The sequence below is a fragment of the Myxocyprinus asiaticus genome, chromosome 37 (assembly GCF_019703515.2).
Source record: "Myxocyprinus asiaticus isolate MX2 ecotype Aquarium Trade chromosome 37, UBuf_Myxa_2, whole genome shotgun sequence".
Taxonomy (NCBI): domain Eukaryota; kingdom Metazoa; phylum Chordata; class Actinopteri; order Cypriniformes; family Catostomidae; genus Myxocyprinus; species Myxocyprinus asiaticus.
The window spans coordinates 18900536-19139180 of NC_059380.1; the positions used below are offsets into that span (position 1 = coordinate 18900536).

Consider the following 238645-nt stretch of genomic DNA (forward strand, 5'->3'; position numbering starts at 1 on the left):
AGCACTATTTCACAGTTTCGAAATTCAAGCTTAACCCTTGTGCGTCAATTTAAAAAAGTTACTCAAGAGGTTCTTTGAGGACAAAAATGTCTGCGTCAAAAAACTGCCATAATAATATTATATATTAATATTATTTTCCACTTTCAGTGAGTTAATTTTAACCAACATCAGTCCTTATCTTAACTACCAAATATTCATTCATTATCAGGATTTTAACCCTTTAAATGCCAGTTTGGTTATATAATGCCACAGTTGTTTTTTATAAAAAATAAAATAAAATAAAATAAATAATAATAAAAAAAAAAACACAAAAAATGAATTATTTTTCCATATACTAAATGTTAAGGGGATTTTTTTTTCATTTTTTATTTATTTATTTATTTATTTTGATTATCACAGTCTGGGATATGTCAGTGATTAGCAACAACATTGATTTTGATGCATTATTTTTTTGTGCAGTATCAGATTTAAAAAAATACAATAAATAAATAAATAAATAATAATAAAACTCACACTCAGTACCTTTGAGAACAGAAATGTCCGTGTCAAAAAACTGCATAAAAATATTATATATTAATATTATTTTCCACTTTCACTGACTCTGATTTTTTTAACCAACATCAGTCCTGATCATAACTACCAAATATTCATTCATTTTCAGGATTTTAACCCTTTAAATGCCAGTTTGTTTACATAATGCCACTGTTGTTTCACACACACACACACACACACACACACACACACACACACACACACACATACAAAACACACTCTGATATCCATACCAACACACCCACACAATTGGCCTGCAGTGCTCTATAATACAGCAAACAGAAAATAGGAAAAAAGCAAGTATTTGCTCCATAGGCTAAACATGAGAAAAATGGTGCCATCTGGTGGAAAATATTACAAAATTTAAATTTTGAAGCCAGGGCTCTGGAATGAAAGCATAATATCATAGAATTCATGATTTTATGCTTTATTGGCACTGGGATCAAATATTGCAGTTTTAATGGGTTTCAGTGGGGACATTTTTGTCCTTAAGGTCCTGCGTGTAACTATTTTGTGTACACAGTGTATTATGTAAGGAATAATTGACAACGTCATCAATTATTCCACTTATACCATGGTTACCACACCTTAAGACATCATTCAGGGTTTTATCTCAAGACATTTTCTGGTTTTCGTCCCTAAAATGCTCTTGTGAGTGGAACTACTTTCTTCTGCCATGGATTCAGCGTCTTACTTTAATAAACCTCAAGCCTTCGTTGCAATTTCGAAAACATCATGTTAGAACTAGCAACGGAGGCTTGCGCTGCTTTACTCAAGGACTTACTGGAGTAACAAGTTAGTGCATTTGCGTGTGTAAGTTTGTATTTGAGGGATCGAAAGAGAGAAACTCAGAAAATGAGAGAGGGTTAGGGTCGCGCGGTGTTCCACTATAGCTATGTGAGGTTGATTAGGGCGAAATACATTGAAACATTAAAAGATATTTCAGATAATAGAAATTGTTGTATTGATCAAGTCACGGGGGTGGTGCTCTATTCGTCAGTCTCAGTGTGTGTGTGTGCAGTGGCGGATTTAGGCATGGGTGACATGGGCAGTTGCCCAGGGCGGCATCTTGTGGGGGGGGGGGGGGGGGGTTGGCACGAGGCACGAGGGGGCGGCACAAGTGAGCACAAGTTTTATGTGCCATTAAGAAATATACAGAGTGTGGCACAGAAGCATAGTTGGAACTGATGAGGAACTTTTCTACACAATCCCTGACCGAAGAATGATGTTTGATCTGGGTGGATTCGTTATGGGCTGCATAGTTCCTGAATTTATTGCTGGCTATGGAAGTTTCTTTTAAAGTCACCATCAAACCATAACACCTTAATTTCCTGTCCTGCCTTTGATCTCTTTCAGTTTTGTGTAGACGCTGAAGCTGTAGTTCCATGTTTTACAGGGTTTGATTTAAAGCATTGCTACATACGTTGTAAAACCAAACAATATTCAAATATATATAGATGACTCTAAACAAAGAAAGAATAACTAAAAATGACACTTAAGAGAGACTGTTGTGCCTTCTTTCTGTGTCATGTCACAGAGAAAAAGGTCAAATAAAGTCCACTTCATTTATTTCGATGGTAGAATAGGATTCTAACATTCTTAACCTGGTTTGAGTTTGTGTGCGGTAATTAAACTGGACAAGTGCATAGTTAGTTGCTTGTTTGACTTGTGCCAATTTGCCAGCTGAGTGGATGGCATCCTTCACTGGCCTCATTTGTGCTGTCTGAAAAGACCTGCTGCTCTCTGTACAGAGAAGGGATTGTTGATGAATCTGAATGTTGTACGCCCTAGCAGAGTTTTTGTAGTGGATCACTGCCCTTTAATTTCCATACGATTCGTCACAGGGATCTAAATTATTTACTCCATATTTAGAGGCTTTCAGCCATGAATTTGCAGTTCCAAAACAAATTTTAAAGTTAAGACAAGGCACTTCTCTAAGAAAGGAAAAGTTTGCACTTCTTTAAAAATAGGCCTAATTTTAGTCTTTTATGTTTCTGCATCCCTTCATGACCTATGCTTCCTCTTTCCTCAGTCTTATATTGCTAGTATTTTTCTTAAAGTTGCACTCAGTAATTTTTTCCCCAATAAAAATGTTTTACTCCTTAAGGAATTAATTGTAATTTTTAAACATATGTATGAATTCATAGACACCTACATAAGATGAAGACTCCAGTCATATCAGTAACCATATAAAAGCAGTTTTTTTTATTCTACATGGAAAGGGTCCCCTCAAGGGGGGCTGCCATTTTAGGATCACATGACCAGCCGAATACTACTTACTTAATCTCAGTAACTGCCTTGTTATTGGACACATTCACTTAAGGATTAAATTAATTCTGGCTCTCTGTAAATAGTGAATTTCTACAATGGCATCTATAACTAAAAACTATTGATTTTGAATGATGCAGCATCCAGGCCCTAGGGGTCGGTGTAAGTCCAAGATGACATAAACACCAAAATTACTTAGTGCACCTTTAAGGATTGTTCACCCCAAAATGACAGTTCTCTCGTCATTAACTCATAAACACAATTTTTTTAGAAGAATATCTGAGCTCTGTTGGTCCATCCAATGCAAGTGAATAGTGACCAGAATTTTGAAGCTCCAAAAAGCACATAAATGCAGCATAAATGTAACCCATACGACTCCAGTGGTTAAATCCATATTATCAGAAGCGATGTAATAGGTGTGGGTGAGAAACAGATTAATATTTAAGTCATTTTTACTTTTGTGCTGCCTTTATGTGCCTTTTGGAGCTTCAAAGTTCAGGCCACTATTCTCTTACATTGAACGGACCAACAGAGCTGAGATATTCTTCTAAAAATCATTGCTTGTGTTCAGCAGAAGAAATATAGTCATACACATCTGGGATGGCATGTGGGTAAGAAAATGTGAACATTTTCAATTTTGGGCGAACTATCCCTTTAATTGTCCATTTTGAAAGCATTAATTTTTTTCCCACAGCTATAAAAGAGTGGTGACTCCAAAGCGTGCAGGCACAGCTGTTGTGGTGTGCTGGATGGTGGCCATCGTAGTCGGCCTGACGCCCATGTTGGGCTGGAACAATCTGGAGAAGCTACGGCAGACCAACGGCACTCTGGGAGCTGACCTTCTTGTAACCTGTGAGTTTGAGAATGTCATCAGTATGGAGTATATGGTCTACTTCAACTTCTTCGGCTGGGTGCTGCCACCTCTCATTCTCATGTTGCTCATCTACGCTGAGATATTCTACATGATCCACAAGCAGCTTAATAAGAAAGTCACTGCCAACCAGACCGACCCTACCCGATATTACGGAAAAGAACTAAAGCTGGCCAAATCTCTTGCACTGGTGCTCTTTTTGTTCGCTGTTAGCTGGTTGCCTTTGCATATCCTGAATTGCATCACTCTCTTCTGCCCTAATTGTGACAATTCCACGTACCTGCTCTATATTGCTATCTTACTCAGTCATGGCAACTCTGCCGTCAATCCCATTGTTTATGCATTTCGCATTACAAAATTCCGGAATGCTTTCGTTAAGATCTGGAAACAGTATGTGTGCTGCACAGAGGTTACGCGTTTGGATGATCGGCCCAGCCTTCGTAGAGATAGCAAAGAGAGAAGACTGCGGCACAACGACATTTGACTAAACACTAAACAGGGTTTCTAGATGAGAACTTTTTAAATCTATCATTTTAGATGAACTCTTCAAGGGAAATGCAGTCTGAAAAGTAATCTGGCAGTTGTCAGAACTCAGAAGGCATATGCTACAGAAATGGAGAAAAGTGGACGTGACATTAGTGGAAGTGTTTCTTTGAAAAATTCAGTTTTCCAATCAATGGTGCACAGAATAAATGGCATCATTAGTGAGAGACCATTAAATAAATGAAAGTGGCCTCTTTCAGAGAAATAGCCACATGGACCAATTGGCACTCACATCTGTGGACAAATATTTATCATGTTCATTGTGCTCTGACTCACACATTTTAATATGGCTACCATAAAACGGCTTCATGTATTGACAGCAAAAGTTCACACAAAGTTTCAAAGCTGGCTCGGGATGACAACCAACTTCACCACTCTTTTGCTAAGTCAGTTGCATAGCAGTGTCTGCTCATAGACTGGGAACCTTAAAAAAAGGACAATGCATAGTTTTTTTTTTTTTGCTTTTCAAGACTGGTGCAAGTCCTCAGTTTTCAGAGAGGGAAGTAGACCCATGTTACCTTAAGCAGAACTGATCTTATTGGTCCAGATTCAGCAACATGACAGGGATACTTCGTTGTGCTAGAAATGTTTTTGTTCTAAATGAAAAGGTCCAATGTTGTTACAAGTGTAACAAAAATGACTGGAGTGTTACATTGTAATATTTGTTTTTGTGAGAATTTTAAAATATTTTCATGGGGTATTAGAAGTGCAGCCTCGGATCTCACTGCATAATGCTGAAATGAAACAAAAATGTAGATGGATCTCTACACACTTAATATTTAGCGAGCCTGAGAAAAGCTGTGCACCGATAGACAGGAAGGAACCATGAATAAATCTAGATTGAATGATACTGCCTGAGGTCTGATGTGCTTTTCTGCTTAATATTTAAGTGCATTGTTATCATAAATGATGCATAACCTGTGAGCGTAATCACAGTTGGATCGTTCAAATGTTCAAGCCTCCCTTGAGGTGGATAGTCCACCTAAAAGTAAAAATAAATCTCTAATTTTGTCACCCTTATGTTGTTCCAAACCCATATGACATTGTTTCACTGAGCACAAAAGGAGATGATAGAGAGGAAGTCATACAGGTTTGGAACAGGACGAGTAAATTATTATTTTCATTTTTGGGTGAACTATCGCTTTACATTTTAATATGGAAAAGACATTCAGAGCTTTCACTGAAATTGTTTATTCCTCTGAATGTAAGTGGAACTGAATTTGCAATGTTGTCACCAAGTGGTGCTACAACAACTATCAACTTGAGTATGAATCACTCCTGATTTGAATGGACTCCGTTATACTTTGCTGCTTCACAGTTTTGACTCTGTGCCCTTGAAATAATGTGACAGTTCCTAATGCGTCCTCTGAACAAGGTTGTTTTAATCTATTAAGTGGCTTGACCTTTTCAGAGTAAAAATGAATGCTCAATCTTGGAGAGTATACAAGACCAAATCAATTCATTCCACCTCTTGTAAGGAGGTGATGTCTTGTGTGGTGCTTCCTGTTAAATTAACATTCCTAAACTTCCTGGGTTGGTCTTGAGGTAGAGATCAAAGCTTACGTGACCTTCTGAATTTCCGCATCTTGAATGTATTCAGACTACACAGATGACCCGTTTCTATGGTGCCCCTATGTGTGTGCCAACCTGCCTGCAGCATTTAAAGGTGCACTCAGTATTTTTTCATCATTAAAAATAGTTTTACTCTTAAAGAAATTAATTGTAATACAATCAGGGGCACTCACATCAGTAACATTATAAAATCTGTTTTGTTCTACATGGAAAGGGTCTCTAACTGGGCTGCCATGTTAGAATCAAATGACCAGCCAAATACTACTCCTTAATCTCAGTAACCGCCCTGTTATTGGACACTTTCACCAATGCATTAAATTAATCATGGCTGAATTTTTACAATGGCATCGGTAACTGAAAACTATTGCGTTTGAATAACGCAGCATCCATCAGGCATTTAGGCAATTAGTCATGTGCAGAGGGGCACCACGCCATGACATTTTAAAAAAAAAAAATATTTGAAAAAAATCCGTTTTTATTTGAAATGTTTACTAAAGATTTTCAATATCATGAAAAAGCACGTAGACGGTGCTGTCACGTGGTAAGTGTTACTTTTCTCAGTGCTGGCCAGGATGGGCCAATCACAGTAATTTATTATTACTGGATGAGAATTTAAAAAATGCTTTTCTAGATAGAGGCAGATATCCATTCACAGGTATGAATCCTTGCAATGATCAGTTTTATTAAAAATCACTATCCAGTGTTTTAATGTCTCCAATAAGAAATAAAAACGTTCTGAGATTTCAATGCGGATGAATGGAGGTTTCGGTTTTCTGAGATGTCAAGCGCCCCTGCAGGAAATATTTCTCATAGGATAGTAGTTAGTAGCTGACAACATTTGCAATTTCGCTCAGTTCCTCACACAAAACTCGTATGAATTTAGAAAACATGAAATATATCACATGAGTCATATGGAGTTTGGAATGAAGGTGATTAAATTATGTCAGAATTTTTTGGGTTTCTGTGTAATTCCAAGACACTATACAACATTACAGAGTTTAAAGGAATCACATTTAAAGGAATAGTTCACCCCAAAATGAAACTTCTCTCAAAATGTACTCACCCATATGCCATCCAAGATGTGTATGTGCACATCGTGCAAATCACCACCTACTGTGCTGTTGAGCAAATATGATTTATTTATTATTTTCTTTGTTCACCAGTAGGTGGCAATATGCACGAAGACTGTGAATCGCTAAAAAACAAAAGAACAACAAATCTGACCTCTCGTGAACATAAGAAGAAAGTCACACATCTGAGATGGCATGAGTAAATTTAGAGAGAATTCTAATTTTAACTGTTTTGTTCTTTTTTGTTGTTTGTTTTTGCATGTAACAAAGTTGTGGAACAGAACATCAGCATGTGACTTGAGGGCATAAAAACCCTGGATTCATAATCTTAATAGTCATCAAAATAGTTTAAAAGCAGCTTCAGAATTTATTATTATTATTATTATTATTATTATTGTCCCACGGGAATTTATTTTCAGTGTTATTTTATGAGGGATTTTTTTTTTTTTTTTAAACAAAAAGTATCACCATTTATGTTAAATACATTAACTGAACCAATCAATTGATGTGTATGATTCAGTTTACTGAAGCAGCCACCAAAGAGTAAATCGGTATGGTGGTGCCCTCTTGTGGTGGTATGACCAAAAAACAAAAACAAAAAACAAAAAACAAAAAACTAATCCCAAGGTTTATTAGAAAAAACCAAGATAAATATCAAGCAAGGAAATTTCATTTACTGAAAGAGGAACTGGATTAGGTTAATGAGTTTTAAAGTGACACTGTTGGGAATGAGGCCATAAATGAGTGACCTTGTTATTTCCTCGTAACTGAATGATGTGGGGAAGTCATGAAAGGGGACAAATTAGACAATTAACATAATAAAACCATAAATCACAAAAATAACAGAACATTAAACAAAGTCTTTGCATTTTTAAAACATATTAATTTTCTATTTTATTAACCATTATCTGGTTTAGTGCAGGAAGTCCAACAAATATAAAGTGTCTTCTGTAAGGCCGCATTCACACCAATATGTTTTCAGTTGAAAATGCATTGATTTTGATATGTATACACCTCTTATTCGCACTGGAATGATGATTTCCTTCACTGAAAATTGAGACGTTGGAAAATGCTGACGTTAGGAAACAAAAAAAAAAACGTATTAGTGTGGACATGATGGCCTAATTTATTACACGTAAAAGTTGTTCAACAGGCTTCATTGTTTTAAATAACATTTACATTCCAGCTTTAGTCCATTCACACACATTTTCGTTACAACACAATGTCCAATGGGATGCAAGTGAAATATTACAATTCTATTGTAAAGACAGTTGTATCATAAGATAACACCATTTTAAAAAATGTATCCCTGCAACAAATAAAAAAAAAAAAAAAAAAAAAAAACACATTTCAGAGTATCATGGTATAATAGTCAAAATTAAAAGTGCTGCAGAAATGGCCCTTTGATTGCTGGTTGTGTGATTGTCTTACAAATGTATCTTGACACCTTGGAATGAACATTTACAGTTTATGTATTCCAAACCAAATGTTCAGAAAAAGAATTGAAGAAGAGAGAAAGCGAGAGAGAATGATGTCCAATCATCTCAATATGTGCTTTTCTTAGAGACAGAGACCTGGTAAAGGAAAAGAAAACAACATTATACCTTCTGGATGTTTAACAAAATCTCCAACATGCAACTTGGTTAATTTATTTGAAAGTGTCCATACTCTACCAAATACTAATAATAAAAAAAAAAAAAAAAAAAAAAAAAAAAAACACAAAAAAGTGAGTGGTGCTACAGTATGACCATACAAAACTTCCATAATGCTGGGGTATTCTGGGAGAATTCCAAGAGCATTGCGATGCAGTTATTATAGTGTTCTATAGGTTGCTTACTGGCCCAAATCAAAAGAGCCCATCTTTTCGTCTTCTAGATATGGATTCGTCCCTCCAAAGTAAGTCTAGATATATATATATATATATATATATATATATTAGTTTTTTTTTTTTTTTTTTTATCATCCACCATGAGAAAATAGTAAGTCTGATCAATTCGAAAAGTAAAAGTACACTTCTCCTATAAACAAGCAGCACATTTTGAGATATAGTTATAGGTCAAGAATGAGTTATTAACTAGAATTTAACAGGGTTAGGGGTTTGTTTAAATCCCCAACCCTCCTAAATATGAGCAACAATGATAGTGATGCTTGCCTTAGCACCACTAATATTAATACTGTAAATGTTGATAAATTCCTAAAACAAAGTGTCGCCAAAATGGTAACTCCTGTTGCATTATAAACAAAAAGAATGCAATAATTATGTATTGTGGTTAAGTACATTAGAGTAATAATAACAAGTATGTTTTATTTGTATATCTCCTTTCCAAATCTCAAGGACACTTTGCATTCTAAGATATTATCATAAATACCACAAATAAAAGAATTGAAACAGTAAATAAAGGCAAAACAAGCAATTCATAAATGACAGAACAAAATAAAACAAAAAAGCATTAGACGGAGATCATTTAAAATATTTTCAAGTAGGCTTATCATATGGCATGTAGCCTATTTGGGTTATTCAAACTATAGACTAATTAAAAACAAACACACAAATAGAATGCTTAGGTAACAACTGCATATGTTTCTAGTTTTCTGAGAAGTTCAGCAGTGATAGATTTGTTGTCAGTATTATGTCATTTCAAAGCTTATTAGCTCAATGTATGCACATTTTAAAAAGAATGTTAATAACCATCATTTTATTACATTTAACTGGTTACCGTTTAGAAAGGAGGTCCCGGATCCCTGGAGCCGGCATGCAAACACACCATGTCTAATCTATGGTTAAAAAAATACTTTTTCATCTATCAATGCAAATCTGATAAAACTGTCCTTACCCAGCCACCCTGCTCAGCGATCCAGTTGGTCAGACGGTTATTGACAAATCCAGCCATAGCCACCTCAATCACTTTTGTCATATCAGGGCAGTTCTTTTTCATTACGAGTCCCAGTGTGACAGCAGCCTTGAGGAGTTGCTTCTCTGAGGCCACTTCTGCTCTCTCCACAACCCATGTCTTACAAAGACTGTCCACACTATCAGCGAATGCAGTCACCACCTACAGGATACACAGGTGTCAAAGTGTTGCTCCAAGTCAAATGGACAGGAGTATGCGCTTGGATTCTGACACATTATACGCTGACAACTCTGTGTTGACAATTCACACTTAATCATGTAGTCATCACTTAATTCAAATGAATTCCAAGTTATCAGATCTAAACAGGAAATACAGCATACATTCTGTGGTTGTTTAATTTCCGCTTTGACTAGTTCCAAGGTGAAATTAAACTTACTTAAGAGGGAAAACTAGTTTATTTCTCTTACCCCATTGGCATAAAGCATAAAGTTGACTAAATTTGGTCAGATTTCTCTGAAAACAATCCTTAATATCTAATGCCATTAGAGCAAAAAAAAAAAAAAAATGCCCTCGTTATGAATTCTTGCGTTTTATTTGTGAAAGCTGATAAAGTTCACATTTTCAATTATAGTCCTATTTATGACATAAATATGAGTTGATTTAATTATAAGGGTGAGAGGTTTTAAATTTTACATTTGATCATTTGTATTAATGAATTAATTATATTAATTACATATTTGACAAACAGATTAGACTTTTTTTGCCCTCATAAAAGGTAAAAACAAATGCCCCAGGAAATCAAATCCAGGGGCCAAATATTGTCCCTTAATGTAAAAATTAATTTCTGACACGGTTCTAAACCCTAACGACTTTCTTTTTTCCGTCCGTGGAACACAAATGCAGGTGTTAGGCAGAATGTAAGGGACTGACAGACATAGTCACCATTCACTTTCACTGCATGAATTAAGCAGGGATGGAAAGACTACTGAAAAATAGTACTCAAGTAAAAGTACTGTTAATTCTTAAAAAAATGTAGTTTGAGTAGAGTAAAAGTACCTGTCCTAAAAACTACTCAAGTAAGAGTAAAAGAGTAGCTCATTTAAAAGTACTCATGAGTAGAGAGTACTGAGTTGCGAAAAATATGCCCCTTTATAATAAAAACTCTATGCTACAATTTAAAAATGTAGCACACGTACCATAATTTACATTCCCTTTTATGGCTGTTTGCCAGAAAGAATAAAAAATATAGGTATTTTATAGGTGTCTGTGATTGACAACTTTTCAAATACACTATATTGCCAAAAGTATTCGCTCATCTGCCTTTAGACGCATATGAACTTAAGTGACATCCCATTCTTAATCCATAGGGTTTAATATGACGTCGGCCCACCCTTTGCAGCTATAACAGCTTCAACTCTTCTGGGAAGGCTTTCCACAAGGTTTAGGAGTGTGTTTATGGGACTTTTTGACCATTCTTCCAGAAGCGCATTTGTGACGTCAGACACTGATGTTGGACGAGAAGGCCTGGCTCGCAGTCTTCGCTCTAATTCATCCCAAAGGTGCTCTATCGGGTTGAGGTCAGGACTCTGTGCAGGCCAGTCAAGTTCTTCCACACCAAACTCGCTCATCCATGTCTTTATGGACCTTGCTTTGTGCACTGGTGCGCAGTCATGTTGGAACAGGAAGGGGCCATCCCCAAACTGTTCCCACAAAGTTGGGAGCATGGAATTGTCCAAAATCTCTTGGTATGCTGAAGCATTCAGAGTTCCTTTCACTGGAACTAAGGGGCCAAGCCCAGCTCCTGAAAAACAACCCCACACCATAATCCCCCCTCCACCAAACTTCACAGTTGGCACAATGCAGTCAGACAAGTACCGTTCTCCTGGCAACCGCCAAACCCAGACTCGTCCATCAGATTGCCAGATGGAGAAGCATGATTCGTCACTCCAGAGAACGCGTCTCCACTGCTCTAGAGTCCAGTGGCGGCGTGCTTTACACCACTGCATCCGACGCTTTGCACTGCACTTGGTGATGTATGGCTTGGATGCAGCTGCTCGGCCATGGAAACCCATTCCATGAAGCTCTCTACGCACTGTTCTTGAGCTAATCTGAAGGCCACATGAACTTTGGAGGTCTGTAGCGATTGACTCTGCAGAAAGTTGGCGACCTCTGCGCACTATGCGCCTCAGCATCTGCTGACCCTGCTCTGTCATTTTACGTGGCCTACCACTTCATGGCTGAGTTGCTGTCATTCCCAATCGCTTCCACTTTGTTATAATACCACTGACAGTTGACTGTGGAATATTTAGTAGCGAGGAAATTTCACGACTGGACTTGTTGCACAGGTGGCATCCTATCACAGTACCACGCTGGAATTCACTGAGCTCCTGAGAATGGCCCATTCTTTCACAAATGTTTGTAGAAGCAGTCTGCATGCCTAGGTGCTTCATTTTATACACCTGTGGCCATGGAAGTGATTGGAACACCTGAATTCAATTATTTGGATGGGTGAGCGAATACTTTTGGCAATATAGTGTACATCACTTATCTATGATACTGTAAACACTACATGAATCTGATTTAAAAAATAAATAAAAGGGCGTCATGATTGCAGAAATGAAAAGATGAAAAAGTTATTTTCAATATCATAATGTATGAAACAATTACATTAAAATCAGTTTATGTGTAGGGTCTAAATTTCCCTTAATGCCAATTGAGAGAGTTATTCTTGGTACAGGGGCCACATCGGGCTTTAAAGTAATAATTCACACAAAAATGAAAATTCTCTCATCATTTACTCACCCTTATGCCATCCCGGATGTGTATGACTTTCTTTCTCAGCAGAACACAAATTAAGATTTTTAGAAGAATATTTCAGCTCTTTTGGTCCATACAATGCAAGTGAATGGGTGCCAAAATTTTGAAGCTCCAAAAAAAAAATCACATAAATCAGCATAAAAGTAGCCTAATCCATATGACTCCAGTGGTTAAATCCACTTTAACTTTCACTTTCTTCTTCTTTTGTTTTTGGTGATTCACATTCTTCATATATATTGCCATCTATTGGGCAGGGAGAAGAATTTCTAGCAAAAATGGACTTAAATATTGATCTGTTTCTCACCCACACCTATCATATAACTTCTGAAGTCATGGATTTAACCACTGGAGTCATATGGATTATTTTTGTGCTGCCTTTATGTGCTTTTTGGAGCGTCAAAATTTTGGCATCCATTCATTTGTATTATATGGACCTACAGAGCTGAAATATTCTTCTAAAAATCTTAATTTGTGATCTGCTGAAGAAAGAAAATCATATCCTCATGCCATCCCAGATGTGTGAGTAAATGATAAAGAGAATTTTCATTTTTGAGTAAACTATTTCTTTAAGTAGCACATGGGGGGCCACACTGTATTCCTTCTGAGATACAATGTTCCACATTGATTTAGTTCTTGTGTCTTCTAAGCCCAGCAATAGTTGTGTTCTCATTCTAATGCATGCACAATTTTCTGAAGTTTGTGACTGGTGGAATGTTCAGCCTGAAGTATTGCTCTACAAAGGTTGATACTTTTCTATCAAGCATTAGAAAAAACTTGATAAAGGCTAAGCATAATTATAAATTATTTTATCATTTCTACTTTCCTGGTAATTTATTATACAAATTAACACACTCTCTACATCAGGGGTCTGAATTATATTATTAAAAATTATTATTATTAAAAATGTCACTGTTTTATTCTATGACATTAATACTTTTAAATCTACTCAAGTTATTCAGCCAAAAGTAGTGAGTGGTTTTCTCATTTCCTTGTTATTGTTGTTTGATTATTAGCCTTTTTATGACATAGCCTAATAGACAGTGCTCATTTCAGTTACATGTACACTTCAAGTCCATTTTGATGCAAATACGCTTTTTGTCCCACTGTTTACATCCACTTTAGACCTGCATTTACATTAATGCCTCACCAAGATGGGCATTGGCAGAATTATGAAGTGTATTTGACCATTTGGGCACGTTAGTGCTCTCGGAGCACATGCGCATGTAAGCGCACAAACATAAGCTGCCTGTCAATCAAACAGCACGCAGCTACAGACGTCAGGAAATAAAAAGTCAATCTTTTATATTTTATCTAGATCAACCAACCAGTGGTTGTCTTGCTATCACGATCGATGTAATGAACACCCCTGGTCTAGATGTAGAACATAGGCCAAGAATAGAAAATTACTCAAAAGTTTATCATCGATATCAAGGACATCTCTCTTTTTTTTTTTTTCAGATAAACATCAAGATTGTTTTGTTGCCCAGCCCAGCCCTATTTTATTTATTTATTTATTTTATTTTCTCCCCAATCTGGAATGCCCAATTCCCAATGCGCTCTAAGTCCTCGTGGTGGCGTAGTGATTCGCCTCAATCCGGGTGACGGAGGACGAATCTCAGTTGCCTCTGTATCTGAGACCATCAATCCGCGCATCTTATCACGTGGCTTGTTGAGCATGTTACCGTGGAGACATAGCGCATGTGGAGGCTTCATGCTATTCTCCGCGGCATTCACGCACAACTCACCATGTGCCCCACCGAGAGTGAGAACCACATTATAGCGACCATGAAGAGGTTACCCCATGTGACCCTACCCTCCCTAGTAACCGGAACAATTTGGTTGCTTAGGAGACCTGGCTGGAGTCACTCAGCATGCTCTGGATTCAAACTTGTGACTCCAGGTGTGGCAGTCAGCGTCTTTACTCGCTGAGCTACCCAGGCCCCCATCGCCCAGCCCTATTGATAACATTCCCTTAATCTCTCACATCAACCCAATAATCTCAGTGATAGATAGCTAAATTACAGGCCACATTATAGACACAGAATCTAGTAAGCAGAAATATGAAATGTTTGATATGATATGTTTCTTAAAATTAGAGGCAGGATTAATGCTGATATCTGGCTTGAGCAAGATAAACTTGCATGATACAATCAAGCAAATGGCCTTTTTCACTGCGAAAAGCCCTTTCAGGTGTGGCCATGATGTTTACATTTACATTTATGCATTTGGCAGACGCTTTTATCCGAAGCGACTTACAGTGCACTTATTACAGGGACAATCCCCCTGGAGCAACCTGGAGTTAAGTGCCTTGCTCAAGGACACAATGGTGATGGTTTTGGGGATTGAACCAACAACCTTCTGATTACCAGTTTTGTGCTTTAGCCCACTACATCACCACCACTCCATGTTCAGGTGTTGAAATGTGTTTGAGCCATCCTCCACATCCATAACAGTTGGCGCCCGATCTACAGCTGCCATTCAAGTTTTTTACGTGTGATCTGATTTGACGGAAGTCACAAGACTCTCCCTAGCCAATCACGTTGATAGAGTAAAATTAAATCTGGACAGGGAAGTAGCGAGCACAGATAAAATAGCACATTAAAAGTACAGTTACAGCACTTAAAATGTACTCAAGTAAAAGTATACAATTATGAACTACTTAAAAAATACAATTCCTGGGGGAAACTACTTAATTACAGTAACGTGAGTATTTGTAATTCGTTACTTTACACCCCTGGAATTAAGAGCAGCATCAACATTCTTCTAAATTTCTCCACTTGGGTTTTATGAAGGAATGAAAGTCATAATGACAGAATTTTATTTGTGGATGAACTAATCCTTTAGAGACATTTCTTTTGAAGATATCTGTAGATCTACAATTAGGACTTACCTGATTAGCAGCAGCTTTCTGAACGTTCTTGATCAGTGGCTGGATCACTTTCTCGTCATAATCGTCACCCAGCTCTCTGAGTTTAGAAGCTATTGTAACTGGGTCAAACACGTTTTCTGGAGAACAAATTATTTGGTTATTAATAGTGTTAACACTGAGTCTTTGTAACCACGGATGTAATAATTCAAGAATCAACTACTGAAAATCCTATTGTGGACGACCACTTTTCTGAATATTGAGGGGTATGAGGGCACGGTGCTGCGTTAATGTCCAATGAAGAAATATTATAGGCTATATCTCATATATATCCTTGGGACCCAAGACAAGACAAGTTGGGATATCTCCCCGTAAAGGAAATTCTAAAACAAATTAATAAATCTTGAAAACACAATGACAAATCAATGTTGATCAGAGGAAGTTCTCTCTTACTTTCCCAATAGAAGATGTCACTTACCGTCTTCAGGACCATCATGTTCTATCATATCGAAATCCCGTTCATTTTGTAGGAGGCAGTATATAACTGCATATGTTTGTTGCTGTATGTCAGCAGGGGCCATTGCGCTTAACAGCAGAGCTATTGGTAAACAGGTGAACACCGGGATATGCTGTGTCACCGTCACGTAAACGCCGAGGCCACGCCTTTAACGGGCGGTAGGCTATAATACAAATGTGTTTATGAATAGAACAGCCCAAAAAACACCTGTCTGTCTGTCTCGGTTACTCTTCAAGCTTTCTATAAAGCAAAATAACAGCAACGTTCTATTAAACATACAGCGACTGATGCTTTTAGTTCTACGCTTTCATTTCATCACAGACGTCCACTGCGGAAATACGTAGTGACGTCATACTGCTGAGTTCTATTTAAATGATCAGAAGAGGGCGTTAGTGCACCAGAAAATATTATTATTACTATCTTACACTAACAGAGGCAACCACACCCATGTATCTAAAATAAAGACAAGAAAAATTGAGGAGCAGATGTGGTTTTAGGATAGGATTCCATATACAGTTTTATCATGGCTGCGTTGATGTGATGTAACTAGTTATGAAAAAAATGTAAAACAAAAAAATTGAAAGATCTGTGTAATGAACGTTATACAAATCGATGAATTAAATTCAAAAGTATGATCAAGTCTTGCTCAATATCAATGTTGCAATGGCACATTATTACTATGTGGATATACAGTACAGTATATATGTAAATACATGTATATGAAAAGATGGTAGGTAGATTTGTAGTAGTCTGTGAATTTATGAAGGAAATGTAAAAAATAAATAAAAATACAAATATATTTTCCTTACCTGATGTCCACTGAATACAGCATGGTTAGAAAATGCCATGTTGTGTTACAAATCTAATATATATAGAAGTTATTCTGTACATTAGCATTGTCAATTGAATGCTCTCACCTCTGATTTTAAATCTGATTTTTGTTTCAAAATTTGAGGCCATTAATGCTAAAGATGTCTTGTATTGGATTTGCATACTGAATGACTTCAGTGCACTGCAACATTGCATTTTGCTGATCATTTCAGTAATTATCTATTTAATTATTTTCCTGCATGTTTTTCCCCCTCAAACTTTTAATTAAGTCAACAGTCTCTCCTTTTAATTAAAATGACTACCCAAACAGAAGGAACCTTGAAAATATTATTCACTCATTATTGCCTCAAATAGAGTCTGATGTTTATCAGCCCATCTGAATGCAGCTCTTGACGTCACCTTAAAGTCTGTTCATTATCTGTGAAGAAGTGTTGAGTATGTCACAGAATTCTTGCATGGCTCAACAGAAATGGGGAACAGCAAGTAAGCCCAAGAAGATGATAGTTCCCCAGGCAAACATGTGATAATGGTGTAAGCCTGCTGCTGACCCTCTCAGTATCAATCCACTAGTTTACCAACAGTGCTATATAGACTCTCTAGAGAATAAACTGGGCAAGAGTTTGTAAAAGAATTCATTTCTTTTATTAATATTTAGTTAAGGCATTTCAATACAAAGCATTTCACAACTCACCATATGACAAAGATCATGTACAATAGAATTTGTTAGGAGCAAACATGCAAAAGAATTCATATTAATAATACTAATAATAAGTGAAAATAATCCTAACAGTGAAAACAAACTATTAAACATAATATGAAATATTATCTGTTAATTATATTTTAGAAGTTGTTGAAGAAAAATGAAGAAAAATTCATAATAAAAAAAGAAAGAAAAGAAAGAAAAATAACCCTAAAAGTAAAAAAAAAAAAAAAAAAAAGTAAAAAATTGTAAGTTAGAATTTAGGTGTTGTTTTTACTCTCTCTCTCTCTCTCTCTCTCTCTCTCTCTCATATATATATATATATATATATATATATATATATATATATATATATATATATATATATATATATATAAACTTCTTATATATATATATAAGAAGAGTAAATGGAATTTATATAAAAATAATATGAATAATGGTAAAAACCTACCAATAAGGTTCCATTCATTAACATTAGTTAATGGATTTGGGATCATGAAAAAACAATTAACAAAATACTTTTACAGTATTTATTAATCTTTGTTAATGTTAGCTAAAGTTAGTTAGTTCATTGTTAGTTCATGTTAGTTCATATGGCATTTACTAATGTTAACTAATACAACTTTTGATTTTTAAAATGTATTATGTTGAAATTTACATTAAGATACATTTTACATTTTCTAAAAGTATTGTTCATTGATAGTTCATGTTCACAAATGCTGTTAACACATTTTAACAAATGGAACCTTACTGTAAAGTGTTACCTAAATTATATTATGATTATAAATATAATACTACTAATATTAGCAATAATAATAATAATAATAATAACAACAATAATAATGGTCATTATATGCTAGCTGACTGCCAATTCATCTGAACAAAAATCATTAAAAAATATCCCAACGTATCAGCAAAAATAACGAGAGAGAAGCAAATCCAATCAGTTCACTAAAATTCAGGCCATACATGCACAAGTATTCAAATGAAATCAGTCTCTAACAGAATTAGAGACAGTATGTTACATATGGACAGCGTTCAAATTATGTGTTACAGATCTTGTGTCACTTCCTGTAATTCAGGTACACACATCCACTGCACTGTCTTTTTGAAGAAATTCAATCTTCATAGACGTTGGTAATTTTCTCTGCTGAGGATTGTAATTAATGGCTTATCGTACATTCCAAGCAACAAAAATAGATATATTTTCTTATAACATCATCTCAAGAAAGGGAAACGTACAGATGCACTGTATATTATTCAAAGAATGACTTCCTCATAGTAAAGTGCTCCCTTAAAATATTTCAGAGAAATTAATGCACATGAAAAATAGTAGACTTTAAACTCTACAGGTCTATGCCATGGGGGAAAAAAAGAGGAAAAACATTACACCAGTAATTTCCATAATTATGTTTTTACACTCTCAGTCAACACTTTGTGAATTCTCCATTCACCAGTACTGCAGTGTTCAGTAACTAGGTAATGGGAGAAATACAGGTTATTTTCCTTAATGGTTCATCATAAGAATTATCTTTGGACTGCACAGATCCAATGCTTATTGGTGTCATACAGCACTGTCAGGCCTATAGGGAAATACACAGAAAGCTTGAATCTCCATTTTGTGCTTTTCTAAATAAACACACGGGCGAACCTTCTCTGTGCTAATTCAGTAGAGCTGAGCTTTTTATCAGATATTACATGCACAATGACTTCCCTGCCAGAGGAATTGATATCACTGACTTTGCAAATTACAAAGAGCTGATGAACAGTTGAATAGCATGGGACTGTTATTGAAAAAAGGTTATTAATTCAAAAGCACTGAAATAGATGAATACAACTACGGTCTCAACTGGTGTCTGGATCAGAGAAACATCACATTCAGCTCCATCAATGGCTCCCAAGATGATCTATGGACCCTCTAAGGAGAAATTCAGCTGTGTAAACATTGATGCTTTTATGACTCATTGTTGCAGTCTTTTACAGTTTGAACAAACCAAGATGAGTAGAGCAGTTAACACGTATGCAAGTGTGAACACGTATACAAAGTTTCAGTGTTTTAGAAAATGTTACCCCATTTGATTGATCATACTGCTTGATTTCTGTGTTATAAAAGTCGACCTAGTCAGTGTATTGAAATCATTAGATGACATGCATAGTTGGTTTCAATTATCTCAGTAGCAGTTACATTTAGTAAGTTTTGATCAAGGTTCAGCATCTGGTTTTGAAGTTTTTTCTTTCATTAAAAGCAAAAAAATAAAATAATAATAAAAAAAATTATAATAATAATAAATTGATGATTATCTTATGGGCAGGATATTCATGAATGAGGTAGTCAACAATCTAATTTTTGTTCTAGTTAAATAAAAATGAAGAGCGAAATTGGGCCCCAAAGTGGACATGGTGTGTAAAAATTAACCAGTTTACTCAAACTATGGATATGAAAGATAAATTAATCCAGACTCCAGAGAGGTCACACCAAAACAAAAAACAGAATAATAATAATAATAATAAAAAAACCCAGTAACATTATATATAAAAATGCCAAAAAAAAAAAAAAAAAAAAAAAAATGGGTTAGTCTGGTAATTATAATTAGCTTTATATAAAAACAATAGGAGTCTATAGTACTCCCCCTTTAGATAGCCAAGTAAACGTCTGTATATGACTATGTTTAAATGTTCTTTATGTAATAAATATGCTGAAACATTTAAGATTAAATTAATGCTGTAAAATTATAAAAGCACATTAATTTGAATTTTAAAATTAGGCTAAAAACCACCGGACATACGATACTATAAGGGTGAAGTGTGTACCTTTTTTATGTCAAAATACATTCTAATATCACAGTTTATTGTACATTGACAACTACATGTAAGCCATTCATGGGTTTACCTCCCCCAAAAGTGTAAACACTGAGACTCCCCGGCACTATGAAAACATTGATGATTATATTTTGAGCGTCCCGCTCAGCACCACCCATCCTTTTCTATGTAAACCTATAACGTGAGTTTGGAGCATGGCTACTTTTAGTAAACTGTTCAACCGGGAGAATATGAACGTCCATGGCAGACGTGTTACAGAGGACACGAAACTTAGCTTCGCCAAAATTCGAAGACTTGCTAAAAGACAAAGAGACAGAGAACGGAGTAAAACCAGAGTGAACATTAAGAAGGTGGAGGATTTAAATTTTGGGGGTTCGATTCTTGCCGTGTTACTTCTCAACAGGTAAGCTACTCTCTGGTATTGCCACACAAGTTAGCTCATTACTGTTGAGCTTCAGAAAATTCATAAGATATGTATCATTACGTTTACTAGTTACCAAGAACTATCTTACCTCTTGCATTAGATCCCCTGCACACCAGCTGCTGTTCAATCCGGTGTTGTATCGAATTGTGTTCCCCATCAGAATCTGTTTCCCCCTTGCCCCGATAGGGTATGGGGTTATAATTATGGTTAAGGTAGGTAGGGTAGTGTAGGTTAGGGCTAGGGTAGGTAGGGTACGGCAGGGTAGGGTAGGGTTAGGCTTAGGTTTGTGCATGGGTGAACGCATTCTGACAGCGGAGAATGTTACCGTCAGATACTGTTCCTCCCAGGGTTAGGGTTAGGGTTAGGTGGGAAACAGATCCCAATAGGGAAACAGAGTTTGACACAATACCAGCAAGGTTATAGGCCCACCGGATAAGGCCCCAGGGGATGCAGGGCAGTGGGCCCTTCTTCATTCCAAAAGCTAAGCTAAGTTGCAATGGTTCATGTAGTACTTGTGACCAGTCATGCAGACTCTTGATGCATCATAAGCCAACAATATGCTTGTTGCAGTTGTGCTTCTCTAGTCACTCTAGATAGGTATCCTGTTTGGAATTATTGGTAAAAATCCAGATGGAATTTTACATTTCTCATAGTCACTTATTGTACATTTCAGTGATCGGAACTTAACTGATAGAAAATAAATGGTCCTTTCCATGCATGCTTTCATAAACAAAAATGGATACAGACAGATAATCAAATAACATAAACATCTTCCACAAGCAATGCTTAATGTAATAAATCAAATTTACACAGGCATGACTTGATACAAAATAAAATCTATACAGATCTATAAAACTTCACCGTAACACACACACTTCTAGTTTACCAATGTGGAAAAAGGTTCAAATGTCAAAATAGGGCACACTTGTCCTGATACAATGAGACAGCCACAGACAGGCACAAGTTGAAACCACAAACATCATCCCATTCCTCCTACTCTTCCTCCTCATCCTCTCTTGTCAACCGATCCTCGAAATAAGAAACAGTCACAGGCCAAGATATATATATTTTTAAACAAAACATAACAAAAAATTTTGCTCTAGGGTCTGATTCTTGGATTGCACTGTCCTACCCCAAGGAAAATGGGCAGACAATATAAAATGCACAAACAGAAACGCCACTGGATCTCGGAGTGCCTCGGAGAGATCAAACACACTGTAACACTGGGAGCTAAACCCTAACAGCTCCAGTACAGCTACCCCAGAATTCCAGACAGAGAGATGTTGTCTTAAACTTGCTTCCAGACTATGAATGTGCTCAGATCTGTGTGTGGTGTGTGTGTCCAGGAGGTGTATAAGGAGGTGGTGCTGGATTGGGTTTGATTCCCCGGCTCTTCATGTAAGAAATGAACTGGTCAGGAATTTCAGCCAAAACGTCTTTGGCCAGCCGTGCCATGCTCAACACATGGTTTCCCGTCCGGTCCATGTAATCCCGAAATGGCACAAACTAAGGGTAAGGAAGCATTGTTTTCATTTATTGATTGATTGATTCATTCTTTCATATATACATCCATTCTTCCCCCATTCAATCATCTATCCTTACCTCATTCATCCATCCATCCACCACTCTGCCATTCAATCATTCATCCACCCTTTCATTCTGGCCCATCCGTCCGTCCGTCCATCCATCCATCCATCCATCCATCCATCCATCCATCCATGCATCCATCCCCTATTCATTCTTTCATCTGACAGTTCATTCTTGCCCCTTCATGCATCCATCCATCCATAATTCCCCCACTTATTCCTTCATAAAACAAGTTAAGACTGTTTCAGGAGAGAATTACCTTCACTTTGCTTGCAGTCTTTTTCAAGACTGTGACTCAGTAGGCTGAGATATCCTTATTATAACTAATGACAGGTTGCATGTAAGGGGGACCTACATAATGAATTGTATTGTAATAATATGGGTTATGGTGTGGAGTTGTTACACAAGAGCTCAGTCCCACAGTGACTGGATTAGTAATTAAAATTCTCATGGGTACAGGATTTGATTGCTGAAAGAAAGAGACATGGCTCTACAAATTACAGCTACTTAAAACCAAAAGGTTAACGTAACATGCATGTAGTTTTAAACAAGCTTTCAAAGAGTATATTTTGTAAAAGAAGTAAAGGATTGCTGTTGTCACCTGAACAATATCTCGCTCTGCTAGTTTCCCTCGAGAGGAGATTCTTATGTCATCGCCATCCAACTCGACCATAGCTGTGGGAAAGGACAGGAGGTTAACCAAATCATCTCAGCCATTTAATGGACAAACTCAAATGTTCAAGAAACTCTAATTTAAAGAAAAATATAAATAAATAAATATTACAATGTGTTATACACAATGCTTTAAAAGAGCAGCCAAGGTTCACCCAAAAATGCTAATTACACACACACACACACACACACACACACACACACACACACACACACACACAAAACATATATTTTTATTGATGATGTTTGGTTAAAAGACAACTGAAAAGCAATGATATTTGATGTTATGTCCAACCTGTATTCGATTTGACCGGCACTCTAGAGATGAAGAGGGCAAGATTATCAGTGAATAACTATTACAGCTTAAAGATGTAAAGGTGTAATTCAAACGTAATTGCAAAAATAAACATTGTTTTCAAATAGCTTTCCCTAATATCCCCAGCACACCCCCGTCTGCCATCTGCCGTCAATTGAAAATATTAACAGATAATCACACCCCAAACTCACAGAGACACAGTGTTTACACTTTTCAAGGAAATCAACCTACGAAAGGCTTACTTCTAATTGTCTCTGCATATTAAGCTGGTATAAGAGAAAACATTTTAACATCGAAAAAGTTATACACTTTAGTTTTAAATTTTGGTCTGATCCTTACACAAAGCAATCATTTGGACTACATTTATGGAGATTTTTTTGTCCTTTTTCGAGCTTGAAAGCTTGTGGTCACTATGAACTTTCATTGTGAGAAAAAGAGCTATGTTTAAAAATTAATTTTTGTCTGTTACATGGAAAAATAACAGCAAACAGGAATGGCTCGAGGTGAGTTAATACTGATAGAATTGTCGGTAACACATTACAATAAGGTTGCATTTGTTAACATTAGTTAATGCTAGAGCTGGGTATTGATACAGATTCCTGATTCAATTCGATTCTGATTCACAAGCTCTCAATTCGATTCGATTCAGTATCGATTCATATGGGTTTGTTTCAGTTATAATGTCCCTTTTGCTTACATCTAAAATAAATGACCTCTCAGCTAATGCTGTTAATTATACAGGGGACCTTTTAACTAGGTACATTAGGAACAAAATATTTTAACAAATTATATTTTATTACTTTTTCAAAATTTTGGTCACATTTTGACTTTAAAAAAATTAACAAATACATGTATTCAATCAATAAATAAGATATTATATTTCATATATTATTTTTATTAAATATTTATTGTTAAATTGCATAATTTGTACTATTTACAAGTATTTACATTGATTTGTTGAACACGTGCTAAAACCAGTATTGTCTCTTTAACAAAACCTCGGTTCCCTATCTGTCACTCACTCGATGCTGGTGTCGATGTAGTGACACTAGGGGTCACTCTTGGGAGCCCGAGACACCTCTGGTCTTTGATAAAAGGCCAATGAAAATTGGCGAGTGGTATTTGCATGCCACTCCCCCGAACATACGGGTATAAAAGGAGCTGGTATGCAACCACTCATTCAGATTTTCTCTTCGGAGCCGAACGGTCATGCTCACTGAGCTGAATACTACTGTTCATTCACCTCTGCTGGATCTGACGGCGCATTTCAGCAGCTTCTCCCTCCTCTGCACTGGTGCACTGCAGAGAATGCCCCTGGGCGCTTCGGCAGAAAAACTAGAGAGTATATTTTCTGAAAGAGCATTTTTCCCCTCTAAAAGAGTATATATTTCTCTAAAAGAGCGCACAAACGGAACGTCTTTTTAAAGACGCGTCTTTTTAAAGATGCTTTTCCGATTGTGTGTTATTCCTGGTTGTGCTCATTATCTCTCGCTTTCTAACGGTCACGATCACTGTCTTTCGTGTCTGGGCACTGCTCACGTGGAGACAGCTTTCGTGGATGGTCATGTTCTCATTGCGAGAATATGTCCATGGCAACGTTGCGGTCGCGGCTCGCCTTCGTAAGAAAGGGTTTGAGGCCAGCGCGGCTAGCACTGGGGGCGATTTGGGGACCCCAATGGGACCGCCTCCGCCGGGTATCCCCCCGCGGAGCTCCCATCCCGATCGGGCTTCCGGGTGAGTCCGCCGGCTTGTCTCACGGCGAGTTCGACCTCTTATTCGGAGCCCGCGAAAGTGATGAGCTCTCGAGCACAGCATCGGAGAGCGGGCTCGTCCAGTCGGAAGCCTCAGCTGGGCTCCTCCCTTCGGGGTCGAACGCCCAGTCACAGGCTGACGCGGAGATGACGACATGCTTTCCCGGGCAGCCGCGAGCGTCGGTTAGAGTGGATTTCACCACTCTTCCCTGAACCCTCGCGGCTCAGTGATTGGTTCCTGGGCTTGCAGCGCCGCTCAAAGCCACGCCCTGCCCTGTTCCTTTCTTCCCGGAAGTGCATGAAGAGCTGACAAGGTCGCGACAGGCACTTTTTACTGCCCGGTCCCGATCTTTTCAGCTTCCCCACTCTCACTACCCTCGATGGTGGGGCGGCCAAGGGTTATTCGGCAATCCCCCGGTGGATAAAGGCGCTCGCGGTGCACCTATGCCCGCAGAGCGCCGCCACCTGGCACGGGTGCCCAAAGCCCCCGTCCAAGGCCTGTAGGTTTATGTCGTCTCTGACGGCCAAGGCCTACGGTGCCGCTGGACAAGCCGCCTCCGCCCTGCACGCCATGGCTCTCCTGCAAGTCCGCCAAGGCGCTAAAGGAACTGCACGAGGGTAGTTCCACCCCGGGATTGATGTAGGAACTGCGCTCGGCGACCGACCTTGCTCTCCGAGCGACGGAGGTCACGGCACAGTCTCTCGGGCGGACGATGGCCACACTAGTTGTCCAGGAGCACAACCTTTGGCTCAACCTGGTTAAGATGGGTGAGGCCGACAAGACACGATTCCTTGCTGCCCCCATTTCCCAGGCGGGCCTATTCGGCGACACCGTCGAGGAATTTGCCCAGCAGTTCTTGATGGTAGAGCAGTAGATGGATGCTAGCCGGCATATCCTGCCCCGGCGCGGCTCAAGATCCCACACCCCATCTACTCATTGCCAAGGGCGTCCCCCTGCGGTGACTGCACTGGCTCCGCCGCAGCCCGCCCCTTCGGTCTGGCCCCGGCGTGGAGCCCACCGCAGGAAGCAGACGCCACCCGTCTCGCGGCCGCCCAGAACCCGTGAAAGGCTTCAAAGTGCCCTTGAGACGGGTGACCCAGGGACAACGAAACCCGCTGCTCTGGAGCTGGTAAGCAGATCTTCATCTTTTTGTTACCTTTTGCATTTAATTGCGCTGCATGCCCAAGTGGCTGCAGTACTCAAGAGCTCAGCAAGAGTGGTTTCTTGTTCCCTGGGTCAAATATCCGGTGTGTACGGCTGGCATCATGACCACCACTCCATTTGGCAGGTTGGCGCTCCAGCGGCGGTCTCCCGCCCCTGAGCGCCCAGCTGTGGCACAAATCCGCCCCCGATGTGACAGTCTCCACGGGTAATGAGGACAGGCCTCTTCCTCCCCCGTCCCAGGCTGTTCCGGGGTGGTCACAAGGAGCCAGGTAAGTGCATCGATGTCCTCGGACTCAGCACGGCCACGACGTGGTGTGGCACCTCGAGCTCCGCCCCGCTGCAAGGCCCCACCTGCCGGTACATCCGATGACGTTGTCCCTTTGGTCCCCCTTGCGCGGAACTTGGACGCATGGCTTGCGCCTTCCAATCCGTCACGAGGGCTGGTCCGGACCGTCTGACTCGGCTGCGCGATTCACTTCGCCGGGCATCCGCCCAGGTTCAGTGGTGTCCACTTCACCTTGGTGAAAGACAAAAACGCTGCTACCTTGCGTGGAGATCGCTACCCTCCTACAGAAGGACGCAATAGAACCTGTCCCTCCAGCCGAGATGAAGAAAGAGTTTTACAGCCCCTACTTCATTGTACCGAAAAAAGGCGGTGGGTTGCGGCCAATCTTGGACCTGGGAGTACTGAACCGGGCTTTACACAGACTCCCATTCAAGATGCTGACGCAAAGACGCATTCTAGCGAGCGTCCGGCATCAAGATTGGTTCGCGGCGGTAGACCCGAAGGATGCGTACTTTCATGTCTCGATCCTTCCTCGACACAGACCCTTCCTGCGGTTCACGTTCGAGGGTCAGGCGTATCAGTACAAAGTCCTCCCTTTCGGCCTGTCCCTGTCTCCTCGCGTCTTTACAAAGATCGCAGAGGCTGCCCTTGCCCCGTTAAGGGAGGTGGGCATTCGCATTCTCAACTATCTCGACAACTGGCTAATCTTAGCTCACTCTCGAGACGTGTTATGTGCACACAGGGACCTGGTGCTCTCACACCTCAGCCGACTAGGGCTTTGGGTCAACTGGGAAAAAAGCAAGCTCCTCCCGGTTCAGAGCATCTCTTTTCTCGGTTTGGAGTTGGACTCGGTCTCCTTGACGGTGCACCTTACGAACTAGCGCGCCCAGTCGGTGCTGGCCTGTTTGAAGGCATTCAAACAGAAAACAGCGGTTCCACTGAAGCTTTTTCAGAGGCTCCTGGGGCATATGGCATCCTTGGCGGTGGCCACCCCGCTCGGGTTGATGCATATGAGGCCGCTTCAGCACTGGCTCCAGACTCGAGTCCCGAGACGGGCATGGCACCACGGGACACACCGCGTGGCCATTACGTCGGTCTGTCACCGTCTTTTCAGCCCTTGGACCGACCTCTCATTTCTACGAGCAGGTGTTCCCCTAGAACTGGTCTCCAGGCGCGTCAAGGTCACGACAGACGCCTCCAAAAACGGGCTGGGGCGCTGTTGGCAACGGGCATGCAGCCGCCGGCCTCTGGACGGGTCTGCGGCTGCGTTGGCACATCAACTGCCTCGAGTTACTGCCAATTCTGCTCACCCTGCGGAGGTTCCGGCCGTTGATCCAGGGCAAGCACGTGCTAGTTCGGACAGACAGCACGGCAGTGGTAGCATACAGGTGCTGGTCATATAATTAGAATATCATCAAAAAGTTGATTTATTTCACTAATTCCATTCAAAAAGTGAAACTTGTATATTATATTCATTCATTACACACAGACTGATATATTTCAAATATTTATTTCTTTTAATTTTGATGATTATAACTGAAAAGTAAGGAAAATCCCAAATTCAGTATCTCAGAAAATTAGAATATTGTGAAAAGGTTCAATATTGAAGACACCTGGTGCCACACTCTAATCAGCTAATTAACTCAAAACACCTGCAAAGGCCTTTAAATGGTCTCTCAGTCTAGTTCTGTACGCTACACAATCATGGGGAAGACTGCTGACTTGACAGTTGTCCAAAAGACGACCATTGATACGTTGCACAAGGAGGGCAAGATACAAAAGGTCATTGCAAAAGAGGCTGGCTGTTCACAGAACTCTGTGTCCAAGCACATTAATAGAGAGGCGAAGGGAAGGAAAAGATGTGGTAGAAAAAAGTGTACAAGCAATAGGGATAACCGCACCCTGGAGAGGATTGTGAAACAAAACCCATTCAAAAATGTGGGGGAGAACCACTACGCACAGACGTATGCAAGACATGGGTTTCAGCTGTCGCATTCCTTGTGTCAAGCCACTCTTGAACAACAGACAGCATCTGAAGTGTCTCGCCTGGGCTAAAGACAAAAAGGACTGGACTGCTGCTGAGTGGTCCAAAGTTATGTTCTCTGATGAAAGTAAATTTTGCATTTCCTTTGGAAATCAGGGTCCCAGAGTCTGGAGGAAGAGAGGAAAGGCACACAATCCACGTTGCTTGAGGTCCAGTGTAAAGTTTCCACAGTCAGTGATGGTTTGGGGTGCCATGTCATCTGCTGGTGTTGGTCCACTGTGTTTTCTGAGGTCCAAGGTCAACGCAGCTGTATACCAGGAAGTTTTAGAGCACTTCATGCTTCCTGCTGCTGACCAACTTTATGGAGATGCAGATTTCATTTTCCAACAGGACTTGGCACCTGCACACAGTGCCAAAGCAACCAGTATCTGGTTTAAGGACCATGGTATCCCTGTTCTTAATTGGCCAGCAAACTCGCCTGACCTTAACCCCATAGAAAATCTATGGGGTATTGTGAAGAGGAAGATGCGATATGCCAGACCCAACAATGCAGAAGAGCTGAAGGCCACTATCAGAGTAACCTGGGGTCTCATAACACCTGAGCAGTGCCACAGACTGATCGACTCCATGCCACGCCGCATTGCTGCAGTAATTCAGGCAAAAGGAGCCCCAACTAAGTATTGAGTACTGTACATGCTCATACTTTTCATGTTCATACTTTTCAGTTGGCCAAGATTTCTAAAAATCCTTTCTTTGTATTGGTCTTAAGTAATATTCTAATTTTCTGAGATACTGAATTTGGGATTTTCCTTAGTTGTCAGTTGTAATCATCAAAATTAAAAGAAATAAACATTTGAAATATATCAGTCTGTGTGTAATGAATGAATATAATATACAAGTTTCACTTTTTGAATGGAATTAGTGAAATAAATCAACTTTTTGATGATATTCTAATTATATGACCAGCACCTGTATGTCAACCGCCAAGGCGGTCTGCGCTCCCGCTGTATGTCACAACTCGCCCGCTGTCTCCTCCAACGGAGTCAGCAGCACATCAAGTCGCTGCAAGCCACTCACATCCCGGGCAACCTCAACACTTCGGCGGACGTGCCGTCACAACAGGTTACCCTCAAGGGAGAGTGGAGACTCCACCTTCAGGTGGTCCAGCTGATTTGGAGTCGATTCGACAGGCACAGGTGCACCTGTTCGCCTCCCAAGAATCCTCCCCACTGCCCGCTCTGGTATGCCCTGACCGAGGCCTTCCTCGGCATAGACGCGCTGGCACACAGCTGGTCCCCTGGCATTTGCAAATATGCGTTTTCCCCCAGTGAGCCTGCTTGCACAGACCCTGTGCAAGGTCAGGGAGGACGAGGAGAAGGTCGTCCTGGTAAGCACCCTACAGGCCCGCCCAGACGTGGTGCTCGGACCTCACGCTCCTCGCGACAGCTCCCTCCGGGCAAATTCCCCTGAGGAAGGACCTTCTTTCTCAGGGAAGGGGCACCATCCGGCACCCACGCCCAGACCTCTGGAATCTCCATGTCTGGCCCCTGGACGGGACGCGGAAGACCTGAGCTGTCTCCCACCTGCGATGGTAGACACGTTCACTCAGGCTAGGGTTCCCTCTACGAGGCGCCTGTATGCCTTTAAGTGGCGTCTGTTCGCTAAGTGGTGCTCTTCCCATCGGGAAGACCCCCAGAGATGCGCAGTCAGATCAGTGCTTTCCTTCCTGCAAGAGAGGTTGGAAGGGAGGCTGTGCCCTTCCACCTTGAAGGTGTACATTGCTGCCATAGCAGCACACCACGACGCAGTCGACGGTAAGTCCTTAGGGAAGCATGATCTGATCATCAGGTTCCTAAGCGGCACCAGGAGGCTGAATCCCTCCAGGCCGTGCCTCGTTCCCTCATCGGACCTCTGTAGTTCTTCAGGGTCTACAGAGAGCCCCCTTTGAGCTTGCAGTCAGCCGAGCTTAAGGCACTCTCCTTGAAGACTGCCCTCCTGACTGCGCTCACTTCCATCAAGAGGGTAGGTGACCTGCAAGCGTTCTCTGTCAGTGAAACGTGCCTGGAGTTCGGTCCAGGTTACTCTCACGTGATCCTGAGACCCTGACCGGGCTATGCGCCCAAGGTTCCCACCACCCCTTTAGGGACTAGGTGGTGAACCTGCAAGTGCTGCCCCAGGAGGAGGCAGACCCAGCCCTGTCGTCACTGTGTCCGGTGCGTGCTTTACGCATCTATTTGGATCGCACGCAGAGCTTTAGAATCTCTGAGCAGCTCTTTGTCTGCTTTTGGTGCACAGCGGAAAGGAAGTGCTGTCTCCAAGCAGAGGATCGCCCACTGGCTCGTTGACGCCATAACTATGGCATATCTCGCCCAAAACATGCCACCCCGGTAGGGCTACGAGCCCATTCTACCCGTGGTGTAGCGGCTTCTTGGGCCTTGGCCAGGGGTGCCTCTCTAACAGACATTTGAAGAGCAGCGGGCTGGGCAACACCCAACACCTTTGCAAGGTTCTACAACCTCCAGGTGGAACCGGTTTCGTCCCAGGTAGTGGCACGCAACAAGCGGATAAGCCCGGGATAGCCGGCCGGGTGTATCGCTTGCACATAGCGCCTTCCACCTCCTTTTGAGCTGAAGACGTGTGCTGTTAATTCCCAGTAGTGTTCACAAAATTGTTCCCTGGTTGACTTCCTCCGAGCCCTGTGGCAGTCGAGTTTTCGGAGAGACTCGCTGCCGGCCCAGTACACGCGCTAACTAATAGCCCGGTTCTGGGGTAGGTGCTCCGCATGTGGCGGTTCCCTGTAAGGCTAACCCCATGCGATCTATATCTTCCGCTAATTCATTTCCCTGCTGGCAAACTGTGTCTTCCTTGGGCAGAGCCCCTCTGCCCCAGTCTCCATGTTGTAGTAACTCCTCCCCCATTGGGCAGGATCTACCTTGAAGGCTCTCCACATGGTTGGAAAGACCATGTGACGTATTCTTCCACTTAAATATCCCCCCCTCTCTTGGGGCGAGGTGTGGTCTCCGCGGTGTCCTCCCCTTGGGAAGGACACCCCCCGACTAGACCTGGCGGCCCAGTCAGATAATCCCCCTTCTTTTTTAGGGAGTGGAAAAAGAGAAGGGGAAAAGAGGCCACGACTGGGTTAAGCCTGTCTCTATCTTTGGGTAGTCGACTTGTCCCCAAAAAGGGCCGTTCGACACTCATAACTGTGTTGGGGAGGTTACGTGTCGACCTGGTGTGCTGGCTATGAGGCACACAGCAAGTCTACCCACCACACACCGCCAGTTCACGTAACACAGTTCAGCCTTGTGGTGTTTTGTATAGGGACCCCTATTGTCACTACATCGACACCAACGTCGAGTGAGTGACAGATAGGGAACGTCATGGTTACTGGTGTAACCTCCGTTCCCTGATGGAGGGAACGAGACGTTGGTCCCTCCTGCCACAACGCTGAACTACCCGCTGAAATGGCCGGACCTTATATCGGCTCCTCAGCGTAAAACCTGAATGAGTGGTTGCATACCAGCTCCTTTTATACCCGTATGTTCGGGGGAGTGGCATGGAAATACCACTCGCCAATTTTCATTGGCCTTTTATCAAAGACCAGAGGTGTCTCGGGCTCCCAAGAGTGACCCCTAGTGTCACTACATCAACACCAACGTCTCGTTCCCTCCATCAGGGAACGGAGGTTACACCAGTAACCATGACGTTCCCTTAGATGAAGGGAACGAGACATTGTGTCATGCTGAAGCATATGGGAAATCCTTTTCCGACGAACTAGTTGAAACCCTTCTTTTTAATTTTTATTTTATTTTTTTATTTCTCCATATATGCACAAGACACAAACTGACATGACAAGGATTTTCAGATACAAACCAAGGGCAACTGACAGATGCATACTAAAGAAAAGGAAAACAAAGGAATATCGAAAGACGAAAGAAATATATGGAAACAATAAAATAAACTGCATATGGTGACACACTGTTATCGACTGACATTATAAAATACAAACATGGTTCTATTTCAGGGTTTGTGATAGTATGTAGGAATGCAACAGGGAATCAGGTCTGTATATACTGGAAGAAAGGGGACCAAGTCTGATTGAAGGTTTCAGTTTTGGATTTTACAGATGCTATTCGTTTTTCCATATTGCAGTGCGTTGTTAGCAGATTGAGCCAGAGGTTTGTTTAAAGTTTTGTTGAGTAAAATATATATATATATATATATATATATATATATATATGTATGTATATATATATATATATATATATATTTTTGGCTATAGTCAATGCAATGAGTAAAAATGGTTCTAGGTGTTTAGATATGGCTAGTGTAGATAAGTCTCCAAGTAACGCTACTTTGGGACACACTGAGATGCCAAGGTCAAGGATCTCCGATAGCCTGCTCATGACCTCAGACCTGCTGAACTTGTTGGCAGAGCCAAAAAGCATGGAAATAGCCGTAGACATAGTCTGGAGAGTATGTACATTTGTTGTTCTCTATATATCCCATCTGGTAGAGTTTATGAGTTAAATGTGTATACATGTGTTCTATGTATAAGTTTATATTGAATCAATTGAATTTTACTATTACAGGACATGGAGTTTATATTATTGCAGACTGTTTGCCAGTTGATGTTGTGATCTCGGTGATTTTTGAATGGGAACTGCTATTGACTTATCTGCGGATGTTAATAATTTATTTGGTTTTAGGAGGGAAAGTGCTTGGTAAAGAGGAAAGTTACTGTTTTTAATGTTCTTGAACCAGTTTTTTTCTTATTGCTTCTCTTAACTGTATGTATTGAAGGTAAGCCTAGTTTGGAATGTTGTATTTCAGCTGAATATGGCCAAAGGTCATGAACAATCCATCACTGTATAGCTGACACAGGCTGGTTACTCCTCTCTAACTCCATGTTGAAAATGAATAGGTTTATTATTAATTAGAAACATGGGATTGTGCCACAGTGCAGCATAATTTGATGGTTCTAGACTGAAATTTAACAGGTTATGTGTATTCAACCAGGCATTCAGTGTGGTATTAATGGTAATATTATCTTTATAACAAGGATGTATTTTTATAGATTTGCCTATGAATGCAAGAAATGTAATATCTAATTGTTGCATAAGTTTATTTTCTATATCTAGCCAGGGAAAATTTAGGTTGTGGGTCCAGTGATAGATAAAAATGAGTTGTTGTGAAAGACGGAAGGTGTAAAAGTTTGGAGCTCTGAGTCCGCTTCTGCAAGGTGGATAGTTTTATTCTAGGTTTTTGTTCTTCCAGTAAAATTTAATGGTTGCACTATTGAGAGAAGAGAACCATGAGAACGGGGGTGGAGTAACAGGAATCATGGAAAAGAGGTAATTTACTTTTGAAAGTATGTTAATTTTTATGGTAGATATGTGGCCACTTAAGTATAAGGGTAATTTGTTCCATCTGTCAAGGTTGTTTTGTATTTTTTGCAAAAGAAGATCATGATTCAGTTTGAACAGAACGTTTATATTAGGTGAGATATGGATCCCAAGATAATTTGATTTTTTCAACTATACATCTGAAGGGGTAGTTCTTGACCTCAACATCCCAATCTGATTCAATGAAAAGTGCAAATAATAGGGGAGACAATGGGCATCCTTGGCGAGTACCTCTTTTTAAAGGAAATGGCTTTGAGATGATTCCATTGGGTATGACTGAGGCTGCAGGTGCTTTGTAAAGTCTTTTGATCCAGTTGGTGAAATGTGATTTAAAACCAAAATGACAAAGTGCAGAGAAGAGAAAGGACCACTCCACCTTGTTGAATGCCTTTTCTGCATCCAGTGATGCTATTATAAAAGGTGGTTTGTTCTTGGCGGTGGAGTTATTATAAAAAGTAATTAAATTTATTAACCTTCTTGTAATAAATCCAGTTTGGTCAGTATGTATTAAGGTTTTGATTACCGATTCTAATCTTATAGACAATGCTTTACTTATGATTTTTGTATCTACAGTACATTGATTAGCGAGGAATCAGGATGCTGAAGCGGCCCGTTCACCAGTGAAGCGTCAAGTGGTGAGGCGGAGTAAATGTTAGCCGGAACACTGTAGGGGAGTGGAGAGCCTTCTCGTTGCCGTGAAGATCCTGCCCGCTGACTCGTGTATGTCGATGGAGAAGTTGTAGAGGGCTTCTAGATGAGAGAGATGCGTGCAGTCTTGAAGGAAGAAAATTCAGAGGAATGGTGTTTGCGCACCCACTTATATACCGGACAGCTTCACACCTAAAAGGGTGGTCCTTAAACACCATAGCCAAACTTATGATTGGTGTTATTGCAGAAGGGTTTCAACTAGGTCGTCGGAAAAGGATTGCCCATATGCGTCAGCATGACGTAACGTCGAGTGAACTGAATTGTAAGGGAACGGCATTTCTGTTAACAGCGCCTTTAAATGAGCGCATGTTAACTAGAGAGGACTCGAATGGTTTTACCTCATCTGTGCGATGCATGATTAGAATAAAAAAATGTTTTAGTTGTTTTTGATCAACAACTGACTGTAAAGAACAGAAAGGGTAGGCTTTTACAAGAGACAGTATTCAATGACAAATGGGTTGCGTGGATCTTGTCTTGGGCACACATTACATGGAACAACTTTTACTCTCAACACGCTGTGAAAGAATCTCGCTGCTGAACATTTCACGACTAAACTACACAATTACTGGTAAGTGAAATGTAAACATTTACCAGCCAGTTGCAAATATATTCACTTTAGTCACATAGCACAAATGTTGGTTGCAAATGCGAGTGATTTCCTCTCACTGTTGTGGAGGGTTGCGCATTTAGTGAAAGATCGATCTTGGGATTTAAGTATTGATATCAAGATCGTTCAAATGAAGATAGCGATTAATCGGAAAAACAATATTTTTACCCACCCCTAGTTAATGCATTAGTTAACATGAACTAACAATGAACAACACTTATTTACAGCATTTATTAATGTTGGTTAATGTTAATTAATACATACTGTATACTAACACATTTCTTAACATTAAAAAGGTGTATAAGTTAACATTACTTAATACATTAGCTAACGTGAACTAACAGTGAACAACACCCTTTTACAGCATTTATTAATCTTGGTTTACGTTAATTTATAGATATACACCGATCAGCCACAACATTAAAACCACCTGCCTAACATTGTGTAGGTCCTTCTCGTGCTGCCAAAACAGTGCTAACCCCCATATTAGGCAGGTGGTTTTAATGTTATGGCTGATCGGTGTGTATATATATATATATATATATATATATACACACTGATGGCCAAAAGTTTGGAATAATGTACAGATTTTGCTCTTATGGAAAGAAATTGTTACTTTTATTCACCAAAGTGGCATTCAACTGATCACTTCTCACATGCCTTACAGTCTAGCTGATCCCACTAAAGCTCAATGGGGTTAAGATCCATAACACTCTATTTCAATTATCTTTTGTCCAATTTCTGTGTTTCTTTACTCTAACATTTTCTCTTTTTTTTTTTCTGCTTCAAAAGTGTATTTTGCAATTCTTCCCATAAGGCCTGCACCCCTGAGTCTTCTCTTTACTGTTGTACATGAAACTGGTGTTGAGTGGGTAGAATTCAATGAAGCTGTCAGCTGAGGACATGTGAGGCATCCATTTCTCAAACTAGAAACTCTGATGTACTTATCCTCTTTCTGTCCTTGTTAGAGCCATTTGTCCTTTGTCTTTGAAGACTGTAGTGTACACCTTTGTATGAAATCTTCCGTTTTTTTGGCAATTTCAAGCATTGTATAGCCTTCATTCCTCAAAACAATGATTGACTGACGAGTTTCTAGAGAAAGTTGTTTCTTTTTTGTCATTTTTGACCTAATATAGACCTCAAGATATGCCAGTCTATTGTATACTGTGGCAACTCAAAAACAAACACAAAGACAATGTTAAGCTTCATTTAATGAACCAAAAAGCTTTCAGCAGTGTTTGATATAATGGCAATGATTTTCTAGTACCAAATTAGCAATTTAGCATTATTTCTCAAGGATAAAGTGTTGGAGTGATGGCTGCTGGAAATGGGGCCTGTCTAGATTTGATCAAAATTGACTTTTTAAAATAGTGATGGTGCTGTTTTTTACATCAGTAATGTCCTGACTATACTTTGTGATCAGTTGAATGCCACTTTGGTGAATTAAAGTACCAACTGCCTTCCGAAACAACAAAATCTGTACATTATTCCAAACTTTTGGCTGCCAGTGAATATACAGAACTGGATCGCTGACACAACATTAAACTGACTGCAGAAGGTGAAGCCACCGGAAGTGTTGAGGCAGCCACCTTGGTATACCCAAACTCTCATAAAGCATCAATGACTGACAGGCAAAAAAACCCCCGTTTCACAGCCTCTGACCTGCGGATACAACAGTTGCATTTTGCCCTCTAGTGACAATCATGTTTAATTTTTTTTTTGCACATTATGGATAATATTCATTATAAGGGAGAAGATATACACCGTTCGTGATGTCAGAACATTCACCTGCCCTGGTGTTCAGTTTATTAGTGCAGCACAACAATCCCCAAAGGACTGTCCACAAGTTGTAATGTAAGTAGGAAAAGCTGTAATATCTGCTTGTTGAGGGTGACAATACAGCCTTACCTCTGAAAGGGACTTTAAAAAAGTCAGACTGAGATTTCTAAATTACCTTAAATGCCCGGGATTTTCTTGTTTTCATATTGAAGTGCTCTCTGTAGTCATACATGGATACATGTCATAAATATGTGTTCGCTTGCCATTTAAACCTAGCGTATCAGTTTAATTTGAACCAACTTTGCTTTGCATGCCTCCCTCTCTGCGTGCCCGCTGCACGTGTGATGGGGGAGAGAGAGCGCACGCTCTTATTCAAGTGACCGTGAGAACAAGGGACTTTATGATGAAAACATAAAAAAGTAACTGTGAACAAACACTTTGATGTACACAATAAATAAGTCTGAAAATGTCTGTTTGTATCTTACCTCAGTTTCAGTGAACTTGTTTACATTCAGCTGATCTATTCGCCACTGAAGTTTGTTAGAGGCAGACTGTTTGATACAGATATACATAACTATCTTGGGCTTTCAAGAAACAGGAAAAATTCCAGACTTTAAATAAATAATTACATGTGCTGGACGTTTGCGTGGTAGGGATGTACATGCAGATTTCAGAAATAAAATCAGTGATTAAATGACTAATGTTTACTTGCTGAAAAGAGATGATATCCTATTAAGTCAATAGGGACATTGGAATGTTTGGGCATAGCAATATGGCGGCGCAGTGGCTTCACTGTTATGATGTCATGAGCAATCCAGTTCTATATGTCAGTGATTGGGACATCCTACGGTCTCTTCGTCCTACGGACTTCGCGGGAATGCGCAAATGAAGGCCATGAGACATAATGTTATCTTAAACACCTTTTTAATGTTAAGAAATGTATTATTATATTCTTTCGTATAAATTAACATTAATAAACACTGTAAAGAGGTGCTGTTCTTTGTAAGTTCACATTAACTATACAGTATATCTATAAATGAACAAACTAAGATTAATAAATGCTGTAAAAGGGTGTTGCTCATTGTTAGTTAATGTTAGCTAATGCATTAAGTAATATTAACTTATACATCTTTTTAATGTTAAGAAATGTGTTAGTATATTTATTATGTGTTAGTATATTGATTACTAAATGCTGTAAATAAGTGTTTTTCACTGTTAGTTCATGTTAACTAATGTTAATTAAGGCATTATCTAATGTTACCAAATTTTCATTGTTGAGTGAATTATTCTTTAACTGTATTCAAAGTTACAAAGTCATTTGATGAAGTCTTTCTGGGTGTCTCAAAACTACTCAGTGCCATAATTTCCTTAATTATCTCTCACTGCTTTGGCACCAGCAGGAAATAATTGGTTGCTGTAACAAGAGTGCACGCAGAAAATTCCATTACCGACTTCTCAAACAACAGGCCCTCTCAACATGACCTGCTAACCTCATCCAATAGCAGCTCATCATCCACCTCTGCATACATAGTGTATGCTGTTATTCCTGGACAATCTATTTCAATATTGACAAAGTCTCTCTCAACCTCTCGACTTCCCAAGTGGACTGACAGCTCACTACATGCCCCGACGTGATGGTACAATATGTGCTTATTACCTAATGCAATATGGTTGATAATTACATCTTGCTCAGTGATTACCTCATTCTGGGTCTCTTTAAATGATCCCCAGATCACTTATACCCCATACACAGCTCTGACCAAGAAAATCAATCATGTTAATTGCTTTTGGATCATTTGTTTGACTAATCACTGTAAACAACTTTAGGGTTTTCACCTGGGTTTAGGTCAAATTGAAGCCTTGAGTTATTGATTTGGTCTCCATTTGTAAAAATATTTTGGGGGGTCTTTGCTAATGATGCATGGTAAATGTTAATGATGCATGGTGCAAAAATGTCAAAATCATATTTATTTATTTATATTTATTTAAGTTGTGCACCATTCAGAGTTATTGGCCACCCGTTCAGGGCTACGCAGCCCCATAGAACATTTGTTTTAGGTTGTAAACACTGGTTCCCCTAACGTACCCTTAACCTCATAATTTCCATAATCTTTCTGCAACCATGCGGCAACCTCAATAACAGAAGCCATCAATTGATTATTTATTATAATGAATTATAATTATTATATATCATTAAAATCAGCCACAGCACATATTTGAAGATTAATATATCCTTTCTGAAACCCTGCTGTAAGTCAGTGCCACACTGAAAACTAATCCTGTCCCAAACCACACATTTCTGCACAATTCTAGGACATTTTGTAGTGTAAGTAGTGAGAGTAGTATGAAAATTAAAATGCAGAAAAATGCTGTAAAAGACATGTACTTTAAGTACACGGATGATGCACTTTTTCAACTGTCAAAACGGAGTGTGAAATGTTGGACACTTCATGCACTCAGTGCACACGGCTTGTCATACATAGCGAAAGGGGCGGAGTTACCTGGCTGCATTGCTGGTCTGATAAAACAGTTGTAAATTACGAAGAATGTAGCAGCTAGCGAAAATTCAGTGGATATTGTCCCTTACAAATGTGAGTGGAACGCTTTACAATAACCCCAAGCTGAGTACATACGTATGTATGTTATTTAAGATACTAGTGTTGAACTGAGGTTGGCAACACGATAAAGCTAGTGGCAACATATCCCGTGCACTTGAAATGTCACTTCCGTCAACTGTTAAACGGCGGATGCTTCCATATAGTAAACAAGTGTTTCATTTGGGACAATACTACACTTTGAAAATTCATACTCTACATGGCTGAGTGCATAGTATATTTTGTAAGTACATAGTGCATAGTGTTTTGTGTGGGACACAACTTGCCTTGTTTTTCCACAAAATAAATAATCAGCACCACGGTCATTAATATGCAGATATCTAAGGCTAACATTCGATTAATTTCTTACCACTGTACCATACAGTTTAGCGGAGACATCTCTGTTTCTCTTAATTTGTAGTCAATTAACAAAAAACGTATCGGTTAAACTTACACATCATGTTCGTGTTCACATATACTGTATATGTACACTACCGTTCAAAAGTTTGGGGTCACTTGCTGAAATATTTCTCATGATCTTAAAAATCTTTTGATCTGAAGGTGTATGCTTAAATGTTTGAAATTTGTTTTGTAGACATAAATATAATTGTGCCAACATAATAATTTATTTAATTACAAAATGACAATTTTATAAAAATAAAAATAAAAATAAAAGTTTTTGAAATTGATGACTTGGACTGAATAATTAAGAAAAGCAGCCACTAAGTGCCCAGCTTATAGATGGGAGCTCCTTCAGTACTGTTTAAAAATCATCCCAGGGTGATACCTCAAGAAGTTGGTTGAAAAAATGTCAAGAGTACATGTCTGCAAATTCTAGGCAAAGGGTGACTACTTTGAAGATGCTAAAATATAACACAGTTTTGATTTATTTTGGATTTTTTTTAGTCACAACATAATTCCCATATTTCCATTTCTATTATTCCATAGTTGTGATGACTTTACTATTATTCTAAAATGTGAAAAAAAAAGAAAAAAAAAGAATGAGTAAGTGACCCTAAACTTTTGAATGGTAATGTATATGATTTCATAATTTTAAAATCATATATATACACATAAATATGATTTTTATTTGATTAAATGTAATACATTTACTTTCATTTTATGGCTCAAGGTGCAAGAATACATAATTTCCCAGAATGCTTTTATTTTACCCCAAATTCTTCATAATGAAGCCAATCAACATGAAGCAAATGGATCCCATTCTCTTCTAGAAAAGATAGAAAAGATAACTGACTTACCATCAAATTCAGCTTGACCAACTCCAACAATAATGATGGACATGGGAAGCTTGGCTGCCTGATGGCAAAACAACAGCATTTCAATTCTCAATTTAGTATTAACACATTTTAAGGTACAATGACAACAGTTGAATCTTAAGTCTCAGAATGGTAATGCAATTGTGTGTATCCTGTACGCTAAAATAAAAACAACTCAAGTTATATTTCAGCAATGAAAAACTATGTGATTTTGCAATCTATCCATAACACAGACACTAAAAATATTAGAGACTCATTACAAGCAAGACAGGTAACAATAAACAGCAAATGATCGCAAATTCCATATCTGAAAGGGAACGATAAACCATAAAAGCGAAGGCGTTTGTTGATGCGTAAACGTGCATGTCATTGAATCAGAGGAGACAAATATCTCAGGGTGTTCAAGATGAGTCACCTGCAAGATGAGAAAATATTTCCCTCACCATATTTTTAAGAAAAGTTTCATTATTGAGGTCATAGTGAGGCACATTTGGTGAAACTCACATGGATTCTTTGCATTGTCACATTGTCTTTGTCAATGTGATCACACAGTTATTTGGATGTAACAAATTATTATCACTTTTTCAACAGATGTTCCTTCTTTATGAAAAGTTTAAAGACTTGCACGCTGTGTGAGTAATACCATCTTGTTGTGGTTTGGTTTTATTACAAATTCTACAGTTTGCATTGTAATGAAAAAAAAAATTAAAGGAACTTTCCAAATACAAGCTGATTAGCATTATATAACAGTTCCCAACCAGTCCTCGAAACTGATTGGCCAAGTGGCATTGCAAGAGTGCTGATTTGTAGTATAACAATTAGCCTTTTCCCCAGATCTCTGGTATACAAGTTCTGGGATGCTTCACTGTTTGTATCATTCCGCTTGTCTTTGTTCCCGGATTTCCAAATAGTGGAATTTGATTCATTGCTCATTTTGATTTCATTTACTGATTTTCACCATGGTGCAAAAAGAAGAGAATACTGAATATACCCAAATGGAAACTACCATTTACAATGGGGTACACATAGCATCTGCCTAACATTTTCCACATTCATAATTGTCTGTATGTGGTGTGAAATCCTATTGAGCAATATGACTAAACTTTTAGATGTAAGATTAAACTTTACTGAAAGTATAAATATCTTATTGTGAGGCATCTGATTGTAAGAAGCAAAGATGTAAAAGCATAAATAAATAAAAGTGCACACAAAACGATGTTTGATCTGTTTTCGGTGCTGTATTTCCAGTGATGGCAGCTCCAAATATTAATACCATCTCCCCTTTGAGATGTTCTCCAATAAAAACAACTTTCCTATTGTTCCCAGCCGGTTTTGTAGACCAAACTGGAATTTTTCGGTCCAAGAAAATAAAAGCAAATAGACTATTACTGATGGCGAGTGTAAGTTGTCTCCATCTACCACAATCTTAAATGATCAGTGCGCAGCAGAGTTTATGACAGTCGTGTCACGCCTGCATGTCATAAAAGAGAGGCAGGGCACCATGAATAATTGAAGTTGGTTGCCCCATTTGTGCTATCCTCTTCTGACATGATTGACAGGCCAGGTTTGAAGTAATGGGAAAACAAAACACTCTGTTAATTCCCCATAGTTTCCTTGACAACAGTAGAGAAAAAGCTCAGCACACATAGACATCATGCACACAGCTTCAAATCCCCCCATCAAGATATATGAACACAGAAACGTACACCGTGTTTCAAACAAAATATGGCTGTAATTCTAATTACTCTTAAAGTGTATTGCTTTATTTTATTTCTTAGTAATGGAGGTAATAAACCAAGAATAAGGTTGTCAGGGCCCACTTCAATCTTATGATTACATACAATGCTTATCAGTTTATTTATTTCAATATATTTTTTAATATAGGGGAAAAGTGTCTTGACAATTAAGCCATGTTACGCCAATTAAAAACATTAAATTAGTAGTCTGAGTAACTGCCCACCTATTCTATCCCCCTGCCCACCCTAGCATAGCCTGAAGGAGACGGCCTGATTATTATGAATATTCACCTAAAAAAACCTTGTCTGATTACGACACAATTTCACTCACATTTGGCGCCCCCCACTGTACATTTCCCAGGGAAACTGCAGCCAAATGTGAAATAAGGCATGTAATTACGTTTTGCAAACATTTTGCCACGGTCACGTAATGTTCATGGGACCAGGCTGCTTTTACTCTTTATTGGAGCTTGACAGCCCCTGGTTACTATAAACTATAAAAGGTGTTTGCATTTTTTGAGTAATAATTCTTCTTCTCTATGAGTAATTATGTCTTCTTTTGGCTTCCACTGAAAAAAATAAAAACATATGTAACCAGCCTTGCTTGACCCGCTCCTAACAGGATTCGAACCAGCATCTCCACCATGGGAGGTGGGCACACTAACAAGGAGGCTAAATGCCATAGCCTCTAGAGTTTGTCGCTAGTGTGCCTCTTGAGGCCAGGGGAGTTAAGTTTACACATACCGCACAACTATCATGTACCAGCTGGCTAACCGTACACATACAAGCTTGAAACAATATGAGGATGAGTAAACAATGACAACATTTTTAATTTTTGGGTGAACTATTTCTGTTCATCTGTATGAATCTACAAGTGTGTAAGGGAGGAAAATGCACCCTGTAGATGTCTAGAACTATGACAGACAGTTTGGGGCTAAACTAATGAGATCCATGCTTTAGTGAAGGGTGCAAAAAGCGGGATGGAGGCAATAATGGCATGAAATGTTGTCAGGGTGTGTGACTAAGCACAGGAACTTCTATTAAGGCTATCATCAGTCACACAGCAAGCAGGCGGTTCCATCTGACAAAGAGCTGTCTAATTGATTAATCCTACCGTTTTTCATGTTACACATCATCTCTGATTGGTTGATGACAGACCTCTGCTTGCCTTTGAGCATCCTGACTTGCTTATCATTCGAAGCCTGCCCTGTTCTATCATGACAAATGAATGTGCTCCTAATGTTGTTGTTTCTCATTATCATTCTCCAGTTAGCCCTTACCCATGACTATTGTTATTCGTAATTGCCATGTCAAATAAAAAAGGCTACATGTCTTCTGTTGACGGATGGGAGGATTACAGCTTTCTATACTAATTATCGAAGACAGAAAATGAATATGTGTGGTTCATTAGAGTCTGTCAGAGCCCAGCTCAGAACACTGCATTTTGTTAGACATAAAAAATAGTTCAGCCCAAAATAACAATCCTGTATGTGTTTACTCATCCTCATGTCATTGCAAACCTGTATGCAGGAATTTCATATTTTGATGCCATGGTCTGTCAAGCTTCAGAAAATACCACATAAATACAATCATATACAGTACATACTGTATATATATATATATATATATATATATATATATATATATATATATATATATATATATATATACTGTATATCATCCCTTTGTGTTTCACAGATTTGTAACTGCATACAGGTTTATAACGACATGGGGGTGAATCAATAATGACAGAATGTTCATTTTTGGTTTCCTTCAAGAGTCTGCAGTAAGAATAATGTTTAGTTCCACATAGCCAGTATAGCTGGAACAACCTAACAGACAGATCTGTAGAGAAAGCCATATTTTGAAACCCTAAATACAGCTGACATTTGACATAAAACTGACAAATAAAAAGAATGACAAATATGAAAACAATGTACTTTTTGCCCTATGCCTTCTTTGTTAATATATTGCTATTCCACATATGCCACACCACATGTCTCATTTTACATTCATGCTGAAACAGTAATGAGACAGCTTAGCAGTAGGATATTGTCAACAGTTGTGGGAAGTGAAGGGATGTTGTTGAAACACCCTTAGATCAAAATATCCTTCAGTGGGTGAATGTCCATTCATCTATGACCTGTTTTTAAATGACAGAATCAAAAAGAGGAGGGTGACAGGCATACAGCTGCTCAGAGTAACAGCTTTCCTCATAAATGATACATGTGTCTGTCCCACTGAATCAAAGGAGAGAATTAGGTCAGTGTTCCTCTAAGGTTTCTTGTGAATATTCCACACTGCACTATGAAACAGTATCTGAACATAGTATATGTGGGCACCCTCAGGACCATCCAACATGGGGGACTTGGACAGTAGTCCAATACTTTTGCAAGCTTACTGATAATGAGTTTTAGAGATGATTTAGCACTTGTAAGAACATCTTTCCCCATCATGTTGTGCTTGAGAGCAAAGTGCAGATTGCATTGGCACTTCAGATATAGCCCTCATTTCAGACACATTTGCCCCAACACACAGCGGGAAGAGAGTTTCCAAATCTCAGATTGTGCCATTCACAAAATAGCATTTACTACTCTATAGTATGTAAATTATGATTTTTTTTTTTTTCAAATGCTGCTTAAGAAAATTGCTCATCCCAAAATTTTGTCAGTATTTACTCACCCTCATGTCATTTTAAACCCATATGACTGATGTTCAAGTGTAATTAAAATATGCTTCTTGATGCTCTATCTTTGAATGAAATGAGATTTTTTTTTTATTTATTTTTTTAGCATTCAATGACTTAAATTTGGTCTGTTTCTAACACAAAGCTATTGTATGGCTTCACAAAACTTGGAATATAGTGCTCAAGTTGCATTAACTACTTTAATGGTGCGTTTTCTGTCCTTTTGAAGCTTAAAGGGATAGTTTACCACAAAATGAAAATTATCTTATTATTTATGCACCCTTATGCCATCCCAGATTTGTATGACTTTCTTTCTTCTGCACAACACAAAGATTTTTATAAAAATATCAGCTCTGTTGGTCCCTTTTGAACGTGCATAAAAGGGCTGTTTGAAAGTACATTTATAGTATATATATATATATATAAAAGACATAATTATACCTGTTTCACACCCACACCTATCATATCGCTTCTAAAGATATGGGTTTAGCACTGGTGTCATATGGATTACTTTTATGCTGCCTTTATGTGCTTTTTAGAGCTTCAAAGTTCTGGCCATCATTCACTTGCATTGGACCAACAAAGCTGAAATATTCATCTAAAAATCTTTGTTTGTGTTCAGAAGACTGAAAGTCATACACATCTAGAATGGCATGAAGATGAGTAAATGAGTGAATAAACATTTTTGTGTGAAATATCCTTTTAAAAGCCGCCATTCTTGTCAATGTTTGGCCAAGAGCAGCGTCTCTACAAAACATCTCATTTTGCGTTCCAGAGAAAAACATGGGTTAGAAACAACATGAAGGTAAGTGAATGACCAATTCCTTTTAACATAGTTTACATTTTTTACATTTTAATATGGTAATTATTGGATTGCTACAGCTCACAAGACTAATCACACACCAAGACTGAGAAGTAATCTTTTCACTTGATTAAGAGGTGCAACCACCAATATAGATTACAGTGGTCTTTTTTATATAGATACAGTATATCCTGTTTCTGATTCAGCACCTCCTGAAATCATTAATCAAATCAACAATTCTCTGCATTGCTAAGTAACATTCATTATCTTTCATTCATTCACTCCATTTTGATGAAAATGTTTATTTCAAATTTGAAAATTCAAATGATTTCAAATTAAAATGTTCAGTACTAAATCTTATTCGTTTGACACGAAACACAAAAACATAAACATCTTATGTTGTGAAACTGCATTTTTACCTTGCATTCAGGTCTTAAATGACATGCAGGGGTGGACACATAAGTCTTCTTGGCAGATGCAGGCCGTGGGGAAAGAGCAGCAGGCAAGATCTTAAAAGGAAGGTGTGGCTGTTCTACAAGTCTGACTAACAGTCGCAAATTCCCTTTAAATCCAGTCTGCTGGGAAGTCAGGCCTGTTTATAGGCTGGGTGAATGACAAGCTTCACTGGAGACAAAACTGACCTTTTAAGCATGAATGGTGACCTCAATGCAAAGTGAGTCACCTGTTTTGCATGTGTCATTCAAACTGAATATAATATTATTCTTATAATATATAATCTATAATGAGATGTGCACCCTGTCCTGATGAGACACATGTCCTCTTTCGGTGGTCCTTTCAGTCCACTGAACAGTTTAGCAGTTTCTAATGGGCTATTTATGATAACAATGAAAGCAGGTGCACAGGGATAGCACTGGCTTTTGAATATGAGGACATCATTGTGTGCATTCTTCTATGAAATAAAGTCGTACTCACATTTACAATGGCCTCTTTGGTCTGTGACATGTCTGATATGACCCCATCTGTGATGATGAGGAGGACAAAATACTGTGAGCCATCTTGGACAGCAGATGCATAACTTCAGAGAGAAGAAAACAACAAAAATAGGTGGGTGAATTCTTCAATAACAATACACACAGTGGCCCCCAAAAGTACTTGGACACTTAAGCCATACTTAAAAATATGTGAAAGTTTTTGCATTAGATTACAAAATATCAATTCAAATGGCATTTATTTCAAAGAAATGATTAAATATATTGTTTAAAATTAAGACAAAAAAGAATTTGGAAGCTTTCTGTTTGTAAAATGCGATGAACTACACCTGTGGTTACTCTGCAAGGACACCTGTGTGAATCCACTAAAACTTACTTTGAGAACTGTTGGTTAAAAGTAATAAAAAAATGGCTAAGAAAAGTGAATTTAGCTCTGATAAAAGGCCTAGCATCGTCTGTGTACAGATTCTACTTGGTTTCATATTTTGTTTCTAATGCAATAAAATTCACACATTTTTTAAGTGTGACTTAAAGGGATAGATCACCCAAAAATGAAAATTCTTTCATCATTTACTCCCCATCCCAGATGTGTATGACTTTCTATCATCTGCATTACACAAACAAAGATTTTAAGAAAAATGTCTAAGCTCTGTTAGTCCATAAAATGCAATTGAATGGGTGCCAAAATTCTGAAGCTCTAAAATGCACATAAAGTCAGCATAAAAGTAATCCATACTACTCCAGTGGTTAAATCCATATCTTCTGATAGGTGTGGGTGAGAAACAGATCAATATTTAAGTCAGTTTTTACCATAAATTCTCCTCCCTGCCTAGTAGATGGCGATATGCATGAAGAATGCAAATCACCAAAAACAAAAGAAGAAGGTCTTAAATATTGAACATTGGCTAAGTTCAGAATGGCATACTACCCATACTACTCTTACTACTTCTGCCATATATGTCTATGTCTACAAGTAGTATGGAAGTATGCAATTCCGAACTCAGCTCGTTTCTCACCCACACCTATCATATCGTGTCTGAACACATGTATTTAACCATTGGAGTCTTATGGGTTACTTTTATGCTGTTTTATGTGCATTTTGGAGCTTAAAAATGTTGGCACCCATTCACTTGCATTGTATGGACCTACAGAGCTGAAATATTATTCAAAAAATCTTTGTTTGTGTTCAGCAGAAGAAAGAAAGTCATACACATCTGGGATGGCATGAGGGTGAGTAAATTATTTTCATTTTTGGGCGAAGTGTCCAAAAAGTGTCCTTTTTGGGGTCACTGTAAATCAGTACTGCAGTTATATATATATATATATATATATATATATATATATATATATATATATATATATATATTATTTTTTTTTTACTGTGCATTAAGTTTGTTTTCCACTACTCTCTCTAATATTGAGAGATTTGCTTTTTCAAATCTCTCAAACCCATTCTACCATGTTAATACAACCCATGTTCTCCTTTGTTTGTTTAAAGAAATTCTCTGCCTTCGCCAGCTCTGTGCAAGAACCCAAGGAACTGTAACATGCTTCAATTTCAAAAGTCTAATTACCACAGTGGATGCAGTGTAATCAGATGGAAAATGATTTGGTTGTGAGATATGAGGGAGGGGGTGGAGAGGTCTTCAGACAATTACTTTGTCTACTTCCTTTTCTGGAAGCACACCCACTATCCGTTCAAATGATAATTAAAAACAGCTGCAGTCAGTCCTGAGACAATCTGTTATGACACCTATGTTGTGAGCTTTACAATAGGATAACAAGCTTGCTTCATGTCAGCAGTGCATGTCAGCAACATTCTATGTGTCAGTTTTTGGGCTCACAGAGGCAGCAGATGGTTTCAAGCTTAGTGTTTTTCTTTGATGCACAGATAAACTTTTTAGATGGAACATCAGAGTGAGAGTCACAATTTAAAGGCAATTAATTCATCTCAAGCATCTTCATCATATTGGTTTTATGGTGATACATAGATAAATTGCTCAGTTATTAAGATGCCAGCCTTGTCTGTTGTTCAAATGCTCAATCAGGCATGTGTGGATAGGTTGGCTCTAGGGGCTCGAGCCCCTGCCCTTTTGCTGAGGTGCCCCTCATTGGCGTAGGGTGTGCAAACGCCACACAAAATGAAAGCTTGCACACCCCAAAAAAATAAATATAAAAAATAAATAATAATAATATATATACTGTATATATAGTGTTGGGTTCAAGTCCACCTTAGTCAAGTCCGAGTTTTTAAACAATCGAATCCGAGTTGAGTCCGAGTCCAAAAGCGACTGAGTCAGACTCAAGACAGAGTCCATAACAGGCCAAGTCAGAGTCCGAGTCTGAACGAATCTGTTCATGAATCTGAATTAAAATTGTAACTGTAAATTCAACATCAATATTTTAAGCTTATTTTAAACTTCACAACTAAGAAAAAAAGTTTGTCAATATAAATGTAACAAAAACACCTCTGTTGCCTTTCATATATATTTTATGATTAGTATCCTGCTGAACAGACTTCAAAGTGGTTTCAGAATGAAAGCATATGCTTTAGGTGTATGAAGAAAAAACTGTACTTCAACACAATTCTTATTGCATTCCGTTAACATTTTCACTTATTTGTTGCTTTTCCCCCCTCACTCAAACATAGACTAAAAAAAGTGAAAGCTGTGTTAGTCATTACAATCAAGGTTATTATGTTTTGAATTTTAATTTAGTTTTTATTTCTACTTCATTTTCAATTTGTCAATTCAATTTAATTTAGTTTTATTTAAAATGATCCCTGTCTAAAGAAATAATAGTCTATACTGGGATTTCTTTCTGAATCTTTTCTCTCTATCTGCTGACTTATTTGGGAAAATACAGATACCTAAATCCCTGATGCGTCTGTGTGAGTCTCGTAGCAGTTGCCGCTGAAGATTAAAAAAAATAAAATAATAATTGATATTTGCTTGAGCGGCAGCCGCGTTGGTCTGCAATCAGTCTGAAATCTTTAAATACCAACCAAAGAAAATTTCATTGAGCTCTTCATTAACCGCAAAAACATGGAGAATAATAATTTTGAGTCATAAATTTAACAGAATTGTAAAAGTGTCAGAGATGTAGGCTAAAATAGACATTCATAAGTTACCCGGTGGTTTACAATAAAAATGAAATAAAATAAAAATGTAAAATAAAAACATCATAACCAACTAAATTCATCACTCTGCCATCGAATAATACATTCATTTATAGTCTATAATTAAATTATAAACAAAACATTTCACTGCCCAAAATATTCTAATATTTTATTGTGCATGGTTGAATATTGTGAATGGTGGACAAATGCTGTAAAAGAATGTATTTTAAGCATCTGATCAATGCTTTGAAAATAGTCAATCAATAATAAATAGGTGCTGCTTATCTGTTTAGAGTTGCTGTCTGCTTTAGCAATAATGCTTTTTTCCCCCGACTATTTAAAAAGTTACACAGTTAATTCATCAAGCTATTATGGATCAGTTCAAGCTGCCAACACTGCGTGGACCACAAGAGACTACAGAAGCCTACATGTGTAGATACAGTATGCCTAAAAAGACTTAATATCCAATATTAATACTATTTTTATTTCGATATGCTGTTTTTAGTAAACATGATGAGACTTGACTCAATGAAGTTCTTGATTTTAAGTTTTTAACCACGATGAAACCGCAATGCGAGCACTGTCTTGGCTGCACAAACGCCACACGCAGTTTTACCAGTTGTCATGTCCCGTGTTATGTGAAACTGCCTTGTTTAGTTTCTATTATATTGGATACATACCCATCTTTATGTTTTCATCGTGCCAGCCACCTCTGTAGTCGATGTTATACAGTAGTTTCTGCAGTAACATTCAGGCTTATTGGTTGACTGATGAGTGTGCCTGTGCACGTGCGTATGTGTGTGTGCGTGTGTTTGCTTAAACATAGTGAAACAACTCTGGCTACGTCTATGACTTCAGGGGCTAATTCAGCTGCATGCAGACAGAGATGTGTTCATTCATTTCTGTTTTGTTATTAATTAATTAATTTATAATAGTGTTGGGTTCGAGTCCAGCTTAGTCGAGTCCGAGTCAAGTCCGAGTCTTTAAACAATCGAGTTGAGTCCGAGTCCAAAAGGGGCCGAGTCGGACTCAAGACCGAGTCCATAACAGGCCGAGTCCGAATGAATCTGTTCATAAATCTGAATTCAAATTGTAACCATAAACTCAACATCAATATGTTAAGCTTATTTTAACTTTCACAACTAAGAAAACACAATTGTCAATATAAATGTAACAAAAACACCTTTATATTTTATGATTAGTTTCCTGCAATCTTCACAGTGGTTTCAGAATGAAAGGATATGCTTTAGGTGTATAAAGACAAAACTGTCCTTCAACACACTTCTTGTCCTTCACAAAACCAGAGTTATTATTGTTTCGAATTTAAATTTTGTACTTCATTTTCAGTTTGTCCTTTCAATTTAGTATAGTTTTATCTAAAATTATCCCTATCTAAAGAATAATAATATATACTGAGATTTATTTTTTGTCACTATCTGCCGACTTGTTTGGGAAAATGATGAGTCAACACAGTAGTAATTAGCACTCGCTGAGAAGTTACACGACTGACAGGACGACACCGAGCGCATGACGTTTTGCCATTGTAACCAGATACATTTCAGCTGTGCTGAAGACTAGAATGAATGTATCTTCAAATCAACGTGTGATGCAACAAAATTTATTTTCTTCTCTACAAACGATACCAGAGACAATAGCAAGAAGGACAATGAGGAGATTTAATTTAAGAAGAAAAAAATCAGTGACCCTGCCAAAAACCGGGACTGTCCTGTGTAATGAACCGGGAGGTCTGTTCACCCAGTCTATAATTAAATTATTAACAAAACATTTCGCTGCCCACAATAACTTCATATTTCATTGTGCATTTTATTGTGGAGAAAACTGTAAAAGAACATATTTTGAGCAGCTTGTCAATGCTTTTAACATAGAAAAACAATAAATCTATGCTGTTTATCTGTTTTTCAGAGATGCAGTCTGTTTTAGCATAGATTTTTTTTTTTCCTCCACTACTTAAAAAGTTACAGTTCATTCATCAAGGACCAGTTTAAGCTGACAACACTGCATGGATCACAAGAGACTACAGATGTCTACATGTGTAGATACAATATTAATAATATTTTTCTGAATTTTTATTTTGGTATGTTGTTTTAGTAAACTGTGAGAGACAAGATGTGGGTGACTTGACTTAATGAAGTTCTTAACCACGACGAAACCATGATGCAAGCACGGTTTTTACCATCTGATTTTACCAGTTGTCAGGTCTCATGCTGTGCGAAACTGCCTTGTAGCAAATTGGCTACATACGTGTCTTTGTGTGTTCATCGTGCCAGCCACCTCGGTAATCGATGTTATACAGCAGTCTCCATAGTAACATTCAAGCGTATTGGTTGACTGAGTGTGCCGCTCTACAGGTGTGTTTGCTCAACACGGTGAAACAAACTCTTGCTATGTCTATGACATCAGGGAGTGCTACAACTGCTGGCAGACAGTGTCCATTTATTTCTGTTTCGTTATTTTTATTTATTTATTTTGTTTATTGCATCACAAATCAAATGCCATGGAATCGGCTGGACTCTGAAAAAAATCCCGAGTCCCAAAGGCTCGAGTCCGAGTCAAGTCCGAGTAAAAATGCATCCGAGTCCGTGACAAGTCCAAGTCCATTAAAATTGGACTCGTGACTCAGACTCGAGTCTGAGTCCAAACTCGAGTACCCCAACTCACTCTCTCTCTCTCTCTTTCTCTCTTTCTCTATATATATTACATTTAATAATAGAATGTAGGGTGAAAAAATGCATACAAATTATGCAGCAACTTTGATTCATCAATTATGGAATTTAACTATCAATTATAATGACTATAATAATACCCAATGTGTTACAGAGGCCATCTCAGATTACACGCACACTCATGCAACAGACGGGCAGCTCATTACTGAGGAAACAAATGTGCACTTTAAATTAAAAAGTGGTAACACTTTACAATAAGGTTCCATTCATTAACATTAGTTAATGCATTTGGTATCATGAACGAAAAAAAAACTATATACTGTTTACAGCGTTTATTAATCTTTGTTAGTGTTAGTTAATAAAAAATACAATTGTTTGTAGTTAGTGCATTAATTAATGTAAACAAACAACATTTTATTTAAAAAATGTATTAGTATATATTGAAATTAACATTAAAGAAGATTAATAAATGCTGTAAAAGTATTGTTCATTGTTAGTTCATTGTTAGCTAACTAATGTTAACAAATGGAATCAAGAAAATTTAGTTTGGATTTCTTCCACAAGATCATAATTGCGCATGTCTATATAAGCAAAATAAGTTAACTGTTGCTCTTTTCTTCCCCAGTTATGATATATTATGCATATTATGGAATATTTGGAGAATACACTTGAAAAGGTAGGTAATACTATACTGCGCTTTTACTCAAGATCATTATTTGTCCTTAATGTGAAACACCCCATTAAGTTTTTCATTCTGTGAGCCTGCTTGGTTGAGAGATCAGACTTATCTGCCTGTGTAGATGACAGATTTCATTTATATTTAAATTATTGGTTCAATAAATGTTCTTGTGATGATATCCAAATCTATTACACGTAATCAGCACTTACCGTCTGTTTGTGTTAAACTGCATAAAATAAGACTCAATATTATTCTTTATTTATTATGGCTTAATAATTAACGTAACAACAGTATTATTTTTCTTTTTTTTCTTTTTTATTATGAACCAGACCTCCCTCTATTCCATTAATACAAAGAATTTTCAGAAAAGGTTTTGAATCTTCTTACAGTTGTGCATTCTTCTGTTCAACACAAAACATGACGCATTTATTTTTTATCCACAATTTATTTTTTGAACCAGTAAAGGTTTTTTTTGGTCAGTTTTCCTTTATAGTGCAAATTATCCCATAATTTATATTTTTGTCTTTAGAACTTTTTGGAAAATAATTATGAATACAAGATAATTTAATCGCATTTCATGACAAATGTTTTGATACATGAACAGGCCTACCTCATCCACTGATAAAAATGTCATAAATTTGTTTAGTTATGCATTATACATAGCACAAGGCTAAAAACATATTATTGCAAAAAATAAATTGGGGTCACCTACCCAGTCTGATGGAGATTATACAACCACCCCCACCCCCCGGTGACGTAAAATTTTGAAGTGACTGTCCTTCAAAAAGGTTTAGAGCCTCTGCCCCTTAAAACGTCTCTTTATGTCCCTGTGCACATCTATACCAAAAATCTAAACAAAAGATCGATTTCACAATTCATGCAGAAAATTTACATTGCATTCTGTAAAATGTTGCCAATATATCATTTGTATGCAAAGTGCAAATATGCTGACATTTTACATGGAAACAAAAACAAGAGAAAATCATTTTGAATAGCAATTAAATTTGAAAACAATGGAAGAATGGTCAAAGCCAAGGTTAACTACAGAAGGAGCTCTTCATAAATGTCAATTTCACCAACAATTATGCTGCACTGTAATTGATAAACCTAATGCAACTGGAGATTGAACACACAGCAAAATGTACTATTAGGCAATTAAGAAATAAAATAATAAACTACATTTTGCCAAATCGCCCATTGAAAAAATAAAAAAAATGATATCAGTTTCCACTTATACACCCCATTGTATGTGTAAAAGAAACAAAAACATAAAAATAGTATTTTTTGCGCAATAAACAACAAATATTTTACTTGGAGTGGTAGTTACAATACAAGCTAACTGCAAAACCAATTGTTGATTTTAAAAAATGTAGCGTATGTTAAACCTACCTGGCCACGTGATTTACGACAGGGGCAAAGTTGGTGGGCCCATACAGCTGGACGGTCTTTAGACTCTGATGGTATGCCTCCAATATCCCCTCAATACCATTACAGTAGGGGTTTTCAATATTGCCATTCTAAAAGACAGGAATCAATGGTTACATACACTATATTGCCAAAAGTATTCGCTCACCCATCCAAATAATTGAATTCAGGTGTTCCAATCACTTCCATGGCCACAGGTGTATAAAATGAAGCACCTAGGCATGCAGACTGCTTCTACAAACATTTGTGAAAGAATGGGCCGCTCTCAGGAGCTCAGTGAATTCCAGCGTGGTACTGTGATAGGATGCCACCTGTGCAACAAGTCCAGTCGTGAAATTTCCTCACTACTAAATATTCCACAGTAAACTGTCAGTGGTATTATAACAAAGTGGAAGCGATTGGGAATGACAGCAACTCAGCCACGAAGCGGTAGGCCATGTAAAATGACAGCGGATGCTGAGGCGCATAGTGCGCAGAGGTCGCCAACTTTCTGCAGAGTCAATCGCTACAGACCTCCAAAGTTCATGTGGCCTTCAGATTAGCTCAAGAACAGTGCGTAGAGAGCTTCATGGAATGGATTTCCATGGCCGAGCAGCTGCATCCAAGCCATACATCACCAAGTGCAATGCAAAGCGTCGGATGCAGTGGTGTAAAGCACGCCGCCACTGGACTCTAGAGCAGTGGAGATGCATTCTCTGGAGTGACGAATCATGCTTCTCCATCTGGCAATCTGATGGACGAGTCTGGGTTTGGCGGTTGCCAGGAGAACGGTACTTGTCTGACTGCATTGTGCCAACTGTGAAGTTTGGTGGAGGGGGGATTATGGTGTGGGGTTGTTTTTCAGGAGCTGGGCTTGGCCCCTTAGTTCCAGTGAAAGGAACTCTGAATGCTTCAGCATACCAAGAGATTTTGGACAATTCCATGCTCCCAACTTTGTGGGAACAGTTTGGGGATGGCCCCTTCCTGTTCCAACATGACTGCGCACCAGTGCACAAAGCAAGGTCCATAAAGACATGGATGAGCGAGTTTGGTGTGGAAGAACTTGACTGGCCTGCACAGAGTCCTGACCTCAACCCGATAGAGCACCTATGGGATGAATTAGAGCGAAGACTGCGAGCCAGGCCTTCTCGTCCAACATCAGTGTCTGACCTCACAAATGCGCTTCTGGAAGAGTGGTCAAAAATTCCCATAAACACACTCCTAAACCTTGTGGAAAGCCTTCCCAGAAGAGTTGAAGCTGTTATAGCTGCAAAGGGTGGGCCGACGTCATATTAAACCCTATGGATTAAGAATGGGATGTCACTTAAGTTCATATGCGTCTAAAGGCAGATGAGCGAATACTTTTGGCAATATAGTGTATGTGTCTCAGTTTAAGCAAACAGCAGTTCAACAGAGAGACAATATTGAGGAGAGAAAACATGGATTGTGTCAATCAATATGACAGCACTGCAATTATAGTCATGCCCCATGCAGTCTGGGCTTAGCATCATTAAACTTCTTCCAGAGCACCAATCACTAGCAAAACAGCTTCTAATTGAGTTTTCTGAAAAGGTCCTAATGTAGTCCCAAACTACTCTACTGTACAGTATGTGGACAACCCGAAAAGCATACCCATTTTTACTTAATGAACATTTAATTAAAAAAACACTGGCATTAATAGGAAGTTGGTCCTCCCTTTGGTGCTATAACAGCTTCCACTAGAATGATGGATCATGGCTGCAGGGATTTGAAACCATTAAGACACAAGAGGTCAGTGAGCTCAGACAATGATGTTGGATGATGGGGCCTGGCTCAGTTAATGTTCCAATGAATTCAAAGGTGTTCAATGTGTCAGGGTTTGTGCAGGGCAGAGACGATAGAGTGAGGATCCAAATGCAGAACTTTAATTTGAACAAAAGAAGAGGATACATGGAAGGAGGTAAACATATGAAGAATAAGGTCACAAAAACTCAACAACAGTATGCTGGCAACTAACACTCTACATACAAACAAGAACCAACAAAGGAACAAGGAACAAGAGGGCATATATACACACAAGGGCTAGCAAGACGACGAGGAACACCTGTGATACAATTTGGCCAGCAACTGAAGACAGAGACAATGGGGGAAAACAAAGGAACTTTCAAAATAAGAGTCTCTACAGGAGTTAAAGGGTGGCTCCTGAAGCCCCCCTAAAAAAGAAAATGCCAATAGTTCATGAAGGATCCGGTGACCAGGGAAGTTTCTTCAGGAAGGGAGTGGGGTCTGGAGTCCAGGGAGGTGGCTCTAGGAAGGGAGCGAGATCTGGCAGTTTGGGTGGAGGCTCCAGAAAGGGGGTGGGTCAAGGAGGCCTTGGATGAGGCCTGGTCTGTGGAACAGGGAATGGAGTCTCAGGGGGATGAGACTCAGGGGGTGGAGCCGCTGGAGGAGGAGCGGGCAGAGCCGTGGAAGACTTGGAGGGCAGAGCCGTGGAAGACTCGGAGGGTGGGAAGTGATCGCAGAGGGCTGGACAGACTGGGGAGTGACCACAGGGACTTGGACAGAAGGGTAGTTGGTAAGGTCAGTGGAGGCCACAGTGCAGATGGTGAGGTCCGTCACAGCCGCTGGACTGGAAGGAGGATCTGTGATGGCCACTTGGCTGTGGATGACTTTGGCAGTCTAAGCTGCAGCTGCTGGACAGGGGTCAGCAGAGTGGGCGGCGGCCGCTGGACAGGGGTCAGAAAACAAGGTGGCAGCCACTGGACAAGGGTCAGAAGACTGGGCGGCGGCTGCTGGGAATTGGATAAGATCCAGCAGGCCGGTGGCCACTTTGGAATGGACAGGTGGAGCAGCGGCCACTAGGGACTGGACATCTTGGACAGAGGCCGCTGTCAAAGGGTCAATCTTGGTGGCGGACTCCGTGACCGGGAGCATGGCAGCGGCAGGGGAACGGCCTCTGTGGATGTGAGCACTGGCAGCGGCAGGGGAACGGCCTTCATGCCCGTGAGCGCTGGCAGCGGCAGGGGAACAGCCTCCGTGGCTGTGTGCACTGGTACCGGCAGGGGAATGGCCTCCATGGCCGTGAGTGCTGGCAGCAACTGGGGAATGGCCCCTGTGGCCATGAGCACTGGCAGTGACTGGGGAGCAGGGGCCTTTCTCCTCTTCTTCCTCTTCCGGGCAGTCAGAAGTATTGCTGCGGAAGCAGCTGCCACCTCCTGACAGTCAGCTGCAGGCTCCTCTGCCTCCTGGCAGTCAGCAGCAGGCTCCTCCACCTCATGGCGGTCAGCAGCAGGCTCCTCCACCTCCTAGCGGTCAGCAGCGGGCTCCTCCGCCTCCTGGCGTTCAGCAGCGGGCAAAAGTCAAGTTCTTCCACACCAGACTCAGTAAACCATTTCTTTTTAGAGCTCACTTTGTGGTGGAACAGAAAAGACAAGCCCTATTCTACTAAATATGTTTGTCTAAGGATTTTATACACCTGTTAATAATGGATGTAGGTGAAATAACCAAACCTGTATATATACAACTGAGTGTGTGAAAACAGAAAGACATTGAGACTCTTGCATCATCAACCTCTTTTGGACTAAGAATGTTCAGGACAGGAAGTTGAACATCAGCTCACTCACTAGGGGAAACTCATGAGACACGCATCCATCAGGGGGTAGTTTGGCTCCAAATCCCAGCGCTGGGAACATCTTGTCACTGTCATAATCCTGGATGATTTCCCCGACCGCCTTCAGTGCCAGCGCGTAGGCGTTCATCTGGTAGGGGTTCATGTAATGTAGAGATGTGGACTGGGATGGGTTACCTGGAAATGAAACAGCAAACCTGGATTACTCAGTTATAACACAACACAACCCTGCTGAAAAGACCAGCTTAGCTGGTCAACAGAATATGTGTGTTTTAAATGCTGGTGCCCCAACCAAGCTTCTTAAAGGTTTGGTCCTTTTCCATGCAATTACTATAAATAGGCACTGAATCTTTTAAGCTTTAAAATGAATGCAAAAGCACCATTACATTATCATAAATGTGGTCTGTACCATTTCTGAAGCCATTTTACTGAAATTTAAGTTGTTACTCACTGAAAATCTTGACATCCACCCTAGCTCTCCTTGGAAGGATTATAATAGTTCATGAGAGAAGCAGCATTGTTCAGAACATGAATTGTTCTTTTGAGTCTTTTTAATTAATCTGTTGTTCCGGTTCACAAAAAGGTCCAGAATGATTTGTTCACGAATTGGGCAGATCTGGTTTTCAAGTTCAACTCACTAACTCAATGATCTGGTTGACCTCATTTGGTAAATACTAGGTTCTGTGTGAGCATGTAAGTTTAGTGTCCTACTGTGGCAGAGTCACAAACTCATTGGCTCTGTCATGTGTATTTTGTTGATTCATGTCTTTTATTTTGAAAAGTTTAGTTCCTGTTTCCCTTGTCATGTGATTCCTGTTTTCCCTCCATGTTCATGTGTCATGTTTTCATTGGTTTATTGTTTAATTAGCTTGTTATGAGTTCTGTTTGTTCATTGGTTTATGTCCCCCCATGTCCATGCATTTAAGCCTCATGTTTTCCATTGTGTCTTGGTCAAGTATTGATTGTGAATAGTCAAGTCATGTTTATAGTCATAGTCATGTTTATGTTTCACGTTTGTAGTAATTGGTTATCACCTTTGTAAATAAACTGCACTTGGGTCCTTCATCTTCACGTCATTGTCTTCGTCATCATCAGTGCCAGCATCGTTACAGAATACTTGACTGAACTATGAACTGCCGCCGAGCCAGAGTTCCACGACGTAGCTCTTGTTCTTGTGTTGGGGCGTCAGTAGCCACCCCTTAGTGGGGGGATATGTCATGTATTTTGTTGATTCATGTCTTTATTTTGAAAAGTTTAGTTCCTGTTTCCCTTGGCATGTTATTCCTGTTTTCCCTCCATGTTCATGTGTCATGTTTTCATTGGTTTGTTTAATTAGCTTGTTATGAGTTCTGTTTGTTCATTGGTTTATGTTCCCCATGTCCATGTATTTAAGCCTCATATTTTCCATTGTGTCTTGGTCAAGTATTGAATGTGAATGCGCATAGTTGAGTCAGTCAAGTTCGTGTTTATGTTTCACGGTTGTAGTTAGGGTTATTGGTTATCACGTTTGTAAATAAAATGCACTTGGATTCTTCATCTTCACGTCATTGTCTTCATCATCATTGCCAGTGCCAGCATCATTACAGGCTCAATGATTGCTGAGATCACTGTGTGTTTTCTTAAGACTTAAAATAGCACATATAGTAATATAGACCACTTCAGTGATACTTTTATGACCACTTTTGCTTCCATTTTTAAAATTAGACCGTGTCAATCCCCATTTCTTGTAATTTCATGGAAAAGAGTGACAAGTGCAGTCTTTGGAATTTCTGCTTTTGTGTTTCCATGGAGAAAAGGAAGTCATACAGGTTTGAACTACATACTAAAGGTGGGTAAATGATAACAGAAATGTATCTTTGGGTGAACTATTCCTTTAACTAACTTAGCAAGCAAGACTTCCTTGGTCAAAAACCTTCTCCAGCTAAGATTTGTTGGTAAACATCTTGGCTATGTCAGTCCACCAGCTATATCAGCACCAAACCAGCATTAACCAACATTGACCAGTGTGGAAATTCATACAGGCTTAAGCTGGTCTTTTCAGCAGGGCCTACATTACAGATTTAAATTAAATATCTACAATCCAACAGATTGTGAGAGGGCTTTAATACAAGTCTTCTCATATATTCTTCATTGTCAAATTGTGTTCTCCACAGTATGCCAGGGAGTATACTTAAGAATCATAAATGAGCACTCCAAGACTGTTGTCAAGCTATTGATGTTGTTCAGGGCTTAGAACAGTTGGGATCCAACAGTCTTTGAGCGATGGTTGCAATGTTGCTAAACTAGTCTTGCACAGCCTTCTATTTCCGTCCTTTTGCTACAGTGTTCTGAAAAAATCTTGCTAATTTACTGAATAATTCAAAGATTTTTGCAAGCAGTTACTTGAGCAAGAGCAGTAATGATTTGTGCTTACAGCAAGCGCAGGGGTTGAAAATTATGGGGAGTCCCATTCACAGGCGGTTGGAGTAGCTCAGCCATTTGGGCTGTTTTATGTAACCAGCACACCTCACAGCATGGCTCAAACCCCTACACAGCTACCCATTCAGCCCGCAGCACAGGGAGCCACCCATTGACAAATAATAGGAATGTATTGAGCACCATAATCAATGGCCTCGAGCAGTCATGCCTAGCTTTCAGAGATAGGTGATTTGGTTTGGATTCTCCAAACTTTTAAGAGGTCACACACGGTTCTCTTCACTTAATTACTTACCGTTAGAGGCGGTGAAATCAATAGCCACAGTAAAATTGATCTGGGTCCTGGGAAAGGAGGCAGAAATGAGAAAACAAAAGAGTAAGCAAAAAGCAGTCTCTGCAGTAATTTTGTTGCCTCAGAGGAGACAGGAACATATGTATGTGCACATATACATGTGAAAACGCACACAAACCAGGCACTTAATCAGAACACACTCACTGCAAGGAAGGTGGAGCTCCATGTAGCAAATAGTAGCGTTACTGATTTATTCAGTTGTTTCTAAAACAAGATAAATCAAATTGATCTTGTTTTAAGGATTTTTTAAATATTTTTACAGGAAAATAATACAAAAATTATTATCAAGAATACAAATTTTGTCATAATATCAAAGATCTTGCTAGAAAAAAAGAAATTATGATCCAACGTGAATTTTCTTGATATAAAAATATGATCGTGCCTGGTAACGTGCATGTAAAATGGCTAGAAATAGCATTTTAGCTGTTCAAATGCACTTTGGATCGCATCATTTATATGTATAAATGTTTTCCATCTGAAAGGACTAAATATTAAATTAAACAAATTCCAATAAAATATAAAGTAATCTCTTCAGTAATCAAAATACTTTTTGAATATAACTGTATTCTAATTACCAATTATTTAAATTGTAACTGTAGTGGAATACAGTTACTTATATTTTGTATTTTATTTTATATTTTGTATATATATATATATATATATATATATATATAAATACAGTTGTGCTCAAAAGTTTGCATACCCTGGCAGAAATTGTGAAATTTTGGCATTGATTTTGAAAATATTTAAGTCTTTTATTTAAGGATAGTGATCATATGAAGCCATTTATCATCACATAGTTGTCTGGCTCCTTTTTAAATCATAATGATAACAGAAATCACCCAAATGGCCCTGATCAAAAGTTTACATACCCTTGAATGTTTGGCCTTGTTACAGACACACAAGGTGACACACACAGGTTTAAATGGCAATTAAAGGTTAATTTCCCACACCTGTGGCTTTTTAAATTGCAATTAGTGCCTGTGTATTAATAGTCAATGAGTTTGTTAGCTCTCACATGGATGCACTGAGCAGGCTAGATACTGAGCCATGGGGAGCAGAAAAGAACTGTCAAAAGACCTGCGTAACAAGGTAATGGAACTTTATAAAGATGGAAAAGGATATAAAAAGATATCCAAAGGCTTGACAATGCCAGTCAGTTCTGTTCAATCACTTATTAAGAAGTGGAAAATTTGGGGATCTCTTGATACCAAGCCACAACTGCCAGAAGAATTGTTCGGGATACAAAGAAAAACCCACAGGTAACCTCAGGAGACATACAGGCTGCTCTGGAAAAAGATGGTGTGGTTGTTTCAAGGAGCACAATACAACGATACTTGAACAAAAATGAGCTGCATGGTCGAGTTGCCAGAAAGATGCCTTTACTGTGCCAATGCCACAAAAAAGCCTAGTTACAATATGCCCGACAACACCTTGACACGCCTTTGGAGTGACAAGACCAAAATAGAGCTTTATGGTCACAACCATAAGCGCTATGTTTGGAGAGGGGTCAACAAGGCCTATAGTGAAAAGAATACCATCCCCACTGTGAAGCATGGTGGTAGCTCACTGATGTTTTCGGGGTGTGTGAGCTCTAAAGGCACGGGGAATCTTGTGAAAATTGATGGCAAGATGAATGCAGCATGTTATCAGAAAATACTGGCAGACAATTTGCATTCTTCTGCACGAAAGCTGCGCATGGGACGCTCTTGGACTTTCCAGCACGACAATGACCCTAAGCACAAGGCCAAGTTGACCCTCCAGTAGTTACAGCAGAAAAAGGTGAAGGTTCTGGAGTGGCCATCACAGTCTCCTGACCTTAAGATCATCGAGCCACTCTGGGGAGATCTCAAACATGCGGTTCATGCAAGACGACCAAAGACTTTGCATGACCTGGAGGCATTTTGCCAAGACGAATGGGCAGCTATACCACCTGCAAGAATTTGGGGCCTCATAGACAACTATTACAAAAGACTGCACACTGTCATTGATGCTAAAGGGGGCAATACACAGTACTAAGAACCAAGGGTATGCAGACTTTTGAACAGGGGTCATTTAATTTTTTTCTTTGTTGTCATGTTTTGTTTTATGATTGTGCCATTCTGTTATAACCTACAGCTGAATATGAATCCCATAAGAAATAAAATAAATGTGTTTTGCCTGCTCATTCATGTTTTCTCTAAAAATGGTACATATATTACCAATTCTCCAAGGGTATGCAAACTTTTGAGCACAACTGTATGCAATTATTGTCAAATCTGTTATATTAAGGTACCCTGAATTAATTTACCACGACATTAACATAAAACACAATCTTGTGCAAACTTCACATCGATCAGATACACTCAGTGGCAAGTAATTAAGATGATGGAGCACTTAAAAAGGAATAATAGTTAAATATTCTAAATTAAAAACAGTAAGCCGCAGACAGCACTGTCAGACAGCATCCAACCTCCCTAAAAGGAAAAAAGGCAAAGCTCCATTAGAAATTCAGTAGCAAGGAAGAAGAAAAAAAAATAATAAAGGAAAAAAAATGATAAAAACATTATGAAAAGGAGAGAAAATTACATTATCTTTTAGAATCCCAGGCTAATACATGACTCATGCCCTTGCGTAGCCCGGAAAGTAATTATCCTCTTTATTAATTAATTAAAATCAATTTGTTCTCAGGTCCCATTATGTATGCATCTCAGCATCAAAAATCAATTCCCTCATTTTGGGAATCTAGGTGACAGTGGTAGTGTCACATTGATGTGACCTTCTAGACCAAAGCAGTTCCTGAGAAACACACTGATTATGTTTGATTAACACTGTTTAATCATACAGTACACTTAAGAGGAGCAAAATGAAACAAGAATTTTCATTTTGAATTTTTCTTTTCATAAACATGCCATTCCAAATTATAGCAAATCAAAACCTACTGGAGCAAATCATGAGCTACTTTCCGCAGTTGTTTGCTGTTGTTGTGGCGGCTGTTTCAGCCTCTGGCACAAGGTCATTTCCATGGCCCAGAAATTTAATAGGCTGTGAGGAGGATCCCCTGCTTTAGGGGTTAGTGTAGTGCACTACATCAGAGGTCTGCTGGGATGGGGTAAACACAAGGACAAAAATCGATCTTTGGAGATGCGTATGTCACTATATGTCACCCTTTCATTTGTCAGGCGAAGTGCTGAGGATGTCTAAGGTGCTGCGGGAGGTACAGGGATGCCCTGCATTGAGATAGAAAAACAACCTGCATCTCGCAGAATGGCTTGGACAGCACAGATCATGCTGGAAAGACTATTGGAGTCTAGGTTGGCTGGAGACTCTGAGCACATTATAGCAGGTTATCTGCCACTCAGCCATGAGCACTTCCAAGCAGGTAAAGGTCAGCGCTTAATCAGAACACACTCACTGTAATAAAGGTGAAGCTCCACATAGCAAATAGTAGCTTTGCTGGCTAGGATCAAAAGATCCTCAACAGCCCCAATTATTATTATTATTATTATTATTATTATTTTATTTATTTATTTTATTTTTTTATCTGTTTTTATTCTTTACTGCTGCACATGTTGATTAGGTCATACTCGACTTCTATGAGTCAATAGTGCTGGCATGTTTAGGGATATGCAAAACTACATATTTTTAAAATAGACTAATTGGCAGGTTGCCTGAACGACTAGTCTACTAATCAGTTTAAGCCTTGTATAATTAGACTAGTTTGGGTTCACCTAAACGTGAACGCTTACATTAAGATGCATTGTTGCGCAAAACTACTAGACAGAGTGTAACGGAAAGAAACGGAACGCAGGGGCTTTAAGACATGATCTTTTACACTTGGACAATTTTACAGAATTTTAACATAATGACTTAGCACCTGGAAGAAACCAACAGAAACAAAACCCACTTAGCCAGAACCTGAACCTGAGACCTTTTTGCTGTGCGGTGACAGTGCTAACCACTAAGCCACCAGGCCCTTATAGTAATTTGGATAATTATAAATATATAAGATATTCAGATAAGTGAAATACATCACGTCATTTACATATATTGTGCCAACAGACAAGTAAAGCATACAAAAATTGGCTTTAAAAGCCCAAATATTGTTTGTTTTGTTTCCTTAGTATTGAACATAACCCTATTATTGGCCTACTTCTGTCTGCGCTATTTTTAATTGTTGGTCTTTGTACTCATGCGTCAGATGGATGCTTTTGGAGTGCTGTGATTTTAGGACCCTGTGTCAAGTTAAACAGTTTAAAACCTAACAAAAAACATGTCTCGAGATCACTTCATTCAGTTGTGCTTGGTTTGGCTGTCTTTGAACGCATTTGTGGAAGGCTGTGCTGACTGCTCTTGACTGCCCCCTACTGTCACAGATTATAAAAAAAAAAAAAGGTTGTTAACTTCACTAAGCGACTAGTCAGTTGTTGGCGACCATTGTGACCCATTCCTAGTCTGATCATTGCATTAAGCTTTGCCAAGCCTTAGTTTTGATTGGCTCTCCTCTGATTGGCTATGATTTGATTGATGTAAGATCTAATATCAAACCTGAGCAGCTCGGCTCTGATGTGCTCCACATCTCTCTATCTTTTACCCATCGTCTCTATTGCTGTTCCATACCCAGTCACTCAGTGAGTAATATTTGTCAATAATGTAGAGGGTGCTTCTTCCTAAGTGGCAATTTCCTGTTTTCATTTAGATGAGGGCTTAATCAATTTATGGTCTGTCAGACCACTAAACAAGCTCACATACTACGTACGCTCTTAAACTTAATGTTGCAGCTTCATGAATACTCATGCGTACACAAATACACCCACACGCACTCTTGTTTTCTCCAAATTTCATTGTGTTGTCTGTATGTGAGCATGAACCTATGGGCGGTTTACCGATGTTTACACAACCCACTGGCAGTACCCCCTCTAGCCCTATCAGGGCTGCCTGTGCACAGGCACTCAGTCGAAACTGACAGGGATTCACCAAAATGTCACTTTGCATTAGGCTCAAAACTTTGCCCACTCTCCTCTCCAGATTTTTTTAATCTTTCACTATATTTGTTCTACCACAGTGGCCTTAGAAGACCTATTGTGGAGTCTATACCAGTGATTCCCAACCAGATACACTGTCAAAGTACAGTAGATGTAGTTAAAATATAACACAGACTCAAAATTTCTGTAAAATGCATCAAAATGCGCAGCAACACAATGCAAATCTGCAATAATTAAAATGGCAACTTTCCCCATAATTTAAGGACTTCATATCTACAGTAATCACATAAAATGTGGTTAAAGATGATATTTAAGATAATAGGACCATATTATTGGATTGATACTGATGAAGGTGTACTTGGGGGTACATAAGTTAACAAGGTTTGAAAAACAATGGTCTAATTATGGTTCATTCACTCTAAAAATGCAGAGAATTGCGCTTTAGTTATTACAGATTTATGGTGCTGCAATTCAAATAACATTAAAGAAAACAAAACAAAAAACAGTGTGCAGAACGGAGTGTCCTTCCACTATTAGAACACTGAAGAAGATGACAACACTTACACATTCCTGCACACTTCAATGTTTGTGGACTTCCATCTTTATTCAAAACTCTGGCATACACTTCCCTCTAAAAAGCACGATTCTTTCAGGTGAATGAAAGCAAATCAAAGTCTAGACGATTTGGCAAATGTGTCATGCACAACGGCGTGAAATGAGAGAAAGTTATAAAGAGCGGAATGAACTGTATGTCAGTCAAATTGGATGATTTAAACGGTAGAGATTATTTTCTAAAATGGAAAAGATTTTTGGGGGCACAACGTTTTATGTAACACATTTCATAACTAGAGTTTTACATTTTCTGAAGAAAATGTGAGTAATAGCACAGATTTTAGAATAAATCCCTAACCCCAAGTATGAGCAATAATAAAAGTTATGATTTCCCTATAGCACTAGTTTATTACTGAATTACATGAATTAAATTGACAGTAAATATTTGTGGATAGCTTTCAAAAATACAACATTGTATACTCTATGTTTATGACAAAACAGAAGATATGCTGTCATTGGTCTAGGCTGATATAGCAGAAACCTTCAATTCAAGGGTAAATGTTGAGAGAGGGTGAGATTACATGACATAGCTGGTGCTTAAAACCCCACCATAATTTCAAACATTTGCCGCATCTCTGAGTTTGGGAGGTTTTCTCAGATCTAAAAATTTGATTTTGATGCAAAGTGTAACATTCAGACAAACAGCTTAGAAAAGCTTCAAGCAGATTGATGCAAAAGGATCACCCTGTCCTTTCTGCAAAATGTCAGACATTTTAAGAGAACATCCACTCACTGCATTCCCTGACTGTCATATCGTCAAGATCTTGGTGGTCTACTGCATCCTACACAATACAAATCTTGCAAGATTGGGAGATGCGTTGTACAAATAGCGTTCAGTACAGATTTTGTGGGCATGTTCGCACCATTGCCTGATCTGCACAATTCCTTTAGTGAATTGGGCATGCAAATAACAGTGTGTGCCAAAATACAGAACTTTCAGAGGGCACATTTAATTCTTTGTGAATTCCCGCCAAGATCTGGGCACATATTGTAATACTAAAATGATCTGTATGGTCTTTACAACAGACACCCATGGCTGGTTCAAATACATTTAATTACTATTTATTCACACTAAGTATGCACACTCTCGTTAGGAAATGTCACTACCAATATTTATTCATGCACAATGAAAACGTTGCTCTGGGAAAGTTTCTGTGAATTTCCTTAATCCCTGGTTGTTCTCGCATCTCCTTTTGGAGAATTCCGTAAAGCATTGCTTATCTTCTGATCTCTTTGGTGGCTCTGGTTTTTCATGTGATTTTGTTGTATTTTCCATGCACAGTTTTAAGATTGTATATTATCTGCTTGCTACCTTTAATATATGACTGACGTGAAGTGACATAACTGTCACGCCCACATTGGTCCCTCTCTCCTCTGATATCATCTGCTCTAACTCTCCGGACTTCTAATTCAGTAATCAGCTCATTATCAGTAGCACTTGTGGACAATATCCCACTCGTTAAGAACACTATGGCTGTGTCTCGTTTGGAAGGCTGCATGCTAGGTAGGACGCGTCCTTTGAAGGCTGCAGTATACCGAGTGTCCTCCTTTAAACAAGCTTCGTTTAAATGAGACAGCCTTCGTAGGACAAACGGAAACGGAACATATCATGGTTGCTATGACAGCACGCCACTCTTTAACAAGCGCGAGTGCTTTGAGTGAGATGGGAACAAAGTCCCTTTAGAAGGGAATGTATGAGGTAAATTTTAGGAGAGTTATAAAGATATAAAGAGAAAAGAAATAGATTTTTACAGGTGTACATTTTGTCTAATACTTTATTTTAATTATATATTCATATAATTATACATATTATATACTCTGCACCCATCTACTGAGGTACTTCAACTTGGGAATGAACATTCCTTGCGTTTGAACATCATATTTACGGGCAAATTGGCGTCATTTTTTTTACATTTCCATTGAAGCAAAGAATAGTGGGTTGTGAGTGCCCATGAAGGATACACCTCATGCATCTTTCCCGTGAAAGAAGGTCACATTCGAAGGCTGCATTCGAAGTGTCCTACTCGATTTTTTAAACGAGACAGCCTCGATGACGTATGCGGCTGAAAAATGCGACCTCCAGAGGACACATCCTTCCAAACGAGACACAGTGAACATATATACTCCTCTATTTCCCATGCTCTTTGTCTAGTCTCCTCAGTGACTACTTCAGACTGAACTCTCTTCTTGCCAAGCTAAGTTTATCTATCGTTGTTGTTTATACTTACCTGTTTGCTTTGTTATATCTGTTTCATTTAAGTCCCAGTTTTTGGGTTTGCATTCATCTGCCATCAATCCTTCTTCATTGGTGACAATAACGCATGTTGGCTTGCGCATTACTAACATTTGTGTTGCAATATGTACTTTAGGGAGCTATTCTACTGTGCTGAATACATATAGATCACACAAACATACATAGTGCATACTGTATAGTACTGTGACTACAAAGATCTCTTAGCTACTTCCATACTTTTGTGATTCAATTATGTAATACATTTAACTTGATTCAAACATATTATAAAATCCAAAGATCATCAAGTTTTGATGGAATCCACAGAACCGAGGTAAAAAGGGCACCATAGTGATGTTTTTGTGGTGCCTGGATGAACATTGCTAGCGATTTAAGATTCTGTTGACCATTTAGTCTAGTTTGGTTTCAGTTTAGTTGAAGATTTAGCTTTTGAAGATGTAAAGACCATAACTTTTATCTACCTAGTTTCATTACAAAACTGTGACTAGGCACATTTTTGCAGTGGCAGAGCATGGCACTCGCAAAGTCAAATTTGTGAGTTCGAGTCCCAACTCTGATGGCACACCCAGACATCTATTTGGTGTGTGTTTACATCTGAAAGTATTTTTTTTTATGTTCTTTAGACGTATGTCAATAAGATCAGCAGATATTTAAACATATTTTTAAAAATATTTTTAGATGTTTAGCAGATGTTAATTAGATTGTGATGCTTTCTAGATGAGATCTAAAACAGACATCTCTGAGATGTACGTGTGCTAGCTGGGAGGAGCACACAAACTGATGGAATATATCTTCAATCCACTATAAGTAGTGTACTGTATGTGCATTAGAAAATGTCATTCTCCCTAAGTATTTATTTTGGATATAAATTAATTTTTTACACATGGGGTTGTATCTAGGTTTAGTAAAATATGCACTAATTTAAAATTCACTAGAAATATCTATTAGGAGATATATTCTGCTTTTTAAAGGTGCACTGTTACTTTTTTCTCATGTCATCTTGGACTTACAGTGACTCCTGGTGGTGTGGATGCAGCATTATTCAAAATCAATAGTTTTCAGTTACAGATGCCTTTGTAGAAATTAACTAGGGGTGCAAAAACTAAGAGCACTTTATAAACGCTTCAAAGTATATTGTAGTAAGCATACAGTTTATTGTGGAGCAGTTACTGCATAAGGTGTGCGGAAATCGAAAACCAAGGTATGCATTCGACTCGGCGTTAGCTCAGGAATCAGGGGGAAAATAATTTTGTCTCTAGGACTTACAGTTCAAAAGTTATTAGCGTAAACATGAGTGAAACTTTGACCTATTGATGGCGCTAAAGGGTTTGAGTTACAGACTCCAAATTTGCTGTGGTATCAGTTAAAGCAAAATGTAATAACTTTCCTGTGAATGGTTATATGGACTGCCATAGACTCCCATGGCAGAAAAAAATAAATAAAAAAGAATAAGAACACTAACGATTACAATAGGGGTCTTCGCCCTTTCAGTGCTTGACCCCTAATTAATAAAAATCAAAGATAAATATTCAGGCTTTGTTCAAAGTTTTATGAGAGTAAATAGAATCATTCAGTACAGTAAACCAAACAAAATCCTTATGCCCTTTAATATTTCTGTTTCTTAAAAAAAAATGTTTTTTATTAAAATACAGGAGATTTAGTTATTTATCTGATTAATCGGGGAACATAATCGAAGATTAATCGATTATCAAAATAGTTGTTAGTTGCAGCCCTAAAATTCACTATTCACAATCAGCCATGATTAATTTAATCCAAGAGTGAAAGTGTCCAATAAAAATACTGTTACTGAGACTGAGTAGTATTCAGTTGGTCATGTGATTCTAAAATGGCAGCCCCTATGAGGGCACCCTTGCTCCATGTACAATAAAACAGCTTTTATAAGGTTACTGATATGACTAAAGTCCTCATCTCATCTGAGTGGTCATGATTTTATACATATGTTTCAAAACTACAATTCATTTCTTTAGGAGTAAATTTTTAATGTGAAAAAAATGACTGAGTGCACCACCAGTAAAGCCTAATCTCATTTGGAAAAAATAGAACTTGCTTTTGGCACCACTCAGAGGACATTTCACCTGGAAACTGAATCAATAAGTACAGCATTGTAAGTTTTAACGCTTTGTCTAAAATGTAGCCAGTCACGTTTTTGTAATGAGACCAGGTTGTCTTTTTTTACTTTGATCTATCTGTGATGTACAGTATCTTAAGTAATGAATGATAACAGCAAGAAATCAATGTGTATTTATAAAATATAGAGGTAATGTGACCCATCCTATAGTATTTCAGCACTTGTGCAAGAACGTTCTGCTCTCTACTCACCCTCCTCTTATGTAATCGAGGAAAGTCGACTCTGATTCCACGGAGAATGAAAGCAGAGTCACCTGCATCAAAAAGAAATTAAAAGAGACAAATGATTTTCCACAAAACAAAAAGCCAATAATAACACATTCTTTAGTGCAGATGCCACATGATGTTGCATGCCAGAAATTGTCGTAATATAACTTTCCTTGTTTCTGGTGTTAGGAATAAGGCAGTTAATGATGCGGGTGTTGGACCCTCGGGGAGGGAATGTTCTCAGGTTGGGCTCGTAATACACAGCAATAAGGGGACTTTGGCACAGCCATCAATCAAAGTAAAATGCTCATATCATTATCTTTGCTGTGCAACAAATTCCTGCTTTCATATTCACTTTCATTTTCTCTATCCACCCACACTCCCTCTCTCTTACACACACACACACACACACACACACACACACACAAATGTTCACCTTGTCATTACGTTTGGTTTAATGTGTGTCTTGCCTGAGCTATTTTTTTTCCCATTTAAACATCAACTTCCACTATTTGTTGATTACAAAGAGACGCACGTACAAGTGCTTAAACACAATGTTTTATAAGGACCTGTCAAAGGAAAACAGTGTATGTGCTTCTACAAAGAAAAGCTTGCTCTTGTGTTTTTAGCACTTGTTTTAATTAGCAAGGGTGTAAAAAGAGATACTCATTAATGCAGGAAACAGTTGGAAGCTACCGTGCATGTCTTTGCTTTTCTCGTCACATAATTAAACACAGGAAACCACTGTAATTAAAGGCTCTGAATGTGTGTGCATGAATGCATGTGTGTGAGCCCATGCTCCCAAAAACATGCACGTACACATTTACATTTGTGAAACTTGTTAGTAAGCTTATCTCACAGTCACCACTCACCGTGCCAGAATTTACATATTTTTTCTTCTTCATCTTCTTCTTTGGATTCACCACCTAGGAACAAATAGAAAATAAATTTGTTTAAATGGATAAAAACATAAAAAAAAAAAAAGAAAAAAAAGAAAATGCCACCTAAATGCTAAGTTGATAATTTGTAAGGTGTGGTTCCTTGGGCGTTGACAGAGCTCTAATATAATCTGGTCCCCGAGGCTCTAATATATTCTGGTCCCTAGATATGGCTCAATTCCCTCCTTTAGTATAAGTCTAATATGTTTGTTTTTTTTTTTTTACCCAATTTATCATCCACCAAGTGAAAAGCGTAAGTCAAATGTAATAGCAGACTTCTCAAAAAGTTGCATGATTTGAGTTATCATTCATATTCATAGCATATCCATAGTTGAAGTATGAAGTTTCACACTGCATGAAAGGCAATATAAATGTTTTCTGCACCATATTAATAGGTTAGAGTGGGGGTTGCAACCTTTTTGACATGGAGTGCCATTTTTTTATTTTCCTGGTCAATGGCTGTGCCAGCCCATCTTGATGTAATCCTTCCTCATGATCATGCAGTGTGTTTTCATCAGCTGAATGGGAGACTAAACACTATTAAAGTGTGATGAGACTCACGCTGCACGTGAAAGCCATTTGCGCATCACAAGCCGATCAACTATTTAGCCCTTTTCGGTGAATAGCACCTGCAAAATCCTAGAACCTTTTTTCCAGGTTTAATTTATATTTTGAATAGACTCAGATCTTGACCCCACTATGTGGGTTTATGTTTTCTCTTTTAATCGTTTAATGTAGCCTAATAATGTGACCATGATTTAAGGACGGTGTACCTGTATGCTGGGTTGGAAATCTCAAGGATTAATAGTTGTGTTTTCCTTATTACATCACGTGTTGTTCTTAAAGCAAAAAGAAACAAATGAAACAGAATGTAGGCTGTCATCCGCGCAGCCTGACCGAATCAAAGCGGGCGCGTTTATTGGCATGATTAAACGAAAGTGAAGCGCTGCCGGCTTGTGATGCGCGAATGGCTTGCACGTGCTGCACGAGTCTGTTGGGTATACTGCAGTCTCCTCACATTTTAAATTTTTGTTTAGCCTCCCATTCAGCTCATGAAAACACGCTGCGTGATCATGAGGAAGGATTACATCAAGATGTAGATTGGAATGCAGGTGCGGAATTTATACAAATAAAATAGTCTACTCCTCTCTCACCATTGCTGGCATGCCAGTGATTACCCCTCCGCGTGCCAATGCTGGCACGCGTGCCATATGTTGCCGAACCCTGGGTTACAGCATTCACACTGGATGACTGAGCCAAACAATGCTGTGCAGCAAGAGCGTCCAGGCAGATCTTGTGTATTCAGAAACCTTTTCTTGAGCTCAATTCGGTCTGCGCTTACCAAAATTTGAAGCACTGCTCCCAGTAGCCACAGAGGGAAGAGATTTTGAATGTGAGGGCACGTGTGAGGTCCAGTTTCTGGGTGAAATGCCCACAGAGGGGCACCAAAAGTTATTAGGTGTAAATATGAAATACAGTGAAGAGGAATGCATATTTTCTGAACTGTACCCCCACACCCAACCCTACACTTAACCATTGTGGTGTAAAAATGTAATCTTGGAGGGAAAATGGAACCTTCAAATTGCACTCATAACTGATGCAAAAGCGATTTCTTCCAGGTTTAATCACACTTGGAAGTTGACATGTTGTTTCCGAGAGTTCCAGTTCCCAAGGATTGGTTACATTATGCCGATTCACTGACAAGTAGCATTTCCTATCATACACTCTTGCATCGGCTCAAGCATATTTATATTCCATTACAGCTTGACCGGAAGCACATTATGTCATCAGCATGGGAGACCCAGGTCCGGATACCATTTGAATTGGGTTCGCATAAGCAGTGACGAGCATGATTAGGAGGTTGCATTTATATCATAAAATTTTTACTCCTCTGATGGTTAGGTTCAGGTTTGGGGTTTAGGTTAGGGGGTACATATTATAAACTATGCATTCCACTTCACTTAAATACATCCTGTACATCTGAAAACAACTCAATTCACGACTCTCTTTTGGCACCCCTAATAGTAATAGAGTACTCATTCTGGAAAAAATGGGAAGCAAATTCAGAAGCTGATCAGACCAGTATGTTTGTATGTGTGCGTGAAATCTTTTAACACAGAGCGCATTTTATAAAAAGCCAACTTTAACCACTTGTTTTTCATAATAATAACATGTGAAATTATAAAAATGTGATGGCCTTTATGTAGACTCAGAGTTTGTATGTGCATTCTACCCTAATGCTGTCAGTATCGATATAAGCTCCGGGTGAGTGCAAATATTATATATATTTACTGTTATTTTTAAAACGTTTTTGTTTTCAATTTTTAATAATGCATATTTTTCATTTAATTTTTTCCCGAAAGAAAAGCATAGTTTGTTGAAGTTATCTTATTTTGAAACCATTCTTGGTAACTTTTGTGAATAAAACAAAATATAAGATGTCAAACATGTTTAACATGCATTTTAATTTGAGTAATCGGGTACTCGTTTTTTTGTGGGTTAGTGTACTCGACTACAAACTTAGTTGAAAAAGTCCATCCCTAGAGCCTATACGCCTAACAACACTTACCACTTTGACCACTGTGGGCAGTGGTTCGCATTTCGTTAAGCACAGAGCGATTTTATCAAAAGAAAAGTCAACCTACTGTTTCCGATTTCACTGTGAGATCAGTCTGTCTATTCAGTAAATCTGATGGAATCCAGATGATTTAAGCAGGTTATTTTTTTATATCTGACATGCTGACTCTAGTCCACATAAATTAATTATCATTTGGATGTACACTGGCGGCCAAAAGTTTGGAATAATGTACAGATTTTGCTCTTATGGAAAGAAATTGGTACTTTTATTCACCAAAGTGTCATTCAACTGATCACAATGTACTATCAGGACATTAATGACATGAAAAATTAGTATTACAATTTGACAAAAAAAAAAAAAAAAAAAAAAAAATCTTAAACTACTTCAAAGAGCTCTCATCAAAAAATCCTCCATGTGCAACAATGACAGCTTTGCAGATCCTTGGCATTCTAGCTGTCAATTTGTCCAGATACTCAGGTGACATTTCACCCCACGCTTCCTGTAGCACTTGCCGTAGATGTGGCTGTCTTGTCGGGCACTTCTCACACACCTTACAGTCTAGCTGATCCCACAAAAGCTCAATGGGGTTAAGATCCATAACACGCTTTTCCAATTATCTGTTGTCCAATGTCTGTGTTTCTTTGCCCACTCTAACCTTCTCTTTTTGTTTTTCTGTTTCAAAAGTGGCTTTTTCTTTGCAATTCTTCCCATAAAGCCTGCACCCCTGAGTCTTCACTTTACGGTTGTACATGAAACTGGTGTTGAGCGGGTAGAATTCAATGAAGCTGTCAGCTGAGGACATGTGCGGCGTCTATTTCTCAAACTAGAGACTCTGATGTACTTATCCTCTTGTTTAGTTGTACATCTGGGCCTTTCACATCTCTTTCTGTCCTTGTTAGAGCTAGTTGTCCTTTGTCTTTGAAGACTGTAGTGTTCACCTTTGTATGAAATCTTCTCAAAACAATGATTGACTGATGAGTTTCTAGAGAAAGCTGTTTCTTTTTTGCCATTTTTGACCAAATATTGACCTTAAGACATGCCAGTCTATTGCATACCGTGGCAACTCAAAAACAAACACAAAGACAATGTTAAGCTTCATTTAATGAACCAAATAGCTTTCAACTGTGTTTGATATAATGGCAATGATTTTCTAGTACCAAATTAGCAATTTAGCATGATTACTCAAGGATAAGGTGTTGGAGTGATGGCTGCTGGAAATGGGGCCTGTCTAGATTTGATCACAAATTACTATTTTCAAATAGTGATGTTGTTGTTTTTTACATCAGTAATGTCCTGACTATACTTTGTAATCAGCTGAATGCCACTTTGGTGAATTAAAGTACCAATTTCTTTCCATAAAAGCAAAATCTGTACACAATTCCAAACTTTTGGCCACCAATGTACATGCAGTCTTCCTCATTTAAATTTGATTGCATGACGATCAAATATGTAGTAGTTCTAAATGAGTCCTGATAAGCATCATATAATTTATGGTTGTAACTTTTTAGGGAAGGAAAGACTCAAAGTATTCTTTACACAGCAGAAACAATCAGTGTAATAGCATATTGCTTGCCTGCAGCTTTGCATATACGCACTGCGTGAAACAGGAGTAAGATTGATGCTTGGCTTAGCAAGGACCACTTATAAATCTCACTGTTCCATTATCTTACTCTCCACACCTTTCTTTGTCACTCTATTTTATTTCCATTCAATCTAAGCTCAATGATTCCCTATATTGCATATCACGTATATTTTGATGGTTATAAAAGCTGACAAGGAATTCTTGATAGGCTATCCATATTATTGACAAAATGGAGCTGGGACAATGGATACAGTCAAAATGAATGTCTCTACAAGAGAGAACGACTGTGCAAAAGAGAGCAAATCAAAGAGATAATGATGCTGAAAAGCACACAAATGAAAGTGGAAACATCTAGGCGACCTCTTAGCTCTACAGGGTGAAATACAGAAGAAAGTACCAGCAACCCCCGGTCGCCCCATTCATCTCCAAACACAAAGCAATCAATAGCTCAAATAGACTCTTTCTGCTGAGATGGATGCAAGGATCTAGAGATGAAAGAGCTTTTAAAAATGTTTGCTTTAGTCATGACCCATCACACCTTCAGGTTCACTATAAATGAAGATAAGATTACAGAGGAAGAATATATAAGATGTAAATTTGAAGGCTGTTTAACACAAAGTCATGTGCTGTCATAAAGCACTTATTTACTGTAATTGCACTGCTTCTTACAACTACTCCAAGAAACCCCCTAAATGACCTCTTAATTTCAGGCATAATCAGATCCTAAATCAAACACCAGAACCCATCCAAGGTAAATAAACAGACCTGACAACTTTAAGTCTCAACCTTACAACATCAGCTCCCAAAGACACACTATGAAGGTTTCATTTGCCCTAATTGCACAGCTCACAACACCATTTTCACAGACCATCTGAATCACTGTTTTAAATGGCATGAGATATTTTCTAATGTGTTGGCAAGCAAGAACATATTAGAAGTACAGTAGGGGGACAGGAAATGTTCTGATATCAGACACCATCCTTTGGGAGGGGATGGTAAATCACTATAATAATTCACAATCCTGGGAACATGTTTATACTAATCCCTATCTGCATGCTTACCAAAGGTGTAAATGATTATACCGTCCAAATAATTATTACCACTGGAGAAAAACAAAGAAGATACATTTGGAAACCTGTTATATTGGATAGGGATAGGGGTGGTTGTCAATACGATAAGAGGGTAGGGAAAAAAAGTGAATGAAAATGAAATATAAAAAAAGAACTCATTAATGCATGGAATATTTTGCTGTGTCGTGTTTCTCTGAATGAGAAATCTTTTTCTGGGGGATGGGGTGGGGGGGGGGGGGGGTGTTGGTGTTTGAAAACAGCAGTTAGTTAATTTATGTGTAGGGGGGAGGTTATTTATGTGTTGTCTAAAAAATTAAAAAAGAAATTGTTCACCAAAAATAAAAATTCTGTCATCATTTTCTCACACTCATGTCATTCCAAACTCGTATGACTCTCTATCATCCATGGAACACAAAAGGAGTTATTTTGCAGAATGTCCTGGCTGCTTTTCTCCATAATGACACAAAATGTGGTTCATATAACTCTATATTCTAAGTCCTCTGAAGTGCTTTAGCTCTTAAATCTCAGTTACATTCACATATATTCAAAATGGATTTGGTTCTTAAGTTTTTTATGACCTATCATCATTTATGTCAAATATGCTGTGAAATTGGCATATTTTGATGTACACTACCGGTCAAAAGTTTTGAAACACTTACTCATTCTTTATTATAATTTTTTACATTTAGAATAACAGTAAAGTCATCAAAACTATGGAATAACATAAAAGGAACTATGGGAATTATGTTGTGACTAAACAAAATCCAAAATAAATCAAAACTGTGTTATATTTTAGCATCTTCAAAGTAGTCACCCTTTGCTTAGAATTTGCAGACATGTACTCTTGACATTTTCTCAACCAACTTCTTGAGGTATCACCCTGAGATGCTTTTTAAACAGTATTGAAGGAGTTCCCATCTATGTTGGGCACTTATTGGCTGCTTTACTTTATTATTTGGTCCAAGTCATCAATATCAAAACTTTTTTAATTTTTTTTTATTACATTTTAGTTTTATAATGAAATACATTTATATGGTAGCACAATTATATTTTTGTCTACACAACAAATTTGAAACAATTAAGCATACGCCTTCAGACCAAAAGATTTTTAAGATCATGAGAAACATTTCAGTCAAGAGTTTCAAAACTTTTGACTGGTAGTTTATGTAAATTACATTTGAAAGCTACAGTTGGAGGGAAGATTTTCAGCAAATAGTGGCTTTCGTTGTTTTCCTCACATGAAGCTGTTGGGTTCAGAGGACGTGGACTATAGCACAAAAGTTTTATGAAACACTTTTATGGGGCTTCTGTGGTGCTAAACTGAAAATTAAACTGAAACTATAAATGTGCACTACAATATGAAAACAAAATCGAATCAAAGAACAAAATTACTTTAGTTTTCGTATTTTCAATAGATGTTGGATCATCTCTTATAAAAATGCTACTCTCTCAAGACTGATTTTCAACAAAAAGAACCGACAAGCGGCTGTCTGACTGACATGTAAAAACCACCACAGAACAGACACAGAAATTGAAAATCAACAACAAACGAAATAAAAACTATTGGAAATTTAAAAACTATGATAACGCTGCCCCAGATCCCAATCACTTTCATTGCATAAAAAAAGAGAAGCCAGGACATTCTGCAAAATGACTTATTTTATGTTCCACAAAAGAAAGTCATATGGATTTTGTAATGACATGACACTAGTGTGAGTAAAAGATTTTGAAAATAAAAATACATTTTTATTTTTAAGTGAACTATCCCTTTTAGACATTCAATGTCTCTGGATATATTATATTTGCAAAGTGCTTCCTGTGCATTACCATACAGAGGTAAGTAGTGGAAAAGTATGCAGTGTTGTTGTCGACATCTCACCTCGTATACGTTGAACTGGCTCTGACCTCGGGCTAACTCTCTGTAGCTGGTTGTGAATTCACCAATGAAATCGTGGCTGGAATGTAAGAAAGATTGCAGAAGTTGATTGCAGAAAATCCTATGCATCATTCCTTCAAAAACGTCTCATCTTTTACTCTTCACATTTAAGACCGAAGCATTGATACTGATGTATTTCCTTTGAAAGCATTTATAGGAAGCCACTAGTTATAAAAATAAAATTAAGCATAAAAACTTGTAAGCGTAAAAGTTTTGGGGTGAATTTTGGAAAAACGCTGCAAAGTTATACTGCTGCATTATAAAGGTAACAAAATTTGTTATATGTTATAATTAAGTGTACAAGTACATATGCTTTGATTTTGTAAAGAAGCCTTTCCAGCAAGCTAGGAGCTGAAATTTGAATATTTTCATATTTTCACAGATTTACAAGTTGCATTAGGCTATGTCTAAAATGTTATAATAATAATAATAATAATAATAATAATAATAATAATAATAAATTAATTAATTCCTTTTAAACAATTTTTACAGTTTTGTTACAGTGGGTTTTTGAGGGTTCAACACATCAAAAGCCAGTCGTCAACTCACCTGCCATCACGGTCCCAGTCATACACTTCAATTTTGATTGTTCTGAAAAACAGAAAAAGCATGGTGGCATCCAGGTGTGTTTGAAAATCAGTTTATTACTATAGCACTTTCAAACAACTGTTAATGGTGACAAAAATCAGCCTTTCCCAGGAAATAATAAATGTTATGTTGTGTTGATTCATGGGGGATTCTCCTTGGGTTATCACTTGAAAAATTGTGTGCAAGACTTTCATTGAACTTATTTCAGCGCAAATTGATTGGTCTCTCGCTGCTAAAGCCTAAATTGAGTCATCAGTCACAATTACACGAAAATAGTGTGGGTTGGAGAATGCATCCTGAGGCAAGTGCTTGCTCAATGGCTTATATCAACAAGATCGGGCGAAGAAAATATACTAGCTACTGCCCATATTAATGTGGATGAACACACTCTCCTGAAGCTTGCTCATTAGCACAACCAAAACTTCCGCTTGTGCACTGAGAGGCTTTTCAGAAAGCTCAGATTAGCAAGAAATCTTCTCTTGTTTACTTCCTTCCTGCTCATTATCCAACACTCCCACGCAAATCATTACAGCCGTTATTAGTAAAAGTGAATAATTCTTATCATTAAACTGACAACATCAATGCTCAGAGGACACAACATTTCTGGAATACGAGCACAAATATCCTCGGGTGACTGCATTGGTTTTGCTGAGTTGTCCTGATGTTCACTTCAGGTGAAGCTAATGAGTGGGCTAATATGTCCCTTGATGTAAATTTAAAAAGTGTACACTGAGCAGTTGCAGAGGTAAGAAAAAATGTGCATCCTTCCAATCTGAGAGCTACGGAGGGGAGAGCTATAGAGTCTTTCCTCACACTAAGCTACTGTACTGCTTAAAAGTCTTCTTTTAAGTGAATAACGGTTATGATTACATTGACAAATTCAATATTCCAGTTCACAAATGAAACCTTTTTCTTAAGCTGGAAAATAGCTAGAGTAAAGCTGATTTGCCTACATTTCGATAATGGTTCCTGTTTATACACGTACATGAGCACTGTTAAATCTAATCTAAGTTTTTGCTTATGAAAAAAGTTTTACACATAAAGACATGAATAGCATTTTTTAGAAATATGTTGAAAAATACACTCACATGAGATGAAGACTCTAGTCATATCAGTAACCAAATAAAAATAAAAAACAAATAGAAATAATTTTACATGGAGCTGTTCGCTCTCTTATGGGCACTGCCATGTTGACAGCACTCTGTCATGCAATTGACTGTGTTACTACCACTAATAATGACAATAATAATAACATGTTTACTTTATAAAGTGCATTCAGACAATGCTCAAACATAAATGTAGGCTACATGTTAGCAAAACAAGCAAACCAAACAATATAACAAACAAAATATATACACTACAGACAACAACGCAGCACAAGTCAACAGTATAGTCCAGAATGATGGTATTAGCAGGAGTGTGATCCAACAGACAGTCCATAAAGAATGAGTGAAAGTGAAAATATAAAATGTCCAAACAAGGAGTCATGAAACAAACCGCTACGTCCTGCAGCTCTCACGGTGTGATTTAAAATACCAATCATGAGTACATGTAGATCTACAGCAGGCAGAGAGCTTGCAAGTTGCGGCTGCCTGGTCACAGTCCAGCACGCAACAATGTGCAAAAAATAGTCTGGATTAAATCCAAGAACGTCCATAATAGGGATGTGTGTAGTATGAGACGGAGGAAAACACAGACTAAAAGTAACAAAACAGAAGCTAAGAGCCAGCTAAAATTTACTGAGAGCACCTTTAAATCAACAGAAGCTGTATGTGTGAAGTGCTTATTGTTTAGAGGACACTGCATTTCTGGAATAATAGCACAAATTAATGTCCTAGGGTGAGCGCATTGGTTCTGCTGAGTTATCTTGATGTTTAATTTGAGGGAAGCTAATGAGTGGGCTAATATGTCCCTTGTAAACAGCCCACTCACTCAACCCATTTTATAAATCTTGGAGGTGATTCATAAAGTACAAGTTGTTTTCCCAGCTTGAAAACTTTTCCCAAACTGTCGTTTGACTAGTAGGCAAAAGTTTTGCCCACCTTACGAGCAGAGGTGGGTAGAGTAGCCAAAAACTGTACTCAAGTAAAAGTACAATTACTTTAAATAAATAATTACTCAAGTAGAAGTAAAAGTGCTAACAAATAATTACTTGAGTAAGAGTAAGAAAGTATCCAATTAAAAGAGTACTCAAGTAGTGAGTAACTCGTTACTTTCACAAATGACATAATGAATGTTAACTCCCTACATTCCATTTCATAATACACTTTTAACATGTATTACAGAATTATTATTATTATTATTATTATTATTATTAATGGAAATTCTGTCATCATTCACCATCATGTTGTTCCAAACCCATATGACTTTCTTCAATGCAACACAATATGCAGATTTTAGACAGAATGTTAGCCATGGTCACCATTTACTTTCAGTGAATGTTTTTTTTTTTTTTATATATATATTTTGAAAGTGAATGGTGACTGAGACTGTCATTCCCTAACATTCTGTCTAACATCTGGGTTCCACAGAATACAGAAGGTCACAGGGGGTTGGAATAACATGAGGGTAGGGAAATGATGATGGAATATTAAATTATGGCTGAGCTATCACTTTAAAGGGGGAGTTCACCCAAAAATGAAAATTCTCTCATCATTTACTCACCCTCATGACATCCCAGATGTGTATGACTTCCTTTCTTCTGCAGAACACAAATTAAGATTTTTAGAAGAATATTTCAGCTCTGTAGGTCAGTACAATGCAAGTGAATGGGTGCCAAAATGTTTATGCTCCAAAAAGCAAATGCAGGCCCCATAAAAGTAATCCATATGACTCCTGTTGTTAAATCCATATCTTCAGAAGTGATATGATAGGTGTGGGTGAGAAACAGATCAATATTTAAGTCATTTTGTGCTAGAAGTTCTTCTCCCCGCCCAGCATGGGGCAATATGCAGAGAAGAATGTGAATCACCAAAAACACAATAAGAATGTGAAAGTGATCTGTGTCTCATCCACACCTATCATATCGCTTCTGAAGATATGGATTTAACAAATGGAGTCTCATGGATTACTTTTATACTGATTTATGTGATTTATTTTTACCTTTAAAATGTTGGCACCCATTCACTTGCATTGTATTGACCAAAAGAGCTGAGAAATTCTTCTAAAAATCTTCATTTGTGTTCTGCAGAAGTAAGGAAGTCATATACATCTGGGATGGAATAAGGGTGAGTAAATGATAAGGGAACTTTCATTTTTGCGTGAACTATCCCTTTAAGGGCTCTTGTCAAATCTGGATGAATTGTCAATAAGATGAGAGGTTTGGAAACCTTTCTAGTAATTATTACAGTGAAAATGTGAACAATGTCCCACAGGGAAATATAAACCAAAGCAAGATCATGTTTTATTAATGCCTACTTTCACTATTTCATAGCTTTTAGTTGTTAGTTCAGTGTAGTTACAGTTTTCAGTGTCGAAAGAATTTTGATCATTAGCAGAGGTGGATAGTAATGCGCTACATTTACTCGAGTAACTTTTTCGAAACAAAAACCACCACTCCCTAAATACAGAGAACGCAGCCTGCATAGGGCACCACGCACAGAAATGCTGTCTGTTCGCACTTCAGTTGTCAATAACGCAATTGGCAGAGCAAAAGGTATTTACACTTAACGTGGATGTTTACATGGATTTATACAGTTAATCAGCCCGAAGTAGCTGCGACAGTTTCCAATACACCTGCGAGGGCACAGGTTAAATGCATAAATACTGCTTATGACATGCGGGACAAAGCGCACTGATATATTGCTGCACTGATTTAAAAATGTACATTTAAAAACTGATGTCACAAGAGCCCACATTTACAGAATCACCCTGAAAATGACCATCACCATGTCACAGAAAAGCCCACATTATCTTTAGAGCCAAAACTTACCTCACCGTGCTGCCTTAAATTGGAGCTTCAATTTTAATCTTAAAATATCCGCTTGTCTTGGTGTTAAATGAAGACATTGCATGATGAAACTATTCTTTTTTACTGTGCAGAGCGAAGAAAGTGTTTCACTTATTTAGAAGAGCATGATGCTGCAGCAGTGATAGACCCGTCTTATGTGACAGTCTGTGTCAGCGCGTGCAGTTGTGTGAACATCCGCTGTTGTAAAAGACCCATTCAATAATCCTCAATAAATTACACATTAAAATTAAAGCCAGTAATGTAACGACAGGAATTCCACCCACAGTAACAAAGTAAAAGTACCAAAATTTAATTAGAAATTTACTTGAGTGAGAGTAAAAAGTACCCACATTTAAACCTACTCTAAAAGTAATTTTTTCCCAAAAAGTTACTCAAGTAAATGTAGCACGTTACAACCCAACTCTGCTTACCAGTAAGGCATAAAAATGCTCATCCTTCTAAAGTGAATACAAAATATCACAAAATCTCCTGTTGTCAAGGAAGTAAGGTATCAAAAATACTCTCCCTCCATGGAGTTGTGGGTGTTAGCGTCCTTTGACGTTCGTTATCTTGAAAGTGGTGAATCAGCACCTCTCTGAGCATCTGCCACCTGCGTGTCATGTTCTTTGACAGTAAGAGAGTACAGCCGCCAAGAAGGCTCCCTAGGCAGCTGTCTATCAGGCCTCACAACAAAAGAGGAGAAAAATAGATTGCGCTCTGAGCCCAAACAGTGAGGGTGAGAGGCGGGGAAGGAGCTATGCACAAGGGGTTGAAGACTGGAAGTACAATCCTGGGCTGTTTTTAATTCCCTTGCATTGACCTCAAACCAAAATGTCATTTTGAGTTCCTCATTGCTGCAGGTATTGCTTTAACATTTGAGGGAGGGAAATTTTGTTGTGTGGGATGGTAAATCCACATGAAATGCTCTGCCAGTTTCATGGTAAAATATTCATACGAGTTACATTTTCAACTCAGCATCACAGTCGTCGTATTCTAGTGAAATTTGCATTCTCTGGCAATTTTGAAAACTTTTGCCTTAAAATTAAGCACATTGCTTCCCTGCAGTTTATTCTTAGCCTTAAGAAGAACATCTGTGATTCATTTAATCAGTGTCTCAAATTAATTGAGATTTAAAAAAATAAATAAAAAAGTGTGGGGGATGTGTGGGGGATGTTTCGTTTCTGCTTTCTTTAGGCTTGAAATAAAAGGGATGCACACTGACATCTGTTTTAATAGGCTCTGGAGCTTGTTACTGTCTAAATAAATGGGATGGTCCATGTATTTAGGGTTTCCTCTTTGGGATCTTCATTCACAGAGATTGGAGCACTCCTTCCAGGCCAAAGCAGACAACTGCCTGCAGTGGCATCACACTATAAATTAATTTACATTCCATATATATTCACCGTCCTGGTTTACTCCCTGCTGTTAACACTCCTTCATGATGTGTACGGCCTGTCAAAGATATGGCCGTGCCTGACAGATGGAGTGCTAGGGTGCTGCGGTATGATGAGCCAGAGCAGACTGCCAGATACTGTACAAAAAGAGAAGAGCTGAATGCATTTGTATGTTTATAAATGAAACAGGCTGCCATTTTTTTTTTGTTTTTTAGTGCAGAGTTAAAGGTAATGTGTGATATTTTTTCAATGTGAAAATACTTTTTCCTATTCCAGGTAAATGTGCAGAGACAATTATAAGTAAGCCATTCATAGGTTTATTTCTCTGAAAAGTGTCAACCTCATGGCTCTGTGGCACTTTGAACATTGTTATATTTGAGCAGCATGACACAGCAAAATTGGCTCAACTAATGGTGCAAGTTTCGGGAGGGACTACATATTTTCAGACCAAGACGGGGGGAGTGTTTGGAAAACCTGTTTGAAAACATTATCATTATTATTATCAAACATTAACAACAATTGCTGCACCACAAGTGGCACCAAACAGAATTGTAACAATAATGATTGTTTAAAAACAGGATTCCCAAACTTTTCTATTGCCACTTCCACCCCGTTCATCTGCTATTCTTTAGACAAACTAGTAAATTACTAATCTTGCTGTGTCGGACTGGTCAGGATGCTCAAACAAACAGAGCAATGTATTGATAGTACCACAGAACTACAGTGTTCACACTCTATTGCAAGTCATCCTATAAATGGCTGACTTCTAGTTCTCTCTGCACATTAAACTGAGATTGGTGGAAGTATTTTAACATTGAAAAAAAATACACACTTCACCTTTGAGAAAACTCAAGAACTCTGCTGAATAAAACCAGCATAGCTGGTCACCAGTTGTGTTTTGAATGCTGGCCCACAACACCAGATGCTTGTGTGCCAGATTTCCAACAAGGCTTTTTGACTAGTTTAACCGGAAAGACTTATTTGGTCAACCTTCATTACCAGAAAAAAACCCATACAATGACATAACTCTCTGCTTAACCATTATAGTACATTGGAGGAATTACCTAGTCACGACTGTTTCCTGAAACCATAGTAACTATGTTGCACATCCATCGCTCAAACCACTTTGGTTCAACAATATAGAGCTGTCCTTAATGATGTTACGCAGGGGGTGGAGTAATAACTTCTGCGGATATCAAATTATAATGGCTCATTTAGAAGTACTACAGAAAGCTGTTTAATGCATGAAAGCTGCTGAAGACACGAAAGCGAAGTGCACTGCGTAATGCGACATATATTACGCTGCAATAATGGGGTTCTCTTTCTAACACTCAATCAGTATCTCACTATGGGACGCCTTATCGATATCGGAAGCACCAATGACACCCTGTCTTGTCAACGATTGGCAGACCAATCACTGGAGCTATCGGGGAGTACCACCTCCCCAATATAAATCGCAGCTACCTGCAGCTGCCTCATTCTCGCTCTCTTCCCCGTGGAATATTTCCGAAGGTGTCTTTAGCAGATGCACTTTTTGTGGTTTCATGTTGAACAGTTCACAGATGGAGCCACAAGGTAAAGTCTGGATGCAATATTCCTCTGTGTTTGTTGAGTGGCTTTTTTCTACTAACGCGTTAAGGTGAGTTTTCTTTTTCTTCTTCAGTGGAAACTCTTAGCACTTCTCAATGTTTTTTCTCTACTTTTGAGGTGCTCACCCTGCTATACAAAAGAAGAAAAAAGAGTTTACTCACTCTCTACACTGCTCCGTACTACGAAGTTTTACATCGTGGTGGACTTACCGTACGAAGAGGGTGCAGACTCTAGCATGGCCACATCCAAAGTGCCCGAGAACCCTGGGGGGAAAGGCATTCTTCCATGCCTGTGTGCTTGCGGCATTTGGATTTCTACGAAGGATTCACATGCCCTCTGTATCGCATGTCTATGTGCTAAACAAGCTCAAGCAGCAATATCGACCCTCGACAGTTGTCCTCACTGTGCTTTATTCTCGCTCAAAGTCCGAGAAAGAAGACTGCAAGTGGCAGTGGGAGGGAAGCGGCACCCATGCCTCTCCTCACACCCAGGACAGGAGCTTATGGAGAGTTCTCGAAGCCCGTGCACATGGGGGGAGATGATGGATGTAGTTTGCTCGGCTCTTCCCCCACTATTTGAAGATCAGTTAGCGGGAGAGGGAGATGATGGCGAGGATGAAGTGCTGTCCGATATCCTCGAGGAGGATGATGAATACGCATTCTTCCCCAGAATCAATCTCAGCCTCCGAATACTCAGTAATTCTGGATTTCCCAGATTTAGTGGTGAAATGAAGAGATTCTGGGACAAGCCTTTTTTCACCAGGTGCCTGTTAAGGATTTCTAGAGATGGTACATCCAGGATATGAGTGAACTGGTTATGACAACCCCACCATACCTAAGTGGAATTGTCCACTTGGGTAAGTGGAACATTTTCATCCGCTGGGTCATTATTGCATGGGAAAAATGGAGCATTTTGTGGCATCTATTTTTTAAAAGATATAAAAATCCTCAGCGTTGGCTGTCCGTGCCCTGAATGCAACATCTCTCCTCATGGCTAACCAGGTTGAACTGCTGGAGGAAATGGGACATCAGTTCGGATTCGGGATCTCCCAACCCAGCGCTTTGGGAGTAGATTTGTGTGATCGCGGATCTGAATGTGCGCTCGTCGAACAAAGATGTTCGAACAGGGAAAAGTTAAAGGTGCACGGTACCCCACAAATTCCCTCTCTTCCACGTTTTAGACGGCAGAGGAGCAAGTATACACAAGCAGATTTTTACAAAGAATAAATTGTTCTCTGTCACATCCAGACCAAGGGCAGAGGGTGCAGAATGGTGTGAAAACAGAAGAGAACAGTCACACAAAAATAAAAACTAATCAACACATTTATCACTCCCGTTTCACCAGATGGCGCTGCGCTGCTAGTGAGCAAGGATGGCAGGGGCCCTCTCGTTGCTCAGGCCGAAAGCTGTCACGCATGCGCAGTTCATCCCTTGGTTTTAGCCACAGTGGAAAAGGGCTACAGACTGCAATTCTTTGTGAAACAACCTCTTTTCAATGGAGTGGTCATGTCAGCAGCTCAAGGAGAATCAGCTCAGATATTGGAGGAAGAAAAATCCTTTTTACTGAGCAAAGGAGTAATAAGAAAGATACCAGAAGAAGAAAGCCATCAGGTTTTTATTCCCGGTACTTTGTAATTCCCAACGGAGGGGGAGGGGGAGGTCTCCATCCCAGTTTAGATTTAAGGAACCTCAACAAACTCCTCAGAAAATACAAGTTCAAAATGCTCACACAGCTCTCATTCTATTCGTCATGAAGACTGGTTTATGTCAGTAGAACTCTGAGATGCTTATTTTCACACAGACATCTTTTCTGCTCACAGGAGATATCTCAGGTTTGCTTTCGTGGCACAGCTTACGAGTATGGAAAAAATCCTTTCTGACTTTCTTTAGCACCTTGAGTATTCATGAAATGTATAGAAGCGGCTCTAAAACCATTAAGAAATTCGGGAATCAGAGTGTCTGCTTATCTGGACAATCTGCTCGTATGTGCGCCATCTCGGAGGCAAGCAGAGAGAAATTCGAACACATTGGTGACACATTTGGTGAGCATGGGATTCAACATAAACATTCTTACTCCATAGCAACAGTTACTTTATCTGGGGCTCAGGCTGAACTCCATTCTGTTTCGAGCATTCCTTTCGAAGGAGCTCATAGATGCATTTCGCAATTGTATTGTAGGATCTGAATAGCCAGGAAGAAGGGAACTAAGAAGAATTAAGACAGAACTACACTAAGATGGCATATAATTCTGGGAAAATCTTCTAAACCAGGGGTGCTCAATTAAAGTTCCAAGAGGTCCGGTTTCTACATTTCCTTCCCAGCAAAGGTCCGGATAGTATGTATCTTACATGGTGTCAGTAGTTATATGGCTAGGAAATTATGTACATATTTTTTAATAGTTTTTATAACTTGCCATGTTGACAGAAATAGTACTTTGTTAAAAAAAAAAAAAATCCTGATGAGGACTTTGGGGGCCCAGAGGCAGCTAGTGGGGTCTGAGAGATCTTTTCTACCAAAAGATTAAAATATTTCATCAAGACTTCATCAGTCAATGGCACTTGGATGTGAATATTAAAAGATAAGATCAACAGTTTGTTTTGAAGCTGAATGACAGCAGTCCAGTTTTGTTGAAATATTTTTACATTCAGAATCTATACCTATGTATGGGACATAGGAGGCCTTTTGAAAAATAAAATACAGTGGGAGAGAAAATGTATAAAAATGTAAAAGCCTGAATGGACCATTTTTATATTTTCCTTAAAGTGAGAATCTACAAACAACAAACAAACAATTTACATAACAGTGAAGCGTTAAATATCTGTTTGATTAATTTAAAGATAAATAGGCTTTCCTTGCCATGATGACATCTCTGCTTAATTTTCACAAAATTAGAACAAAAATCTGTTTATTATGAAAGGCTCGTAACATGCTGATTAATGAAGCTAAATTTAGAAGGAAAAATGTTATAGTCTTAAGGCGGCACATTAACTTGTCCTGACACAAACCTGGCTTAGCTGAACTGACTGAATCACATATCAGACAGATGAAGATAGTTTCACTTTAATTTTTGTTGTCTGCAGTGTGTTTAAGGGAAAGATGCCAGTATCTGTAGCAGTGTCTCCTCTACTGTTGTTAAAATAACCGCACCTGCAACTCGTACGTACAGTAAATTAGGCTTTATGCAGCGCCTCACGTCTATAGCGGGGAGAGAGGCAACATGCATGGAGCGGGAATAAAGTGAGTAGCGCTGAACATGCTTTATTCCCGCTCTAGAGAGGAATATTTCTCTCTAGCACTGAACGCTATTTATTCCCGCTCCGCGGGCGAATACACGTATGCTTACATAATCACTTAGCCAGGTATCAGATAACTTGCACAAAGCTTCAGAGCTCAGTCCGGATTTAATTGTCCTTCGGTCCGGATGGGGACCGGAGTCCGCCTATTGAGTACCCCAGCTCTAAGCACTAAGAAGCTAGAAATTTGGACTGACCTGCATCTGGCCAATGTAACCGTCACAAAACAAGGAACGGTGTCCAGAAAACCCAACCTTTACCCAAAACCCCCACAACTGGCAAGCACATTCCAGAGAAAGAACTGTGACCATGGAAACCTGGGGTTTCCAGAAATCAAAAGAAGCTCCTTTTTCTTTCATTCAGTCAGAACACACAAACACGTACAATTATATACTGAATGACCATCATGTGATAGTCAGCTGTTATACCCATCACATGCTTAAAACATTGTTCAAGACAGAGAGATTGAACAGACTCTCACTGGAACTTTAGAAAACTCTTTTTAGCCGAACCAAAACTAGTGCTTTTCTATCATCTCCAAAGGCACAAAATGAAAGTTTCTTGGATTTTTACAATGCATATACATACATGAACTATAACACTATCAAAAGACTCCATTGTATCATCACATACACAACGCACAGTCTATTTTTGATAGTAAAAATTCATCTTATAAAAATGATTATAGCCTGATGTAACCTTTAAAATGTGTGCTATGACCTGTAATCACTTTGATAACTGATAAATTGGTGATTATGATTTTTAATCTTTTATTATCCATACTGAAATAGTCAGCTATATATCCAGAGCAGATATATCATGTTTGATATACAAAAGTTTGCCTTTCCATGAGTAAAACAATGGGTGAATTCATTTTATCGTTATAATTTGTTGTATTTAAGATATACAGTTCAAGACTAAAACATTGCCCTTTCTCGAGCGGGAAACTGAGCGGTCCTTACACACAAAGAACTCATAAATAACTCTGAGGAGGAGGGGAGGAGTTGATCATGGGACATAGCAAAAGATACTTCTGATTAGCTCAAGACACCTTTGGGGTGCATCAACTTGGGGAACTTTGGGGAAATTCTCCCCACCTTGGAGCTCTAGAGAAGGCTCTCCCGTTCCAGCAGACAAGTTTGAATGTTTTCACCACATTAATTTCCAAGGGAAAAACTCCCTTGGGACCACGAGGCACCGCCCGGGTGTCCTCTTCAGTCTGCGAAATCTCTAGAATGTAGAAGTTGCAAACTTCAACAGCCTCCAGGCTCCGCTGGAAGTTCCATCATCATTCCAGCATGCATAATACATTTCTGCCAAAATTGAACCTCCAACTTCTTCAGAACTTCAAGGGCAAACAATGTAATGCAAGTACAGTCCTCCAAACTTTCACTGAAAGAGCTGGTGTTTCTTTAACATAATTTGAGTAACCCAATCTCAAATCACAGCATACTAAATGAAGTATTAATGGTTCTAAAGGCATGGTGTAAGGACTCCATAAAGTTCATTTTCCTGTTACAGATCTTTTCATTCATTCTCTGTCAAAACTCATTCATTAATCTGTGTTCATGTTTTGTCTCCGTGTGTTAGTATAGTTTATGTTTTAGAACAATAAAGTCTGTCTGTATTCAAAGAGACATTGACTGTGGTATATTTTGATAAATAACTCATCACTTGATTCTTAAGATCTACGCTCTGTGCTCAAACAATATTTTAACATATTTGTGATATTATTTTCAGTGGCAATGAGAATAGTATTATTCTAAAGAGTTAACAGATACATCATATCATCACAGCGTGGGCCGCATAGTGATCAGAATTAAACCTTAATTCTTTCAATATTCCCTGAATTAATCATTATTTCATTTCTTGTGCTAAATTCCTTACATATAAATTGTTTCTAATCTGATCATTTGTCATTTATCCTACATTTATTGGTGGATGAACATGGCCAAGATTCTTAAACTAATTATTTACATATAAAATCCTACATATCTCCCTTTTTCAATGAGGGAGGTCAATTTCTCTCAGTATGTGTCTCCGGCTGCTGGGCTTGATGGCCTCAAAGGTGGCCGTAGCTCCCCTGGGGTTGTTGTGAATGAGGGAATTTCAGAACTGGACAGCGTCACTGAGCTCGGGCCATCAGCGCCATCTCAGTCGCAGAGTGATTGTCTTGTCAGAATGCTTGAACGGTCTCTGTCATTGGAGAGCCCCGTCCTTTCTCCATTGGGTCCCATTCTGATGAGAAAGGTGGTGATGACAGACGCATCTCTTACAGGCTGGGGTGCGGTGTTCGAGGGCAAAGCAGTGAGGGGATTTTGGACTTCCGCACTGAGGAAAAAGCACATACATTTTCTGGAGCCACTGACAGTATTTTTAGCTCTCAGACACTTTGTGAGCTTTCTCAGGAATCATCATGTGTTAATCTGGATGGACAATACGATGGTAATAGCTTATATACAGTAGATCGGCAGGAGGGAATCCATTTACACCAACTCCACAGTCTGACAGAGAGTAATGGTGTAGAGCAGCGTGAACTTGCTGTCATTACGTGTGATGCATGTTCCGGGTGTAATGAACAGGGGCCCGGATTTGCTGTCGAGAGGGAATCGAATGAGCCTCGTATGGTAGAGAATTGGGCATTGCATCGTGTTCCCTCTGCTGAGCCTGATTGGGCCGATGCTGTGGAGAGTGAGGGAGTTCCACCATTCACTAATAGCGCCAAACTGGCCAGGGAGGCTGTGGATGGCAGAGATAGCCCAGCTGCTTTACGACTAGCCCTGGCCTCTTCCTCTGCGCAGAGATCTTCTCTCTCTTAAGCTCATGTGGAAATTTGACATCCCTCTCCGTAGAGACTGGCTCTCTGGGCCTGGTCCATGAGAGGCTGAATTTACATACCACCAGTTTGCCCTGGAGAGTGATTGGAAATATCCAAAACGTGAGTGCGGCCTCGATGCGTTCTTTGTATTATCTCAAATGGTGAGTGTTGGAACAATGGTGTGCAGATATACATGTGGTTCCGTACTTGTGTTCATTGATTGACATACTGTGTTTTCTGCAGGACCTTTTATATAAGGTCTGAGCCTTTTCTATGTTTAAGGTCTATTTGGCCGATATTTCGGCATGTCATGTGGGCATTGACTCTGGCACTATGGGCCAGCACCTACTTTTTTGTCGTTTTATGAGAGGCGATCGAAGGTTACACCTGGTGTCTAGACCATTGGTACCATGGTGGGATCTGTCCATGGTCCTGAATGCGCTGTCTCAACCCCCTTTTTAACCATTGGAGAGTGTTTTGTCAAAGCTGCTCTCTTTAAAGACAGCTTTGTTACTTGCTTTCACGACGGCTAAAAAAGTGAGTGAACTACATGCTCTATCGGTTCACTCTTTGTGCATGTTGTTCACCTAAGGAGGTCTAAGGGTAAATCCTAGGCCAAACCTGGCGTTTGTGCCAAAGGTGAGTGGTCCGTCAGGTTTGTGTCAGTCGATAGATTTACTGGATTTCCATCCACCGCATTTTACCTTGGCAGAGGAAAAGAGATTCCATTGTCTGTGCCTGGTTTGTGCTCTGCAAATGTATGTGAAGAAGACAAGGGCTCAACGGGAGAGTAATGAGCTTTTTATTTCAAGGGCTGACTCATAAGGGTAAACCTCTATCTCATCAGCGCCTCTCTGATTGGGTGGTGGACGCGATTGTGCTATGTTACAATAGCTCTTATCTGCAGCCTCCAGAGGGGTTATGAGCCCACTCCACTAGAGGTATGGCTACATCTTGGGAGCTATTCAAGGACATTTCAGTTCAAGAGATTTCTGCTGCAGCAGGCTGGTTCTCACCACACAAAGTTTTATAGACTAGAAGTCACAGATCCTTCAGTGGCTCACTCTGTCCTAGAGGTGGGAATGCAGCACACTGAGCACACCATATAACAATATAATGGATTTATATCCTTCTCTTTCTGATCTCATCTCTTGGATAGCAAATAATATGATTTAGTATAGAGGGGATGTTCAGCATCTCTCTGCCTGTTACGTCTGCTTCAGCCATCATTATCTGCAATACAAGTTGTCTACATGCTATAGCCAGATACTGAATGAGTGTTAGAAAGAGAACTTTAGGTTACTCACGTAACCCTGGTTCTCTGATAACATGAAGTGAGGTATCTCACATCACTGCTGTCCTTGCAGTTCACATGCAGAAGAGATATGCAGAGAATGAGGCAGCTGCAGGTAGCTGCAGTGTATAATATCTAGTCTGTCAATTTTTGACAAGACAGGGTGTTATTGGTGCTTCCGATATCGAGCACACCTGAGGCATCCCATAGTGAGATACCTCACTTCATGTTATCAGAGAACCGGGTTTACCTAACCAAAATTTTCCCTCTACATCAGACTTTGGGGTTCCCTCGATGCACTTGAGCACATACACACTCTTTCAAAACATATGAACGCAATTTATGTGTTAACATAAACAAATAAGAGCATTGTTTCCGACAGAAACCATGAGTGACAAAGCGCTTGATCTTAACAGCCTTTAATCACTTAAATGGCTGCATTCACGTTTACTTGAGGTTTCAGAACGCTGTTTTCTGCAAAACCCCGCAATAACCCATTTCCTTAAATGCATGTAAACGCGGTCAAAGTGTTGACAGAATGAAAGTGTAACACACGTTAAGGTTCAGGTATGGAAGGAGGAGACGAGGAGCAGTGGCACGCTTCAGGTAGTCTTTTAATTTCTGCCTTAAGTATACTTGAGTGCAGCCTTCTCGTGCTTTTCTTATTTCAGTCAATGTAACAAAACTTTCAGTTAACATCAACTTCTCGAAATCTTCAGCTTAACAAAACTATAAAACACACAATAAGGCATGCCAGTCGCTGCACACTCCTGTCATACTCTCTCAGCTCTCTGGCATGTTTTGGCTGCTTTTGAGGTCTCTCCCCACTATCACTGTAACAAGAAACAGCTGTTAGTAATTATGCCAACCAGCTTGATGGGCCACACCACTCCCTCTCTCACACAAACAGACAGAAGACCACGCCCCATCCCCACAGAAAGATATATATATATATATATATATATATATATATATATATATATATATATATATATATATATATGGAATGAAAGATGGGCGCATCGAGATGGGCGCAAGGTTGAGCCACAGGTGTTGCTCTTGGAAAACCAAGCAGGACATTGTCTGGCCCAGGGCGCGCGCTATGACTTTCGTCACCCGTAGAGCGAGGTCGGTTGTGGTGCGCAGTTCCTGCATGAGCCCTGGGTCGGTTCTACCCTCGTGCAGATCTTTAAGCGCCTTGGCCTGGTGGAACTGCAGGATAGCCATGGCGTGCAGGGCAGAGGCGGCCTGACCCGTGGCACTGTAAGCCTTCGCCACTAATGACAAAGAAAACGTACACGCCTTGGAAGGGAGCCTTGGTCGGTTCCTCCAGGTGGCTACGCCCTGCGGGCATAAATGCACCGCCACAGCGCGCTCTACCTGGGGAAGCTCGACATATCCCTTAGCTGCTCCGCTGTCAAGGGTAGTCAGGGTGGACGAGCCCACGAAGCGTGTACGGGCAGAGAAATGCGCCTTCCATGAATTTGTGAGCTCCTCGTGCACTTCTGGGAAGAAGGGCACCGGGGCGGGGCATGGCCGTGAGTCGCGCTCCGTGCCCAGAAACCAATCATCCAGCCACGAACGCTCAGGGCAGGGGGGAGGGTTCAATTCAAGCCTGATGTTCGCAGCTGCCCGAGCAAGCACGGCTGCCAACTCAGCGTCTGCCTCATCCTGAGCTCTACCGCCCGAGAGCGGAAGCTCAGAAGATTCGAAAGCAGGAGCCCACCCTCTGATGCATCGCTCGTGAACTCTACCAGGCAGAACGAGCGTGCTGGAGGATGGGAGGACCGCGGGGACTGAGCCGGCGGAAACACACCCATATCCATATCCAGATTGCCCACGGTGCTCACCGAACCAGCCGCCTGAGTTTCAACCAAGGACGGACCGGGTTGGGAAGCAGCCGCGGTGGCTCTCTGCTTCACAAAGAAGAAGAGAGCCACAACCGCAATGTCCTCATGGGCATGTTCTCACAGTGAGAACATGACCCCTCCACAAAAGCTGCCTCGGTGTGCTGGCAACCCAAGCACTCAAGACAGATTCCGTGGCCATTCGGTGGGGAGAGATAATGGCCACACCCAGTAGCACAAAGGCGAAAGGACATCTTTAATGCCAATCGTTTGTGTGAGCTCTTTTAGAGAAAATATACTCTTTTGAATATACTCTTTTTTACACCTGTGGACTCAGCCGCCAAAGCGCCCAGGGGAAGCACAACACTCAATTGTGCGAGGGTGACCGCTGATATGCGCCGTAATTCCAGCAGCAAATAGCGAGGTGATGGGACGAACACACATGTGTGCTCGGCTCCGAAGAACAAGTCTGAATGAGTGGTGCACGCCATCTCCTTTTATACCCGTATGTCCGGGGTGGAGAGCGGCATGCAAATTCCACTCGTCAATTTTCATTGGCCTTTTCTGAATAAAGCAAAGGTGATTGGGGCTCTCAAGAGCGAACCCCTAGTATCGCTACATCGACACAACATCGAGTGAGTGACAGACAGGGAACAGACTATGCTCCACCAGCTAGACTAGCACCAAAACAGCACTTACCAGCTAATGGTAAGACCAGCATGCTGGTTCAACTGGTCCTTCAGCAGGGAAGATGGCAACTTTTTAAGTTATATTTGTGGTCTCTTCTCTCGAATGTGGGCTCAATTAAATGTTGTCAAAAGGCCTCAGTTTTTGATTTTGCACAGCATGAGTCACATTCCTGAACTGCATTGCAGTGTGGTGCCTGTCATAAAAAATTAACCCTGGAGAGAAGCTAGAGCAAGCACAGGCAAGAGCTTTCCAATAATTTTTTTTACACAGTTCTAATTCCATAATCTTATTGGTCACGACAGGGTGGTGACCCTTTCTCTATCAAATGTGCGAGGGGTGGGCAGAGCATGTAGTCATTTCTAGGCATCTGTAGGTACAATACTGTAGCTACTCAATCAAGTGACACTGGCTCTCCTGTATCTGTTCTCTATATGGCCAGACTTTCTATCTCAGTTCTGTTGTCAAAACAATTTATCAATCTTGTACTTGTATCTCAAGCATTTATCATGAGGCAAGTGTAAAGTTAAGCACTGACATTTCATAATTCATTTGAGGCTTATCACTTCACAGTCAGGTTAGTGTCAGCCACAGAAGGCACACCCACAGACCACCCACAGTCCATTCACTGACCAATTGATGAATATTGCATGCAAAAATTAGTTGCCAAAAATAAAATAAAAAAATCAGCAGTTCTAAATGATTTGCTAGCTTTACACAACTTTCAGGAGATGCGTAGTGGCAAGTAAAGTAATATCTATGGGCAGAATTTTTTTTTTCTTTTTTTTTTTTCTTCACTTTTGTTGTTTTGTTTGAAATAATCAGTACTTATTACTTTTGGACAAACAGAATTTCTGATTACATCTATGCACATTTACATTAATTTCTTTAGTGTTTTCTGTACAGCCATTAACCGAATGACACTGCAGTGACTGCAGTGAAAAATTTTTTTTTCTGTGCCAGTCTATTGTTGTGTATCAACTTTTTTAGATTAATCTCATCTGTCAACATGAAAAAAAAAAAAAAAAAAAAGGGTTACTGTCTAAGTGGGCTGTTCTTGGCTAGAGTAAGCAGCAAAGTGGACCAGACTTTATGCTGATTGATAAAAGTCTTGCTACACGAGAAAACAGTAATAAAAAAAAAAAAAACATGACAAGCAATCAAAAGTAGGACATAAATTCACACGAAATAGGACAATAAGTAACATTTGTCTTTACTGCCAAATTATAACCATCATACAAACAGTATGTTTAGGCTATACTGTAGGTATTATCTGTACAGAGCCTTAGCAGTTTTATCAAAAGAATGGAACCAATGGAAGCCACTGGTGGTCTGTGTGTCTTACCTGTCATAGTCTCCATTGCAGAGAGCTCTGACTGGGATGGTGAATGGTTGCCAAACAGGATTCAGGGTGTTCTTGACCACCTCTGTCTTATGGCAGATTGTAAACCTTCATGTTGAGAGAACCGAGAGAGACAAAGACATGGAGGCATGACATTTCTCCTGATGAAACTCTAAATGTGACTGACATCAGCCACTTGCTCTGTTCATCTGATTGCGGTTATATCTCACAAATAATATTGTTATATTTATTTGCAAAGTTAAAGAAGTATGAAATCAGTTCATTACTAATGTTTCACTATGTTTATCCTGCTTGTTTTCAGAATGTTGATATTACTGGTGCAATACAGGATGCAATACAAGGTCCTGCTGTTTGTTTTTAAAGCAGTTCATGGTATGGCGCCTGGTTACATCACTGGTTGATCGTTATGATCTGCCATTCAATTACTTCTTACTATCCCCAGGTTGTGCTTAAAGCTCAAAGGGTATCATACTTTCTCTGTTGCTGGTCCAAGGTTGTGGAATGGTCTACCACTTGATATTAGATCATCCACTACTATCTCTATTTTTAAAGTGCATTTCTTCAACAGGCACTTTTATGTTTGATGGGGTTTTTTTTTATGGAGAGTCTATTTTCACCCTGGTGTAAATAGCATCTGCAACACAGTGCAGCTATTTTCACCCCAATAGTTTGGTGAAACCACAAGAATATACGACAAACTAGACCATAGATGTCACTGCAGTGACATGGGTTAAAGACAGAATGTGTAGTGTTGTCCTAGCGACCTCGGTTTTGTCCCACATTGTTTTTACCATCCAATTTCCTGTTTCCACATAGTTTGGTGAAACTATGATTACTGTAGTAAAACCAAGGTCATTTTTTCTAAGGGAGGGTTAAGGTTAGGTTTAAGGGTAGGGGTTGTTGTAGGGTGTCTGTGGGACTCATGATAAACATGCTGCAGTGATGCCCATATACTGTATGTTATTATTTAAATGGGTGTAAATAGTATCTAGTACCAACAGGGTTGGGGTGAAAATAATATGTGCCACTATTTGCACTGGTGTGTAAATAGCATAAATAGTCATTTCTAATCAAGTTTAACACAAATATAATAAAGTATTATAAAAGTGTGAAAATATTATTTAATTGTGTGTATTTAGTATATTGTTGGACATTGTTAGTAGACAAATTAAATAACACCCTAAACCTTTTTTTAAGCATCATCTGACTCTTCCAAGCCTCTGCAGAGACTTTTTAGTTTTCCACTATGTTTCTCTCTCTCTCTCTCTCTCTCTCTCTCTCTCTCTCTCTCTCTCTCTCTCTCTCTCTCCTAAAACACAAAATGGGCAAAGTAAATCAAAGCTCTTAACCATGGTCATTTAAGTTAAGAGGTTTTGACGGGGACAGAAGGCCTTTTCCTATTGCCACAGAGAGCCATTTCCAGACCATACATTTCCCAAAGAACAGCTAAATGTTTTGTCAGTATCACAGTGTGGGGTGTGGGTGGGCATTTAGAATCATGGGAAATATGCTTTTCATATTTCTAATTGCTGTTCATATTGTGGCTAATACAAAGCTGTGGCATCTTAAAGGAATAGTTCACCCAAAAATTTAAATTGTCATTATTTTCTCACCCTCACTTTCTTTGTTCTGTGGAACACAGAGGGATAATTTCTGAAGAATTTCGAGGCCACTCTTCTTTATATAATGAAAATGAATGAGGACTGGTGCTGTCAATATGCAAAATGACAAAAAAGCACCAAAACAGTATTATAAATGTGGTTCATATGACTCAACGTCTTCTAAGCCATTCAACAGCAATTTTGTGAGGAACAGACAAGTTGTTATGCAGTTCAAATCTTGACATCTGCCATGGCGCCCATATGAGAGTTCATAAGAAATGTAGCAATGTTCGTGAACAAATATTTCTTTCGAGTCTGATCTTTTCAATTAATAGATTCAGACACTTTACAAATCCGGTTTGAAGAATTTGTTTAAGAATCATACTGATACAAATCTTGAGTTTAACTCACTGACTGAATGCTAGGTATATACACGCTGCTTAATGTGGCCCAAATGCAGTTTTCTGCTCAAATCAATTTTTTTTTGTTTTTAGGTTGTTTAAATGTCATTGTAGATGTAGCCCATATCAGATACTGGTCTGAACAGCCGATGCTCCTAAACTGACCCGCATGTGTATAACAAATACAGGCATGTTTATAATTATAATAATAGTCACTGTAGATAAAAAAATATTGTTAAAATTATAATTAGACAATTATTTGGTGTGGTTTATCTAATAATATATAAGCAATTGGAGGAAGACACACTGATGGCTAATGATGTATTTACTATATATGTCATTTGCAGTAGTATAGTGGAATTTAATTACCATCAAAGCTCAAGAATGTAATATTACTTACGAGTAAAATACACACTGAAATCAATGGGCAGCAGGAAAAAGGATATTACATATTTGTAAGGTACAGTTAGAAAAGTTGTTTTTAGAATTATTTTAGATTTGCATTCACATTTTGATACAGTTTGAGAACATCTCTGTATCTTTTCATGTATCAATGAATGAATCACTCAACCCAACTCTTGAAGCCTTTAATTTTATTTCCTTAAATCTAAACTAAATTTGTTTACTAGAAAATATATGGAAAGCTATAAACTATAACAGGCCTATATAAAGTACACAGTAAATTAAGTGCGCAAATGATGAATGTTGAGTTAGATTAATGTAAATATCACATTAAATCTCACCTAGCTATTCACACTGAAGGCACTGAAAAATTCAGATATGTATCCGCATTATTTTCACATATTAAAGTGGTCCAAATCGAGTTTGAAAATGTCAGGTTCAGTGTGGATGTGAATGTTCATACTGTCATCCATTCAACAGATCTGTGTAACATGTAAGCAATTTTTTATTTTGGGGGTCTTAACAGCTCCAGTCCTCATTTAATTTCATAATATGGAAAAGAGTTGCCAGGATTCTCTTCATGAATTCAGCCTTTGCACTCCACAGACAAAAGAAAGTAATATGGGTTTGGAACGACATGAGGGTGAGTTAACTACCCCTTAAAATATACATGGGACACTTACGTGCCGTCTTCGTTACTTCTGTAGAAGACCATGAAGGGATCAGATTTCCCAAAAAAGTCCTTTTTGTCCAATTTGTTGGCACAGAACTGCATGGTTGCGCTGTCCTAGAAAGAAAACCCCCAACAAGTTTAAGTTCTGTTTCAGTTTTTCCTTTCAGTGTGTTGACAGCAAGAACACAAAAAGTGCAATGTACTGTATTGTGCATTCTAATGATTACAATGCAGAGAGAATAGATCCAAAACTCTTTTATCTAATTCAACTGGGAAAACAGGAGGCTCATTACAGCTACTTTGTGATGTTGAAGACACAAGCCCAAAAAACAACTAATGAAGTCTGCACACAGACTTTTCGGATTGAAGCTCTATTCAGTGCAGTAGCTCATATTAAAGATCCCAGAAAAATGTAAAAAACGTGTACCTCAAGGGTTGTATCTCTTAAACTACTTAGAAAAATAGTGCTGGTCTCTGATCAGTTTCTGCTTCACCTGTCATAATGAATATGACCATTTCTGGATCACTAGTTTCATGCTGTGTTGGAGGATAAGTTTGGATGTGAATCAGCTCATGCTTATCATTTCTGCATTGGCCCTAGAGATCAAAGGTAAAGCACATTCAGTGTGGAAGATGTGTCTAATTCAATTAGAACAAGGTCATTTGAAATTCTTAATTGCATTCTTAAAGCAACCATATTATGTTATATAATCATTATAACATTTATTTATCATGAATGTTTTTACCTGAGGTCCACTTTTGCTCCTCAAGTTTTTTGCACTAAAACCAGAAATAATGTTATATTTCATCATGATGATTTTCCAGCCTCTCTCCAACCCAAGTATTATAAACGACATTATTTTGCTGCTCTGCTTTTAAGACTTATGTAAATGGCCTCTTCTCATGAACAATGAGCAACAGCGCTTTTGTGCACTCAAACACTGGCTTGCTGTTGGGTCCTACAGTTTGCCCTGCCTTAACAGCCTCTTTGCAAAGGCTGCATTATATTGTGAAAGCTGGGTTAACTAAACAGCCAATGCTCAAATGTGCCAAACATATTAAAGTCAGATTGAAATGATCAGGGACCAGGAACGTTCAGAATGAATAGTTTTTTCCAGCTTAGTTGCACTTAGTAGTGACTGGGGAGGACTTTTTGAGTTTTACAGAGTTTTCATAATGCAGTACGTTAAACTGTTTTGTTAAGATCAGAGAAAAATTATTTATGATATGAAACTTTTTATTAATGTCAGCACTAATGATGTCCAGCTTTGCCAGTCAGAGATCACTAGAGATAATGTTAAAGTGGTGTGTGAACTTGCAAAAATGATATCAGACACTGTACAATGCTCTGGCCCCCTCCCTGCTCATCGTGGTGATGAGGTTTATAATAGATTAGTGTCACTGAATGGCTGGGTGTCTGAGTGGTGTCTGGAGAATAGCATAGGATTTATAGACAATTGGAAGAGTTTTGGGGTTAGAACTGACCTGCTAAAGAGAGACAGACTCCATCCCTTCAGGGAAGGTGCCGCTCTCCTCTCTAGTAATTTAGCTCATATTCTTTATAGTGATAGTATTTGACTAACTGGGGCCCAGGTCAAGAAGTAGACAAACTGGCTAACCCGAACGTCTGCTAGCCAACTTGAGATGTCACACAGGTCACATAAACTACAACACTTAGGGAATAAATCACCTACATATCACACAGAGACTGTGTCTGTTCCCCAAACTACCAAACACAAACCTCTCACTAAATCATTTAGAAAAAAAAATTGATTAAGGTAAAACTTGAAAATAGCAAAAAAAAAAAAAATAAACATCATATTTAAGATAAACATCATATAAAGGTAGGGCTACTAAACATTAGATCTCATTCAACCAAAGCGCTAATTGTAAATTAAATTATCACAGATCATAGTTTGGATGCGCTATGTTTGACTGAAACATGACTTAAACTGGATTAATATATTTGTTTAAATCAGAATCAGAATCAGAATCAAAAGGCGTATGCTTAAATGTTTGAAATTAGTTTTGTAGACATAAATATAATTGTGCCACCATATTAATTTATTTCATTATAAATCTAAAATGTAATAATAATAATAAAAAAGTTTTTGAAATTGATGACTTGGACCAAATAATAAAGAAATGCAGCCAGTAAGTGCCCAGCATATAGATGGGAACTCCTTCAATACTGTTTAAAATGCACCCCAGGGTGATACCTCAAAAAGTTGGTTGAGAAAATGTCAAGAGTACATTTCTGAAAATTCAGGGCAAAGGGTGACTACTTTGAAGATGCTAAAATATAACACAGTTTTGATTTATTTTGGATTTTGTTTAATTACAACATAATTCCCATAGTTCCATTTATGTTATTCCATAGTTTTAATGACTTTACTATTATTCTAAAATGTGAAAAAAAAATTATAATAAAGAATGAGTAAGTGTTTCAAACTTTTGACTGGTAGTGTGTGTATATATATATATATACATACATACACACATACATACATATACACATATACATATATACACATTTAGACATATATACACATATAGACATATACATATATATACATATATATATATATATATATATATATATATATATATATATATATATATATATATATATATATATATATATATATATATATATATGCATACATACACATACACACACATATGTGTATATATATATATATATATATATATATATATATATATATATATATATATATATATATATATATATACACACACACACATACACACATACACATACGTAGTGCAAATATAAATACAAATGTGTTATATACAGTGCAAGGGAATGTAATGGCAGAAGAGGTAGGATGTGTTGGATAAATATAAAAAGACTAAACTGTGAATTGCACATAATTATTGCTCAATGGGGAAGTTTTAACTGTTCATGAGATGGATAGCCAAAGGGAACCCTGACGGTTCTGGTGCTCAGTGCTCTGAAGTGTCGGCCAGAAGGCAACGGTTAAAAAATATAGTGGGCTGGGTGAGTGGGGTCCAGAGTGATTTTTCCAGCCTTTTTCCTCACTCTGGAAGTGTACAGTTCTTGAAGGGAGGGCAGAAGGCAACCAATAATCCTCTCAGCAGTCTGAACTGTCCTTTGTAGTCTTCTGATATCCGATTTCGTAGCTGAACCAAACCAGACAGACATTGAAGTGCAGAGGACAGACTCAATGACTGCTGAGTAGAACTGTAGCAGCAGCGCCTGTGGCAGGTTGAACTTCCTTAACTGGCGAAGGAAGTACAACCTCTGCTGGAGTCAATGTGGGTCTCCCACTTCAGATTCTGTGAGATGGTAGTGCCCAGGAACCTGAATGACTCCACTGATGCCATAGTGCTGTTTAGAATGGTGAGGGGGGTCAGTGTTCGGGTGTTCCTCCTAAAGTCCACAATCATCTCCACTGTTTTGAGTGTGTTCAGCTCCAGGTTGTTTTGACTGCACCAGACAGCCAGCTGTTCAACCTCCTTTCTATATGCAGACTCATCATCATCTTGGATGAGGCCGATGACAGTGGTGTCATCTGCAAACTTCAGGAGCTTGACAGAGGGGTCCTTGGTGATGCAGTCATTTGTGTACAGGGAGAAGAGTAGTGGGGAGAGCACACATCCCTTGGGGGCACCAGTGCTGATTGTACAGGTGCTGGAAGTGAATTTCCCCTGTCTCAAAAGCTCTAGAAGGGTCCAGTGATGTCCTTCAGGTGGGCCAACACCAGTCTCTCAAATTATTTCATGACCACAGATGTCAGGGCGATGGGACTGTAGTCATTAAGTCCTGTGATTTTTGGTTTCTTTGGGACAGGAATGATGACTGAGCATTTGAAGCAGCATGGGACTTCACACTGCTCCAATGATCTATTGAAGATGTGTGTGAAGATAGGGGCCAGCTGGTTAGCACAGAATCTAAGACACACTGGTGAAACACCATCTGGGCCCTGTGCTTTCCTTGTCTTTTGTTTTCGGAAGACAAGGCACACCTCTTCTTCACAGATCTTAAGTACAGGTTGAGTAGCAGGAGGGGGGAGGAGGGGGGTTGCAGGAGGTGTTGGTGTTTGTGTGAAGTGAAGGTCAGAGCGGGTGTGGGGTGTGAGATTGCGCCTTTAAAATCTACAGTAGAACACATTCAAGTTGTCAGCCACTTGTTGGTCCCCTACAGTGTTGGGGGTAGGAGTCCTGTAGATAGTAAGTTGTTTTAGGCCACTCCACACTGATGCAGGGTCGTTAGCTGAAAACTTGTTTTTCAGCTTCTCAGAGTATCTTCTTTTAGCCACTCTGATTTCCTTACTCAGTGTGTTCCTGGCCTGATTGTATAAGACTTTATCCCACCTATGTAAGCATCATCTTTGGCCTGACGAAGCTGCCTGAGCTCTGCTGTAAACCATGGTTTGTCATTGTTGAACATTAAATAAATCCTAGTAGGAATGCATATATCCTCACAGAAACTGATATACGATGTCACAGTATCTGTGAGATCATCTAGATTGGTGTCTGCATCCTCAAAAACACTCCAATCAGTGCAGTCAAAGCAGGTTTGTAGTTACAGCTCGGCTTCATTGGTCCACGCTTTTACAGTCTTTACTACAGGCTTAGCAGGTTTTAGTTGCTGTCTGTAGGTTGGAAGAAGATGAACCAGACAGTGATCAGATAGTCCCAAAGCTGCTCTAGGGACAGAGCAATATGCATCCTTTATTGTTGTGTAGCAGTGATCCAGTATATTTCTGTCTCTGGTGGGGCATGTAATGTGCTGTTTGTATTTGGGCAGTTCACGTGTGAGGTTTGCTTTGTTAAAATCCCCAAGAATAATAATAATTGAGTCCGGGTATTGTTGTTCTGTGTCTGTGATTTGATCAGCCAGCTGTTGCAGTGCTGCACTCACAAACGTGTTTGGCACTCACCAGAATAAACGAGGAAAACTCCCGCGGTGAGTAGGAAGGCTTACAGTTAATAAAGTGTGCTTCCAGATTAGGACAGCACATCTTCTTTAATGTTGTTACATCTGTACACCAACTTTCATTGATGTAAAAGCATGTTCCACCGCCTCTTGTTTTCCCCGTTAAATCCGTAATGTGATCCGCTCTGAACAGCTGAAAGCCCGGCAGATGTAACGTGCTGTCCGGAATGGCTTCACTCAGCCAGGTTTCTGTGAAGCACAAGGCAGCAGAGGTTGAAAAGTCCTTGTTTGTACAGGTGAGGAGATGTAGTTTGTCCGTTTTGTTAGAAAGAGAGCGGAGATTCACTAGATGAATACTCGGCAGCGCTGTTCGAAAACCGTGCTGACGGAGCTTGACCAGCGTGCCTGCTCGTCTCCCTCGCCTGCATCTCTTGAACAGCACAGCTGCGCCTCTAACTAAAATGTCCAGCAAAGCATCCGAATAGTCAGAAACCAGGAAAAAATTGTCTGGTATATGCTGCCGAATGTTCAGCAGTTTGTCCCTGGTAAAACTGATTGGAAAAACATTACTAAACACAGGACAAACAAACAAAAACTACAAATGAATAGGAGCACTCCACACCGAGGCAGCCATCAGGCACCATCTTGATGATCATCTATATAAATGAATCTACTCCCCCAGGTAATTGTTATAAACCTGAGCCTCATCTAAAGGGTCGAGGAGGAGGTGTTGCTGCAATTTACAGAATTTTTTGGTGTTACTCAGAGGACAGGATATAAGTTTGCCTTTTTAACTTATAATGTTTAATGTGACACTGTCAGATACAAAAAAATAATAATAATATCTCTGTCGTCTTTTGCCCTTGCTACTTACAGTATATAGATCACCCGGGCTGTATTCTGATTTCCTTGATGAATATGAAACATTTCTATCAGATCTAGTAGTTACTGTGGATAGAGCTTTAATCGTTGGTTCATATAGATAATGAAATTTTTATTTGCATTTATTGATATTCTCAACTCTCTTGGAGTCAGACAAAATGTGGCAGGACCAACTCATTTCCACAATCAATTTAATTGAATTACTTTTTAAATTTATCACACATTTGCACATATAAAGTGAAATTCTTTTTTTCACATATCCTAGCTAAGCTGGGGACAGAGTGCAGGGTCAGCCATGATACCGTGCCCCTGAAGCAGATAGGATCAATGGCCTTGCTCAAGGGCCCAACAGTGGCATCTTGGCAGTGCTGGGGCTTGAACCCCCAACCTTCTAATCAGTAACCCAGAGCCTTAACTGCTGAGCCACCACTGCCCCTCATGCCCCAATCATATGCTATATTTAATTCTGTCATATGGAGTTGATCTCTGATTATTACCTAGTCTCTTGTATGCTGCATTCAGCTAATGTTACTCAATCTAGACTTTTTCAAATAGTGATGGTGCTGTTTTTTACATCAGCAATGTCCTTACTATACTTTGTGAACTCAAAATAAGCCTTGAGTGTATCATAAAACTTTCTGATAGAGATTTACAGTGCTTTTAGTTTGTAGGCTACATTAATGTATTCTCATTTCTTTTAATATTCATATTTGTATTTAATATTCACTGCAAAATGTGTTCTTTACATTTTACAATTGCTTCACACCTTGTGCCTCCAGAATAACGTTGTTCTACTTCCACAAACATAAACTAATATTCAGTTTCAGCAGATATTAATGTCTGAATTAGAGTTTATGTAGCCTACAAATTCAGCTTCATCTGGTGAGAAAAAATATATAATATATCAATAATATAATTAAATAATAATAATAAAAATAAAAAAATAATACAAAAATGTATAATAATAATAATTAAATAGGCCTATCCAAGGCATACTTTATATACAGAAGCTATCGCCTAAATGTAAGAGAGTTACATTTTGAAATTAGTTTTGATGCACTTCCTGTTTAAGCCATGCCCACATCCGTTTCTATCCGAATACAGATACAGATAATTTTGTCACAGTAACAGATACAGATAATGGCTTCGCTGCACACCCCTACTTCTCGTTATCCTTAGGACATGTCCCAAGAGACTTTAAAATGGCAGTATCAAACCACTTAAGAAGCCACAGTTTGATCCTGTAGAATTGGCTAATTATAGACCAATTTCAAATCTCACGTTTATGTCGAAAATACTAGAAAAGGTAGTGTCCTCCCAACTATGTTAATTTCTACAGAGAAACAGTATATGTGAACAATTTTAGTCAGGATTTAAGACCCATCACAGTACAGAGACTGTACTTATCAGAGTTACAAATGACTTTCTCTTATCATCTGATTGTGGCTGCATTTCTCTTCTAGTGCTTTTAGATCTTAGTGCTGCCTTCGACACCATATATCACGACATTCTCTTGAATAGGCTTGAGAATTATATTGGCATTTGTGGACTTGCATTAGCATGGTTTAGGTCCTATTTAGCAGACCGCTACCACTTTGTCTGTGTAAACGAGGAATTGTCAAATCAAACAAAAGTTAAGTATGGAGTGCCACAGGTATCAGTTTTAGGGTCTCTTCTTTTCTCCTTATACATGTTTCCCCTGGGAGATATTATCAGGAATTGTGGAATAAATTTCCACTGTTATGCCGACAATACCCAACTTTATATTTCTTCGAAACAAGACGAAATATCACAGGTCTCCAAATTAGCAGAGTGTGTCAATAAAATCAAAGATTGGATGGCCAGAAATTTACTTCTACTCAATTCCAACAAAAAAGAGGTTCTGATTATTGGACCAAAAACCTCTAAAAATAAGCCGCTAAAATATAATTTGACTCTTGATGGATGTACTGTTACATCGTCTTCTACAGGTGCTTAGGTGTAATATTTGATACCAATTTCCAATGTTTGTAAACAGCATTCTTCCACCTCAGAAATATTGCTAAGTTATGACACATGCTTTATTGCTGATGCCGAAAAATTAGTATATGCGTTCATGACCTCAAGACTAGATTATTGTAATGCATTACTGGGAGGATGTCCTGCAAGTTCAATAAATAAACTTCAATTGGTTCAAAATGCAGCAGACAGATTGGTGACTAGAACCAAGAAATATGATCATATTAGCCCCATTTTATCATCGTTATATTGGCTACCTGTTACATTTCTTATTAATTTTAAAACGGTATTTGCTTTGAATGGTCTAGCTGCACAGTACTTAAGTGACCTTCTACCACGCTATATTCCATCACGTTCATTACGATCACAGAATTCTGGCCTGTTAATAGTTCCTAGAATATCAAAATCCACAAAAGGAGGTAGATCCTTTTCCTATTTGGCTCCAAAACTATGAAATAGTCTCCCTAACACAGTTTGGGACAAAGACACACTCACTCAGTTTAAGTCTAGACTAAAGACATACACCTAATTTATCCATCAACTCACAATTAGGCTGCTTTAGTTAGGTCTGCCTGAACTAGAAACATTTAGCATGATCTATTACTCTGCAAAAAATGTAATGGCATCTATGCTAATATTGTTCTATTTGTTTCCCTGTCTCAACCAGGGAAACAAGTAACTCAACCTGTTACTAGATCCGGCCAGATCCAGCTCCGTTCCTGCCTGGTGTCGGACTCCGCTGCTACGTGTCTCTGAGTGATGATGACCAAATTCAGCCGGTGCCAGCCAGACATCACTTCAGTCTATTACAATGGACTTCAGAGGATGATGTGGTGAACAATCGGACCAGATGACATTCCAGGAGCCAGTTTATGGCAGAGCCCCTCCCTAACATTCAAGGCAAAGAAGAGTGGCTCCATTTTGATTGGATCATGGCAGGACCAACACAAACAAATGTCAAGCACAGCCATCAGATAAACTGCTCAGACAACTGCCAGACACCCCTCACAAGGAAGTAAGGACCTACACATGGAAAGAGACTTCTCATTGGTTCATGACTGATTTTCCAGCACCAAAATCTGAAACCCCCATTGTAGCTAAGATGGGCATAAAAATTCCAGAGGCAGCGTTTACGTCGCATATGGTAAAAAAGGCTGAAAAAATGAAGCCACAAAGACAAATCTTAACACACAAACTTTACTCCTAAAATGACTTCAACTGCAAAATATCTACTCCATATTTGTTCACTGAACTTCTTATGTAAATTGCAGTTGTTCAGTCAGCACAATAGTTCACACAAACTGAACTATGGTTGTATAAAATCTTCAGAAAAATACTCTTGGCATTTTTCTGAAGATATAGAGACCAAACATAATATTAAAAGATTACATATTAAGCATGCATTACTTTATACAACCATAGTTCCGTTTTTGTGCTGACTGAACAACTGCAATTGCAAAATGCATAGATAAAACTTTAAAGACATTGCTCTATCTATGTACTTTAAAATTTGCAAATGTTCCACACAGAGAAGGGAGGGTGAGCTACACTTTATGGCCCCCCTCCGATATCAGCAGCCAATCATAACCCTGAAACAAGAAGTGCCAAACTGAAATCTCCTCATCAGGAAGGCATAAAATGAACCTCTGAATGACCACACCTATGTCCTGAGTCCCTGTCCAGAGGGTCATTAACAGGATACACTTCTAAAACACCTTTGTCCTGAGTCTCCATCCAGAGAGTCGTTAACAGGATACACTTCTATAAAACTTCGTTCTGAGATCCCAGCTGATCAAGTTCAGGAGCAATAACAGAATAATAATCAACATTCTGAGTTCCCGGCTGTTCGAGTCTGGGAGCAATAACAGAATAATAATCAACATTCTGAATCTCTAGCCTGAGTGGTAGGAGATGTAACAGAATACAAACCATCCAAGTCTCCACTTCACAGAGAGAGAGGATAACAGATCACCCAATGTTCTCATTGTCCATCCGAGAGAAAGTAGAAGATCGACCAAGTACCGAGTCTCACTACATGAGACTATTGCAACGCCAAGTTCGGAATCCCAGGGAGAACCAGGGAGGTAATTACAGCGACAAGGTTTAGCTCTGACAAGCAAACCTTCTCTTCAAGTTTTGTGCATCTGCGGGTTCCAGATATAGAAACTTGCGCCGAAATAAGGGCTGTGTATCTGCGTGTTCCAGATTTCAAGAACCTTCTCGTGCTTCCAGGAGATCAGCATTTCTCAGCTCCTTCATGTCCAAGGCTGTTGAAACAGAATCCAGCTCCTTCCCCACTGTAATGTGGCCCTGAGCCCCAGTTGAAGACGTCGCCATCACTGAACTCATCGATCGATCAAGGAGAATGCAAATATCACTACTAAACCTCTTTCCAGAGACCTTGGCATTAGTGTATACTCAGGGCTCGAGTTGAGGGGGGATGCGAGGAGATGCCATCCCCCTTGTTTCAAGAAATACCAAAAAAACAGTTACCATCCCCTTTAGATTAATTATGTCATGTATTACTTAGAACTAATCATGCAAGTAAAATATTAAATTCTCTACGTTTGATAAGCAACAGATTTTAATTTCAAGTTTGGGGTTGCCAGATTTCAAGAGTTGAAATCCCCCAATCAGATCCTTACTCTTACACAGTTTGGAAATATTTTGCCAGTGTGACACTTTAGTTGTGCAATCTGGCAACCGTGAGCACACACGCTCTCTATCCACCACACAAGGTGCTGGTTTTCTGAAAGCACCGGCAAGCAGGTGTGTTGGAGTTAAGCGATGGGTTGAGCTCAAAAGTTTTCAAAAGTTACGCGGACTTTGTGGCCAAGAGAAGAGCACATGGAAATCATTTGTCTTTCATTAAAAAGAAGAGAAAATAAGGTAAGATATTGATGACAAGTGTACAGTTACAGCATGAACATGTTTTTATCTCAAACTATTTTCAGGGTTTCGCCCATAAAACACTTTTGTGTGTAGAACACCTTTTTGCATCTCTGTTTGATCATCCTTAGAAACTTCCATTATAGTTCGGTTATTGGAGTTAAAAAATGCGTGTATGACAGTGAGCAAACAATCTCTAGAGCAAACCTTTTTCATTATGTGGATTTTTTTAACAAACTTCTTCATAAAATACAATAACAGAAGGTAACAGGTGCATATTACACCATGTGTAAGATCTATTACATTAAAAATGCAATTCACACTAAATGTTTACTTGAATACACCTTTTCTATGCTGAGTATATTTTCAATTTCTAAGTCAAAGTCTCACTAAAAGCTGAAATTTTTGAAAAAAGAAATGTTGGCATAAATAGTGCAGAATAATCTTTTATTGTTATTTCTTAAAAAAAAATATTAGCAGTGAAACAATTGTGTTTTAAAATATGATTCATTTTTAAAAACTATTTTGTCCACCAAATCAAAGTCATGTGGTGTAACCAACATGTAGGGTAGCATTTTGTTGTTTATGTTGACCATAAAAATACATAAATCAGAGCAGACACATTGAGACTCTCAGGACTGAGCCTGGAGTTAAAAAAAAAAAGAAAAAAAAAGCTGATATTTATTTATATGAAAAGGCACATTTTGTTCAGGTCATGTGGTGTAACCCTGAGAAAATGTATTGATGTTTTTGACTCAAAAATCAAAAAAATCTTTTTTTACCTAGAAAAAGGTATATTACCTTTTTTAAATTAATGAAGTAAAATAAGAGAAAAATGTATGAAAAAAAAAAAAAAAGACCACCATCACCCTTGAAATTGTTTTACAAATCTACCACTGTGTATACTATCAGTTTATGATTTTCTTGTCACAGCTCCGGTGAGTTTGTTGGTTTATTTTGTGTTCTGTCATTTTCTCTCCCTCATGCTGTCTCGCAGGTGCGGCCGGCATGCATGATCGGCGTTTAACACTTATTATACCACTGATTAGCGTGACGAGCAACACCTGTTCTCCCTAATTCACTCCCTTCTTAAGCCCATCGTGTTCTCAGAATCTTTGCTAGATTGTTGTTTGATGTTGAGTACTAACTTCACTCTCTCTGCCTAGTTGGCCTTCTCTCATGTATCTGTTCGTTGCCCACATGTCGGGAGTTAAGTTCGCTCATCTCTGCTGGGCGTCGTTCTGCATCTCCCTAAGCTTCAACGGAGGATTCTACGAATCTGTTCCTGACTTCCACAATGCACACACTCATCCTATGTACACACTCTTCACAGCTTGTCCTTTGCACGACTACAACACGCACGCCACTGGAGATCGCTTCCTGTTGCTGCAGCCAGTGTCGAGATATTCTACATTCCTCAACCCAGTGACTGCTCATCATTGCTGTCAATAAATCCTTTGAACTGTTCCTCTGCTTTTGGATCTGTGTTTCTCACTATCGTTCGTTACATTTCTAATGTTCTTTAGATTACATAACCTGTGTATCAAATGTTTTGCAAATAATCTTTGCGTTATTTGTTTAATTAGGAATAAGTTTTTCACCTTATTAATTAACAGAGAAACAGCAATTTATCTTTCATAAGATAATTGTCATACTTTGCCATTGCTACATTCAATTCAACCACTTACATCTTTCCATCCTAAGCACTTTATTTACCTATTTATTTAGTTTATCTTTTAGCATATTAGTACCATTTTGTAGGTTTTGTTAGTTATTCTTGTTTATTTTTTTGTGAACAAAACTCATTTTATTGCAACTGTGTGTTTCTTATGTTGATGATACAGAAGAGCTCTAAAGGGTTAGGCTGCTCTCGAATCTTTCAGATTATTCAGATGACCAACTCACTCCAATTTACATATTTTTAATTTATTGAATGGTCGATTTGGATCATTTTTTATACTGTTAAGGTGAAATTCCTTAGCTGGTACCTCGAGGATGGAGGGAGGCGCCTTCTGATATTAATAATCACAAACACATAACCTTAAGTGAAGTGTGATCAAAAATCACCACATATTTTGGTGTCTTGTGTGAGGCCCTGTTCATTTCAATTGGTGCCAGGGTGATTCTCACTACAATGAACTCATGCCAACTCCAACCATAAGACATGGGATACTTCATATACCACTGCCTGAACCTTGGATTTAGGATAGACCTCAACGAAATGACCTGCTGGTTGAACTGCGAAGCACCTCAATGATCTCTGCCTGCATCACCTTGGTCTAAAGATGGACTACACTCTTGAAATGTAATACATAGACTATCAATTAATTGCCAACATTAGCCTTCATCAGCCAACTGACAAAGGACAATGCATCAATGTGAACTTCTGCAGTTAATCCAGGATGAACTTCAAAGACATTAGTCATTAATCTAACAGTTCGTACTAAATCTTTGTTTAAAAACTGGCCCTTAACTTTAAACCATGACTTGCACTGCACATAAATAACTAATATTGGCATTATATTCATGCTGTTTAGCCAGAGGAGAACTGGCCCCCACAGTGAGTGTGGTTTCTCCCAAGGTCATTTCTCTCTATTAACCAACATCTTATGGAGTTTTGTGTTTCTTGCCTCAGTCGCCTTTGGCTTGCTCATTGGGGTTCTAAATACAATTATTATTTAATTATTTATTTGTATACACAATTTACAATCATATTTAATCAAACTACACAATGATTCTAAGACTTTATAGACATTAGTTTCATTTTCTGTTAATGCATGCTTGCTATGAAACAATGTGTGTTGTGAAAACCCTATACAAATAAAAATGACTTGACCCTTTTAGATTAGACTAAAAGGTTTTCTAAAGGTTTGAAACACTGAAAAACTGAAGACATCTATACATTAATTAATATCAGCTCAACAAACAAATCTGAGGGCATTTATTTTTATTTTTTGTCTTAGCAGTAAGCTGCAGGTAAAAGAGTGTATCTGAATGCCCCTCTGAGTATAACACATCCCTGATATAAACCACAGCCTCTTCTCTGCATCACTACACTGCTGCCACTTCTACCCCGGAGGTGTGGCACTGTATTAGAAGTGTGACTGACTGAGTGTACAAGTGATATGACTTTGTGCTATAAGCAATAAGATAATTCCTCTAGCAGAGATTGTTAAAGTGATGTCCACCATACACTCATCATTTTTGTTGCTTGCTCAATCTACCTAATTAAATGACATACTACAAAACAATTCTTGAAGAATTGGTCCAAAAAACTAAACTGAGTGCAATTTATTTAAATTGAAATAAAACAGAACTTTACTTAATCTACATTAATAATTTCCACTGCCGTAAATGTAGCATTGCTGAAACACGGCTGGGGATATATAACAATGTAATAACACTTACATAAATACCTTATTTTATGTGTTTTTGCGTCAGGAGAAAACCATTTGTTAATGTTTAATGTTTAATAATTTTGGGATTTAGAAGAGTGTTGGTGTTATGGGGCTTACCATTGTGATGAAGAGTGGAGCGTGAGCATTGGTTAAGGATGTTGATGAATTAAGAGTATACTGTGTATTAATTTACTCCAAAAGCAAAGAACCCTTATTTACATTTCCAAGTTTGGAACACAGAAATAAACTATGACATGGTAACCGCTGACACTGGTCTATAGAGGTCAATAGGAGACCATAGCAAATATTATTGCTGAAATGGGTCAACTAACTTCTTCTGAAATGGTGTCAATGCTAAAATGATAAATTGTCAAATGGCTTCTAGTAGTTAGAATAAATAGTCTGCTCTATGTGTTCATTTTCTCCTCATCAACCCCAGAATACAAAAGACTCAATATATCTGAGAGCTCGCGATAGCTTCCATTGTTTGTTCTTGTCCATTACAGTAAAAGTGTCATGTCTTCATTTTAGTCAAACAATTGTTTCATTAACTAATTTTGTCTATATTTCAGCCAATCACAGTTTAGTTTCCTTTCTGTTTAAAATAACACACTAAAGCCTTTCAGTTTGGTAGCCAGGGTGAGATTCTCTGTACTGCCTTTGATGATTGACACTGCTTAAATGAAAATGTCTGAATTTTCTCATTCTCCTGCTCTCCGTTCAAAGAGCTCCCTAGAAATCAATTTTCACTTCCCTGGTAAAGATATGCCATCTCAGCAGACTCTCTTGGAGGAATTATTACTAATTTTTTTAATTTTTTTTTTTGTTATTTGTCCCTAAGGAAAACTTCATAGTGTTGATTTAAGAATGCAATTTGTCCACAACAAAGAAATATAAAATATGCAAGACAAAAAGTATTCTTCACACCTGTTGAAGACAACATGAAATGGTATTCATAACTTCTGTTAATGTGTATTTCTGAGTGAATGTTCAGTTTAGATTTGATTTGAGCAAACTGGATTTGATTGGATCATGTAAAGTGGGCTATTTATTGTTGGTAAATATTATTTTACCCTGCCCACATGGCCTTGGATATGTCAATAGAAAAGTTGATTCAGAGGAAGAGAAAGTTATTATATTTTGAAGAAAGATTATGAAAAGTTGCTTTTTCAATGTTTAGTTGTTGTTTTTTTTTGTTTTGTTTGTTTTTTTGCAAGCTATGGTAGTGCATGGGATATCCAACGCACCTGCCAGCGACCATTCAGTTGCTGGATGTTTTTATTTCTTTATTTATTTTTCTGTATTATTTTTATTTTTATTATATAGAATAATATGCGCTGATGAATTGTGCACAGTATGACCAATGACATTAATTGAGAAAGTAAATAGGGTCAAAACAAAAGCTCTTAAGAGTACATCTCGTATTGCAGATTACATCCTCTTACATGGGTGACTGCAGGGCTGGACTCAGGCATGGCTAATCTAGAAGCAGATGCTAAATAGCCCTGTTATCTGTAGAGCTGTGGTGTCAGAGCACTGGATAGCTCTTAGTAAACATACCTTGTTTTTGCAAGTCCTGCAGCATGCAGAATGCTGATGATATGCTAAAAGACTTTTATCGCTGATTAGCTTGGGTTCTGCGTTTATCATACACAATGAAAGTCTGCTTCAAATGCAGCATGCACATTTGCTACAGAGGGTAATTCCTAGACTGCTTTAGTGACTCCAAAATGTCTCTGGGCACTTGAGTCACACTTAAAATGTATAAATGTCATTGTAGATAAGATAATATGAAATCAAGTGGCATCTGCAAATACATGATGCAAGAACATTTCTCAGAAGTTCATTCCACTTTTCTGAGCCATTTTTATAAATACTTTGGACCAACGAATAATAATAATAATAATAATAATAATAGTAATTTTCTTAATCAACATTTTTGTCTTGTTTTCCAGTCAAATATGTATCCATCCTTGAAAAAAAATATATTTACTTGAGAGGCAAACTTGCATAATAAATGAAGACTTATTTTCAGAGAAAATACTGTATCTTGAATTAAATTTAATTTTCTAACCTCATTGATAAATAGTTATTAATTTTATTTTAAGTATAAATCTAACAAAATTTACTGAGGTTTATAGTTAAAACAAGAAGAAAAAAAAAGCAATTTATGAAAGGGGTAAGAACAATAAACTGAATAAACTCTTAAAACAAGCCTTTTCATCTTACAATAATTTGTTTCACATGTAATTTAGCAGAGTAACCACATGAGAACACTGCAAAAATCACTTTCTGAGCTATTTTTATCATTACTTTGGACCAACTGAAAAAAAAAATTGTTAATCAATATTTTTGTCCTGTTTTCCAGTAAAGCATTTTTTAAACACCCATGAAAAGAAGATATATTTTGAGAAGCAAACTTGCATAGTAAATTAAGACTTGTTTTCAGAGACTATATCTTTAATTAAGTTGAATATTCTTAACTTATTGACAAGTATTTTGTTATTATTATTATTAGTGTAAATCTAACATAATTTAGTAAGGTTTATACTTAAAACAAGAAAAAGTAATTTATCAATTCATTAAGAAATATACAGCACATGTAATTCAAGACATATTCCCTTGAAAACAAGCCTTATTTTCTTGCCTTATTTTCTTACATTATTTTGTTTCACAAATATATGAGCAGAGTAACCACATGAGAACGGTGCAAAAAAAAAATTATGAGCCATTTTTAAAACTACTTTGGACCAAAAAACAACAACAACAACAAAAAAAAAAAAAAACGTATGTGTGAAATGTCTCGATTGCACTGTATTTCTTTCAAATATATGCCACTTGGTTGGAAACCAACAGGTTTTTCAGCCACTGTAGATTATTAACTTATTCTGGAGCTGTTTAAAAAAAAAAAAATACTTTCCTCCCCAATCATCTGTTACTGTCCTATAATGACAGTCACCCATGTTTGAGCACAACACCCCAAACCTCATCCCTCCAGCTATTCAGATAGTTTGGCATGGCAGATGAGAGCTATCATGTCCCTTCTATCACCCTTCCTTAAAAGGCCCAGTGGCAAATGATGCCCTGGTGCCTTTTCACATGACAACCTTCTGGAATCTGCCAGCGCAACAGGGACATCACACTTTAAGAGCAGCTGTAGGGCTAGAAATCATCATTGACACCAGCTGAAATGAGGCGGAGGTAAGAGTGGAAAGTTCAGGATGCACATGGACAGAAATGTGATCTCCACCCACATGCCCCTTCACAGCTACAAAATAATGCCACTCAATCTGTGTGATGCCCCAAAGCCCCATACATATATTCTGCATTCCTGGATATGAGAGCTATAAAGGGACCGGAGCCTGTTATTCTCCTTTAGCCTCAAGCATGGAAATGTGGTCAGATATGCACAGCTAAAGCTTATTCTGATTAAAGCAAATGGCAGAACACTCAGTGGCAGTGTCTCCTCTATCACAGTGCTTTTCAACTGATTTTGCTTCAAGACCTAGATTTTAGATTGGGCATCAAATGGTGAGAAAACACAGTACCAAAATTGTTTTTCATAAAAAAGTAAACAAAAATGTCCAACCTTAAAATCAAACAATAAATTGTATCAACATTATCATGAACTGCATAGACCCGTATTTAATGTAGTCTGGGCCATATTTTCTTTTCAGAGTGACTATTTGCACTAGGTGTAAATAGCACCTGCCATATAGTGTGGATATTTGCACTCCAGTAGTCTGGTGGAAACACAGAAATTGAAGACAAACTGCACCCCTATGTTGCTGCAGTGGCGTGGGGTGTAACAACAGTGTGGATGTTTTGTTTTGTTTTTTGGGGGGTTTTTGTCCCACTTTTCCCCATCCTGTTTGCTATCTCTCCAGTATTAATATTTCCTTTAATACTACTTATAATAATGCATAAAAATGAATATAAATGTTGATTTCCTCGCAGAGATTTGGTCACAGTGAAGGTCTGGATGTTGAGAGAAGGGTTTGATCCAGGTAAAATTAACCAGCACTAAGGGCAAAAAAAAGTTGCTACACCTAGTGTCAATAGAATCTATTGCGGTTTGCACTCAGAGGCTGCATGGTGGTGCTTGTCCGGAATTCTGCACTTCAGGTGGAAAAACATTCGGAAATAACACATCAATTTCCAATGTGATTATGTTGTTCTGCAACCCTACCTGAAGGAAATTAAGAAGAATTAAGACAGAATTACACCAAGATGGAATATAATTCCTGGAAATTCCTCTTAGCATTAAGAAGCTCATTCGGACTGGCACCAAGGAGTCTGAGCTAACCTGCATCTGGCCAATGTAACTTTCACAAACAAGGTAGGGTGTCCAGAAAAACCCAACCTTTACCCAAGACCCCCTCAACTGGCAAGCACATTCCAGAGAAAGACCATGGAAACCTCGGGTTTCCAGAAATCAAAAGAAGCTCCTTTGTTCCGTTCATTCAGTCAGAACACACATACACTTAAAATTATATACTGAACAACCATCATGTGACAGTCAGTTGTTATACCCATCACATGCTTAAAACTCATTGTTCAAGGCAGAGAGATTGAACAGACTCTCACTGGATCTGAACTTTTGTATTCTCTTTTAGCTGGACACAAAACTACTGCTTTTCCCCCATCTCCAAAGGCATAAAACTAACTTGTGTGTTACAATGCATAGACATATATCATGAACTTTAACACTATCACAAGACACAATTGTACCATTATTTATTTATTTTTATTTTTTTTAAGATATAAAATATATGATGAAAACTATTTCGAGTGGGAATTTTAAGGAATCTTCACACAAAGGATTGTAAATCAACTTTGAAAAGTAGGGAAAGAGGTGATCATGTGACATCATAACTTCTGATTTACTTTTGACCAAACCAAAAGGGTTAAAAGGCCATGCCGAAATCAACCCTCCAACTGCATCAGAACTTCAAGATCTTCGAACTAAACAAACTTCCTTAAGCCAAGCCAAAGGACTTCAAAGAACTTCAACGCCAAACAACATAATGCAAGTACCTCCTAACTTTCGCTGAAAGTGCTGGTATTTTTTTAAAATAATTTGAGTAACCTGATCTCAAATCACAGCATACAAATGAAGTATTAAGGGTTCTAAAGGCATGGTGTAAGGACTCCATAAAGTTAATTTTCCTGTTACAGATGATTTCCATTCATTCTCTGTCAAAACTCATTCATTAACCTGTTCATGTTTGTCTGATGTGTGTTATTTTAGTTTTATGTTGTAGTTTAGTCAGTAAAGTTTGTTGTATTTAAAGAGAAATTGACTGTGGTATATTCTGATAAATTAAATCGTCACTTGAATTTTAAGATCAACGCTCTGTGCTCAAAAAATATATATATACATATACAACATATTTGTGATATTATTTTCAATGGCCATGAGAACAGTATTACTCTAAAGGGTTAACAGATACGCCATATCAGCTACGAACTGGCCGCAGGTTGATCACACGTCAACATTAATTCTTTCAATATTCCCCAAATTAAGCATAATTCCCTTCTTGAGCTAAATTCCTTGCATATAAATTATTAGCAGATACAATGAGCCTGTTGTATTACATATTTAATGGTGGAGAATTTTAATCAGATTTCCAGTCTGCTCATTTGACATTTAGCTTGAATATACAGTATTTCCTACATTATTTTGGTGGTTGAATGCGGCTAAGATTCGTAAACCAATTATTTACATATAAAATCCTACATATTATTGGTGAAGATGCGCAGGCATTTTAATTAAAATTGTGAGCAGATTGCGAATCACTTAGTCTTTGTGCTGTATTTTATATTTTCCTTACATGTGCATGAGTAATATCTACAAAAGAAGAGATCTGTCTGACTCAAAGTGAAATTGAGGTACATACTCTGCTCTAAAGTGGCAGTGAAATCAAATTCAGAGCTGAAACAAGAAGTCAATTTGGTGTGAAAGTGAGGATAATTCATAGGCAAATGATGTACAATTGAAGTCAGCTATATCGCCAAGCGGCATTCAAGGGTCAATTTGAAAGAGAGTTATCTGCTAATATTGTCTATCATTTTGGGAATTTTAAATGCTGGATTCTCAAAAGAAACAAGCTAAGATAATCTAGATATGCTTGAGGCTAAAAGAGGAAGATCAATGTCATCAGTATTGTCAGTGTCCATTTCATTTCCTCTATTCAACACAAGAGCCTGGTAAGCCTCACTAAGTGAGGTGCCAGATAATACAGCGTGATACTGCTTAAAGAGAAATATGGACCCTTGAACCTGAACTTAGTGTTAAATTTTCCTCTTTAGAAGCCTATTAAACAGATGGTACAAATATTCAGGGCTACGGATGTTAGGCTGTTATTCTGTTATTCTGTATTCTTGGTTTGATTGCTTGATCCAAACCTGAGTTCGATTTTACCTCTACTGGTACGTTTGAGTACCACCGTGAGTGTAAGCAGCAGCTGTTTATCACTTTAGCTAGGTAAAAACTCTAGAAGATGCCAGTTTCACTGATTTAATATCATGTTTTTGTCCCTTTGGTGGATTTACCATCAAAACTTCACATATACAGAAAAGCATTTGTGTTTGTCTGCCGCAGATACGTTGCTAAATATGCAAGGAATGCTAGCTGCTCTACGAAGGCAATTCATTATGTTTATGTTTTTGGAAAACTGCTTTCACGCCAACCAAACAAGCCAAACTCTTATGTGAAACGAGCTTGAGTCTGCACCAAAGGCCCTTGTGAGAAATCCCCTTTAACTCACTGAGTTGGACTGAATTCAAGATTTGGTCACTCATTTTGCTCTTTTTAATGATTCTACCAGCTTACTAGAGGAATTATTAAGAATCATAAGTAAAGAATTTAAGATGGATTTTTCTACTGTATAATGGTTCAGCATAAGAACCTCAGATCTCACAACTCACATGCTCAGTGCACTGACAATACAATGCTTAGTTTGTGAGATGCTTCTCTAAAACAATACATAAAGCACACCTAAAGCTAAGTTTGTCACACAGTGTTTGGGGAAACACATTCCTAATATATGTAATGTAATCAGTTTGCTTTTTGGAAGTAACGGGTAAAGGTTTCTTTACATAATTTGCTCATAACTTTACTCCTAACACTACAATCAACCTATGAATGGCTATCTTGTCTATGCACATTAAACTGTGATAAGAAAAAGTACTTTTAGCATCAAAAAATCCAAAGGGGCAAGGACGGATTATTTTATAAAACCTTCCTGGGTTTTTCCAGTGATCTCTAATCAATTTTATGTGCTCGGAAGATGTGTAAAAATTAAAAGCTTACATTTTGTTTTTGTTTTTCACACTTGCCTTTAATGAAGAAGGGAAAAGTCTGTATTGATCAGGAGCTCAGGACTCTTACAGGGCCTGTGACTCTTCTAGAGCACAGAGAAGGGATCTGGGGCATATACATAACAACTAGAGTCTGGCCTGTACAATTCATGGCACCTTGAGCTCACATTAAAGCTTTGGTGCGTAAAGTATAGGCAGCGGAGAAAAATGAGCTACAAATAAATACTCCTATTGATCCGGAGAGCAAGGAGCAAGTAGAAAATCCTTTTGAAATTGTAATGAAGGTGCTTCACAGGAACATTGTCCAGTCACAGTCCTAACAAGAGAGCAGTGCACATATTGTGGAATGCTATAGTATCACAAACACTTCACAATGAACCATTAACCTATACTCAGACACACAGACACTCTAATGCTTCTGTTATAATGGAGGTAATAATTTTTTTTTTTGACAGTACACTACTGTCTTTAAAATCATAAGATGATGTGAATTTATCTCCATAACAAAAGAGCTTTCTTTCTTGTAACATTCATTAATTACTGGCTTATTAAAAGTCAACATGAAAGGAATTTTGGACCATTCTTCCTTACAGAACTGCTTCAGCTTGGCCATATTTTTAGGATGTCTGGTGTGAATGGCTCTCTTGAGGTCATTCCACCGCATCTCTATTGGGTCAAGGTCTGGGCTCTAAATGGGCCACTCCAAAAGTTGGATTCTGTAGCAAATTTACTTAGATGTTTAGGGTCATTGTCCTGCTGCTTCACCCAACTTTTACTGAGCTTCAGCTGGTGCACATCCACCCTGACATTTTCCTGTAGGATATCTTGATAACTTGGGAATTAATTTTTCCCTTGATAATGGCAAGCAGCCCAGGCCCCGAAGCAGCAAAGCAGCCACAAATCATGATGCTCCCTGCACCGTACTTCACTGTTGGGATGATGTTTTCAGTTGGTATGTGGAGCCCTTTTTATGCTATATGTACAGCTGTGTAATCTTCCCAAAAAAGTCAACCTTAGTTTCATCAGTCCACAAAACATTTTCCCAGTAGCATTGTGGAGTGTCAAGATGGTCTTTGGAAAACTTCAGTCCCGCTGCAATGTTTTTGTTGGAAAGCAGCGACTTCTTTTGTGGTGTGCTGCCATGGACATCATGCCTGTTTAATGTTTTCTGTGTTGTAGACTCATGAACAGAGATGTAAAGCAGTTAAAATGATTCCTTCAAATATTTAGCTGTCACTCTAGGGTTCTTTTTTTTTTTTTACCTCGAGAATTCTGCTGTGTGCCCTTTTAGTCATCTTGGCTGTACCGCCACTTCTAGGGAGAGTAGCCACAGTACTAAATCATCTCCATTTATAGACAATTTGTCTAACTGTGGACAGATGAATATCTAAGCTCTTCGGGATAACTTTGTAATCCTTTCCAGCTTAATGCATAGCAACAATTCTTGATTGTAGGTCTTCTGAGATCTCTTTTTTGTGAGGCATGATCCACCTCAGCAGATGCTTCTTGTGAATAGCAAACTCAAAATGCTTGAGTGCTTTTTACAAGTCAAAGTAGCTCTAACCCACACCTCCAATCTCGTTTCATTAATTGGATGCCAGGTTTGCCAACTCCTGACTTTAAATAGCTTTTGTTGACGTCATTAGCCTAGGGGTTCACATACCTTTTTCAACCTACAGTGTGAATTTTTGAATGTTATATTCAATATGTACAAGAACAATACAATAATTTGTGTTATTAGGAAAAACAGATTGTGTTTGTTCATTATTTTAACCTAGATGAAGATCAAACCAGATTTTAAGACTAATTTATACATAAATGCAGGTTATTCCGAAGGGTTCACATACTTTTTCTTGCCAATGAAAATTACAACTACAACAAAGCAAAAAGTTATACACATCATCATATGTCTTCATTACCTTTAAGTATGATAACACCTATTTTAAAGATCTCAGTAGTAAAGACAAGAGGAAATCTATATTGTTTGCATGGATGAAATTCATACACTAGTAATTTACTCTGAGCTTTAATAAGACAAAGCCTTTTTAATTGAAGGTCACAGAAAAAATTGCTGGCATCTGCAAAAAAATTTTTTTGTTCCATATCTTCAAAGAGAGAAAACAATTAATGCAGCACATGTCTAAAAACACTGTCAACTGACAGACTCACCCTGCAGTTTCCAAGCTCCTCAGCTGTTAGAACGATAATACCGCAGTTCTTCCCTGGTATACCTCTGAAACGGATAATAAAGATTACATTAAACGATTAGATGTTTAACTCATAGTTATTACAGCAGCTGTAATTAAATAAGAAACAAATTAAAACTGCAAAAACAATAAGGAAATAGAGGTTGATGGTGTTTTCTAGACCGAATTCCATTTTATGCTAATTTCAGGCACTGAAATTCCCAAAGCCAGTGACTTAACTTTAGGTTGGTATTTAATGTGATTCAAACTTATCCTCAATTCAGTCATTTGTTTAACCACTTTGGGCAACAAATTCCACATCATAATACCAACTTAAAGCTGAAGTATGTAACTTTTTCGATGTAAAAATACTTTATCGTTTCCCAGCTTAATATACAGGGCAGCTATAAGTATAGTAAGCCATTCGTAGGTAAATTTCCTTGAAAACTGCAAACATTGCTCTGTTTGTTTTGAGTGGCCCATCATGCCAGATACAGCAACACTGACTCAACAAATGGCATGAGTTTGAGGCAGGACTATCTGTTTGATCAACTAAAGGAAGACATATAGGATGTATTCGGAAAGATGAAAAAAAAAAGTTTATTTTTGCAACTGGTAAGGTTTGGCTGTTAACATGGCCCCATTAGCTCTGGTAGTTACCATAACTACACCATTTGGTTCCAAAAAGCATAGCTCCATTGACGTCCAATTCAAAATTATTTGTGTATTCTAACAAAATTTTACTACTGTAATTTATTTTAAAATAGCTACTGTAATTTAAATTGGTAATTTTTCATTACACTATAGTAGATGTCTTACCAGAGCCTGATTGTTATAAAGATGGTTAACATAGGGCATGTTGTTGCATTCCATCTACACTATTTTTAAAATTGTTAGTCTACTAGACATTTTTAGTCATTATTAATAGCATTAAGTGTATGGGTAGCTCTGAGATAAGTGGCAGTCATGTGATATTTGACATGCACACAAACAAAATTTATAGCCAATGAATAAATCTCATTCCAAACAGCTGTCCAAAATTGGCAACCCTGCAAAAAAATGGTTGAGGAATTGGGCACTACAGATCGATCTTATGTGCATCCCCACATTTAGATTCAAGGCACTTTGCTCAACCTCCCATTAAAATGGAACACACTCCCTGAAATGCATAAAATGTTTCATTAGCACTGACGTCCTCCATATGGTAAGTTCTCCTTCAGGATTCTTCGTTTGCAATAGAGGCAGATGTACGCAGTCTGTGTAAGTGTTTTGGACATGTGTTCACAGCTGAAAACCATTTTGAAAGACATCTTTTTTTCTAGCTGAAAACCATAATGGCACCACATGACTGCAGTCGGCAAACATCCTTCTCTCTGGGATAAAATTGCCATAAAACAAAGTTATCTTCTCACAAGATGGACAGCCTCGATGCCAGGGGCTTGTGCCATCAGCGGAATACAAAAAACAATAAAGAAAAACAATCAGTTCCTAAATTATTTGACCAACTTCATTTCCAACAACACAGTCAGACCTCAAAGACCCAATGAATGAGGTTGTATGGAAGGAATTGTTCTGAAACCATTTATGTAAGACTTTCCTCAGCTTTATTCAGGCCAAATTCAGTGACACCAAATTAACATGAATTTAATATCATCATTATGATCTACAGCTCCCAGAACACATCTGAGGTGTGTAAATGTTACCTGTATATCTCTTAAAAGAATAAGCTAATTGCATACAAATAAAAAAATACAAATAAAATAAAAATAAAATAAAAAATACAGATAACTGTAAAAGCAATGTTATTTTTCATTAAACAAAGCATTTATGGCTAAACAGAATAACAGAACTGGAATTCTTCACTGTTTGTCTCACTCCCTTTTTGTGTTTGTGTTTGCAGCATTCCAGACAAATTGCCAGTCTGTGCATTGCTCTGAGACAACACAATGGTTGATCTTGTTTTGGCTTCATTTGGAGCTATTTCGTAAGTTGAGCAAAAATATAATAGCTGGCCATATTACCAAAAATGTAAGTTACTTGAAATGAAGTTGTTGTCTTTGGAAAACCAAAAACCAACTGACTACAGAAAAGCCTCTACCCACAGGCTAAAAGACTGTTAAAGACAATCTAGTCACTGCTCACATTACTGCCGATTTGTATACAGTGGTGGAAATGACAGAGATTCACTAGGGGGACTCTAGTTCTTTAATTACTGTACAGGCATTTATAATGTTACAATTGACTATTTATTTTAAATAAATACTGTACTCTTCCAACTTTCTGTTCAATAATCCTCTACTTGCAGGGTAGAGGAAGCTGCTAGTTTAGGGCCTGTGAGGAGACTGTTTCTCAAATTAGAGACTTGCCCTCTTGATATTGTGCATCTGGTTTGTCCACTTCTCTCTCTGTCCTGGTTAGATCAAGATTGTTTTATTCTTTGAAAACAGAAGTGCATGGAATATCTCTCAAAAGAACAATAGACTGATGAATTTGAGGAGAAGTATGTTTCTTTTTGGTGATTTTTATAACCGAAATTTGACTTGCAAGTGTAGAGTAACTTAAATAAAAATGCAAGTGTACTCAATACCTCTTTAAAAAAAACTAGATTGCAATCTCCACACTTCAATAAGTAGCACAACTATTTTATTTGTTCTAAAAAAAAAAAAGAAGAAATGTTACTTTAGTACTAAGTTAACACATTAAATTATATCTTAAGGATTATGTGACACATTTTCTTAGTAGGCTGAATGAGAGCTGAAAATGGGTCATTGCCATCATGAGTAAAAATATAATTTTATCATAAATACAAATATAAAACACTAATCTCAAACAGTACTAATAAACTGCAACATTTCTAATGTTTTTGCTAGTATTTTTGATCAATTTAATGCATCCGAAGTGAAGAGAAGCATCAGATTTGTGCAGTCTTCTGATGCGTGGATTTGTGAATTGAGCGTGTGGATCTGTTTGTTGATCTGTTGCATGCAAATGTTCTGGCCACTCACGGTAGTCAACAATGCACAATCACAGATGCAGAAGATCCCATGCATTTATGTGTGGAACCAGCATAGCTTCATTGCCCTAACAAATTTAGCCAGTTTGAATGGGAACACCATTCTGCCACAAAATTCACTCCGGGAACTCTGTTTCCCCGCATTCCCCCCTATTTCCTGCCCTGTTTGTATAACAACTTTTTGAGATATGACACTAATCCTGTGACTTGTTTGTTAATACTAGGACTAAAATATCTTCAATATAAAACATTGCGCCAACTGTGCAAACTACAGTACATTGTGTTTACTCTCCTTTTAACTGTAGGCTGTATGAAGGTAAGAGAATGCTATTTTCTCCTCTGTTTGGACGAAGGTCCCACAGGTGCATGCTCACTCTCAAGTGTTAGCTAACTGCTTCATTACTCAGTCTCCCCCTGAAACAACAAGAGTCTTAATTTTATTGTAGCATTTTTACAAAAGGGCCTTGAACAAAACAGCGAGGAATGCTTGTCTGGAAACAAACAGGACAGTGATTCTTGTTGACAGTCAGTGAGCTAAAGAATGTATTTTCAAAGAAATAGTTTAAGCAAAAATAAAAATTCTGTCTAAATTAATTACGCATCATGTTGTTCCAAAACCATATTACTTTCTTTTTTATGCAGAACACAAAAGGAGGTTTTAATGAATATTGCAATGACAGTGGATAGTGCCTCACTATAAAGCTTCAAAAAGGACCCAAAAGTTTTTAAAAGTGGTCCATGTGACTCCATAGCTTTTGGTAAGACACAACCCGAAATGTAGGTCATTTTTCAGTGAAAGAGAGCATTGAGAGAAGCTCTCTCACAGTGGCTTGTGTGCTCACGAAAGAACACTGTATTTAGCTCTTGCATAAACACAAACATTTTACAATTAGATCAATCAACTAGACCAATACTTATGAAGACAATTAATCAATACATACAACTAGAGAAAGACACTTTCTGGCCTTAAGAAGTTGAAAGTATTTAAATTAACATGTATTTGAAATGCTGAAGACATGTTCCAAGAAGGCAAATCTATGAGCTGAGAAGTCAATCTTGCAGCAGTGCAGTTCTGAATGCAAGGAAATGATTCCATCATTATGCCACACAGAGTCTAAAGAGGGGAATTTACAAATATATATATAAGTCAGTTATATTGTGTTTGCCTAATTAAAGTTCACTACAAATATATATTGAAGACACATCTCAAACTTTCATCGCTTTGATGATTGAAATTGGCCTTTTATTTTTCAGAGAACTATGCAAAATGATGTGGCTACCTTCACACACTATGTTTAAGATGATACAGTATATTGCCTCTATTCTAGGTACGTGCCATTTGTCTGTGGTGTTTACTTGAGGCGACATTGATACACTTCATGAAAACTGAAAAATGATCATGTGATTCATGACTAAGCTCAGGGGGTATGTGAACCCAGTGTTCAACCATCTGTTTAATTTCCTAACAAGTCATCTTTCAAAACCAGGAGATTTAGAACAGTGGTTCTTAATTCTGGTCCTCAAATACCCAGGCACTGCACATTTCAGGTGTGTCATATAAGGGAGAGAACCAACATGTGCAGTGCTGGAGTACTCCAGGATCAGGCTTGACAACCACTGTTCTAGAAAGTCGGTTTGTTTGTGTGCATTTACACCTACACCTTGATCTTCATTAGCTCTCTTTTACTTTTATCTCAAGGGAGATCTAGATTTAAGTCTTTTCATGAGCATAACTCTCATTACTCTAGGGTGCGTCATCATTAGTAGCATGCAAGTTGAGTACACATGCATTCATAAAATATGTCATTAGTTGCAGAGTTATCATGCTGTTTGGACTCCCAGAAGAAAATGCTCTGTGCACATCTTCCATATTAAAGCCTGAGCTTGACTTATATATTCTCTTTGCTCCACCCTGGGACTTGGAGTGAGTTCTAATAAAATGTATATGGACATCTGTAGTTCCTCAAAACCCCAGAGCACACACTCACTGACTGGCTCATGGTTTCCCACTTTCCTGCCTTTGTTCTCTTCAGGAACCAGAGCTCGTAATTACAAACCCAACAGAGAGAAAACTAACAAAGGGAGCAATGTAATAATGGAGGCAGCATCTTGCATATTCATCTCATATTTGCCTTGGGAACTGGCGAGATGCGTGGGGGTGAAAGCATTGTGTAGAAACTTTCTTCAGGCTGCACAAAGAGAGATAATTTGAGTTTCCCGTAGTTATTAGAGCTTTTCATAAGGTTTTACTGGAAATGCAAATGGTGCGGTGTAGAATATCAAAAACAATTGTGATTGTCTTTGCAACACACCATCAATATTTAAATGAATTATTTGCGGTGTTCTTTGACACACCGTAACCTCTAGTGTGAAGGTAGCCTTAGACATGTTTGACCCGTTCTCACATCCAAGGCATCAAATACTGATTCTTGTGCAAGAGCCCTACTGATCAATATGTAGACACCAAAAGCAGCCTTCATGAAATGTTAGGGTATGATTTTCATTTCATTTGAACACAGCAACACTTATTAACAGTGATTAAAGTTTAATCAGCAACATTTATCAGTTTGCAATGGTTGATGTTTATTCTATTGTTTTCTTTACACATTCCGCTCTGCTGTAGTGACTTGTTTTAGTTGTATTCCGATCACTTTATGTGAATAACAGACCTAAATTTGAATCTTTATTCAATGTTCACAGTTGCACGGTGTCCGCCATAACAAATCTCACTCTCGTTTTAACATTCAAAAACTGCTGCCTCAAGAATCGTTACGACACAGCTTTGATGTCAGCGATGTCAAATGCCAGAGGTTATTGCATGTCTCATGACCGATTGTGACGGGCTCAAGTTTGGATGTATCTTTTGAATGAGATGGGACTGCCTTCACAGAGGGGTAAGATTTTCAGCAATTAAAATCTTCAGTTTCTCTTTGTTCTCTAACAAAACTATCATAATGTTTGGGATACTTCTATAGTGCTTTTTTATTCCTACAAAGTTTTTACACAAAGTCTTGTGACTGTACTTGCATCTGCTTGCTACATCTTTTATATTGTTGAGAATTGGTTAGGATTATGCATCGGGTGAGGTAAAGTGCTCAAAAATATCTATATAATAATGTAAATTGAATTATTTTGACTAAATTTACCTATCTCTTACATCTTTTATATTTTTGTTAATTGGTTAGGTTTAGAAATTTGGTTGGGTTAGGATATCTAAAATATCAATATGATTGCATAATGTAACTAAACTAATATATTTATAAGTTTAATAGAACATATTGCGATTATACACACAATAATATCCAAAGACTAACAGTAACGCCTCCCTTATGAGACTGCCCTTACCTACCATGTCAGGAAACAGCTGCTTTTGGCATCTGTATATTGACACACTGAGCTCTTGAACGAGTACCTTAGAAGTGAGAACGGGTTTTCAGGTCGTGATCTTGTCTTGATCGATAATAAATACTTGCAAGTAAAAGTATAAAATGATTTCAGCACTGCTGTACTGCCTACGTTCATGAACATGCTTACAAACATCTGGCTGTTTTTTCTTGTACTGTCCCTTTTCACTTTTAAGGAAGAAGTCTCAAGCATCTTTGTAGAGGCAGCTGCCTTCTGTTCGCCAGTTAGCACTTCACAGCATCAACATAAGCCTCTCAAGGCATAAAAACCTACAATAAGTCACAGTAATGGGTTTCAAATGTAGTGCCGTGCCTGCTCTGTTGGCTAGCTCGCTACAGAGAGAATAATGCCAAAGGCTACTTCTGAGGGCAGTTATGTGATGCAGTTAACAGCTGTAATCTGATCTCTATGGAGGGATTCTGCCGTTTTCAAGCTGAGAAATGGGGCCTTGGCATCTTACAAGACGGCACCCTGGTGGTGGTACATCTACACAGCAGGTCTGCATCCAAATGAAAGGCTTGTAAAAAATGGAAACAGCTTTTTCAAACTCACAGGAGTGGCTCATTCATCATTCGTTGAAACGGCAAAAAGAAACAGAAGAGATCTGGAAGTGGCTGTTATACATTTATGTATTTAAAGATACAGTAGATGATTCTCTGAACAACAGGTGTTGCAGCCCTTCATGTTGGACACTAATGTCACCAAAAAAATGATAAAAGAGCACCACAAAATACTCACAGCACTATCTGAATAGGATGCTGTGATGCATATTTGAAATTTGCTCTCGGCTAGCACACCTGTGCAAAACAAGCATACTTGAGTAGGTACTCTCAGTCAATGGGATATTATTATATTAGTGAACAGGAAAGTGGTTCAATGAGTGGTACTTCTCACACAAATAGCGTCATGCAGATTATCAACACAAGATTCCAGCTATAATTGCAGCCCAAAGCCATTCCCTCAGCATGAATTGTTGCTGCCATGCAGAAACATGACCTCTGCATTGTTCGAGGCACAATTGCTGCATGGAAGAGGGTGCAACAAAGGTACTGAGATTGTGGGAACATTCAATGAGGAAGGCGATTGGAGAAGTTGATTATCATACACATGTTCCTGATGCTCAGGAGGAAACCTGTTTGTTAGCACCTCCTGTAATTTCATGGGTATTTGCTGAATAATTTTCACTGTTGCACAATCATGCTGACATGATTGGATTTGCCAGTACATATAATGAAATGTCTTGGCAGTGGCCATAAAGTCACCTGTTATTTCTTTTGAAGGCTATTATCCATTTGCGTTGCACACAGTGACGACTGTCCCTCTTTTCAGAACGAATTAGCAAGATAAACCACAGCATTCACAATAGATTGCAGGGTTTAAACTTGCATCAAACACTGTTTCTACACCTCCTGAGTGAATTTCATTGTCCCATTTATTTACTGAGTAAATGTGTTCAATATTTGATACTGTCACTATTTTAAACACCCAACAAAAGAGCAACTTTATGCTTTGTTGATGATTGAGTGACCATCAATGTTGTAAGGTGTCACTTATGGCAAATATCCTAATGAAGCTAGAAAGAAATAAGTTTTCTTTTTCAATTATTAGGGTTTGGGAAGCAGCTTTTTGTGCAGTCATCTATAATGGACACAGCAGGTCTCTGAGCTGCGTTTCCATCGTTCAAACACTTGACTTAACGAGTTGCGGCTGAATTAGCCTGTCGAGAGAATCTGCTTTAAACCTGCTGTCATAAGAGTGACATGGTAAAAGAGACACCTTAGCAACTCACCAGTATATCCAACCCACGTCCTATTTATACACAGAGACAAGTAAATACAAAAGATTTGACACAAACCTGATTGCTTCCCTCTACATGCCATGGAGCAACAGTCATAGTAAGGACTCCATAAGAACATTACAGAAAATCAATGAATTCTTGAGTACCTCTGAATAGCAATGGCTTGAGTGATTGGTTGCCTTATCGTAATCGTCTGATAGACTACATGGCCAAAAGTATGAGGACCCCCAAACACCAAACCCATATGTGCTTGTTGAACATGTTAGTAATAAGTTTAGCTGAAAAGCCATTAATTTAGAATGAGGAGTCCACTTACTTTCACGTAGTGTATCCACTTTTTTTTTCTAAGGTTCTTTCTGGGGAATAGATGTGGGTGTGACTTCCACCAGAAATCATCATATATCACTGATTATCTCTGGCTGCGGACATTTTAGACCCCGTTTACAGCAGGTATTTGATCACAAGCGGTCAGCGCTAAATACAGGTGTAAAGGGGGTCCAAAACGTTTTGTGATCGGATCACAAAAAACAACATACGGAGGTAGTCAACAGGGAGTCGATGAACACATCGCATTTGAAGTGTAAACGCCATCCTGATACATTCCGGACAGCAACTGCCTATTAACCACTGCGCTAAATCAAGAGTTTTAAACTTTGCCAGTTAAGTGTGGAAAAGTACAAATTTGAAAAGCGCTGACATATACATGCATAAGATCTTTACGGATCTTCTTCAATATGTCTGGTATCAAAGTGCAGGGACACAGATGACAAGCACATACATCTGTAGCTAAGTTAATCAGTCCCACCAAGATTTAGCATCACTTTTTCCAGATTATTTCAGCCCAAAATTAATAAATTTGCTGCAGCTTTGCTCAAAAATTGCGATGCCATTTGTGGTGGGGGGTTTTTGTGTGTGTGTGTGCTATTCTGTCAATATTTTACTACGTTTATGCAGAAAAATTGTGAATTATACAAAATTGCAAGCTACCACAAATAATGTGGAGATCGGTTGAATTTGTATAAATTCTTGCAACCAAAAATTCCTGGAGGGACTGGTTAATACAGATACTCCACTGAAATAATGAAAGAATTGTCTGAAATTTTTCATTTGTACTAAGAATACATTTCAACTGTATCTGGGAGAAACAGTGTGCCAGGTTTTTTCTTTTTCTTCTTTGCACTTTCTTTGTAATTTATGACTTTTTGGTGGTTAATTATCATGCAGTAACACACTGACAAAGTAATGATGTACAGTATGTCATTATGAAATCAGTGATCCTCCCCTTGAAATCCCAACACGTCTAGATCTATTAATGAATGACCAATACCGCAGCGAATGAATGAATGGATGTAAGCCGCAATAACAACAACTGTTTTTACTTCTTAACGGAGGTAAGGCCCATATTTTGTGCAAAGCATCAGGGGATGTAGGAAAAAGGTGTTTAAGTTCCTGATTATATGTACATTTCAAAATCACACATTTACATTTGTCTGCATAGAAATAGATAAAGTGGGTTTGGTGCGTTATACAAATATTTTGATGAAGCTATTCTTGCAGCAACACTCCCATGACAAGCTGACTCATTGGCAAAGCTGCGGGAAAACTCTTTCATCTTCAGTGTTTCATCTTCCTTAATTATCGGTTACTTCTTTTCCTGAAAAAAAAGAATCTCACAGCTGAAGGTTTAATATTTATCTGTCCACAAAATAAAATATAACATTAAGGCATTATTAGTAGGAGGTTTGGTTGTTTTATATATATATATATATATATATATATATATATATATATATATATATATATATATATATATATATATATATATTAGTATATATACCGTATGTGTGTGTGCGTGCGTGTGTGTGTATATATATATATATATATATATATACCGTATGTGTGTGCGTGTGTGTATATATATATATATATATATATATATATATATATATAAAATGTAAATATTTGCAGCTCTCTGAGGTCATATTTTTGTGGTTTTTGACAGAAGAAAAAATGATTGTGTTCTGCATCTAAAATTAGCAGCAAGTATTTAACATTTTTAAGACCTGTTTCTGTTCCAAAACCGAGGCAGCATTTTAAGACATCATAGGCACTCTCCTGATATGAAGCCTGTTCCAAAAGGGGGGCATCTTAATTAAGCTGCCTCCTAAGATATCTAATTTTGGCCAAATTCTAAGGTAATATTGTATATATCCTTCCCCGGGTAGGCAGTCCCAGAATGTACTGTAAACAAACTATTTTACCCAAAATATATGCGTGCTACTGTATGAATATTTATGCTCATTAAAGTCTTGTATTGTTCCTCTCGTGTCACCTGTATTGAAATCAGTTGCTAATCGTGTCTCCTATGTGCTGCGCATGAGGAGCGCTATTTGAAAGGCACATGGAGTTGCTGCCTATGTAGAGCATTCCAAAAAAATAAATCAGTTTAGATGCTGCCATAGTAGGCAACTGCCTGGAGACAGCGAGGCAGCTCACTAACTTCTGGAACAGACCCTTAGTTAATAATTTTGTTGCAGTATATTAGGAAGATGATGGCCATTTAGGCAAAGGAAATAACAATCAACCATTATGAATAATATATATGCCTTTTGCTGTGAGTTGGTGCTGACAAACTATTAGAATAAAGCTGCATTTCAAGGTAGGATATTAAAATTCAACTCCAAAAGTTATTATTCCATTTTAAATCTCACAAAGTTACCACTAAACAGGGCTGCTTTTTACTAGTCTGCATGGCGGATGATAACATGGCGGTAAAATCCCATAGGGACTAGAATATTATTGAGATTTATGAGTGAGCTCTTTAGACTTGTGCTAGTTAGCAACCACCTAGCAACACCCTAGAAAACCACATATAATAAAACATATATTTCAGACTCCAAATTCTGATTGGATTAGCTAGATTCGAAACCCCCATCCTCATGCGTGTACATTTTGTTGTGTCTTCGCTATATGCTATTTGTACTGATCTCAGTTCAGTACACTCTGTGCTGTCATTAAAGGGTTAAACTTTTGACACATGGAGTCATGTGACAAAACAACATGACACCGATCTCTGTGGATTTTGTCTTTGGGAGAAACATCAAGAAAAAAAAAACTCATAAAGTTTTTGCACTGAAACCTGTTTATGTCAAAAGAGTAACATCTCTAGCTTCATCTGACATACAATTTAAAAAATGTCAGCAATTTATTGCAAAATAGCACATTGTTAAACACGATGACCTCCGACAAGGACTATAGGACTAATTTACCTTAGAAATCCTATATTCACTGCACATTATCACATGGAGAATCAATGGGTGCATCCAAAAGCTGGAAAATGCTGCTTACAGAAGCTGTATACAGAGTTATGATGAAATAAGGTGCTTGTAAAACTGTTCTGAGATCAGTGCAGTCAGACAACACACTGTAGGTTAGGTTATCCACTATTAGGGTGCAAGGGAGCAAGGGAGCTTCCTATAGTTTTCTTATGCAGCCAAAAGCATTCACTCCAAACTTCTGGTCAAAAGTTCAGTTTCAGTCTGCAGATGATGTTTGGACCACTCAACATGGTTGGAAGACATGCAACAATGGTAATCAGTATATAGATTTAAAATTTCTAAAGATAAATTTTAATTTTAAATGGATGGCATTGATTGGACGATGCTGGCCATTACTTTAATAATAATTAATTATGCTAATTTCTGATTGGTAAAATTCTTCAGCACTGGCTATCACTTGTTTGTTTTACAGTGCAAAAAGAGAACACTGAGATTTTGATGCCAAAGTAGACATAATTTTTATTTGTATAGTTTATTTGTGCTTTTCCCAATAAACATTGTTCCAAAGCAGCTTTACAGAAAATCAGCTATAATATCTGTAATGTCTCAAATACATGAATAATCAACACTCTTGGAAACATAATAAACAATTTGATAAAAAAGAGCTGACTTTCTATAGCTTGTTATTATTAAAAATTCCACAACTTAGGCCCACTGTCCCCGTATGGAGACATAAATGTTTCAGTCCACCAGGATTTTGCGGCACATTTTCCTGATTTTTGCAGCCCAAAATGACTGAATTTGCTATGACTTTTCTCAAATTTTGTGACGCAATCTGCGGAATTATTATTATTTAATTTTTTTGGGGGTTGTTTTGCAGTGAAAACTCAGTCATCATCATATGCCTCTACAATTGTGTTAATTACATTGTAAATGAAACTAATGCAGAGATTGATTGAATTTGCAAGAATTCTTGCAATTGCAAGATCGCAAAATCCTGGAGGGACTGATTTTTAGGAAAACTATTTGCTCTTCAACATTTTTGTATGTTTATTAGGTACTACTAGTTACAAATCAAAAAGGGAAATTTCTATGACACTAGCATCACCAAATAGAATTTCTAAAATAAACATTGTTTTTAAACATATTTCTGAATACACCTGCAATATACACCCTCAAATTTCACTCACTCCTGATATTGCTTGGTAATTCAACCACATTGCATTTTAAGAGGCACCAGCTGCATCAATCAATGGACAGAAACACCAACAACAACATCCACAGCACCTTGCAGGCAGATAAAACGAAAAAATTTAACAAAATCTGCTTTACAGTACAAAACAAACTCATTGACCCTCCGTGCCATGCACATGAATGGCACCACAAGCAACCATTCATCACAAAGGTACTTAGAAGGAGAGGGAAAGAGTTGAAAAAGAAAGAGAATAAAGAGATGAATGTGTTAAAGGAAGAAAGAGCGGCTCTAAAGAACTAATCACATACATGGTCATTACTCTTCGTCAGCATTAGAGCAATAGGACTACCATTACAGTCTACCTCTCTGTCTCTATCTCTCTCTATCTGTCTCCCTTACACATTGGTCCTGTCATCATATCCTTACAGTTGGACAATCAAGGAGCCATGAGTGATGGAAATCATATCTTTCATCACACTACACAGTAAAGCTCACAACTCACTCCCCTAGCACTCCTGTGAGTGCGGATGGGTATATGTGAACTGGAGGTAACTCAGCTGCTACAGTGGGTTCCAAAAGTCTGACACCACTATTGCAATTTCTATTTTGCACTTAAAATGTACAATTTACAAACTGTATTATCAACTAAACAATTTGAGTGAAAAATAAATTGAAAATAAACAAGAATTTCAGAATGTATTATTGTTTGGTATGTGCCCCTTTTGCTTTAATAATAGCATGCACTAGAGCTGGCATTGACTCAACAAATGTGTGGAAACCCTGATGATGCTATCCCAGTTATCCCATGTTATCCCAGCATGATAAAGAGCATCTTGTGCACTGCAATTGAAAAAAAAATCTGAACTTTTGTGCAGTCATAAATTTGCTTAGTTGATTAGTGATTTAGAAATAGTGCAGAATCATGAAAATGTCTTATTCATTGCAGCATCTGGACCAATCAGACACACAGTTATTCATTATTTAATGAATAATCCAACAGACATCTCAAGACAGTAATAAGCAAAGGTCCAAGTAGGACCTAATCATTATCAGCTCTTACTCCCTCTTTGCTGACACTGGTCTAGCACTAGTTGACCTCAGAGAAATTCCAGGTGGGGGAAGGTAGCCACATGCAAAAGCAAAGGAATGTGGCTGAGAAGAAACTCACACCACTCCCCCATAGGAAAGACACATAAAGCCCATAAAACAGACTTTTCTTCATTAATTTATAGACAAACTGTTCTATAAATGAACATGCATATTCTCTCGACATTGTGTGTATGATTATTACTGTCTCGTATAGTGTCTTTTTTCACTGTATACCATTTTGTGCATGCTTTATGACAGAACCACTAGATGATGTAAAATTATTGGTATCATGCTTCCTATCAAATTAATCCTTGTGTGATGCCCTAAACATTGGAGTATAGCACCCCCTTATAGCATGCATTGTATGCTTGTTATATTAATCAGAGCATAAAGGGGCGCAAACTGCTAGCTTACTCCAATCATGCAAATGAGTCAGCTTCCAAACAAAGGAACTTTTCCCACTGGAAAATTGCACCTTTCTCATTGATCAAGCCAAACTCGAGAGGAGTGACCTCCCTCAGGAGTTAAAGGGCACTGTCGGAGTGACCTCCCTCTCTCTTCCCTCTTCTCTTTCTCCCTTCTGCTCATCGTTGCTGCTCATGTGGGACCGGAAACACCCGGTCCGACCGCGAGGTCGCGAGCCGGCAGGCCTTAACACATCAAGCCTTGTGTAACTTCCTAGACCATAACAGAGTCAAACTAACACCACAAGTTCATCATCATTTCTTCATTCAACACGGAAGAAATTGACTGCAACTTCAACACCATCGACTCAAGGAATCATCAAGACTTTCTCCTGAGACTGCATCCGGGCTCTCTCTCAACAGCCAAGGCATTGCAAGTATCGTACAATTAACTAACTAAACAGAGGTTTAGTATAAGCTGTGAACCCCTTTGGTAACAAAGGTGCTTTTAAGTAAGAAACTGATGGTTCTTTCAGATGGATAAATGACTCGTCATAGCTTCTTTCCCCTGTTCTGTTCCAGTTTCATTCACTTTCACGTTTCCATTTCCCATGTATGAGTGATTTGTGTTTGTTTAGATTAGTTATGTGTTCGTGATTTAGTTAAATAAAGCTTTTGTGTACATTCTTGCGAGTTGATTCTGGTCTGCTTGTACATCAACGTCAATTTAACGAGTTGATCACAGCTACATGCTAAGAAAGAGTTATTTTTCTGTGGCCACGAAAAATATACTTTCTGAGAGATTGATACACGATCAATACTGAGTGTTCGCTGGACAAACAGATTAGTTGACTGTAATATTAATTCAGCTACAACAAGTTAATTCTATTGACTGATCCAAATATTTATAATTAATTATAATGAGTTATGGTTAATTATTCATATTCCCCTTTTAAAGATAATTTGACGGTGGTATATTTTGATAAATAATCTCATCCCTGTTTTTAAAAGATTTAGCTTCAAAGCTGTACCTAAATATTATTTTCAATAAGCCATGAGAATAATATTACTCCAATAAGAGAATTAATCATAATTCCCTTATTAAAGCTAATTCCTTACAATAGAAATTGTGAGCGGATACAACGAGATGCTGTATTACGATGTTAATGGTGGAGAATTTTACTCAGACAAATAATGTAGTTATTTGTCATTTATCTAATTTATAATGGTTGTCGAACGTGACTAATTCTATTATAAATTTCCTTACATAATAATGTAGAATAAGGACAGTTTAATTTAATTCCTAGCTCACACATACTTTTCCCTACATATAACTGTCACATTCAACTTTAACCCATCTCGTGTACATTTATACTACCAAATTTGCTACATCATTAAAAAAATAATAATAATAAAATAAATCTTTAAATCCCTAAACTTATTTCCTAGTTGAAATGAGATTTTATACCCCAGATTTTCAATGTGGTTAGAGACATTTGGAGGCCATGTAAGTAGATAATAATGTGGAGAGAGAAGGAACAAGAGAAGCCCAGAGAAGAATGGATTGTGGGGGGAGTACATGAAGTCTTCATCAAGAAACACTCAGGCAGGTCACATGATCACTCTCTCGGCTGTTTATAGCCAAAGGCCAGCAGGAGGGACACCTATTATCAATAGGGGGGCATCTTTACTTCTGCAGGTGTGCAGGAACCCCCTGCCATTTCTGCTGTTTCAATCTCCCCTGCAAAGTTCGGAGGCTTTTATATAGAATAATAACTGTCACATTCAACACCGGATGAAAGCATGAACAGAAATAATTATAATGTTATAATTATTTGTAGCTAGATTTTAGCTCAGGAGACTTGGCTCAGGAGAAATAGTTCATCCCACAATTCTTTAATTTTTTTCAATTTACTTACCCTGGAGATTCCAGACTCAGCCATTGAGGGTTCTCCGTGCACCGAGCGGACAGAGCGAAAGACCTCTCAGGTAAAAGCAGAGGTGGTGGTGTATGTTTTATGATCAACAAATTCTGGTGTGATCAGAGGAACGTACATTCTATCAAGTCTTTCTGCTCTCCTGATCTGGAATTTCTCATGCTTCTGTGTCGACCATTCTGGCTACCGAGGGAATTCACAGCGGTCATTATCACTGCTGTGTACATCCCGCCACAAGCCGACACAGACCGGGCACTCAAGGAACTGTATGGGATTATAAGTGAGCAGGAAACCGCGCACCCTGAGGCCGCGTTCATTGTGACCGGGGACTTTAATAAAGCCAGTTTCAAATCAGTCGCACCAAAATACCACCAGCACATTAGTTTCACCACACGAGGGGACCAGGTTTTGGACCATTGCTACTCTCCCTTCCGGCATGGCTATAAATCCCTCCCCTGCCCACCATTTGGCAAATCGGACCACTATTCCATTCTGCCCGTTACAGGCAGAAACTGAAACAGGAAGCACCCACCCTCAGAACGATCCAGTGCTGGTCAGACCAGTCAGACTCTAAGCTACAAGACTATTTTGATCACACAGACTGGGAGATGTTCCGTTCCGCCTCTGATGATGACATTGAGGTTTACGCTGATAGCGTAATGTGTTTCATCAAAAAGTGCATGGAGGACATCGTTCCGACCAGAACAACACGGATCTATCCGAACCAGAAGCCATGGATAAATAGCGATGTTCGTGCAGCACTTAATGTGCGGACCTCCGCTTTCAATTCCGGGAATGTGGAGGAGCATAAACAAGCCAGTTATGCCCTCCGAAAAACTATCAGAACAGCAAAATGCCAGTACAGGAATAAGATTGAAGGACAGTTTAACACCACCAACTCTAGAAGCATGTGGCAGGGAATTAACATCATCACGGACTTTAAAGGGAATAAAAACTCCACCATGAACACCGCTGCCTCTCTCCCGGATGAGCTAAATACTTTTTATGCTCGTTTTTAGGGAAATAACACTGCCCTCGCGGAGAGAGCTCTCGCGGCCGAAGCTACAGAGGTTAGTTCGCTCTCCGTCTCTGTAGCGGATGTAACCCGATCCTTCCGACAGGTGAATATCCGCAAAGCCGCGGGCCCAGATGGCATTCCGGGCCGCGTCATCAGAGCGTGCGTGAACCAGCTGGCTGGTGTTTTTACAGACATTTTCAACCTTTCCCTCTCTTTGTCTGTAGTCCCCACATGCTTTAAAACATCCGCCATTGTGCCTGTTCCAAAGCAATCAAAAATAACTTGCTTAAATGACTGGCGTCCTGTTGCTCTGACCCCCATCATCAGCAAATGCTTTGAGAGACTAATCAGAGATTACATCTGCTCTGTGCTGCCTCTCTCTCTTGACCCATTGCAGTTTGCTTACCGCAACAACCGCTCCACTGATGTTGCCATTGCATCTACACTACACACTAATCTCTCTCACCTGGAAAAAAGAACACTTATGTGAGAATGCTGTTTGTAGACTACAGCTCAGCATTCAACACCATAGTGCCCTCCAAGCTAGATGAGAAACTCCGGGCTCTGGGCTTAAACAGCTTGCTGTGCAGCTGGATCCTGGGCTTCCTGTCAAGCAGACGCCAGGTAGTTAGAATAGGCAGCAACATCTCCTCATCACTGACCCTCAACACTAGAGCCCCACAGGGCTGTGTTCTCAGCCCACTCCTGTATTCCCTGTACACACATGACTGTGTGGCAACACATAGCTCCAATGCCATCATTAAGTTTGCTGATGACACGACGGTGGTAGGTCTGATCACTTACAATGATGAAACAGCCTACAGAGAGAAGGTGCACACTCTGACACACTGGTGTCAGGAGCACAACCTCTCCCTCAACGTCAGTAAGACAAAGGAGCTTGTGGTGGACTTCAGAAGAAAAGACAGAGAACACAGTCCCATCACCATCAATGGAGCACCAGTGGAGAGAGTCAGCAGCTTCAAGTTCCTGGGTGTCCACATCACTGAGGAACTCACATGGTCCATCCACACTGAAGTCGTTGTGAAGAAGGCTCATCAGCGCCTCTTCTTCCTGAGACGGCTGAGGAAGTTTGGAATGAACTGCCACATCCTCACACGGTTATACACCTGCACTGTAGAGAGCATCCTGACTGGCTGCATCTCCGCCTGGTACGGCAATAGCACAGCCCACAACCGCAAAGCACTGCAAAGGGTGGTGCAAACTGCCAGACACATCATCGGAGGTGAGCATCCCTCCCTCCAGGAAATATATACAAGGCGGTGTGTGAAAAAAGCTCGGAGGATCATCAGAGACTCCAGCCACCCGAGCCATGGGCTGTTCTCACTGCTACCATCAGGCAGGCGGTATCGCAGCATCAGGACCCGCACCAGCCGACTCCATGATAGCTTCTTCCCCCAAGCAATCAGACTTTTGAACTCTTGATCTCCCACGATCAAAATACATCAGCACTGCACTTTATTACTCTTACTCTTATATCTCACACCAGACTGTCATAAATTATATTATTATTATATATATTCTCTCTTAACAACTTACTATCAACCGACAGCCTGAATGTCAATACAGTACAATACAGCCTACTGTACATTCTATATATACTACTATATATACTTTTTTATTTTTATTGAATAATGTGTATCTATATTGTGCGTATTGTATACTGTACAGTGTATGTTATTATTTGTATATTGTTGTGTGTAATTATGTGTAAATTAGTCTTTAAATTGTGTTGTGTTAATTTGATGTTATTGTAAATTGGTATATGTCTCATCACTGTCACGACTGCTATATTGATTGGAACTGCACCCAAGAATTTCACACACCATTGCACTTGTGTATATGGCTGTGTGACAATAAATGTGATTTGATTTGATTTGGTTTTTGTTATTACAAACCTGTGTTTTTTGTATAACCGTGTATGGGAAGATTTTCAGTGAATAACGATATAAATTAATAAAGCTGTGTCAAGATTCTTCAAAAATTCTCCTTTTGTTTTCTAAGGAGAAACAAATGAGACAATTGTTGACATCCAGTAAGAGTATAGAGTAAATCCAAATGAATGTAGAGAACATAGCAAAGACAATTTGTCTTCAAACAGTCTGATGAGAAATGATGAGTTCATATTAAAATCTGCGACTTTTGATCGTAAACTTTGGTATGTGAGCACAGTTTGAGACATTGTTGAGATCTCTTCTAAAACATGAAGTGAAACATGATTACTAGGGTTTTAAACACAAGTCTCCATTTATCCTCCATTTAATCTCAATGCATTGTAGAAGAAACAATGGAGATATTAAAGAGATCTCGTTTTTTATTTTTCTTTCATATGAGATCAAATGAGTAAGGTACAGTTAGTTCACAGATTGCAAAATTTCTGCACAGTCTTAGTATTTGCAGCTTTAAAGCTTTAACGTCTTTCCGCCTTTTGACAGCTGTGATAGGTGAATTCAAAATCTAATATAAAGCACATCCTGGACTTCTCAGTGTAGAAACCAGGAGCAATAGAAATGAGGTGCAAACAAAATGCCATCTCTTTCCTGGAGCTAAAAATATTCTCCTTATCAAACTCAAACGGCAGGCTGAAAAAGGCAGTGCGGAAAGCCAGTGAAGGTAACTTATTATGCAGTTGCTTTAATACACATCTGCATATTGCAGATACACAATAACAATCCTCAAAGGAGCCGCCACTATCTAGGTGAGGTTTTAATATAGCTGGTTGCCATACCAACAATGAGGTGTATCACTTGTGACAGTGTTTGTGATGTCTCCTGTGATGCAGAGAGGAAAGTCTCAAACTTTCAAAAAACTAATCTAAAATCTCACACATTACATACAGAGTTCATCAATCATAATTTGGAACAAATACATTGCATTTGATGGTGCATGCTTCTAAAAGGCATTCAAATGAGAAGCATGTTTTGCTTCATGATTTTGATCATAAGAGAAAGATATGGTCTTGATGCTAAAAGGAATAGTTCTTTCATTACTTACCCTCATTTCATTCCAAACCTGTATGCTGTTATTTTTATTTTTAACAATCATTATGTAACTTTTGCCATACAATGACAGTTCACAATGACCAGGGCGCTCAAGTTATAAAAAGAATACCATTTCAATAGTCCATGTGGCATGTGCGCTACACTAGTGGTCTTCTGAAGTCATTCGGTAGATTTGCGTCAGAAATAGAACAAAATTTAAGTTGTTATTCATTGTTAATCTTCACCTCCACCAAAGCTTGCATAGTCAATGTTGATTTCTTTTTTATTCTGGACACAAACATGGGCTAGCATCAAGATTAAGGGGAGGGCAAGATTATCAGTGAATAATAACATCACTTTATGTTACAGCTGTGGTCACCATGAACTGTTGATACGTGGCAAGAGCTGCATTAAAACAAATCCACAAATATTTAGTTTTTGTGTGTTCCAGAAAACACAATAAATTGTGTTTCTGTTATGAGTGAACAATTCCTTTAAACAGTCACTTTCTAAATGATAGCATTGGAAAATAAAATGCCCCCCTCCCTCTCTTACGCATGTCTTATGCATTAACCAGACAGAGAAGCACTTGAAAAACAAAAATCATCCAAAATCTTCTGTTCCTTTTGCTTTCATTTAAGCTGCTTGGAAAATGCACAGCAGAAACGAAGAACCTAATCAGACAGCTAATTTCAGATAAAGGTCTCTCACAGGGCGTATGGATTGTTTTGGCTCAGTTCATTCTTAACAAATATATTTTAGAAATGGCTGCTAAATCTGCAAAGCAATTCTGTTTTATGATGGACTTAAAATTCACAGGAAGAAGACATCAATGTCTGATAATCATCTTTTTTATAGAAATTATGCATTTTCCACAGTAAACACAAATAAAATGATTCCTATGTAGGGTTTTTTACCCCTCAAATGGACTGTCAGACTCCTCTATAAAGAGGCAATCCGCCCCGTCGACTCCTGCCTCAGTTTGCAGAAACGACGGGAAAGTGCATTTTCATTAATGCACTTACAATGGAAGCCTTACACTGAAGAGTCCTGAAGAGTTTAAAAGCATATGAAGTCTGTATTTTTGTTGAAGCACAAAAAATATTATAAAAAATAATAATTCCTGAGGGTGGAGTTTGCTCCATATAAACTGAGAATTATGGATAGTTAAGTCACATCTCTTACAGACTGATCTCACAGTAAATAAATAATAAAAAATGTAGGTTGAATTTTCTTGATCTGTACTTACTGCATTTTAAAGCACTGGCCCCAGTAGCCAAAGTGGGAAGTGTTTTTTAACATAATGGCACGTGTGAGGTCTGGACTCCCCATTTTCTCCCCAGCAAAGGTACGGACAATAACTTACAGTGTCGGTATAGCTATGAAATGGCATATTTTTATATTATATGGAAATGGTACTTACTAAAAGAAGAAAACAAAAATCATAAACAGTCAAAACAGTCTCTTCAAAACTGGGCAAGGATTAGGACATTAGAGGCCCACAGACACAGCCAATGTAGTGGGGTCTGGGGAATCTTCTACCAAAAGATTAAAACATTTCAACAAGTTCATCAGTCGAGTGCACTTTGATATGAACATCAAAAGATAAAATCAACAGTTAGTTTTGAAGCTGAATGACAACAATCTAGTATTTGTGTTTTCATATTTTTACATTCAGCATACATAGTATGTACATACCCATGTATTGGGAACAGGAGGTCTTGTGACTGAGGAAAGATACTGTATGGGGATTCAGGGGTTCAAGAGAAAATTTTGAAAATTTAAAAGTCTGAATGGACCATTTTTATAATTTCCTTAAATTGAGAATCTACCTACAATAAAAAAAATTTTTTTAAAGGCACCGTTTTTCAGATGAGAAATAAAACCGAGGTCCTGGCTCTTTCTGGTCATTAAAAAACCCAGTACACTTCTTGTAAAAAGGAGGGGTGTAGCCCCGGTGTCCTTAACAAATTCCCCCCATTGGCCCTTATCAATCATGGCCTCCAAAAAAATCTCCCTCCATTAATTGTCTGTATCAGTCTACTCTCTCCTCTCCAACAGCTGGTGTGTGATGAGAGTACTGGTGCACTATGGCTGCCATCGCATCATCCAGGTGGATGCTGCACACTGGTGGTGGTTGAGGAGGTTACCCTGTTCACTATGTAAAGCGCTTTGAATTTAGTGTCAGAAAAGTGCTATATAAGTGTCAAATTTCAAATATTGTACATCAGTGCAGCTTAAAAATACTGTTTGATGATTTCTATTTAAGTTGGCCTATAAATGGTCTGACTATCAGATAATGGAAACATTCTCATAAGAACTCATCTATTCTACTTAATAGTAAGTAGTTTCAAAGTTTTATTTGCTTTTCCTTGCCATCCATGCCAGATATTATGACATCTTTGATTCATTTTCACAACATGAAATGTTTGTTTATTATGAAAGGCTGGAAACATGCTGATTAATTAAGCTAATTTTAGACAGGAAAAAAAACATCTAAAGGCACTCCGGAAGCTCATTGTCCTGTCACAAACCTGGTTTAGCTGAACTGTCATATCAGACACATGAATTTGAATTCACTTTGCTTTTTTCTCATTTTCTGCAGTGTGTTTTAGCGAAAGGTGTCAGTATCCATCTATTGCTGCTCACTGTATTTCTTCTCTATGGTCTGCTGTCGTTAAAATAACTGCGTCTGTAGCTCTGCGTGGCACCTCATGTCTACTCACATGCAGGACGGTGAAGAGAGAGAGGCGACGCACGTAGAGTGGGAAAGGGTAGAAATGAAGCATGTTTGGTAATAGACAAAAAATATTTGAGCATACAGCGCAGAAAGACCAGTGCAATCTATGCCCCTGAGCACTTGTGGTGTACACAACTTAAGCGTAGAAACGGTGAGGTGGGGCAACCGTTGTTATGATATCTCGCAGAGGACCTGGACCAATGTCCGCTGATTGGTGACCGCTGTGATACAGTGAAGAGGAATGCATATTTTATTAACTCTTAACCCCAAACCCCAACCCTAACCCTAACCATCAGTGGAGTAAAAATATAATCTTAGAGGGAAAATGGAACCTCCAAATCATGCTCCACTGATTATGCAAAAGAGATTACTTCCTGCTTTCAATGCGGAACAAGAACCCCAGTCACTGCATCAGTCGTATCAAAAGAGAAATTGAACTGATGCAAAATTGTCTGATGGGAGATGGCACTTGTCAGTGACTCTGCATAATGGGGCAGATGTTAGGGTACTGAAGCAACATGCCAAATTCCTGTGTGATCATGTTGGCCCTCACTAGTACAGTATCCTTGTGCAAGTATCATGCGAAAGTAATTGAAAGTAACTCTACCAGGTTTACAAGGCACGACATGAGCTAAAAAAATTTACTTTGCACAGACAAGGTTAGTAAGCGATTCTATCTGACTAAAATGTTAAAATGTCAATTATTATCGTGTGATAGAATCGCGAATATCGATTATTGATCTGCACTTTATTTTCTTGATACATTTTGAGGCATTGATATACAGTATTAACATTAGCCGACATTTAAATTAGAAGCCTAATTTGTGTGCTTTCCAATTCTCTGTCAGTTGGCCTTCCGTTAAATGTAGTTATTGTCAACTCTATCACATCTACATTTATGCAGCTGGTGTTTCGCATGGTGTTTTGTTGTGGGAAATGTTATGGCGGATAAATAATTGGGATTTGGGAGAGTTGTGGGAAAAGATGGGACGTTTGGAGTCATGTAAGATTCCGGGTTGATGGAGTTGGCCAATACCTGGATAAATCACAAACAGTGTGTAAAAAGTGCCCGGCAGAATTGCCATACTTCAGGAACACAACCAATCCAATATCCCATATGAACAGAAATCATGGTGAATGATAGGGATGTGCGGCGAAAGGCAGTAAACAGGTACAACCAACAACTGTGGAAGCTTTGAACCCTAGGAAAAATTCATCAACTGATTCGCCACAGGCCAAGAAGCTAACAAATTGTGTAGCTACATTTATAGTTGGAGATATGCAGCCACTTAACATGGTGGAGAGTCCCTTTTTTAACATGTTAGAGGAAATAAAAATGGAGTTTAAGTTACCTGGCCGCTCACTCATAACTAACATTGTGTTGAGAAATATGTATGAAGAGACAAAGACTATTGTGCATAAGCAGCTTGAGAAGGCCAAGGGCATCGCTCTTACTACCGACCCCTGGACCTCACAAGCTACTGATAAGTACTGGTAAGCCTTTGCAGGAGATGTTAGGGTTCGGTGTAGCAATGAGCAGCCCTATTTACACAGTATCTGAAAAAATGCCGATAGATTGATAATCACTGGGAAAATGTTCTGATCATCGATGCGTGAAAAAGGCATTGATCCCAAGACTAGTGTTTGCACAATCAATGACAAATACGATTCTGAGGTTGCATTTTGCCCTTTAATATTACACTTAAACTGCACTGATGGTTAGGTTTAATTTTGTGGTTTGGGTTGGGGGTACAGTTTATAAAATATGCATTCCTCTTTACTGTATTACAGCCTGTATAGCTGAAAAAAATAAAAATAAAGACTCACTTCACAACTCGCTTTTGGCACCCCTCCATGGACATTACACCCACAAAATGGAGCTCACACGTGCCCATACGCCCAAAAACGCTTACCACTTTGGCCACTGGGGGCAGTGTTTCGAATTTTGGTAAGCACAGACTAATTTTAACTAAAGAAATCACATGAAAGCACATGTTTCCATTAAAAGTGAATATACTGTTGCTGTTTTTGTATTATTTTTTAAAGGGAACAAATCAAAATAATTTTATGAGGTAACTGACATCAGGCCATAGATGGAATGTAGCTTTAGAATGTCATCTTTAAATTTAAATAAAGAATAAAACTGGACGTATGGAACATTTGCATAGTTTGGAATTCTGGTGCATAATTTAAACACAAAGCTGAATACAAAAAGGCCTTATGTCAAAAAGCTGGCAGTTTCAAATTCTCATATCTCAAATAATCTTTATTCATAAGAAAAGGTGCAAAGGGAATTTGCAAGCCAATAGCAAATAATAAGTTAGATTCAAATAACTGTCAAGAAGAACATGAGTCACAGCAGTGATAAAAAATCTATTAAATTAGCTTTGTATTCAACACTGTTCATAAAATTTGACATTTCAAAAAGAAACAAAATGTTGAAAGTCATGAACACTGTTGTCCCATGGCAGTGCACTAATTTGAACTTTGTAATAGGTTTGAGTTTAAACTAAGAAAAATTCAGGTTAAGAGATGCTAATTGCTGTCATTTAGCTGCATCCTATTACTCAGTCAGCGGCACTGGCTTTGAATTTCAATTAGTGTGTATTTTGAATATGTGCCTAATTACAGGTCATACATAGTCATATAAAAGCTACAAATCCATCTCAAGCCTTTTCCTCATTTTATGTTGCAATATCTCTGGTTCATGAATGAATTCCATTTTCAGCCACAATTTTGTTTAAAAAAAAAAAATAGCAGTGTTCAATTTTATGACTGATCCATTTTTTAAATTGCATAAGATCATTTGACTGCCATCTTTGGATCTTAATCTAATTGTCTACATGTCTCAGTGTCTTCTTTATCTCAAGAGTCCTTAATCTTTCTCATATTAGAATGCAACACAGTGCATTAACACACTTTGGCTTATCTATAGTGGAAACTCTTTGTTCATACAAGTGGAATTTTCTATCTAAGAGAGGTCAGTTCACATACATCTTACTATTAATCAAGTCAATATGTCTCAATGAATGTATCTGTAATAGAAAACCAGTTCCTGACTTGATCAGAGAAGGTTGTATGTTAACCAACTTTACATTGCTCTGAAGGGGCTCTTTCAAAAATATTTACAAAAGGTCTGATGAATTATAAAAAGTCTGTTTACTTCCAAATAAAAATAGTCCAGTGGCTTAATATTACAGATATTACAGGGAATCTTGAAAACACTCCAGTTATTATCTATTCAGCTAACAATCAATGGCTGATAAAACAAGTACGATTCTGTATATCTTCAAATGAATCCAGTCACTTTATGTGATCTCCCCGGTGCTCGCTCAGAATTGCCTTGCGGTTATTGCTTGTTACTTTTACACTAGCTCGTTATTCATCTGTCAGACTAGCACTTACACAGCCACACTTGATCTGTAGCATTTTTTGCACTGAATATGCTCAGGGTGTCCACCCTTTCTTCTTACAGGTCCCTCTTTCATCATCAAACCTGGCCTGCACCTCATAATTAATGAGAGGTCCAATTTCCTGAAGATTAAAGGCAAAATAATTAAAAGCATAAGAGACAGGGAGTGAACATGGAGGAGGAAATTCAAAAAGAAGCTTTTGTTTGCTTGTTTGGTGAACTGCATTGAGGTGGTTTTGAAAAATAAAAATTAACCCAAAGAACAGTTGCCCACAAGGAACTATACAGAATTCAAGGCCAGAAGAAGTGACAAGAGCCATTTTTTGGTTTTGGTAGGAAACACTTCTCTACAACAAAATGTGCAAAAAGTTGATCAAACCATGTTGTAAAATAAGCAGTAGCCTATGTAGTACTACAAAAACAGGAGATGTTTTACATTTGCCTGGACCATACCAGAGATTATTTAGCAGAGATGGGCCACTTCTATTAAAATGAATGGGAGAAACTGGAATGCCCAACCAAGGAGCTCTAACGGCCAACGGATGTAGAAAGGAAGTCCTGCCTTACAGGTAAAAGAGCCAATTATCTTTTAGATACAGATATCACCTGTCAATCAACTTGAGAACATGCATGCGCATTAGCTATACAAGCCGAGACAATTTAGCTTTTTCGCGTAATATGAGTTAAAAAGCACCATTTATGATACCAGTTTTGTCAGATTTTACTGCTGACTTACAATATGCTCTTTGACCGTAATCTTGGCCAACCGTTTTTGAGATTTCTGTGTTCCTCCATTCAAGTACAGTAGATAGGATCTGCACTGACATGACCGGAAATAGCCTTCCGAGAGCGTTCCTAAGTTGGCCGACAGTGGTCTGACTTGCTAGAAAGACTTCAGCCATACTCACCACCAAAATGCTATAGTGTTGTGAGTGGTTGCCCAGCCATTACTATGAGGTTGCTAATGTGTTCTGAGTGTTTTTTAGAGCATTGCTATGTGGTTGCTAGGGTGTAACAGGTTGTTGCTAAGATATCACTGGGCTGTTGCTAGGTTGTTCTGGGTGGTTGGTTCCTGACTAAGTCTATTCTCTAGATATGGCCGGGTTCTTCCTATAATGTAAGTATATGTAATTCTTTTGCTCGCTTTTTCACCTGCAAGGCAAAAATCCTAAGTCTGATTGCATAGAAAATGTATAGCATACCTCTCCTCAACAATCAGCATGATTCAAGGTATTATATATGTATGTACGGGCAAGAGGCATTAGTTACATGTTGAAGTTTAATACTTTGGGTTAAGAGCTTGTTCAAATCCTTAAACCTACTTTAAGTAAAAGCAACAGTAATAGTGATGCTTGCCTAAGCAACAACACTTATAAAACACAGACAAATGGAGAGGCAAAGAGAGAGGTACTGTAGAAATGTGAACATGGTAAGCGTCTTACGGACAGAAGGCTGGCTCTTCTAAAAGAGGCTGTATAAATGGTGTATGAGAGCTTATTAAACCGTTGAAAACAGATTGTCGGCCGGCTTTGAGCTCTCCCCTTGAGACTCGGACATATGTGTGGTGAGAGTGCTGGGATTGGCTGGGTCCAGGAAGTTGGAAACGGACACTAAAAACCTCTCATACCTTCACTCTTGCTGCCTCTCCATGTAATTACACTGTGACATTTACATCTATTGCATCACCTAATAGACCTCATTATGGGGGAAGATGGCCCAATACTTAAAGTAAGCTTCCTGCCATTTGCAGATGGAGCTCATGCAAAGTGAGTTAAAGTACACTAATTGCAATACTCACGGGATACCTGGCAGCTCACTGTGGGGCAGACCTTATATAAAACCTTTGGCAAATTTCAAGGAAATATAGCCGAAAATATGTGGCACTTTCTATGAATAGGGTACAAGAGAGGGCTTGAAACTCAGTCAAATATGGGTTCTTATTTCAAACTCTGACAAGTTTACCAACATCGCACAGGTACAGTATAGCTAATGAGAATCAGCAACTAAGTCCTGAAATCTGTTGATATCCCCATCACGATGCCTCTCTAATTAAAGAGGTTCTCAGCCCAAAATATTGTGCTCCATCATCAGACTCCATCTGGATGGACTGGCATTACCAGGGCCAACGATGGGTAAACAAAAAGACTAACAATGCTTTTTAGGAAACAAAAAACAAAAACAGGCCACAGATGAATGCTTATGCTAACATGTCCCCTGCCAACAATAAAACAACCAAGAGAATCAAGCCAAGCCAAGAGTCCAAAATTACAATTTTCCAAGCATCAAATGCAAGTAAAAATTGGCTTTGGTGAGTAAACAACACAGAATTGGTGGAAATGGTGAATTCACAGTTGCGCCTCTTGTGCCTGGCACAATTAATATTGCGCTATCACGATCCACTGAAAGCAGACGGTAAACAGAAGTTTTAACAAAAATATGTTTTTATACATTTGCTATTGATCATGGCAGTAATAATTCATCATAATAATGATCAAATGAATGAGAAGAGCATTACAACCGGGCATATATCCAACTGGGTGGTGTAGTCGAGTGTATTTTAAAGAATGACATTTTAAAGAACTGAAGCAGGTGACTGGATCACAGTTGTGGAACGATGCTGTACAGTCCCAGCAAGGTATGCCAGATTGCAGTGGTCTACTGCATCCTCCTTAACCCAGCACTTACCACTGACCCAGAAAATTTGGAATTGTGCTGTGCAAATTGCATTCAGCACAAAATTTTGAGAATATTTGCACTGTTACCTAATATGTCAAATTAATTTAGTGAATCAGGATTGGAAATAATACAGACAGTGCATGCATATAAACAATGCTATCAGCGGACACAAAACACTCTTCGTGAATTCCCCACACAGAGTTAATTTACAGTGGAAACCAAACCTGCAAAACATTATCATTTGCCAGTGGTGAAGAAAGTCTTTATTAATTTCGATACGTGTGCAGCTTGTAAACGACTTCTGCAGGTAAAGAAATGTTAAAACCAAAAGAGTATCAAAACACTTACTAGCCTACACGAAAACACTTAAAAAAAGTACCATGGCATTACCATGTTTTTTGGACATGTACCATTGCCTGGGAGCACCATGTTAATACAATGGTATATGAATGTGGTAATATAGCGAAGTACCATGGTATTTTTTTAATTATCTTGAAGCACCATGTAAATACAATATTATATGAATATGGTAATCATATATCAAATTACCATGGTAGTAACATGTATTCTTTGAAGTACCATGCAACTACAGAATGGTGCATAAATAGTTGTATATCAAAGTACCATGGTATTACCATCTGATAATCACATTGTTATTGCCCAGATATGCTCTCTCTCTCTCTCTCTCTCTCTCTCTCACACACACACACACACACACACACACACAAGAAATTTGGCCTCTTATCAAAAGCTTCCAGTACATACAGATATACAACAGCTAGACACAGAATTACAGGATAAGATGAATAGTATACTGTATGTACACAGAGTTTTTATACAGAAATGTGCTAATGAAATTATGTTTAAATGGGTATGGGTCTGTAGAGGTAGTAGAATAAATATAAAAAATAAAATGTAAAAATAGTGCTTTTTCATATTGAACACGTGTTTGTAGAGGTAGTAGTATAAATATGAAAAACAAAATATAAAAATAGTGATTTTACATGTTGAACACATGGGTTTGTATGGGTAGCATGTCTAAATTGGATTTACATGTTTGTTTTATTTACGTGCACATACGTATTGCACCTACTGTATACTTTTATACTGTATTGCACTAAACTGTAATATACTGTACCATGGCTTTGATAAACATCATGTGAATACGTCTTTTAGGTGCTTTGCCTATGACAGTATGCTCTGTGCATCTGCGGTTGAAAAAAAGTAGCTTAAATATAGCAAGCTACTTTTGCCGTGTAGCTTGTAGTGTAACTTGCTACTTTTTCTGAAGTGTAGCTTTTAGCTTAGTGTGGCAGCAGGGGCGTGGTCAAGCATCTCTCTGGAGAGAGAGAAAGCGGTAAGGGCGCTTACACCTGAGCTAAATTATGTCTAACACCTGTCTCTAATTTCAGTGAGCATGGGGAGAGCGGCATAAAAGAGCCACACCGCCAGTAGACGAGAAAGAGAGCCTGGGTCCCCAGAGTTATTACTGTGAAGCTGTTTTATTATTGTGATACTAAAGAGATCATATTGTGAAGCTGAGAGTTTATCATTGTGAAGTTGAAGAGATTATTATTGTGAAGCCGAGAATTCATTATTGTGAAGCTGAGATCAGTGTGGTCATTAAAAAGCCTTACCTGTGAGTAGAGCAACCTGCCTCCCGTGTCCTCTTTAACGACTGTCCACTACACTGGTGCCAAAACCCGGGAGCAATTTTTGGTTGAAGATGGACGGAAGTCGCCCCGTAGAGTCCTCCCAGTTGGCCGAGATCCTCCAAGCCCTCGCTGGCTTACATCGGAGCCACCAGCAAACCCTGCTTGAGCTCCGGCAAGATTAGGATCGCCAGTTTGTGGAACTCCTATGCGCTCAAGCAGAGAACCGGCAGGCGATCCGGAGCCTCCTCAGCCAGGAGGCGTCCCCAGCCGCGACCCCGGACACCCACACGCCCTTGCCCCCACCTGCGTTACAGAAGATGGGGACGGCGGACGACTCCGAGGTGTTCCTGGACTTATTTGAACACACCGCTGAGATCTGGGGCTGGCCGCACAGCCAGTGGGTGGCCCGACTTATTCTGCTGTTGTCCGGGGAAGCCCAGCTCGCAGCTCAAAAACTGCCGGCGACGAGCCTCCTGGCTTATGGTGATTTAAAAAAAGCCATTCTACAATGGGTTGGGCGGAATCCAGAGGAGAGTCATCAACTCTTCCGGAACCTGAAGCTGGAAAGCTCCGACCGCCCGTTTGCCTTTGCCCAATGGCTCAGCGACGCCTGCCAAAGATGGTTGCTAGCGGGGGACCGCGGCGTTGACGGGATCATCGACCAGGTGGTACTGGAGCAACTAATACATCGACTGCCAAAGGGGACGGCGGAGTGGGTCCAGTGCCACCGCCCGGCGTCGCTGGAGGATGCCTTCCGGCTTACGGAGGACCACATGGCGGAGATCCTGAGAGCGGAAGAGCCCTCCTACTCTCTCTCTCTTCCCCCGTCTCATTCCCCTCCCCTCTCTCCTCTCGTTCTGCTCTCTCCCCAGGGCCCGTTCGTGCCCCACGCAGACGAGGAGGACTTCAGCCACCGAGACCAGTTCCCCGGGCGTGGGAGGCAACATCATCCCCTACCTCGATGCCCCGCCACTCTCCCCCTCAGGGAGGCGCGCCCGCCAACGCAAGTGTGGGCATAGCGCCTGGGCCAGCCTGCTGGAGGTGCGGAGACCCGGACCACTTCTGGGATCAGTGCCCTCTGATGGAGCTGGGGACGGTGGTGCGGGTCTCTGATCTCCCACAAGCTGCCCCCGACCGGGCTGGAGCATACCGGATACCGGTAAGTGTCAAGGGGGGTACTCATCAAGCGTTGGTGGACACTGGGTGTAATCAAACCACTATCCACCAATGCTTGGTTCAACCTGAGGCGTTGGGCACAACTAAAACAGTGAGGGTGAAATGTGTGCACGGGGATATTCACAAGTATCCAGTGGTGACCCTGATGTTTAAATTCCAGGGGAAAAAGCATAGAGTGGAGGCCGCGGTTAATTCCCGCCTCACCCATCCGCTGATTTTGGGGACTGATTGGCCTGACTTTAGAGTTTTATTAAAGGAAATTTGTGCGGATGGGTCCTGCATGAAATTAGGGAGATGTACAATGTGCGATGCTCTGGCAGGGGAGGCGGAGCCGGGGCCGTTCTTGACGGCTCCACGTCATAATGACGAGAGAGGGGGAGAGGCTGCAGCCCCTCCCCTTCTCAGGGAATTCCCTGAGGGGGATTTCCCTTTGGAGTAGTTGCGAGATGAAACCCTCAAACACGCCTTCGACCAAGTGAGAGTCATCGATGGTCAACGACTCCAGCTTGACATCGCCCTTTCATACCCCTATAAATGAGCGGTTGTATAGAGTGACACAGGACACTCAGACTAAAGAGGATACAACACAAATTTTGATTCCACGGAGCCGTCGGGAAATGGTATTCCAGGCGGCTCATTATAATCCCATGGCGGCTCACTTAGGAGAAAGGAAAACACTGAACCGTCTAATAGCCCGCTTCTATTGGCCGGGCATTGGCGGCGATGTCCGCAGGTGGTGTGCAGCATGCCGCGAATGCCAGCTGGTTAACCCACCGGCCACCCCAAAAGCGCCATTGCGCCCTCTTCCGTTGATCGAGGTCCCCTTTGAGAGAATTGGAATGGACCTCGTCGGGCCATTAGAACGGCCAGCACATGGACATCGCTTTGTATTGGTCCTAGTGGACTATGCAACGCGATATCCGGAAGCAGTGCAACATCTCAGCATGCAGTGTTGCGGAGGCACTCTTCAAAATAATCTCCCGGGTGGGAATTCCGAAAGAAATCCTCACCGATCAGGGCACAACGTTTATGTCACGGACACTACGCGAGCTGTACGAGTTGTTGAGTATTAAATCAATTCGCACCAGCATGTACCATCCTCAAACGGACGGCCTGGTGGAACAATTTAATAAAACCCTCAAAAACATGATTCGTAAGTTCGTGCATGGCGATGCTAAAAATTGGGATAAATGGCTTGACCCCCTGTTATTTGCAGTAAGAGAGGTCCCGCAAGCCTCCACTGGCTTCTCCCCATTCGAGCTGCTGTATGGGCGATGCCTACGCGGTGTGCTTGATGTATTGCGAGAGGCCTGGGAGGAGGGACCTTCAAACAGTAAAAATGAAATTCAATATGTTCTTGATCTTAGAGTAAAACTCCACACTTTGGGGCAGCTAACACAGGAGAATTTGCTCCAAGCTCAAGAATGACAGCGCAGTTTGACAGGGGAACTCAGCTAAGGGAATTTGCACCGGGAGATAAAGTGCTTGTATTGCTTCCCACATCGAGCTCTAAATTACTCGCCAAGTGGCAAGGACCCTTTGAGGTCGCACGATGAGTGGGAGATCTCGATTATGACGTTAAACGAACCGATAGAGGGGGCACACGTCAAATATACCACCTCAATCTCCTGAAATTGTGGAGGGAGGCGGTCCCTTTGACATTGGCTATGGTAGTTCCCGAGAAGGCGGAGCTCAGACCGGAGGTGAGTTCAAAACATAAATAGTTCACCCCGGTCACTTGCGGTGACCACCTCTCACCGAGTCAACTCGCAGAGGTTGCTAGGTTGCAACAGGAGTTTGCGGATGTATTCTCCCCTCTACCGGGGCGTACAAACCTCATTCACCACCACATCGAGGCCGAGCCAGGGGTCGTGGTACGTAGCCACCCCTACCGATTACCCGAACACAAGAAGAAAATCGTTCGGGAAGAATTGGGATTGGTCCAGCCCAGTTGTTCTAGTGCTTAAGAGCGACGGTCTGTACGGTTCTGTGTGGATTATAGGAAAGTCAACGCGGTGTCTAAATTTGATGCATATCCAATGCCTCGCGTTGATGAGTTGCTCGATCGGTTGGGCACTGCTCAATTTTATTCAACATTGGATTTGACGAAGGGTTATTGGCAGATCCCCTTGACACCAATTTCCCGTGAAAAAACCACCTTCTCCACACCATTTGGATTACACCAGTTTGTGACACTTCCGTTCGGTTTGTTTGGAGCCCCGGCTACGTTTCAGCGTCTCATGGACCGAATCCTCCGACCACATTCAGCTTACGCCGCTGCCTATTTAGATAACATCATCATTTACAGCAATGATTGTCAGCGGCACATGCAACATCTGAGGGCGGTTCTGAGATCGCTGCGCCGAGCGGGACTCACAGCAAACCCAAATGGTGCGCGATTGGGTGGGTGGAGGTACGGTATCTGGGGTTCCACTTGGGCCACGGGCAGGTGCGTCCCCAAATTGACAAGACAGCGGCGATTGCGACCTGCCCAAGGCCCAAGACCAAAAAGGGGGTGAGACAGTTCCTGGGGCTGGCTGGCTATTATAGAAGGTTCATGCCTAATTATTCGGACGTCACCATCCCGCTGACTGATCTCACTAAAAAGGGATCTCCAGACCCGGTCCAGTGGACGGAGCAGTGTCAGCAGGCATTCACGCAAGTTAAAGCCGCACTTTGCGGGGGGCCACTTTTACATTCACCTGACTTCTCTCTCCCTTTTGTTTTACAGACAGATGCTTCAGACAGGGGGCTGGGGGCCGTACTCTCACAGGTGGTGGAGGGGGAGGAGCGCCCGTGGAAAAGGAGTGTCTCGCCATCAAGTGGGCGGTCCTCACTCTCCGATACTACCTGTTGGGGCGGGCCTTCACCCTCTGTTCCGATCACGCCCCGCTCCAGTGGCTCCGCCACATGAAAGATACCAACGCGCAGATCACCCGATGGTATCTGGTTCTTCAGCCGTTTAAGTTCAAGGTGATCCACAGACCGGGGGCGCAGATGGCTGTCGCCGACTTCCTTTCCAGGAATGGGGGTGGGGGGGGATGGTAGGCAGGCCGGATGCCTCCCCAGCCTGAGTCGGGCGGTGGGGATATGTGGCAGCAGGGGCATGGTCAAGCATCTCTCTGGAGAGAGAGAAAGCGGTAAGGGCGCTTATACCTGAGCTAAATTATGTATAACACCTGTCTCTAATTTCAGTGAGCACGGGGAGAGCGGCATAAAAGAGCCACACCGCCAGTAGACGAGAGAGAGAGCCTGGGTCCCCAGAGTTATTACTGTGAAGCTGTTTTATTATTGTGACACTAAAGAGATCATATTGTGAAGCTGAGAGTTTATCATTGTGAAGTTGAAGAGATTATTATTGTGAAGCTGAGAATTCATTATTGTGAAGCTGAGATCAGTGTGGTCATTAAAAAGCCTTACCTGTGAGTAGAGCAACCTGCCTCCCATGTCCTCCTTAACGACTGTCCACTACACTTAGTTTAACAAATTTTTCTGTTGAGTAGTTGGTAGCTTAGCTAGCTAAATTTTTTGAGTAGCTTGCCCAACACTGGTCACCAGCACAGAGAGAGACTGGCTATACAAAGACTGGCTATACACTTGTCATTATATTCATAGTTTCACACATACCTTTGATGAGGCAGCTGTCTTTGGTTTCAGATACTACTGTAACACTGTATCGGTTCAACTGTGTGTTCTTGTGTATGGTTCCCTCTTTTTTATGTGACTATTAAATCATTTGACAGTATTGTTTGTGTCTGCATTCAACAATGTTATGCAAGCACAATATGTCCTGTGTTTTATACTGTTTATAAAGCAGCATATTGCATTCAACATTGTGTGACTTGAAGAGGTAAGGGTTAAAGTTATTTCCTCATCCCCAATAAAAGGATACAAAGCATTATTTGTTCAGTATCCTGTGTCTAATACTGCTGACTTTATGACTTCGATATCTTCTATATCAATCTTGTCTTTCTGTGACTTAAAAAAAATTTCCCTCTTGAAAGAAAAATAACAGAAAACCCACATAGAATGTAAAACACTGTTATTTTACTTGACAAGCTTGATAACATTGTGCAAACAGTATATGGTCATTCTACAACCATCATGCAAGTCATATCACGTAAGTTATAACTACTTGAATAAACATCTGGACTTTTGTATAACGGAATATCTCTTTATGGTTTACTACACGCATCTACAAACAACATAGAATGGCAGTGACAGCTAGCCAGTGTGCCCTCATTCACTTCCTGGTCCAGGGCACTGTAGATCAGATGTTAGATTGATGGATTAGATATCTGCCTTTTTTTTTTTTTACTTCACTTTTCTTAGTGTAATGAGTAAAATGGCATGTTTACCTTTTTAAATGAATATCAGGTGCTAAAACTACATCAAATTATAGTCCTTACAAGGAATATACTGTAACATCTTGTGGCATGGGGGCGTGGCCATGTGTCGGTGTACGACCCAGGTGACGAGCCTTACCACTCTCCCTCTCCCGCAGACTGACACATGACCATGCCCCCCATGCCACATATCTGTTGTTGTTTATGCAAGGGGACTTGCTATTGGCTGTTGTCTTTGCATAATTAATTAGTTACATCTGTGCAGGTTTTGGGGACTGTTTGGGGGTGTTATTCATAAACATTTAAAAGTAACTGGGGTTATAGTTATGTTTCAAGTTCAGTTTAATATTAATCATGTAGTTTTATGTTATGACATGGGTTAATTTCTTAGGTACCCTGGGTGAGATTAGTGTTCCTTTGAGTTAAATGTGATCCTTTTTGGTTTAGCTGGAGATTGATGTATTGATTTCCTATGCAAACCTTAAATGTAATCATTGTTGTCTATTGACAACAGGAAAGTAATTATTCATTGGGGTTAGTCATTTATATCCAGTTAATTTCCATGATGCATTAATGTGTGAGTCGTGCAGTTGCCAACATCTTCATACAGCTTCAGTTTCACAGAGAGACAGAGATTGTCTCATCTCATTTGATGCTCATGACACATTGACCTGTGCTGATTGTTTCAAATATACAAGTGAAAAGCAAATCTATAATCCAGTAACCTATCCGTCACTCACTCGAAGTTGTGTCGATGTAGTGACACTAGGGGTCACTCTTGGGAGCCCCAAACACCTCTGCTTTTTGAAAAAAGGCCCATGGGAATTGGCGAGTGGAATTTGCATGCCACTCCCCTAGACATACGGGTATAAAAGGAGCTGGTATGCAACCACTCATTCAGATTTTCACTTCGGAGCTGAGCGGTTGCATTCAGTGCACTGAATTCAATTCTCCCTTCCATTCACCTCAAACTGCTGGATTTACAGTGCATTTCAGCGGCTTCTCCCCCTCTGCACCCATGGAGTGCCGAGAACACCCCTGGGTGCTTTGGCAGAGCAAAAAAAAGAGTATATTTTAAAAGAGTATATTTTCATTAATGAGCAGCACACACGGAACTTCTTTTTAAAGATGCCTTTCCATTTGTGTGTTATTTTTGGTTGCGGTCGTTATCTCTCCACTTCTGACGGCCACGATCACTGTCTTACGTGTCTGGGCGCTGCCCACGTGGAGACATCATTCGTGGATGGGTCTTGTCCACATTGTGAGAACATGATCATGGCAACATTGCGGTCGAGGCTTGCCCCGGTCGGGCTCTCGGATGATACCGCCAGCTCATCTCAGGGCAAGTTCGACCTCTTATTCGGGGCCCGGGAAGACAATGAGTTACCGAGCGCAGCATTGGAGAGCGAGCTCGTCCAGTCTGACGTGGAGGCTTCGGCTGGGCTTCCTCCTTTGGGTGTGGTCGCCCAGTCTCAGGCTGACGCGGAGATGACGGACATGCTTTCCCGGGCAGCAGCGAGCGTCGGGCTAGAGTGGAACCTTCCACTCTCCCCTGAACCCTCGCTGCTCGATGATTGGTTCCTGGGTTCCTGGATTGGTTCGCTCTCACTACCCTCGATGGTGGGGCGGCCAAGGGGTATTCAGTGATCCCCCAGGTGGATAAGGCACTCGCGGTGCACTTGTGCCCGCAGAGCGCCGCCACCTGGCACGGGCGCCCGAAGCTCCCGTCCAGGGCCTGTAGGTTTATATCGTCTCTGACGGCTAAGGCCTATGGTGCCGCTGGACAAGCCGCCTCCACCCTGCACACCATGGCTCTCCCGCAGGTACACCAAGCCAAGGCGCTAAAAGAGCACGAGGGTAGTTCTGACCCAGGATTGATGCAGGAACTGCGCTTGGCGACCGACCTCGCTCTCCGGGTGACGAAGGTCACGGCGCGGGCTCTCGGGCTGGCGATATCCACCCTGGTGGTCCAGAAGCACCACCTTTGGCTCAACCTGGTCGAGATGAGAGAGGCTGACAAGGCACGGTTCCTTGACGCCCCCATTTCCCAGGTTGGCCTGTTCGGCGACACCGTTGAGGACTTTGCCCAGCAGTTCTCGGTGGTGAAGCAGCAAATGGAGGCTATTCAACACATCCTGCGCCAGCGTGGCTCAAGATCCTGCACCCCGTCTGCTCATCGCCAAGGGCGTCCTCCTGCAGCAACAGCACCAGCTCCGCCGCAGCCTGCCCCCACAGCCCGGCCCCAGCGTGGAGCCCATCGCAGGAAGCAGATGCCACCCGTCTCACGGCCAGTCGCCAAGAACCCAAGGAAGGCTTCGAAGCGCCCCTGAGAGGGGGGCCCAGGGATGAGGAGACCCACTTCTATGGAGCTGGTAGACAGACCACTCTATCCCCCGGTGGAGGGCCGGGAGGAGAATCTTTTGTTTCATTTTTTGCCGCATGCCCAAGAGACTGCAGTACCCAAAACTTCAACAAAAGAGTGGTTTTCTTGTTCCCTGGGTCACATGTCAGTCGTCATGACCGCCATTGACCGTCCCAGTTCGGCAGGTTCGGCTCTCCAGCGGCGGACCCCTCCGCCCCTGCACGCCCAGCTGTGGCATAAACATGCCCACACTGTTCCGATGGACTGCAGGGACGATATTCCTCCTCCCCCCTCCTCGACCAATCTTTTGGTGGGTGTCAGGAGCCAGGTAAGTGCTTCGATGTCTCTGGACTCAGCACAGCCACGGGGTTTGAGCCCCCTGACGTGGCACCTCAGGCTCCGCCCCGCCACAAGGCCCCACCCACCAGTACGTCCGACATGATTGTCCCCTTGGTCCCACTCACCCGGAGTTTGGACGCGTGGCTCTCGCTTTCCAACCCGTCGCGATGGCTGACCTGGACCGTCCGACTCGGCTATGCGATTCTGTTCGCCAGGCGCCCGCCCAGATTCAGCGGCGTCTGCTTCACCTCGGTGAAGGGCGAGAATGGCGCTACCTTGCGTGCGGAGATCGCTACCCTTCTAAGGAAGGGTGCGATAGAGCCTGTCCCTCCGGCTGAGATGAAGAAGGGGTTTTACAGCCCCTACTTCATCGTACCAAAGGCAGTGGGTTGCGGCCAATCTTGGACCTGCGAGTACTGAACTGGACCTTGCACAGATTCCCATTTAAGATGCTAACGCAAAAACGCATTTTAGCGAGCGTCCGGCATCAAGATTGGTTCACGGCAGTAGACCTGAAGGACGCGTACTTCCACGTCTTGGTCTTACCTCGACACAGACCCTTCCTGCGGTTTGCTTTTGAGGGCCTGTCCTTGTCCCCTCGCATCTTTACAAAGGTTGCAGAGGCAGCCCTTGCCCCGCTAAGGGAAGTGGCCATCCGCATCCTCAATTATCTCGAAGACTGGCTAATCCTAGCTCACTCTCGGGATGTGTTGTGTGCGCACAGGGACCTGGTGCTCATGCACCTCAGCCGACTGGGGCTTCCGGTCAACTGGGAAATGAGCAAGCTCTCCCTGGTTCAGAGCATCTCTTTTCTCGGCTTGGAGTTGGTCTCGATGATGGCTTACTTCACAAACGAGTGCACATAGTCGGTGCTGAACTGTCTGAAGGTGTTCAGAAAGAAGACAGCGGTTCCACTGAAACTTTTTCAGAGGCTCCTGGAGCATATGGCATCCTCAGCGGTGGCCACACCACTCGGGTTGATGCATATGAGACTGCTTCAGCACTGGCTTCAGACTCGAGTCCCGAGATGGGCATGGTGCCGCAGGACACATCGAGTGGTCATTAAGCCAATCTGTTGCCGCCTCTTCAGCCCTTGGACCGACCTTTCATTTCTATGAGCAGGGGTTCCCCTAGAGCAGGTCTCTAAGCACGTCGTGGTTACAACCGATGCCTCCAAGATGGGCTGGAGCGCCGTATGCAACGGGCACACAGCCGCCGGCTCCTGGACTGGCCCGTGGTTGCGTTGGCACATCAACTGCCTCGAGTTGTTGGCAGTACTGCTCGCCCTGCGGAGGTTCCGGCCATCGATCCAGGGCAAGCATGTGTTGGTCCGGATGGACAACACGGCGACGGTAACGTACATCAACCGTCAAGGTGGTCTACACTCCCGTTGCATGTCACAACTCGCCCGCTGTCTTCTCCTCTGGAGTCAGCAGCGCCTCAAGTCGCTACAAGCCACTCACATCCTGGGCGACCTCAACACCACAGCGGACGTGCTGTCAGGACAGGTTACGCTCAGGGGAGAGTGGAGACTCCACCCCCAGGTGGTCCAGCTGAATTGGAGTCGATTCGGTCGAGCACAGGTAGACCTGTTTGCTTCCCGGGAATCCTCCCACTGCCCGCTTTGGTACGCCCTGACCGAGGCACCCCTCAGTATAGATGCGCTGGCACACAACTGGCCCCCGGGATTATGCAAATACGCGTTTCCCTTAGTGAGCCTACTTGCACAGACCCTGTGCAAGGTCAGGGAGGACGAGGAGCAGGTTGTCCTAGTAGCAACCTACTGGCCCACCCAGACGTGGTTCTCGGACCTCATGCTCCTTGCGATAGCCCCCCCCCCCCCCGGCGAATGCCCCTGAGGAAGGACCTTCTTTCTCAGGGACAGGGCACCATCTGGCACCCACGACCAGACCTCTGGAATCTCCATGTCTGGCCCTTGGATGGGACGTGGAAGACCTAAGTGGCCTACCATCCACGGTGGTAGACACGATCACTCAGGCTAGGGCTCCCTCTACGAGGCGCCTGTTCACTAAGTGGTGTTCTTCCCAATGCGAAGACCCCCAGAGATGCACAGTCGGATCGGTGCTTTCCTTCCTGCAGGAGAGGCTGGAGGGGCAGCTGCCCCCCTCCACCTTGAAGGTGTTTGTAGCCACCATTTCGGCACATCACGATGCAGTGGATGGTAAGTATTTGGGGAAGTACGACTTGATCATCAGGTTCCTGAGAGGTGCTAGGATGTTTAATCCCTCCAGACCGTGCCTCATCCCCTCGTGGGACCTCTCTGTAGTACTTCAGGGTCTACGGGGAGCTCCCTTTGAGCCCCTGGAGTCAGTTGAGATTAAGGCACTCTCTTTGAAGACTGCCCTCCTGACTGCGCTCACTTCCATCAAGAGGGTAGGGGACCTGCAGGCCTTCTCTGTCAGCGAATCGTGCCTGGAGTTCGGTCCGGATTACTCTTACGTGATGGGCTATGTGCCCAAGGTTCACACGACCCCTTTTAGGGATCAGGTGGTGAACCTGCAAGCGCTGCCCCAGGAGGAGGCAGACCCAGCCTTGGCATTGCTGTGTTCGGTGCGTGCTTTACGCATCTATTTAGATTGCACACAGAGATTTAGAAGCTCCGAGCAGCTCTTTGACTGCTTTGGTGGACAGCAAAAAGGAAGCGCAGAGGATTGCCCACTGGTCTTTGACGCCATCGTGATGGCATATCACATCCAGGACATGCCGCCCCCAATGGGGTTACGAGCCCACTCTACTAGGAGTGTAGCGGCCTCCTGGGCCCTGACCAGTGGTGCCTAATTTGGCAGACATCTGCAGAGCAGCGGGCTGGGCAACACCCAACAGCTTTGCGAGGTTCTACAATCTCTGTGTTGAGCCGGTTTCGTCCCGTGTATTGTCAGGTATGAGCAGGTAAGTTCCGGGACAGCTGGCCGGGTGTACCGCTTGCGCATAGCGCCTTTCCCCTCCCTTAAGGTGAAGACGTGCACTTTTGACCCCCAGTTGTGTTCACAAGCTGTGATCCCTGGATGACTTTCCTCCTTAGCCCTGTGGCAGACGAGTTTGTGGAGAAACTCGCTGCTGGCCCAGTACGTATGCTAATTAGGCCCTGTACTGTGGTAGGTGCTCCACATGTTCTGGTTCCCCGTAGGTGACCCCATGTGATATCTTCTGCTAAATTGTTTCCCTGTCAGTAAACTGTGTCTTCCTTGGGCAGAGGCTCCTCTGCCCCCGGTTACCATGTTTGTAGAAACTCCTCCCCCCTTGGGTAGGACCTACCATGCGACTTTTCCACATGACATACTTCCGACAAGACTCAGTAAGACCATGTGATGTATTTCCACTCAAAATACCCCCCCTCTGGGCGGGGTGTGGTCTCCGCGGTGTCTTCCCCTTGGGAGTGACACCCCCCCGACGTAGACGTTTATGGCCCCCAGTCGGTTACGAACACCACTCTTTTTGGGGAGAAAAAAGGAAAAGAGGCCTTGGCTGGCTAGCCTGTCCCTATTGTTGGGCATTCGACTTGTTCCCAAAGGACCGTTCGACGCTCATAAGAGCATTGGGGGAGGTTATGTGATGGCCTGGGGCGCTGGCTACGAGGCACACAGCAGTCTGCCCATCTCGCACCGACAGTCCACGTAACACAGTTCAGCTAGTTGTGGCATTTTGTATAGGGACCCCTAGTGTCACTACATCGACACAACATCGAGTGAGTGACAGATAGGGAAAGTCCTGGTTACTTTTGTAACCTCCGTTCCCTGATGGAGGAAACGAGACGTTGTGTCCCTCTTGCCACAACACTGAACTATCCGCTGAAATGGCCGGGACCATGTCTCAGCTCCTCAGCACAAAACCTGAATGAGTGGTTGCATACCAGCTTTTTTTATACCCATATGTCAAGGGGAGTGGCATGCAAATTCCACTCGCCAATTCCCATTGGCTTTTTTTCAAAAAGCAGAGGTGTTTGGGGCTCCCAAGAGTGACCCCTAGTGTCACTACATCGACACAACATCTCGTTCCTTCCATCAGGGAACAGAGGTTACGAAAGTAACCAGGACGTTATTATAGGAACAATTTTATATTTTAAAAAAAATAATGCAGAACAGTTTTATTGTCGCTAAGAAATATTCAAGGCTAGTACATATTCTAAATTCACCTGCCTTTGGCAGGTCTGGCAAAAAGGTTCATTTTGGACACTGAAAACGAGCCAACAGAGCTCTATTGTTTTGAAACTCAGCTGTTCCACCTGTGATTAAGATCCTACTTACCCAAGTGGTTTCTCCAGTCGGCTGGCTGGTGACCCGACAATCTCACCCAGTGTGCAGAACATCTGGCCAAGAAAATCCTAGATGGGGTGGGTAAGAATCAAGCACAAGAAGTGGTAAGAGCTTATCACATTCCACAAATCCCACTGCTCAGCTCTCTTGTTATAATAATGAATTGAAAGACAAAGACATACGTAAAGTTTAAGAGGCTTCTGGGAAGGAGGGCAGCCATGTGAACAACAGAAAGCACAAGACACAAATACAATACACGCCACAGAGACGACATACTGTAGCAGATGCTTTTATGAATGGTCAAACCAGGGAAGAGAGTCGTAGAGAGGTTTGATTAGTGACGTCCTCATGAATGCACTGCATGCACTAATGAGTTGTGATGAAAATCATAGGAATATGGGGAACTTGTAAATAAAAATATCCAAATATATTGTATGATCAATGGTCATATTGATTTTCTTCTGTGGATGGTTTCAATCTATGACTAATACATCTACCTCACTGGTGGATCCAATTGAAAGAAAGATGAATTGATATATGATATCTAAGGCAATTTAACAATTATCAGTGCAATAAACTGAAAGTTACAATTCAATATGACTTAAAAATGACTGCTCCTGCCCTGCACCTTTTAAAATATATTTGGATACTTTTCTTTTTTAAAGGTCGATTTGCATTTAAATGTTTTCTTTCAGGTTACATGAAGGTCACATTATAGTACTACTTACATGTTTGGAAAGGTCAGGACTTTTAGAGTCAACATCATATCTGAATTAAAGAAAAAAAAAATATTTGAACCTATTTTCTTTGTGTGGGGATAATAAATTGTAGAAATGGGTTGCTAATTAAAAGATAAGCCATAAAAGACAAAAAAACAAAAAACAAAACAACAACAACAGCTCAATGGTCACAGAAACATGCTCAAACACACACATACAATATATGCCTCTCAATTAGAGGAATATTCTGTGTTCAATAAATTAAGCTCAATCGACAGCATTTGTGGTATGATGTTGATTACCACAGAAAATTATTTTGACCCTCTTTTTCTTTAAAAAAGCAAGAATCAAGGTTACGGTAAGACACTTAGAATGGAGCTGAATGGTGTCAATTTGTAAACGTTAAAATACTCACTGTTTGAAATATACAGCCACAAGACATAAACAGTATGTGTGTTATCATGATTAGTGCGATCAAATCTAAAAAAAAAAATATTGAGAAGATTATTTCATGATCTGGCATACTATTTTAGAACATTCCTGTTGTTTACATCAAATGATGTACAGTAATGACAGTGACAACAGGAAAAGGAAAAAGGTGAGAGTGTTTTCCAAAAGAGAAAGACTCAATCACTCAGTGGCACTCCTAAGGAGAGGGATCAGAAGAAATAACTCACAAATCAAAGCGCAGGTTCTGCTTCTCCTCAAAGAAATAGTCAAGGATGTACTTCCTGACAAAGTCCGGATTTAGCGTGTTGTCAATCACCTCTGTTCTTCCAAACTAGAGAATGGATTAGGGGACAGTGGTGGGAGAGATAGGGTCAGAGAGGGAGGAAAGAGGAGAGGGAGAAAATGAAATTGGATTTAAAGAACAGAATGACATCAGAGTCATGGAGTACAAAATGGGAGATGAAAAAGTCTGGTGCAAAACAATGTAGAAATAAATAAAGTAGAACTCCTCCTAGCTAAAAAAAAAAAAAAAAAAAAAATCTGTAAAATCCCATCTGACATTTTTTTAACATTTATTTTCCAGGCTAGTCCCTGGAGATAAGAAACATTTTTTATATAGAGAGACCTAGCCAAAATGGCAGTACAGAACACTACAACAACAAACTTTGACTTGTGTCCTAAAACCATTTAAAGACACAAGAGTTTGTCATTACAGAGTGTGTTCCAAGAATAAGGGGCAGTTAGGGTACAAAATAGGACATGAAATTCATTTGTGCTTTTTTTTCTTTCTTTTTTCAACAAATGATCCGTGAAAGGAGGTGAAAATGTTGATTGTCTACCTCAGGAGGTCAAACTAAATAAAATATAGTTGTTTTATTTTCTATTCAAGTTTTGCAACACTGAATCTACACGTCTGATATGCCTGAATACAGTTTAAAATCCTGATTTGTGTAATTTTGTCATTTTCTAACAACAAACATAATGAACACCAAAATGAAATAGATAAAAAATATACAATTAAAAAAAGGGTTTAGAAAAACTATGCCAGAATGGGTTACTAGTTTGTAAATGTAGCTATCACTCAGCACGTACTAGCTAATTTGCGACAAAATGTTGGATTGAAATTATTAATACATTTATATTTCCCATTTTTTAAAGAAAAAATATTGCTTGATAATTTTTGTTTTATTTCACACTAAATGTAAGCGCAGCATAGTTCTAGCGGGAAAACTAGCAGCTGTACATCATGGCACCATTAGCTAGGTAACTCCTAGCAAATCACATGTAAGCCATTGCTTTATAAGTCTGCTCACAATCTATCACATTGCTGCTTCAGTGTGCTAACACGGCAACCTCCACCACCCCACCACCACCACTTGAGTCCTGTCCTGCACGGGGGTAGGCTCCTCGCCCCTGCCTCATATCTCCGGCAGGATATGACGGTTCCGAGTACAACTACTTCTGACCTCCAGACGGGGCTTACGCCAAAGAGAGACATTACATTTCTGTTCTATATTCATCAAATAAATGTCATCTTAAATTTCACTCAAGTCTGCAAGTCTTCCTGATAGAAGTGACTTGAATGGTAACAGACTAGGCTTGAATAGTTGAGCTTGACAAATGCAGTCAGCCTCAATTTATATATATAATTTAAATATTAACACATATTCTAAGCTAAGACAACAAACCAATTAATGCTTTATAAATTAAGGTGTACCAATGAAACAGCCTATGTGTAGTCCAGCCCGGTCTAATGAGAAGTACGAGCAAACTTATCTCACTTGCTTTTTTTACCAAAATTAAAACCATTGCCCTCAGCAGCTGAAGCAGGAAATGTTTGTGAATGCATGGGCACATGTGAGCTCCAGTTTTCCGCATGAAACGTCCACAGAGGGATGCCAAAAGCTTGTCGTATTTAGTTGTAAATAATGCAATTCAGTGAAGAGGAATCCATATTTTATTAACTCTACCCCAAACCCCAACCTTAAACCTTTCAATCAGTGGAATACAAATGTCATCTTAGAGGGAAAATGGAACATCTGAATGGTGCTCATCATTGATTATGTGAACATGATAATTTTCTGGTTTCAACATGGTATGCAAACCAAGGTCTATGACATCATCAGTTGTACCACAGAAGAAGGTAAACAGATTTGAACTGAAGCAAAAATGTCTGATGAGAGCTGATGCTTGTCAGTAACTCAGAAGGGTGTCGATGTCAGGGTACATTTAATTGCAACATGCCGACTTCCTGTGTGATCATTTTGGTAAGAGACTGTACGAGTTGTATCAATTGAAAAATTGTACGAGTTGACTTTAATTTCCATAGAGAAAAATAAACGAACCAACAAACAAAGTTTTTATGATTTTTAATCCCATAAACCAAATGAAAACATTTAACCCTTTACTCAAACCCTAAACACCAGGGATTGGAACAAAACGAGGGAACAAAGCTACTTTTGCACTCCTGCTCTTCTTTTTTTTTCTCTAACAACGTACTATCCTTCCGAGACTCATCTAAAGCAAAAGGGTTGGTCTGCTGAGGTGTGCACTCTTGTGCAGGGAAGGGAGAGTTACGGTGTAACTACAAGTCGTCGTTGCCAGCGTTAATTACAGCAGTGTGGCCATCAATCTGAAGAGCTCTGAAGATTGGCGACAATTGTCTGCATAATAAGGCGGGGCTTCAGCCAAACGCTGTGCAATATCCCTCCAAAGTCCAGCTATGGGCACACCACTCCATCATTAACACCTTTTCCCCTTTAAAAAGGGAAAAAATAATTGGACAGGTCCCCTCCCTGCCTTCTTAGGCTAAATGTCCTATAAGCAAATTGTGTCCACCTTTTGACACTGAAACGTAGTTAAAGTGACAGTGTTTTTCCCCGCCTACAGGGTTGGTGACTGTTCTTGCAATATAATTTGGCCATAAACTATTCAGTGTCACAAAGAGTTTACATAAGTTAATAAAACGCCAGCAAACAGAGTCTGTTTCCATAAAATGACATTTAAATCATGTAATCAGACAGCTGTAGAAATTTTGCATTACTCTGTTTTCTGATTTTTCACAGTTTACACAGAAGGAACTTCTTGAAGTTATCACCTTTGGTCAGAGCACTCCAGCAATATCTAGAACAATTATTGGTCTATATTAACATAAAAATTTTATAACAGGCACATTACATGTTATGCAAGATTATACTTAAAATGCTTTGCAACCTCTTTAAAAATATTCTATAAATTATACATTATATTGTAAACATTAAATATACATTATAAGAATTAGAAATACATTAATTATAATAAATCATATTAAATTCTCATGTTTTCGACTCTGTTTTTAAAAGTCTAAGTCTGCTAAAAACAAGAGTAATAAGAGTAAATGTTCTGTTCAGAAAAGATATACAACCAACAAGATTGTTTAAATAATTTAGTAATTATAATAAATACTAGCATTCAAGCCAACTGCAAAACCTTGTCGAAGTTAAGCATTCACTTTACTTACGCAAGAGTTACCAGCTTTAATTGCAGCATCCACAAAGAGCTGTCAACCATCTAGTGAATTAACTTAATTAAAAAAACAAGCAGTTTGCTGTTCCATAGGTCGAAATGAACCATTCAAACTGCTCTGTTAATTTTAAATCAACAAGCTAAAAGCTATATAAAGCTATATAGATAATTAGCAAAGTGTGCAACTGCTATAATCACTCTGAAATAGCCAAATGGCAGGCCACTCTAATAATGTTATATGTTTCATTTTACTCTCATTTTGCACAGGAAGAACTAAAAAGTATTTCCATGCAAGTAATCAAATGCTAGATTAGCAACTACTTTGTCTGGACTGACAGCTTCGAATTATAATTAAACGTTTGTTGAGAGAATATGGCAAGCTGTTTTTGACTTGATTGTGCTTATGATTTTGAAGCATTGCAAGATAAATTTCACCTTGAAAAGAATCAATGTGCAATTGGTAACTCTACTGTTAGAACGCACTTAGCTTTCAGCTTTCAGGTTTATAATGTCCCCATCTCCCCACAACACACACACACACTTTTCAGATTGTTCCAATGCCCCTCAACTAAACAACACATTCATAAACAGTCTGGGTTATCTAATTAAAAGAATGGTTCATTTCAGCCTATTTAGACCTATATGAAATGAGCACAAATGACAATAGTGTTGATAAAGAAACATTCACAGAGCAAATATACTTCAAAAACTGTCAGAAAGGCTCTGGTTCAGAGATTTAATTGACAGTGGCTAGTATTTAATGAAAGTGCTGGACCCTATACAATAAAAAGGCCCCCAAACCCTTTTTAATGTGTGAAAAGTGTCAAGCCTCTCACAGCAAATTGAAGAAAAGAGCATGCTTGTCAGATCTGTAGAGCACAACTGCACATGTGTGTAGTACACCGAGAGATACACAGTAACAGTGAACAGAACCAGCACTAATCATACCTTGCTGTTCTGGGTGAAAGTGTGTGTGTTTGTATTTTGTATATTTTTATTTTTATTTAGCGTTAAAGACCAAAAGTGACGCTTTATCAGACTGGTAGATGTTCTGCAAAATAAGAACATTGGCAGACTTATGCAGATTGTTTCCCTCATATTGTATGGGGATTTAGGTATGCATGACAAACAGATAAAAATTTAAATATTCAACTTTGCTGTAGCTCACAAATCAAATATGGCACCATTGATTTGAATTAAATTTTGGTCACGAGGCACGCAAAAGCCAGTGCCATTTGGCCTCAATGGCGTATAGTGCAAGAGTTGTATGAAATACTTTTATGAGGGTTTTTTTGTTGTTGTTGTTGTCATTTTGTAGCTTGAGACCCCCAGTTCCCTTTCACTTTCATCATATGGAAAAGAGCAGCCAGAATATTCAAAAAAATCTCCCACAGAAGAAAGAAAGTCATACTGTACAGGTTTAGAATGGCATGAGCGTGAGTAAATGATGACAGAATATTAATATTTGGGTGAGCATTTCCTGCAAGCGATATGTGGTTCATTTAAAATTCTCAAAGCAACACACAAAACACACTCCTCAACAAAAATCACAAATAATAGGCCTAACGTATCATTCAGATCGTCTGATTTCATTAATGGCATGTCACTCCTGTTATTCACATCAAATCAGAGCAGACTGCTTATAAAAATGGACTTGAGAAATATGAAATTGAGAAATGAAGCATGCCAGGACTTATTGCTTTGGCGAGCTGTCTTCACCTACACAAAGATCTTCAAATATTCTGCAGGTGTATGAGTCTGCCCCAGCTTTCAGTTTCATAAAAGTCAGTGTAAAGGGCTAAAGATTCTGCTGCTGGATGAAAAAAATCGTATTCGTCTTTAATTCATGTTTATATATGACTTTCTGTGACGTTGTGTTCCCCTTCTGTCACTCACTCGATGTTGTGTCGATGTAGCTTGTCGAGGACTTCGCCCAGCAGTTCTCGGCGGTGAGGAAGCAGACGGAGGCTATACAACACATCTTGCCCCGGCGCGGCTCAAGATCCCGTATCCCGTCTGCTCGCCGAGGGCGTGCCCCTGCGGTGGCAAAAGCCCAGGCGGCTCCACCTCAGCCTGAGCCCAGTTCTCGGCCCCAGCATAGGGCCCCCCGCCTCACAGGCCGACATGAGGATCCGGAAGGCTCCTAAGCGCCCCTGAGACGGACGACCCAGGGAGCGAGATGTCTGCTGCAAACCCGGAGCTGGTATCCAGACCACTCCATCCCCCGGTGGAGGGCCAGGAGGTAAATCTTTGGTTTCCTTTTCTTTTATGTTCGCCACCCACATTTTTAAAAGAGCATTTTCCTCACTCCCTGGGTCACATAGCCAGTGTTTACTCACACCCTCACGGCCAGGTGGTTGTGACAGACTACGAGGAAGGTCAAAAAGTCCCTCCTCTCCCGTCGCCGACCCCAAAAAGCCACAACATGGATGTTAGATCCAATACCAACTAAGCTCATGTAATGACATCAGAGATAGAGAACCATTTCCCCGTGCGGACAGTATCTAATTGGCACAGCATTAGCCAATTACCTGTTCTTGGGAAAATGACAGTGGCTCCAGATAACTTGCTCACTGCACTTAATTTAAAAAAAATATGCTATTGCAAATAATATTTACATATTGGTATCCTTTTAACTCATATGGATTGTCCTCATAAAGACATTCAGATGGTAAAATGAAGAATCATTTTCCAGATTATAGAAAGAAATACAGTGTTCAAAACACTAAAGCAAAATACAGCAGCACCCAGCAAGACAATCCTCTTCTGATTCATTACCTTAAATTGGAAAGTATGGAAAATTACATTGTTATAACAACAACACTCGCTAAGAAATAACACTCATGCAATGTGTGGAGACAGAACAGAGAGCAGTTGCACAGGAGCTGAGTGTTGCTTGTTAGTGATAAGAAATTGTTTTGATGGTGAAAAACAAGAGGAAGAACAAAGAAGCGCCTGCAGACACACATGATTGGACAACACCAGAGATCAAACTACAGTAATGCAAGAAGTGTGGTATGTGTGGGTCAGGTTTCACCTACATTGTGGGGACCAAATATGTCCCCACAAGGATAGTAAAACCTGAAATCATCCAAAATAGTGTCTGCGAAGGTTAGGTTTGGGGTAGTGTTGAGGATAGAAAATATCGTTAGCTCATTATACAAACAACAGAAGTCAAAGGAAAGTCACCACAATGAAAAACAAAGCACAACAAAGTTTGTGTGTGAGCTTACCTCTCTCCATTGCTTGGTCTCCACCCCTTGGGTGTACAAAACACACACTGTGAAAAGGACAAAAAAAATAAAATAGTAAAAATAAGTGGCAATATGTAAAAAAAAAAAAAAAAAAAAAATACAAAACACAAATGACATTTTACATTTTTTTTTAAATTATTTTTATTATTACTATTATGTTTTATGCAGTACATGGCCATGTCCCTATCATATATATATATATATATATACACATTTGCTCACTGACCACTTTATTAGGTACACCTTACACTAGGGATGCACCGATCCGATACCTGGATCGTTATCGGCTCCGATACTGACGTTTTTAAACTGATTGGGTATCGGTCCGACGAGCCCGATGCAAATCCGATACTGTGTGTTAGTCATGTTCATTACTGTCAAGCTCAAAAAATGACATAAAAGAACCATAAAAACACCATTGAAGTAGTTCATATGACTCATGCATTTTATTCAAAGCCACTTGCAAAGACGTGTGATAGCTCTGTGAATCACAAAAGGCTGTTTGATAAGCTGCTGTTTAAACGCACGCGCACCTATTTTTAGCCTTCACACGGTGCGCAATATTTGAGCGCTACTCCGAGATGTTTTTCGTGATGTAGATGCTCAATAGTTTGGTTCACTTATAATATGCATTTAGAACGGCACCGGAGGTGCATTTGTACCAGAATTTGAATAAGAAGCGAATTAAACTACTGTGAACTTTCCTACAAACAGACACATACAGGACAAAATAAAAGCATGAGGGTTTAAAAGTTAAAGGTGTCATGGAGAGACTCGAATGAAATCAGTAGCAGGGTTTATTGAACAGATGATTGAAACAGTGATGTAAACATTGTGAGTTAATCCAGTTGAGCAGAGTTTCAAACAGCAGGTGAGTACTATAGACATTATGAACAGATAACTCACAACAGTCTTATGATACTTGCAAGCAATAATAAAGACACAGGTATGTTTGACATAGTAGAAAGTTGTGGAGTCTCAGAAATACTATCGATGAGAACAGACAAAGAGTGTGTGTGAAAGCAGGGTATATATGCAGTCCTTGATTAGCCACTAATGATATGCAGGTGCGTGTAATCAGAACTCAGGGGAGAGAGAGCGCTGTGATGGCAGTGAGGAAAAAAGAGAGAGAGAGACCGGTTGATCCGTGACAAAAGGTGCACGATTGAGATATATTACTATATATATTACTATTATAATATATTATTATTATTATTATTTGTTTACAAATTATAATAATATTTAAGTTGAATGGGTTCCAAAAAATAACTGTGTGAATGAAAAGTGAGCTGATATCTTACAACTAAATTGAACAAAATAGAGATCTTTATCCTTTAAAGTCCAGATACAAGTTGAATAATTTTGCAAAAAAAAAAAAGAAAAAAAAAAGGCTTCTTTTCTACTGATGACTTATACTGGAATTACTATTAATTTTGCTGCTACATTATCCAGTATACTAGTTAACAATAAAGTTTTTCTTAATAAGCTATACATTTATATTGAAATAATGTGTAGTTAGAGGTTTGTGTTTGTTTACATATTAAAGAGCACACCCAATTAGTTCCACACAATAATGTAAATATATTCTAAACTGATTATGCAAAAATCAGTTGAATAATTTTGCAAAAAAAAAAAAAAAAAGAAAAAAAAAGGCTTCTTTTCTACTGATGAATCGGATCGGAAGAGAAAAAGTGGTATCGGTGCATCCCTACTGTATACCTACTTATTCATGCGATTATCTAATCAGCCAATCGTGTGGCAGCAGTGCAATGCATAAAATCATGCATATATGGGTCAGGAGCTTCAGTTAATGTTCACATTAACCACAGGAATGGGGAAAAAATTTGATCTCTCTGAGTTCGACCATGGCATGATTTTTGATGCCAAACGGGTGTCACGGGTGAGTGTAGGAGTGTGGACCCAAATGCAGGAATGAGGTAAATATTTATTTAAACAAACAATCAAAAACAGAACAAAAACTCTCACTGGGGAGCAAATAACAGGGGAAAGCAAAAACTAGCAGGAATTACAAATAAATGCAAGACTGACCAAAAGAAAGGAACAAATAGGATACAGGACTTGACCAACCAAATATAGTTCACAAGACTAAAAAAACAATCTGACAATACAAGAGGGAAGAGGGCACAATATATAGAGGAACACACATTAAGTACATGTGGAGGTAATCAACATGACAAGGACTAAACTAACAAGCGGGTGTGGTTAGGGGAACAAGGCAGAGCGGTGAGAGCACATGGCTGGCAAACACACACAGCCAAGTGCTCACAAAACAAAACAGAGACAAACACAGAACAGTGTCGTGACAAGAGGCTGGTTTGATCATTTCTGTAACTGCTGATCTCCTGGGAGTTTCACGCAATTTTGTACAATTGTGGTGAGAAGAATAGCATCTCAGAATGCTATTCTGAGATCCGGGTTTGTGCTGTTTTGGTGGCACGAGGGGGACCTACACAATAATCAGTGTGTATATATGTATATATATATATATATATATATATATATATATATATATATATATATATATACACAGGGTTGGGGAGTACATTCAAAAATTATTTTGATTACTGAAGAGATTACTTTGCATTTTTTTGTTATTTGTTTCATTTAATATTTAGTCCTTTCAGATGGAAACCATTTATACATATAAATGATGCGATCAAAAGTGCATCTGAACAACGGTGAAACACTTTCTTATGATGTGCTACATTCACACAAGTAGACAGAGAAGTAAGTTTGAAGTAAGTTTGGAGCAGCAGAAATAGAAATTAGCTTTACGCTAAGCTAAAATGCTATTTCTAGCCATTTTCTATGCACATTACCAGGCATGATTATATTTTTTTATAAAGAAAATTCACGTTGGAACATAATTTCTTTTTTTCTAGTAAGACCTTTCATATTAGGGCAAAAATCATATTCTTGATAATAATTTTTGTATTGTTTTCTTGTAAAAAAATATCTAAAAATCCTTAAAACAAGATCAATTTGATTTACAGTGCATCTGGAAAGCATTCACAGCGCTTCACTTTTTCCACATTTTGTTATGTTACAAACTTCTTTCACGTTGTCATTATGGGGTATTGTTTGTAGAATTTTGAGGAAAATAATGAATTTAATCAATTTTGGAATAAGGCTGTAACATAACAAAATGTGGAAAAAGTGAAGCACTGGGAATACTTTCCGGATGCACTGTAAACAACACTGCATAAGACATTTAGGTTTTTCAGAGAATGTATTTTTAACATGTGTATTTTGTCTTACTGTACTGGCAGAGTTTTTATAGTCAAAACAAGTGAAAAAATCTACCAGTGCTGAAGAAGTAATCCAAAGTATTTAGAATACGTTACTGACCTTGAGTAATCTAACGGAATACGTTACAAATATTTTACCGCATGTAATCTGTAGTGGAATACATTTAAAAAGTAACCCTCCCAACCTTGTGTGTGTGTGTGTGTGTGTGTGTGTGTATATATGATGTTCCTTTTTTCCAGATGTTTATTTTTTCCATTTCTCTAACTGAAATTAATTTAAATGTTTCAAACAAAACATGTTTTCTTGGATATTGTTTTAATTGCTAATCATTTCACTTTCCATGTTGTTAGTTATTTGTTATATCCTTTTAACTAAAAGCAACGGGGGGAAAAAACAACACAAACATCAGTAAATAATGAATTTGATGAACTCTGTGATGTTTTGTGGTATTAGTTGGTTTGTCACAATCTAAAACATTCTATCCTCTTAGACAATTACAAAATAAAAATTTGGTTGGTCAAGAAAAGATTGTTAAAAAACATAAAAATTAACTTTAAAAGTTGACAACCTCATGCACACGTACACTTAATCCCTTTATTGAGCAATGGCTAATTTTCTTATGTAAATACTCAAGTTACATTTTAAGTGACTGAGCTTGACCAGACCATATTTCTAAGACAATAACTCAGTGATGGGCATATTTGCCCACTAATTCATCCTCTCTCCCTTTTCTCCATTTCTGTTTTTTTAAGTCTCTGTTGTTTTCAAAGGTTCTCTTTGAAACTATTGCGCATTTGAGTTCATGTTTCATTTAAGTCCTTTGGAGACACACAGATAGTTGCAGATGAGAAGATCTCATCAGAATCACACTGAAGTTTGATGAAAGAAGAAAGACGATATGGAGAAAATGAGTGGGGGTTGCTAATTAATGCAGAAAGAGTGGAAAATGAAGAGATGCAAAGCTTAGTTTCATCTTCATTGGCTGTACTCACATGGATCAGATTTGGAGAACGTGTCTCTGTCTAAAAGATTCCTGAGGAGAAAGAAAAAAATAAGATCAGTATAATTTTGACAGCACGATTAAAGCTATCAGTGACACGTTGACATTTGCTGCTTTACTGAAGATGCCTTTTGACAAATTCATTAAATTGGCTGTTTAGAATTCCACAAAAAAGAGATTTCAGGATAAATGTTCAACATTATTAAGTGTTTGCTGTAGGGTCCTTCACAACACTAGGGTGATTTTCACACTATGCTTAACCCTGGGTTAACATCTTTTTCTTTTTTTTTAAACTAGATTAAGGCCAATTTTAATTCTATGTTAAGCAACATTTCACACTTATAATTTTGAATGGAGGTTAGCACCACTTTTAACCCTCAGTTATGATGACCTTCTGCTGAGGTGTTAGAAGAGTTAGTACCTAAATTTGGTACAGAGTGAAAAGATGTGGTGCAAGACCATTATGGCGGGTTATTTAGCAACAGACAACCAACTATATAAACTGCTTCAATGCATGCCTTATTAAAAAGTTTGTACTTGTATTTAGGTTCAGCAAATGAGGAAAATGGTACAAAATGTTGAACAGTGAAAGCAAACAACTTAGAACAATTTCCTTTTCTTTCTATTTCTCTCTCTCTCTCTCTCTCTCTCTCTCTCTCTCTCTATATATATATATATATATATATATATATATATATATATATATATATATATATGATAGTATATACAGTAAATATATAATATATATATATATACTGTATACCAGACGGGCTGGTTTGAGTATTTCTGTAACTGCTGATCTCCTGGGATTTTCACACACAACAGTCTCTAGAATTTACTCAGAATGGTGCCAAAAACAAAAAACATCCAGTGAGCGGCAGTTCTGTGGACTGAAATGCTTTGTTGATGAGAGAGGTCAACAGAGATTGGCCAGACTGGTTCAAACTGACAAAGTCTACGGTAACTCTGATAACTGCTCTGTACACTTGTGGTGAGAAGAATAGCATCTCAGAATGCTATTCTGAGATGGGGTTGGCAGTGTTTTGGCGGCACATGGGGGACCTACACAATATTAGGCAGGTGGTTTTAATGTTGTGGCTGATCGATGTATATACAGTATGTATGTATGTATATATATATATATATATATATATGTTAAGGCTGTGAAATTTAACACATACATTTCTGTGATTAATTTTTAACGCGTTAAAAATATGAACGCAATTAATGCAGTATCCTTTTTTTTTACTTCCTGAAATTTCACGTGATGGGAGAAAGGTATCCCAAGTTGTTTCTGGCAGGCTACTCAGCATTACAGGCTCCGATTAGGGTGGAGGTGGGGTTATGGCATCTGCTGCCAGCCAGGAACAAACCCAGGCACATTTTTACAATGGGCGAAACACCACTAATGTTTAAACATCCATGCTTCATGTACTCCCCATGTTTCTTTGTGTTTGTTTAAAGGTGCCAAACGCTCGCTGGTTTCTCTGCGGGGTTGGCAGTTTCGTTATCCTGATCAGTGACACCTGTTCCTCATTTCCCTTCCCCTATTTAACATCCTCATGTTTGTTGTCTCGTGCTTTCAGCTAGAGCAGTCAGCTGTACTGACAGGTTTCTCAGTTTTCCAGTTGGTCAGTGTTTATTGTTTTGGTCTGTGTTTATTGTTTTTTTCCCCTGCTGCCTAACTCTTTTTGGTGTGTCTGTTCCCAGACATTTCCTCCTCATTGTTCTAGTTTACTCACCTGGTTATCATCATCCTCTGCCATTGCATCCAACACCAGCCATCTACCTTACCCTCTGTGGATTACACACCCCGCAATACCGCTCATCTGCCAGCTCTCCCTTGGGAATCGTGGCTCCCCATTCGGACTAGGACTTTTACCCTCAGCCCCTTGCTCCAGCTGTCGCTTGCTCCATATCTCTGGACACCCTGTTGTTTTCTCATTACCCCTGCTGTCTGTTGCATTCTGTGTGTTTAAAACTTTTTGAACATTCACTCTTTTTTGGGGGGTCCTCCTTGGTCTGGTCCTGACACAGGCGTGCAGGAGATATGGGCAAGCGACTGGTGATGCGAAGAGATACAGAAAACGCTCATTCACTTTTATCTGAACCAGTTTCAAAAGCCAAAGCGCCTGAGAGAAACGCAGTGTGCAAGCGTTAGAGACTGACAAAGACCGGGGCGTTCAGCAAGCTGCAACCAGGTATACTTGTAGAGACTGACCGACAGCCAGAGAAGATATTTGAGATTTTATACTTCAGAATTCAATTTGTTCTATATGTGTATAGTATGTATAGTGTCTAATGCCTTGGCAATGTCCACTTAACTTTCTCTTGCCAATAAAGTTTGATATGAATTGAATCTGCCCATTGATCTATATATATATATATATATATACACACAGGTGCATCTCAATAAATTAGAATGTCGTGGAAAAGTTCATTTATTTCAGTAATTCAACTCAAATTGTGAAACTCGTGTATTAAATAAATTCAATGCACACAGACTGAAGTAGTTTAAGTCTTTGGTTCTTTTAATTGTGATGATTTTGGCTCACATTTAACAAAAACCCACCAATTCACTATCTCAACAAATTAGAATACATCATAAGACCAATAAAATAAAAAACATTTTTAGTGAATTGTTGGCCTTCTGGAAGTATGTTCATTTACTGTATATGTACTCAATACTTGGTAGGGGCTCCTTTTGCTTTAATTACTGCCTCAATTCGGCGTGGCATGGAGGTGATCAGTTTGTGGCACTGCTGAGGTGGTATGGAAGCCCAGGTTTCTTTGACAGTGGCCTTCAGCTCATCTGCATTTTTTGGTCTCTTGTTTCTAATTTTCCTCTTGACAATACCTCATAGATTCTCTATGGGGTTCAGGTCTGGTGAGTTTGCTGGCCAGTCAAGCACACCAACACCATGGTCATTTAACCAACTTTTGGTGCTTTTGGCAGTGTGGGCAGGTGCCAAATCCTGCTGGAAAATGAAATCAGCATCTTTAAAAAGCTGGTCAGCAGAAGGAAGCATAAAGTGCTCCAAAATTTCTTGGTAAACGGGTGCAGTGACTTTGGTTTTCAAAAAACACAATGGACCAACACCAGCAGATGACATTGAACACCAAATCATCACAGACTGTTGAAACGTAACACTGGACTTAAAGCAACTTGGGCTATGAGCTTCTCCACCCTTCCTCCAGACTCTAGGACCTTGGTTTCCAAATGAAATACAAAACTTGCTCTCATCTGAAAAGAGGACTTTGGACCACTGGGCAACAGTCCAGTTCTTCTCCTTAGCCCAGGTAAGATGCCTCTGACGTTGTCTGTGGTTCAGGAGTGGCTTAACAAGAGGAATACGACAACTGTAGCCAAATTCCGTGACACGTCTGTGTGTGGTGACTCTTGATGCCTTGACCCCAGCCTCAGTCCATTCCTTGTGAAGTTCACCCAAATTCTTGAATCGATTTTGCTTGACAATCCTCATAAGGCTGCGGTTCTCTCGGTTGGTTGTGCATCTTTTTCTTCCACACTTTTTCCTTCCACTCAACTTTCTGTTAACATGCTTGGATACAGCACTCTGTGAACAGCCAGCTTCTTTGGCAATGAATGTTTGTGGCTTACCCTCCTTGTGAAGGGTGTCAATGATTGTCTTCTGGACAACTGTCAGATCAGCAGTCTTCCCCATGATTGTGTAGCCTAGTGAAGGCTCAGGAAACCTTTGCAGGTGTTTTGAGTTGATTAGCTGATTGGCATGTCACCATATTCTAATTTTTTGAGACAGTGAATTGGTGGGTTTTGTTAAATGTGAGCCAAAATCATCACAATTAAAAGAACCAAAGACTTAAACTACTTCAGTCTGTGTGCATTGAATTTATTTAATACACAAGTTTCACAATTTGAGTTGAATTACTGAAATAAATGAACTTTTCCACAACATTCTAATTTATTGAGATGCACCTGTATATATAAAATTAAATACACTGGAAAGCGGCAGTAGATTTTGCACAATTTTAATTACAACATGTCCACTGATTTTATGGCATGAATACATATACTTCTATCAAAGATTAATATCTGTAAAAAAATTTAAAAAAAGAAAAAAAAAAGTGTCTGCTTAACTCTCTGGGGAAAAAATTGAAAATTTTAACATGTACATATTTAAATAATTAAAATAAATGATGACTAACCAATTTCTTGAAAGTTATTTGAGACAAAGTATAAAGAGGGAAAAAACATTTTGGGGTCTATGCACCTGGACAATTGGATTAGACTTTTTTTGAAACTTGGACTGGTGTTTGGCGCAGCATTGTTTGTTACATTGCAGACAAAATATAAAGTATATTTATGATTTTCATGTTTGATGTAATGTATCAATTTAATCGTGATTAATCACAGAAAACTGTGCAATTAGTTTAAAAAAATGTAATCGATTCACAGCCCTATATACATATACTGTATACATAGAGTATAATGTTCTGAAGACAACCAGAGTGGATTCATGTGCTGAGATTTCAACAGATACAAAAGCAGTTATTAAAACAGGAAAACAGGCTGACTGTTTGTTGCATGCTATTGTTGTCCAATCAATATTATGGTATCACATCAGTATCAGGTTTTACTACTGTACAGTACGATTACTAACTAACCCTGGGTAAAATGTGAACAATGTCAAACATGGAACAAGATAATTTAGGATTACATTAACCCAGGATTGAACCTGACCCTGGGTTTGTAATTTGAAGTGTGAAAAACCCATTAGAGCTGAAGTTTGCCATGATAGTGTCATGGTATTCTTTAAAGTAACCAAGTGTATCATCTAAATACCATGGTACATAAATGTAGTAATTATTCAGAACCACGGTATACTGTACCATCGTTCGGCCAGGCCATAACAAAGAGATTTACTTCCCAACAGATTCTCTTATTCAATAAAATATTAATTCATCCAGATATTGTATATTTTCACTCCTACACTCTAGTCACCATTCAAGCAGTCTTTGGTATAAATGTGTTGAGTATAATATGGTGTTTCATGAGATGTTTGGAACAACAGATTGTTGTTTCTATTTCAAAATGCAACTGATCTTGGTGTACATCCTACATGAGGATAATTTTAATGATAATGATGGTAGTCAGGCAACATATTACTGTGTTGGTAATGTGTTCCAGTATATCTAAGTCAGAGTGCAGGTTAAAAAACTCACTTTATAGAAAACGTGCATTTGCAACAGATAAACTATCTTCAATCTTGTCTTAATTGCTTGTTTATGATTTTATTCTGTTAGTTCAAATATCTCATTGTATTATGACACTAACATCATGCTATGCTGATTTGTATGCGAACCGGAAGGTTACACTGGCCCCACACAAAGATGGTTTTCATTGTTTTAAATTATTTAAATGGGAATTAATAGGGGGGTCTCCCTATCAGCTTCCACATTATATGTTGGAAAATGGCTGAGGATTTTCTGCCATTTAGACACAAGAGCATCAGTGAGGTCATGTCCTGATATTGGGTGAAGGGGCCTGGAAAATTGTCTTCATTGGATTTAAAGGAATAGTTCACCCAAAAATGAAAATTCTCTTATCTTTAAACATCCCAGATGTTTATGACTTTCTTTCTTCTGCTGAACACAAATGAAGATTTTTAAGAGGAATATTTCAGCTCAGGAGGTCCACACAATACAAGTGAATAGTGGCTAAAACTCAGAAGGTCCAAATATCACATAAAGGCATCAAAAGTAATCCATACAACTCCAGTGGTTTAATCAATATCTTCTGAAACAATCCAGTTGGTTTTGAGTGAGAACAGACCAAATTGTAACCCCCTTTTCACAGTTCATCTTGCCATTGCAGTCTCCAGGCAAGATCATGATTTCAAGCTCGATTACATTTGGACCTTCAGAGTTCTGGCAACAATTCACTTTAATTGTATGGACCTACAGAGCTGAAATATTCTTCTGAAAATCTTCATTTGTGTTCTGCAGAATAAAGAAAGTCAAACACATCTGGGATGACATGAGGGTGAGTAAATGATAAGAGAATTTTCATTTTTGGGTGAACTATCCCTTTAAGGGGCTAGTCATGCAATTAATAACAAAGGGGTGTCCATATTCTTTGGCCATGTAGTGTATTTTGACACTGAAAAAATGTAACACTTCTGCTTTAAGGTATACAGGTTCGGTGCTCTCCAGATATGAAAAAAACTTGATCTGCTGAAGTAAACGCTGAACACAGTTATTGATTCCAACATTGGTGTTTCACTTCTGTTAATACAAGCTACAAGATGATGGGTCTGCCTCATTCCCAGAGGCACAACTGTCATCACATTGCATCATCTAAATCAGAGATGGCATTTCTATTATGAGAGAACACACACACACACATAGACACACAAAATCAGATGGACCCAGGCAGTGTAGCGGTGATCATAAGGAAATGTGTGGTTTTGATATCCCTAACAAAGAAGCTGTGATTACAGGTTCTCATCAGTGAGACTCACAAGGCATTCGTCTCAAAATGCCCTCACCCTGACAGCCTTCACTTTTGTGCTTCACCTCATCTGCGAGTCTACAGGAATCTCTCCACTCATAATTCTTTCATCTGCCTTAATCAGCCGTGCTTATACCCACTGCAGATTAAAATTACCATGTTGGACCGAGACAACAGAAATACAGGAAATGGTTATGATAACAGACAGAGCAGAAAAGATGTGGCCTTTTGTTGTGTCCTTTCTTCGTATTCTTGTCTTAATTGTTCATTTTCTGCTTCTTCGTTTAATTATTTACAGCGCTTGTCAGACTGCGCAGTAATAGTGTTCATCAAACATTATGGTTAGGGGTTTGTTCTAAACCCCTAACACTAAGTATTAAACCTCTGCAATTTCTGCAATTTGTATATAGTTCATAAATATATAGTCTTAGGTGTGTCTATATTTGTTTTGTTTTTATGACTATTCAGTGTATAATTTCTGTGCCACTAGCAGCATCAAGCGAAATTGAAAAAATAACACTACCCCACCATTGGTTGGACAAACTGTTAGCCCCACCCCAAACTCACGCCACACCTAGCAAGCACTCAGGGGTGTCTTTCCCATACAAATACTTACTCACTGCTTAAACACCATGGTATGATGTATTGTTGGAGAAATTAACTAGCTAGTCATGACTGTTTCCCGAAACCGTAGTAACTATGCCGCTCATCTGTCATGCGAACCACATTGGTACAACATTATAGAGCTGTCATTAATGACTTTACTCAGGGGGTGGAGTAATAATTTGCGAATATATCAAATTATAATAGCTAATTTACATATACACCAGAAAGCTGTTTAATGCTCAAAGGCTGCTGAAGACACAAAAGCGGCGTGCCCCATGTACTGTGCATTGTGTAAAGCAACAGATCCGTTGCGCTGCAATAGTGGGGTTTCCCTCTACATCAGACACTTGAGCATATACATAGATATGCATTCTTCAAAAACCTATAAGAACACCACTTATGCGTTAATATGGACATGTAAACCCTGTTGTCCGACAGAAACTGTGCATTAAAGTGCTTTCTCTAAACAGCCATTGATGTTCCCAGGTCATGTGAAATCAACTTTTACTTGATATTTTGACATGAGGCAATTTTACTAAAAAAACATACAGTACATTTCAGAACTCAAAGCTTCCTCTCCAGTCCAAAAAGAGCATCTATTATTTCCATTCTGCAAAAACGACTCGTTTTGAAATCAGCCCCCTAGTAATGTAGAAAAGGGGCTCATTTGAATAGTTCACGCCTCTACAACATACGTTGTACACCAGTGTACCACCAGTACACTGGTACAGCACAAGTGTAACAAAAGGTTCGCTGTTGGGCAGACAAAGGACGAAGCGGGAGCCAGTTTCCACATTCCAAGTGAGTCAGCTTTTATTAAAATAAACAGCAATCACTTTCCAGCACAAATTGAAACAAGGTTCAGCTTTTCAACAATAACAACACAAAATACTGCTTTTCAGCCAGCATAAAACAACACTCTGTTAATAGCCACACAGTCTCAGTGTATCAGCCTCTCTTCCTGTGGACTGGCTGTCACTGTGACTCTCACTGTGAACATAGAGAAGGTAATTAGTTACAATTCATCTCAGATGGATGTCCTTACCACTTTCTCTCTCACCAGACGGGCGCTGGACCACGCCCTCACCTCCACACTGTGTTAAAAATTGATAATTACATTTTTAATTATAATTTAATTCATTATTCTTACTATAATGATGAACTTGCCGGAGTTTGTTATACACATGCTCAAAGAGTGCTAAATGCATGCGGGTCAGTTTAGGATTTTCGGCTGTTCAGACCAGTGTCTGACACTGTCACAGAGTGAGAGTGAGACAAAGAGACCCAAGAGCAGAGGAAGAGTTTAAAAGATTTATTAACAATAAATAGCAACTTAAACTGTGCTGGCACGTGGGCAGAGACGGGCAACCAAACAGACACACGAGACAGGACCAACTAGGCAGAGAGAGTGAGGTAATTACTTCACACCAAACACACTTCAACACTAAACACATTCAACAATCCAGCAAAGAACACGACAAACGAGGGGATAAAAATAAGCAGGAACAAACAAGGGACAGGTGCCTCTCACCAGCTGAAAGTTGGCATGATCAGTGTTCCCATGAAAACAATCAGAGTTCCCATGGTAACGCTGATTCCACGCCCCAGTGGCACCTGAAACACATGAGGGAGAAATGACAAGACAATTAGACCAAAACAAACAGAACATGGAGCATGAGTGTCCGGATCCTGACACAGACAGAAACCGAACCATACAGGAAGTTAGGATCCAGACACCATGCTCTGGACATGAAACAAGACCGTGCACGGCAGTAACTCACAACCAGACCCGTGCACTCACATAAAGAATGTACACGAAACACAAGTCAGGACATGGGATGACGATGTCATGGTCCCATCAGACAAAGCCCCAACCTGACAGAGTGACAGGACTGTGACATTACCCCCCATCTCCCAAAGGGACACTTCCTGGCATCCCAAACGGGAATATCAAACAAAAAACAAGACAAAAAAACAAGCCCTAACATAGAACACAACAGAAAGGGAGGGAAGGGAGGGAAGGAAACCAAGGAGGGAGTTTAAGGAAATGGGCGCAATCCGGAGGCCTGGGAGGAGACAGGCAGTTACAGGAAAATGACCTCCATGGTCGTGGGCACCGACAGGGACATTGAAACAGCCTCCGTGGTTGTGAGCACAGGTAGTGACAGGGTAACAGCTTCCGTGGTTGTGAGCACAGACAGTGACAGTGAAACTACCTCCATGGTCATGAGCACAGGCAGGGAATGGGAAATGGTCTCTGTGACCGTGGGCACAGACAGTGGCAAGGGAACTACCTCCATGGTCATGAGCACAGACAGTGACAGGGAACGACCTCCATGGCCGTGGGCACTGGCAGTGACAGGGAAACGACCTCCGTGGTCATGAGCACAGGCAGGGAAGGGGAAATGACCTCCATGGTCGTGAGCACAGGCAGGGAAGGGGAAACAACTTCCGTGGTCATAAGCACAGGCAGGGAAGGGGAAATGGCCTCTGTGGCCATGGGTACAGACAGTGACAGGGGAATGACCTCCGTGGCCATGGACGCTGGCAGCAGCAGGGGAATGGCCTCCGAGGACGTGGGCAGTGGCAGGGGAATGGCCTCCATGGCCGTGAGTGCTGGCAGCGACAGGGAAATGGCCTCTCTGGCCGTGGATGCTGGTAGCAGCAGGGGAACGGCCTCTGTGAGTGCTAGCAGGTAAGGAGGAACTGCCTCCGTGGCTGTGGGCGCTGGCAGCGGCAGGGGAATGGCTTCCGTGGCTGTGGGTGCTGGCAGCGGCAGGGGAACGGCCTCCATGGCCGTGAGTGCTATCAGGGAAGGGGAAACGATCTCCGTGGCTGTGGCCACTGGCAGCGGCAGGGAGACGGCCTCCGTGGCCGTGGACATTGTCAGAGGCAGGGGAATGGCCTTCGTCGCCTTCATCTCCAGAGCCCGGTTATTAGCAGAGATTTGATCCTGGTGACATCCCAGTAAAGCTCCCTTCTGAGACAGGGCAGAGTGAAGAGGAGATTCCTTTGCTGGGTCCATCATGGCTGGATTGTTCTGTCACAGAGCGAGAGTGAGACAAAGAGACCCAAGAGGAGAGGAACAGTTCAAAGGATTTATTAACAATAAATAGCAACTTAAATTCTGCTGGCGAAGGATGGAGAACCCGGCACGGACTGCAGTAGCAGGGGGAGAAGCTTGTGGATGCATGCGTGCTGTGGCCGCACGGTGAGCAGATTCGTGAGAACTCCTTGAATAGTGTGTACTTAGGCAAATGTGTGCGTTGTGGTAGTCAGGAGCAGATTTGGTAGGAATCCCCCGTTGAAGTGTAGTGAGGTGCACACTACAGAGAAACAGCGCACAACAGATTGGAAGGCAATCACTCTCCCGACACATGGGCAGAGACGAGGAATCCTCCGTTGAAGATTTGAGAGCGCAGAGAACAAGCGTACAGCAAACTGGAAGGCAACCACAATCCCGACACGCGGGCAGAGACAGCAACCAAACAGAAACACATGATGGAGAAACGTCAAAACAGTTAGACCAAAACAAACAGAACATGGAGCATGAGTGTCTGGATCCCGACACAGAATGACCAAAGAGCGCACAGCGGTAACTCACAACCGGAACAGTGTGCTCACACAAAGAACGTACACGAAACACAAGACGTGGGATGATGATGTCACGGTCCCGTCAGACAAAACCCCAACCTGACAGAGTGACAGGACTGTGACATTACCGAAGACAGGACACAAAACACAAGACAGAACATGGGGCGATGATGTCACGGTCCCATCATACAAAAACCCAACCTGACAATGTGACAGGACCGTGACAGATATGGGCTACATTTAAAATGTCATGTGAACAACTGAACAAAAAAAAAAATCAGATTTGAGCAAAAAAATCTGATCTGGGCCACATTCAACTGTGATGTGAATGTAGCCTTAGTGTCTAGCTAAAACAGAACAAACAAGATATGTGCAAAAACTGAAAACAAAAAATAATGTTGTGTCATTACTGGATCCTTTAAATAACATTCTGAGTCAACATATTTTCTCAAAGAACATCAAACGTTTACCTGAAGAAACTCCAGACGTGTTGTTGATATTAAGCTCATCTCCATGAGAGAGAATATGTATTGTAGTTTAGGTGCTCACAATTATTTCCTAAGCGGAAAGTTCAGGCATATTGGATCACTCCTATTATAATCATTGAAACTGTTAGCGCTGTTAGCGCATGACTTGCAGACAAGGTAAGGTTGTTTTTTTATTGTAAAAAACTTTCTTTGTGTGTCTCTTTCTTCTGCGGTAGCTTTTGTACTGCTCCAGCTACTCTGAGAACTTTGCAGTGTGATACTGAAGATAGTGTTGACTTTTGTGAGACAAATTGCTTGTTATGTTCCTCATTTGTTAGTCACTTTGGATAAATGCATCTGCTAAATGACTACATGTAAATGTAAATGAATTACACAGCTTCAGTCATTATACTGGGGCAATCTATAGTCACTTTTAGAGCCCATAAAGAAATACTCTTACTGAACTAGTCAGCTAAACTCTATCTATGAAAATTCCTATAAGTTGGCAAAAATATCATTCACCTACCAGAGATAAGATGTATGCTACAGTTGTTAGTACTACACGTATCCAGCCGTCTCGCTTCACTACAGCGGTTCATGCATCCATTTGTGGTTGCTCTTTCGGAAATCTAAGCACTTTCATTTCTGTTAGTTCCAGGCATCCAGGGAGCATCCAACCACCCAACAACATGTTCCACATTTTAATAATGACATTCTATTACAATCGTGTTAACATTAGTATCGTTAATCGTGTTAAAATTACAATGAATGAAGCACCTCCCGCAGTTGTTTTACATGAGTTTGACAACTAGCCGGAAATGTTCAAGGGACATAGACATCACTTCCTTAAACAGATGAACAGTGCGTGAAATGGTCTATAGTCAGCGGCTTTTATCGTAAAATAAACAATGTTCAGGACTCCAACATGGAGCGAATCATGCTTATTACATGGCTACTTACCAAAGAAATACATAATTCCTCACGAAATATTGATTTGAGATTAAATTATTTAAATAGGGTAGAAGAATGCATAGCACGGACTACAACAAAAGAACAAAAGTGAAGTATATGATGAAGTTAAGACTTAAGTGAAAAAAGGCTGTTTGTTTTCTCTTCTGTCTCATATTAGCCTTGACGTCCTATATTTTGGCCGTAATAAACCCATTGGGACACCCATTTTCCCGAAAATGGTGGCAAATTTATCGAGGGAGACCCCCACCCTCGGATGAACAGGGAATCATTTGAGGGAGATTCCCCACCCAGCGAACATCCCTTATTTCCTGACACGGGAGGCATATTAAAGCCGGCAGATCAGACAGGGACAATTCCGGGCTGACCACCCATTGTAATACTCTACCTACAGCTGGATGTACATTAATTTACCCTTCACAGCTCATCTGGACAAAAGTGTCATTTTATCACCAAATCTTGTATGCCTGATAATTATAAAGGGAGAAACAGTGCGACGATTCTGTTCAGTTTTCTAGTGTTATTTCCGTCAAACAGCTGTTTGATTTTGTGCTACACATAAATTAGAACATATATCAATGACTGCCTGGATTAAGTGCTTTTGACACATGTGGAACTGTATTTTTCAAGAATGAAAAAATGAAAACTTTTCATTTTTTCGTTCTTGGAAAATACAGTTCCACGTGTGTTATGGCAGATTATCTGCCATGATGTTAGCCAATCATAACAGTGGGCATGTCTCAAAACAGTAGTACACAGAAACAGAGCATTTCGGACAGAGGGCCAGAAACAGGGTGGAAAAAAAGTCATGTATTAGTACTTTTTTTTGTTTTTGTTTTTGTTTTTTTTTTGCAAAAAACTAAACTAACTAAAACTAGCATTACTAACATTGTAAGTCAACATCAATGATGAAAAAAATGCATGACATTACCCCTTTAATCCTTTAAAAAGTGTTTGCATTAAGTTTCAGAACGCTGCTTTCTGCAAAAACCCGGAATAAGCAGTTTTCTTAAGTGCATGTAAATGTTGTCAGAGTCTTGACAGAATGAAATATATACATGGAATGAAAGATACAGAAACCTCAGGGAAGTGAAATGATGTCCACACAGTAAACTTACAAGAAACTATGCTTATAACCACAAGTAAAGCACTGTAGTTCCAACCACACAAGTTTGCAATGCTGTTTGCGAATGTTCATTGGAACTATGGCTTCAGGAAACACCAAATCATTGAACTATGTTGGTAACGATGGAACTTGCAACATAGAAGCAACATATAAGATATTTAGACTTGGTTTCAGAGAATGTATTTTGAATATACTTTAAATGTATTTTGTATATACTCACTTGTTTATACTACTGCCAGTCCAGTAAAGACAAAATATACTTATATTCAAAAAATAGTCTCTGAAAAGGAAGTCTAGATATGATATATTTTGCTTCTCAGGTGAATGCATCTTTTTTTTAAGGATTTTTAGGTATTTTAAAATATTTGAATTTTTATATTGTATTCAACATTCTCAGATAGCACATTTGTCTTCAGCAGTAAATCTCCTAAAGTTAATGTACATTATTTTAAATGTGTTTTAGATATTTATATTGGTGTGCCATAGAAGTGCCATAAATTGATGTGGTTGCTTCAGCAATTGTGTTTTTCATCTCACAACTATCACTTAGGTTTAGGTTTAATGTATAGGGTAGGGATGTTGGTTTTGTTGATTTAAAACTCAAAAGAACATTAACCTTAAAAACCTCACCTGTTTTACATTTCACACTTGCTTTTTATGACATAAGGGGCTCTATTTTTGTGAGAGCACAAAGTGTCTAATCCAATTTTCAAGAGAGCGCTACTTCTAAGAACAATTTTCCTGGTTGGGAGTGTTTGCGCTATTGTGGGTGGATGCACACAAACTGTGGGTGTATTGTATGGTAATGAAGTGGTGCAAAGCGCAATTTGCTATTTTCCTAAGAAATAGGTTGTTGTGCCAAGACGTTTGAAAAACACGTCTTAGCGCAAAGTTTAAACTCAGTTTCTGCATTTGCAGTTTGGAGATTCCACCAGCAGGTGGTAATAAAGTTCATGTCTAAACTCTGAAAATATAGTAGAACATCAAATGTCCCTCACAATCAAAGTTGAGGCTTTTTTTTAATAAAATGCGAATGATAGATAGATAAATAGATAGGTCATGGTTTATTTTTCAATTATTATTATTATTATTATTATTATTATTATTATGTTTAAATTTACAATTGTATTTATGGTCTAATTTGTAAGTATAAAGGTATTTTTCCACCTGTTGATGTAGAGTGATTTTTAAGTCACTGCAAAACAGGCTGGTGGAAGAAGTTGGATAGAGTAAAATGTTTGGAATAGGTAGGCTATGAATTCTTGACCATTTCTTTATTTTGATTATATTTTTGTTTCGTTTGAAGTGTAATTTCAATTTTAAAAAGTTGGTTTAATTTTTTCATGTTTCAATAAATTAATTACATTTTTCAAAATCAACTGGTAGAAATGAAGTGCATGCGATACAGTCACTGTTAATACTAACCATGATTTGTGTGTCAGTAGATGAAAATGATTAATAATACTTACATTCTCTGTAATTTAACGGAGCCTATATCCAAATTCTGAATTTTCACATTTTCCATGCCTATAAAAGAAGCGTGTCACTGTCATAGAAATACGCCGGACAATCATCAACAATGCAGTTAATGCACAAAAGAACGTAATTTTCAATTCTTCTAATTCATTGCATACAGTCCATTTACACTATCAACTTCATATGAATGTGCTGTCTTGGTTTATATCGCTGTTGCTTGAGGGAATGGACTATATAATAGGATGCAGACGGTGGAATAATAACTGTAGAAAACCTCAGAATTAAATTGCACTTAATCCAGCCCATTTGCTCACTGAGCACGCAATTTTGCCAAACCTACTTGTGCCTAGACTTAGCGCATGCTTGCACAAAAAAACAAAATTTCATGGCCATGCCCACTGACTTTCGCTTATGACTTATGGCATAGTGCTGAGCTTAACACTAGTGCTCTTAAAAAGGGCCCTATCAATTACTGTAGTACTAGGTTTAAGGTTTAGGGTAGGGAGGTAGGTCTTTATTTAAAACTGAATAGAGCATTGACCTTTAAAACTCATCTGCTTGGAAGAACATTTAACTCGCTTTTAGTGCCACACAGTGGACATTTCACTTTGGAACTGCAGCTATTCATGTAATGAACTATATAATGTCATTTTGCACAAATTTTGCTACAGCACTGGTATTTCCATCAGGAAATGCACAACTAGTTATGTTTTGTTCTTCTTTCATTTACTCTTCATTTGTATTTAAAATATGGAAATGAATCTTCCCTGCTCTTTTATAACTGGTTGCTCAGAGGCCAAATGTCACCAACGTTATTACTTTCCTTTGCGTGAAGAATAAATGCAGATGACAGAAAAGGTTAAGGGAAACATTTACAGATCAGAGTGACTAAACTTATTCTTTACTCATAACCATCCATAACACTCATCCCTGCTTATGCTCTGAATATTTACTTGGTTTTAACATGAGAGTTAAAAACCCCTCATGGCATTCCCATTATAGTTCAATCACACTGACAGTGGGTTGCAGCGATAAATAAACCATTCATTTACAAATGACAGTTGGCTATTTGAGGCAAAATGAGTGACAGAGACCCTTTCCAATGCGACAAAGTTGAGCAGAATTTAAATTAACTTCCTGTAGCTCAACCTGTACGTCATCATGTCATGGGTTAGATACCTAGTGAATGCACATACTGATAAAATGTATAGCTTGAATGCACTTGATGTCTGCCAAATCCATTAATGTAAATGTAACTTGTGCAAAGATGCAGCAATGTAATGTGGCAACTTCCAATGGGAGTGCAGACATTGAATCTCACGTAATTGTCCTCAAGTGGATACAGCAGTCGAGTAGGAACACCTACTAGCAACCAACAACGGTTTAGGTGCGACTGGTTAACGCTGGTCCAGTTAGCCGTAGGAGGTAGATGTTGTAAAAACACCATTCTGAGGGCAAAAATCATCTTGCTTCATTGACTACCATTCAAAAGTAGATGTAATCTGATTAAATAATTTGGCAATATGCAGGTTGTGTACCTTCCAGAAAGCCTGCACCAACCAAGCTATTACTGCTATTGAGATGAAAAGGAATGCTAATGGATAGCTCTCTCCAGGTATTATAGACAGACTATTTAGCAGAGATGGGCCACTTCTATTAAAATAAATGGGAGAAATTGGATTGGCCAACAGATGTAGAAAGGAAGTCCCACCTTACAGGTAGAAGAGCCAATCAGTTTTTAGATACAGACATTGCTAGGCTACACAAACTGGGAAAATTTAACTTTTTAGCAGAATCTGAGGTTAAAAAAAAAAAAAAAGCACAGTTCATGATCCCATTGCTGTCAGATTTTACTGTTGATTTGAAATATGTTCTTTGATCGTAATCTTGACCAACCGTTTTGGAGATTTCAGTCTTTCCCCATTCATGTAGATATGAGCTACACTTGTATGGCACTTGATTACATAGAAAAAAGCCGCCAGGGAGTGTTACAAAGATGGAACTTTGTTATAGACCTCTTTGGTAACCAACAGTACAGCGACTTGGCAACCTCCAGCAAATTAATCGCTGTTAGTGTGAAAGCATTTTTATTCATGCACATACATAAAAATACTTTGAAAGTAAAAAAGCATTGATAACATGAGAGAGAATGAAGCATGCTTACTGTAAACTCTGTTGCCCTTTTCCAATTATACTCAGAGATTTGAATGAATTTCAATGAGAACATGTGAAATGTTGTGCTGTGTCCAGAGAGCCTTTTGAAAACACCAGGAAGCAGGTGTGGATGATTACGTTCAAAAATTACACTCTTTGCTTGGTGAGTTTAATTTCGGTTACTCATTCGCATTTCAATGCCCTATAATTTAATTAAGTTCAAGTACTGTCCTCTGCATATCAAAGAGCAAATAATCAGCCAGATCTTCTCTGTCACGCTTGTAGAAATGCATTGCAAAAGCTAGCACAAAAAGAGAAGGCACTTTTTAAGAAATAACCAAACAAAGGCTCCCAGGTTGTATTGCTGAAGCTATAAATCTATTGCTAATAGAATCTGGCAATGAAACCATCTTTCAAAGCAATAGAAAAGCAAACAAGATCAGATAAAAGACATTTGAGGAACACCCTCCCAAAGATGAACAGCTATACCATTTCGTTGTGACAGTTCAGCATGGGTACCTGCTGTTCTGCAATAATTGCTGACTCTTTGACAGTAATTGCCATAATTAAATTCTATTCATGTTCTTGTCATCACACCTACAGTACTGAAAAATCAGAATGTCTTGTCCAAAGCTCAGCTAAGATTTCTTCTCGGTCTCTCCAGGCTCTGGTGAATTCTATAGGAGGTTTAAAGGAGCAATATGTAACATTGACATCAAGTGTTTAAAATGGGTACTGCAGTCCAAATTCAAAATATTGGAGAGAGTTGTCTCCCCTGCCCCCTCCTCCCCAGACTCGAAGCTCATGCAGGTTGCGGACACGCAACAGGAATGAGAAAACTGACAATGGCAAGCGACGAGCCTTACACTGTAAGTTGATCAGCTAATGTAAACGTTTGCAATGTTTTTATTGTTTGCAAATTATAAACCAGCTCATGTGGATTTTTTATAACTCTGTCAGTGTTAGTTAGATGTATTGCTGGCTTCCATCGCTGCAGCACGCTCTGTGCTGCTATCTTGTTTCAAATCTGGTAACCCGGGGTGTCGAAATACAGGGACGGGATCACACAGGCCAAAACACAAACAGAAATTCCGGCCTGGAATGGACATTTCAAAGTAGAATATACTGGCTGTCGCATTGTTTTCGGAGAAGCCAGTATTTCAACTTAGCATGTTTCCTATATCTCTGATAACATAAGTATAATTTTATGCTTTAGTACAGTAAATATATTACATATTGCTCCTTTAATTATAGCCATTAAGAACTGTGAGGTGAAGCTGAATCTAGTACGAGTATAGCTGTGAGCCCCTGTGTCTCAAGAGTAAGACATAACTCTACCTTGTTTTCCGCATATCTGTGTCTGTTCCCCGGTGAAATTTAGATATCCCACACAAGAGCCAGTTTGATACTCAGTGACCCTGACAAATGTGCTGTTGAGGTCAGAGAATTCATTAAAGATTTATCAAATATGTTGTTTCATTTCTAAAAGGTTATCTCAGATCTGTCTGGGTGGGTATGGATGGACTACTTGGACACGTCTAGAGTGCCAGTATTATGAGTTATTGTGGCAAAGGGAACAATTGTGTTGTTGTTGAGTGCGAAACAGTCTGGTCATATCACAGTCATATAAAAGGCAGTTTTTTTGTGTGTGTGTGTGGGGGGGGGGGTTGTGACTTCTAAGATCAATACATATGTACATCATATGTGCCGTCTATTGCCAGAGACAGTAATTTTGACTTGTTCCTTCAGTATGTATAAATGAACAGAAAACATTCCTGTCAAACATAGTCCTAACCTTATTTTAGATAAATAAAACTCACACAATTGAGACAATTGTTAGCATACAGTAAGAGTACAGATATATAACATTAATGTGGATAGCATACCTCTGATAATATGGTTGTAACATTGGGTTCTTGGAGTGGAAGAGAGACACAGGAGTAGATACTTTAAGTAATTTAATAATGAACGCTGGAGTGGAACAAAATATAAAGCTAAACATCACTAACTAACAACACAACAAAACACTTCACAATGTAACACTTCAAGGACTGACAATGGGTGAGCGAAACTAGAGGGTATTTATACACAAGGAACTAAATGAGGGAATGGAATACAAGTGAGGATGATGAGCAGATGGAAGTGATGAGGGAAGTGAACTAACCCCCCCCTCAGCCATGGAAGGCGTAGAGCAAGGAGCCGGCACGGGGTTCCCGCCAAAACCCACAATGTGAGGGGAGAAAGCTGGGAGAGGAGTAACAGTGGTAATGGAAGATAGTAAGGGATAATGGATGTTCAGTGTAGCTAGGATATAATCTGCTAAGGAAAGATTCTCCGCCTCCGGAAGCGCTGTAGGTCGGTGAAAGTTTAAGCCCATACCATAAATGGTTTTGAGCTACATGTCCGATATTGAGGTTGAAGCAGCAAGTTGGATGAACTTGGTGGAATATTCCAAGAGGGAAAATCCTGCCTGAACAGTTCCATGAATACACCTGTTAGCTCCATGCTCAATGTGTTGTGCTCGTCGGGATCTGGTTTTATGTGAGAGGAGGATTAGTTGGATCGCTGGAGTAGAGGATGTTTGGAAGAGCAGGTAAATGATTCAGTGTTCTTTGTAGGTCAGTACTTCTGTAATGTTGGGTTCTTGGAGTGGAAGAGAGGAGACACAGGAGTAGATACTTTAAGTCTTTTAATAACAAACGCTGGAGTGGAGCAAACTATAAAGCTAAACGTCACTAACTAACAACACAATGAAACACTTCACAACGTAACACTTCAAGGACTGACAATGGATGAACAAAACTAGAGGGTATTTATACACAAGGAAATAAATGAGGGAATGGAATACAGGTGAGGATGATGAGGAGCAGATGGAAGTGATGAGGGAAGTGAACTATGGGAGATGTAGTCCAGGAGAAAACTTCAAAATAAGAGTCCTTGAAGAACATGAGGGAGACAGACTGTGACAATGGTCTTGAAGGCATTTGAAATTTTTCTTTATCCCAAGCGAAAAGAAGCAGGAGACTTCAGCCAGTCTTAATTTGTTCTCCATTTCACCTCATTGCTGTCTTGGAGAAACAATTGAGATATTAAAGATATCACATATGTATTTTTTTCCTTTGGGTAGACACTAGGTTAAACATAACACAGAATATTCCTTTAACACAGAATCAAAGTGTTATCCTTGCTCTGGGACAACAGTCTCTTCTGAGATCATTTAAAAGATTCCTGGCCTCCACATGGAAATATCAAAGTGGCAGTGTGCCACAAACCTGTTAGTTGGGATGTGAAACGGACAGCAGACAGTTAACGAATCCCAAGGGAGCCAGGTATATTAGAGTAGCCGAGTAGAGTGTTATGAGGGAGCAGTTTTGCTTTGCCACCACAACTGTCAGTGACAGCAGGAATACAATAAAGAACTGTTCTGAAGGCTCTCCCACAAGAGAGAAGATACTGACTGCTCGAGAGAAGATGCCAGCTCTATTTTCTGCAGCTTTCTTGCTTGATTTCACTTATTTTAACTCATTGGTTCTCTCCTACCATATTTCTCTCTCTCTTTCTTGCTGTCTCTCTCTGTCTGTCATTTTCTCTGTCTCTCTCTGGCATCAAACTCCTGACACTATGTGCTCCAAGGCTTTGATCTTTAAAATACAATGCTCGCCCCTCCTTAAGTCAATGCCCTGGAGTCACAATCGTCTCTCTGTGTGTGTGTGTGTGTGTGTGTGTGTGTTGTGAGAGAGAGAGAGAGAAAGAGTGAGTGTGTGTGTGTGTGTGTGTGTGTGTGTGTGTGTGTGTGTGTGTGTGTGTGTGTGTGTGTGTGCGAGTAAAAGCAATCACTGACACTTGCATGAAAAATATAAAGGAAGGAAGCAAAAACATCAACTGTCTAATCAACATTTTTAGACTAGACTGTTTAGAATAGCAAGGCGGTAATACAAATAGGTGCATACAGTGGAAAAGAGGGGCATGCATATGGGGCATGCATTGCTGTTTGTAATGTAATGACATATTAACTATAAAATAAGGGTGTAATGGTTTAAATTTCTCATGGTTTGGTTTGTATCACGGTTTTAGGGTCATGATTTCAGAACAGTTCAGTATTTGCTATGTTCAGAAAAAAATATATATTGCCAAATCCAAAGTAAGAATACTCTATTTGGTAACAAACACTTCAACAGGCTTGCCCTTACTAAAAATCACCAACACTTTACCACAGTAACCACAGTTTCACCTTGGTATTTGTAGTAAAATCATAGTAATCACAAAATTATCATGGTTCCAATACTATAGTAAAATCATGGTTACTATATGGGAACTACAGTATTACTGTTGTAAAACAATGGTTAAATATATTAAAACCATGATTTCTGCTAAGAAAACCATGGTGACAGCAGTCATTGTTTCTTCAGTCATGGTTACAACAATATTACTATAGTAAAACCATGGTTACTTTATGGATACTACAGTATTTCAGTATAAAACCACAGTAAATTGAATCAAAACCACGATTTTAGCCAAGAAAACAATGGTTTAAACAATAGTCTAATTACGAAATCAACATGTGTCAACATCAGATGTGTCATTAAACTTGAGATGAACCGCAGTACAAATGCTTACCGAACTATGGGTGGCGAACCGTATTGTTTTTTTTTTGTTTTTTTACCAGGAATCGTTACAACATAATACTAATAAAATATTTCAGATTCAATATTTCAAACGCATATACTTTTATTATATACTTTAGGGTGTAAAGTACAAAACAAATAATAATAATAATCCTCTCCGAGTGCATAATACACTTGCATACACCTGCTTATGAGCAAATACGGTCTCATAACAGTAAGGTGGTACACATATTATATACATATTACACACATTATATACACAGTATTCACAATAAAATGTGAAAGTTGACTCAGAATATAGGTCCCCCCTCGCCACTGATCTGCATCACAAAACCAGTAAACAAAAGACTTTCCTGCAGTGATGGAGTTCCAAAATAAGAGCATACTGTCACCATCCCAAATCGGTCCTCTTAATCTCAAAGCAACAAAGCTTTGATGTTGTGTAAAATTAGCTGCAGGCAAGCATATTTTCTCCAGTTGGATCAGAGGAAATGATGTAATACGTTTCAGCATATCAAGAATGATGTATCAATTTGACAGCTGGATCTCTTGATCTCTAAATAGAGGAGGCCTTCAGGGAGAGCTGACACATGTTTGAGGGGTGTGAGTCTATGTTATGGGACCACATAACTCTTTAATCTTTAAATGAAGACACAATATCATCTGATTTTACCGGACCACAAATTTAAGCTTCCGACCAAAAAGACAATCCATTATTATCCATTATATTCCAGAGCAACGTTGCTTCAGTGAGGTTTATCTGTATGTGTCACGGTTCCGGCATTTGTGCCAGCTCTTCCTGTTTTTTGTTTGTTTTTCTCTCTCCCTCGTGCCTCGCATGTGGAGCCGGTACACGTGATCGCATTTCCATGGAAACACTGATCATTCTCGGGGAGACACTGATCACGGCAATGATTTACTCACCCGTTCCACCTGCTTCACTCTGATTGCACTCCCTACTTATTCCTTGTGTTTCCCCTCTTTCTTCACCAGTTTATTATTTGCTGTCGAATGTTAACTGTGCTCTCTTGTGTAGTTGGAGCTTGCTCGTGTTTCTGTTGGTTGCCTGTCTGTAGAGGTGTGGTTACCTTCCTGTTTGCCGCTGCCTTCGCTGCCCGCGTCTCGGGGGAGAATATCTTTTGCTTCGCACCACACCAGCTTCAACGGACTATCTTCAGATTGCTCCTGACTTCCACAACGCACACACCCATCCTACGAACACACTCTTCCCTTAGCTCATTAAGCGGCTCACCTCAACTCTGCTCTCTGCAGCTGGCATCGGGTGCGCCTGACCTCATTCTTTGAGAACTTTTGTGTTTAATAAATCCTTTTGAACTGTCACCTCTGAGTTTGGGTCCCCTGTCTCCCCTCACCCTCTGACAGTATGCCACAAAAATGTTGCTGGAAATGTTGCTTTGGAAAATTCCATAAAGCCTCTGTGAAGAAAGTACAATTGCAATGTGTTTACGTATTTTAATTTAAAGTACTATATGAATGACATACAGTAAGTTTGCATGACCGCTGAGTATAGAACAGAATACAATTATACTACATACTATAGATAGAAAGACGTGAAAAAAATTACTAAAATATTTTAGAACTAAAATGACTAAAAATTAATTTAGTCACACTTACTTAAAACTTTCACATTTCTAATTCACATGAAGAAAACAATCCAATCACATCAAAAGCCAAATCCGTGAAAGAGACTGGAAGATAACAGAGGTTTTATGGAAACCTCCATAACAACTTTAAAGGTGCAATATGTAAAATATTTCATGTAATATTCACCTTTTTTTGCCAATGTGTGAACGGCTTGTAATGTAACTTAAAAAATGAGCCCTTTCCAGACTTTCTAGGTTGCCTATTAAAGCCTGCAGACCGATTTTCATGCAAAGGGAGCGGGTCGCTTTTGCCGGGAAAATCCAAAGGATGTGGCATTTGTGCACTCCTGAGAGCCTTGCCTCAGTGCTTCCACTATTTAACAGTGTCAACAGACCATCTGCAACACTAGGTAACGTTATCTTAGAGATGGAATCCAGCAAATGGCCGGCTCCAAACACAACACCGACTCCTACACAAACTCAGAGTAAGCCAAAAAAAAAAAAAAAAAAAAAAAAAAAAACCCGTCTGGCTAAGATCTTGGTTGACTTGATCTTGGTTGAGCGAAAACTAGAGTGAACATCGGCAGGACATTTGATTCCTGGAGGGACCTTCGTTCGGTTTTGGGGATCAGAACCGACCCTGAATTGGCGTTCTTCTTATTGGACAGGTAAGCTTACATAACTGCAAAGCATGTGAAATATAGTGCCATAAGTGTCATTTTTGCTAACTTGACCTTGCCTGTAAACGCTGACAAATTCCAAGCTACCTTGCTTCGTAACTTTCAAATAATTTCAACGATCTTCTCTTTATACTAAAAGTCAGGTATGCTGATTCACAGTAACTGACATAATGTTAATCTGTAATTATTCAGCAAGGTAAACCACAATAACACATGAAATGAATGCTAGACAATGTTCAAGATGATGCAAAAAGACCCATTCATTAGTGTAACGTAACTTGGTTATACAGAAAATATATTTACATTCTATTATTATAAAACAATAGCGCATCGACATATCAAAATGACAGTTATGATGGAGTCACATCAATACTGAATTGTGTCAACATATTTATAATGTACAGTCTTTTTTATAAACAGCTACTGTCATTATCCACCAAATTTAGCTAAAGCTATTGATAAAGCTGGCTAGATAGCTAACGCCGACATAGGCTATCATATAAATGCAGTCAATGTATCATGCAAAGAAAAGTGATTACTTCAAACTACAGTCTCGCATAGTCAGACCTATATCCACACTTTGTTTTAGCCCTGTTCCAGCACTGGAGAGTCAAATATAATATACAGTCTCAAAGTTTGTAGTAAAACATCATAACTGTGTAATTTTAATTATGCTACCTTATCTGTCATCATGTTGCCGGTGAATCACGTTCAGTCTCTTTGTTTTGGTCATGCTCGCTCGCGTCCCTATGGAGTGTGTGCGCGCGATCACGAGCAACAGGCTGCAGTTCACTTAACGGCCACAGGTGTCATTAATAACAAGGGTTTCTGAATCTTACATACTGCACCTTTAAGCATTCCCAAAGCAACATTTTGGTGGTGGATGGATAAACATCAGTGAAGTCTCCTTTTGATAGCATGTTGTGAGAACTTACAAGATGTTGGTTTTGTTGGAGGAAATGTGTTCTTAAATTTAAGATGGATATTCTGACCTCTTTATACATGTGACATAGTTCTCTGTAAATGTATACAGTTTCCAAATGACAGCAAATGCACCCACAATCTTTTAACATAATGTCTCTCTTTCTGTTTTTGCATACTTCTACATGAAGAAGTGTGAATGTGGGGGCTAGGTGTGATTCTTATTGTGATTTTACTTCCTGTTTTTCTGCTGCTTTTTGCCTCGGTAATGTTCCCTTTAGGGAGTGAGCTGGGTAATTAGGAATGATTAACTGGATGTCTAATGTGCATGAAATGACACAAAGTAACCAAAATAATTACACTGTAATATTACACACTTAATGGATTCCTGAAGATTGTTAAAAATCTTGAGGAATGTGTAGCCTTAATATTATTTTGCAAGCTCTTTGTAAATGGTAATTACATTTCGCTCTTCAGGATTCTTGCATTATAAACCGACTCGATAAAAAATTACTCTTGAGAATAGTTCTACAGTACCTTGAGGTGTTTTATTTATTTATTTTTTTCAGCCAATTTTTCGGCTACTACAGCAGTCCAGCTAAATTGTAGTGAGTCAGTGCACAAGACGAATTCTCTTGTGAATTAGCACCACTAGGCTAACAGCATGTGAAATCTGGGCTTTTTTGGGATGCTCTGTTACATAAAACAGCCCTTTTATGTTAAAAACATAAACGAATTAAATAAATAAAAAATATTAAAAAAATTAAAAATACATATAAACCAAACAAAATGTATACATAAGATAAAGACATATAATCGAAAAAAATTAAAGTAAATACATTTTAACATATAAAAGATATTTTTTTATAAGTCATGGGTCAGGAAAGTTCTAATTTTAGCATATAATAAAGGATATACAATTTTTATTAATAATGCATATTAACTCAATGCATTTATTGCTAAAACTGTGGAGGATGTGGTTAGGGGCCATGATCTCCAGTTTAAACTGGGCTCGTGAGCCATGCGTGTGGTTCTCCATGCTGCAGCCGCCAGCCAATGTGACAGGAGAGACGAGGTAGAGTAGGCACACGCTGAACTCAGTAGACAACACATTGAAAATGCACTATAAACCTATTTATCAACACAATCTTTTACAATAAAGGCTTTTTGACTCAACATAAATTACTGTACTGAAATACTCACTCATTGACTTAAAAAAGACGTCTTGATGCAAGTTAACCACGCGGTAACAGCACGCAATACTTCCCTCGTGTAAACTAGATTTAATGACGGTTTAGTGTACAATAAAGTTCAATTACCCACTCTTGATAAACATCAGATGTTTTATATCTATCATCCCAGGAAAAAGTAAATGTAGTAATCCAGAAATCTCTATATTTTCAGTATAGTCACACAGTACAGATGTGATGAAAACTCAAAGCGTGTCTCCCCATGAAGTCACACATACACACATGTGAAACGGGTGATTCTCTTTGGATACTTTGTTTGTTATATGTTATTTCTGTTAAGGAAATTGTAAAATTAGCATAATCCTCTGAGTAGCAGGCTAGTAGCATATTGTTTACAATTGGTGGCTATGGAGCTCCTCTCCTTTCGCAATGCAGGTTTTTGACCAATCATAGGCTGCAGCACCTCCCACAGTCCCACAGTTCCTATATGCCCCAAAAGGATCTACCCCTGAGTAGGAGCTAAAAATGTCCCCTAAAAGGCTTCGAGAAACTATAGTTCCTTAGGTGCGAAAGGGACGAAAAGCACTAGTCCAGGGGAAAAGTACCGAAAACGGGCTTTAGTACCGCCAGTGGGAAAGGCCCTATAGACTTTGGTACCTTTTTGCAAGTGCACAGTTGTCAGTCCTGTTTTACAGTCCTAAATGTGGTTCCATTCACACATAATTTAGTCATGAACGAAAGTGACAAATGCATTCTAAAACCGAAGTAAAATTTTCAGGACTTACACATGCATGTATGCTGTACGGTGCACATTAGGGCTGCAACTAACGATTATTTTGATAATCGATTAATCTAACGATTATTAGAACGATTATTCAACTATTCTGCAATTATTACAACAATTAATCATTAGCCCTTAACTGATCACTATGTAACACAATTTTTGTTCCTGGATAGTAAGTGTTATTTCCTAATTGCTTATGCCTCAAAAGTATAGAAAATGGCTATTATTCCCCACAAACTTTGCTTTTGTGACCAGGACAGTGATATTTTGAAATTTACCTATTTCCAATGAGAAAACGTGCGAATTTGTGTCTTTTCGTTAACATAAAGTCAGAAAAACAACAACATATGAATCCAAAATCCTTCTTCATCTGTGGTCCGACGAAGACACCGGCTTTGACCTTTGCCTCAGACAGCTTAGGAAAGAAGTCTTGAAGGTACTTGAAGGCTGCCGACTCCTTATCTAGAGCTCTGACAAATTGTTTCATAAGGCCCAATTTGATGTGCAGTGGTGGCATCAGCACCTTCCTGGGGTCCACCAGTGGCTCCCACTTGACGTTGTTCCTCCCCACAGAGAACTTGGTCCGCTGTGGCCAGTCCCACCTGTGGTAGTGCGCCTTGGTGTCCCTGCTGTCCCAAAGGCAAAGATAGCAGGGAAACTTGGTAAAACCGCCTTGGAGACCCATCAGGAATGCCACCATTTTGAAGTCTCCTATGACCTCCCAGCCGTACTCATCATACTTCAAGGCGTCCAGCAAGGTCTTGATGCTGTTGCAATCCTCTTTGAGGTGCACCAAGTGAGCCAGGGGAAGAGATGGGTACTTGTTACCATTATGGACCAGCACAGCTTTGAATATTACTTTAGTATAAATACATATTAATTTGGATTCATATGTTGTTTTTTCTGAATTTATGTGAGCGAAAAGACACAAATTCACCCATTTTCTCATTGGAAATAGGTACATTTCAAAATATCACTGTCCTGGTCACAAAAGCAAAGTTTGTGGGGAATAATAGCCATTTTCTATACTTTTGAGACATAAGCAATTAGGAAATAACCCTTACTACCCAGGAACAAAAAAAAAAAAAAAGACATTTTGTTTCACAGTGCTATTCAGCTTGTGCCCTGACTTAAAAGGTTGTATTAAACGTGCTTGCTAACAATAAAGAGGACAAACTCATCTTTTAAATATACCTCTAAATGACATTCACTGAATTAAAGGGGGAAAAAATACTTTTTATTAAGTTTTAAAAATCCTATTGTTATCAAGTGTTTTTGTTTTGTTTTCCATTTAAAATTGTCTAAAAATCTTTAAAACAAGATACATTTACTTGATAAGAAACATATAATATATTTAGACTTGCTTTAAGAGAATGTATCTTTAATATAAGTGTATTTTGTATATAAGTGTATTTTTTTACTAGTTATACTTCTGCGAGTGCAGTAAAGACCAAATATACTTATATTCAAGATCTATTCTCTAAAAGCAAGTCTAAATATCTAATATGCTGCTTCTCAGGTGAATGCATCTTTTTTTAAAGGATTTTTAGATATTTTAAAATATTTGTATTTTTAATATTATAATCTCAGATAAAAAAAAAAATTCTTATGCAGTATAGCTGCTAAGGAAAATGTACGTTGTTTTAAAGGAGCTTTAGATATTTATATTGGAAAACAAGCCAAAACAAAAACAAATCAAAAACGTATTTTGTTGCAGTGTATAATGGGGCGAAGACTACCTCTCTCACCTTTCTGTTCACCTCAATCCATCTTTTTCTCACAAAAAAACAAACTCTCTCTTATTAATAAAGCTGCGTATTGCCAATTTTCTTCACGATAAGAAATGCACAGTGACATATATTATGATTCAATAAGTCGCGAGCCATCACGTTATAATCTAGCTGCATTAAGCATGTGCGCTCGAGGGATGAGCATCCCCGTGACGGAGTGTGCCTCAGCCAGGTGCAGTTTTAATCACTTCCCCTCAGATCTGGTCACTTCACGCAACTCATAGAAGAGGTGCTGACCGCACAGAGAAATGCCAGTTTCGGAGTTTGTAATTACTTACATGATCTGCTTCTGTATTATTTGAACTTTAATAAAGCTATAACGCCGGGGTGTTTCCTTTAAAGATGCTCGACAAGCAAGATTTGCTTCAGCGGAGCAACAGCTCCAGCTCCACTTATTCCAGAACAAGAGTGCTTCTGTATTTAATTATTTTGTATTTTTGCATTATAATTTATTGCACTTAGTGCTGGGCACACATTCATGAGTGCTGCCAAGTTGATATCACATGACCAACCGAATATGGCTTAAAAATCCCATGTACTTGGATACTTTCAGTAGCAGAATATATTAACCATGGCTAACTGCGAATAGCGTATTTTTACAATGACATCAGTAACTGAGAACTTTTTTTTTTTGTGATGCTGCATCTACATCGCTAGGTGTCACCGCAACATAAACAATAATATTACAGATTGCACCTTTAAATTTAGATGGATGAATTTCATTTTAACTTGATTTGACGCCTTGATTGGACTTGTCACCATCTTTGATATTTGCTTTAGTCACTGTCACTATGTTATTCATGGCTCTCCCGAGGAACCAAAATGGGCTTGACTTTGGTTTCACTCATACAGACAGTATTCACTCCTGTAAGCAGTTGTATGAATAGAATAATACAATTGTCAATCCCAAACACTGACTTTTTAAGCATAGCCAATGTGACTGGAACACAGGCAAGGAGCACCCGTTCCTGCCCCTAAAGTGCCTCCAATCACCACTGCCAGCCCTCCTCTAAACACACCGCCTGAGCAGCAAAGTTAGTGAGGTGAGATGGAGCTGAGGTCCATTCGCTCCATTAGAGGACTATTTTAGTCCCGGGGATGGAGACAATGTCCAGCTGGCTGAGAGAGAAGCTGTTTAGGGTGAGACTAGTGATATCTCAGAGATGGAGGTCCATTAAGGGGTGGGGCAGTGATTTGACCCTGAGTAGGGCTGTGGGGGTGGGGAGGGTTGTAATATAAGACTGATTAAAATGCTCTCTGAATAACAGCCATCTTTTGCCCTCCGGCTGTTGGGTCACTGGCTCCATATCAGTGTCGTTCCTTCCCAAGTACCTTTCCACCCTGTCTCTGCCTCCCATAACCACACACTATTTCCTTTAGTGCAGGTGCTTTGCTTTTCATGCACCAGTGCATGTACTATGTGAATGTTTCACATGCAATACATATGTTCCACTCCGGTGCACTAAGGTTTGTTTTAAAACATTTATGGACACTTGAAGAATATTATCAACACATCACATGAGGTTATTGAAGGAAATATCAGACAGGAGAAAAACAAAAAACAGAGTATTCTAAAAAGTGTTTAATGCTTGTCATGAGTTTGTTACAGGCCAAACTGGGAACATGTTGTACCAGGACTGAATAGAAACATGGGGATAATTTGACACAGGTCTTGGCAAATTCTGAGAGCTTTCTAGAACAGCTGGAAAATCAGTTGTTGGAATAAAGAAAATTGTTTTGCAGCATGAGACAGGTGGAAAAAGCAGTGTGATCTGAAATTATTTAAACAACACCAACAACAAGAAGCTGGGGCTACAACCAACAGAACCTTACACTATGTCCTAACCAGGCATGACACGACAAGTTTCCAGCGACTTTTTCTGTGAAAATGTTGCGCAACCTGACAATGTCAGCCAATCAGAACATAACTGATGTTTAATATTAAATATGTTAATATTTAATATAATAAAGTGGGATTTTGGACCAATGAGTTTACAATGTGGGTGGGGCTAACCAGTGCAACACCACAGAAATAGAAACCAAACAGTCAACAAAATTTTAGGTTAACATGTCCTGGTTAGGACAAAAATTCAGATTTACATGGAAGAGATAGCTTTCATGGATTGTTACCTTATCATGTATTGTTAGAATCTACTAGAATCTAGTGTGTAGGAACCCCTAAAGATGCACTCAGTAATTTTCAGTAAAGAAATTAATTGTAATTTTGAAACAAACAGAATGTATAAAATTATGAGAAGTCACATGAGATGAAGACTCCAGTCAAATATCAGTAACCATATAAAAGTTGTTTTAATCTACATAGACAGTGTCCCCTCATGGGGGCTGCCATGTTGAGATCACATGACCAACCAAATACTACTCACTTAATCTCAGCAACCACCCTGTTATTGGACACTTTCACTCTTGAATTAAATTAATCATGCATGGCTCAATGTGAATAGGGAATTTCTACAATGGCATCTGTAACTTAAAACTATTTATTTTAAATGAAGCTACATCCATGCTGCTAGGTGTCACTGTAAGTCCAAAATGACACAAACAAAAGTTACCTAGTGCATCTTTAAGTCTTTTTTTTCCCACATTCTGGGTCATCTCAAACACGGTCGAGCACTCAGCCTTTCAAAGTATAATCTTTTGACCATGAGCAAATACAAACACGTCCGACACATGCACACTACTACTGCTTTGTGATACTGTTTTATTCCATGTCAACAGCAGATGCATGTGTTGATGACATGCACAGGTGAGGACTGTCAGCGTGTCGAGAAAATCTAAACCACAAGCGGACAGTCTAAAATTTGAAACCATTCCAATCAGCAACGTTGACAACCAATACTTTGGCCTTTAGTCTCCAAATCTGATATGAAACCTCCCTGGGATAATCTTATGACATTTCTATTTCTATAAATGTCAACAAAAATGTAATGATGTTATGATTGAAAATGTCCCTTTCCCTCACTTTGTGAAGAATTGTGAAACTTTACCCTCTTTTGCAAAAGCCCTGGTTTCTCACATCAAACATCTCATGACAGCTCTGAAACTGATGTTATCATTGAATGGTTGGATCAGTCAGAACCACATCAGACATAAAATGAATAGGTTGAGAATGACATCTAAGCCAAAAGGGGAAGAATTGCTTGTTTCTGCAAAAGAGCGATTGATTGAGTCTTTTACTCATCAAACAAATGAAACATCAAAGGGCTGAGAACAATAAATAGATGCACCACAGAGGAGTGCTCCAAAGAGCTTGTCCGAAAATGCACCATCAGTACAATTAATGCTGTCAACATCCTCTTTGTCAGTGCGGATCGAAGAGGAGCATGAATAACGCCTGACTGCATCTTAACACAACAGTTCACTTGCAACAAAACTCTTTCAGATGAACTCACTGAGCTTGTGCACCCACACATCTTAAGTTTCAGGCTTGGAAGCAAACCACTGAAGATGGTCTCAGTTCAACCTTTGAGATTTATGATGCAAATTATATGCATGTTTCACAACGGATTATATACTGACAAGAAATACAGCAGCATATGGTGATGTTTGTGTATTGCTATCACTCTGAATGATCTCTTTATTAGCAATGAAGATTAGAACTGATATCCGAGGCCATAGTGCATGACCGATTATGTTGCCCAAGAACAGCCTCAAAGTAGGGGCAGGCTCTTGTAATGGATATTTGCTAGATATAATTTGCTTCAGCAAAAACAAAACCCCTCCAATTCCCAAAGCAATTATGTCTCTGATCTCAAGAGAGACCAGTGCTGTAATATGCTGTAGTTCCCAATATTTCTGTCAAAATTATTTTTCGAGTAGTGACCCAACCACTTGTGAGTGTAGACAGTCTTCCAGTCCAGCCACACCACCTCATTCCTGCAAAATCTTGAGAGTTAGAAAGCTTTCATTTTTTTCTGCCATTGGGGAATACTTGCCCTCCTCTCCTATGCATGCTAATGCTGCGTTTTCAACAACTACACAACCCAGTTCAGAATGATCAAATCCATGGTGCAATTTGTGGTACTTGGAGCTTGTTTACCACTAGTTCTAAAAAGAATCAATGTGCGCCTGGCACTTGGAATTCGAGCATTGCAAACAGAGCTGGGACTCTCCAGATCGATATGGATGCCCACAGAGTATGCTTTTCCCACCATCTATTTAATTATTCACTCCAGCCAGCTGCCCTCCAGGGCTTTCTTTGCAGTGTGTGAAATGTTAGAGGTTGCAGAGGAAAGCCCAGCCATTACAGGGTGTGTCACTGCAGAACTGTGGCAGTCTCCCTCTCTGGAGGAACAATGTGACACCATATCACCTATACGGTAGGCTAACAGGAAGCAACATAAAAACCGAAGTGTGTAATTGTTTTTATCTAAATACTTTCTCCTGTCTTAGCCTAATATGCAGAGAAAACTGTAAGCCTTTTGTAGGTTGATTTATCTGAAAGTATAAACACTGTGGCCCTAACAAATCATTGCTGTTTATTTGAGCATTCTGACCAGGGCCTTGTTTCCCAAAAGCATCATAAGCCTATGTAGAATACAGCTTACGATTCATCTTAGTTTTGCAGACCTTTCCCCAAAGGCATAGTAACTTAAGTAGTTCTTGAAAATGCTTGTAGATTTACGAGTGCTCTGGCGTAATTGTGCAGAGTTAAGAGCATCAAACGGACATAGAATTATGCAAACATCTGCAGGACAATCGCAAAATTACACCTAATACAATTAAAGGGATAGTTCACCCAAAAATGAAAAATCTCATCATTTACTCACCCTCATGTCATCCCAGGTGTTACAAAATCAAAACACAAATTTAGATTTTTAGAAGAATATTTCAGCTCTGTAGGTCCATACAATGCAAGTGAATGGGTGCCAACATTTTGACATTCCAAAAACACATAAAGGCATCATAAAAGTAATCCAAGTAAACTCCTGTGTTTTATTGCATATTTTCAGAAGTGATATGATTGGTGTGGATGAGAAACAGATCAATATTTAAGCACTTTTTTGCTTGAAATTCTTCTCCCTGCCCAGTAGGTGGCGGTATGCATGAAGAATGTGAATCACCAAAAGCACAAGAAGATGAATGTGAAAGTGATCTGTTTCTCACCCACACCTATCATATCGCTTCTGAAGATATTGATTTAACCACTGGAAACTTATTACTTTTATGCTGACTTATGTGATTTTTGGAGCTTCAAAATTTTGGCATTCATTCACTTGCATTGTATGGACCAAAAGAGCTGAGAAATTTTTCTTAAAATCTTCATTTGAGTTCAGCAGATGAAAGAAAGTCATTCACATCTGGGATGGCATAAGGGTGAGTAAATGATGAGAGATTTTTTCAACTATTCCTTTAAATACCTATAGCTACACTTTGTGCTGAGACTTTAAAATCAAGATACATACGTTTTATTTATTTTTATTTAAACCGACAAGGCTAATAATAATAACAAATAATAATAATAATAATAATAATAAATAAATATATAAAATGGATTGTCAGTATGGATGAATAGATAAATAAATTAGTCAACAAATGAAGTTATTTGTGTGGCCGAGTTGGTCACAACAAAGTGGTGGCATGATTGTAGCAGAGAACTGAATACAATATATTAAAATCAGAGAGAGAAGGGAAAAAAGTCAATGACTTGCTGCCACGCATGAAAATCAACCGAATATTGGCTCATCATCTTTGTCTCCTCTTCCTCTCTGACACTCAAGGGAGCTCTCGCCCGCACCATACGTTGTGTTTGTCCACACAAGTTTTGTAGCATTGCTCTTACCATTATCACTTTTGGGAGTAACGAGCAGACCTCCCTTTCAATGGCGAATGCAGTTTTGGGAAACGTACGTAAAAAAAAAAAGTTGAAAAAACTCTTTACTGCTAAGATCAATTGTTATTGGGTAACAATGCCCAGTCTGATACGATAACATTTGCTCAACCAGTAACCTGAATTTGGGGTGTTTGGGAAACCTTAAAAAAACCATTTTTGTGTTTCCATATAGAGATGCTAGTACTGCAAAAATTACTCACTTCAGTTCCCTATCTGTCACTCACTTGACGTTGTGTCGATGTAGTGACACTAGGGGTCACTCTTGGGAGCCCAAGACACCTCTGGTCTTTGATAAAAGGCCAATGAAAATTGGCGAGTGGTATTTGCATGCCACTCCCCTGGATATACGGGTATAAAAGGAGCTGGTATGCAACCACTTATTCAGATTTTCTCTTCAGAGCCGAACGGTCATGCTCACTGAGCTGAATTCCCACGACTGTTCATTCACCTCTGCTGGATCTGACGGCGCATTTCAGTGGCTTCTCGCCCATCTGCACTGGTGCACTGCAGAGAATGCCCCTGGGCGCTTCAGCAGAAATAAAAGAGTATATTTCTCTAAAAGAGCAGCAACACGGAACGTTTTTTAAAGACGCGTCTTTTTAAAGATGCCTTTCCTTTGTGTGTTATTCCTGGTTGCGCTCGTTATCTCTCGCCTTCTGACGGTCACGATCACTGTCTTTCGTGTCTGGGCACTGCTCACGCGGAGACAGCGTTCGTGGATGGATCATGTACTCATTGCGAGAACATGTTCATGGCAACGATGCGGTCGCGGCTTACCTTCGTAAGAAAGCAAGCTGCCCCAGAGGCTCCCCGCCTCGGTCCTTCTACCCACAGGTATGAGGCCAGCGCGGCTAGCACTGGGGACGATTTGGGGACCCCAATGGGACCATCTACGCCGGGTATCCCCCCACGGACCTCCCATTCCCCAGCACGCTCGTCTGCCCCGATCGGGCTTCCGGATGAGTCCGCCGGCTCGTCTCATGGCAAGTTCGACCTCTTATTCGGAGCCCGCGAAGGTGATGAGCTCTCGAGCGCAGCATCTGAGGGCGGGCTCGTCCAGTCGGATGCGGAAGCCTCAGCTGGGCTCCTCCCTTCAGGTGCGGTCGTCCAGTCATAGGCTGATGCGGAGATGACGACATGCTTTCCCGGGCAGCCGCGAGCGTCAGGCTAGATTCGAACCCTCCGCTCTCCCCTGAACCCTTGCGGCTCGATGACTGGTTCCTGGGCTCGCGGTGCCGCTCAAAGCCATGCCCCGCCCCCGTTCCTTTCTTCCCAGAAGTGCATGAAGAGCTGACAAGTTCGTGGGAAGCACTTTTTATTGCCCGGTCCCGATCTTTCAGCTTCCCCGCCCTCACTACCCTCAATGGTTGTGGTGGCCAAGGGCTATTCGGCAATCCCCCCCAGTGGATAAAGGCGCTTGCGGTGCACCTATGCCCGCAGAGCGCTACCATCTGGCACAGGCACCCAAAGCTCCCGTCCAAGGCCTGTAGGTTTACGTCGTCTCTGACGGCAAAGGCCTACGGTGCCGCTGGACAAGCCACCTCCGCCCTGCACCCCATGGCTCTCCTGCAAGCCGCCAAGGCGCTAAAGGAACTGCACGAGGATAGTTCTGCCCCGGGATTGATGCAGGAGCTGCGCTCGGCAACCGACCTCGCTCTCCGGGCGACGAAGGTCTCGGCGTGGTCTCTCGGGCGGGCGATGTCCACCTTGGTGGTCCAGGAGTGCCACCATTGGCTCAACCTGGTCGAGATGGGAGAGGCCGACAACGCACGGTTCCTTGCTGCCCCCATTTCCCAAGTTGGCCAGTCCGGCAACACAGAGGACTTTGCCCAGCAATTCTCAGCGGTGAAGCAGCAGATGGAGGTTATCTGGCACATCCTGCCCCGGTGCGGCTCAAGATCCCGCACCCCGTCTCCTCGCCGCCAAGGGCGTCCCCTTGCGGTGACTGCACCGGCTCTGCCGCAGCCCGCCCCTGCGGCCCGGCCCCGGCGATCCTCTTTGACCTCCACACGAAAAGCATTGCAGATAGTAAATATCTATGATATCTAAATATTAAAATAACTACTTTATAAAAAAATATTAAAATCAATATTTTTTGTGATGATCGATATTCTCAATACAACATCAGTATCAGAAGTTGATACTTTAGGATTGATCGACCTGCATATATTGTGGAACTAGGGGTAATGGTGTAGCTTGATGGTTCGCTCTACTGAGTTCAATATATTGGGGAATGTTGACACGAGTCAAAGGGCCTTTAGAATGAGTTTGATTGCTCTTGTCATCAAACCCAATGATGCAGAGTAGATTGTACCTACACAGCAATGTGAGTTGCCTCAATACTGCAGATATCCATGTGATAAAGAATGAGGCATGAGTCCCAGAACAGGAAAGTGCACCAATGCGTGTGGCGGAAACATCTCTACAGCACCTGCCAAGTGCTTTCCCATCCTGTATGGTCTCTTCAAAAGAGCTCTCACTAAATGTGAGATTTCGCTCTCTGTAGAATGGTTGTCTTGTCCCCCAAGCTTTTCATTATATGAATCTGCTTTGAGGGTCTTGCTAGCTCTCTTTCTAAGCTTTTTTTTTTAATAACCCCTGCTCCTAGTGACTGTCATAACTCTTATCTTGGCTCCACAAACTGCTTTTTCTCCATTTCTTCCTCACATTCTCTCTTTCTCTATCTCTCTTACACACACACAAACATCCTGACATCTCCAGCCTATGAGTCTCATTTATAAAACGTTCTTGTGAATTTAAATTTCATCAAACATAAAACCCAAAGAATGTGCTCCATACACATACTCTAAAGAATTTTCAGATTAATGCATATGTGTGAACTCTGCTTTTCGAGCTGCTGGAGAATTGTTCTAAGCTTTTTGTTCTGACCATGACACTCGTAAATCGCATTCAGTGGAACTGATTGTCAGTGTAAACCTCAGCAAATAGATCAGATCTGTCTATGAATTTAAAGCCAAAACCAAACACTAAACCCACACACTTGCTCTCGAAAGAAAAATTTGAGATTTTCATTTTCATTTATCCCACCAGCATTAACCTACATAAGATACTGCAAAGGAGGCACATGCATTGGAGACTTGGCATGTTAATGGTCAATAAATTAATGAAGGAATGTTCCGGGTTCAGTGCATGCTGCTGATTACCACAGAAGATTATTTAGACTTAATTGTAAAAACAAAGGAAAATCATGTTTAAAATAATGTGTATAAAATGAAAAAAGTATATGAACTTGCGACGTTAAAAGTATAGTCACAAGATTTAAACATTATGTTAATATGATACTTGAGTGATATAATGAAGTAATAATGCTGCAAAAAGCTATTTCCAATTTTCAATTGCTGTCATGACTATGTAGTTAGTAAACCCTAACTTATATGCGCATAAAAAGCATAAGGACACCGACAAGGCACATGACAAACTGTAACTAAACATAAAGTAATTGGAGAAAACTCCCTCACAGGAACTATGTTACTAACTCATAACCAGAAGTTCATCCACCTAAAGAACAGTAGTCCCACTGCTAAAAAGATTCTTTCGACAACTGCTTTAGCAAAAATACAAGCTGAAATTTTATACTTTTAAACACGCTAGAATGCCTCGCCCCATAGACTTCCATTCTAACTGCATTACAGCCTGTCTACACCGAACACGAGCAATGTGTTGCATCAAAAGCACATAGATACCATTGTGAAGCTGTCTACACTGGAAGCATCCATTAACCTCAACTTGTTTTAAACCTGGAACATTCTGTTAAATCATTAATGGAGAGTTCTAGGAAACATTTGAATGTACATATTGTTCTTTCTTCAGTAATAAGAACTTATTTATGATCTAAGTAAAGCTAATGTTCTTTAAGTCTTCTAAGCATCCTGTTCATATATGTGCATCTAGACTCCTACATGCTTGAATTGGATCTGTTCTTCTAAGATTAATATTAGTTACTCCTACACACTGTGTGCAATATTTCTCTGGTTTTGTGAAGAGTGCTAGAAATGAGAATCAGAATAAATCTTTAAAAGGTTATACTTGAGGCTTCAGTGGTTCAGCAGATCAACTCAAGCCTTTGATACACAGCTTGTTTGAGATCTTTCACCAAAGGCACCAGCGCTGTTGAAACAGGTCTGTGGCCTTGGGCACTCAGGGACTGACTTAAACCTTCACTGCAGTTTCAGATCTCAATTGAGAGAGAAATGGATAAATTTGTCTCACTATAATCTCCAACGTAATGGACAGAAGAGAAACTTTAAACTAGAAAAATAAAAAAAGTACAACTATCCCTTCTTCCTACCTTAAAGTTTCAGCATCCTGCAAGGCATATCACAATGTTCTATGAAAGCAGGTTAAACCAGTTAGGGCAACTTACAGTGTATCAGATGTAAGCTTTTTTTTTTTCTTGCTTACTTTGTGTACTAGATGCCTTCGCAAGTGGATTAATTCTAATAAAGCAAAACCTAATGATGCCAATCGTTTAACAATGCTCAAAAGTTAATGAACCATTCCACATCACTGAGCACGTGGTTTAATGATACAACCTCCACCTTAGATTCAATTAGTATATAAAATCTGGATTAATCAGTTTAAAAGGATTCATATAAATGATGCAACAATGACATTGTGTGACTCAAAGAAGAACTTTTCTTTTATAGGCTACCAAAAGATATTGTAGTTGCCCCTATTCAAATACTTAGATATTTTTGACAGGGAATATTGCAATATTTATTATTATATCAATATCATGAGAATCTGACAAATAAACACATACTCTTCTAAAATCCTATTCTGAAAAAGTATCTTTGCTTTGATTTCCAGTAAAGACATCAAAACAAGATTATTTTTTATCTAAGAAGCAAAACTGCATAAGTTTTTGAGGCTTGTTTAAAAAAAATAAAAATAAATAAATAAATAAAAAATCTAAAATGTACATGTATTTGGTCTTGTTCCACTGATTTTTTTCACTTGTTGTAAGTATAAACTTCACTCAAATTCATCATGTTAATGCATAAGACAAGTGCACAAATTATGTGCACAAATTATGTGCTCTGAATTACCGGATTATTTAAATTCTGCCATCTAATTCCTTAAAGAGCAAGACTATGTTCAGCTAAAATGCTTATATGTTTAAATTAGCTGGACCACATCACTGGTTTTAAACCCTATGGTGTCAAGATCCTTTCTTCCACCAATAATTCAATTGTAACTTTTGAGACTCATTATCAGACTACCTCTTTAATTCTAGACTTGACATGTCTCTCTGGTGGTTTTGAACCAGTCTTCATACATATTCAGGTCCCTCCATGCTCCAGTGCCTCTAAGCCAGGTATATGCCTATGTGTGTGTGCCTGTGGCTGCGACAGACGGAAGCACTGGGGCATCCCACTGTCCCACACACATCCAATTCTGCCACTGCAGCCAGTATTCCGTTCAGTTTCATGGTTCTCTCACTCAGTTATGGCTGTTTATCAGCTCAAGAATGGGTCAACATGACAGGTTGCTTCTGGTCAATTCAGCCACAAAGAACAGGAGACAGATTCTTTTTCTGTCTCTGCAAATGAGTCAAAGCCAGATGAATCATTACATTATTAAGTACATTAAAAGCCAAAATAACCGGGAAAAAAATTACACAAAAATCTTACAAACTCAGGCATATCTAAAAACAACCTGGTCCCTTAGAATGAACGTTACTCTATTTCAGTTGTGGGCCATGCATTTTAAGTCTAGGCCTTCAGTGTGATTCATGCCATTAAGAAAACCGAGTTTTACAATGAATAAGACAACGTATGCCTTTGGGCATCATACATTATGTCGCAGCTAACTAGTAATACCAATTGACATTTTAAAAACACGTCCACGCACGAAAGCCAGAACTTGAAACGACATTTAATGCTCAAGCAAGCCTAATTTTAACTGCAGCATGAAAATCATAATTTTTCATATGAATCTACCAAGGAGGTCTGTAATACCTGGAAAAATCGATCTAATAACATTTGCGATTTAAATGTCGCTTGCAATAAATTTAGTTTAGTCAGGGTACGCGTTTATTCTGCGTTCCATTCAAGTTGGATGTGGGATATTCCTACTTGATATCTCCGACCATAAATGTATTCCATTCCCTGATATTCGGAACTGCGACACTCCCGTTAGCTTAGCAGGGGTTTGACTCTCATTAGATATGTCTCCTAGCAACCCAACTGATAAACAGTGCTGCAGTGCTAGCATTTGTGCTTCAGGTGTACGATTATCAAAAGAGATTATAATGTTTTATGCACCTGTTTCTGCAGGTGTTTGTTAAACAAGCTTTAATATCATGTTATTTAATATAATATTTATCAATATTACTTAATAAAGTGAATGTTTATCACTTACTTTGTATATCTCCCTGAGTGTCGACATGTTTGTGTGACATCATGCATCTGCATCTCGGCGAAATCGGAGTTGAGAATTTCTGCACGAGCCTACAAGTTGCAATTCTGACTTCAAGATGCATTCCATTGCACTTTTCCTAGTAGGAAGTTGTAAAATCCGACTTTCCGAGTTGAATGGAACACAGCAATAGTTTTCAAAACTTGATCCCACTGAATGCTCAAGTAGCCTAATTTACACTTAGAAAACTCCTGATGTTGCTATAACAATGCAAAAAGCACTTACCAATTTACTTGAAGTGAAAATCAGCCCTTCTTTCCTGTTTAATAAATTAAGCAATCACACGGTCATGCAGAACATCTCTGTTTTTAAATCCATAAGGATCTCTTTCTCAATGGCAATACCAGCAGTGATGACAGCCGACTCATCAGACAGCTTGATCTTACACTTTTCGCTCTTGAAATACGTACATCACTTAAAGCATGATTGCATCACTCAAGGCCAGCTAGAAGGCCTCGACTGGGACATATCCTAAAGATCACACCCACCAAGAACAAATAAATCAATCTGATTGGCTGTTGAATCTGACAATCTGACTTTAGTTGCTCATTGATTTGCATTATTGAGGGATTCTGTGGAAATTCTGAAGGCCTTACAGGGTGGAGCTCAGACTCACATGCTGCTTCGGCTAACGAGCTTGACTTCGGGCATGCGATTTGTGAAACAGTTGTCACACTTTGCTTGTAAGCATCAAGGAATAAATTCTGACTGGATAATCTTTTTGTTTTTCTCTATTTGTTTGTAGATTAATTAAGAGTGGAAAACAATTAAAAATGCATAGGCAAAAAGGTGATTGATAATGAAAGGATGACAAATATTTATTTTTTTGGCATGTTAGGCCAGCAGAGAAGGCTTTGCTGGCCCTGAGAAATCGCCACTGCTCTATAGACATTTTTGCAAACTGACTTCTATGTAACACTTTCTACGTTTCGCTATAGTTTCCTGGTGAAATGAACACTGGAGGCGCTACAACAACTGTGCGTTTTATTTATTGTCAAACAAAACACGAGTACAATTGCTGACATTATAAAAACTTATTTTTCACTCTATTACTCACCCCCCGCTATGTTATGATATCAAAACACTTTTACTTTAACGCATGATTTGAAAAACGAAACATTTTAACACTTGTATTACAGACCCACCTACATATAAACAATTATTCCAGTATTGTTAGCTTGCTTGGTAGCTCACCCGAAAGACCGTTGGACTTTGGATTCAATGACTGTGGTTCAAGTCCAGCCAAAGACTCATGATGTGAAAGTGGCATAGAAGCAACACGAAATGGTTGCTTCAGTAATGTGTGTATTTTTATAAATTTTTTTCATTTCAAATTTGCATTTGAAAACAATATCAGTTAGGGTTAGGTGTTAGTTAAGGGTAAGGATGTCTGTTTTGTTAAACTCTCATTTATCTTTTCAGTTAGGGAGGTACGTTTTACTTATTAAAACCTATCTAAAATTCACCTTAAAAAACCTTGTCTGATTACAACCTCATTTCACTTGGTTTTGGCGCCCCTCACTGGACATTTCACTTGGAAACTGCAGCCAAACGTGTAATGAAGCACGTAATTTTAGTTTTGCAAAAATGTTACAATGCATACGTAAATTTAATGAGACCAAGCTGTCTAAAAACAAGTTTTTTTCTTGTAAATTCTCATTGTAGCAACCCAGTATACTCATAAATACCTGTGTACCCTAAAGCAACAATATTTACTTAAGAATCTGATAAAAACCAGGGGATCAGGAATAGGCTGGTTAGCAGGTACCTGTTAGCACCTGTTGGTAGATGGCGGAACTACACTCTCTGATGCCAAAATTCATGATTCCCACTGACGGCCATTCAAAATTCTGACGAAATAAAACATTTTAAGTGAAAATTTTAAATTGTAAATATTTGATAACATTATAGTAGGTCTCGCACGTGAGGTTAAACTTATTTCTGAATGGTGAATTATTTTGTTTATACATTAATAATGATATATTGATGTTGAATGATGCCATTTTTAACTTTTGTTAAAAGTCAGTGTGGTCATTTTATATATATACAAATATACAAAGACACTAATATCGCTCTTCATTAGTCTGATGCCAAGTCATTCTGACAGTCCAATTTGCAGTACTAATGTTTGTAGCACATCTCTGCAGTAAAGCAGGAATTTCTCAATAACAAAATAATTTAGAACCTGACTTGACACAGATTTTTAGAGAATTGTTTTTACAATCACTTCTGTAAGAAAACAATCATTAGAGTTGAGTGGCTCATGAACACACTCACTAAAAATGATTCAATAGAGAGCTCTTCTACTTCAAGTCAAAATGAAGAAAAGTCAAGTCTCTCCGCCGGCATGGCAACCATGACCGAGAAAATGAACAATTGGATGAAGTTATTTACGGCTTCTCTGCCACATCTATCAGAAAAACCAATAAAAAGCACCAGTCAGCCATACTGAACAGCTATTTGAGAGAGGCTGAGTCAAGATTGACAATTGGCATGTGTCTGCACATGTTAGAATACAAGGAACAAGGGTCAGACCTCTAAGGATTAGAAAAATCAATGTTACTTGTGATCACAACAGGTCAGGTTGTACTAGTTCTCCACTGGGGTTTCAACGGTTGTCACCACCTCTGCCTTCAACACCAATCTTTCTGTGATCCTTATTGGGAATGATCTGCCACTGACCAAAATTCCTGTCAGAAGTTCAAGTAATCTCTTGCACTTTCTTGGCTTGTGCATTTACTGTGTTTTTTGTCTTGTTTACCTCCTCAGTGCTTTAGTGGCCTGCATCTTCATGCCAGATTGTCTGTTGAATATGTTTTTTCATTAGAGTGACTGTTGAATGTGGGCAGGCTGTCGACATTGCTCACCTCAAAGACACCCTCTGACTCCCTTTGTATTATTGCTTCAGACTCTCTATCCATTCCATTAATCTCTATTTTTAAATCTATCTCTGTTTTCCAAACTCTCTCTCTCACTCTCTCTCGGCTTAAAAGTTTGAAAGACTTGGTTCAGTATTTAGCAGAGGATGGCACGAATCGAAAAATATATTTGGGGTTACAAATGGGAGAAGTGGAGCAAAAACAATTCCACCTACCTCACGGAGCAGCATTGTCCACCACCCTGCATAGCAACCTGCAGAGAGACCATTTAATGTAGCAGAAAAGAAAGCCAGAGTTCATGAAAGTCTCAAGGGACCTCGAACTGAATAGCAGAAGCTTTCAGGGTCTGTTCCATAATATGAAGTCCTATGAGATGCAAAATTGATCACTTGCAGTTTTTTTTGAGCAGCAGCCTGGCCCATTGTCCTTGTGATAACCATACTGTACATTCTGTTGCATAAAGCATCAGCTAAATTACTAATTAGTAGCTTAATTAGTCTATAACTGTTTTGTAAACAGAGTAAGGCCTTGTACACAATGGCATTCTCAGCTATGAACTGTTGGGTAGTAGACCACTGTGAAGTCTGCACCAGTGAGCACATCAAGGGCCCAAAAGGGGCAGCCTTGAGCATCCTTTTGAACCATAAAATTATGAAGGGGATACCCTACAATCAGTGTCATGGACTCCACAGCCATGCATGCAAAGGCACGGACACTGCAGGTGCACATAAATGCAGCATTTGGGACAGGACCAATGAGGCACTTGCATACTACTTCTGCTGTTTGTTGATGGCTAAGATTATTTGCCCGCCCACATCATATAACTGTGATCAGACAGCAATGCTGCTGATTAATAAAACAGGTGTTTCGAAATCCCCATTGTCAACAGCACTTGAAAAGTATTGAACTGTGTGTGGTGTAATCTGGCTTCCCCGTTATCCAGCTACAGTAATCCCATACTTATCTCACACACCCCAAGCATGAGAAAATGCATTACAAGGATTTTTCTCTGACAGGTTTTTGATGCCTTAGCATTTTGACAGGGATTTTAATGAGCAAACTGGTAATTGCTCAAAAATCACAGTAATTACACGAAAAGACAGGCCGTAATTTTAATTTTCCCCAGAAGCCAGGAAAGAATGGTGAATCACTGTATCTGAGAGGTTTGAAGAATGAACAAGAGGAGCAGAATGAGATCTGTCCCCAGGTACACACTGACATTTCACAGAAAGAATTATATGCATTGTGACTGGCTGTTGGAAGCATCAATCATCTTTACACCACACCTCCCACAATGCACACAGAATATCAAAGCAGAGAGGATCTCTTGAATGGCAAGGGTAAAAAACCTGGCATTGTCTCTGGTGGTAAATATCTGAGATGTGATGTCTCATTAAATTTTAACGGCAATTTATCTGAAAATTGCACAGTTTACAGAGACCATATTTTGAGAATCAAAAAAGAAAAAAGTACAGGGACTACACCCCAGAGCCCACCTTAAAAAAATATCACAGCTTTCTCCTTATTTCAACCCTGCAACCCTACAAACACAAATCAACGCAACACACAATCTTCGAACTTCAAACAAAATGATTAATCTTCACGCCACATCCCTTTCAGGTTTTTCCAAAGCTGCTGAATTATTAAAAGGCTACCATTAAAATCAGGACATGTCTAGTTACAGTAGGTAGAAACGAAGAGATAAAACAGTCCTACCAAGCATACAAGCTCGGATCTCACAACTATACTGTATGTATAGTAAAAAAAATAGCTCCAAACACCTCTTGGTGCTAAATAGGCACCAATAAGAGATTTGGAAATGTTATATAAACAGGGATGGGGGAGGAGTGAGTGGTTCAGATTATGGAGAACATTAATATTTACACTTAAAGAAGTGACTGAATAAATTCTTAATGAATTATGAAAGCTTTATGAACAGTAATGGTTGGCATTAACTGGCAGTAACTGGCAGTAACAGGCTCCTATGTGCAGTAGAATTAGTTCAGCCATGGCAGGTGTACACTTGGGAAACATTTGATTGGTGTTCCAGAGAAGGAAGCCACTGCCATTTCATGCTCAACATTTTAAGTCCAAAATCATTATGGCATATGCACAAAATGAACACAGCACATCTCATTGATAATAAAAAAGCTTAAATTGAAGGACGACCATGTGATCCATGCTCCTAACCACAAGGCATCTGTTTAGCTTACAAACACATAACCATCAGATGACCAGTCAGATGTAATGAAATCTATTGGCTGGACCTTTGAATACAAATTGGTGAAATCCATTATAGGTTTAATCTGCTGATCCCTTTGTTTGTCACCATATGACAGCAGCTCTCAGCCATGTCCTATGTGACAGGAATGTCAGTTAAGGTCTCCAGGGTAAATTAATCTCCTGTTTCATGGAACCAATGGAATCACTTTTATTCCTCTCTCTACTCCTCTGGCTGAAATGTGTTGATTCCTACATTCTGCTCTACTGCTTTAAGTCATGTTCAATACATTAATGCATCCAACAATCCAAATGTGTGATGAATTCATCTCTATTAATGGCATGTCAGGTTAGCAGAGTAAAATGTATTTAATATGATTTCATGAATATTGTGTAACTTCTATGGGTTTCCTCAAGTATACATCAGTCAAAGAAATATTCAAGACTTTTTTAAAGATTTATGCATTTAAATTTTATAACACATTTCCATCAAATTGAATTGTGTAATCTTTCACAAAATCAAATAAATAAAACTTAAAATATCAACAAAACAAAACAAAAATTATTTAACTTTCTTAAAGATTACTCAATTCAATTTAAGTACTGAAATGAAATAGTGTGCTATATTCATATCGATGAGTATTATTGTGCCCAAATTGAATGAATTTGCATCACATTCCCTATATTAGGCATGTTGTCAGTGGTAGTAGGCTTATTTTTGTGGATCACATTAATATAGGTGCTCAGAGAAAACAAATGCTGCTATTGTAAAGATGTGTCAGGGCTTTTAAATTAAATGAGTATTGGAGTTTAGCCAGTAGATTTCACACTTATTTTTCATTGGTATTTGACTCGCAATGTATCCTTGGATGCTACAAATCAATATTGTCCACTATTTATTAATGACATGTTAGCAATAAATGCAGGGGTAGACAGAAATAGGATAAATGGTACACAGGTACAGACTGCCATAAATCACTGTGCAAATGTGCTCTCTCTCACTCTCAGAAAGTAACTTTACACCAAGACAAATCAACCTGGCATGAAATAATTGTGCTTATCCACAGAGATTCCTTTCCATTTGTACACAATTCATCATCTCTCAGGAAACCCACTTCATCATACCTAATATTTATATAATGTCTTTACAAGAACAAAACACGAAGACACCTATATCCATCACGTCATTTGAATATGCATATGAGTCTAAATGCATTGAGCTGGGGCTAGGAGTCATCTTTCTAATCTTTCAGCTTTGAGTTATACGTTTATTCTTTTTGCAGTGGGAAGGTTGAGATTAGTGCAAATAAGCAGTCTCTTAATATTGGACTTGGTCATGGCTGTACAAATCATTAAACTGTAAATCAAATTTAGTTCTCTGCACTGTCCATGATTAGGATTGAAAATGCCACCACTTAAAGAAAAGTCTGAGTTGAACCATGTTGCACCATGCATCTAATTTGCATTCATTTTAGTTATGAGAAAGAGTGTTTACATAGGCAAGGGAGAGACAATCAATGTGCATCCACTCAATACAGACAGATCCTTGGTTGGAGCTTCTCTTCTATGTATAGAGTTTGTTAAGCCTAGAGTGACTATCAGCTCAAAATAACCAATGAATAAAAGAGCAGTGCACATTACGTATATATTTATCCCATAAAATTTTCAAGCCTCTCAACACATTAAACACACTCGCACTTACACATATTCCTACTAATAAACAGGGTTGGGAGGGTTACATTTGAAATGTATTCCACTACAGATTACAGAATACATGCTGTAAAATGTAATTTGTAACGTATTCCGTTAGATTACTCAAGGTCAGTAACATATTCTAAATACTCTGGATTACTTTTCCATTTTTTGACTTGTTTTGACTATAAAAACTCTGCCAATACAGAATACACATGTTAAAAATACATTCTCTGAAAAACCTAAATATCTTATGCAGTGTTGTTTCGAAAACAAGATTAATAAAATTGATCTTGTTTTAAGGATTTTTAGATATTTTTACAGGAAAACAATACAAAAATTATTATCAAGAATACGATTTTTGCCCTAATATCAAAGGTCTTACTAGAAAAAAAGAAATTATGATCCAACGTGAATTTTTTTGATAAAAAAATATGATTGTGCCTGGTAAAATGTGCATGTGAAATGGCTAGAAATAGCATTTTCGCTTAGTGTAAAGCTGACAATTTACACAAGGCTTATTTCTATTTCTTCTGCTCCAAACTTACTTGAAACTTACTTCTCTGTCTGCTCGTATGAATGTAACACATCATAAGAAAGTGTTTCACCGCTGTTCAAATGCACTTTGGATCGCATCATTATTATGTATAAATGTTTTCCATCTGAAAGGACTAAATATTAAATGAAACAAATGACAATAAAATGCAAAGTAATCTCTTCAGTAATCAAAATACCTTTTGAATGTAACTGTATTCTAAATAACAATTATTTAAATTGTAGCTGTAGTGGAATACAGTTACTTATATTTTGTATTTTAAATACGTAATCCCATTACATGTATGCCGTTACTCCCCAACCCTGCTAATAAAGCAATGCACTCGTTTCTCGTAAACATCAGCATTAGACAAATCAGTTGAGTGGGTCGGTGATACTTGCTTATATGCATTTCCTTTGCATATTGTCATCCTTACTATGTTAGGCTGAACTAAAGGGAGAAATGATTTAACATTTTAACACTTAAAACAAGCATTATCCATTTTCCACTTTGGTTGAATGCAATAGCAACTATCCCCACTCATATCCAAAACTTCCAGATGCAGCTCTCCATAGAAAATTCACTAGTGACACGTAAAAGATACGGATCTACGCAATCACTGTCGAATGCATTGATATACCTCTTGCATTGATATATCTTAGTCTTTCAGTGCTATTCAGTACATGGTTTGCGGTTTTCATGCACAACTGTCACATGCTACATTCAAATTTCTATTGCATTAGAGTACCATTCACACAAAAAAAACTTTTCTGCGTAAAACTGCCCCATCACCATTTGTACATATCTGAAATGAGATTGCACGTTAAGAAAGGAGCATTTTGTGATACACATTCATTTTTCCTCAGTGTTTCTCCTAATGCGCATGTTGTCAGACGCGAGTCGCGGCACAGTGATCTTACCTGCACGAAACTGTGATCTCCACTTTGGTGTTGGGGATGTTGCCCGTTAACGGGTCGAACTCGTAGACCGAAGCCATGTCCTCCAGTTTGTCCATGATGTCTCCTTCCATGAGCGCGCGGGGCTCGTGGCAGTTCCACGGCTCGCGAAGCCTGGCCCCGAGGACGCTTTCACGGTCCCGCTCGGACCAACCCGGAGTTAACAAGGCCAGGGTATTGATAAAGAGCCGTTACCTCAACTCGAGAAACTTGACTGGGGTGAAAAGTCGGGGGAAAGTCGCTTAAAAGTGTGGTAAAGAATCACACTGCAAGGCGGGTGGTCAGCTGCCGCTCATCACGAGAGAAAGAAAGGAATCTTTTCTGTACATCAAGTGCTCTACATGTGCACACGTTAAAGAGCATCCAGCGCTCTCCACCCCTACCCTACTATCTATAACACGCCCATGCGTACTACAGCTCTCTTCAATACACTAATTATAGGCGGTTTGCTTTGGCGTTGGGGTTGAACTAAGAGCTGAATCAAAAATGTGTCACTAATTTGGTCACCAAGTGCCAAAAGTAACATTTGAATGTGAAATATTAAAGCATCTGGAGTTAGTGCGTTACAGTTATTTTACAAGGGGTAGAAGCTGTTCATCCTAAAACCACCTTAAATACTGTAAAATCAAGGTAACGCATGGTCTCCCTAGCTACGTAACCAATGTGCAAGTGTTTTTTCCTTTTCTTTTTGACGCTTAAATAAGATTCACAATGATTTTTCATAGCCTAATTATTTTTATTAAACACAATCTAAAAAGTCTCTTTTTTGTTTTTGTTTGTTTGTTTGTTTTGCTTTATTTAAAGTGATTTTTTTCTTAGAACTCATAATAAGAAGTAAAAAACAAATTCTTCCACTAAGTTATATTTCATTAGTTTAACTGCTGTAGGCTGTGTGTGTGGTTGCCTGGCAACGTACAGTAGCAATTTGGCGCATAAATATAGAATTCTGCTGATATGCAGTCACAATTTTTATTTTTTTATTTTTTTAAATTATTATTATTTAAGAATTTAGAATTCAGAACAATTCGTTCTGTAATATTGTTTTGCGTTTAGGTGACATTATAAGAAATTGGCTTCAAAGGAATATTCCGGGTTCCAATACAAGTTAAGCTCATTTAACCGCATTTGTGCCATAATGTTGCTTTCCACATTTATTGTTTGTTTGTTTCTTATGGACGTTAGCTACAATGAAAGTGAATGGGACCAGTCCATAAACGTTCAAATACACACTGTTTCAAACAAGTATAGCCACAAGATGTAAACATCATACATTATTTTAGTGTTACTGCAGGTCCAATACTGGGTTTACAGGGTTTCGTTGTCAGTCAATATAACTTTAAACAGATAAGGTTAGCAAGATATCTTATCACACTAAAATCATGTTAACACGTATATAATATTTACATCTATTGACTTTACTTTTGAAACGTTTAAATGTATAGGGACTTGCCCTATTCAGTTCTATTGTAAATGCTTATGATTGTAACTATATAAATAAATGAGGGACAAGTCGAAATTAGTATTATTATTGTTATTTATTTATTTATTTATTTATTTATTTGTGAAAATCAACATTATGCCACAAATGCTGTTAACTGAGCTTAACATGTATTGAACTCTGAATATTATGATTATTTTCCTTTAATGAATAGAATACGCGATAAAAATAATCAGTAGTCAAATGCGATCTCATTCGTTCAGCATCCATGACTTGTCCGACGAACATGAAACAAGCTTTTTTATTGTAAAAAAATAAAATAAAAATAAAAATAATAATATTGTTTTAGTGAGGCAGGAGAGCTCCGAACTCGCATTGTAGAAGCGTAACTGGATTCAGCACCACCATGTGTGGACAGCTCCCCAGAGCCAAGCGTGAACAGGTTAAGCGTGTGTGAAACATTTTTACTGTTGATAAACCTACATCCTTCCAGATCCTGGTATTTGTAGAATAATCTTTTGTAAAATAAATAAATAAAAATAGGGCCAGTATTAATGATAAACCTCTTTCTTTTTATTTGGGATTGTAAAAATATATATATTTAATTGATATGTCCTTTCCTTTTTAAGAAGGAAAATTTGTGAGCAATGTTGTTTCCTCAGGATTTTGACTACTGCAACAGCAGTTTTCAGAGTTTCTAAGAAACGCAAGCACACAGAAAATATGTGTGGCTGATGCAGTACATTCACACAAAGTTCCGCTCTTCTATATTTGTTGCTGTGTAGTGATTGATCCTTATAGCTTCTTTCAGCCACATCTCACTCTCCTCCAGGATTGGAGACTCTTAAAAGCAAAGGTTTTCATTCCTTTTTCCTTGGACGACTTAAGTAGAATGGTCTAAGCTCCTGTAGGAGAGGCAGGAGCCACTTTGGAGATCAATGGGCATGGAAACAGCCTTGCATTGGCACAAAAAGTACATTCCCACTCCCACCCTCCCTTTACCTATCCTCTTCAGAGAGAGCCATGATTTTAAAGGCCATGTTAAAGAAAGTGGGCATCCAGATGGGCATGTGAGTGAACACAAGAACGTGCAGATGTGCTCCTGATGAGAGGCTGGTTGTTTGTGCACCAGATGAAAAAGATGTGGGGAAAAGCGAATTTTACGTCCAATTGAGCTTCATGTGGTGCCTTCAACACCAAAGCAATGATGAGAATTGGTGCCCAGATTCAACTCTCACCCCCTGTCAAAGACTAATACCCACTGCCAACAAAACCAGTACTGCTGCAGGTGATCTGACGGTGGTGCCACGTTGAAGCAGAGATGCAAATACGGATCTCTAGCCTGATAACCAGGACCAGTAATGGCAGCAGATGGGAAGACTAAGCTGCCACTAAGGACAAAGGGAGGAAAAAAAGAATGTTTTCCATAATGTCAGCCAAACAGCACCATTCACTGTGATTTGGGGGCTTTAATTACTATGTTTCAACCACATTGCATCTAAGGGACCAGAAATAGGCTATTCTGAGTGCAATTAAATGCTGTGAATTGAAGGGGTGAAGTCCAAATGAAGACCCTAACAAAGTCTTGATAAGATGATTAAAAAGGGTGCGAAAAGGTCCAGGGATGCACTTCCTATCCTGCTCAGTGTCAAAGCCAGCATTTGTGTGGCATCATATCTATTGTATTGCCATCTTTTAAATAGGAGACTAAGATAACAACCTAACAGTGATAACAGCTCACAGGTGCTCAAAAGTCCATCAACTGCTGGCAAACGTCTGCCAAACACTTATGAATAAATTACATCTCCAAAAGTCAGAGCCATTTTTGCATCTTTCTTTTCTACCACCAGTGTTTTTCCAGTCCCTGGCAAAAAAAAAGAAAAAAGAAAAGAGAAATGGAGGTGGTAGAAGGCTTTTTCAAAAGAAGTCCCTTCCTAGGGCCTAATCTCTGCCAAACACAGTGCACTAGACTAATCCAAGCATGTGTTGGAAGCTGGGGACTCTGGGCTATCTCCTTTCATGTATTTGATGCTAATACTTCAGCCCTGCAGGCAGCTGTTGGCTCATTCTCAAACTCCATTAGACAGTAAAGGTCAGTCTCTGGGGGCCTCCTGATGCTGGGAGAGGAACTTGCACTTCACTCTTTGATAACATGCCTGTGCATGTTATCTCAGCAAGAAGGTAATGTTTTACTTCAATACCAGATGAAAGGTTACAGGAAGTGCCATCGTTATATTGCTTTTCCCTGCTCCACTGGTGGTGACATATTTATGTTTAGTCCTCTCTAGTCTCTTAGTTTAGACTATACTTGCACGGGTGAACAAAGTTGGACAAGTTGGCACCATGCAGGAGCTAGCGTTTTACCCAGCTGTGGCACTGATCTATTTTTTTGGTGTGTTACAAGCAAGCAAGGACGCCCGTGTGGAGCTGCCCGACAGCGCTTCGGTCAATGTTTTCTGCCTGTTTGTGCTGATTCAGCCGCTATGTTTGATTATAGGTGGATACACAGGGATGGCCACATACCTGATTTCTGCATTTGTATCCTACAACCTCTTGCCCTGGAAAGAACCATCAACTGGTCAGCAGGAGAACAAAGATAAAAAGAAGAAGAAAAAGACTAATTAAGAAGATTTTAATTAAGTCTTTAAAAAAAGACTTCAAACAACAGCTTTGTGTGGGCGGACACAAGTACAAATGTGAAGCCAAGTGTCAGATCTCAAGAGTGCTTCCAGAGATCGTTATACTTATTTTATAAAGAGGATGATGGTTAATTTTCTTCAAAGAAAAGGCAATGAGTTCCTTCGATGTGTATCAGGAAAGCATTTGCACGCCATGTGCATTCCGACTTTTGGTCTTAAGATATTAGAAAAGCATTAATCTTTCCCCAACTAAAGGAGATACAGGAAGAGGACATACATATGTACAACTGTGAATATTGGTTTGTGCTTCTGCCTGTTCGACAGCAGTAGATCGATGGTCCAGCTGTCTCTTTAAATGCCTCTTTCACAATTTAGTTCCACGGCTGCCTGTAAAGACTCACTCCAAACACTGCTTTTAAGAGGTTTTAATTTGAAACACTGTGTTTTGACTTTTATTTCAGGTCAAATTATGTATATTACTGTATATCATTTACATATGTGAGACATGTTGGATCATGAAAAATATGCTCCCTCTACCATGCCATTACACATCATTGCTTCAATGAAGATCAGTTTGAAATCAGTTTGTTTTCATTTTTTTTTTATTGTCTATGAAACTCTGAATGTGCCAGAAATAACAAGATTAGACAGATCTGCTTGGGATTGTAAACTGAATTAAAAGGATACATTTTTATAATAAATATTTTAATATATATATATATATATATATATATATATATATATATATATATATATATACATACACATGCATACAAACACATACATACTGTATATACAGTATGTATTTATGTGTGTGTATATATATATATTTATATATACAGGGTTGGGAGGGTTACTTTTGAAATGTATTCCACTACAGATTACAGAATACATGCTGTAAAATTTAATTTGTAAAGTATTCCGTTAGATTACTCAAGGTCAGTAACGTATTCTAAATACTTGGGATTACTTCTTCAGCACTGGTAGATTTTTTCACTTGTTTTGACTATAAAACTCTGCCAGTACTGTAAGACAAAATGCACATGTTAAAAATACATTCTCTGAAAAACCTAAATATCTTATGCAGTGTTGTTTCTAAAACAAGATAAATCAAACTGATCTCGTTTTAAGGATTTTTAGATATCTTTACAGGAAAACAATAAAAAAATTATTATCAAGAATATGATTTTTGCCCTAATATCAAAGGTCTTACTAGAAAAAAGAAATTATGATCCAACGTGAATTTTCTTGATAAAAAAATATGATCGTGCCTGGTAACACGTACATGTAAAATGGCTAGAAATAGCATTTTAGCTTAGCGTAAAGCTGACAATTTACACAAGGTTTATTTCTATTTCTTGTGCTCCAAACTTACTTCTCTGTCTGCTCGTATGAATGTAACACATCATAAGAAAGTGTTTCACCGCTGTTCAAATGCACTTTGGATCGCATCATTTATATGTATAAATGTTTTCCATCTGAAAGGACTAAATATTAAATGAAACAAATGACAATAAAATGCAAAGTAATCTCTTCAGTAATCAAAATACTATTTGAATGTAACTGTATTCTAAATACCAATGATTTAATTTGTAAGTGTAGTGGAATACAGTTACTTATATTTTGTATTTTAAATACGTAATCCGTTACATGTATTTCGTTACTCCCAAACCCTGTATATATATATATATATATATATATATATATATATATATATATATATATATATATATATATATATATATATATATATATATATATATATATATATACACACACACACACACATACATATATACATATTATGGCATGCCGTTCAGGAAATTATTGTATTTATAATATGAATATTTCATTATATGGAATGAAACTCTGAATATATAGAATGAAACTTGAATATATATGAAATGAAACTGTGAATATATAAAATGAGAGAAACTCTGAATATATAGAATGAAACTTGAATATATAGAATGACAGTGTGAATATATGGAATGAAACTGAATATATAGAATGAAACTTGAATATATGGAAGGAAACTCTGAATATATGGAATGAAAGTGCAAATTTGACAGTACTTAATTAATAATGTATAGCTAGTTATATCCTTGTTATCAGAGCAATAGCCTTCTGAATTCCATGACTTTAAAAATGACAGTCCCTGAAATTTTCCAATACTTTGTTGAACTAGAAAACTTTTTTGCAACAGCTGATCATACTCCAAACAACACAAACAGTTTGGAGTCTACATCCCGCCATCTTGAGGATCATATTTCCATTGCAACATTCTTAGTGCTTATGAGTAATCATTTTCAACAAAATGTTGCTGAAAGAACATTATGCATCATTGTTGAAGGAATTTACAAATCTCTTAGGGAGATGTTGGCTGAAATAGCACTCCAGGTAGAAGCTGATATACAAGTGCATGGTATGGGTGCACATTCTGCATCACAGAGAGGAAGGCTGAGGTAAGTGATGATAATGGAAGTGTATGTTGATGGAGGATGATGCAAGAATACTGTACCTAACCTTTTTGCAAGTTGCAAACAAAATGATTAATACAAAGTTATTAGGAAAATTCATTAACACTATATATGTGAATTAACACATTTTTGTTATTTAGTTTAAGTACCTTTAAGGTACAACATACCAGCTGCTTTGCTGATTCACATGCGGGACTTTGGATTTAGCTGGATGGCCATATCTCAAATGTTGTCTGTAAGCATTCGAACACTGTACAACCACAGGAGAAAACCTTATGATTGAGAATCAAAGGGCAAACAGAGGAAGCTTTATGGTTGGATGTAGAGTTCATAATCAACGAATTGAAAGATTGTGGGCAGAACTAAACAGGGTGGTGTCAGCTTACTTTAAAGACCTTTTCCTTGACATGGAAAATGTTGGAAATTTAGATAGTAACAACCCACTTCACATTAGGGCTCTTCACCATGTTCACCTTTCAGGAATAAACAGATCTGTGGATGAGTTTGTAAGCCAGTGGAACCACCATAGTTTAAGGACAATGGAAAGTAACTCCCCACTGCAACTTTGGGCAGTTGGAATGTTCCAACTTCCTGAACATCAAAGACCACTCAATCATGTGCATGTGCAAAGGCCTCATGATCACCACCAGTGTCCTCCTGAGTTAAGGCCATTTAATCAGTTGATTGATGATGGAAATCATGGAATAGAACTTTTCACATGCATGTAACCTGCTTCAAATAAATACATAGTCTGCTAAGTAATTTTGTTGATGTTCATCATATTGAAGTTATTGTGGTGTCAGACAAACATTGCATTGTCATGTACAAATAGTAAATAATTTTGAGAAAAAACACAAAATCCAATGCTGTTATTTTGTAAAAGACTCCATTTGAAAAGACTAGTTTAATCTTCTTTCAGTTGTGCCTTTTAAAGTACAACAATGGACAAGAGGAGTCCCTAGGTCAGAAGATGCATAAATGCTAAAAATAATTTTCTTTCATGATGAACCAGTTTCTTTCTATATATTCAGAATTTCCTTTTAAATAATCTCAGGTTTCATTCCATATATTCCTAATTTTATCCCATATATTCAGACTTCATTCCATATACTCATACATGTAATTATTTCCTTTTAAATATTTTCAAGTTTCATTCCATATATTCAGAGTTTCATTCTATATATTACGAGTTATCGTTCCATATATTCTGACTTTCGTTCGGTATATTGCGAATTTCATTCTATATATTCAGTTTCATTCCATATATTCAGAGTTTCATTCCATATACTCAAACTTCATATTATAAATACAATAATTTCCTGAACGGCATGCCATAACATATATACATACATACAGACACCCACACACATATACAGTACATACTGTATACACATACACACATTTATACATATACTGTACAGACATGACATATTTACTTCTGTATTATATATGTATACAGTATGTATACACAGTAGGAAATATCAATGTTACAGTAGATTTCAAGGCAAGTTCACCAAGATGCTTGGAACATATCTGCCAGCAACCTTTTGCGAAGAAAAAAATAAAATAAATTAAAAATAAAGCTCAAATGTACCTATAAAAATTGGTGCTGTTTTAAAGGCATAGGGTGGTCACACCAAAAATGTATTATGTTTACAGCACTCTGTATGACATTAATCGATTAAAAAAAATAAAAAATCTTTATGGATTTATTTTTAAAGACATCCTCAACATACAACATTTTTCAAAAGTGCCTAAAACCTTAGCTTTAGTGCAAAAACTACAGCGCAAAAATTTGCAAAAGAAAAACAAAGTAAATCTTACTGGTCATTCTTTTCAGTGTAGCTGAATTTGCGACACACAGATTGATTGAGTTTGATTGGACGCATAGACTTTGACATCAAAAAGCATTTTCTCAACCCTTATAAATTGAAGCCTATTTGTTTTGCTATCCTAACTATGCATGATTATATGGTTAGTAAGTTGAAGCTTCTTTTTCTTTTCAGATCTGCATTTTTGGGCCCAACCCAACCCAACAGAACCACTGCTCTACAGTATAACAAAAGATTTTATATCCAAACCACTATCTTTCTCTCAGTTTCGCTCTCTTTAACTCTTATACACTTATCTGAAATTCAACTCTTCCCTTCCAGCTTTATTTTCAGGAGAGAAGTGTAAGAGCGGGCCATCAGTGCACACAGCCCTGTGCAGAGAAAACGCCCCCCCCTGCGGTGAGCTCAATGAGCCTTGGCCTCTCCGCACCCACTGATCACAGTGTAGCCGCGATACCATCCTCCATCTCTCCCACCGCTTCTGACACAATTTCTTATTATCTCCCCTCAGCAGACTCCATGGGAAGCAGCGATGCCCCTAAGAGCAAAGGGAGTGAGAACTGCCACAGCACTGCAGCTCAAAGGGTTCAGAAGCGCAGCCAAGGGGTGGGACCGCCAAAAATGGCAGATGTGCCACAGCAAGATACACAGAGATGAATGAGAGGCTTGTACTAACGTCTGACTGTGTGTGTAATGTCTCCACCGAAGCATATTAAGCATTTCCTGGCAAGTCTAATATAGCACTATGCAATTTAAGAAAGCACTTGCATAATAAACGAATATAGCACCCGACAATAAATATTCTGTCATTGTTTACTCACACTCCTGTCATTGTAAAGTC

The 238645-nt window shown here is 39.1% G+C and overlaps 3 protein-coding genes across 5 annotated transcripts in view; 1 reads left to right on the forward strand and 2 right to left on the reverse strand.

The window, feature by feature from the left end:
• Window positions 1-5167, forward strand: part of LOC127428239 (adenosine receptor A1-like) — a 6440-nt gene extending 1273 nt beyond the window's left edge. Inside the window, exon 2 of the mRNA XM_051676449.1 lies at window positions 3515-5167. Coding sequence (XP_051532409.1) covers window positions 3515-4175 — 661 coding nt within the window. The 3' untranslated portion in view covers window positions 4176-5167. The remainder of the gene's footprint in view (window positions 1-3514) is intronic.
• A 2326-nt stretch (window positions 5168-7493) lies between these two features.
• Window positions 7494-16250, reverse strand: LOC127428245 (bcl-2-like protein 15). The gene is made up of 4 exons (XM_051676461.1): window positions 15890-16250; window positions 15436-15551; window positions 9711-9929; window positions 7494-8450 (listed from the first exon to the last, which is right to left on the reverse strand). The coding sequence occupies exons 1-4, from the start codon at window positions 15990-15992 to the stop codon at window positions 8421-8423; spliced, it is 468 nt and encodes a 155-aa protein (XP_051532421.1). The 5' UTR covers window positions 15993-16250; the 3' UTR covers window positions 7494-8420.
• A 3729-nt stretch (window positions 16251-19979) lies between these two features.
• Window positions 19980-229730, reverse strand: LOC127428236 (copine-5-like). 3 transcript variants are annotated; one of them, XM_051676445.1, is made up of 20 exons: window positions 229380-229730; window positions 180358-180398; window positions 176075-176121; window positions 169565-169668; window positions 168897-168936; window positions 168160-168236; window positions 125036-125099; window positions 101463-101566; window positions 98358-98462; window positions 80103-80144; window positions 79497-79572; window positions 72322-72375; window positions 71435-71496; window positions 61211-61257; window positions 58496-58677; window positions 54879-55006; window positions 46992-47094; window positions 40817-40874; window positions 22892-22965; window positions 19980-22209 (listed from the first exon to the last, which is right to left on the reverse strand). In XM_051676445.1, exons 1-20 carry the CDS (start codon window positions 229487-229489, stop codon window positions 22021-22023), a joined length of 1707 nt encoding a protein of 568 aa, XP_051532405.1. In that variant the 5' UTR covers window positions 229490-229730; the 3' UTR covers window positions 19980-22020. The 3 variants fall into 3 exon arrangements, with proteins under 3 accessions (XP_051532405.1, XP_051532406.1, XP_051532407.1); XM_051676446.1 differs by lacking the exons at window positions 98358-98462; window positions 101463-101566; window positions 125036-125099; ... (4 more) ...; window positions 180358-180398; window positions 229380-229730 and adding an exon at window positions 81639-81729; XM_051676447.1 differs by lacking the exons at window positions 98358-98462; window positions 101463-101566; window positions 125036-125099; ... (4 more) ...; window positions 180358-180398; window positions 229380-229730 and adding an exon at window positions 81230-81705.
• Window positions 229731-238645: the final 8915 nt, after the last annotated feature.

Coding starts and splice junctions, on each gene's coding strand:
- LOC127428245 (XM_051676461.1), bottom strand. CDS start 15,992: ATGGCCCCTGCTGACATACAGCAACAAACATATGCAGTTATATACTGC. Junction 15,552..15,889: donor ACATGATGGTCCTGAAGACG/GTAAGTGACATC, acceptor TTTGTTCTCCAG/AAAACGTGTTTGACCCAGTT. Junction 9,930..15,435: donor AGAAAGCTGCTGCTAATCAG/GTAAGTCCTAAT, acceptor TGTATCCTGTAG/GTGGTGACTGCATTCGCTGA.
- LOC127428236 (XM_051676445.1), bottom strand. CDS start 229,489: ATGGAAGGAGACATCATGGACAAACTGGAGGACATGGCTTCGGTCTAC. Junction 180,399..229,379: donor GAGATCACAGTTTCGTGCAG/GTAAGATCACTG, acceptor CTTTCTCCTCAG/GAATCTTTTAGACAGAGACA. Junction 61,258..71,434: donor CTCGATTACATAAGAGGAGG/GTGAGTAGAGAG, acceptor CTCCTTTCCCAG/GACCCAGATCAATTTTACTG.